At 41.6% G+C, this 242357-nt stretch overlaps 4 protein-coding genes and 2 long non-coding RNA genes across 8 annotated transcripts; 4 read left to right on the forward strand and 2 right to left on the reverse strand.

Moving 5' to 3' along the window:
* Positions 1-15180: 15180 nt before the first annotated feature.
* LOC131425060 (uncharacterized) lies at positions 15181-32100 on the forward strand. The gene is made up of 3 exons (XR_009228904.1): positions 15181-25006; positions 25676-26062; positions 27732-32100. It is a non-coding gene; the product is annotated as an uncharacterized LOC131425060 (long non-coding RNA).
* Positions 32101-58274: 26174 nt separating this feature from the next.
* On the reverse strand, positions 58275-65570 carry Irf1 (interferon regulatory factor 1). 3 transcript variants are annotated; one of them, XM_058586514.1, is made up of 11 exons: positions 65345-65570; positions 64113-64204; positions 63758-63916; positions 62717-62816; positions 61756-61932; positions 61599-61648; positions 61369-61501; positions 61091-61213; positions 60533-60582; positions 59543-59678; positions 58275-59271 (listed from the first exon to the last, which is right to left on the reverse strand). In XM_058586514.1, the coding sequence occupies exons 2-11, from the start codon at positions 64197-64199 to the stop codon at positions 59147-59149; spliced, it is 1140 nt and encodes a 379-aa protein (XP_058442497.1). In that variant the 5' UTR covers positions 64200-64204; positions 65345-65570; the 3' UTR covers positions 58275-59146. The 3 variants fall into 3 exon arrangements, with proteins under 3 accessions (XP_058442497.1, XP_046323553.1, XP_058442498.1); XM_046467597.2 differs by lacking the exon at positions 63758-63916 and having other exon boundaries at positions 65345-65567; XM_058586515.1 differs by lacking the exons at positions 63758-63916; positions 64113-64204 and having other exon boundaries at positions 65345-65567.
* Positions 65571-101433: 35863 nt separating this feature from the next.
* LOC131425061 (uncharacterized) lies at positions 101434-104277 on the forward strand. The gene is made up of 2 exons (XR_009228905.1): positions 101434-102814; positions 103569-104277. It is a non-coding gene; the product is annotated as an uncharacterized LOC131425061 (long non-coding RNA).
* Il5 (interleukin 5) lies at positions 101803-105056 on the reverse strand. The gene is made up of 4 exons (XM_058586516.1): positions 104885-105056; positions 104658-104690; positions 101999-102127; positions 101803-101901 (listed from the first exon to the last, which is right to left on the reverse strand). Exons 1-4 carry the CDS (start codon positions 105026-105028, stop codon positions 101803-101805), a joined length of 405 nt encoding a protein of 134 aa, XP_058442499.1. The 5' UTR covers positions 105029-105056.
* A 12604-nt stretch (positions 105057-117660) lies between these two features.
* On the forward strand, positions 117661-217335 carry Rad50 (RAD50 double strand break repair protein). Its single transcript, XM_046467627.2, has 25 exons — positions 117661-117794; positions 119104-119187; positions 131007-131158; positions 134686-134871; positions 135966-136170; positions 139122-139250; positions 139685-139850; positions 140470-140663; positions 141079-141285; positions 142961-143143; positions 144453-144610; positions 146436-146611; positions 147055-147292; positions 154362-154551; positions 155082-155208; positions 155649-155842; positions 157689-157799; positions 158282-158374; positions 158448-158561; positions 167179-167306; positions 168858-169082; positions 210977-211062; positions 211600-211742; positions 214288-214421; positions 215682-217335. Exons 1-25 carry the CDS (start codon positions 117666-117668, stop codon positions 215866-215868), a joined length of 3939 nt encoding a protein of 1312 aa, XP_046323583.1. The 5' UTR covers positions 117661-117665; the 3' UTR covers positions 215869-217335.
* Positions 217336-228865: 11530 nt separating this feature from the next.
* On the forward strand, positions 228866-231515 carry Il13 (interleukin 13). The gene is made up of 4 exons (XM_046467681.2): positions 228866-229050; positions 230011-230064; positions 230305-230409; positions 230733-231515. Exons 1-4 carry the CDS (start codon positions 228874-228876, stop codon positions 230838-230840), a joined length of 444 nt encoding a protein of 147 aa, XP_046323637.1. The 5' UTR covers positions 228866-228873; the 3' UTR covers positions 230841-231515.
* Positions 231516-242357: the final 10842 nt, after the last annotated feature.

Below are 242357 nucleotides of genomic sequence, written 5' to 3' on the forward strand. Positions count from 1 at the left end.
TGGAATGTTAGATTAGGATTTCAAACAAAGGTCTCCATGAGAGTTTATTGTGCTTGGAAGCAGGAGGTATTTTGCAGATCAAGTTTGCTACTAAGTGTTTTGGTCTGAAATAATCAATTTTAAAAATATTTCAATTTTGAGTATGCCATTTAAAATCTCATTTCCTTCTCTTCTTAAATTTGACTTTCATTTATGTATTTGTTTTACCCATGATGATGAGATTATCCTTAAGTATAGTCAATAAACTAGTTTAAAAAAAAAATTAATTCTGAGCACTGGCTGCACATCAGCACCAAATGAGCTACAGAACTGACACCTCATTCACTCGTCCCCAAACCTGGAAACAGGTGATATCATTCCTTAATTACAAATGCAGAAACCAAGGCCCAGAGATGAAATTACATACAGAGCTTAGATTTACAGAGCAAGCCAGGGTGACTGCCCAACACCTCCCCATACCCGCCTCTCACCTTATATCAGAAAGTGGGCTTGGCTACCTGTGGGTAGAACGTGAATTACCTTTGCTCTTGTACTGACCTGAAAAAGGAACATAGTGAAATTTATAGGAAATAAAATTTTAATTTCCTAAACAACTCCCAGCTCTAAATGTTCTGCCCCAATTTTACATAGTTCTCTCTCTCTCTCTCTCTCTCTCTCTCTCTCTCTCTCTCTCTCTCTCTCTCTCTCTGTCTCTCTCTCTCCTCTCTCCTCCCTCCCTCCCTCCCTTTCTCTCTTTTTTCTTTTTTTTCTTCTGTCTTTTACAACAGGAATTGAACCAGGGGCACTGAACCACTGAATCACATCCCTAGCCCTTTTAATTTTTTATTTTGAGACAGGGTCTCTCTGAGTTACCTAGGGCCTTGCTAAGTTGCTGAGGCTGGCTTTGAACTTGTGATTCTCCTGCTTCAGCCTCCCAAGTCACTGGGATTACAGGTGTGCACCACTGTGCCCAGTGAGTTTTCTTTTAATATTCTTGTAAAAAAAATAAGAAAGAAATAAAGTGTGGGTCTTAAGGTCTCTCTTGAAATAATGTGGAATTGGTTTGGGTGGCTTGGTACCAGGACTTTTTTCCAGCTGTATTTGGCAGAAAGGGAATGGGAAGTAGAGGGTGGACCAGAGAGAAGAATGAGGCGGAAGGAGAAGCTGGGGGGTACAGGATGCCATTTGTTACTGGCTCAGCTTCCCTGGAGTCCGTCCCAGGGCAGAGGCTGCTGCTGGCCCTCTGGGTGATGTGGTTCGCATGTACCTCTACATCTAGTTTCACGCTGCTTCTGACTTTAAAAAGTCCTAGTGTTGGGCTGTTGCTTTTTAGTAAAAGCAAGTACCATGAGAAGTGTACTGAAGGACAAATCATCCCCCAGGGGACTTTTATAGACACAGTCCTAAAAACATTTCCGGGCTGATTTTTTTTTTTTTTTAAGTACCAGTTTTCAGTTTAACTGTGTTTTCCTTCCTGAAATATTTAAGTGAGACTAATTTTTGTGACTTTTTTTTCTGTCCATTGTTTTTGAGGAGTTCCTCTACTTATCAAGTCAGGGTTGGAAATAGAAATGATTTTTTTCTCCCACACAGACAAGCATGCAGAAATGGGAATAACTGCGGGGGATATAGCTCATTGGTAGAATGCTTACCTTGCATTAACAAGGCCCTGGGTTCTAATCCCCAGCACCACAAAAAAAAAAAAAAAAAAAAGGAAGTGACCCTTTTTTTGTCTCCAATTTAATTTCTGTGACTTTCTTTTCCTTTTCTTGGGAATTAGGGGAAGCATTTAGAGGCATTTTAAAAGAAAATTTAACATGTCATTTCAGATGAGCCATTCAGCAGGAATTTCATTTTTATTTTTTAATTTCAATTTTATTTTTTGTGGTGCAGGGGATTAAACCCAGGGCCTCGAGCTTGCTTGCCAAGTGCCCTACCACAGAGCTGCATCTGCAGCCCCCATATGCCTTTTAAAATGCCTAGTGGATATGGACATTATAAAGAAATGGCTATTGCCCTCAATAATCCTGTGTTCCTGTTGAGTCGTCTAAACTTTGTTCCTGCCTATTAGTAACGTGAAATACACACCACTGAGTGCCCATAAAACCTTCAGTCAGGGAAGACCTTCTGAGACCTGCGCTTAGGACTTTAGGACTTTAGTAAATTAAGATAGGAGAAAAGAACACAGGTGTCTGTTCTAGACACACGGGGTGGGGAGGGGGATATGGGGAAGAGTCTACAGTGACTGTACACTGGTTAGGTTGTTGGCTGGGTTTTGGCTGTCAACCCACAGAGTTTGGATTTGATACCAAAAAAAAGGAGTGAAAAAATACACTCACACATTGCTGGTGGGATGGTGTGATCACTCTGGAAAGCAGTATGGAGATTCTTCAGAAAACTTGGAATGGAACCACCATTTAACCCAGCTACCCTACTCCTCAGTTTATAACCCAAAGGACTTAAAGTCAGCACAGCGATATGGTCACATCAATGTTTATAGCAGCTCAATTCACAATAGCTAAGTTATGGAACCAACGTAGATGTCCTTCAACAGATGAATGGATAAAGAAAATGTGATATATATATACACACACACATACATACACACACAATGCAATATTACTCAGTCTTAAAGAAGAATGAAATAATGGCATTTGCCAGTAAATGGATGGAACTGGAAAATATCATGCTAAGTAAAATAAGCCAATCCCAAAAAATGAAAGGCTAAATGTTTTCTCTGATATGTCGATAATAATTCATAATGCGGGGAGGGCTAGGGAAGAAGAGTTACTTTGGATTAGGCAGAGGGGATGGGGTATTGGGATAGAATGGATAGTAGAATGAATCAGACATTATTACCCTATGAGCATATATGAGTACATGACCAGTGTGATTCTTCATCATGTGTAACCAGAAGAATGAGAAGTTATACTCCATTTATGTATGATGTGTCAAAGTGCATTCTACTGTCATGTGTAATTAATTAGAAGAAATTTTAAAAAAACAGAAAATAATAGACTTTTGAATAAGTGGATTATTTTGAATAGGGGGACCTCTTATTATTTAAAATAAGAACTTTAATTTCCATTTTACACCTGAGAAAAGTAGTGCTTTCTTTTCACATAATTCTCCAAGGTCACACAGCTGGTGGCAGTTGGATCTGCCACACCCTGGAGTCCACACACTAGCTGGCCTGCATTATCTGCAGCCACAGGTTGGCTTGCGTGTGACTGTGGCTCCACCCAGCCCTGACCTGGTGTGACCCATGAGTCTATACATGGCTTCATTTGCTTGTCAGTGTCATTCCCTGGACTGAACAGTTACGGGGTGAAAGGGGACTCTGAGTAAGTCACTTCCCAGCTTATCTGAGGCTCGGGAAAAGCAGAGGCAGGAACTTGGCCAGGCCCTCATGATCTGCACAGCAACAACCTAAACAAGTTCCAAGAGCTGCCAAGACTGCCGGGGAGCTTCAGAGATACGGAGTCCCCCACACATGTACAAGTCTCTCCTCTAAAGTGGGAGCTGCAGGGCTGATGGAATCTGGGCAAGGTGACAGTACAGCTGCAGTCAGGGCACAAGTTGCCTCCCATTACTGCCCTGATTCCCCAGCGCAGGCAGGAGAGCTTGGGGGGTTGGTTTGTACTGAAGTCTTCCAGCCATTCCTTTGTTGTTTCTTCAGAGTGTTCAGCAAGCAGTTCAGCACTGATTCTCATGCTTACAGCAAGAACTAAAGGGCCCACATCCCTGCCCTCATGAGGGCTTGCATTTCAGTGGGAGCAGTAAAGCAGGGAAGAGAACAGGGAAAGGAGGAGCCAGGTGGGCTGTTCTCGGGAGGAGTATTTGAGCAGAAACCTGGTGAAGTAGGGAGCCGAGGATCTGCATAACCAGCTGCCCCAGAGGGACCAGGAGGTTCACAGTGCTGAGAAGGGGTTGTCTGGGGAGCAGAAGAGGCCTGTGGTCAGGAAGTGAGGAGGGGTGTGGGAGGGGCTGTGTGACAAAGGGTGGGGCCACACTGCCTTGCAGCTACTGCTCTAGGAAGGTAGGATTTTGTTCTTTGCTGACCCTGAGTGGGCTTCAGGTGTGCTCCTGGCTGGCCACAAAAGCTACAGCCCTCCCAGAGAGCCTTTTGATGTCCACCTTTTGATGGTGCTTTTCTAGCTACTATAACCATCAGGAGTTCTGTTTTCCACAGCTATGAACCCTGTTAAGAGGAGGCTCTGAGGGGAGGAGGGAGGATTACCACATTTGGAACCCAATATTAACCAATTTTGTCATAAAATCAAATGACTTTAAGGCCAGAAAAGATATCCTTGGATATTCTATTAAAAGGCTTAAATTTGGGGACTGGAGTTGTGGCTCAGCAGTAGAGCGCCCACTTACTGCGTGTGTGACACTGGGTTCCATCCTCAATACCACACATGAATAAATAAAAAATAAAAGTATTGTGTCTGCCTACAACTAAATTTTTTTTAAAGGCTTAAATTTGGTTGGAGAGGCTCCACCTTGATGACAGAGGGGGACTTCTATCATCACTGTCCCCTTCCCTAGGAGCCAGAAGGCTGGGGCTCTGTCTTCTCCTGCCCTACAGCTGAAGACCTAAGCTGGTCACCCCTTGCTTGACCTCTCTGGTCTTACCCCTATAATTTGGCTAATTGTATTATTCTTGTCCAAAGGGAGGGAGAGGAAGAAAATGGCTTCCTGAGGGTCTTTCCCATCTTGGAGATCTCTGATTCTGTGAATACTGCAAAGCTCCTTGAGTTTTGTCCAGGGGATTATGATTTATATTTGTTTTATGTAAACCCTTTCCTCCCCCCTTTTTTTTCCTTTTGCTTCCAAAATGTTTTTACATCTGTTCTTGATCTTTTGAAAATGGCTCTGTATGTTTGTAGTCAAGACCATAGAAAAACACAATTCTGACAGCCAAATCCACCTTTGCTAACTATGACCTTGCGCGTGTCCCCTAACAACCTTTTCCATGGTTTCCTCATCTGAAAATGGGAATTGCAAAGTGAGGATAGGTTCGATGCTACTTTCGTGGCCCCCAGTAAAACCTCTTGGAGTGTCAGCCCAGATGGCGATGATGTACTGATGATTCCCACTCACCCCCCAGGGGCGGGGGATGAGGGCAGGAGGGCGAGGGTGGGGAGCCTCGACCACAGAGGTTAAGTGACTTGGCTAGCGTTATGTGGGAGTCAGAGGCAAAGCTGGAGATAGGAGCCAGCGTTTATGGAGTCCCAGGCCATTGTTCGCTCCCTGGGATGCTGGATTCAATTTGGTTTCTAGGAAAAAATGTTGGTATCGATAGTTGTGTATCCAACGCTTTAGTAGCTGGTTCTAGCTTTTGTAGGGGGTCGGGGGACAGGTTTCCTCACACACAGGAACCTCAGTCTTCATCATGGAAAGCCTCTCTGGAAGGGGTACTCACAGGAACAGAGGACAGAACACGCTCCCCTTTTGTTCTCCGCAAGCAGGCACCCAGGGTGCTCCCAATACCCTTCTCCCCTATGCCTGCCGGCTGTGGGCCAGATCCTGTAGGTCTCCTTGGGCATCGGAGACCTCCTGGAGCCTGGAGTAGGGAGCAAGCAGATGGGCAGGCCCTCCCTCCTATGCCAGGACTCTGGGGCTCGGGCCAGGGAACTGGGTGTGGGGAGAGGCATGGACTACCTAAAGAATTGTTCCCATCGGGCTGTTTGGAACCTATTTTTGCACTGTGGGGCAGGGGCATCAGACATCTTTCCAGTTGTCCTGGTCACCCTGTTGCCTGAGAACTATTCTCACTGGTCTTAGATAGAGTGGTAGCCCTTGCTCCTGACAAAGTAGACTTAAGGACTACCCAGGTTTGTTTTCCCAGGGAACAACAGCACTTTGCACTTTGCTCAGACAGAGTAGCCCAGGGGAGAAGCCCACACACAGTGAAGCCTGGGGTTGAAACTCAGTTCTGTCTTGGTGCATGTGGGTGGGTGAGCTTGAGGGTGTGCTTAGGAAATTAGCCTCTCCAACTCTGTTTCCACATCTGTGAAATGGGAGTAAGAATATCTACCTCACAGATATGCGGTATGGATATATGGGACTGCACAGCATGTGCACATGTGGCAAGCTATTTTAATCCTCATTATTAGGCATATAGGTGGGCTCTTGCAGTGTGTGGGTGGAAACAGCTTGCATATGTGGCCCAGCCTCTTGCAGACTGGGCACTTGCTATGACTCAGTATTCTAGAGTGACTGAACCCAATATGTCAAACTGCTCTTCACTACATTGTTATTTGCTGTGATATTCTGTTACCCAGGGAGGATAATTAAGTTTGCAAAAGTGTAATGCCATATCATTGGTTTCTCTGCATCTTCTGTTTTTAGTTCAGCATCCCTGAAAGAAAAAATTAGTCTCTTGGCTAAAAATACATTGAAGGTTTACTATGCTAAGGGTTTCATGTAGATTGTCCCCTTTAATTCACATAACATTCAGATAATGAAACAGAGAAAAAGGTTCAATAATGCCTAAGAGGACACTGTGATCATGCAGCCAACCTGAGCTTCACATGTCCTGTTCCAGAGCCCACACTGGTCTCTGTACTGCCCCCGCTGAACATTGCAATGACTGAGTTAGTGAATCGGTGGGAAACTATTCTGCTTTAGAAGCATTCTGGCTCTTTCTCTTCAGGGTCTTCAGGGACAGGTTCTTCTTGAGCCCCTTTGCAGTATCTCCTTGAGGCTAGCTGTTCATCCTCAAGAGTTAGGAGATCCATTCTGAGAGTGCGCCCAGTTCTCTGGTGGAAATCAGGAGACACAGAGAGAGGGGGTGATGTTCCACCAGCATGTGGGTGGCAGGATCTGCTGCCCCTCTGACTGTGGTGTGTGACATCCAGTATGAGTGTAGCCAGGCGTGTTCCCTGCCTGCCCTCCAGCTGTTATGGAGGCTACATGCAACTGGTTTCTTCCTCAGAAGTCTGCTCCTGTCTGACTCTGGGAGCAGAGGAAGTGGTTTGTGGGTCAGTGGGATTGTTGCAGGAATCAGGCTAGAAGGGGCAAGTGGAGAGTAGGAGAACTCACACTTTATTTTACGCTGGTGGGCCCAGAGGAGATCAGACTCCAAATTCTGAGTACCCATCTCCAGTTTTTCACTACATCTAAAGGCTATCTGCTACCATAAAATTTTTATTCTACCCACTATATGGTCATGCATGGGGATTCTAGCGGGAAGCATGTTTACTGAAGTAGAGTGTGATAAGGGGAAGAACTGGCTCCTCTTACAAGGCCTTGGATAGATGTCTGGGCTTGGGCCCAAAGCCTCCACAGGGACGTTTACATTTCAAAGGGGAGTAGTTAGATTTCTAGGGATAGTTATTTACAATCCAAAAGGTAGGAGTCAATAGTGTTAATCAGGTTTCCTGAAGAGGGGTTGATTAGAAAGGGGAGGGGAACTCTCCCTTTCTCAGGTACTACTTCTCTTGGCAGTGTTCTTAGAGTTGATTCTACTTCCAGGCCTGGGTTTGTCTTCCATTATAGGATCACTCCATGACCTGTGTGACTGGCTTGGCTGGCAGTCCCTGTGGTGACAGGAAAGGTGGATCTGCTTATCTAGGGACCTCGGAGCCTAAGAACCAACATGCCTCAGGACAATAAGCATTTATTATGCTTATGGGCTGTTAGACAATAAGCATTTATTGAGTACCTACTGTATGCCTAGAGAGACCACATGAGAGACTCCAGCATGTGAGTGGGGCAGGCAACCAGTGGCCACCAGGGAGCCCCAGTGTGCTCAGGAAAATCTGCAGCTGGCGGTGGGGCCAGGTTGGCTGTGCTGCTGTTTATCTGAGCAGCTCCATGACAACCAGGAGATAAATACCTGAGATCAAGCAAAGCCTGGAACAAGATTAGGTGTCTGGGTAGGGTGGGGCCTGTACTGATTTCAAGACCCTTGACTGACCTGTGTTTTCTGGTTGGCTATTTAGTGTGCTTAATCCGTTTGCCCACCCTACTGCAGAAGGTACTCAAAGCGGCTCCATTTAGCAGGTGTCTTAGAGAGAAGAGGGTGTCCTGAGCTTTCTCTGAGTGGAATGTTGAGGTTTATTCAGCCCCTGGAGGGTCATTTATGAGCCACCAGCTGAGCTCGGGCCCCCAGAGCTGGCTGCCCGTGAAAACACAACGTTTGCTGCCAAAGCTGGTTTACAGCATTTCTGTGCTCACCTCCTGGTCTTTTTGCAACAAGTGGCCCCAACACCTTCCTGCCTTGAAGCAAATCATGTGACTTAAAAGAAACAAACCTGACCTCAATTATCAGGTGCAAACATCAGACACTGGGAGTAACCTGGAGGCCAATGTCTCTGGTTCTTTCAGCCTCCAGCATAACTATTAAGAGGACCCAGGATCAGGGTATGATAAAGGCTGTCACTCACAGTTTATGATTTCCAGTAAACCAGAGGGCTTCAAGGAAGTGCCAGGGGCAAGTGAAAAAAATCCAGACCGGCCCTCTGCTGGCAGAGCAAATTCTGCAGGGGTGAGAAGGGCAGGAGCAAGGCCACAGCTCCTGAAGCCAGAGCCACCCTGTCTGCCCAGCTGCAGGAGGTGGGGCCAGTTCCTGCTCCCAGCCAGGCAGCTATGGGCACTGGCAGGATGGGGAGGTGGCCACTGTGCTGGCCTCCTGCTGGCTTCCAAGCCCGCTTGGAACTTGAACACATTCCTCTGTCCTCTGGGCAATGGGTGGTTTGAGCTGCTCTCACAGAAAACTGGAAGAGAGTTGCCAGTGTCTGTGGCCTGCAGACAGAAGGACTGGGTTTCCTCTGCATCTGGCCTGAATGGGGAAGTGCAGGCCATGAGGAGGCTGCAAGCAGGCAGCATTATCCCACCTTGGCCTGGGAAGGGGACCCAGGTCCCCCTCCCACCCTTAGCCACTATCAGGGACACAGCTCTCTAAGCGCTTCTGCGTTTTTCTGGAGTACCTAATCTGGCAGCAAAGATGGAAGACATACATCAAATTAAATCAGCATGCAATGAGAGAAGTATGCACTCATTTAAGAAATATTTAATGCCCACTACATGCCTCTCATTGTGTTAGATACTGGGCATGCGAGAGTGTTCAGACAAGGTCTTTGCTCAGATGGAGCTACAGCCTAGCAAGCTAAAACATGCTGGTGTGCGATCAAGTGACTGAGTGACTGCTTTGCACTGGGTGGCAATTAAGGGGATACTTGAGAGAGAAGAGTGAAGAGCAGGGAAACCAGTCACCCGTCCTGCCTGCTGTAGGGGTGGGAGAGCCAAGGTGACAGGAAGAGATGAAGCAGGTTTTCAGACTTGTGGCTTAGTTAAGTTGGTGCTTTGGGGTATGTGGCAATTCTTTTCCTGTTTTCTGAATTATGGCCCAAACATTCATTCAGTAAACCTTTGCTGGGTACTTAGTGTGCCAGGCACTCTGCTGGATGGTGATGAAACCAAAGTGAAAATGTCAAGTCCCCTTCTCAAAAGTGGTCAGTGTGCTGGGAGTGTTAGCCAGAAACCAACGCAGTGTGATGAGTGCCATAGGAGAATCACAGAGCCGGGTGCAGTGGTGCATGCCTGTAATCCCAGCGGCTCGGGAAGCTAAGACAGGAGGATCGCGAGTTCAAAGCCAGCCTCAGCAAAAAACGAGGTGCTGAGCAACTCAGTGAGACCCTGTCTCTGAATAAAAAATAAAATAGGGATGGGGATGTGGCTTAGTGGTCGAGTGCCCCCAAGTTCAATCCCTGGTACCAAAAAGAAAAAAGAAAAAAGGAAGAGAGAATCACAGAGGCTAATAGGAGCCTATTAAGAGGACCCAGGCTCAGGGTGTGATAAAGGCTTCCCACTTTGAGCACTGAACAAAGGAGATGCTGTCCAGCAAGGCTCCCCAAGGAGATGACACCTGAGCCATCCTGAAGGATAGAGTGAGGTTAGTCAGAAGAAGGCAGGGGGCATATTCCTCTCTCTGGCATAGAGAGGGCTCTGTGAAAGGGCTGGAGGGCAGGGTAAACAAATGTGAGAAAGATGCTGGAAGGTCTTGGAGATGGACAGTTCTGGGACCAGTAGCAGAAGACTTTGCTCTGGAGCCTGGATGAGACAGCCAAGAGTAGCTTGTGGTGTTAAGACAGGTTACTGAGCGGCAAGTCAATAGCGGTGAAGGCTTGAGGACAGGACACGTTGTTTATGAACCACTGCTCAGAGCCACTCTCCAGACCCTGCTTCCCTCCAGGGGACCATCTCAGGGAAGGGCCAGTTCACTCTAAGCAGCTATTTGCCAAATCAGAATAGAAGATAGGCCTCAACTAGGCACCCAGGTGGGAGCATGCAAGTAAACATCCAGGTTTGACTCCCTGGGGACAGGGATGCTGAGTTTAAAACCTGTTAATCTAGAAATAAACCCAGGCTTTACATTTAGGGCATGAAGACCTTCTTTGCAAAATCCCTTTCTGGCCAGTCTCCCTGGGCTACCCGCTTGTAAAGGAGATGTTATCACCTCCCAGTAAGTGCCTAATTTGTTTGTAAAGTAAGATAATCCTGTGTGTTTGTTCTGGCCTGCTAGGGAAGACAGGAATTTCTCCCATCTTCGGCTCTAACCTACTGCCCTTCTTTTGTTCCTCCCTCTCATCCCCAGTCCCCAGAGTACATGGTTATCCACTTTACACATGTATTACTCCTTATAAACATTCCAGTATGGTTAACAACACCTAGCTGCTTTAAGTCACCTCAACCATGTATGTGATCTATTGAAAACCAGGAAGTAAGAGTAAGCAAAAAAGGCAGAGAGAGAGTCCAAAGTCCAAAATAAATGAACATGCATTAAGGACTTGTGGACTTACTACATTCTCAGCACTATGCTAAGCTCATCACATTCTCTAATTTGCTTAATCTTCTGTTTGCCTTTGAAGATCTACCCTTCCACCCTCTGTACCCACTCTGTGCTGGGAGCTGACTTGATGGGCCACATCACCCACTTCCCTTGCCTCTGGCTTCTGGTTGGGCTTAGCCAATGGGAAGCACCAGCAAGAGATCCAAGGACATAGGAAGATGAGGTCAAGTGTTGATTCACTTGGGTCCTCATCCGGTTGCTGCAGGCCAATTGCATCCTCCCCACTGGAGCTCAGAGCTCCTGCCAGATGTCCACTCCAACAGCTCCCTTCTCTGGGCCCTCTTACCTCTTCCTGTCCTTCACACCAAGCTCCACAGTGCTTCACTATCCCGTGTGAGTTGCCCTCAGCTCTTCCCGTATCTTTGTAAATAAAGTTTGAGTATGGCATCTGTGTCCTGCAGGACCGTACTATGCAATAGTTTTATGAGGTAAAGACTGTTTAGGCCCTCCTTTAAGACAAGGAACCTCCCAGCATCTTGAGAGGCTGAGGCAGGAGGATCACAAGTTCAAAGCCAGCTTCAGCAACTTAGTGAGGCCTAAGCAATTTGGTGAGACCCTGTCTCTAAATATAATATTTAAAAGGGATGTGGCTTGGTGATTAAGTGGCCCTGGGTTCAATCCCTAGTACGTACAAACACACACACACACACACACACACACACAACAAGGAACCTGAGGCTCAGAGAAGTCCAATAACATGTTCAAGGGTACACAGATGCTAAATAAGAGAGCTGGGTCTCAAATCTGGGTGTCCCTGATTCAAAAGCACATCCATGTTTCATCATCAGATCACATTGTTTCCCACAAACTGCAGACCACCTCCCTGGACTCCATGAAATATCCATTTATTCTGCCATTTTGTTTCTTATTCCACACCCATTTTTTAAAAATGTCAGAATTAGAAGTGAGTGCCAAAGGTCAGCTTTCAGATTAAAAAATGAGAAGTGCCCGGTGGCAGTCTGAGATGGAGAAAGGGCACAATGTCTGTTAAACTAGAACCGTGGACTTGAGAAACCTTGGGTGCCCACACTTACCATGCCCTCTGCTCTCAAGGATCCTTCTCTCTGCTTTCTGAAGGGCACAGCATTGACATCATGGTCTGTTAGGGTCAAAGTAAAGTCCTAAATTTTTCGAAAGAGGCAACTTGGGGTTGCCTAATACTGCCCTCCATTTCCCAACACTGGTCCTTATTTTAGTGATCAATTTTCATACTTAACAGTGATACCCCCCCAATACAAGGTAGAGGTACTTTTTATTTTTTTTTAAGTTCCGAAAAGTGCTGATTCAGTTTCATGAGGGTACTACTTTTTTTTTTTTTAAGGAACTTTCAAAAACACCTAAAATTTAATTCTTTCCATAGTTTAGTTATAAAGAATCCCTGGGTGCAGAATTTTCTCTACTTCCCAGCATGTTTAGAATCTGATGTCACTTGGGGTTAGAGGGAGACCTGGGGACAATGGCCAGAAAGTTGTCCTTGGGCCCCTGAGCTGCCTGGTGAGCTGGAAGGCATTTTAAACCCTGGAATTCTATTCATGAGCAACTGTGTCAAGGTTGTTAAGAAGACAGTTACTTCCTGACGGTCCTCCTGGCTTGTCCCACCAGCCCTTCAAGATCTCAGCTGGAGGAGACCATCTGCTTTACGTAGATTTGAAGGTTAAGCAGGCCAACCCCTTAAAAATCTTTGCACTTGCTTTCTTTTGATAATTTTGTTCACATATATATTAGAGCCTGCTCATTGCTTTCCAGAGTCCGTTCCTTCCTTCTTTCCTAGTAACAAGCCAATTGTCAGCCAAGCCCTTTATAATAGTGGAAAAACGGTTTCCCAGGCAACTTTGCAGCTAGGTGTGGCCACATGACCAAGTTCTGGCCAATGAGATATAAATGAAAAGTGTCACATGGGACTTGCATATGTCTCCTTAAAAGGCAGCAGTATATATATGAATTCTACTCACCTCCTCCACCCACACACTTTCCCCACCTACTTTCTTCAGTGAGGTGTGATGGCTAGCACTCTAACAACCACTGTGGACTGTGAGAATGAGAGGTGTGGATGGGCTAGAATTCAGGTCTCTGATTACCAACTTCGGGCTTTTTTTTTTTTTTTTTGGTTCTGGGGATTGAACCCAGGGGCAGTTTACCACTGAGCTACATACCCAGCCCTTTTATTTGTTTGTTTTGAGACAGAATCTTACTAAGTTGCTGAGGCTGGGCTCAAACTTGGGATCCTTCTGCCTCAGCCTCCCAAGTCACTGTGATTGTCCTTTTTTTGTGTGTGACAGAAATAAATTCCATCTTGCTTAAGCCACTGTTGTTTTCTATTATTTTATAATTCAATCAGATTCTAACCAATACAAAATGTTTTGTTTCTATTTGGAGCAATTTTTTTTTTATTACTGACCTGTGTTTACATCTAAATGATATTTCCTCTCTGTTGATGTTGCTATAAATATTCTCCCCAGTTTTCATTTGTCTTGGATTTTCTTTGGGTTTTGTTTTTAAAGTAATGGTGTTTATTATTTATTTATTAATGTATTTACTTTTCATACTGGGGATCGAGCCCAAGGTGCTTACCCACTGAGCCACATCCCCAGCTCATTTTTATTTTGTATTTTGAGACAGGGTCTCATTAAGTAGCTGAGGCTGGCCTTGAACTTGCAATCCTCCTGCCTCAGCCTCCCAAATCACTAGGATTATAGTTGTACCACTGCTTTGATGCTCATTTATGATGGAGATAAAATTTCCAGACTCTTAGAATGCTATTTGATCTTTTATTTCAAGTTTTTCTCTTACTGAGTCAGATCAGTATTCCCCAATATTTTTCTAAAAATTGATATCACTGTTTACATTTAGCATTTTAGTCCATTGCTTGGTACAATTAGTGAGCATCTAATCTTTGGTAGGTCACAAGTTTCTAGTCCCAACTATTCTTTCAAGCTAACAGGAACCAGCATCCCCTCTTGTTTACCCTACCCACTGTGGCAGAGCCACTGTGAAGACCCTCAGCACACAGCCTGCCGCCTCCTGCCTTGCCTCTGTGGGTCATCTGCCCACTGCCTGAGATAGCAGATAGAACTTTGGGCTTCTTCTGGAACTTTGCCACCCTGCGTTCAGTGCTAGTACAGCTGGTCTCTCGTTTCTGTTTACCTTGATCAGGCCAGGGACAGCCTCCCAACTATCCCAGGATCCTTCTGTTGGTCTCAAAAGGGCAATATGAAGAATTTGTATATTTCTTTCCAAGTAGATGTGAAGCTTTTTAAATGAAAATTTTGTTTTTGATAAGGAAAAGAAATGAACCCTGTTCATTGTTTCTAAAATGAGAAAATACAGAAAGCACCAAACCAAAGACAAATGAACCCCAGATACTTTTTTACTATAACTGTCTAAAATCATGTGAAATAACTACCACCACCCAGAGGTAACCTCTGTAAACAGTTGATATAGCTCCCTCCAGACCCAGCTATACAAATATAAACATATATATACAAATTATATATGTTTTTAATAGCATACATTTATGAATATATATATTATATGTGTGTGCACGCACTATATCATATAGTGCATACACACACACACACACACACAAATATATAGTTTGTTTATTTTGGAAAACTTGATATTCACCCATAAGGAAGATGAGGAAATAATGGTACATCCTTGCAGCAGAATATATACCGTGCAATATTTAAAAAGACTACTATGGGTTTCTATGTACTGCCTTAGAGAAAGATGTACACAATATATTGCTATATATAAAAATCAAGTTGTTGAGGCTGCGTGCAGTGGCAAGCCTCACTATGTTGCTGAAACTGGTTGCTGGGCTTTGGAGGCTGAGGCAAGAGGATTTCAAGTTCAATGACAGCCTCAGCAACTTAGGAGGCCCAAAGCAACTCAGCAAGACCCTGTTTCTAAATAAAAATAAAAATACAAAGAGGGCTGGGGATGTGGCTCAGTGGTTAAGTGCCCCTGGGTTCAATTCCCAGGACCAAAACAAATATATATATACACATATACATATATATACATGTACACACACTCACATACATACATACATACATACTGAGGTCATAGCTCAGTAATTGAGTATATAACTCTGGCTGTACAAGGCCCTGGGTTTAAACCCCATCACCATAAAAATAAATAAATAATCAGAATAAGAAATAAAAGGAAAAATGGACATCAAAAACTTCACACACATAGTTTTGTTTATGAAAATGGGATTGCACTACATGCTTTGTCCAGTAACTGACTTTTGTTTTGTTTTGTTTTGGTCCTGGGAATTGAACCCAGGGGCACTTAACCACTGAGCCACATCCCCAGCCCTATTTTTATTTTTATTTAGAAACAAGGTCTTGCTGAGTTGCTTTGGGCCTCCTAAATTGCCGAGGCTGGCTTTGAACTTGAAATCCCCCTGCCTCAGCCCCCCAAGCTGAGCAACCAGCCTCAGCAATGTAGTAAGGTTTGCCACTGCACGCAGCCTCAACAGCTTGATTTTTACAGATAGCAATATATTGTGTACATCTTTCTCTATGGCAGTACATAGAAACCCACGGTAGACTTTTTAAATGTTGCATGGTATATATTCTGCTGCATGGATGTACCATTATTTCATCATCTTCCTTATGGGTGAACATCAAGTTTTCCAAAATAAACAAATTATGTGTGTGTGCACTATGTTATACATATATTCATAAATATATGCTCTAAACAAAATATCTTCCTTGTTACACTTTTATGCATTTGTTCTAGTGTTTCTATAAAACAGATTTCTAAAGTTGGGATTGTTGAGTTCATGGGGAAACATACATGGTAAGTTGTACATGCATCCAGCAGTTGTCCTTAGTCAAAACCTTGTACCAAGTAAATGCAAGGTCCTTTTAAATGGTTCTTTTGCTGCCATGTGTGTGTGTGTGTGTGTGTGTACATGATCTAGGGCTTGAACCCAGAACCTTGCACATGTTTAGGCAAGTGCTCCACCACTGAGCCATATCCCCAAGACTTTCACTGCCCATTGTTTCCCCCACCTCTTTGTTCCTCACTCTGCTGCTGGAATTACCTTTATAAAACTCAGATCTGATTGTGATTTGCTTTATTTGAAATACTTCAAAGGCTTCTCAGTGCCAAGTTTTTAACACTCATCCTAGCTCCTTCTCAGCCAGTTGGGACCATCTGGGAAGCAGAGAGCAAACAGAAGTAGAACTTCAGGAGGTTTCCTGGGGAGGCTGGTAACACCTATGAAAGATAAAGGCAGAGAAAAAGAGCAGCCTTCAGACAGAAGTCGCTGTCTAGCTCCTAGGAACAGAAAGGGAAGAAAGGAGAATCAGGTAGGAAGAACTTCAGACTGGGCTGCAACTCTGGAAACATCTCAACAAGCCCAGTGGGGAGCTCTGGCCAAAGACTGCCCAGTAGATGAGTCCACTGGGCAGAAACAAACTGGCCCAGGCCTCCTGCCATATTCTGCCATTGGCTTGGGAGCTGCCTAGGAGGCAACGTGGCCTTGACCTGAGTGATGTCGCAGCTCCTGAAGCTGCAGGTTGCTAGGCTCCTGTACTCCTTGTATCAGTTTCTCTGAATGGCAAGTGTCGTCCGTTGGCTGCCATAAACTGCAGTCTGCCTTTTGGCCTTATCTCTTCTTTCCCTGCTCCCAGACCCCATGCCCTGGTGCCATTGGCTTGACTACATGCCATACGCTGCATGACCAATTGTTCATGCCACCCCCTAACCCTGACCTTTGCACATTCAGTTATCTCTGCCTGCAATGCCACTCCTTTCCAACTATACAAAAAAAAAAAAAAAAGGAGTTTTCTTCTTCTTCTCTCTCTTCCTGTACTGGGAATTGAACCCAGGGCTGCTCTACCACTGAGTTATACAATCTCAGTCCTTTTTATTCTTTATTGTGACACAGGGTCTCTCCAAGTTACCCAGGCTGGCCTTCAACTTGTGATCCTCCTGCCTCAGACTCCCAAGTTGCTGGGATTAGAGGTGTGCATGACTGTACCCTGCTTCATAATGTTTTCAAGACCTTACTGAATTGCAACCTACTCTGGGTCACAGATCCCCCCATACAGAATTAATCAGTTCCTTGCTCCTGCTGTGCAGTTTGTTGATTAGTAAAGTTTGGAGTATCTGGTTCCTTTTTTTTTTTCTCCTTCAGAGTTTTGTCCCCTACAATCCCTAAACCTGGCACAGTGTAGGTACACAGTGAATGCTAACTGAGCTGTTTCCCTGCTATTCCCAAAGAACCTCAAGGTTGCAGAACTCCAGCTGCTGGAATGGGTTGGTTGCCTTAAATGGTCAATAAATGTTTGTTGAATCACCTAGGACCTTAATTGTAACCTTGGAAAGGGAGAGGGGGAAGGTGTTTCCTGTTGCTGGGGATCACCCAGTATGGAGCCAAGCCAGAGTTCTAAGACTAGAGAATATCTCCCTCTCCTTATATTTTCTTTCCTAAATGGGAAAGACCCTAGAGTGCTGATGGTGGTTTTTATTGTTGTTGTTGTTGTTGTTGCTTAAGTAATCATTCTATTGCCTTAGGTCAATAGGTGGGTACTTGAAGCCACTTTATGAGTTGAGATTTTGCACTTGCCCATGACTCCTTCTCTTTAGGGCCTAAGAAGAGCCATTGTACCCACACTGATCTCCAGATCAGATGGGTAATCATTGTCTGAGTGAAGGTTAATGGCTGGGGGAAGTTGGAAGGGTGGCAATGATATTTCTCCTCTTGCTCTTTCCCATGCCCACCAGTTAAAGAATGTCCCTATGGGGAGCAGCCAAGAGTTTCTGGGGTGGGCACAGTGGGGAATGACAGCAAAACCTGGTGGGGATGAGCAGCTATGGAGAGAACAGAGAGGCAGCACTGGCTCCGTGTCCCGCCTTGCCACTCTCCTTTCGGTGTGCTAAGATGATGTCCCTTTGCCACTGTCCCTCAGTGGAAGGAGGCTAGAGCATGGGTGACCATGACCTCCCTACCCCTTCACTGCTCCAAACTGTTCCCTCAGAGGGAACCCCAGGGTTTCTCCATCCAGGCATGAGGGCCCTGTGCCTCTGCCTTCTCCCACAGGGAAAAAACATAGGGTGGAAACTTCTGGCCAAGGCCTTGGTTTTTGGAGCCAGCTGGGCAGTGGATAGGAATTCTAAGAGACTTTGTAGTCTAAAGAAGATGTAGCCCAGGGCTTCTTATCTCTAGATCCACAGGCTCATTTTTGGAAGCTACAAATCTTCCGCCCAGGTGCTATTGCATCAGGTATGTGGCAAGATATAGTTCTCATCAGATTCCTTGTCACCAAAAATGTCATGGGCCAAACCACTATGTTACTCCAAAGAATAACAGCTTTCTAATACAAAAGAGGATGTTTTCCTGTCAGAGCCAGGTTGTAGTTGGATTCCCCGTGCTACATAATGGAGGCCCCCGGATAATTCTAGAAAGAAGCCCATATCCCCCCTTCATACCAAGATCATCCTCAGGAACTGTGCGGTACCTCTATAATTGGGGTTTGTGGTAATGGGGGCCTTGTGGATTCTGTTGCCATAGCCCCAGAGATTGAACCTCTGAGAGTCAGACCAAGTAGGATGATGCCCATCTCCTGTGAGGACAACCCAGAGGCAGGGCAGACTCCTAAAGGTGTAGATGTGCAATATCAGTAAGAATTGGATATTGTTAGGCTGTTAGATGAATTCCAGCATTTATCATTTTTCAGCCATTCTGAAAATTCTTATTCGAGCCTGAGTTCTGGGCTCCATTTCAGGGAGACATGTCTCATGTTCCCAGAAACTGTCAGGAGCATCTGATACACAGCGGCGGACACCAAGGGAAAAGAAACCCAAAAAAGAGAAAAGTGAATAAAAAGAGATTTCTCAAATTAGAGCAAAAACTGAAGTCAGTCGCGCAAGCATACAGCTATAATGTGACAACCTCTCTGATTTTTGACACCCCCTCTTTTTATTTTAAGTTCTGGCCACATTTATGAATAGGGAACCATATCTGCTGAGACCTCACAAGGGTTACATAAACAGTTTGGATGGTTACATCTTTTAAACAACAGTTTCTGAAAGCATTGAAAAAATCCCACTTATTTAACAGTCTGGTGCCTTGAGCCAGCCCTGGAAGTTCCTGGGAGCCTTGCAGAATCACTTCCTCCTGACTGTGAGTGGGGCAGGGTGAGGGGGAGCTCTGGCTTCTAGAGAGTGCAGGGGAGGAAGCGCCCAGCTGTGTGTGTGGGAGGAAGGCATAGAGGGAGGGAGGAGGATGCCCCAGATTGCTCCTCATATGGGCAGCTGTGTCTTGTTACCATGAGAGAGCAGGGACCCAGGATGGAGCAGACATAGGTCTCCTGGGGGTTTGGCTCTTTGGGGAGGAAGCATGTGTCCGGGCAGGCTCTTCCCGTTTGACAACCTAACATGATGATGAAAATAGTGTTCTGGGCTCCTAAGCCTTGATGGGGAACGTTCCCTTCTCTCTTAGAGTCTTAGCAGCCTTGGTGGTCTGGAGGGTTTCTCAAACCTTGGAGCTGAGGTTCTGAGTAATGCTTTTGTGTCTTTTAGCATATCCTAGTCACCAACTCCTGTCCCCATTGGCCTTAGTCTTAGTACTGGGGGAGTAGCTTAATGCTATCAGTTTTGTCATTTGAAATTTGTTTTGGTTAAATAATCTCCTTCCCCAGATATCGTTTTTGGAAATGCAGTTAACTAAAGATATATAACTCACTAGTGTAAATTAACTTTATCCAAATTATGTGCTTCAATTCAAAGAGGGCTTTGTCTACTGGGTTTTAGCCTACTTGAGGTTTCACAACCCCTCCAGGATCTAATGCAATAGATAGAACCTTTTCCCAGGAAAATTCACAAACTTCCAGAATTGTGTGGACCATCTGGGAATTTCAGGAACCCCTTTGGTCCTACCCCGGAGTTCTAAGTTCCTGTGAGAGGGAAGGTGGGAAAGGTGGTAGTAAGGGCAGGGGACAGGGATGAGCAAGGACTCCAAGTGCCACCTCAGAGGTTTTGCCCAAGACCAATTGTGGAAAATATCATTAGTGAGTGTTCATTGCCAACTGTGGTCACTGCCTGTCCTAGAGAAAAGGTATCTTTCCGTCAGCAGTGACACGGAGCCGGGGTGTTAGGACTTGTACACTGAACCTTCATGTACCAGCATGCAGCTGGGCGAGGAGATGCTGGAGCTGGCTTTCAGGTAGAAGAAGCAGGTAGCAGTTTGTGTCCATCTGGCAGATTGGGGTCCTCTTGGCAAAGTGACAGGAGCCCCCAAGCCTGATACCACCCCTTCCCCAGCAGAAGAGGTAGGGAGGGGCCTTGTCACTCTGGATGGCAAGCTCAGAGAACCTTGAGTTCAGGATCTTTTTTTGGGGGGGAGTCAGTTTGATGATGATGTAGCTTTGATTCCTAGTGTATTGTTCTCTTTGAACTAGGGGAAACATGGGGAAAGTTTTTGGATCTGGTGCTGATGTAAAAGCATCACAGGGGATTTTGGAACTGATGGGGCATAGTGAAACAAGCATACAGATCGTTTGTAGCCCAGCGCTTGCTATGCGACTCCCACTGTCAGTGTGGTGACTCAAGGAGGAGAGAATTTCCCCTTTGTTGAGCCAGCTGGACCAGTGTCAGCACTGCTCTCTTTGCAGGCTCTGGCACAGAGAAGCAGGGCCTGACTGTGGGGTGTTTGCAGGGATTGGGGGCCTGGGCCCAGTTTAACACCCATAAAAAGCATGGTCCATCTTGTGAGCCAGTTATCCAGGGTCTCCCTAATCTCGTGTGACATCCGATCACACGAGTGACACACACAATCACACAAGCCTGTGACATCCGATCCAAACTGGGCATATGCTCCTGTGTTTGCGGAATATGGCTCAGCTTTCGCCTGTCACACCAAGTAAACTCACCCTCATAATCGCATGCAGGCCTCTCACACTCACCATCAAGCTTTCTCCTTCACTTTGTGATGTTTGATACTAATAATTTTCATCATTATTGCTGTATTCACTGGACTTCTTGCTATTAAGATAAAGATTGCTTAAGCTGGTTTTAAAAAAAAAAGCACCAGCTATAAATGAAAAGACCTGTAAATTGAACTTTTCATGAACTCGGTCTGAGGACTACATTTTGAGAACCACTGGCTTAAGCAAAATCCAGCAGGTCTAGGCAACTGGCCCTCACCCCAGGCACAGGTGAGTGAAGTGCAGGATGGAGGAGGAATGGACGGGTACAGTAGGCCAGAGCCAGTAGGCCTTTGGCTGCTGTTCGAGGAATTTACAGGTGATTCTATAGACGTAGGGCCATGGTGGATGAAGGTGGCATAAGGTCCTGGTCTCCAAGGTTGTCTTACTCTGGGATTTGGAGCATCCTTGGCCTGAAGCTTAAAGCTACACAGACAAGCAGGTGATAAATTCACCTGCTTTGGGCCTGTGCTGACCCCATGCAGCACACCTGCTTAGGCAACTCAGTTTATACCAACAGACAAACAAGAATCCCATCAAGGTGTATTTTTAATATGAAGCATTGGGATTATCTGTAGCCATCTATGCATGCAGTGGAGATGGCAAGTGGGATGGGAAAAAGTCACTTCAACCATTTAGGCAAAAGTGTCAGTTTTAGTCTCAATAAGGAGATAACTGGTCTGTGTTTTTCTTTCTTGTGGCCTAGGGAGCTCCCAGAGGAAAGGACATTACAACCCAAACTCCATTTCTTCCACTAGGGAATCACTTAGAACCAGTAGTTTCCTCCAAATGGACTCTCTTAGACTAAGAAAGGGAGACTTAGCCACAGGCCAGCTGGGAAGGGAGCCACACTCTGTGAGGGAAAGGCCCATCCCAGTCAGGACACAGTAGACCAGTGGGACTTGCCCTTTCCCTGATGGCCCATGCATGCAAGCCCATACCACCTGTCATCCTGTAAACTGACTTCCAGTTATACCACCAATAAGCTGTACTTACTATCAGTTCTCTCTAACATAATCTAGGCGTGGTGTAGAGACAAAGGTGAATCAGCCATGGACATGCCTTCCTGAAACAATTCCATTTTTTTTAAAATTTATTTTTTAATTATAGATGGACACAATGTCTTTATTTTACTTTATGTGGTGCTGAGGATCGAACCCAGTGCCTCAGGCATGCTAGGTGAGTGCTCTACCTCTGAGCTACAACTCCAGCCCAACAATTCCATTTTCTTAGGGGGAAGGGAGACTGAAGTCATTCTTGGTCATTAAATCCCCCTACCTGACCTCTTGTTCCCTCCCTTCACATCCCTGGCTTAAGTCTAGCTACTGGTCCCTGATGCTGGGGACTCAGGGATCCTTTATTCAACTTTTACCACATCAGGTTCCACGTGGGTCCTGGGCTCACAGAAATGACTAACTCAAGCCACTTGTGCCCTTGTCGGGAGCCCTATTTGCCCCACAGCTGCAGCTGGGCCAATTCTGGAGCAAGTGCCCTGCAGCCACCTTACCTGGGCTAAGGGTCCCCAAGTCTCCTTGCTGACAGGACTCCACATTGGTAGATGGAGCCTGGCCTCCTGCCCCTTTCCATCAGCCTATCCCAGCCCAGCTAAACCCAGGGTCCCTAGGCATCACAGCTGCTGCACACATAAAGCTCCACAGGAAGGTGGGCTGGGACTCATGTGAGTGGTACTTTGACGACTCACCAAAGACTACCTTCCATCTAGAGTTCAGCCTACCTTTTTTGTAGGGACATTCAATTGGTCACTTATTCTTCACCCCCAAGTCCCTTTGCAAGAGAATTACCTAGAACAGAGCACAGGCCCAGGAATCACAGGCTCAAGTCTTGTTCTGCCTATCCCTGCTGTGTGACTTGGGCAAGCCACCTCACCTTCCTAAAGCTGTTTCCTTGTTTGTGGAATGGAGATAATGACCTTGCTTACTTCCTAGTGTTGTACAGAGGCACGCCTCTCGTCCTTCAGCTGCCCTGAAGCCTGCAGGTAGGGTGAGGAGGTTGGACATGCTATACCAGCTATGTTTGGGTGGGGACAGCAAATGGAATAGAAGCAAACTAATTCGGTCTAATAAGGAGGAACTGCAAATCTTCCTCTCTGTGCCATGGGGCCTGGGGCATGGCAGAAACAACCCTCCAGGGCTGTGGACTCTAGTATTTCTTGAGCACTAAGCACCTGTATGTCTTACCCACATTTAGTTTAGTCTTCACAGCAAGCCCATGAGATATGTTACCATCCCCATGTTGCAGATAAGCAAACACAGGCTCAGAAAGGACCACATGTTGCCCTGGTGTCATATTTATTGAACATTTACTATGTGCTAAGTGTTTCAGGTCTAACAGCCACCAAGATAGACTCGTGTCCCTCCCTCGTTCCACAGGTGGCCCCGGCTAAGCTGGAATGAGTCAGAGCTAGACTCAAAGCCAGGTCTGGTGGCCTTCTAGGCTGGTGCTTTTCCCACCTCACACTCCAGAACTCTCATTACACTCCCCTCATGGGGCCACAGACTGTGCCTGGCAGCCCCTTGGAGAATTTGAGGATTTGGGAATAATCCTGGGTTTGGAGACAGGCTGTTTCTGTAGAGCTTTCTGTTTGCCCAGCAATCCGCAAGCAGCCCTGACCCAAAGCCACGTTGGTCCAGTGCCTGACCACTGGGATGTTTCTCCATGGAGGGAGGAGCTTTCCCAAGGGAATTCCCCCAAGGGGAGGGGAGCCATCTTTGTTCTGGGGCCCCAGAGGGACACTGTTTCTGGCTGAGGTGGGAAATCCCCTTGGATTTCTCTGGGTTTATGGGAGGGACTATGGTTTTCCTGCAGCTTAAACCCATAAGGAAGAAAAGGGAAGACCAATGTATGTCAGAGAGTTAAATGAGTCTGGATGGAAGTGGCCCCCCGTGTTTGGGGCTCAGCTTCTGCCCTTCCTTCCCTTTAGCCTTGGGCTCCCTCGAGACCTGTATTTATTGAACATTTACTACATGCTAAGTGTTGCAGATCTAACAGTCAACAAATCAGATCCATGTCCCTCGCAGTGGGCTTATTTTCCTTGAGTGGTCACTTGTCTTGGGTGAACTGGAATTGTCAGAGCAAGGACTCAAAGCCAACAAGTCGGGGGGCCTCCAGGGCTTGTGCTTTCCCCACTGCATCCTCCAGAACTCCCTTTCCCTCAGGACATGCCACTCATGGAAGGCAGAGACTGACTCTGGAAACCCCTTGGAAAATATCACTGGAAAGAGATGTTTTCTTTTTATTTTTTTTAAAGGACATACAACACCAGACAATCTTTATATATATATGACTTTATTTATTTATTTATTTATTTATTTATTTATTTATTTATTTTTATGCGGTGCTGAGGCTTGAACCCAGTGCCTCACATGTGTGAGGCAAGTGCTCTGCCACTAAGCCACAACCCGGAGGAAATAATCTGCTTCACAACCTCCACCACTACCACCCCCCAAGAAAAAGGACACAAGATTATTGGAGCATTTACTCATAGTAGCAATCACCAGAAGCAATGTATATGTAATGAAATACTGTGCAATCATTAAAAATCATCTTGAAGAAGAAAATTAATAACTTGAGAAGAGTGCTTTATAACAGATGTGTTCAAAAATTCAGATTACAAAACATAATATACCTTTTTTTAAAGAAATTTATAGGGCTGGGATTGTGGCTCAGTGGTAGAGCGCTCGCCTCACATGTGTGAGACACTGGGTTCAATCCTCAGCACTGCATGGAAATAAAATAAAGATATTCTTTCCACCTATAATTAAAAATATATATGTTAAAAAAGAAATTTATATATGCACAGAAAAATATCTGGAAGGGTACATATCAAGTGCAACTTATAGTTAGCCGTCTCCAAGTAGTAGAATTATGTGACTCTGGGGGTTTTGCTTGGTTTTTTCCTTCTTCTGTTTTCAGTAGTTTCCTGGTCTTCAGTGGAAATGTGTGCCTTGTGTAATCGTGGAGAAACAGTCCCACAATGTGAACCAGAGAGAGAAGGGAGAAAGAATATTTCCTTTTGGCTCTGAACCTAAGGCCACTCTGGGCCCTGGCCTTGTCCCAAGAATGTAAATACTGTAAATGCCACAGGGGAGGCCTGAGAGCAGTGGAGTAGGGCCCAGCTCGAGAATCAGCTGGGCATCATTGTCCAGGCTGTGTCATAAATCTCATTCCCCCAGAGAGTCTGCCTGACCACACAGCCGGACTGAAGGTGGGTTATCCGCATTTATTTTCTATCTTTCACTCCATTTTTGTGTCTTCAGAGTGCTTGTTGGTATTTGAAATTACCTGCCTGCTCATCTGCTACCTGGTGATCATTTACGTCCTACATCAGAAGACAAGCTTCCTGAGGGGAGGCCCCTGCCTGTCTTGCTCACTCTGACTTCCTATCAGGGAAGGGACTAAGGCTAGATCTTAATTTGTAAGAAACAGAACTTGCTGAGCAGCCCCAAGCTATGGCCATTTATCCCAGAGCTACACATGAGAAAATGGGAATTACTTCATGGCAATCTGGGAGGGGGGGGATATCTGACTCGAGGCGCCAGAAATGGTGACACCTGGCACCCAGGGGGCCTAGCCCAGCATTGTAATGGCACTTCCCACTTAAGGGTATCATGGATGAACCAGCTTTGTGCTCTGCATTTCACACTTGAGGAAAGTAAAGGGAAAACTGATTTATCCTATGATCCCTGGCTCCTTTGCTTCCAGCCCTACTGTGGCTGCCATCCACCTCGGTCCCCCAGTTCAGGACTTCAGCTTCTCTCTTGAACTCACTCCTCCGGTGCTCATCCCACCCATTCCACTGAATCTCTCATGACCAGGATCTTGGTAACTCCAGGACGCTAAATCCAGTTGTTAATTCTTTGTCCTTGTATTGCAGGAACTTGCTCAGTGAATTGCTCCATCCTCCTTGGAATCCCTTCTCCTAATGTTCTTGCCACTACTTCTCGAACTGAGTTGCTGAGCTGTTGAGTGGCATGCCGTCCTTGGATGGCTTCTCCACTGACTTCCATTCTACATCATGGTCATCTTGACTTCGAAGAGCTACATGCTGAACACTCACAAATATTCATTTCCAGACTCTCCCCTGGATATCTCCAGCCAAGTGTCCAAAAGACATCTCACACGTAACATGTCTGTGTTAGCTTTTCATCACTGTGACCAAAATACCTGACAAGAACAACTTAGAGGAGGAAAGCTGCTTTTGGGCTCTCATTTTCCGAGGATTCAGTCTATGGTCAGCTGGCTCCATTCCATTGAACCTGAGGTGAGGCAGAACATCATGGTAGAAGCGGGTGGTAGTGAACTGCTCAATTCATGGCAGCCAGGAAGAAAACCTTCTAAGAGGCTGGGGCTGTAGCTCAGTGGCAGAGCCCTTGCCTAGCATGTGTGAGACACTGACTGGATTCGATCCTTAGCATCACATAATTAATAAATAAAATAAAGAAACTTCTTGTAGGGAACACTCCTGGTGACCTGCTTCCTCTAACAAGGTCCCTCCTTCCCAGTAATCCATTCAGCTGTGGATCTATTTGATGGATCAATCAACTGATAAGATCAGAGCCCTCACTGATACAGTCACTGCCTAAATGCCCCACCTTTGAACCTTGCTGCATTGGGGACCATACTGTCAACACCTGAGCTTTTGGGGGACATTTCAGATTCAAATATAACAATGTAGAACCCTGAGTTCTTTAGCTGTCTCCCTATAACATCCCCACCCTGTAGGTATCTACAGTTCAGAAAACGGCAGTTCCATCCTCCCACTTGCTCAGGCCCAAATCCTTGGAGTCCTCCTTCACTCTTCTTTTTTTTTTTTTTTTTAACCTCACTTCCAGTCCATCAGTAAATCCCGCTGGCTTCACTTTCTAGAATCTGCCCGCATCTCGGCACCTGCATGCTGCCTGTCTGGTCCAGGCCATGCTTGTTGCTTCCTAGGATTTCTATGATCGCCCCTTAACTGGTTCCATCCTTCTCCCAAGTTCATTCTCAACACTGCATCCAGAGTGGTCCTCTTAAAACATGAGTCACATTGTGTCACTTGTCTTATAAAACCCTCTAGTGACTCTAGGAGTCAAAGCCCAGGCCTTTCTTTCCTACCTGAAGCCTCTCTTTCCTCCCCTTTCCCTTCCCCTCTTCTCTGCCCTGGCCACTCCCCCTCCTCACTGGCCTCTAACGTGCCAGGCAGGCTCTCTCCTCCAAGCCTTAGTACTTGCTGTTGCCTCCCCCTGGAAACCTGCTTCCCCACGAATTCTCAAGGTCCATATTCTCACTTCTTCTAGGTCTTTGCTCACAGTTTACCTTCTCAGATGTCCAGCCTTTCCTGGACACACTTCTTAGAGTTTTGGCACTCTTTCCAGACACTCCTTGCCAGCCCCTCTCTCAAGCTGTATTCTTTTCTCGGTAGCACTTACCACCACTGGTTATCAAATATTTAATGTATTTATTTTTTTAGTTGTTCATCCCCCAATAGACTACAAGGCCCATGAGAGCAAGTGTTTTTTTGTTTTGTTTTGTTTTGTTTTGTTTCTGTTTTAGCCACTGCTGTATCTCCAGAGCCCTTGGACAATGCCTGGCATTTAATAGGTGCTCAAATAAATATCTGATGAGTAGCTTTATTCATGAAGATGAATGAAGGGACCACTTAGTGTTTATATAAGGCCTTAAGACAGCATAGAAAGAACACTAAGGTTTCTGCCAGCTCTGGATGATTAACAAGCTGGGTGAGAAGGAAACCCTCCCAGAGGAGAATGCCCCTGGGTGGAAGCCACATGCTGGTCTCTCTTGGCCAGCACACAGCCAGCTCACACCTCGTAGCTTTTGAAGAACTTGTCACAGCCAAGCTTTGCATCCCTCAGCTTCCACCCAGGCTTGCTTGGGTCAGAGGTCTACCCTGAGTGCTCTGTCTCCATCATTAACTTTCCCTTTTTCTCCAGGTGCCAGAGTTTGCAAGCTATTGATGGAAAACAACATCACAGTAAGAAAACAATAAGACCATGTCCAGCTGGGAACTTCCCAACTTAAAAACCTTGGAGTGTATTCAAGGAAGACCAGGGTGTGAAAGTGTCAGCAACTGGATAAAGTAATGACCTAGGGGACTAGTGTGGACTTCCTAGTCAGAATGTGAACCCTGAGGATGGGGGACAGAGTTAGTAGTGAGGTATTTATTTATTTATGTCTGCATGTTTGGTACCGGGGATTGAACTCAGGGGTGCTCACCACTGAACCACATTCTGAGCCCTTTTTTATTTTTTATTTGGAGACAAGGTCTCACTAAATTGCTTAAGGCCTTACTAAGTTACTGAGGCTAGCTTTGAACTTGTGATCCTCCTGCCTCGGCCTCCCAAACCGCTGGGATTACAGGTGTGTGCCACCACACCCAGCAGCAGTGAGGTCTTTAAACCCACTATCTTACTGCATTTTCTGTTGCTACAACAGAATACCTGAGATTGGATAACTTATAAAGGAAAACAGTTTATTTAGGCTTATAGTTCTGGAAGCTTGGGAAAGCCAAGATCAGGTGGTTTTATCTTGCTCTTCATGCCTGGCATAGCATGGTGGGAAAGTAAAAGGACTGTAGCAAGCATGCAAAAGAGAAAACTGGAGGGGAGAGGTTCAAAACAAACCCACCCTCTCCACAACCTCCTCACCTCTTAAAGGTCCAGCCTCCCAACACTGCCGCAGTGCCAGTCAGATTCAGTATGAGTTTCAGAGGGGACAAACCACATTCAACGCACAGCACCTGGAGAGGCAGTGCTTCCCTTGGGGACAGCTGACTGAAGGCCCCCTGGACAGCCTTCCCGCTCTGCCTTCCTTGCCTCCCTCCATTTCTCCAGAACTCCTGCTTAGACCTCAACTCATCCGGCCTTGACAGAGTTCTCTGGCTTTTTTTCTTTTCTTTCTTTAACTATCAAAGACATTTTTCTTCTAGATTGAGAGGAAATTTACTAGCATCTTTACAGCATAGGGTTCCTCGGATTTTGTGTTCAATTTCAGTCCAACTTACAAAACGTGAAACCCAGGTGAAGATGGCGTGAGGGAGGGAGCATAGCGTTAGAGGAAAGCAGCGTTGGACTCGGCCTGAGGTTGGAACCACCCATCTTTGAGCCAGCCAGGGACAGAGGCAAGACGTGAGCTTCCCTAAGTGTTTGTCTCCTGCCTATCAAATGGATAGAATGCCTACCTCCAAATTGGGACGATGTGGTAAAGTTAGCACATTGAAAGCCTGCAGCACAGCCCACCTGTGGCAGGGCTCAGCAGAAGGGTGTTCAGATGAGACATGAACCCGCAGTTTTTTTATCTGTGTAGAAGCCTGGCAACAGTAGTGTGTGTGTGTGTGTGTGTGTGTGTGTGTGTTTAGCTGGTAGAATCATGGGTGATTTTCAATATATTTTTTTTTGTTTTGTTTTTCTACAAGAAATACATACTACTAGCCAGGCACAGTAGTGCACATCTGTAATCCCAGTGACTTGGGAGGCTAAGGCAGGAGGATCACAAGTTTGAAGACAGCCTCAGCAATTCAGTGAGGCCCTAAGTAACTTGCTGAGACCCTGTCTCAAACTAAAAAAATTAAAATAGAGCTGGGGAAGTGGCGCTGCACTCCTGAGTTTAATCATAAAGAAAGAGAGAGAGAGGAAGGAAGGAAGGGAGGGAGGAAGAAAAAAGAAATAAAGAGAGAAAGAGAAAGAAAGAAAGACTACTTAGAGGGAAAGGAAAGGTACTGGGGAATGAGATTGACCCAGTTATGTTATGTATATTATGAACTTGACAATGAATCTCAGTATCAGTATAATTGTAATGCGCCAATAAAAAAGGAAAGAAAGAAATACATACTACTCATATAACGATGAGAAGCGGAATGACTCTAGAGAGGTATTATATACTTTTTAAATTAATTAAAGCGTGAAAAGTTTGGAAAAAGAAAAGAAAAACCTGCAGTCCATTTGCCTTTCGTAGACATGCCAGCTATATAGCCCCTGGGCAGCGCCCCAGAGGACTGAGACAGAGGCAGGGAGGAGAGGGCAATGGGTGAAGGAAAAGAAAGAAAGGAAAGTCACTCTGTGGGCTGGTGCCCACGGAGATGCCCCTCAGAAGAAATGCTCAGCCTTAGCATGCATGTATGTCCTTCCCCAACCCAACATGGCTCAGGAGCCTCTGGTAGAGGATATGGTGACATAAAGCCCCTCTCTCCAAGCTCCAGACAATGATGACTGTGTGCAGCTCCCTTCAGCTGCTCAGGCAGCTGACCTCTAGCACATCTGAGGAGGGGCCTGTGGCTTCAGCCCTGTGGCTCCTGATCTACCTTCATAAACCTGTTTTTTGTCCCTGTCTAGAGTAAAACATGCAGGGAATCCTACTGAATTCCAAAAATCATCCTAAAAGGATCAACACCTCTCTGGAGTCATTCAGCTTCTCAAGAGAAGCATTCCAATGCCGTGCTCCAGTTAACTATTGCTGCATAACAAACTACCCCATAACTTAGTAGCATAAAGCAACTACCATCTTATTATGCTGCAGATCAGGGACCCAGGGCCCTGTTCTCTGTTCTGCAATGTCTAGGACTAGGTTGGGATGGCTGGAGTGGCCAGGGCAACTGGAATGGTGGCTGTGAGCTGGAACAGCTGGGGCTGAAGGATCCACTTCCAAGGTGGTTTGTCACTAGACTGGGATAGCTGGAAGGCAGGGCTCCACAAGGCCTGCTGACACGTGGCCTTTCTAGCATGGAGGCCTGGTTGTTGGACCTCTTACACGGTAGCTCAGGTTTCTACTGTGAGTGTTCTGGCCAGCGAGATGGAAGCTGTGTGACACTATATGGCCTGGCCTTGGAAGCCACATACATCATCTCCACTAGAGTCATAAACCTGCCCAGATTCAGGGAAGAAGACACAGACCCACCTCATAATGGGAGAAATGGCAAAAAAAAAAAAAAAATTAGCAGCCATGTTTTGAATCTACCATACTCCCACATAGGTGATGTATTCCTAGGTCAGGTCAGGGTGAGGTGGTGGGACATTGAGTCCTACTGATCAGTCTGCGACTGTACTCCCCTCACCTGTTTTCATCCCTATATCCAACTGTCCTCCCACCAGCTTATGTCTCTCTTATTGGGTAGGCAGGACCTAGGGAGGATTTCAAGCCAGTTCCCTTGGTTCCTACCCCCAACTGGCTCCTGTACTTTATCCCACCAGCCACACTCCCTGCTCTCCCCAGTCTGTGCTCCCCCAGTGTATGAGCATAAAGTAGCTTGCTTTCTGCCTGTGTGACCCTCTGCAGTCCTGCCTGTGGAAATCTCTCAACTACTCATGTCTCCTTTACCATTCTCTTTGCCTTTGAGGATTTATACCATTTGATTTTTTTTCTGTCATTTTAGTGGCACTTCAAGAGAGACACAGGACTGGGACACATAGATAAATTGGCATGTTTAACTGGAAGCCCTTTTCTACCTATTTTTTTGTTTGTTTGTTTTTGTTTTTATTTGTTTGTTTTTGCAATTCTTGGGATCTAATCCAGGGCCTCGTGCATGCTAGGCAAGGGCTATACCACTGAGCTACATCCCCAGATCATTTTATTTTCTATTTTTGAGGCAGAATTTTCCTAAGTTTCCTAGGCTGGCGTCAAATTTGTGACCCTCCTGTCTCAGCCTCCTCAGGAGCTGGGCAGGTGTGCAACACCACACCTCACTCTGCTGGATTTCTTTTGAATGAATGTGTCTCTCTAAGCTGTGTTGTAATCTTCCCTGCCCTATAAAAGTACAGTGTTTGATAGTATAGTGACCACATTTAGCCTTTGTTGATGATTCAGAGTCCTCCTTATGAACATACATGTTCACCTTGCAATGGTTAAGTTAAGTAGAACTTAACTGTCCCTCCACGATGGGACCCTGATCACAGTTCCCCACAGTGCTAGAATGCTTGACACCTCTTTCCATGACTGCCTCTGTCTCTGGCTGCCTCCCATCCTGTGCATCTGTGCTGGGGTACTGCATGACAGCAGGTTAACTTCTAACTTCCTCTTTTAGAATTGCTAAGCCAGATCACTATGCCAGGCTTTCTTTGGTTGCTGTCCCCCACCCACTACTGCTCTTCCCTATGCTTTCTGCCCTTCCCTACGCTTCCCAAACTTGACCTTGGTGATGACATCAACCAGCTCCATGCCTCGTGCTTCAGTTAGGTTTGACCAATTGAAAATCCTAGCTAAGGTGGGCTGGGGATGTGGCTCAAGTGGTAGCGCGCTCACCTAGCATGCATGAGGCATTGGGTTCGATTCTCAGCACCACATAAAAATAAAAAAAATAAAGATATTATGTCCAGCTAAAACTAAAATATATATATATATATATATATATATATATATTTAAAAAAAAAAAAGAAAATCCTAGCTAAGGTTGGAGGCTAGGAGGAAAGTGGTATTAGGGTACTCTATCCCCCCAGCTTTCTCACTTGCTGGGCCTCACAGCAGCAATGTCTGTGTTTTCACCCCCAAACCACAACTGCTGCCAGCCACTCTCTGGGCTCCAGTAGACTTTCCCTCCTCCTCTGGGGTGGAGGACATGGTCACAGCCCCCCACTGTTGCCACTATTGCTGACTCCAGGGCATCTAACCTTTCCTTGTGGATTTCTCTCAACCTGTGCCTAAACTCTCCTCTGGTACCTGGGGCGTCAGGGGTGGGGAGCGGCGTGGGGGGGGGGCATCTGTTTCCTGCTGAGATCTGATCAGTACAGAAACCTTGCTGATTTGCATCTAACACAAGAATAAATAGTTCCCTAAATTCACCCAGCAAGACCATGGTAGAAATCCTGGGTATGAGCTTTGTGACATCTCAGGGACACACAGGGACTTTTGTTTCATTTTATTCACATCCTAGTTTTTTAACTGTGATACAGATAATAAAGGGCACTGGATTACTGACTTCTTACTAGAGTGTATATAAAGAAACCAGGAGAATTCACGATGACGTCCAGAAGTTATATGTCAGGCTGGCAAATATCAACAGCTTGGGGGAAAATATCTGGTTTCCTGATCACGGATCCCTGTTAGGTCTGGAAGGTGAAGCTGAGTATTTGGGGACATCCAGGCCGAGTGATTCCCCCAGGCCTCACATGAGGACTCTCTCAGGTGGACCCACCCTGCCTGTGTGTTTTCTGGTCAGTTTGGCTCTTTGATGCCTTTGTTCTGAGGAAAGTCGTCTGCTTGTCTATTTACTGGGAAACCCAGGCTTGCCCCTGGTTACATCTCACAGTCCAAGGAGCAGCCTGGCGCCCAGCTGCCCTGTGTCCACCTCCATGCCCAGCCTGCACCACTCTCCTGCATGGACACTCCCTGATTCTCTTGCCGCCTCAGTCGCCTGGCCCCAGTCAGCCCTCCTTTGTCTCTGCTTTGTGTAACTGTCTGAAGAGCGCATATCTCTAGGGGAAAAAATCAAGAACTCCTATGACCACTCATTTCCTGAAGCACAAAAAAAGAAACATTTCATAATTGCCTCTTAAAGAAGTCAACAGGAAGGGGTAATGTCACTCCAGCTAGCAAGGGGTTGCTGTCGTGAGTGGTGAGGTGGCACATGGGGCTGAGGTGCCAGCCAGAAGCAGCACAGGCAGACCCCTCAAGACCCAGACCTCCCTGTGACCCACTCCTGCAAAGCTGTGGGCCCTCAGCCCTACTGGACCAGTGGAAGGTGTCACTCCATTCCACAGGGAGGGGATTGAAGCCAAGGAAGCAGAAAGTTGCAGCCTCAGTAGAGAGACGCTTTCACACCCCTCTGCCTTATCCATGTTGCTGTCACTTCTAAGGATTTTTTTTAACCTAGCCACCCATCCTTGAATGATACATCTTTTATCAGTTCAGCTTGTCCTCTTGCAGCCCAAGCTGCTCTGAGTCCTTTGGCCAAATGAGCACAGCTAAGGCCCCCCAGCGTCCCTGTCCAGCAGAGGTGCAGGAGGCCCCATTCTGTTCACTCTTTGCTCATAGATGGTATATAACCTTCAGGGACACTGCCTGCAGACCCTGCCTACTTATTCTGTATCGATGGTGGGGGACCTGGAGGGATGGGGGAAATGTGCTCAGGCCCCTCCCACAGCAGGAGGTTCCTGGTTCATGTTTCTGAAAAAGTAGATGGGATCCAGGTGGGTAGAACACCTGTGTGTGAGCCCATGTCCTGTCTTATCCTGTCTAAGCAGCCTGTGGTTTGAGCAGAATATGCTGGAAGTTAGCCATCACAGCTGCCACCAAGCACAGAGAGTTAGGGAAGCTCTCAGCCATGCACTCAAAGCTGAGCTTGATGTAGTCCTCAGCAAGATGTTGCAAGTTCCTAATCTGGAGACAGAGGCCAGGGAGAGTGGGCATGGTCTGGAGCCCGGAGCTGGCTATTGCCCACAAGCACAGACACCCTGAGTCAGACCTCCTCCCCACCCACCATCATGGTCAGAGCCTCAGCCTCAGGGAAGTCCGGCTGCCACCTCTCCATAAGTGGCCCTGTAACGGTTGTGCTGAGTGATCCACTTCCCTAGGGTGGGATGGGGTGAAGTGGACCCATCTTGGTCCCATTACACACCATTACACACTGATGCAACCAGATTTCAACACACGCTGCTGAAGAAGCACATTACCCCAGCATGCTGCAATACCTCCTCTGCCTGTGCGTGAGGCTCCGAGTTGGCAAAGGTGGGCATCTCCCACCCCAGCATCTCACTACACTCACCTGCAAGTAGCTTTTTTTTTTAATATTTATTTATTTTTTTTTTAGTTTTTGGCGGACACAACATCTTTATTTGTATGTGGTGCTGAGGATCGAACCCGGGCCGCACGCATGCCAGGCGAGCTTGCTACCGCTTGAGCCACATCCCCAGCCCTGCAAGTAGCTTTTGACAGGACCTCTTGAGGCCTTTGAGTGGATTTCTTTCCCAGTGCCTTTTACTCCTGGATGGGATATTAGAAAATACAGATGCTTCAGCCTTGCCCCCATCCTAAAGATCTAACTAAATTGATATGGGTTTCCAAAGAAATTTTTTTAATGAAAACTTTTTTTTTTTTTTTTGCACAGAGGATTGAACCCAGGGGTGCTTTACCACTGAGCCACATCTCCAGCCCTTTTTTGTATTTTATTTAGAAACAGGGTCTCATTGAGTTGCTAAGTGCCTTGTTCAATTGCCAAGGCTGGCTTTGAATTCACAATCCTCCTGCCTCTGTTGTAGGGACAAACGAGGCAAGGCACTGAAGATAAGTTTTATTTGGCTGCACCAGGTTCAGAGGGCACAGCTTTTGCTGTAATCAGTTAATCCTCTGAGCCCTGAATTCAGGGAGTTTCAGAGTTTTATACCCACCATGTAAGGGGAGGGGCTCAGAAGTTCACAGTCTGCAGAAGTTCACATAAAAGCATCTTTTTCTTTCACTGTTCTGGGCAAATTAACTCTTCCAGGACAACACCTGAGAAGGGGAGAGCTTCTTCTCCCCTTTCTTTCCTCCCCATGCCAGCTGTTACCATGGAGCCCATTTGTAACTTATCTTAAAAGTGTAGACATCTCTGTGAAGCCCAGCTCAAGGCCAGAGGCCTTGTTTGCACATTTCTTCAAAGTACTATACGGACACGTTTGTGAAAAACTAGTGAGGGGGTATCCAGCACCTGAAGTGCTGGTATCTTCTCGGCCAGTAGCCAAGTAAACAGGGTGACACGAAAATAGGAAGTTTATCTACAATGGACTCTTTTGCTGACAGTCCTAAAATCAGCCATGGTGAAGAGGGCTTTTCTGTGGAGAAAGGAGGTGCCACTTCACCTCAGCCTCACAAGCTGCTGGGATGACAGCCATGGCCAGCATGCCAGCTTAAATAAAGGACAGCATACATGTAAAAAAAAAAAAATTGCGCAAACCATAAGTGTAAAGCTTGGTACATTTTCACAAAGTGAACTTAGGCCAAGTAATCGGCGTCTGGATCAAGAAACAGAAAATGGGGAGCAACCCCTACATGTGCTTCGAGTCACTACCGACTTCCAAGGCTAACCACCAGCGCACTGGTTTCATTAATGAGGTTCTTGGCATAAAAGTTAACTAGTGAGATCAAAATAAACACACAGACTCAGTTACCTTTTTCTATGACCAGGTCTGAGACGGCTCCCCCTCTGGTTCCCACCTTGAACCACCCAGTAGGGCAGCAAGGATTACTCAGGGCTAGCAGGAGAGAGAGAGAGGGAGCACGCCAGGGAGTAGCCTTTTATTGGGGAACAAGAAATTCAGGGGAGAATTCCATCCAATGAAGGTTGAGGGGGGCCGCACTCCAAAGTCAGGGTTAGTGATTGGCCCCAGGGGTCAGTGGTCAGTCACACCCCCACACGGACAGGCTCTCGCACCAGGAGAGGGCTGGGAAAGCTCCGACACAGTTTAGCCAGAGCGCCTCAGACCCAAACCAGGAGTTGCCCAGTCACGTGTGAGAATGGCTCCCCACACTAACCAACAGCCTAGTTTGGTTCAGGCCACTGGTACATGTAGTGTGTGAATGAAGTCTTACAGTAGATACCCTTTTGTCTCTGACTTCTTCCATTCAATGTTATATTTGTGAGATGATTCATCCAAGCCATTGTGGTTGTTCATTCCTTGCTGAGGAGTACACTACTGCTGGACTGTTTCTCCATTTATCTGCCCATTCTACTGTTGATGGATATTTGGATTTTAGTTGCCAGTTTGGAACTATTATGACCACTCTTGCTGTGCACATTCCAAAGTGGATCTTTAGAGAACATGTCTACATTTCTGTTGGGTTTAGACCAAACAGTGGAATTGCTAGACAAGTCTGGTTGTAAGTAGTTCAGCTTTTGTACCTTATGCTAAATAATTTTCCAAAGTGCTGTACCAATTTCCACTCCCTCCAGTAATGCATGAGAGTTCTGATGCCACACATCTTTGCTGACAGTTGGTATTTCTTCCTTTTTTTTTTCTGTATCAGTCATTCTAGTGGGTGTATAGTGGTGTCACAGTCACAGTGTGGTTTTAGTTTGCATTTTCCTGGTGAGGAATAAAGTTGAGCACCTTTTCATATGTTTATTGGCCATTTAGGTCTTCTTTTTGGAAGTGCCTGTGGAAGTATTTGAATATGAGCACTTTTTAAACTCCTTAGGTAACTCTAATGGAAAACAAAGGTTGAAAACCATTGAACTAAACCACAGTTTAGTATTTGCAGCTTCCTTTTTCAATTTCCTGCCCTTGTGCTTAAAGATGTTTGGATCCAAGTGGACCTCATGGATGTGGAGAAAGATAATCATCTCCCCATGTAAGATGCACCTCCCAGGAAGAAGCAAGAGTTTGGCATGTTGAGAATCTTTAGGAATGTGGCCTCCACTTTAGAAGGGTCCAGGGAGGGCCTGTGTTGTCCGCAACTACCACAGACATTTCCTGACCACAAAAATGGCTCCTTGTCTGTTCCCTTGGAGCCTCGGGCTATTGTATGGAGGAAGTGGAGGGCCCTATGCCAGGTACTTCCCAGTTTTTTGGCCAGTGAGAATGGGACCCAGCTCATGTGGGAGTTATGGTTAGTCTAGGGACAGTGGAGCATGTGTTCCAGGGACCTAGGTAGTGGAGGGAGGTCTTTGTCCTGAGTGGGAGCATACATGGGTCCAGACTTGGCCAGCTCTTGAATTCTGTGGGTTCACATATGGGTCCCATATTGCACCTGGAGTAGCCTCCTCCATCCTCTGCCCTAGATTGCCCTCCCCACAGGAAACCTTGCTCCAGGACCATCCCTGGCCTCCCCACCCCTCCCCAACCCTTCACTCCTCTGAGATTGGCAGCACTTGAATGAGAGCACAGAGAGGCTCCTAATGACATGTCATCTTAATTGAGTTCCCATTATGTCTTCTGTGCTCGTCACACTCCCACTGCTGGACTGTACCCTCATCCCAGAGATGTGGGGCATTTCTTTGTGCTCCCCCACAGTGAGTAAAGTGCCTTTTGGTAACTCAGTACAGCATCTTCCAACTTGAGAAGGAAGATACAGACCACATATAGACTTGAGCTGTTCAGGCATCGAGCCAAGCTGCCCTCTGGAGGCTCCACATTGGCCCACATGCACATATCAGTCTGCTGAGGAGCTCAATGCAGTGAGTCTGGAGTTGAACCACTGGCTGGAGCTAGAATGCTGGTGCCTGCACTGGGTATGCACTAAGCCTGCCCAGGCAGAACTCCCTGGTGGGTTTCATTGTACTACCCAGAGATCAGTGGGAGGAAGCAACTCGTCAGTGCTGTCCTGTGTGCTCCTTGAAAAGAGCAGGGTCCACCTTTTATCCACTGAAGTCCTGCCATATGCATGGCATGAGATAAGGAGAAGGACACACATGGACAAAGTTGATATTTTGGAGGCTGGGGGCACAGAGATACTCTGGGCTCTAGGTTGTGCCATAGCCCATGAATTCAAACTTATCTTGGAAATTCCTCCAAGCAGAGGGCACTCATGTCTGTTAGTCCAACTGCAGGTGCTGAGGTTTTCCTAATTGACCCAAATGGTAGGCTGTAGCAGCCAGTGACCAGCTTGTCGTTTAAACCTGGAATGACAAGAAAAACCCATCTTCCTACCATGCAGGAGAGTTCTAATTCCTTCACATCCTTGCCAACAGTTGGCATTTTCTGTCTTCTCCATGTTGGCCATCAGAGTCCCGTGAAAAGAGAGAAACCTTCCATGAGCCTATATCCCAGCCTCCCCCTTTTCTTCAGGGATTCCACCACTCCACAGCAAACATGCTGTGTTAATCAGCCTTCCTTCACTGTGACAGAATACCTGAGGAAAAAAACTATTGAAAAGAGGAAAAACTCATTTTGGCTCACAGTTTCAGAAGTTTCACTCCTAAGCTTCATTGCTTTGGGCCTCTGGTGAGGTAGACACCATGGCAGAAGGGCATCATAGAGGAAAGCTGCTCACCTTATGACAGCCAGAAAGTGGGGGGGGGGGAGAAAGTGAGATATCTGGGACAAGACAAACCTTTCCGGGGGCACCCCAGTGACCTTCTTCCCCCTTCCTGGGGACACCCCCAGTGACCTTTTTACCCCCACTGGATCCTACCTCCTAAAGTTTCTGCCATCTCCCAGTAATGCCATCAGCTATGAACCCATCAAGGTATTAATCCACTGATAAGATCAGAGTCTTCATGAGCCACTCACTCCCCAAGAGCCCCACCTATGCTACATTGTGGACCAAGCCTTCAGCATACAAGCTTTGGGGATCATATTTCAGATCCAAACCATAACATGTGTCCTTCCATTTTCTCAACCTGAACCTCCGAAGTCTCCCCCACTGGCTCCTCCTGTGAAGCATCTGACATGCTCCCATCTCCACCGTCTGTGCAGTGCTGTCCTCCAGCCCACCTCACCTGTGGAGTCCATCCAGGCTGCTCTCCTCTCCACGGTCCTCCTCATCAACCACTCATGTATCCAGCAAGTATTTATTCTGCACCTGCCTGTGCTGGGTGTGGTGGAGATTCAGTGTTGAATGAGACCACCAGTCCTGCTTCCATCAAGCTCATAATTAAATAGGGAAGACAGACATCAATATTATCAAATGCTTATGGAACGGCAGTGGTGACATGTGCTGCCACAGTGCAACAGCTTCGTGCCACTTCCTTTCTCTGCACTTGTGCACCTACAAACATCTGCTTGTCCTTCGAGCTCGTATTCTCCCTCATCTGCAATACCTTTCCGACCACCCCCACACACAACAGGGTGCTCTTCTGTTCCCATGGATCTCCACAAAGGCTGAAACCCAGTGGTAGAGACCAGATCACCCTGACTTTGGACCCCTTGCCTGGCCCAGCTCAGTGGAGGTACTCAGGAGTTGAATGAGATTTCCTGCCAACATTGATCCAACCAGTGTGTGAACATTTCTAGGGTCCAAGAATCCATGCTTTCTTCTCTTTCTTATATAGCCTTTAGTTTCTTTTTTCTCATTATAAAAGGGAATGACAAGGTAAATATATTTAATACTGAACTTTATACTTTAACATGGTTAAGATGGCAAATTTTGTGTTATATGTGTTTTACTGCAATTTTTGGAAATGCAAAGAATAAGTACAAAAGGAGAAAGGGGGGTTCTCATATTACTGAGAAAAGACAAAGTATTTGTTAAGATAAAACTGGATTAAAACAAAAGTAATTTGGATTAGGGAAATTCGAATCAAAACCAGAATAAGATACCACTTCATACTCTTATTTAAGGTGGCCATTATAGAGGGAAAAAAAAAAACAGAAAATGACAAGTGTTGGCAAAGATGAAAAGAAATAGGAAACCTTGTACATTATTGATGGAAATGCAAATTAGTGTGGTAACTGTGGAAAACAGAATAATGGTTCTTCCAAAAATTATCATATGATCCAGTAGTTCTTCTAGGAATGTACCCAAAAGAATTAAAAGCAGGGATTCAAAGATATATTTTATTGTGTTTGTCAACTTTCCATCACTGTAACAAAACATCTGAGGTAATCAACTTAAAGAAGAATAGGTTTATTTTGACTCATAGTTTCATAGGTTTCATTCCGTGATCATTTGACCCGATTGCCTTTGGTCCTGTGGTGAGGCAGTAAGTATATCATGGTGAGGCTGTGTGATGGAGGAAGTCACTAAACTCATGGGGGCCAGAAAGCAAAGAGAAAGGTAGAAGCAAGGCAGTGGTCCTAATATCCCCTTCACAGACACACCACCAATAACCTAACCTCCTGAAGGTTTCACTTCCTCCCAATTGTGCCACAGGCTGGGGACCAAACCTTCAACACATGGGCCTTTAGGGGACACTTCATATCCAAATTATAGCATTTGTCCACCAGTATTTGTGGCAGCACAGTCACAATAGCTAAAAAGAAGAAACAACCCAATTGTCCAACAGATGAATGGATAAACAAAATGTGTTTTATGCATACAATGAAATATTATTCAGCCTTAAAAAGGAATAAAATTCTGCTACATGCTACAACTTGGATGAATCTTTGCTAGGAAGTTCAAAATTTCCCTCTGAAGTTTCAAAATAAACAAATCTATTAAAATAAACTAACAATGGACAGATTAACATGAGAAAATTATTAACAAGCTCAAGCATAGATGACTCACAGAAGAATGATTATGCAATAATCCACCAAGTTTTAGAAACTTATGTACTCTTACTTATTTTCTTTTGGTGCTGTAGATTGACCCCAGAGCATTACATATGCTAAGAACATATTGAGCTATACCCTGGTGGTCCCTTATTCCTTTCTCTGTAAGGGAGATAGAAGTAGAGGTCATAAGCAATTTAACGGGGTAATAAATTATTTTTAGGGAAGAGAATGAGCCCAGAGAACAAGCAATGACTGGGAAAATGTTCTGTTTGGTTTTCAGTTCTGTGTTTAGTTTAATTACCTTTTATTTTTTTTAAAAAAAAAACTCAGTAAGAAGATTTGAAGACCATTGTGTTCTTGGGTGGATCTGCTCTATAGGTAGATGAGGAAAAAACTTCAGGGAAATCTTTTGCTTGTATTTCCTTCTCTCAAATGCTCTCAGAGGTCCAGAACAGCATATGTTGGGGTATCAATTTCTGAGCCCCAACATCTTGAAGACATTATGCTAAGTGAAGTAAGCCAGACACAAAAAGACAAATAGTGTATGGTTCAATTTATATGAGTTGCTTAGAATAGTCAAACTCACGGAGTCAGAAGGTAGAACAGTGCGAGATAGAAGGAGGAGAGTTCAGTTTGGAATGATTAAAAGTTCCTAGAGATGAATGGCGGGGCGCACAACAGCCTCAGAATGGTACACTTAAAAATGGCTAAAATGGTAATGGTTATATGTATTTTACCAAAATTTTAAAAATAATAATGGGGGTATATTGTAAAGATGTTAGAAAGTTTTAGTTTTTTTTAATAGTATATTAATTTGCTAATATTTCATTTTATTAGTATATTAGGGGTGAAGAGAAAGTTATTCACCATCACTAGGTAAAGACAGCCTCTGCAAAAATTTCAGTATGTATCTTCCCATTCTTGTTCTCTGTCTAAGGAAGAATGTGTGTGTGTGTGTGTGTGTGCGCGCCTGTCTGCCTGTCTGTCTGTCTTCAGATTAGGCCACACTGGACCTATAGGAAGAATCTCCTCACTCTGTGTCCCAATTGTTCCCACTGGCGCTGCCTCATCTCTTATGGCCATCCAGGGCAGGTCTGTCCCGGTTCTGGACATCAGTCCTTTGAATGATTTCTCACAGCTGATCTCACTCCCCTGCACTCCAGGGTTGTGATTCTCTGAAGATGCTCATTTATTTTATGGGTCTAAAAATATGCTACCCAGAGGGAGTATGTCTAACGGGGTGGAGAGAGGAATGAGGGCCTCTCACACCCTACAGATGCTGCCCATCTTAGCTATGGCCACCTGAGTCTGCAGCTCTTAGACTCCCTCAGTCTACTTGTCTGAGCTGTGCTAGGCTCAGGTCCCCAGACGCCTGCCTTGGTGCACTTGATTCTTGGACCTGGTCCTGGGCCTCATGTTCTAGGAATGTACCCAAAAGAATTAAAAGTAAAATAGTGTATTCCTGTTAGTTCTGCCTTAGATCCTGCCTCTCCAGCCTGTCAGGAGGCTGTGATCTGTTGCCACAGGGACAGATCACCCCTTATGAGAGGGCTTGGAAAGGAGTGAGGGTTCCGCAGTCTCAGGCTCCTGCTGGGCTCTGTGGACTTTCAACTGCTTTCTCTGTTCCTCCTATGAGAAGTTGTCTCCGACACAGCAGCATGGATAGGGATAAGCCAGCAGCCAGAAGTATGGCTCCCTCCAGCACAGGAGATCTGTAGGTCATAGGGGCTGTCATGGGCCTTAATCCAGAGCCATGCTGCAGTCTTCACATCCTGTGAGAGTCCCCTCATTTGGGCCCAGCTATGCCCTCCTTCCCCAACTTTGCCACCTAGTCCAGGATCCGGAGCATCACTGATATCATTGGCAGGAAGAAGTGAAGCAAGAGGTCACAGCCACTCAGATGGCCGAACTTCATGTTCATGCCCACTGATTAGGGACCTCCAAGTCCATCCACAGACACATGGCCCTTCTCTCTTGGCTCTGAGGCCTCCACAGAAGGGTTTATTTAATATTGCAGCCAGGATCTTTACAGCCCAGTACTGAGAAGATTATCTTTTTATTGCAACTTTGATTAATGATTGATCAAAAACTGATACTAGAAACACCGAAGAACAAATTTGCCTTAGAGATTAGGAAAGATCTACATCTGCCAGGCTGACTAGGGACCTCTCCACCAGTTCCCTCTCAGATCAAATGAGGGCAGGGGTACATCAGAACTCTCACATATTTGAGCACACACGCACACACACACAGAAAATAGATTTAAATGTCCTCAAAACCTTTTGGAATTAGGCCTTAAATTGTAAATAAATGGAGCAATGGACAAAACAGAAGACCTAGAGAATGTTAATTAATAGAATGTTGCTTTCTTATTTTTGTTCCTGTTAATGTCTTATTAATAGAATGTTGCTTTCTTATTTTTGTTCCTGTTAATGTCTGTTATGAGTTAGCAGCTTAAAGGGAAATTTGAGGTGTGAGGAAGAGAGAAGTTTGTGTGAATGCCACAGCCTGAGCTTCCTAGAGACCTTGAGTCCCACAGAGCTGCCATCTGAGATGTGTCCAGCACCAGTCAGGAAAAGGAAGGGGAGGGGATACTGAACAAAAAGGTGGTGTTTGGTGAGCATGTGTCCTGGGGTTAGGCCATGCCTCCAGGGTCTTGGGTTGGTTTGATGGTCTCTGAGGCTGGACTGCCACAGTGGAATGCCCAAGCCAAGTCAGTCACTCAGGGTCCCTAACCCATGTCCTCAGAGACTCCAGACAAGGCATGCACTTTCACTGGGTTCTGCCAGTGCTTGCCCTCTGGGAGCCTCCAGGGAACAGGACACTGGCTGGAACCGTATTTCTGCCTCTTAGTTCCTTTGTGGTGCCCTGGGGCACAATGACAAGTGCCCTGCTTCTAAACTGAAACTGGAAATCACAGCCTCACACTTCCGAATGCTGGGGTTTCTTTTCCATGGGGACAGTCCCTGAGGGAGAAGGATGCCATTCAGTGAGGGCAGTGGGGTGACTGGTCTGCAGCATAGTGTGGGGGTGGCTCAGTGCTGCAGGGCTGGCCGACACACTGTGGGCCCTGACAGGCTGCTCTCTCCAGGAATTGCTAATTTCATTCTCACATTGACAGCTTTTCAGTATTGTAGAAGGGGCCCCAGGCTCTCTGCTAATCGGGGCCCGTTTTGTACAGGCTGCCGTCCCCCCTACATACAGGACTTTGTTGGTGGAAGGACGTGCCACCTCAAACAGTTTGAATTTAACTGAGGATCAAAGATCAAGAACCCTGGGCTCCTTCTCTAGCTCCACCCAATACACACACACATACTTGTTTGTGCTCACCCAGGCCCAAACTAGCAAAGGCACTGCTTTGGGGCAGCTTTGACAGTACCCGCAGATTTCCTGAAGAACCTGGAGGGCACAGGGGGAGCAGCCAAGCTCCATCTCCACCTGCCAACTCCGTCCTGTCCCTTGTCTCTGAAGGAGGAAGTCCTCACAGTCCTTAAATTAAGGACTGAAGTCGCACCCTCTCATAGCCCCATGTTTGTGAATTATCTCCATGGTTATTTGCCTAATGTCTGCCTATTATCACTAAACTTCCTTGAGACCCAGGTCTGGTCTGGGTTGTTTGTTGTGTATCTCAGGCCCTGGAGTAGCACCCAATATACAGTAGGTGCTCAAAACCGATACACATCTGATGAGTGAGGACAGGCCTCGAAAGACCAACAGAGAGACAGTGCTCCAGCAGGGGGTCTGCATCCAGGTTCCAGTGTCCAGACCCCATCCCAGCCCTCCAAGCACCCTCACTTGAGGATGCTCAAGAGACATGGACAGATGCTCCAGCTCTGCTGCCCATAGCTCCTCACCCCCAGCCCATGGACTGCCTCGACTATCCCAGTATATACAAGCACTTTCTGAGGGCTGTGGGCTTGTGGGAACAGCCTCCCGTGGCATGGATCTGTATGTACCCTGGTTTTGCCCCCTCCCCACCCACCAGCTACACAGATGAATTTCACATAGCCTCATGTAGATAATCAGGGACACTTGGTTTCCTGGGCCATCAAGAAAAGAAAGGCCACTTTCAGCCTGTGGATTGAGAGGAGACAAACTGGGGTTGGGACGTGACCATGATTTTTAAAGCGGGAGGCAGATGAAGGAGGCTGGCAGATGGTTCTCTGGGAGATGTGGATGGAGGAAGCAATCCTGACTCCCGCTGCCACAGACATTTGTCTTCCCAGGTTCACTTTCTCATCAGCAAATGGGGCTTGTTCTTGTGTGTTCCATGAAAGGTGATCAAACAGAAGATAATATGGCAGACTTTGGAACTGAACTACCTGGATAAACACCCAACTCTGTGATTCGTGGGCTATGTGTGACCTTGAATCAATGACTAAATCTCTTTTTGCCTCTTTTTCCCCCCTTTTTCTATAAAATGGAAGCAGTTCTAGTGAATTCTGTGAGTGGATTCACATTCCTGACGTGTGGTGAGGACTCATCATTGGCAGCTTTTTTTCCCTTAGCCAGAATCGTGAGGGTCTAATGAGATGATGGGTTCAAGCACAGGTCCCAGACTATCAGTCAGGAACCTGGGAGAGTTTTGTGGATATCATGAAGCTCAGTTTCCCTGCCACATTTGTCTGGGGTGGGACAACCATTTTAGTTGTTTAATGTTAGGCTAGAAGATGTACCAAGGGAGGTGACAAACTGAAACCACCAACCGTTTGAGCTGTAGGCTGCATTGAAGCAGATGGTGAGGGCCCCAGGGCCAGCCCACTTCCTCCCTCTCTGCCATGCGTCTCCCTCACACTAGCCGGCTTCCCAAGGCTAGAGGAAGTGGGGCCAGGACCAGGCCCTCAGAGTGTGCAGAGGGAACCTGGGCAGGGGTTGGCAGTTGTCAGGGTAAGAACAGATGCCTCTGAGGTCTTTGCTGGGTCGGAGGGCCACTGTGCAGTAACCCCTCCCCTCTCACATCCACGCCTGCCCAGGACTCCCTTGAGGTTGTAAGCCATTGTCTGAAAGGTGTCCAGCCCAAGAGAGGCAGGCTGGAGAGGAGCAGAGCTGAATCTTTTCTCAGAGGAAATGCAGTTGTGGTTTTGAGACGTTCATATTTCACATCTGTGGTTGGCGTTTCCCAGGGTTCTCCGAGGTGAATGCAGGGTCAGCCCCATGTGGACAAATAAGGTTCACGGTGACCTTAGCAACAGGCTTCACTGCCCATTGGCTGCCACTGCTGCCGCCCGCCAATGGGGCCTCCGGAGGCAGCACTCAAGCTGGGTGACACTTCCACATGTGCAGGGGCCCAGCTCTGTCACAAATCACTGCCTTTGAAGCACCACAGGATAGTAAGAGCACTCTGGACAAAGGTGGACTGGGGCAGGGTGGAAAGAGAGGACAGCCCAGGTGCCTGTGTTTCAGAGTCCACCTGACTTGAATGCTCTCATAGCACCCAACCAGCACCCTGGCCTTGGCAGCCTGGTCCCATCTTGCCAGGACAAGCTCTGGCTGTCAACCTTGAACTCCACAATAGTAATCATTTCATTAGTGCTGCCTGTTTTAGTTCCATTCATTTCTCTTTTGTGCCAGGCAGTTTGTCTAAGTACCTTCAACACCTTGTATCTTTTAACTCTCTCAACAACCCTGGGAGTCAGTGAGTCCCATTTTACAGATGCAGAAACTGAGGCTAAAGGAAATAGGTACTAGCCCAAGGTTCTAAGAAGTGGGGAAGCCACAATTTAAACCCAACTGAAACAAGTGTGTATCCCATGCTATTAGCCAGCACACTGCATACACTGTCACCTTGACACCTCTATGGCTCAGTGTCTTCATATTGAGACACGGGGACAATAATACCTGTGCCTCACAGGGTTGGGCGAGGATTGCACAGAGTGATTTATGCCTGGGAACCTAGTGCAAAGTGCTGGATTGTCCAGTTGCACACCTCAGCAACAGCAGCCCTGGTGCCCCACCCACGGCATGCGCCACAAGCAGCTCGCACGTTCTGCTCTCTCACAGAGTGTAATGCTGAAACATTGAGGTTTGTGGACCAGACTTTGCTGTGGCCCTCATATTTGGTTTCCACTTCCTTTTTCTTAACCTTCTCCTACCCCCACCCAACTACATCACAGATGTGGGGAGGCCAGAGAGGAGCCTGCTGCTTGAGGGCTTCAGCCTGCTCAGGGGACAGGGCTGGCTGGGCTGGAGGGGTCGACGTTCTAGGGCCAGAAGGTGGAAGCATCCAGCTGTAAGGGCAGCCATCTGTCATCTCCTCTACCCCAGACCGTGCCAGGAGTTACAGCACTGTTCCCCTGAGAAGCGTTTTCTGGATACGCTGATAAATGATCTGGAAAAGATGGAAACCAGGGGCTGGGGTTGTGGCTCAGTGGTAGCACACTTGCCTGGCACGTGTGAGGCACTGGGTTCGATTCTCAGCACCACATATAAATAAATACATAAAATAAAGGTCTATCAACAACTTGAAAAAATATATATATTTTTTAAAAAGAGGGAAAACACAGATATCTTGTAAGCCAAAATCCCACTCCTCACAATCTGCTCTGTGTGCACCAGCACGAGATAGCACCCAAACACCCATCAGTAGCAAAGAGAACCAGTGAATTGAGCATCAATGGACAAGAGTGCGCCGCGTCCCGTGGCACTAGCCGCGATATTGTGTACTAATACTGTAATGACGAAGGGGTCTCACCAACAGAACGACGAGTAAAAGACTGTAGGTGGTCTAATTCCTTTTGTAAAATCTTTAACAACTGGGCTGGATTCTTAAGCACACTTTTGGAGGAGATCAAATCCCTAAAAAGTACAGGAATGATCACAAATGTCACTTTAGTTTTGGCCGCAGAGGAGAGTTGGGGTTGTGAATAGGAGGGACACATGGGGAGATTTTGAGGTGTTGTCTCTTGACCTGGGTGTGGTTATATAAAGGTTTGCTTTATGATTATGAGTTAAAACCGAACATATGTGATGTATACTTTTCTGCATGATTATTGTTTCACCATTTAAAAAAAGTAAATAAAAAGTATAGGTGCCAGGCACGGTGGCACACTCCTATAATCCCAGCAGCTGGGGAGGCTGAGGCAGGAGGATGGCAGATTCAAAGCCAGCCTCAGCAACTTCATGAGGCCCTAAGCAGCTTAGCAAGATACTGTCTCAAAATTAAAAAATAAAATAAAATTTTAAAAGCTGGGGATGTGGCTCAGTGGTTAAGCACTCCTGGGTTCAATCCCCAGTACCAAAAAAAAAAAAGCATGTGAACATCTTCTAGTTCTGAACAGTGCCATGAATCGACAGGGAGCTCTTCCCCACCCTGTGCCTCTTTGGGGACAGCACTGCAGAGTGCCACTGCTTACTGCACTAAAACTGTCACTGCTGATTGAAGCTAAAGACCACTGTGGAATGCAGAACAGGAGGACATCCTCTGACATGTTACTGCAGTCAGGGAAGATGGGTGGTGTGGGAACAGGAGCTAGGAGAAACCATGGTCAAGACTTGTCCGAACTTCAGGGAACTTGAAGGAGCAGAGGGAATCCTACAAATGACCCTGCCTGAGATGTAGCCCTACTTTGCCCCCACATAGTGCCAACTCAGCTGAGTCCCTCTCCTGGGATCCTCTCTTCAGAGATGCCTGTATTTGTTGATTATCCACCCTATGCCTGGTCCCTGCAGAATGCAAGGAAGAGATGGCCTTGAGCAGTGGCCAGTGCTGGAAGCTACAGAATGCACCGTGAGGAGTCCAAGGCCACAGGATGAGGTTTTCCGGACTCTCAGCCCTAGGGACCTGGTTCTCTCCATGGGTGCAGACCTTATTTTCTTTATCCTCTTTTCCCTAGGCTGGCATGGGCCTTACCTGTAGTTAACAAGTGCTGGCAAGTAAGTGTGTCGCGTGTGTTATAGAGAGTAAGGTCCATTAGGATCCTGCTGCACGAGCCACCCCCTGGGCCCCCTGCCTCTCTGGATCTCCCAGTCCCTCACTGGACAGCCCTGGCAACTGGATCCAGCTACCTTAGGGGTGCCCAAGGCGGCTGCCCATGGGCCCTTCTTACACAGTACATCCTGGCAGATGTTAAAGGTGACCCTCCTTTCTCTTCTTCACACTAAATATGACTAATATCCGTAACTCTTCACCCCTGGCCCTCGACATACTGATTATCCAATCTGGAGAGGCACAAAAGTATCTAGATGTGGTCTGAATGGGCAGAAACAGGGATGTGGATGGAAATTTGGGGTTTTCTTGCTTGCTTTGGCAGTTGGGGGATTTGAGTTGTAATGCTGATGGCCGCTGGCATGGCCTCAGGCACTGCAGGAAGATTCAGAGTTGCTGCCTATTGCTTCTTTCTTTGGTGTTCTCTTGGCCTTTACATAGGTGCTATTTTGATGTAAAAACCTGCAGCATAGCCCTCAACAGCACTGTTGTTTCTCCTCAATGAGCCTGAAAACTCCCTGAGGCAGCTAGCTGGCGGTAAGCTCTCTTTAAATGTTAGCTAGTATTATTTGCTTTGTTATTTTATTATTTGAACAGACAATCATTTATGGCATTTAATGAGCATGTACTATGTGCCAAAAACTGTTAGGTGCAAATACAGCAGTGAACAGAATAGACCTGTCCCTGCCTGCCAGAGCTCCCAGGAAACTCTGAGAAGACTTGTTGATTGAATGATAAACCCTGATTGCACTCACTGTGATTAACACCTCCATGACCAGACATCTTTGGGTACCTTCTGTAGGATCAACTGGGAACACACCTTCAGGTGCTAGAATGTAAGTAGTTGGAGGAGACCATTGTGGGAGTTAAAAAAAAAAAAAAAAAAAACCCAACTGCACTTGAGGCTGGGGTTGGGGCTGTAGCTTAGTTCTGCCACAAACCCACTGTGTTTCCATGGGTGAGTTCTCGACCTCTCCGAGTCTCAGTTATCTTACCAGTAAAATGGGGCTAACAATGCATCCAGAGGCACAAAAGAATCAAATAAGATCACCATGCTGCACAACTCCAGGGTGTGCTTTTCACATTTTAGTCTACAGAGCTTCTGATGGCCTAGAATTAAATAGCAGCACTTTTGTGCTGTGACCTGAAGTTAACCATCAATAACTGGTCACTATTGTTAAGCACAAGTTGGGGGAAACAGGAGTCACTGCAGGCCAGCAGGCTCCTCATGGCTTGGCCAGGCTTTGTTCTTCAAGGAAGGGCAGGGCTCCGAGAATTGCAGATTATAATGCAGGCAAAGGCCAGGGGGCAGGACTCCCAGAGCAGGTCTGGGAGAAGCAGGCTGGGAAGGGAGGTGGTCAGCAACCTCGAGGCCTGAGTGAGGAGTCTGCCCTGCTCTCCAGGCAAGCATAGGGCACTGGAAGCTGGGTGTGGAGCAGCTTCGATGAGACCAAGGCACATGGTTCCATTTTGAGCTGCAAAGGATCAAGAGAACATCTTTTCCAGCATTTTCTCTCCCCAGGCAGACAAAGGCGAGGAAACAGTGAATCTCCAAGGTCACACAGTAAAGACTAGCCCCAGGGCCAGGACCTCTGCATTGGTAGAATCCAGTTAACGTGAGTTTGATCCCAGTCTATAGCCCCCTGGAAGGAAGTCCTATATATATATACACACACACACACACACACAAACACACACACATTATAAAAGCAATAGGTCATTGTAAAGGATTTTAAACTATAGACATATAAAGAAAAAATATAATCACCTATAATGCCCTATCTAGACATTATCACCATTAGTATTATAATGTATTTCCTCCCTATGTGTTCCATTATATATTATATATTCATTAGGTTGGAATTATTTTGTATATGGTTTCATAACAGAGTGTTTTCTGAGGAGGGACTGTTTTGATGCAGAGGAACTCTAGAAAATCTTTTCCTTAAAAAATAAAAAGTGCAAAACCCTGGTGTGCATGTGTGCATGTGCCGTGGTTGAGAGGACATCCTGCAGGGCTGCAAGGTGGCTCTGTCAAGCATCCGGTGGGTGTGAGCTGCGCCGCCGTGGCTGTGGCCAGCTCCTCTTCTCCCCTGGCCCAGCTACAGCCTCCTGCCTGTGGGCAAGACAATTTTGATGAGTCTGCACTCACCCTTCCTTTTCCAACAGGACGCTGTGATCATCCACTCCACCAGAAGGCACTTAGGGCTCTGATCACCCTTGTTTATCAGTAACAACAGCATCTTATTCCGAGCAGCATCTCACCTGAGACTCACACGACCTGTGAGGCAGGTCTGACCAGTGCTGCTAGACCCACTCTACAGATGGAGCAGTCTAGAGGCTTATTAGAGGCCAACCCAACTAGTTAAGTGGCAGAGCAGGGACTTTATGCAAATCCAAATGTGTCCAATTCAGTGACTTTTCCTTTAAGTGATTTCCTTTATTCCAGCTTTTCCTGAGCCAAATAGGAACCCCTGAGATAGGGAGGCCAGGACTGAGAACGCTGTATTACTGGTGTGTGAAGGGGCCATGGACTCCATCCTGGGGGTCTTTACCCAAGCCCTACAGGCTCTGACTGGCTGTCCTGGGTGGTCTGACCTCATCGCAGCTCATCTGGGATGACTCAGAACCTATATCTGAGTTCTGAGTGAGGTTTGGGGAGCGGGCCCAAGGAGGCCCCGTTTCCTGTAGAAGTGTCCAGCAGGGGCACTATTCCTGGGGACATCCTTCTTGACCCACCCAAGCCACGGAGGTTCTGTTTCCTGCCCAAGGTTCCCTTCCCTCCCGAGCCTCCCAAACCAGAGGAGGTCTTTCCCAGCTGGACTGTGTTACCCTGTGAGGCTGACTCCAACCAAGACACAGGGACTTGGGGCAGCTGTATCACTAGGTGGTTCCCCCATGTGTCCATTTCCTATTGCTGCTATAATGAATCACCCTAAATTTGGTGACTTACACAATACAATTCTGAGGGTCAGAGGTCCAAAACAGGTTTCACTGGGTTAAACTTGAGGTGTCAGCAGGGCTGCGTTCCTTTCCAGAGGTTCTAGTAAAGAAATCTATCACCCATGTCCATCTTTCAGAGGCTGCCTGCATTCCTGGGCCTGTGCCACCTGCTCCATCTTCAAAGCCAGCGATGGCTGGCCAAGTCTTTGACATAATGCCATTCTCTGGTTTCACCCTTGCTGCCTTCCTCTTCCCTATTAGAGACACTTGTGATTACATTGGACCCAGACAGATAATACAGGTTGATCTATTTTAAAGTGAGCTGATTAACAACCTTAATTCCTCTTTCCACATAACATGGCATATTCACAAGCTTCATGCACTTGGAGATGAACTTCTTGATTCCACCAGGGACCATTTTGGCCTACCACACCCAGACACGGAGGAGGAGGAAGGCAAGGCTTATGTACCATGCCTGGGGGATCCCAGGGAGCTGAGCCCTTCTCATCCAGGCACCCTGCACTTTTCAGGGGCTAGGGCCAGAGTGCAGTCCCTGAGGACTCGGACACTCAGTCTGAGGTCAGGTCCAGGACTGGAGGGGCATCCAGCCATATACCAGAGCCACTCCAGTGCATCCCTGACTCCCTCTGATCTCTGGCCCCAGTTCACCTTTCTCGGGTAATAACAGCCTGTCTTGCTCATTTCCTTTCTCCTGTCCTTCTCTGGGCCTTAGGCTGGAACCTCAAAGAGCTCCCAAGGAAGTGAGGCCCCTAAGCCAGACCTCTGTCCCTGGACTGCTTGGTGAGGGCCTGATGGATCTGGGATTCCTGCAGAAGGTTCTGCTGGCAGAACAGAGCGTGGGGGCTGGATAAAGCCTTTCACCCTCAAGTAAGATAACCAGCTGGCCCTGGTTTGCCTAGGACTTCCTCACTTTTTGCAATGCAAGTCCCAAATCCTGGGAAACTCACATTCCTGAGCAGACTGAGACAGTTGGTCACCTTATCTGCAAGGCCTTTTGTACCTGCAAACCTGCTCTGGATCACACCGCACCTTGCATAGCCGGATTCCTGGATGCAAGGGAGACTTGGTAGCTGAGGAAGAACCCTGAGCCAGTGCCGGGACATTCCCATCAGAGTCGCAAGCTGTGTAGACTGTGCCTGTGTCAACAGCACAGAGCTCCTAGCCATAGCATGGGAGAGAGTGGAAAGTGCATTTTCACCTGAGCCTCTGAAAATATAGCAACCTGGTCACTTCTGGGTGGTCTATTACGGGTGTCTTTAATAAATATTTTTTATTTCTACCTGTATTTCTTCGTTTTTGTACAACTAAGCCATGTTCCTTTTATTTGTGTATGTTTTCAATAAAAGAAAGTCATTGGTGACTCAGTCCTCCCTCTCCAGTCCTGCTGAGGGACACGGGCCAGTTGTGCTGCATGGTGTGCACACAGTGGCCCTTGTTCTGGGGCATTGACCTTGCCTGCTAATTGGTCATGCATATTCTGCCCAGGGCTATACTGCAAGGACAGGGCTAGTTACTCCTTGTACCCCCTTGTCTCTCAGCCTATTCCCCTGAACCCTGGGGCTCCAGCCAGGCTTGTCCCCTAAGGACTCAGAGCCGAGAAGGTGAACAGGCCAGCAGGAGATGCTCTCAAGTGGGAGAATGCGGAGGAGAGGAGCCATTTGCCCCTGGGGACCCTCAAGTCTGGTTGGAGATATTGGGCACCCTAAAGACCACGTGAGAAGTGAAAGACAGGTGGAAGAGCCCAGCGCCAGATGGTGAGACTGGCTGAGAGCTGCCAGAGGTCAGATAAGGGACGGCCCCAGGGCCACACTGTACAAGTCTTAAAATAGCCAGAAGCTGAAAATGGGGTATCCTTCAGTGCCCTGAAGCAAGACCCTCTACACACTTAGGGGCAGATCGTCTCCTGGGCCCAGAATTCTGGCTGCCTGCCCCTTTATGGCAGAAGGGTGGTGGTGAATAGTCACCAGGATGTTCCAGTCCAGGACATTGGACACCCCTTCAAGTCCCTCTTCCCTGCCCGCTGCCCCCATACTACATTGGAATGCCAGGCCCTAACCCATGCTGTGGCTGTCCCAACCTCTGGACTTCTAGTTCCCTTCCCCATCTCAACAAGCCCAATAGGAGCTCTTGGAGGGGAGCCCTGGGTCCCCAGCAGAGGCAACTACCCTCCATCTCCCACAGGCAGTGTCTGCAGTCCCCACCTCAGTGCACCACTGTCCTGGTGAGGCCAACACAACAGGACTTCTTGCCTGGCTCATAGCTTCAGAAAAGTACTCACAGTTCTGGACTAATGACTCCCCTCCCAATGGAACCCAGATCCCACACACCAACTCTGTGTCCCCGTAACTCCCTCATTCCTTGAATTCAGCTGGCTCAGAGAAGCCAGAGGTCTGGTTGAGAGTAGAAGAACAAGTCGCCTTGCTCTGACAGAAACATGGCTGAAAAGGCCTCTTTGATCCCTAGAGCTGAGACTTGGCAGGCCAGAGTCCTCTGGAGCAGACTTGTGAGGCTCAGCTGCCCCCTGCACAGAGGCCAAGTTGCAAATCTATCTGTGTTACAGCGCCCTAGGGCCCCACCCCCTCGAAACTGCAGGTGGCCTCCTGGGTATAGGTGGGGCATTGCTTCTCTTGAGGGCCAATCCCAAACCCCACCCTGTTGGGGCCCCGAAGCCTGTGAACAGCAGAGCCATGTTTTCTGAAGTGTCGGGAGCGGGGCGGGTGTTATCCTGAAGCAGCTCCAGCTTTTGCTATCTTCCTTCAAGGTCCCCAGATGCTTTTATTTTTTATTTTATTTTTTTCCACGCTGGGGATGGAATCCAGGGCCTTGTGATTGCTAGGCAAGCATTCTACCATGGAGATACATCCTCAGTCCACCAGGTATTTTCTTGGCATAAAGGACTAGTGCCCCTTGCCAACTTTTTCGAACTTCCACCCCAAGCCTCAGTTTCCTTCTCTGCAGGCAGCCTGATATTGTGGAACCACCCCAGGTACTGGGCACAGACAGATGTGGGTTGGAATCCAACCTCCATACTGATGAGCTGAGTCATCCTGGGCAAGCCCCTTATGCTTGTTGAGTGTTGGTTTCCTGGTCTGTGAACAGGGATGTGTGTATGGCAAGGAGTGGGGGTGCCAGTGCAATGGTGCATATGGGAGTGTGGCACAGTGCCTGGCACAAAATGGGCACCAGAGTTCTACATTATTATAAAGCCAAATTTTGAGGTCTTTTTTTAGTCATCTCCTTGGGTGAGGAATAGGAAGCTGGGTGACTGCCCCACCCCTTTTATTCAGTTTCCATGTCTTTGCATCATTGACTCCAGGATCTCCCCAGTTGAAATTAAACTCAGTGTAGATTCCATAGACCTATCTCACCACTGAACTCACAGAAGTAGGGGTTTCTTTCTTTTGCAACTCTGACCTCAGATGAGCAGTAGAAATGGGTCACTCTGGAGTTGGCTGGATCTAAAAAAAAAACTACCTGGCCATTCATCTAGTCTTTAGACTTAGTCCCACAAGGGAGTTGTGGCTGATAAAGCCAAGTTCCTCCCGGCCAAGTGCTTTTACCCCTGGATAAGGCATGTGCAGGTTCCCCATTCCTTCCCAGGCCTCCTGCCTCTGTGACAGTTGGCAGAAGGGGAAAAATGTTAATGCTGAGTTCCTATGAATTTGACACATCTTGGGTGTGGAGGGTGAGTCCTGCCCAAGAAATGGCATTACATTTAACAGAGAAAAAACATTTTCTTGTGTGCTCCAAAAGAGTGACTTGCAAAAAAAATACATAACCCCTGCTCCACTCCCTGGCATCCCTGAGAGGTTTTTGGGATCTGTACTCAGTGGTCCTAGAGAATGACAGCCTGGGCGTGCCCCAGTTCCACCAACCAGAAGGCATCATTCTGGAGAAAAGAACTCCACCTCCAACCAAGCCCAGGGCTTTTCCCAGAATTTCAGTTCTGTCCTTGGCAGGCTACCTCTGGAGATGTCCAGAGATCTTATCCCTGAAGTCAGAGTGGTCACAACATCCTGCACACAGTTCTCTGAGAAAGCTGATACACCAAGAAGGGATAGTTTGCATATTTGCCTGTAGCTTTCTTCCCATTGCCAAATGAGTTGAATTAACAAACCAGTCCATTTATAGTGACACCTTTGGAGCAAGGCAAGAGAACTCTTATTACTGACCCAGAAATGCCCTTAAACATCTGTAAACTTAGCCCACTGTGGGAGTTTCACCTGGTGTGGCTGAGCCCCACGTGCTAGCTTATCCCATTGGAAAGTGGTTCTTGATGACCATGATGTCATCACAACCCCAAAGAAACACCTTTCAAAGACTGCCTAGCTCCCTCAATCAAGAGCTTCTACCAGGAGTGCTTAGACCAAAACTCTTAGGAATGACCCACAGAAGCATCGGCAAGTTCTTAGAATGATCTTAAACTTTCAGGCTCAAATTATAATGTTGTTGCTACATTTCAGGCACTTTGCTAACGATTTACCACCAACAGCCATCACCTTCAGGTAAGCAGTTGGGTCTTATGTATCATATTTGTCTTCTGGGCAAGGGCTAAGGTCCATGGTGGTCTGGTTGTATCCCACACAGCCCCAGGACCTCACTGTCTTGGGAGAGAGGTTGCAGAGTTTGGCAACTCTTCTCTGGACATCCCAAGGTGTTAGTCCCACGAATTGGAGGGCAGCAGGTCTCCATCTTCTTTCTGAAGGTTAGGGACTGATGGGCATAATTCTATCATTTTGGTAATGTGTAATTGATGAATTTTGCTTGTTAGTACTTGAGAGACTTCAACAGCTGCTGGGACTTCATAATACCCACTGCCTACTCTCCATTAGGGATCAGGACAGAGTAGACAAGGCAGAAGTAGGCACTGATGTTTGTTCTGGGTTACTCTCTCCTTCCTCCCATCACTTCTCAGTCTACTTTATCTGACTTCACAAGCCCAAACCCCACCATCATTAACTAAATGCTACCAGCTAGAAAATCCCAGATAGAAACCACAGGAGGCTGACCAGTCTAGTTCTTCTTGGTAAAGACTGGGTCCTAGAAGAGCTAGAAAAGGCTATCTTGTCCATCACTCTGCCCCCAGGTGAAGATACTCTTGAAAACCCCAAGTGGATTTTCTGATGTGCAGGGCTTACAATGGGGGCCTGTCCAGGCTCCCACGTACACTCACCCAGCAGGAGCTACCACTCACAGCTTCTGAGATCAGAGAATTGTACTTCCTGAGCTAAGCAGAAAATGTGTCAGACTTTGCCCATTTTTCCCATTTACTCATCATTTTCTCATTTAGCCTTCCCTTCCCACCAAGGGCCAACACTCCTTCCAGAGCCTTGGTCCCAGTTATTGATTTCTGGGACTGAGCGTGGAAGATATATCCACATGTATCCATATCCCTAAGCAATGCTATCACTGCCATGACCCTGTTCCCTAGGTGATGCACTCAACTTACCTACTGCTGGGTGCTATTAATGCCCTAGGGCTAGAGACAAGGGAGAGAGATGATTAAAACCCATACCTTCCATCCTCAGACATTTTGTACAATTTGGGCCTGACCTTAAGGGAGAATTATCATATATTAGTGGTTCCCTAACTATAGTTTTCAGAACCACTGCTCTGATCAAGTATATCCCCTTATAAAAATTGTGTGTAATAGCCCAGCCAGAACTCTGGGAAGATATGGAATTTAAAAAATCTGCTTCATGTGAGGCCAGCCAAGGTTTTCCTCATGTATTTGTGTAAGGACCCACTACACTGCAGGACTGGTGTTCAGCACCTATGGAGTGATTGTTGTTGTTGAAATAAGTCTTGAGGGCTGGGGATGTGGCTCAGTGGTAGAGTGCTTGCCTAGCATGTGCACCAGGCCCTGGGTCAATACCCAGCGCATGTACACACACACACACACACACACACACGTAGTTCAAGACTTTTATTAGTCTTGAACTAGCAGGCACATTTTAACTAAATAAAATAACTTGTTCCTGAATGTGTCACTGGCCACATTTAAACTGCTCAACTGGCACACGTGGCTCGTGCAAGTGCCTACAGAATTGAACAGTGTAGAAAGAGTGTTTCTATCACTGTATTAATTGGACAGGAAGTGATGGCCATCACAACACACCTTGGGGACATTTCTTGGGTGGTTGTCTGTTCTGATCATCTGTGATTGTATCATAATAATTGTTGGACATTTGGAGTAGAACTTTGGTGTTCAGCAGGACACATAGTCTATGGCATATACCTTAGAAGAACTAAAAACCTGACATTCCTCATTTCCCAGGAGCCTAGAATTAACTCCCAGCTATGCTGAAGTCATTGGCAAGTAACTACATTTACATGAGCATTCCCTGTGACATGACTGTCCTCCTGCCTGCCATCTCCTCCATGACCATTACTGAAAGGATGCATGATAGATACAAGTCAGTGCTCAACAAACCCAGGCTCAGGCATGGTGCCAATGATAAGTTCCATCAGAATGTTTCCATAAAAAGCAAAACTAACTACAAATTTCTAAATAAAAGGACACATCCCTCATAAACAATTAACTTTTTATAAAAAGACAAATATATACATATTTATAAACATGTCTACATGTGATCTCACATGACTTAATGGCTAGATGGCATTTCCAATTTTAAGTCATACCAAGACGCTCACACTTCCCTGCCTGGACCTGCTGAGAGCTTCCAGGGCCTGAGGGGGGTGGTGGGCACACGGCAAGGCACTGTATAAATAAATGCGAAGGCCAAGAGCTTGGGGAAAACATTAGTGTACACTTCTGATAAGAAATGTGGCAAGGTCCACAAGAAAAAGTGCCATGTCTTTTCCCAAGCCCCTCATCTGAAGTATGAAGCAGGGCAGCACTCCTCTGAGGCTGAGGGATACCACCCTACAGGACCCCAATTTTCCTTCACATTTCACTGGCTTTGGAACAGTCCCCAGGGCTCAACTGGGAAGGGAGGGGGTTCTTTGGGAATAGATTCACTTAGTGCAATTGTCTCTTAGTGCAGAGCCAGCCCTGGAGTTGGCGCTATTCTATTCTGAGGTCACTGATCTGTTCCCCGCAGGGCCACTCAGTGACAGAGAGACCCTCTCCAGGCAGCTGGGATCACAGAGAAAATATGAAGGCCAACTTCTGTCCAAGTCCACCTGACACACCAATCTCTGAACCTCAACCCCTAATTCTCAGGAGGCAGGGCCAGCTTTACAGCACAAGGCAAACCCAGACCCTGGCCTGCCAGGTCCTCTGAGAGTCCACTGACCCAAAGATAGAGGTCCCATCCCTGCTTAGCAGTGGGGTCACACTTTGCTATGTTGAGGGGCCCACAGGAGTCCAGCTTCTATGTACCATAGCCACCATGATGCCAAGTTTTGTTTGCCTAGGGAGAAACCAGGCCGAGAGGCCCAGCTACGGTGCACAAGGAATGGCTTGGATGGAGGGCACCCTGACTGGGGGCAGCATATTGTCCAGCCAGAGGGCATCCATATTCTTCAGATCTGTGAAGACACGGTGTAGGCTGAGCCCAATATCTCCTAGAAGATGAAGGAAGGTTATGTAAGGAGTGGGGTGGGGACATAAGGTGTGTTCCCCAGTCCACATCCACACAGCCCTGTCCCTAAGTCACAGACAGAGCTTCCACTGTCCACAAGGCAGCAGCAAGCACACACCATCTTTAGGTAAACCACAGGGGACAGGAACATAGCTACTTACCTTACTGTCTCCTGGCCCTGCTCCCAAGCCTTCCCCACCCACTGCATGAGTTTCCCTTCTCCAAGAAACCATAAGGATCCAGGGATTTCTTACCCGCAGGGCTGTCAACTTCCGGCTCCTCCTTGCAGGTGAAGTCTCCATAGATAGAGGTGGGCTGGGCCCCAGGTTCATTGAGAAGGTACCCCTTCCCATCCACGTTTGTCGGCTGCCAATCAGATTGCTCCAAGAGCTAGAGACAAAGCAAGAAGCATTCAGCAGCCTTCCCATGAAGATTCACCCTGTGGCCTGCCCTTGATAAGCCGAGGCTTCCCAACCAGGACCACACCCTTGAGCATTTTCACATTCTCTTATGGATGCTGATGTGCAGCAGTCAGAACCAGGCCCTGGATCTGGGAGGCACAAATGCACACAGGCCCTGCTCCTTGGGTCATTTTCCCACTCTTCTCACTCCTGCCCTCTGCGAGAGTATCTCTACCACTTCCCTCAACTGGGATTGAGGCTTAAAGCACCGCATAATAAGAAAAGATAACTAAAAAGCTAGAGAAAAGGAACTGGATCCACATCCCAGTTTTCTGTGCTAATGTGGCAGAGCCAGGGAAAAACTACCTCGAAAATGTTTTGTATTCATTTTTAAAACTGAAGCAGAGAAAGAAAAAAAAAACTGGAGGATAATTTGTCTAAAAAAAAATTTTTTAAAGCCATCATATTACAGATCCCAAAGGCTGATTATTGAAACCTGATGTGCATTTCCCAAACTAGCAGGGCTGGGCATGTTGGGGCTGAGGACACGGGCCAGGGACCTGGCACTGATAGTGGCTGATTCACAGCTCTGTCTGGGGCCCTCAAGTTTGCTTTAGGAAGGCTCACTGGAGACACAGCTTCCTACCAGCCTTCACGACCCAGCGTCTTTCCCAACCAAGAAGGGCAATGGTCCCCACCAAGTGGATATACTGCTTGTGGGACTATACAAGTAGTCAGGGGACAACAGCAGCTGCCCACCCTCTGATCTAGAAGCTCTGATTCTCTCTCTCCTCACCAAGAAATGTCCACTTCAAAAGAAAGCCAGGAAGGAAGGGGCTATACCTTCATGATGTCCTCAGGTAATTTCCCTTCCTCATCCTCGTCTGTTGCAGCTGTGGATGGGGAAGAGCAGAGATGCTGGATGGCAGTACATCATATTGGCCCTGCAGTTCCAGTCCCTCCAGGGTCCCCTGCCCCTACACACACACATACCACTGGCCTCCCAGCAGACATCTGCCATGGACATTCCAGAACAAGACACTGGCTTGGTGACTCAGCCTCCTAAACTATGAAGTCACGCCTCTTCCCACCCCTTCACTTCCTTCCTCACTCTAAGGCATTGGGCTGCAGAGGAGCCAGTAGAACTAGCAACCTTAGATCAAGACACAGCCCCTGATCCCTTCCCTCTTCTCCCCAGCCCACCAAGGTACTGTAGTCCACTCTAAACTGCCTGCCTGGTATCCCAGGGGCTTGCTTCATGCCCATGGGAATTGGGAGTAGACAATGCCCAGCTCAATCAGCTCGGTGGCTGGTGGCCTTCTAAGCATCTTTTCTCCCTCAGAAAACCCTTCTCAGGACCCAAACAGTCAAGCAGACAGACCAGGCCCCAGCAATACAAACCTTCAGAGGTGGAGGGCATGGGTGACACCTGGAAGTTGTAGAGGTCACTGGTGCTGTCCGGCACAATTTCCACTGGGATGTGCCAATCAGGAAGAGTGCTACTGACAACACATGGTGATGGTGCTGGGGAGCAGCAGGAACCAAAGGTCAAGGATGTGTGCTTTGTTAGTTTGCAAGATACCAGGCACCCTGCACCCTTCAGCCTGGTCCAACAGGCCACCCTCTGCTACCAAGACAGCACAATGCCTCTTGGACCCAAGATAAAAAGCCATCCTCACCTGGAGTAAGTGCCTGCTCCAACTCCAGGTCCTGCCCCACATATCCCTGAGCTGTATAGCTACTGTGGTCATCAGGCAGAGTGGAGCTGCTGAGTCCATCAGAGAAGGTGTCAGGGCTGGAGTCCCCACATGACTGTGGAGGGAGAAAGCAGCTTAGGCCCACTGTAGCACTCTCCACTGCTCACCCTCACCCAGTGACAAAAGGCCCAGCTGCTGAGGACCATACTCACCTTTCTTTTGGCCTTGCTCTTAGTGTCTCGGCTGGACTTGGACTTTCTCTCTGTGGGGCAGACAGGCTGTCAACCTCGGCATAGGAATGCCAGCCCAGCTGGCCTTCTTCTTCCCTTCCTCCCGAGGGCTCCCCAAAGACCCAGAGCTCTTGGCTACCTTTTCTCTGGTTCTTGGTCAGGGGTGGAAGCATCCGGTATACCCGCACAGCCGAGCTGCCCTTGTTCCTGCTCTGGTCCTTCACCTCCTCGATGTCTGGCAAGGAGTTCATGGCACAGCGGAAGTTTGCCTTCCATGTCTTAGGATCTGGTTCCTTTTCTCCAGCTTTGTATCGGCCTAGAGAGCAAGAGGGTGAAATGGATCATCAGCTGCCCCTTGCCTGAGAAGAATAAGGCAAAAGTACTCCAGATGCCCACACTGGTGAAACCTTAGTGACCCTCTGCAGGCTGTAGACTCTGGGGCTTCTGGAAGATCCAAGCTTGGCTCAAACATCCAGCAAGCCTCGGTGAAGGGCCCAATCAGATGCATTAGAGTGCCCCTCCCCACAAAAATGTGCTGTGTCCTGGACCATGCCCAGATTCCCTGCTTGTGCTATCAGCAGCCAGAGAGAGGGTAGGGACTGGGGCTTATCTGATAACTTCCAAACTAGGAGTGAGCACAGAGAGGCCAGCAAAGAACAGTTACTAATAGGTAGACTGACTATTCTAAGCTGGGCCAAGAGCCCCATCACTTTAAGATAAAAAGAGACCAATCATCAACCAGGTGGTCCTTGAGCCAAAGACCTTTTTTTCCCCTCGAAAAAAAGGAAGATATGGATCTCTTTTAGTGCCCTGGCTCGCGACTTCTTTTTCAAGGGAGAACTTTAGCCACAAACTCCCTCAAGTAGTATTAATACTATTATTGCTTTCTAAGATTTTGGCTTTATAAATCCCTTTAAGAATTTGCTGAAACATCAATTTTCATCCTTCAGAAATATGGGTCTGCCCCTTGCCCCCCCACTAATAATTCTGTACACTATATCAGGGAAATCAGGGACATCAAAGATCAGGCCTTTGCATGAATATTTGAGCCTCCCCTTGTTTCTTCCCTAGCTCTCAGGGACACAGTCCCAGGGACACACCTGTGTGGATGGCCCAGCTCCGGAACAAACAGGCATCCTTGTTGATGTCCCAGCCATGTTTTGCAGCATGCTTCCATGGGATCTGGAAGATCATCTCCTCCTGAACAACACACACACAAATACACAGAAGCTGTGTCAGCTCAGAGACCACAGGCTTTGTGGCTGAGTATGCCCAGCCCCCCAGGTCTGGGAAAAAGCTGACTTCCCCTTTTCACCCCATCTGGTTTGGGTTGACCAGTCCTGAGACTGGCTTCAACAGGCCACTCTGGATCTCTTAGGAGGGGTTCTGATGGACTGTGGTACCAACAGCTCAGCAAAAACACCGCTATGCACATTATAGATATGCTGGGACCCACAGAGTCCTCTCCCCCACAGCACTGATCTGAATGCTCTGGCTGATTAGCACCAAAACAGAAGTAAAAATGGAAACTCTTCTATTAAATGGGTCTGCTGAGGACACCTGGGACAACTGGCTCCTACACAGAGGGTCCTGATCACACCCTTCAGGGAGTACTGGGCCAGACCTGAATGTGACTACCTGTGGCACCACAGTTTCCTCTCTCTGAAACAAGAAAATATACCTCAAATATACCTGAGGGTAAAAACCAGAGCATGTGTGGGGACACTGACAAATGAAGATTAAGGTCTTACTGTCATTATTACTGGTGGCTAGCTCTATGGATTTCTGAATCAGACTGTTCAGGTTCAAAGCTTGGTTTTATCACTTTTTATGTGATCTTATTATCAACTTCTCAGCACCTCAGTGTCCTTATTTGGACCATTCCTCACAGCACTACTGTGAGAATGAAACAGCACAAGTTAAGTAACATACTTAGCAAGGTGCAAGGTACATAGTAACTGCTGCTAGCCATTACTATTATGCATACTAATATTGCTATTACTACTATTATTGATACTAAGTCTACAGAGTCTATCTTGCCCCAAGTGTAGCAGTTAGTCTTCTTAGGTCAGAGTAACTGAAAAAGGTTAGTTCTTGGGTTCTCTGCTGAGACAACCACCTTCCTACCCAGCAGTACCCACCTCTCTGTTTCCTATCATCTGCCCAGCCAGAGCCCTGCAGAATGCTGTGTGTGTGGTAGGGGTATCCCTGGGAGGAGATAAGAACTCAAGCTCTGCAAATGCTGGGAGAGTCTGGCTGCTGGAAACTTCAGGTGCCTTTAAGAGGGTTACTGTCCACACCTTGAGAAGGGAAGAAGACAGGACTTGGGCAAAGAGGGCCCAGGCCTGGGCCTTGCACACCCACTGCAGAACCCACTGGGAAACACATCTGCCTGCCTCCTTATCATTTCCCTTTTTTGAGCTGCATCTGAAGCTTTGGTCCCCTGAAGAACATGGGTAACAACAGTAGCAGAAAAACCCAAGAAGTTACACTCACTTTATTAATCCAGATCAGCCCCGGAATTTGGTTGGAATTAATCTGCATCTCTAGCCACGGTCTCATGCGCATCCGAGTGATGGGCATGTTGGCTGTAAAGAGAAGACAGAAGGCTCCTGTTTTGGAGTCTATTGAACAATCCTGGTCACTACCTTGTTCCACCAGAGTTCACTTAATCTCCCCTATTTTCACACCCAGATCTTTACTCTCTCCTGCCCTCAGATAACAGGACTTAACAAACATGGGAAAGGAAGCCTGCACTGGAATAAAACTGCTCTCCAAATTGTTTCAACATCTTGGGCAAAAACATCTGCTCCTTCTTTCATCCTGTCCCAGCCCTCTCAGAAGGAGGTGGGAGTACAAGTGAGGGCTTCAGGGCTTAAGTGCAGGAAAAGAGACCAAATACACAGATATCTTAAAACCAAAACTTTTCTCTCAAAACCCAAATTCTTTAAAAAAATTCTTTAAAAAGGGAGGGTTCCCCCCCACACCCCTATGCCAAGAAGAAATTTCCCTGATTTGAGTTGTCGCCATAAGCTGTGCACCTTCCCTAACGGGTATTCAGTCCCCAAGGATCCTGGACACCTTCTCACCCCGCCCCCCCCCCCCCAGAACCCATTCTATGCCTGACAGCCACCCTGCCCACAATGCTGACGCCAGGACGCGCAATTCCTTTGGGCTTGGTTTCCCCTCCTCAAGAGAAGTGGCTCAAGGAACACCTGTGGCGCCGGCTCCTGCCACCCCCCTGGTCCATGACCCCCCATATAAGTCCTGACCTCCTCCAGTCACTAAGGGCGGCAAGCCAGTCCCTGCCACCAGCACAGGCAGCCCGAAACCTGGGGCAAGGGCGCCAACCTGTGACAGGCAAAAGCCAGAGCCCAGGAACACAGGGCTCCTACGCGCGGGCAGACACTCGAGTTCCCTGACATGGCGTGTGGATGCGCGCGACCAATGTACCGGGCCACCTAGAGGCCCCTGGCAGCTCCGCGCACGCAGATCTGCGAAAGCGGCCGGGCGCAGGCAACCTCGGCCAGTGGGCGGTCCACGCCGCGGCCCGCCCTCCCCGCTCTGCCGCTCGCAGCTCCTCCAGCGCCCTCCCGAGCCCGCGCCGGGCCCGGGCAACGCCGCGCGCCCGCGACTCTCCGGGTTGGGGTTTTTGGCCCCCACTTCCTGGTGTCCCGCGCGCCTTTTGTTCGACGCCGCAGGTCCCCCAGCCGCGAAGGCGAGCTCACCTCTGCAGCAAGAGCGATCCGCCGGCGGCGCCCGAGGTTCCCGACCAGGCGGGGACTGCTGTGCGGACCCGCGAAGCGGAGATAAGGCAGAGGATGCCCGGGTCTTGGGTCCACTGGGCACGGCTGGCCTTGGCTGGGCACTGCTCCTGCTGGCCTCGGCTCTGCAGGCTAGGGCACACGTCCTGCCTCGACGAAGGAGTGGCGCGCTCTGCCGAGGCCGCGGCGCCGCGGAGAAATCTAAACACTTAGCGGGATTCCCCCAACCCAGGCCGGGCTCCGCCTCCTTGGCGCCGCGCGGGCGCCCATTGGCCGGCGCCGCCTCATCATTTCGGGGAAATCAGGCTGTTGTAGAGCTAAGCTGCGAAGGGGAAGTACAGGGCGGCTGCTCCTCCCCACCCCCTCCGGCCGGCGCCGCCGCCCCAGGGCCACTGCGGGCCCGCCCCGCGCACTCCCACTCCACCCCCACTCCGGCTTGCCCCGGAGGAAGGCTGTCCTTGGAAAATCGAGTGACCCCAGCCCACGGTCATTCCCCTCGTTCCGCATTCGCTCAGCCTGGGGGCTTCTGTGGCCCTCTCCTCGCCCACCTCTCTGGAGACATCTAGCTCCCCAGCGCAGGTGAGGGGATCACCTGGGCACCTGCTGCCCTCTTCAGAAAGGACGCCAGAACTGAATCCCCGAAAACCATTATGGCTCCCCAAGCCCATGAATGTGTGTCAAGAAGGAAGGGTTTTAGCCCTCCCAGCGTCTCTGTCTTGAGAGATTGACATCGCCCCCTCTAGGTCGCTCACCTGCTTTCGGGGAGTTACAGGCAGTAAGCCGACTCTGCCTGAGGTGCTGCATAGGCTTCTGATGAGAGGAAATCACAACCTGGCACCTACTGGCGCAACTAACCCAGGACTCAGTTTCCTCAACTACGACATGATAACAGTCCTACCTTGCTGGTTTGCAGTGATGCGGGGAAACGATATTTGTAAAGTGCTTGCCCCATTCTGGCACCAGATACTGCTGTTTTGAAGGTTCCTGCCCCCAGAGTCTAATAATGAACAAAATGACACCTTCCCCCTTTGCATCTTTGGAATTGCCTTAGAGAAAGGGAATAGGAGAAGGGATTCATAGAAGCAACTGTGATCCCTCCTAGCACTCCTGCCTCAGGCCATTTTGCTCTGGACTTTGCAAAGGAGCTCTGAAAAGGCAGCATTGATGTCTTCTTTGGGTCCCCAAGACTTGACCCTGGAGATGCTGGGCAGTATGGAGAAATTACACAAGGTTGGCCAAGGCAATAGGTCTAGCCCATGGTCCCATGCCTCTTGATAAGGGCAATAACTCCTGTACTCACAACTAGAACCTTGCCCCATTTGTATTCCTAGAGACTGAGCTAGGTGCTAATTTTCCGTACAGAACTTTCTTCACCTTCCCAAAGCTGCTGACTCAGAAGTAAACAGTTCTTTCAGGTGTGTCATTCCCTTCAGCGTGGCTCTCCTTCTAGGGCAGCACCTAGTTGCAGTGATGCGGTGTTGAGAGCCACAGCCGAGTTGGGATGGCGCCTAGCATTTTGCCAGAAGGAGTGACGCCAGCGAGCCATTAAGATGATGATAATTAAGTTAAGCTGTGTATAATTGCTGTGACTGGATGATGCTGGATTGAAACAGGCTGTGTATTCAGTGGTATATAGACCCCTGCTGTCCGGCAATAGGGAGGCTCCTGCTGCCTTGGGCACCGCTACTTTTGAGTTCTCCCAGAGTTCCCTTTGAGTTCCTGTTGAGCTCTCCCAGGGATTCCTGGAGAGTAAGTGTTGGTTGGAAAAGTTGCGGTGGAGGGAGGTCTGGTTGGTGTGGAGTTCCTGGAAGGACCGCGTGGGTGGCCTTCACATGAGTTCGGAAATAAAGTTTGTTCCTGCTTGAGTGGCTCCTGATTTGTGCCCAGCCAGACTGCGGCAATGCAGCTATAAACAGACACATCAATGCAGCATCCCACCTGTCAATCACTCTACTCTCTCCCTTCCACAGATGAGATGGATGGATTAATTCAATTCTGGTAAGACTAGAATTTGAGTGCTTTGACTAATGCAAAGCCTAGTTCCTGGGAGACCAGCAGGAATGGGTCAGAGCTGTCTCCTAGATAGTGGCGGGTCAGGAGCTAGGAAAGGCAAGGGGGCAGCAGGACGTTCCAGGAAGGAGTCTAGCAGGGTGTGAAGTCAAATGGAAGGCACTGAGGCACTGGAATGGGGAGGTGGATTTGGGTGCTATAAGTGACAATAGGAGTGAGAACCTGTTCCGGGAACCAAGACCTTCCAAGCAAGAAAAGCAGAAAATAAGTGACTCCTGAGTCATGACATCCATTCTTTATGAAGTAGATAGATGCTTGTCCCATCCTTGAGAACCTTGTATAGTGCCCTTGAATAGAAAATTCAGAATGAGATTAGGGAGAGAAACTTTGCATCTCTTTAGCCTCAGGAATTGACAACAGAGACCTCATGAAGGCAACAGGAGACTAAAAAGTGCTTTAAAACAAAAATTTTGTATTAGTTCACCTGTAAGTGCATATATATACATAATGACCACCTTTCCATGTTATAAATGTACATCCACAATATTATTTGTAATGGGTGCATATTTTCTATCATAAGGATAAATAAAAATTTACCCAATTAATCCCCTATTGTAGGACATTTAGGTTATTTCCATTTTTTCATAATACAAACAACACTGTTAGCAAAATCTTTGCACACATCAATAATTTTTTTGCTTAGGAGAAATTCCCCAGTGTTAGGATTTACCAATGAAACTGTCACTTACATCTTTAAAGCGTTCTTTGGCTTTTTTTTTTTTTTAACTTTTAGCTTTAGGGATTCTTGTTTCATTTTGAAACCTGTAAGAATGTGCTTATCATGATTGGAGATGCTATGAGCTAGCTAACCCCTGTTTAAGTACCCAAAGTTTTTATTATAAATGGTTTCAATTAATCCTCTACAAGAGAATTCCCTGTGATGCTATGTCGAACACATGGTCTCCCATAAGTTCTTAGTAATTCAGGGTGGGCTCTCTTCCCTCAGACTCAAAGTACTAATCATCTCTAATCCAACCATCTTCTCTAAGTAGATGTCCTCCAAGCCCAAGCTGCTCTGGTTGCCCAGTGGACATCCCCCTACAATTCTATTCACATACACACACCTCTCCATCCTCCCTGGTGAAATCTTTCCCATCTTTTTTACCTCAACTAGTCCTCTGGGTCTTCCTTTGATGCATCAGGTTATGATTTCACATTCCAGGACCAGGTTGCTGCTACATCTTCCCTGGGGTCCTCCCTCCCTATTAGGCCTGCCTCGGAAAATAGGGAACAAAATGTCTTTCACTGCAATGTCACACTAATTTTGAGGATCTCCCTAACATTTGAGTCCACTCAGGAGCCTTCTGAGCTCCCTCACTTGTCTCAGTCCCACATTCAAATCTCTGCTCAACCTTGTTCAGGGGGTCCCATTCTGACTTCTCTCCTCAACAAACAGTTCCTCTAATATGTGTGTGTGTGTGTGTGTGTGTGTGTGTGTGTGTGTATATATATATATATATATATATATATATAGCTAAGGATCAAACTCAGTGACTCATATGTGTTAGGCAAATGCTGTACCACTGAACCCAACCCCAGTTCTCCCATTTCTGATAGTAACTAGAGGAATGTAGAAAGAATTCAGAATTTGAGTCTGAAGCTGCATTCTTGTGCTTTTCTCACTTGCTGTGAAATCTTATAAAGTTAGTGTCCCTCTCTGGGCCTCAGTTTTCTCATCTGTAAAGATAATCTCTGCCCATCTCACCTAATCATTGTGAAGGTTGTTAAACAAAATGATGAGATGCCCTTGTTTTGGAGTGAGCTCCTCTACTAGGCTTCAACACAACCAGACCTAGCCAAAATGGAGTCACTTATGCTAAGTACCACATAATCTTTTAAGGGAACAGATAGATTCCAAACCAGACCAAGTTTTCCTGAAAGCAAGAGATTCTAATCTATCTGAGTCAACATAATAAGTAAGTCCCCTCTGCTTTAATACTTGTTTAAAAACAAAACAAAACAAAGTAATCTGAAGTATTCTGATGTTAACCAATCGGGATTTGGGGTTGGGGTTCTATTTTTCCCCCTTGTTCCTGCCTCATATACCCCAGTGTTCTGCTATTGATGGAGACTGCCTGATTCATGAATTGTGAATAAAAGCCACTTAGATCTATAGCTAAATTTGTTATCCTTTGTTCATTCTTTGACAAGATGAAATTATGTAGACTATCAAAATCATTTTCAAACTGTAAAATATTAATCAAATGTAATGTATTCATAGGAATTCATAAACCTTTCACTGCACATCGAACACTTTATGTTCTTCCCCTCATGCCTCCTTCCATTTTCTCATCTCTCTGTTCCCTGATTCTTAGCAACACTGACTTCTCTTCCCTTCCCTCTCCACACACTTCAGTTTCTCTCTCTCTCTCTCTCTCTCTCTCTCTCTCTCTCTCTCTCTCTCTCTCTCTCTCTCTCTCCCTCTCTCTCTCTCTCTCTCTGTCTCTCTCTCCTTTTTTTGGGGGGGGGGGGTAACGGGGATGGAACCCAGGAGTGCTTAACCACTGAGCCACATCCTCAGCCTTTTTTTTATATTTTATTTAGAGATAGGGTCTCACTGAGTTGCTTAGGGCCTCGCTAAATTGATGATGCTGGCTTTGAACTGGAGATTCTCATGCCTCAGCCTCCGAGTTGCTGGAATTACAGACATATGCCACTGTGTCTGGCTAATTTCTGTCCCAGAGCAAAAGCTTGGTTTCAATGAAGTGCTCCCAAAGTGGCCAACCAGAAGTCCTCCCTGCTTAGAACTCCTTAGCCTTTGACTTTCACGTGTTTCTTTTCACCACTTACTACCTTGTGAGAGGTGACTTTCTGGGAAACAAAAATCTGCTTTTTTATTTTTATTTTTCCTGTAAAAGACCTGAGCAGGTTCCTCAAAACCTGCAGCTAGAGTTAGCTGGCAGTCACCTGAGACTGACTATGCACCCTGCTCTGGGATACTACTTCACTCCCAGGATGCCTATCATCCATACCCTCACTCAGGGAAGGTGAATTTATTGCACCATTTCTCTGTATTAAACCTTGGGGTTTTCAGGGCTGTCAAGGGAAGCTGGCTGGCTGGCTGGCAGGGCCACCTTGGAGACGACTTTTGCAATGAGAATTTTGGAAGCAAGATCATTAGACAGCACACTAACATGATGCTGCAGTCTTGATAGTCCCCAAGTAGGGTGACTGGCGGTGGGCACTCAGGAAATCCTTGTTAAGTAGATATGTTGCACCATGCTCAATCTTTCTCAGATTATTAATTCTCTCTGATGCAGGCATTTCTTGGTAGAATGTGGTCAGATCCTCTGATGTTAGAGATGAGAGGTAAGAAATTCTCTCCAAAGTCAATTTGGGAGAGCCAGAGTACTGGGCATGAACTAGATTTTCTACTGGGAGGTCTGCTCCCCAAAGCACACAAACCCTCAAAAGGACTTTCAGCTTTCCATGTCCAAAGGTAGGGCTCTGAGATGCCCAAAGCCCCCTCCCAACTGTCATCTCTAATTTCGCAGCATGCCTGGTAGGCAGGTAGTCCTAAACTGTGAAGTACAGGACACATCTGGCATAAAAACATCCGAAAGCTTGAGGAAAGAATCCAGGCACCATCCATCTGTTTGCAAGAAGTCTAGGTGGACAGAAGGAAAGCCTTTTAATTCATTTCACAGATAGGAATCACGATCCTGCTCTTGGTCAACTCCAGGTTTGGCCCAGAGGATTCATTGAGCAAGAAATCAGCCCCTTCCTTCCCAAAGCTTTGTCAAAAATGTTGTATGACACAGCAGAATAAACGTCGCAGTTATAAAAGTCCTAAATGCGGAGAGGTTGCAGCTGGCTGGGAAAGCACTAGGGGGTCCTGCGACGTTACCGAGGACTGTGGAAATGCTCCAGCGCTCAGGGCTTTTCCGGAACACCTCCCCACCCCGCCCGCGGGTGTGTGCGTGTGACACTGTGGGCAGCCGCTGATGCCCTGTACGGAGTTTCGTTTCTTATAAACACTGCGTTGGAAGGAAAGAGGCCTCAGCTCCCCATCCACCGCGTGGGGCCCAGAAGCCAGCGGAGGCTCTCGGCCAGGCCCGGCGGCCGTGACCCACAGCAGGACTAGATGGGAGCAGCGCCCTCCTCTCCCACCCCACCTCCGGCGCGGGAGAGTCCTGAGAATGGCCTACGCCCACTCTCGTTCTTCCGTAATGCCTCGGGCAGGCTTCTTGGCCTCACTTCGCCCCGGGGAACCTGAGCCCTTCCCCGAGGTGGTGCACACTTGGGCTGCCTGGGCCTGAGCAGGGTGTGTGTGTGTTTGGAGGGGAGGGGGCACATTTCCTTTGAGCAAACTACCACATTCCTGTTCAGCCCGGACTGGGGGTGAATTGAGTTGCGCGACCCATTAGGGACAAGCTGGCTTCCTGGAAAGGTGCGGGGGAGGAGGGCGATGGGAGATCCGCAAAGCCTCCCAGCTGTGATGCCCAGGTGGCGGCCTGAGACCGTTCCACTCGCCTCCGCATTAGCTGCGGGCCCCGCCTGTAGGAGGCGGCTCACCTGCCGGCGGCCAGGGCACTTCCTCCTCCTCCACCACCCGGCCGTCGGCTGCCAAGGGTTTGCAGCAATCTTAGAGCTAAAAGCTGTGTGACCTCGGGCAACTTGCTACACTTCTCTGTGGCCATTATCTCCCTTGTGCCGGAAAAATGAAGCTAGCGATTTTTGGCGGGGGGGGGGGGCAGAGAGCTCTCTGTAAACTCCCCTTCCAGTTCCTCTTCCCCCTGCCCCACCTCCTTCCCCTCTCCCGGATAAAGCAGGCACACAGTAGGCGCACAGAAACGGCGCCCACCTCTAAAGTGCTGCAGGGGAAGGCCGCGCTGTGCTCCTCCATTGAGGCACGCCACCATCACTGTAGTCAGAGACTTAGATTAGACTCTCAGCTTTCCCGTGGGAGGCGCGGGCGCTGCTGAGCGGCTGGGCGGACGCAGCCCTCCGGGTCGGTGCGAGAGGGCTGGGGTCCCCCCACCCAGATCTGAGCTGCCGGGTCGCTAGTCCTCTCTCCACTCTCCCGCCTCCGCCCGGCCACGCCAAGGGGGCGGGGCCTGGGTTTCGGTTTCTTGCAAACTCGGAGGCAACAGGGAAATCGTGGAGTTTCCGGGAACCGTGCCCGGAGCGCTGAGGTCTGCACGGAGACAGGGGCAGGGATGGACAGGCGTCCGGTGTCGCCGGCCAGTAGTCCGCTGGAAGTTCCAGAGGGAACCGGGGGAAATCGTTCCCGGAAAAGCCCCGCCTGAATGCACCAGCCCCAGTCCTTTCTCCTGGTGGTGTTGGCGCAGAAGGTGGAGGCTGTGCAGGAGGGACCGGTAAACAAGTGACGGGTCCTGGGCATGGGAGGGAGTTCTACACGCTGAGGGTCTTGGAGAGTACACGCCGGGAAGGAGGGACTATGCACACGGCAGGTGGGCTCTGAGGAGTGGGGATGCCCCCCTGCAATAGCTGAAGTCCCCAAAGGCCATTCTGATTGACCATATATGAAGAGCTCTTCTCTCCTGAAATCACCGTCTTTGTGTATTTTTTGCTTAATTATTGGAAAGTTTCCCCCCATATGACCTGCAGCCCCTTGAGACTGTGACCATGTCTGCCTAGTCAAGGCTGTTGGGCCCCCAGACTAGAAGGAACTAACCCACAAGGAGGGGCCCAGTGACAGTTTATTGAATAAATGAAAGAATAGAGTGAGTCTGAGGCATCTGTGGGGGCCATGTGGACTTCTGACCTGCTCCCACAGGACCTTTGGGTCTAGTTACCCTGGCTCCCTCACTAGAGGAGGGGCCTCAGCACCTTGGTGAGGAGGGATTTCCCTGAGTACTGCCCTCCAGCTGGGATGGGTGGGCAGCAAGCACACTAGTCATCACCGAAGAATGTTAGCTGTGGGGTCAGCCACTTCCTTCCCTCCCCAGGGCTTAGAGCTCAGGCCAGTGATGTTTGTGGGTTGGGCCTGAATCTGAGCCAGGAAGGCTGGGAGTCTGAGACCAAGAGGCAGAGTCTTGTAGGCTCCCTCACCTCTAGCCCACAGCAGTACCTGGGGTCAAGGTGGGCAGTGTCCCCTGCAAGCCTGAGTTTCCTAAATTCTTGCCACTGAGCCTTACGTCTATAGTAAGAACCTGCCTCCTGGTGGCCCTGGGACCATGGCTCTTAAAAAGACATAAGTCAAACTGAGTAGAGCTTCCTCCATTCGGAAGAGCTGGGGATGGGGCAACTCCCCCACTCCCCATCCCCCCATGAAGCAGGCCCCCCTCTCAGGTAGCAGTGCTGGCCATTCTGGAGGAAGCCAGCTAACTAGGGGAGGGACAGGAAGACAGGCCCCATGGCATCCTTGTACAGGGCAGCATTGGCTTTCTCCACACCAAGCTGAGGATCAGGGTGGCTGGTCTGGGAGAAGGCCAGGGAAACTCCAAATGCTGCAAGAGCAGAGTTTGTGCTATGAGCACAGCCCCTAGTGACCCTGGTGACTCAGCCTGGGAATCCCGACTCCAGGGGCTACCCTGGAAATGAGGCTCAGAACAGTGAGGGGTACCATTGAAGGGCCCAGTAACCATGGCAGCAGTTTCATGAGGCCTCAGACCAATTAGTTTATTGTCCCTTCCTTGTCCTATGGCCCAGAGCTGGACCCATTGAGGTTAATCCTCTTTTCAGTCCAAACAGTATATTTTGGTTAGGTAGCTCAATTCTCATCCTAGCCCATAAACTGGACCTGGGAGAGAACCTGGTACTCAGAATGTCTGTGTTGGGCTGCATTGGAGGTCACACCTCAGAAATTGTAGATGTAGCTCAAGCTAGAAAACACATCCATCAGAATGTGTTTTTGTGGTTTGCACTCAAAGTTCTAGATACATTCATGAAAGGAAGGCAGAGCAAGAGGCAGGAAAAGATCCAGTACCCTGTGGGTACTGAGAATAGTTCACTGCTGTAACCCAGCCAGCCTTGCTGAGCATCAAGTAGGTACCCTAAATGAGCCAGTGTGAAATGGATGGATAGATAGATGGGTGGATGGATGAATGGATGGGTAGGTGGATAGATGATGGATGGGTGAGTTGGTAGAAGGCTGGGAGAATGGATTGATGATAGATTCAGCTTATCTCAGCAATATACACATTTCTCTGAGCTGGTTTTTGCAATAAGGCAATTTCCATAGAAACTTATATAGGCTCTAATGGGAGAAAACAAAGGATGTAGCTTCCCTGAGCAGCACTGTGTTTGTTTCTGCACAATTCTGTCCCTCCAGGGGACTTCTGAGCCCTATCCAATCCCCCTGTTCACATATGTGGTCTTTACTCAAAGTCCCACAGAAAGACTGGAAGCCCAGTGGTAAGGGGCTGCCCAGGCACCAAACATGGGACAGGAGCTGTTGTGTTCACATCAGGTTGGTCCACAAAGGGACTCGGTTTAGATAGGACTTTGGCCAGGTGTGAGAGTTTCCAGTTCTTTCTATGCTTGAATTAGTCCTGGGAAAGTATCTGTCATCTGACTCCCTGACTGGCAGGAGAGGTAAGGATGGTCCGGGAGAAAGCATGACTCCAGCTTGACAAGTAATGAACCACAGTGAATGTGTCACCCTATCTGAGAGCCAGTGTGAAGTGCTGCATTGGGAGAATTGTAGAGGACTGCGGTCCATCATTGGGGACAAAATGGATCAGAGTATTCTTGGAGAAGAGCTGTAAGCCAGGAGGCCTCTGATGACTGGTATTCCCAGGAAACAAAAGTCATTCTTTCTCTTGAGAACTTTCTTGAAAGGACAGTTCCCACAACCTTGTGGACTGGGGCATGAACATCTTGCTTTGCTTTTAGTGGAGCAGATAACTCCAGAAGGCTAAAGACTTAGGGACATCTGATGGTTGTTCAGTCCCGGCCCTATGCTGGGGGACTTAGTAGTAAGGGCATGGTTCCCATCACTAACCCATCCATTTCATCCATCCATCCATGCAAGTTCTCCAAGGGCAGAGGATGCTCAGTGTCACCCCCTCAATACACCGCAGGCTCTGTTTGTGCCTGCAGACAGTAGGCACAAAGTAAGTGTGCTCTGACTGTAGAATGACAAATGTGTGTCACACCTGGTGTATGACAAAAAGGGAAAGAAATGCTGAGAGTATAGGGACAGAAGCAAGTTATCTCAGCCAATGTTGATGGATGGCTACTCGGAGGAGGTAACAGTTCAGCAAGGCCTAGAAAGATGAGCCAAAGTTTAATAGACTAAGTAGGAGAGGGCATTCCAGAATGTGGGACCAGCACAAGGATAAGCCCAAAGGCTTGGAAGTATGGGAAAAATACTACTTTCAGTGTGGCCTGGGGTGACTGCTCCAGGAACTAAGACTGGACCAGCCAGTGAAACCACCCTCTGAAGAACCTGAGTTGGTCCTCAGGCATCTGGACTTTATCCTGGCAGACTATCTGGACTGTTAGGATAAGACTGATGTTTTTTTTCTCTTCTGGATCCAAGGCCCAGACCAAGGTCTGTCATCAGATGTTTTGATGAACTAAATTCCAGGTTGGACCCTGTGAGGACCACTGTGGGGCCCTGAGCTTTAAGAACCCCTCCCTGGCTGCCACACAGGATGATGTACCAGGGGCACTGGGGCAGCAGTAGGGAGAGGCAATCTCCTACTAGGGACTAACTCTGCATTTGCATAATCCCAAGAGTGAGTACCTCCTTAAAGGGTTTACCCTAGGCCCCTCACTTGCCCTCACCGTAGTCCAGGCCCCTGCTGTACACTACAGGTATGGAGGTGGATAGGAGACAGCTCAAGTGACCCAGGCAGCTTAGGGCTGTAGCCCTAGGTTTGCAAATATTTGGGGATATCCTAGGCATCCCCAAATCATAGAAGAGGAATTGGAGATGACTAGGATGTACTGGAGTGGGAACTTCCCAGGCCCTCTTTAGGTTCCCCATTCTGGGAAAAGTGTAGGGAGACTCCAACACACACACTGCCCAGGGGGCAAATGCTCACAACCAGGCCAAGGCAAGACCTTGGGCCTTAGCTTCTGTTCCAAATTATGAGTCTGTGTAGCCAAGAGAGTTGTGTTAAAGAGAGTAGAGCAGGATGGGGCTGGGGCTGGGGCTCAGCAGTAGAGCACTTGTCTAGCACGGACAAGGCACTGGGTTCGATCCTCGGCACCACATAAAAATAAATAAAATAAAGCCATTGTGTCCAACTACAACTAAAAAAAATTTAAAAAAAAAGAAAAAGGGAGAGGTAGAGCAGGGGTAAAAAAGTCCCAGCCTGCCCTAGCCACTGGGGACTACAGCTAGAACCTGAAATGATGCCCCAAGAATGCTCAGCCTTGCCCTTTGGACACTGGGTGTGAAGGCATAGAAAGCAGGCAAATGTGGATAAGGGCTGCCCCAACTGCTGGGTGGGGTGTGTCTCTCAGTTCATCATCCCTCTGCTGCCCAGCAAAACCAGAGTCCACCCCCAGGTCTACCTGTGATCCCAGGGGATTAATCAATTTGGCTCTTCCAGCCTCAGACCCCTGGAAGCTTGGACCCTATGACAGCAGCACCGCCTGCTGGCTAAGTAAGAGAACTACCTATTCCCCTCTTGGAAAAGGCGGGGTCTAGGGGACTGGGAAAGAGAGGAGGGAAGGTGCAGGGAATTGAGGATGGACTTTGGTTAAGGCAGATAGACAGATGCCACCTGGTAAACAGAGCACCTGTTTCCTGGTTAGTGGCCTTTGAACTCATGCAAAAAGGCCAGGACCCAAGCAAAGGTAGAGATGCAGTTTTCTAAGGACATTGTTGAAGGAGACCTGCTCTCATGAAAGTCCCTGCCCTCTCTCCCAGTGTCAAGGCCCAAGAAGGTCTACATCCTAGCCTGAACCCTTGTCCCCTCAGGTAGGTATAGGCACTCCTTCAGTTACCCCTGAACAAGCCACCTGGCTCACAGAGGATTTAGCCTGAGCCAGAGTGGGAATTATGCCTGTGAAGGGGCAGTCATGCCCAGAATTCCTGTTCCAAGTATCCAAGTCTGGGAATGGGAACAGGAGCATGCTGGAAGAGCAAAATCTCAGAGGGTCCATAGGCAGCTGCCTGGCTCTTCAGACAAACTCCTCTCTGAGCCAGTACCTTGGGGCACAGCGACCACTTTGGAGCACTAGATGAGGTGCCCAATGAATAGGGGTATGAGAGGGCCAGGTGTGTGCTGCCTGACCCCTTCAGCTGTGACCCAATAAGTCCATGTAGAAACAGCCACTGGCAGTGTTGTGTGCTGCCCCCACACACCAGGCCCAGAATAGTTTCTGCCAAAAAATAGAACGTCTGGCTTTTCCCATTGAGCCCTACCTACCATGGCCCTCTCTACAAAAGAAGCCAGTGCTTCTGGGATTTTGTTTACATTATGCTTCTTGGTGGGGAAGACTGAAGCTTTACCTGGCTCTTGGGACCACAGGCAAGAATCTTGACCCCAGGGAGACTTCTCTTACAGGCCAAGACATTGTAAGTGAACACTATTCTTTTTAGGACTTGGAAGAGCCTCATGCTCAGGAAAACCAGTCCTTACCATATCCCAGGTATGGGCTTAGCAGCCATCTGATTCACCAGGGCAGCGTAAGCTCTGAGACTCCTCAGACCAATCAGCTCCAGCATTCAGGGACAGGGAAGGTCTATGGGAGAGTCCAGTAAGAAAATGGACTGGTGCCAGGCTGCCAAAACTGCCCACACATGCCAGGTACCATGCTCAGCCAGCAGTCCTGGTGCCACATGGCCTGAGAGAAGACAGGAGCTACAAGCTGTCACCAGTGCGTGGGAGGGCCACCATGCTGAGGCTTGTGGGATGGGACAACCAGCTTGCAGAACGAGGAAGTACAGGAACAGAGTAAACATCAGTTGAGGTCGAAAGGGTCCAGTTTCCTTTGACAAGCAGGCCCTGGGGAGGCTTTGGGCTGTGCTGCCAACTGTACCGTTGGCTTGTGTGTATTCTGTGTGGGCCTGACAGCCCCAGCAGACAAGGCAATGCTGTCCTCCCTGGAGTGGCAGCCCACACTAGTATCCATTGTGTCACAAAGCTCATAGGATACCTCTGTTTAGTCTTGTCTTCAACCTGTGGTATGTACCAGAAATGGCTCACAACACCAGATATGTAGAAATAAATAAGATAGTCCCTATTTTCTTGAAACTCATGTTCCAGTTGTAGTGGGCAATAGATAAATGAGGGGAGTATCACACAGTGATAACTATTCTGTTGAAAAATCAAAGAGCATAATGTCAAAAGTGGTCACGTTAGATTTGGTGTCCAAGGAATGTCGATATGGAGGAAGGAGATGGCATTTTAGCTCTCTAAGTGGCATAAGGACAACAATATGCAGAACAGGGGGAAGAACATGCCAGGAGAGGGAATAGCTAGTGCAATGGCCCTGGGGAGAGAGCAAGCTCAGTCCATTTGGGGAGAAAATGAGTTTAGCTGCAGCATGCTGGGATAGGGGAAGAAGGATGGATGATGGGACGAACGAGGGAGGCAGGGATCAGATAGAGTGGGGCATTTGGGACGTCTGGTCTCGGGCTTAGGCTTTATGCCAAGGAAATGGAGAGCCCTTGAAGGATGTTATGCAAAGAGGTGAGATGATCCAAAGTGCTCTTCAGGAATCTCACTGGCTTCTGTGTGCAGACTGGACTATGGTGGAGTGAGTGTGGAGGCAAGGAGGTCATTGGGGAAGTAGAAGGATGATCCAGGAGAGGCAAACCAGAGAGGGGGTGGTAGCAATGGAGAGTGTGGAGAATGGATCGAGGCAGAGTATGAAGGGGAAGCTAACATATAAAGAATGCTTACAACTCAACAATGCCCAATTTTTTTAATGGGAGGAAGAATTTAGTGCATTTTCTTCACCAAAGAAAGATATGCAGAGGACAGAAATGCATGAAAATTTGCTCAACATAATAGTCACTAGGGACATGCAAGTTAAAACCACAATGAAAATACCACTAACACGTCCCAAGTGTTGGCAATGACATGGGGCCACCGGAGTGCTCCTAAACTGCTAGTGGGAATATAAAACAATACAGCCACTTTGGAAAATAACTGGGCTATTTCTTAAAACCCTAACATACATCTGCCATTACCACCTAGTCATTCAATTCATAGGCATTTATGCAAAATAAATGAAAACACATTGATGGAAAGATTTATTTATGAATGTTTGTAGCAGCTTAATTTATAAAAGCCACAATCTGGAAACAAAAATGGGCATCAATAAAAGAAGAAATAAACAGGTTTAGTATATCTGATATAGTGGACTCCCACTAGGTTCCAGGTTTAGGTAAGATGGAGTAAACACAACTCCACCCTTGTTCTCCCACTAAATAAAACCATAAAACCTGTACAGAATGCATGGTAGACTCTGAAGAGTAAACAGTAGCAGGTGAATTGGGAAAGGAAATGAGAACATGGAGTACCAACCGTTGGGGGAGTTTCCCATCTTCTCCTCCAGTACTCCCTGAGCTGTATTCCAAGAAACTTCTAACCTGGAGTGGTCAAGAGGGCACAGACAATGAGAACTCTAGGGGAAGCCTGCAGTTCTAATAAGCATGGATCCAGCATACCAGAGACTCAAGAAGGAGCTGAACGAGGAACTACCACCCTTGTTCTCAGTCTGACCGCTAGGGGGTGCACACGCAGGACAGAGCTAAGCACTGCAAAGGCTTGGAAAAATGGAACTCACCAGGAAACCAAAATCACGGAAGGTTTGAGCCCAGCTGGGCCATTGCCTGCAATAAATAAATAAATAAACATCAACATTCTCCATAATATGCAAGCAAGACCCAGGGTCTCATAAAACAAAACAAAAACACAATCTTCTCAGCATATGCAGTTCCGGAAAATCTCAGTTTGCATGGGAAAAGACAATCAAAAGAGACCATCAATGAGAAATTGGAATTAAGCGACATTTTGAAATCTGCTCCAAGTAAATACTCCTGAAATGAATGGAAGGATAGAAAGAAAATATCAACATCCAGGCACAGTGGCACACCTGTAATTCCAGCTACTCCAGAGGCTGAGGCAGGAGGATGGCCAGCCTTGGAAATTTAGCAAGACCCTGTCTCTCTCCCTCCCGCCCCGCCTCTTTCACACACACACACACACACACACACACACACGCTGGTAACTCCATAGTACAGTGCTTGCCTGACTTGCATGAGGCCCTGGGTTCTATCCCCAGCACAAGGGAAAAAAAACTAAATCACCAAAGAAATAGATACAAAGAATTAAAAAAAATGGAACATTTTATCCTATTTATTTAACTAATATATAAAAACACAAAATTGTTCATGTTAATGGAGTGCTTTGTAATGCTTCAAGGAGAAATGGGAATTTTAGAATTTAAAAATAGAAGAACCAAAGTGTCAACAGTCACTAGATTACTCAAGAGCAGAATGACACAGGAAAGAGTCAGGAAGCAACTAAATGATCTAAACTGAATAAAAGTGAGAAAAATAATTTTTGTAAAGTGAATAAGGGTTGGGGATGTAGCTCAGTGGTAGAACACTTGCCTAGCATATACAAAACTTTTGGGTTCAATTCCAGTGTGTGTGTGTGTGTGTGTGTGTGTGTGTGCACATATACATACAGGAAAAGTGAAATAAAACATTGTTTTTAAAAAAGGATAGAGCTTCAGGGCCTGGTAAGACAGCACCAAAACATCTAACATTCATGTCCTTGGAGTTCTAGGAGAGAAGAAAGTATGCAATGAAGACAAAAGTATTTGAAGAAATATTGGCTTGAGGGGCTGGGGTTGTGGCTCAGAGGTAGAGCGCTCACCTAGCATGAGCAGGACACTGGGTTCCATCCTCAGCAACACATAAAAAATAAATTAATTAATTAAAGGTTGTGTCCATCTACAACTAAAAACAAATATATATTTTTTTAAAAGAAAGAAATTGGCTGAAAGCTTCCTGAATTTGGAAAAGGACATAAAACTAAAGAATATTTACTACAGCCTAGTCCAGTGGTGGATGCCTGTACTCGCAGTGACTCAGCAGGCTGAGGCAGGAGGATCACAATTTCTCAGCTAGCCCCAGCAACTGACTGAGGCCCTAAGCAACTTAGTAAGACCCTAGATAAAGGTTGTAGCTCAATGGTAGAGTGCCTGCCTTGTAGAGTACCTGCCTTGAATGCATGAGGCTGTGGGTTTGATCCCTTGTGCAAAAAAAAAAAAAAAACTTAGAAAATAAAATAAAAAGGGCTGTGGGTGTGGTTAAATGCCCCTGGGTCCAATCCCTAGTACCCACCCCCAACGGGGGAGAAATATATATATTGCCTGAGAAAAATGTCACATTGTGTCTGGAAGACCAACAGTTCAAATGACTTCAGATTTCTCATGAGGGGAGACCAGAAGGAAGGACTCTTTAAGGAACCATCAACCTACAATTCTTACTTTACAGTTTCAAGGAGATCCAATGACAATCTGGGCTCTAATGTAATTGCTCAAAGAAGTTCTTCAGACAGAAGGGAAATGATACAAGAGGTTAACCTGGGATATCAGGAATGAAGGGGGTTCAAACCAAATGGTAAAGACTTGGATTATTATAATATCCCACTCTGCTCTTGAGTTATTTAAAATATGTTTTATGATTTATACAAAAATGACATTTTTTGATGGTTTTTGAAAATTTTTTTTTTTGGGGGGGATTGAACCCAGTACTTTACACATGCTAGGCAAGTAATGATGCGTTCAACGTATGGCGGTGTAATACAAAAGACAATTACAGGGCTGGGCTTGCGGCTCAGTGGTAGAGCGCTCGCCTAGCATATGCGAGGCTCCGGGTTCAATCCTCAGCACCACATAAAAAATAAAGATATTGTGTTCAATTACAACTAAAAAATAAATATTAAAAAAAGACAATTATGACATAAAGAGGGGAGAGTAAAGGAACCTATATGGTAGTGAGGGTTGACATTACACTCAAAATGGTAAAATAGTGATTCTAAGTAGACTCTGAAAGTTAAATGTGTATTATAGTACTTAGAGCTGGGAGGTTACCCAGAAACAAACACGTAAAACCATACAAGTAGACCATACAAGTAGAGATAATTAAAAATATATAATTAAAAAATAATTCAATGAGATACTTAAACCAACAATTAAACCCCAACCAGGTAAAATAACCCAAACATAGGTCAGAAAGAGAAAAATAACAAGAACCAAACACAAATTCTAGATAAAACAAATAATAATATTATAGACATAAATCTAACCATTTTATTAATTACAGTAAGTATAAATAGTCGAAGTATTGTATTATGGTTTAGATATGAGGCGACTCCTCAAAGCTCCTATGTGAGACAATGCAAGAAAGTTTAGAGATGAAATAATTGGGTTATGAGAGTCTTAACCTAAACAGTGGGTTAATCCACTGATATGGATTAACTGGGTGGTAACTATAGTCAGGTAGGGTGTGGCAGGAGATGGGTCATTGGGGATATGCCTTTGGGGATTATATATTTCATCTCTGGTGACAGGAGATTATCCTCTCACTTCCTGATTGTCATGTCTGGAGCTGTTTTTCTCTGTCACACCCTTCTGCCCTGATGTTCTGCCTCACCTCTAACACAGAGCAACCGAGTCAGCAGACTATAGACTGAAACACCTAAAATCATGAGCAGCAAATAAATTTTTCCTCCTCTAAAATTGTTCTCATCAGGTCCTTTGGCCACAGTGATAAACACGCTGACTAAAATAGAGTGGCATTAAAAAAAAAAAAGTTGGGGACTCCAAAAACTCATCCTTCCACAAAAACTGAACAAACAGGCAAAAACTGTCAGAATCAACTTTATTATAACTCTGGAGATCAAAAGTTTATAGCAACCACATAAATGCTTAATCAAGGGAAAAAAACAAAACAAAACAAAACCAGCTGCATCTCAGCAGGGTTTAAACCTCTCCAGCTTCTTAACAGCCATGATGACAATAGCCTACATTCCTGGTTCTTCTTATAAGAGCAAGGAAAATGGACAAATCCTCAATGGATGGATACTTCTGGGAGGACATATGTTTATACCTTTAAGAGTATATATATATATATGTGTGTGTGTGTGTGTGTGTGTGTTTCTGGGTGTATATAACACGTTTGATACTGACAAAGAAAAAAAAAGAGAGAGAACTGCAACTCTGGGTCAGGGCCCACAATCTTAAGGGGGGTGTTGGGTACCACGCTCCACCTCACTCAAATCCTGGGGCCAAGAGAGAGCCTTATATATATTCTTTTATTTTTTAATATTTTTTAACTAAAATATTAAAAAATAAAAGAATTTTTGATGGATCTTTGGTTTGTTATTTATTTATTTATTTATTTATTTTTATGTGGTGCTGAGGATTGAACCCAGTGCCTTGCACATGCTAGGCAAGTGCTCTACTGCTAAGCTACAACCCCGGCCTGAGGGCCCTATTTCTATTTACAGATGTGCCATGAAAGACTCAAAAGACCTCACTGATGTCAAATCTGGTACTCCTGATCTCTCCTCAGTGCTATTACAACAAGGGAAGATTTTCAGGACAAAAAAACCACAGGAGAACCAAAAATAGGGACTGGAAGCAGAGTGAGGATGGTAGTTGAGTGAGAAACTCTATAAGAAGACCTTAAACTATACTACAAAACTATAGTAACAGAAACAGCATGGTATTGGCACCAAAATAGACATGTAGACCAATGGTACAGAATAGAGGACACAGAGACAAACCCACATAAATATAGGTATCTCATACTAGACAAAGGTGCCAAAAACATACATTGGAGAAAAGATAGCCTCTTCAACGAATGGTGCTGGGAGAACTGGAAAGCCATATGCAGCAAAATAAAAATAAACCCCTATTTCTCACCATGCACATAACTCAACTCAAAATGAATAGAGGACCCAGGAATTAGACCAGAGAACCTGCGCCTAATAAAGGAAAAAGTAGGCCCAAATCTTCATCATATAGGATTAGGCCCTGACTTCCTTAACAAGACTCCTAAAGCACAAGAAATAAAATCAAGAATTAATAAATGGAATGGACTCAAACTAAAAAGCTTCTTCTCAGCAAAATAAATAATCAATGATGTGAAGAGAGAGCCTACATCTTGGAAGAAAATTTTTGCCACACACACGTCAGATAGAGCACTAATCTCCAGGATATATAAAGAACTCAAAAAACTTAACACCAAGAAAACAAACAACTCAATCAATAAATGGGCTAAGGAGCTGAACAGACACTTCTCAGAAGAAGATATACATTCAATCAACAAATATATGAAAAAAAAATGTTCAACATCTCTAGTAACTAGAGAAATACAAATCAAAACTACTGTAAGATTTCATCTCACGCCAGTTAGAATAGCAGTTATCAAGAATACAGACCAATATTCAGCAAAGTGGCAGGATATAAAATCAACACCCATAAATCAAAGGCATTTCTATATATCAGTGACAAATCCTCTGAAAAGGAATTGAGGAAAACTACCCCATTCACAATATCCTCAAAAAAATAAAATAATATAAAATATTTGGGAATCAACTTAACAAAAGAGGTGAAAGATCTATACAATGAAAACTACAGAACCCTAAAGAGAGAAATCAAAGAAGACTTAGAAGATGGAAAGATCTACCTTGCTCATGGATAATCGGCAGAATTAATATTATCAAAATGGCCATACTACCAAAAGCACTATACAGATTCAATGTAATTCCGATCAAAATCCCAATGGCATTCCTCATAGAAATAGGAAAAGCAATCATGAAATTCATCTGGAAAAATAAGAGACCCAGAATAGCTAAAGCAATCCTTAGCAGAAAGAATGAAACAGGTGGTATCACTATACCAGACCTTAAGCTATACTACAGAGCAATAGTAACAAAAACAGCATGGTACTGGCACCAAAACAGGCGGGTGGAGCAATGGTACAGAATAGAGGACACAGAGACCAACCCACAAAATTACAACTATCTTATATTAGACAAAGGTGCTAAAAGCATGCACTGAAGAAAAGATAGCATCTTTAACAAATGGTGCTGGGAAATGAAATCCATATGCAACAAAATGAAATTGAATCTCTATCTCTCATCATGCACAAAAGTTAACTCAAAATGGAACAAGGACCTAGGAATTAAACTAGAAACTCTGTGTCTAATAGAAGAAAAAGTAGGCCCTAATCTTCATCATGTGGGGCTAGGCTCCAACTTCCTTAATAAGATGCCTATAGCAAAAGAATTAAAACCAAGAATCAACAAATGGGATGGATTCAAACTAAAAAGTTTTTTCTCAGCAAAAGAAATAATATGTGAGGTGAATAAGGAGCCTACATGCTGGGAACAAATTTTTACCCCTCACACATCAGATAGAGCTCTAAACTCTAGGGTATATAAGGAGCTCAACAAGATAAGCACCAAAAAAAAAAAAAAAAAGAATCCAATCAATAAATGGGCCAAGGACCTGAACAGACACTTCTTAGAAGAGGATATACAATCAACAAATATACAAAAAAATTCTCACCATCTCTAGCAATCAGAGAAATGCAAATCAAAATTACTCTAAGATACCATCTCACCCCAGTAAGAATGGCAGCTATTATGAAGACAAACAACAATTGTTGGCGAGGATGTGGGGGAAAAGGTACACTCATACATTGCTGGTGGGACTGCAGATTAGTGCAGCCAATTTGGAAAGCAATATGGAGATTCCTTGGAAAGCTGGGAATGGAACTACCATTTGATCCAGCTATTCCTCTTCTCAGACTAGACCCAAAGGACCTAAAAACAGCACACTACAGGGACACAGCCACATCACAGTTTAGCTATTGTGAATTGTGGACACAGCCACAATTCACAGTAGCTAAACTGTGGAGCCAACCTAGATGTCCTTCAGTGGATGAATGGATAAAAAAAAATGTGGCATTTATATACAATGGAATATTACTCAGCACTTAAAAAAATAAGATCATGGCATTTGCAGGGAAATGGATGGCATTAGAGAAGATTATGCTAAGTGAAGTTAGCCAATCCCAAAAAAACAAATGCCAAATGTTTTCTCTGATATAACGTTTTCTCAGAGTGACTCAAAGTGGGGTAGGGAGGGAGAGCATGGGAGGAAAATTACCTCTAGCTAGGGAATAGGGGTGGGAGGGAAAGGGAGGGAGAAGGGGAATAGCTAGGATGGTGGAAGGAGAGGGTCATCATTATACAAAATGCATGTATGAAGATGTGAATTTGGTGTCAACATACCTTATATACAGAGATAAGATAAATGGTAGTATAAAGGTGTATTAAGAATTGTATGCAAAAAAAGAGAGCTCATGTAAAATGGCATAATTTGGCGTGAACATACTTTATATAGAGAGTGATAAAATTTGTGCTGTTAATGGATAATTATGAATGTAATGCACTACACTATTGTCATCTATGTAAGGAATAAATAAAAAAAGAAAAAAAAGAGTAGAGACAACAATAAATGTTGGTGAGGATGTGGGGGGAAAGGCATACTCATACATTGCTGATGGAACTGAAAATTGGTGCAACCACTCTGGAAAGAAGTATAGAGAAAAAAACTTGGAATGGAACCCCATTTGACCCAGTTATCCCACTCCTCAGTTTATACCCAAAGAACTTAAAATCAGCATACTATAACGCAGCCATATCAATGTTTATAGCAGCTCAGTTCACAATAGCTAAACAGTGGAAGAAAACTAGATGCCCTCCAATATATGAATGGATAAAGGAACTGTGGTATATATACTCAATGGAATAGTACTCAGCATTAAAAGAGAATAAAATTATGGCATTTGCAGGTAAATGAATGGAGTTGGAGAATATCATGCTAAGTGAAGTTAGCCAATCCCCCAAAAAACAAAGGCCAAATGTTCTCTCTGATAAGTGGATGCTGATCCATAAATGGGAGGGGCATGGGGAAAATGGAGGAACTTTGATGGGGCAAAGGGGAGGGAGGAGTGGGGAGGGGGCATGGAGGCAGGAAAGATGGTAGAATGAGATAAACATCATCACCCTAGGTACATGTATGACTGCACATATGGTGTGAAGCTACATTGTGTACAACCAGAAAAATGAAAAGTTGTGCTGCAATTGTGCACAATCAATCAACATGCATTCTGCTGTCATATATACCTAAATAAATAAATTAATTAATGGAGGAGGAGGAGGAGGAGGAGGAGGAGGAGGAGGAGGAGGAGAAGGAAGAGAAGCGGCCATTGCATTCTTCCCTCTAGTGGCAAGAGGAACAAGCACATTCATGACGCTGTTGGTCCCTCCATCCATTCCCTCGGCCAGCTGATATTAATGGATTCCTATGCATGCCAGCACTGCACTCGCAAGGGAGAGAGGGAGTTGGCTAGGCCCCTTTCTCCACAGAGCTCATCCCAGAAGGGACCTGAAGGGCGAGGACATGAAAAGTGACGTTCTGGCACAACTGTAATTCAGTCATATTTGATTACTGATTTGGTTTGCTCTTGCTGCCCACTGAGTCAGATGCTGAGGATGAGGCGTGAAACGTTCTAGGGAAGGACATGAGGCCAAGTATGGGCACTCCCCTTGGACCTCCTCTCCATCGCCTCTGGGCCTTCCAAGCTCATGGTCACTGCCCTCTCTCCTTGATTGGACTCATGCTGCTTCTGGGGGTTTAGCTGGGATCGATTCCTAGAGGCCCGGGCTCCCTGCAGAGGCAGAAGTGGGTCCAAGGACTTGCTGAGATGTGCCGGGAAATCAAGAGGCGAGGAGGGGAAGGCTGGCAGGCTGTGGCCTCTGAGGTGGTTATGGAGGGGACAATGGGATATTAAATTTAACGTGTCAGCCGCCAGAGGGCGGTGTTGAAGCCTGTCAGTGGCTCAGACAATTATGCCTCTGCCAGGGAAAAGTAACCAGAACCTGGCTTCTCTCAGCCCCCGCTTCCGTGTCAGACAGGTTTCATTTGTTTTTCTGATGTTTTTAAGCACCTTAAACCCCTAGAACCTCTTTGTGCAGGGCCAGCAAAGGGGGAGCCCTGCACCCAGTCCCAGGATCCCTCTAGTAGGGATTTGCTGGGGAAATACCTGGATCAGCCACAAGAGGGAGGTGGGGAGCCGATGTCTTGGGTCCATAGATGAACCATGACATGTCTCAAAAGGGCTATAAAAATTGCTCTGTCGCGCTTGTAATCCCAGTGGTTTGGGAGGCTGAGGCAGGAGGGCTGCGAGTTCAAAGCCAGCCTCAGCAACAACTTAGCGAGGCCCTAAGTAACTCAATGAGACCCTGTCTCTAATGAAAGATTTTTAAAAAAATGGCTCTGTATTAGAAATTGAGGCTGAGAGTGAGGCTCAGTGGTAGAGTGTATGCTTAGCTTGCGGAAGGATCTGGTTTCGTTACCCAACAACAAACACAAAAATAAATAAATGAGGGGCTGGGGTTGGGCTCAATGATGCAGTACTTGCCTCACATGTGTGAAGCCCTGGGTTCAACCCTCAGCACCACATAAAAATAAATAAATTAAATAAAGGTATTGTGTATATCTACAACTAAAAGTTTTTAAAAAGAAATCAACGAAATGGAACTGGGTGAGAGAGGGGGAGCTGGTGCAAGTCAAAGACAAGGAAAATGGAAGGGAACTGGACATGGAGTAGTGGAAGCTGCAGAATAGGGGCAGCATTCAGGCCCTCCTGATGGATCCCATGCAGAGCTAACCACGTGGCATCAGCAAGGCCCCAGTGGTGGCCTTGCTGACACAGGTATGGGAACTTGCGGCCACCCTGGCAAAGGCTTTGTAGGTTTTGGACTTGGATGTGAGCAAATTGGAGTTGGAGCCTGCCAAGAGAGCTCAGCTGAGGAGAGGGCTCCGGGGCCATAATGCAGGCAGCAGGTTGGAGGAAAGGAAGGAGGGACCCTCCTCCCCCTCCCCCAACACACACACACATACTCTGCAGAGAAAATTGAATATCAATGGGGGAGGGGGAGAGACTTTTCCAGCAGAAGGTGGAATTCAGTTCTGGGTCTTGAGGGGAAAGAGGACGTTTCCTGGGGGAGATGAGAGGTCAGAAGCCCACATTGAGGCCCAGTAAAATGGGATTCTACCCCTTTTCCACTACCAATCCTGGGCATTTGTTAGAGTCTGTAAACAAGTCAAAATAACAAGTATTCGTCACCCCCCGGTTATTCTTTTTCTTTCTGACCAGAGTTCCTGGGCTTTTATCAACACATGCCCTAACTATTCTTGGTTCCACTGGGGTGCCTTCTTCCCTTAGTAATTTATTTCTCACCCCTTCCATATTTTCATCATAAAGACAATACAATACACTGAGACAAAACAAGACACAAACATACTGTATCAATCTTCTCCATTTTCTTGAAATGGCCATTTTTCCTCTCGCCTTATCTGCCTAGGGACGAGCAGATTTGTTCCTGTCCTATCTATGGACAGGCAGCTTTTTTTTTGTCACTTACCCCCGAGTGTCCCGGGGCTCCCCGTACGGGCCACCATCTGCCGCAGTCCAGCTGGCTGCAGCAAAATAACCGGGGGGGGGGGGTGACGAATAACTTGTGTACCCCCCCCCCTGTTGATACAGCAGGAGTGGGAGCCGTTTATTGCAGGACAGGAGCAGTATTTATACATTCCACACAGCTTATCTAATTAGCATAAACTAGATACATCAGTCAACCAATAAGGAATCTCCACACTTAATGGCTCGCTTTTGTTACTTCTCAAACCACTCCCTCTGGCATTTTGCCAGGTACCATCCAGACTTGTTTATGAACTCTAACATTCCTCTGGCAAGATGCCAGGTGTTATTTTGACTTGTTTACAGACTCTAACAGGCATTCATCCTGTTATCACCATGGACTGAGGGAAAGCTCTGACCACAGAGCAACAGCCGCTGAACAGGTTTCCTTGATTGAACATTAACACCCTCCTTGGTTTCCACACAAAAACTAGGGAGCTTTCAAGAACACACATCAGATAATGTCCCCCCTCTGCTTTAAACCTTCCATGAGTTTCCATTACTAGTATTAAACTCCACATCCTTTCTGTGGCCTGCCTGGGCCTCCTTCACTCTCCAAACTCATCGCCTACCTAATAATGTGCCCCAGGTGTCTCCATCTTCCTGCTGCTCCTCACCCACCCAAGCTCATTCCCACCTTGGGCTTTCAAACTTGCTATTCTTCCTGCTTAACCATCAGGATTTCCATCATTTAGCTCTTAAATGTCATCTCTTGGATATAGAAGGTGGCCCTCATTCCCTAGAACCTCCCTAACTTTCCTTTATCACATCAGACCCCATTTCTTATCACTGTCTGCAGTGGCCTTTATTTCTCAGTGACAACTTCTACATAGAGATTCTCAATTTTTTTTTTTTTAAGATGGCTTCTCACTACATTGTCCAGACTGGCCTGATCCTCCAAGTTGCAATCCTCCTGCCTCAGCCTCCCAAGTAGTTGAGATTATAGCCATGAACCACCACACCCAGCTAAGAAATATTTTTTTTGAAAGAGCAAATCTTCCACCAACTCATTCAACAGGTTTGATTATCTCTTCCATTTTATAGAAAAGGAAACTGAATCCCCAAAAGGAAAATTCACTTGTGCAATGGGTAGACAGTGAAGGCAGAGGCTAAGCCTGGGTAGCCTGACTTTAGTGCTTCCGCTCGAAACTGGGTTATCTCACCTCCAGCCTTCGCTTTTTCCTTGATAGCATTTACCATAATCTATCGTTGTTCTGTTTGTTTGTCAGGTGATTCCTGCCCACCCACCACCCTTACCCCACCAGTGGGGACAGTACTGCTAGAGAGCATGTCTATGTCTTACTCCTCCCAGTTTAGCCAATACTTTGAGCAGCGAGTGCTTTGTGCATTGTAGCTACTCAGTGAGTATTTGCTGAGTGAGTGACTAACCAAATGAACAGACAAGTGCAGGATGAATGGAGGAGTAGGAGGGCACCAGTAGTGCCACCCTCCCAGGCCACAGCTGGAGCCAGAGCCCACTCTCACCTGGGCAAGGGGGTCTGCAGAGAGGTGGCTTCTTCCAATGGCATTTCTAAGGACTCTCTTGCAGCAAAAGTCTCGCTGCTCCATGAATCTTTAAACTTGGGGTCATTCCCCACCTAGATGCAGAGATTTGGCCTTTGTTCCCAGCCACCGCTGACAGTCCAGCCCACCCACAGGAGGGATGCCAAGGGCTCTGGGCAGATCCTGCACGCTGCAGGACTTCCACTCGCTATGTTATGTCAGCACCTTTGTCGACTTCTGAGAAACAGGAAGCATTATGATGTGTGGTGGAGTTTGAAAAGGATGATAAGAGACATAATCGTATTTCTTTGGTTTGGGCCCTGGAGGGCTGGGGTTCCTGTTTGCTCGGACTCTAAAACATCACCTTTTCACTTAAGCCAGAATGGTGGAGGATGAGGATAATGTAGAAAATAGGCTTTCAGGGCGAAATGAAAAAGCAGGTATGAGAGCTTTAAAAAACATTACTATAAAATAGATCCTACATACAAGAGAAAATATCACCTACACAAACAGTCTAAAGGAGCAAAAACCCACGTGCCAACCACATGGTGATTGATAGGGAAAAGGGCTCCATAGAAACTCTATACCATCTTCACAATTTTTTCATCAATCTAAAATTATTCCAAAATTAAAAGTTTCTTTAAAAACAATGCTGCTATGAATGTATTTGTTTATATTTCCTGATGCTCATAGGCGAGAACTTCTCTAGAGGATGCGCTAGATTGAAATTCTGGGTTATAGTGTACAGGAACCTTCAATTATAAGGAACTGTCATTCAAAAGTACCATTTTACTCTTTTGCGGACAACGTATAAGAATTCCTTTTATTCACATTCTGAGCAAGACTAGTAATGTCTGACTTTTAAATTTCTGCCAGTCTGGTGTGGTGTGAAAATTTTATCTCATTGTGGTTTAATTTTGCATTTCCCTGACTACTAACAAGGTTCAACATCTCTATATATGTTTATTGACCATTGTGTTTCCTGTTCTAAGAAATGCTTATTCATGACATTTATCTTTTTTTTTTTTCAGATTGGGTAATTTAACTTTTTCTTATTAAGATGACTTAGCTCTCAGTACCACACACACACACACAAAGGATGTGTATACATTCTGGAAACTAATGTAATCTTTAATATGTGACGTAAATATTTGTCCTAGCTATGGCTTGTCTTCACTCTGTGTGTAATATTTTTGATGAATGTGGTGTTGTGGTGGCATATAATCCCAGTCACTCAGGAGGGTCTCAAGTTTGAGGTCAGCCTGGCCAACTTAGTAGAACCCTGTCTTAAAATTTAAAATAAATACATACATGTAGCTCAGTAGTGGAGCACATCAAGAAAGAAAGAGAAAGAGAAATGTTGAGGGAATGATCTCTTCCTTGATGATCTCTGTTTTGGGGTTTTTGCTTATGCAGTCCTTCCACTCTGGACTGGAGGCTTCCTGGTTGCCCCTCCAGACCACTCTCAATGCTCCTTTCACCATGCCTGGGTCACGGGAGGCTAACCTTTGTGGATTTCTTTGTCTATAGGTTCTCTGTTGAGTTTGGTCGTGGTGAGTATCAATGGATAATACACAGGACAGTCCCCTACAACAAAGAATTGTCCCACCCAAAATGTCAGCAGGACTGATGGTGACAAATCTTGGGGGGAGAGAGATAGACCAACAGGAAACTGATCTAAAAAGACAGGATGGAATCCAGGTGGGAAGAAGGTGAAATCCGGATATTTATTCTCTCCTCTCCTTTTTTGTAATGTTGTGCAGGCTGACCATGTCCCTTGACTGAAGGTCCCAGCTCTTGTCAATGGCTCTCTGCCCACAGTTCTTTGTATCTCTGAGTTTCAGTAACCAGTGGTCCCTCTCCTGTTACAGCTCCTGTTGTTACTAGCCCCAGAGGACTTTGTTTTCCCTACATCCTGTTCTCACTTTTATAATGGCCCTTTATTAAATAAATTATCTTCAAGTTATACAATACGACTGATCCAGCCATTTTCTGTTGGGTATGCCCATCCTATGGTAATATTTCCTCCCTTCCTTCCTTCCTTCCTTCCTTCCTTCCTTTCCTTCCTTCCTTCCTTTTTTTCCTACCTTCTATCCTTTCTCTCTCTTTTTTTAGATACTGGGGATTGAACTCAGGGGCACTCAACCACTGAGCCACATCCCAGCCCTATTTTGTATTTTATTTAGAGACAGGGTCTCACTGAGTTGCTTAGCGCCTCAAGCTGTTGCTGAGGCTGGCTTTGAACTGATGATCCTCCTGCCTCCCGAGCTGCTGGGACAGGCATGCACCACGGCACGGGGCTTCCATCCTTTCTTTTTAAATCAGTTTCTTGTTGGTCTATCTCTCTACCCTCAAGATTTTTCAACATCAGTCCTGCTGACATTTTGGGTGGGACAATTCTTTGTTGTAGGGGACTGTCCTGTGTATTGTAGGGTGTAACAGCGTCCCTGCCCTCTACCTACTAGATGCCAGTAGCATCCACTCCCTTCCTTCCAGTTGTGACGACCAAGAATTGCCAACAGTTCCCTGGGGGAAGACTCACTCGCTCTCTGTTGAGAACTACTGCCGTACCCTCTTGTCAACACCACACTGACTCTGTTATTAAAGCCTGATATTGAGCAGGGCAAGTTGTCACACTTTGATCTTCAAGATTGAATTGGCTATTCTTGGACCCGCATTCTTTCATGTACAAGAACGAATAAGCTGTTTTAGAACCGAGTCTTCCTTACCTTTGTACCTGATAGGTCTCTGCCTATCTTTTAATAAAGTTTTTAATTGTTGTCTGTTTTGTTTGATTTATTTCTTGGCACCATATTAGCCTTATAAGTATTATAATAATAGTTACACTTACTTGTAATGATGTCTTCTTTAAAATTATATTTTCTATTTTTGGTGATAGGTAATAATGTAATTGATTTTAAAAAATTGTTTTGTAGTTGTAGAGAGAAAGTATGCTTTTATTTTATTTGTTTATTTTTATGTGGTGCTGAGGTTCAAACCCAGTGCCTCACACATGCAAGGCAAGCTCTCTGCCACTGAGCTATAGCCCCAGCCCTGTAATTGATTTTGTATATTGATCCAGCAACTTGCTAAACTCTCTTATTACTTATAATTACTTAAATGACTCTGTATTCTTTTCTTGCTTTTTTTTTCCTAATTAAGTGAGGGAGCCATGTTATGTTGCCAAGGCTGGCCCCTAACTCCTGACTCAGATGATCCCCTTGCCTCAGTTTACTGTGTAGCCAGTTCGACAGGTATATGCCACAATGCCCTACTCTCCATTCTTTTGAATTTTGTTTTTGTCATAATGTATCATCTGCACACACACACACAACACACACACACACACACACACACACTGAACTTTGTTCACAATCCTTATATTTATTTATTCTATTTGTAACTTATTGTGAAGCCCAGGCCCCTTAATCACAGTACTTTATTTAAATGGAGTTAGAAGTATCCAGGGATTACTACTAGCTCATATAAAGCCTTTGTACAATTGGAAAAAAAAGTTTCCTCAAGACACTTTACTTCCATCTGGTAAGAAATTGTTCTGATGTACTTTCAAATCTAAGATGTCTATCATGTGACTGGTGCTTGCTTTGTTGTGGAGCCCTCACAGAGTGGTACTAAAGATGTTCAGACATTATTTATTTATAGAGAGGTTTAACTAAGAGGCGCTTTATCACTGAGTTATATCCCCAGTCTCTTTATTTTGAGACAGTGCCTCCCTAAATTACTGAGGCTGGTCTCGAACTTGCAATCTCCCTGCCTCAGACTCCTGTGTTGCTGGGATGACAGGTGTGCCCCATCAAGATGGGCCAATATTCCTGCTTTTTTTTTTTAAAAAAAAAAGGTTTTTTAGTTGTAGATGGACACAATACCTTTATTTTATTTATTTTTATGTGATGCTGAGGATGTGCTAGGTAAGCTATCTACCACTGAGCCACACCCCCAGCACTATTCCTGCTTTTAAAGGGATGCTTTTGACATAACACCATTGTGCACAGTATTTCCTACAAGCTCTTCAGGTTAAAAAAATTCCCTTCTATTTCAACTCTGTTAATAGTAGTCATCATAAGTGGATATTAAATTTCAGCAATGCCTTTTGTGCATTGATGAAGAGATCAATGTGCTAGATTACATTAAAAGATTTTCCAATGTTGAATCTTAAATTCCTGAAATAGACCCAACTTAGCTATCACATAATATCTTTTTATACATCTGGATGTGGATTAATAATACTTTGTTCACAATTTTTACATCCATTTCGTGAGAGTGAGGGATCGAGGGATCCTAATTTTTTTCTTATGCTGCCACCTCTTGTTTTTGTATGATGTATATTAGCTTCACAAAATGAGCTAAAATAAACAAAACATTTATTTTCTATGTGCTTAGCTATGCTAGGATTTACACAGGACTTGAACATTTAGGAGGATTCACCTGTAAAACCGTGTTACATATTCTTTGAGAAAGATTTGAAATGACTGATGCAGTCTCTTTAATGGTTACAGAGACATTCCGATTTTTTATGTCTTTTCCCATCAGTTGTGGAAATTTATCTGTGTACTGGACACACATTTTTGTGCCTTCTCAAACTTCCCCCACAGCCTTCTTTTTCTGTCTTGTTCAGCACCCTACCTTTGCCATGTCACCACTGTGTGTAGAACAGGGTCTGACTTATGGCTACCAATGACTGGATGGTACAGTTTGGCCTCGCCCACGTCCTGCGTGGGCTATGAATTTTGGGTTTCCCTTGCGTGAAGTGTACTGGCTGAGAAATACAGCGAAAAATCACAGACACTGAAAGTAATTTTCACAAAGCGGGGGCGGGATGGCTTCATGGCCTTATGGGTCCTGCTTCCACACTGAAAGGAGAGCAAGAGAAGAGCCCCCCGTTTGCTTTGTTTATACAAGGAGGCTTCAAAGGATTTTCATGGAATGTTCTTTTGCCAAATCAGGTAGGAGAAGGGCTGTCCAAGCCCAGTGGGAAACGCCCTTCTGGAGCTACAGAGCAGCTTCTCTAGCTGAGAGAAGACTGAGGTCACCACGTGTCACCATTAAGTGGGAGAAGCCACAAAATGACTTGCAATGCCAGACCCAAATCTCCTTGGCTTCAAGGCCCAGTAGAGGTTTTTCAAATAGCTCAGGGGTGGCCCCCCACAGTTTGGAATTGCAGGGAAGCGAGCTCTTGTGGAGTGAAGCATGACCTCTGAGTTATGGGCCAGAATGACAGCCTGGCATATACATGTCCCTCTCCTGTATGTTGTTAGGTAGGATTATGGTTGTGCAATACTGTGTCTAGCCAACCACATTCTTCCACATCTTTCTTTGCCTCACTTCCTTTTTCCCTCAACCTTAACCAGCCCAGGCTTATAACATCTGGAAAATGTCAGCACTTCAATCTTTACCTCAGACTTTGCTTTCTGAAGCTATCAAAATTGGTACCAGCTGTAGTTTTAGATAAGCTGTGGAATGGAATTGTGAATTTGGATTGTTCCTGTCTCTAAAATAATAGAAACTAGTCCTGAGGATAAGTAAGTTGATCATAACTTCTGGCATAAAATTATTTGAGATTTTTAAGCATTTAACTCTGGTTAATTTGGATAAAGGGCCGGCAGAGAGCAAAGCAACAGAATATATGGCTTGGATACATGGGAATCATGCTAATTACAGAATTGCAAAGTACAGTGCCTCTTCTGACACCTCTTTTATTTTTTTGTTTTTTAATCAAAAGAGAATGATGGTACAAGACAATCTAATGCCAACTTAGCATCCTTTGAATTCTACCAGGTTTCAATGGCAACTTTAAAGAAAAACCTATTTCCTACAGCCGCAGATCAGATTGAGCTGAAAACTAGGTTCAGGGTCTGACAATTTGCAGGTCTTTGAAGAGCCACAGAGGAGGATGGTTGTGTACCTTTGGCACTCCTCTGTGTCAAAGTCAGACCCTGATAAGGAAAAAGTGGGACCGTGAGACCTTAACTGGACAAACCTGAGACTCTTGAACACCCAAGTTCTCCTGAGCCCTCTTCCACAGGCAGAAGCAGTCCATTCCCTCATGCCAGAGTAGACTTGCTTCCCCCTTCCTTGTAGGCAGAATAACTATTTTCACTCAAAACATAAGGTGACCTTTGCTCTCTTCTCCCACAATACCCCTCATTCCTCCAGGCCAATAATCACAGTCAGGTACCTAAACATTTAGTATTAACTAGGGACTGATCAGAAGATAGAAACCATATTGTTCATCTTATTTTATGTGGATTTTTCCCCAATACCTTTATTCTACTTATTTATTTTTATGTGGTGCTGAGGATCGAACCCAGGGCCTCATATGTGCTAGGCAAGCGCTCTACCACTGAGCTCCAGCTTCAGCCCAAACCATTTATTTTAATAGAGAGAATAAATATAAAGAACTGTTGCCATGCATGCACACCTGTAATCCCAGCTACTCAGGAGGCTGAGGCAGACGGATTGGAAGTTTGAGCCAGGCTGGGCAACTTAGTGAGACACTGTCTCAAAATAAAATTTAAAAAGGAGTAGGGATGTAGTTCAGTAGTAGAGTGCTTGCTTAGCATGCATGAGGCCCTGGATGGAACTCCCAGTACTGGAAGAAAAAAAAAAAGTGTTAACAGGGCATGAAAAACTGGATAGACAAAAAAGGGAACCACAGGGTACTATGGAGGTCACAACTGTAGGGAGGAGCTACCACCCTTTTGGTTGAAAAGCAAAACCAAGATGTTAGAATTATTAAAATTTACTTTTTGGAGGAGATGTCTGTGGAGGCGACACGGCCCTGAACTCAGAAAAGAGATCCTCCAGGAATAGAACCCAGGCATTTGGGGGAGTGCTTATTGTCTGATGCTAAGGTCTTAGAGGGGGGTTGGAATACTTGAAAGCTGATATTATGAATGGTAGAAAAACTTCAAAATGTCAAACAACTATTGCTAGTGGAATGAACTGCTGCTTCCAGGGTTAATGTTAGGCTTGGGAACAGGAATCTTAAAGGATAAAGAACAGGAAACAGAAAAGGAAGCAAACAGAAACAAACAATCCTTTCTTACTGGAGCCTCCTAGGCTGACCCTCCTTAAGGTTAGGAAGACATTGGTTTGCAGAATCCCAGCTCCAGCAGAGTTTATAAGGTGGGTTTGAAGTTGAGAGACAACATTTCAACAACTGACATACAGTCGTGGCAGGGAAGCAGAAGATCTGGAGGAGTTCAGTAATATGTACTGTCAGAATCCAAGAGAGAATGGATCCTGAGGTGCTTCATCCAGAAGAATGCAGACTTAAATAGGAGTGAATTCATTCATGGCAACTACTCATTATCACTCAGAATTTAATGGTTTTATAAGAACACCCAGAGCTAGTTCTACTAGTTTACTGCATTGGGCCCTTGAAGCCTGACCCTGATGATGCTGTGCGGCACATGAAGTAAAGATGCTAGAGCTTCCTTCCATGGTGTTGAAGAAGAAGGCTCAAGGAAGTAGGAAGGCTTAAATGGATTTATTGCATCTTGTCTAAGAACCTGCTATCTTACATGTTCCTGGAGGGCAACAGAGTATGGTCCTTTAACTAACACAGCAAGTGAGGCCCTGATGAAGAGAAGCAGGCGTCGTTGTGAAGGATGCTAGTGGATGACCTCTGTAAATTGGGATGAAAGCGAGGGATGCTGCCTCTGCCATGGATGCCCCAGTATCAGTGGGCAAGATGGGGTCCTTGAATGGTAGAGGCCAAGTTGGGAGCACTTCCTGTCAGAAGCAAGATGGACAAAGTTACTACCACGAACCTTATTCCTGAAGGTAAAAGGTCAAGGTACCCTGATTGCTTTTGTGGCCACAAAAGCAATCAGGGTACCTTGACCTTTTACCTTCAGGAATCTATGATGGTGACTTATAAAGTGTTTTTCTAGAGAATGTTAGAAGTACAAAGATAAGGAATTTTGTCTGTTTTATTCACTGATGGATCCTAGTCCTAGAACATACTGTGGTTTATTAAATATTAGACTGAATCTCCACTTAATTCAATTTGGCAAATATTTTGCAAGTTGAGTTTCCTGTTTCCTGTCAGTTTCTAGAGCAGCCATCATGGTGATCTGCTCATCCACCTTCCTCCCTCGCTGGCTCAGCTCATGGCTCAGAGTGTGTACAAGTTGGGAGACGGAGCCAGGGTGGCTCAATATTCTGTCCCCCATGCCTGGACCTGTGCTTCTTTCTCAGAGGAGCTTGCATTCTCTCACCTGGGAATCTGCGTCTGTCTGCTCTGGCCCCTCTCCTCTGCCTAGCAACAGTAGGAGCAATTGTTTCACATGCACATTGGCGGGCCCAGCACCGTTGTCACGCGTGTAGATAATGTCCAGGATGGTGGCACTGACCTCTAAGGACAGGTGTCACAGTCCCACATCTGTGTCCTATCCCTAGCACAGGACCCCAATAAATATTTGTTGGATAAAGGAATGAAGGAATCAGTGGCATAACTGAGTATTGTTACTGAGTCTATTTCAGTTTTAAAATATATTTCACAGAACATATTTTCTGGATCTTTGATAGATTTTCTCAAGCAGAGAAATCTCCATTTATGCTACTAATCGCCATCAGCAGGCAGATGGGAGTGTTGTTCTGCCTGGTGCTACTCTTCTTCTGCGAATATAAGATGGCAGGCCCCTTTGGGACCCCATTTTCAGAGAGAGACTTTCAGGAGCACTTCTCTGCTCCTTTTTCAGTTTCTTTTCTTTTGTGCTGGGGATTGAATCTCTGCTCCTTTTTCAGTGCTGTTTTGACAGATGCTGTGAGAAGGAAATCCAGGCCCAATGCTCTGGGCCATTAGAAAGCATTTCAGACTTCTCCCCTGAGCTGGCAGAATGGTTGGTCTGGCAAATTCTTATCATAGGCTGAAGACAAACCTAGTTACAGGTTCCTACACTGCCCTCCTCCCAGGGGCAACCTTAAAACTCATTTTAATTCTACAGCCAGTCCAGAAGATCCACCCATTCATTCATTTACTGCTTTTTACTCTGCCCCTGTATAGGTTGTGGGGATACTATTGTGCAAAAGAAATCAAGATCACTTCCTGCCCATGTTCCTGCTTTCTACATGCTCTCCAAGTGCTGCTGAGTCACTTGCTCTTGGTTTGCCCAGTCACCTCAAGACTCGTGCCACCGGAAAGATGGAAATGCTCAGCCAGCGTGCACTGAGGGCTTCCCTCCAAACCCTGCACATCCTCACATGGACTTGAAGCATTAAGACAGAGACCAGTAGTTAATCGAATCAGAGTTGTACATTTTTATTTTATTGGAATGTCACAGAGCATAAAATAAATATTAATTTACCAAATTCTTAATCATTTCATAAATAATATTAAGTTAATTGACATCTTACAGAATGTTAAATTAAATAAAAGTATCTATTTGGCAAACTGGAGGAGAACACTTCAGTGATTTTTGTTATTTGAAACATCTCAAATACTTTACACTTTCTGCTTGTGTGAGGTGGTAAAGTAGCAGCACTCCTGAAATATTTACTTTACCTCTGAAGTTTATTTTATTTTACTTTATTTTAGGTACTGGGAATTGAACTCAGGGGTACTTACCACAGAGCCACATCCTCAGCTCTTTAAAAAATTTGTTTTTTATTTGAGGCAGGTTCTCGCTAAGTTGCTTAGGGGCTTTGCTAAGTTGCTGAAGCTGGCTTTGAACTTGTGATCCTCCTGCCTCAGCCTCCTCAGCTGCTGGGATTACAAGCATGTACCACCATGCCTGGTTTGCCTCTGAAGCTTAATTACATTGAAAATTAAGAGCCACTCTTGGTTGACTCTCATTCTTTTTTTTTTTTAAGATTTATTTTTCAGTTTTCGGTGGACACAACATCTTTGTTTGTATGTGGTGCTGAGGATCGAACCCGGGCCGCACGCTTGCCAGGCGAGCGCGCTACCGCTTGAGCCACATCCCTAGCCCCTGACTCTCATTCTTGCTGCAAAAAAATGCCCTTTCCCTCCTCCATATTCTACTCCAGGCACAGAAAGGTAAGTACCATATGATCTCACTCATGGGTGGAATGCAAAAAGAAATGAAGAGGAGAGCTGTAACCAGGGGCTGGGGAAAGTAGTAGAGAGGAGGAAATGTTGATCAGCAGATACTAAATTACAGTTAGATTATAAGAAGATCTGACGTGCTATTACACGGAAGGGTGACTATAAATAGTGATCGTGTGTTACATGTCCTTAGAAGAAAGGATTCTGAATGTTTCAATATAAAAAAGGTAAATGTTTGAGGACTTAGATATGTTTAACCTACCAATGTGTACATATATCAAACATCACATGGTATCTATTAATATGTACAGTTAAAATATGTCTAATAAAAAAATACAAGCTTTGGTTACAATTGGCAGGTTAGTCTCAACTTTCCATCATCCACTCGGTATTTATCACACCAAGAAACTCTTGCAAGTACTCTAAGAATTGCTTGACTCTCCGTCTTTCCTGGCCACACTTTTTCTGTAAAAATAATAGACAATTGAAGAAAACTGTCAGTTTCTGTAGAAACAGGCACAGCCAGACAAATACAATTCCCATAGAAATGTTCATAACTTACTTTTTGGATGTCAATGTATTTTTTCATTAAAGACAAGTTTTGGAATAGTCTTTCCACAGCATCGCCTTGTGCAGTTTGATTCTTCAGCGTATCTATTCCCTGAAAGATTTCTTCAATGCATAGTTGGTGCTAAATGAGGAAGATTTAAAAAGACTTAAAAGAATGAGAGCCAACCAAGAGTGGCTCTTAATTTTCAATGTAATTAAACTTCACAGGCAAGCCAGGCATGGTGGTGCAAATTATCAAAACACGATATAAAAGTTGGGTCTATTGCATAACACTCCTATGTTCCACTGTAGAACATTCCTATATGTGAATACATGACTGGTGTAACTCCACATCATGTATAACCACAAAATTGGGAAGTTATACTGCATGTATGTATGATATGTCAAATACATTTACTGTCAAGTATAACTAAAAAGAACAAATAATAAAAATTAAAAAAACTTTGTCATCCCACAATGTATACATATTTCAAAACATAATATTAGAAACAATAAATATACACAATTTTAATTTGTCAACTTTAAAAAATCAGAAAAAAAAAATCTGGTCCCAAAAGTTAGGCTTCATTTTATGGCATTTGTTCTCCTCCAAAGAGTTTTATTGCTTGTTTCTTTCCCAAGTGGCAAACTACCTCATGCTGAGAAAATCATCAACAGATAGATGAAGCTTTTTAATTACTGAAGAGCATTACAAAAGTTATTAAGAAATTACACAAGGGCTGGGGTTTTGACTCAGCGATGGAGCACTCGCCCAGCATGTGCGGGTCACTGGGTTTGATCCTCAATACCACATAAAAATGGAACAAAGGTATTGTGTCCAACTAAAACAAAATATTTTAAAAAATAAATTACACAATATTGGGTGCAGTGGTGCATGCCTGTAATCCCAGTGACTCCAGAGGCTAAGGCAGGAGGCTCCAGGCCAGCCTGGGCAACTTAGTGAGACCCTGTCTCAAAATAAAAAATGAAAAGGAATGTAGTTCACTGGAAGAGAACCCTTGGGTTCAATATCCAGTACCACTAAAAGAAAAAAGAAAAGAAACTACATAACCAGAAATAAAGTGTTCAGGAAATGAACACATAACACAATTATGTTACTAATAGAACTCACATCAGTGTTTTCTTTTATGGTTTAGACTGGTAATTTTAATTCATTTAGTCTAATGAAATAGTATATTTTACCTTTGAGTATGACCATTATGTGTTTCAAATGTACATAATACCATTATATAGTCATAATCATTTAACTATGTGAAAATTATTAAGAGGGCATTTGTTGTTATATTTTAATGTCTACCGATCATGATTCTAAAAATATGACCCAAGTTACTAAGAGTATAACAGAGAATTAAAAGCTGCTTTTTCTAAAAGCACTGACTCTTCCTTTGGGCCTGCAGATGCCCAATGGGTAACTAAAATCAGAGAAGTTTTGGCATCTCTGCTTCCATTTCATCTGTCACCTTTATTACCTTAAATTAGGGTAACACAGTTCTGTGTGCAGGCATAATAATATAAGGTTTATTGATCCTAAATTTACCTATCCTCTCTTGTTCCCCTTCAAGACAGAGGACACCAATAGAAGAGTAACTATGGTATTTTCAAGATTTGCAGAGACATTCAACTGCCAGCTTTTACAACCTCCTGCTCCAGAGCCCGAGAGCAGCACCTAGAAGTCTCCAGTCATTGCCCCACCCCTTCCAGAGGCAGTGAAGATTGCAAAGATCACCCCAAGGTGGGACTACTCCCCTAAGCAGGAATAATTATTTAGGGGAACCAAATTGCCCCCTTTCAATATCACAGATCTAATAGATGAACACCCAAGCAGCAAATAGAGATCGCTCCCTCAAATACTAAGGGCTTCCTGGAGCCATTCTGCATCACCAGGATTGAGATAATAATGTTCAACTTGACCAAGACTTTTAAATTATGCATATCTCTCACCCCCTGCCTGAATTCTTCCTCCATTTAAACCTAAAGTTCTTATCAGTATCCCCAAGACAGGGCTGAGACACTTGATGTACAGTTCCTTGCCTACTCTTCATCATTATTTTTTCCGTTTGATTTTTGGGGTGAGTGACCAGACCTGATTTATTTGGACCCCCAGAGTTGAGCCTCTGATCTAGGTCTCCAGTACAGTACTTTTAGAATGATATTAGACAGAGGGCTGGGGCTGTGGCTCAATGGTAGAGCGCTTTGTCTAGCATGTGCGAGGCAGTGGGTTCTATCCTTGGCACCACATAAGAATGAATAAATAAAATAAAGGTAATGTTATATCTGATTTTTTTTTAAAGAATGATATTAGAGAATGGCCATAGACGGTCAGAACTGAGAAGAGACTAGCAGGCACCTCTCAGCCCTTGTGGGATTCTTCTGGGGAAAAAAAAAAACTCTAACATGAGGTTCTTTGGGGTAGAGAACTGAAAATATCACCAAAGCCTGATCCACTTGCTTATTCTAATTTTAAAAGTCATTCCTAAGATTCTAATTTTAAAACTCATTCCTAAGATCTCTAAGTACATACATTCACATCCACCCCATGTGAAAACAAAAGAGAAAATTACGTAGTTCCAAAGACAACTAATGATTTATAGTGTAAAATCTGAAAGTTGCTTTTTCATGGGATCGGTTTGTTGAATCATAATTTAACTTACATTTTTATGTGCAGGAACAGGAATCCTCAGGGTCTGGAAAAGGAAAGGTCAAATAATTATTTTTAAAGCCCTCAATCATTCATAACTTTCATTATTATGCTTGCTAGTGATGTGGTTTTCACCTATGCTCATAATTTTGTTATTTATAACGGATCTTTATACACAGTAAATGAAATACCACATATAATTATGCATTTTAAAGAAATGCAGGAATGAAAAAGACTTACCTCATTGCCTATTAGCACCGTTTGATGAGTGGAAAGCAGGGTCAAAGTCTCTTTCACCAATGTACTCATGGGAATTTCCAAGGCCAAGGCACAAGTGTAGGCAGCTCCAAGAGCTACCAAACTCAAGCGCAGCAGCATCCCCATGGCTTGAAATGCTCACAGTTTGCAAAGAAAGCTAAGAAAGTGCTTAGCATGAGATTGCATCCCCAACCAATTTATTCTCTCTCTTTGAGGAAATGAATAATTTCTAACAATCAGATAGAGAATGTCTAATGATGGCAAATGGTGAAACTAAATGTTTCCAATGCCTTGTATCTTAAATAAATTTACTTTTTATTTTATTTTTTTCAGTTCTAAGGATGAAACATAGGGCTTCTGTATGCTAGGGAAAGTGCTCTATCACTGAAGTACATGCCCGACCTTTTCTAAATTTTTAATTTATTTTGAGACAGAGTATTGCTAAATTGCCTGGGCTATTTTTGAACTTGTGATTACCTGCCTCAGCCTCCCATGTAGCTGGGATTACTGGTGTGTGCCACCTTTCCTGGCTTATCTTTTGAAAAATCCCTACTTCTTCCTTTTTAAAAACATTTTCCATGACAAATGAAAATTTGTAGGTTGATATACATCAATATCTCATGTTTGCATTAATTAAAATCAGAAGATTGAATTTCTTTTAAAAGAGGTACGCACAAAGGAATAGAAACCGCTCAACAGAATTTTATACTAAATGAGAATATTTTCCAGAGGAACTAACTTCTACTGTGGTTGTGGCTGGATTGATCTGTCTCAAAAAGAATTGAAAATACTGGTGGGCAAAAAGACAGTCATTAAAGCAGAGACCACTAAGATTTGGTAAGATCAAGTTGTGTTCGATAGGGTCTTGATTAGGATACTTTCTGTTCTCAGTGACCCCAAGCCTAACCCAAACAGGGTAGAGATAAGCAGAGAATTTGGGTCATATATCTGGTGGAGGTTCCTGTCTGTTCTACTTGCTTTGACGGCTCTTCCTTGACTCCATTCTTAGGCAGCTGTCCCACTGTGGCCCCAAAATGAGGCCAGAACTCCTGGATCTATATGTATCCTGTCATGAACAGCAGGAAAAAAACCAGTTTTTCTTTTCTGATCATTCAATCAGAACAATTCAGATGCTTTGTGAAAGGGTCGATGTGTTCACCCTTGAACTATGGCTAGGGGCATGAGCTATACTCATGGGTTCTCTCTGAATTAGAGGTAGACTTCATTTCCCCAAACCACACAGCTGAGGAATGTGGGGTCCTAGGTAGTTGTAAGAGGGCCAGGGATGCTGAGATGGTAACTAATAAATACCTGTCACAGACACATAACACGTGGGCATGGCCTTTCCTGTGTGTCCCACAAGGTTAGGTGAGGGGTTCTTTCAAACCTTGGATGGGCTATGTATGAACATGTGTACTCAAGGGAATCAGCCTTTGCTCCTTAGGCTCAGACCTATATTTTCAAGAAAAGAGCAAATGAAACTCCCTTTTAGGCCTCAGTCTTTCTCTCTTGGCTCAGCACACATGATGGTATGGAGGGTTTCAATTTGCATCCTAAAGTAGTTGTGTTGGTAGCCTGGAAGTCTGACTTTAGGACTATCTTGAGCATCTAACACAGGTGGTAATAAACACAAAATGTGACCCAGAACCCTTCTCCAAAGCTGGATGCTATTCTCCATGAGAAACAGGCAGCGAGGGGATAGATACACTTCTAACATGTATGTGATCCCAGATCTGCATTGTCTTTTATATAAAAACACAGCATTCTGGGAGTGGTGGTGCACACCTGTAATCCCAGTGGCTCAAGAGGCTGAGCAAGGAGGATCAAAAATTCAAAGTCAGCTTCAGCAACTTAGGGAGATCCTGTCTCAAAAAAAAAAAAAAAAAAAGCGGGGTGGGGGTCGGGAATATGGTTCAGTGATTAAGTGCCCCAAGTTCAATCCCTGGTACCAAAAACAACAGCAACAAAACCCCCCAGTATTCCAGTGGCATCTGCTCACACCATGTCTGCTTTTGTGTATGTGTGTGTGTGTGGGGGGGGGAGTGTGTATATATGCATACCTGCTGAAGTCTGGGGCTCTTAGGCATGCCTGATTTGAAAATCTGAGAAATGTTGGCTCACTACAGTGTTATAAATCATAGTAGTCTTGGTTCAAGGGTATTTTAAAATGGTGCTCTTAGAATACAAGTCAAGTTCTAGTTCAGCCTTCCTTGCCAAAGGGTATGAGAGGATTCTTTCTGCTTCCCCTCTGAGACCTTTGGGCTACACTGAGGAAATGTGGGCTTAGATAAAACTTTCACGGAAATCATCAAATAGCTTATAATTCCAGTATCTTGAAGATTTGAGAGTTAAATTATATCATAGGGCTACACAACTAGAGGAGGTAGCAGATTGAGATGCCAATGTTCCAGACTTCACTGGGAAGGAGAAAACTCACCAACCAATCAACCACTATTTTTAGGGGAATAGTGAGTGATATGGGCAGGTGCTGCTTTATCAGCACTCAGGTGTGATACCCTTGGGCTTACATTTTGAGATCATCCAGTTTGTCAAAGAAGTCTGAAATTTTGATTGTTTTGTATAATCTGATTTTCAAATATCAACAGCTCCAGGGTACCATTTTGCAGTCTGATTTGCAATATAACTGTGGGTTCCTATTGGAAGGCTGATTACAAAAAATACTTCCTATTTAAAATTGTATTTCTGGGCCGGGGTTGTAAAGCAGTAGAGCGCTCACCTAGCTTGTGCAAGGCCTTGGGTTCGATTCTCAGCACCGCATAAAAATAAATAAATTAATTAAATAAAGGTATTGTGTAATATAAAAAATTGTATTTCTTTAAAGTTTAAAAAATTATAAAATGCATATAACAAAATCTAACTTCTTATCCATTTTTTAAATGTACAACTCAGAAATATTTAGAATGTGTGCAACAAATCTCCAAACTATTTCCATCTTGGAAAACTAAAACTCTGCTAACATTGGACAGTAACTCCCAGTTCCTCCTCCTGCTGCACCTGGCAACTTCTCTTCTACTTTCTGTCTCTATGAATTCAACTACTCCAGAGCCTTAAAAAAAATCATATAGTGTTTTTTTGTGACTGGCTTATTTCACTTGGCATTATGTCTGTCCGTGTTGTAGCATGTATGAGAATTTCCTTCCTTTTTAAGGCTGAATAATTTCTATTGCATGTATAGACCATATTTTGTTTATCCCTTTGTCTGTTTGGGGTTTGGGTGGCACTGGGGATAGAATCCATGTCCTCTACTGTTCCAAGCATGCACTCAACCACTTAGCTGCCTTCCCAGCCCTAGCCCTTTGTAGGTTGATAGACACTTTGGTTGCTTTCAACTTTTTCCTATTGTGAATACTGCTGCCTGGAAGATGAGTGTACAAAATTATATTCCTTTTCTCTGCCTCTGTCTTTCTTTGTTTCACTCTATGTTGCCCATGGTGGTCTCCAACTGCTGGGCTCCAGGGATTCTCTTGCCTCAGTTCCCTGAATAGCTAAGGCTACAAGCATACATCACTGCACCTGGCTAAAATTTCTATAAAGTTGTTGTGTCATTAGCTTTTCCTCTATGAGACCTCCTTAACCTGACTACAAATTTTCTCAAGTAGGGACTGTAAAATGATGTATTTTTTAAAAAAAATTTTACATGTTGATGATCTTCATTTTATTCATTTATTTATATGTTGTGCTGAAAATCGAACCCAGTGCCTCATGCATGCTAGGCAAGCACTGAACCACAACCCCAGCCCGCAAATGATGTATTTGAAAGAGCTTCATTAATATAAAATTCGAAATAAATGTTGATGATTGCAATCTCCTTTGCAGAAGAATTCCAAATAACTTATGTGGATATTCCCCCCTCAAGGAGATGTAGTGTGATCCCCATTTCCTTAAGAGTGGGATTCACATGATGGCTTTGTTTTTAAAAAATCAAACAGGAGGATAAGGGAGTAACTTTACACAGAGTAACTCGATAAACTTTTGGCCTAAGCTAGGTGATGGAGGTCAACATCAGCAGTGGTAACTCGTGTTAATAGTATATACCTTTGATGTGATGTCATAAGAATAGCATTTTATCTCTGTGGCCCCCTCCAACCTATAACCTCTGTCTGACCATGAGAAAAATACTGCCCATACCCAAAGAAAAGGACAAAATACTTGATGACCTTATAACTATTGAGGTCATTAAACAAACAAACAAAAAATAGCACTCTCAGAGACGGTCACAGTCCAGAGGCATCTAAGGGACATATCCTGGATGAGATTCAGGAACAGATGGAGGACAGTAAGTAAAACTAAGGAGATTAAAAAAAAAAAAATCTGGGGCTGGAATTGTAGCTCAGTGGTAGAGTGCTTACTAGCATATGTGAGATACTGAGTTCAATTCTCAGCACCACATATAAATAAAAAGAAGGTCCATCAAAAACTAAAAAAAAAATTTTTTTAAAAAAATCTGTGGAATCTAGTAAAGTACCAATCAATGTTGGTTTCTTAGTTACAAAAATGTACCATTGTAATATTCACACAGGGGAAAACTGAGTGCAGGGTACCCTGGAACTCTCTCTAATACTCTTGAAACTTTTCTTTGCATCTGAAATTACTCAAAAAGTTCATTTTAAAAGAACAATGTGGGCCAGGGATGTAGTACAGTAGGTAGAGAACTTGCCTAGAATGTGCTGAGACTTAGGTTCAATCTCCAGCACCAAGGTGTGTTTGTGTCCGGAGGGGGTGGCCCTGCAAGTTGAAAAAAGTTCATGATTATTTTTACTATTATTATTTAAAAAGACTTTGTATCCCATGAATACCATGCATGGAACCATTTCACCTCTCCACCTGTGTTTTTTGGGAATAAGGTTTTTATTTATTATTTCTCCTTGAGTTCTACCATATTGTAGACAATTAATGTTACTTATATTAATAAGCAGGCTCTTTGTTGTATTAGCCGAACAAATTAATATGAATACTCTGGAAATTCAAGGAGTTTGTTCCCTGTGCTGGGAAATTGAAGTAACAGAAACAACTTTGGCAGGACTCTAGGAAAATAGAACAAAGCCCCAAGGTTTAGTTATAGACACCAAACCAATGTAAACAACTGTGACATTTTAAAAAATCCACATTATTTTAGGGGAATAGAAAGAAATTAGCAGTTAGTACTCTGAATTAAAAAAAAAATTTAATACAATAATTTTATGTATTTATTTTTATGTGGTGCTGAGGATCGAACCCAGTGCCTCACATGTGCCAGGTGAGTGCTCTACCATTGAGCCACAACCCTAGCCCAGTACTCTGAATTTTAAAAAATGATTGGTAATTATGTAATTTAGAAAAAGAACTTTGAATAACTTTGTTAATTATAATGTTACATATTGAAATAATACATAAGATAACGTTATTTAAATGTATAATATATAATTTAAATGTACTTTAAATGTATAATATATAAAATATATTTAAATGTATACTATATAAATGTATAATATATAAAATGATATATAATAATAAAGTAAAATTTGTGTTTAAAAATAATGTTCAAAAAGGTATGTTAGTGGGTAACATTCAGTCTTTTGTCATAAAATTTTTATCTTTATTAGTGGTTTTGCATATTGGTGACATGGGCTTTTTTTTAAATTTTAAGCTGGTAACTGTGGTTTTTACTGTGTGTAGTCATTTAAGGTCAAATGACTTTTCCATGAATTGATCCTAATCAATCAACTGAGCATGATCCCCAAAAGTTTTGTGGTGACTAAATGTTAATTGATAACATCTCCTTTTCTTTTTGACTTTATTTTAATCTCCATCCATTCAATCCTCAAGCATATCTTCATTAGAATTTTTGAACAAAAAAAGTTATAGGAAAAATACACACTTAAATTTCCCCTTGGCATAATAAATGTGTTTTTTGATGACTTCTTCCAATCTTTACTGATGCATAGACAGTTTTACAGTGTTGTAATCAATGAATATGTACAATTTGCACTTATCTTTTTTGCTTATTAATATTTCTCAATTGTATTTCTATAGTTTTGCATATAGGTAGTTTCCTATTTATTGTTTTAATGGTTACATGGTATAAGATGAAATTGATGTACCAGTTTTTTTTCACAATTCCCTAACTTATAGGCTTTGGGGTTCTCTCTAGCATTATAAAATTAAATAATGCAACTAGAAACTCCTTTGTGGAATAAAAGAATATTTCTTTTTGCTAGGGAATTTATATGATCATTTTTATGGTTTTGGTTACATTTCACCATATCATTCTCTAAAAACTTTCAATACACGAAGAAGAAATCCTTTTTACATTATTGGTTTACAACTTTTAAAGCACTTTCACAAAAAGAACTTTAATTCTGACATCAGCACTGTGAGATAGATTTCTTTACCTGAAGGTCCATTAGCACCAGGCTTTCACAGTCTGGAGAATTTAATGAGTGAATGATTTCAGAAGGAGGAAGTGGTAATTGGAGTTTGATAACCGTGTTGGTAAAGCTAAATAAGTAATGCTGGTTTAAAAAATAACTTATTTAACTTATATTGTCTCTTATTTCAAGACAACAAGGAACAAAAATTGCAAACAATTATAACATGGGAGATGGAGTGGGTGATCAGAGTTGGCATATTTTACAGTCTGTAATGTTCAGAAGAATGCTAAAAATATTAATTTTATATTTCAAAACAGGCATTGAAAATGTTAAGAGTAATAATTAAAATCATAGAAATAAAATGTATATCCTTAAACCAGTGGAGTGAAACAAGAGAATAAAGCAGCTCAATTAAGGGGATGGCATTATGGCTTAGTGGCCTTACATGTTTGATCCTTAGCACCACATAAAAAAAATAAATTAAATAAAATAATTATTCTTAAAAGTTTATCTTTAAAAAAGAAGCTCAATTAATCTAGAAAACTGGTTAAGAGAAAGAGAAGCAAAGAGAAAATCTTTAAAAATCCAAATTTACCAGGAATCAGTAATTGAAAACAAGTTCATCTATACATACTATAAAATTGTATTTAAAATCATCAGCTATTTTCAAGAGATACCTAATGGAAAATGATGTCAAAAGTTTGAAAATCAAGCATTCTATAGAAAAATATACCAAACAAATACTAATCAAAAGAAGGCTCATATCAATACTGGAAAAAAATTATGTTGGAAAGTATTATAAGGATGAAGAAGTTCCATAGTAGGTATAAGATAAAGTAGTTTTATTTTTCATTACACTAATTTTGCTACAAGCAAAACCAAACATTTTTCAAAAGTATGTAAGTAGTTTACTGAGAAGTGGGGACTTGACTGATTTACCTTTTAGCTCTTTTTATTTTAGGATCTAGTTGTGCTCACTGAAAAAGATTTTCTACCCCAATCCTAGAGCTTTGCCTTGGTTTTATAGTTTCCTATTGTTACAAAGTTGATTTTTTTTTTTTTTGTAATGGAATCTGGCTACCTTGTCATTTCCATTTTTTCCCCTTTCAACTTACTAATTTATTCTGAAGTATTTTAAAGTCTCCAATGGACAGTATGACACCATCACTAATACTTCCATATGCATCTCAAAAATATAGTTTTCTTACACGGCAAAAAAGTTTTTGTTTAAAGTTGGTGATGGACCTTTATTTAATTTATTTATATGTGGTGCCAAGAATCAAACCCAGTGCCTTACACATGCCAGGCAAGTGCCCTACCAGAGATACAACCCAGCCCAAGAAAGTTTTCTTAAATATCACATCTAATATAATAAAATTAATGATGCTTCTTTTTATCATCTAGTTTCCAGTCTACATTCAAATTTCCTAACATGACCCCCAAATATTCCTCATGTCTACGTGCAAACCAAGAGCATGTGATACATCTAGGTGATGTGTACCTCAAATCTGTTTAATTTCAAACAATTCTTTAAAGTCCACAACAGTCCTTGCTTTAATGACACTAATCTCCTGAGAGCCTGAGCCAATATCTTATAACATGTTCCATCTTCTGGAGTTACCTTTTCGTCTTTACAGTGTTGTTAATTTAATCCTTATAATTCCTGTTAACTGGAAGCTAAATCTAAAGGTGTGATTAGATTTGATTCAAGTTAAGCTTCTCTCTCTTAAACCCCCTCTCAACTTTTGCTTTTAAAAAAAAAACAGCATAAGGAGTAATGCTGGGGACTTTATACTGAGATTAGAGACATGCAATTAAGTCATTACTAATTTCTTGTTACTTTGAGTCACAAAATTCTCCTTTAAAGTAGAAGTAATTACATTTCTGACCTTTTATTCCTTTAGAGTATCTGGATCTTCATCTATCTGGAACTTACAGTAATAAGTAAAATATGGTATAGACTTGCTTTTTTTTCTTTCTATTGATATTCTGAAATCCACAAAATTTTTTCTTAGTGGTCTTGGTGGGGAATGAATCTTTATATTTGTCAAAACTCATGGAACTGTATTCTGGAAAATGGTGAATTTATGGTATGAAATTATGGTTCAATAAACTTGACTTTCAAACTTACTTGAATAGCTTTTTCTCCAAAAGAAGATATACGAATGGACAATAAGCATCATTTACTTTATTGAAATGCATATTAAAACTATAAATGAGATACCACCTCACACTCACTAGGATGACTACAGAAATAACAAGTGTTGGTGAGGATGTTGATAAATTGAAACCTTTGTACACTGGAATGTAAAAAGGTACAGCTGCTGTGAGAAAAAACATGGCAGTCCCTCAAAAAATTAAAAAAAAGAATTGCCATATAACCTAGAAATCCATTTTTTTTTGGGTATATACCTAAAAGAAATGAAGGCATGGTCTCAAAGAGATAGATATATGTACGCCCATATTCACAACAGCATTATTTACAATACCCAGAAACATGGAAGCAACCCAAATGCCATAGATAGATGAATGGATAAACAAAATGTGATGTATACACAAAATGGAATCTTAGCCTTAAAGAAAGGATTTAAATTCTAACAATTGCTACACCATAGATGAATTTTGAGGTCATTATGCTCAGTGAAATCAGCCAGTCACAAAAAGACAAATATTGTAATTCAACTTCAACAAGATTATTAAAAAATAGTCAAAAATCATAGAGGCAGATAATAGAATGGTGGTTTCCAGGAGTTGGTAAATGGTGTTACTGTTCAACGGCTATACAGTTTCAGTTCTGCAAAATGGAAAGACAGAAGGTGATGATGGTGGCACTATGATGTGAATATATTTAATGTCACTGAGCTGTATTCTTAAAATGGTCAAGATTTAAATTTTTTTTATGTATTTTACCACATCTTTAAAAACTGGGGATAAAGGGTCTTTAACCTTTCCCATTGTTTTATTACACTGGTCTGTCAACTAAGACATAAATATATAATTTCAGTCCATTTTGTTGCATTGATAATTTTAAATCTCTTGTAATAAATGATGTGTTCATGTTCTCTTACTTGGTAGTGTGCTTTTATAGTTAGGAATGAGAATAAGGATTTTTTGGTCATCACAGGAACATTGCTGGCTTTGTTCCTGTGGCGAGCAAATAAATCCTCATAACCTCCAAAATTAAAAGTAAAATATAAAGAAGCATGTTTGATATCTCTCATCAATAGAACATTATTTAGTAACACAACTATAGAGAAAAGTCAGGTTATTTAACTCAGAACTAACTTAAATTTAGGACTGCAACATAGAAACCTATGGAATTAAATTTTGTCTGAAAAAGATATCTTTCGTTAGCATTTACAGGTAGGCATTCTTAAAAATACAGGCTCTGAACAGCTCCGGTAGAAATCTGAAACACAGTAGTACAGGTTAGTGGCTGGAAGGCGGGATTAGAAGTCCTGTCTGAGTGACTGTGGAAGAACCAATTGGAAGCCCGCGAAAGTGTGGGAGGTGGGACCAGGAAGCCGGCTGTTCTGGCCAGGCACCCTGTGGTTACCATGGTGATGCAAACAACATGGAGTCCGCTGTCCATTGTCGGGGCAAAGGTTTCCCAAGTTTTCCTAGCTGATTGCATTTTATTTTCCCCCGCCTGGCCAAGATCCTACTGCGGCAGCAGCTTGTTCTGTCTCTGCGACCTGCAGTTGCAGCTCGTGTACATCCTGCACTTTTTTCTGTGGCACGTGGGTGCTCCAAAGGTTTTTTAGCAGCAAACGCTAGCATTACCATCAGATTTTAAGTTAGTCTGTGTTTGGCATTTAGGTCAAGTAATTCAAGGGTTAAAAGCACTGCTGGCCGCAGGGGCTAGGACCCTATAGCGAGAAGCAGCGGCTAAAGTCTCTTGTCCCCAGCGGCTGAGTTACAGCCATTCTGATTCATAGGACAATCATGTAGTAAAAAGGTCTGTACATACTTTCTGAGTATTGACAAAAACAATAGAAAATTGAAACATTTCTCTCCAGATAAACATCACATTTTCTCTCCCTTTTTCTCACTCTCCTAGTGCAAACTTCTAGAACATAAAGGCCAAAAAATCTCTTTTTTTTTAAAGCTTTTTTTTTTTTTATGTGATGCTGAGGATCGAACTCAGGTTCCGCCCATGCTAGGCAAGCACTCTACCGCTGAGCAACAATCCTAGCCCCCAAAAAATCTTTTATAAAAACAATTTTTTTAAAATACACAAAAGCGCGCTTTCCATGGAGAGGACTCAACTCAACAACATAGCCCATCAGTCATCTTAATAACTATATTTATTTAGAGTCTCTACAATTATACCCCAGTATTAAAAATTTTAACGTCACAGATTTTCCTTTTGTCTAATTCACTTACTTTCTACAATTCTGCCCACAATACTCTGCAATCCTAAGCATGCTTAACTTCTGGGGAGAACTTTCAACTTCACTAACTTTCTTTAATATTTAGAAGTCCCTTAGGAGCCAGCATTTGTCACTTTTGTCCCGGAGGCTTAAAGACGCAGATCTTTCGGCCCACGTTGGACACCAATTGCTGGGTTTCTGTTCTCGTGACTAAAAGGCTCAGGGGTCACTCTAGTTAAACTGGGCTAACTGGGCTGCATGTAATAACCATGCAAGAGACACAAATACCTTTTTCTTTGGGGTTGCTGTGACCGCTCCTCTGACCTTAAGGGTCCACAGAAAGAGAGAGAGAGCACGTGCTGACCCCTTTTATTGAGGAGAAGCTATTCAAATGAGGCAACGGGTCAAGTTTCAGGGGGCTGAGTATCTTCATGATGTCCACTGTCAGCAGGTTGACTAACACCTGGGTAGGCCACACCCAAGGGCACAGTAAGAGGAGGGGACACACACAAGGCACTTCCATGGATGATTCTATCCTAAATAGGGCAAGGGGTTATATTACAAAGGAACAGGTGAGCATAGCTTCACCCTTGGGGCTGTAGCAAGACACACCCATTTCTGTGACTGAGCGCCTCAGCACCCAGCTGGGGAGTGTAACTCAGTCACCTGTAAGGTTGGCCTCCCACAGTAGTGCAAGAGACTACTTCTCATTGGCCTTCCCCATCTGTTTTCCTAAACACATTAAATTTTTTGGTTTACGTATTAGGTTCTGTATATTATTTTCTTTGGATTGTGTGATTGGACAGCATTTCCTACATTTTTCCATCTCAGGAGCAAATTATACCATCGCATTAAAGTTTTTAATTTTAATATGTTCCAGAAATTTATTTTCAAAGATTTACCTATAGGTGATTACATGTTGTATCCTTCCATTAAGTTTGTTTCCAAGAAAGCAATATTCTCCATTTCGGAAGGTGATTTCTCCTTCCCTTATTTTAAAGCTATCTATCCCTGTTAGGTGCAGTGGTGCATGCCTGTAACCCCACTGGCTTAGGAGGATCCATGTTCAGAGGAGGATCCCAAGTTCAAAGCCAGCCTCAGCAATTTAGCGAGGCCCTAACTACCAACCCTTAGTACCAATGGGGGGAAAAGGTATTTCTTTCCTGTGGAAGTGCTGTTAGGACTAGATTTCCTTTACATTCTACATATTTGCACAACTCTTTAATTAAAGAGTCCTACAACAGTAGTTCTCAGGATTTGTCTTAAAAGCCCCTTTACACTCATAAAAATTACTGTAGACCTCAAAGGGCATTTATGTGAGTTATAACTAGCAATATTCACAGTCAATTGGAAATTAAAATTGAGTTTCTTTTAACCATTGCACACATTCCATTGCAATGACGTATTCACACTCTTGTGATCAACGGAAACCCCTGGACATCAAGGAATGAGAGTGAGTTTTGACGTTTCTGGAACACGATTGATTCCATCCCATTCCAAGAGTCCCGGGGATAACGCTCTGAGAAACGCAGCGCGGCCCATCACAAGCCACTGTCTTCCTTTTGTGCTGCCCGGCACCAGCAAGAAGTTATAATCCGCATCAACACGCAACAGTATCTGGTCAAAACGCAGACTGTACCTGGAAGCAGGCACTACGCGCGCCGTACGCCTCGCTTCCCGGCGTGCACCGGGCATGCGGCGTGTGACGTAGAGGCGCTCGGGCCCACGTGACCTGTGGGGCCGCTGTAGCGGGAATCTGAGTTCCCGCGGTTGTAGGGTGGCTCGGCCTTTGCTTTTGTCTTCGGGCGGGTCCCCTTCCCTCTCGCCCTCCAGCCGGAAAGGAAGCGGGTGTGGAAGAAAGGGCTCCAGCCTGAGCCCCTGCCCCCTCTCGCTGCTCGCCCTCGGAACTTTTGGCCTTCCTGTGCCTTTCTCGTCCCACATTCGCCCTGCTGCAGCCTCACTGTTAAACCTCGGTGGCCTCCAGGCCCTTTGGTGTCGAGACACGAGACGTTTGCAAAAATGTCACGGATCGAAAAGATGAGCATTCTGGGCGTGCGAAGTTTTGGAATAGAGGACAAAGATAAGCAAATTATCACTTTCTTCAGCCCCCTCACAATTTTGGTTGGACCCAATGGGGCAGGGAAGACGGTAAGTCCTGAGTAGCCGCCTTCCGTTTACTCGCCCCATGTTACGAATCCAGAAAATAAAATCCCTGGGGGAGTTGTGAACTCTGATTAGGGAAAGGAGAGGCGTACTTACTACTGTGCTTCTGGAGGCCTAGAAAGTGAGTCGGGGCGTGGCCTTTTGCGTCATCCCAGTCCCAGGCAGTTTGGGTGTCTGGGACAGCTCTGTGGACAGGTGTCGTTGAGAATCCCAGAGACCTGAACTCGGTCACGGTCCTACATGAAGACCTTTGGCTCATGCTGCTGTTATTTACCCCTGCCCCCTTGCTTTTGAAGCATAATATTCATTTCCAGTAGTTGGCCCATACAGGAATTCCTTAAAAAGTTATGAAGTATGATAAATAAACACTTGGTAAAGATGCCCACTGTTCCTAATAAATGGAAAACGAAATGACTTTAAAATGAAACTGATGTAGTGAGGATTTAGGTTCAATTGGAGAACTGTATTTGGTTGTTACTTAGTTTTTTTTTTACTTTTGCCCAATTAAAGTTGGAGCAGAGCTTGATTACTGCTATTGTTAAAAGCCCAGGTAACATTACAAATTTGAGTGAAAAATGTAACCAAGAGGTGTTCTGGTCCAGAAATAATAGCTTGAGAAAAGCAAAACATTATCAGTATAGGAATAAGCAGAGTCTAAGGGAAGAATTTGTGAAAAGCATGTCGAAAGGGAAGGTTGAGAGTTGAATGCTAGACTGTTGTCTACTTTTATTTATGTAAAAATGTTATATATTGTATATCTATTATTTTCTTAGCATTGTACTAAGTGCACTACTGGAGGGAAGACTAATAAAGTGTTTTTGAGCACTGACCACCTGAATACAGATTTTTTTGCCTCATCATTTATTACTTGTGTGACTGCTGGCAAGTGACCTAACTTCACTGTTAGGTCTAGTTTTAAGTCTTAGTTTTGCCTTAGTTTTTTGATTCATAATATGGTGTAAAAATAGTTTCTATGGCCTAGGGTGAATGGGAGAATTCACTACTTGCATATAGGAATCTGTGTGTAATTGTTAACAGTTGTTTTGGAAATATTTTTCTTCTAAATCACGAATTCTTTATTTTAGGATGCCTTTTAAATTATATAGCTTTTTCTATGAGCTTACAGCAATTATTCTTTAAACTCTTAATCTTATCTTTATTATGAATTTATATTGTCAAATTTTTCCCAATCACATTCTTATAATCTCCATGAGAAATATTTTAGTAATGAATTAATATTTATGGTAAACTTAAGCAGTTCTCTTATAACTAGTATAATTTTCTATTTCTTTAGACCATCATTGAATGTCTAAAGTATATTTGTACCGGAGATTTCCCTCCTGGAACCAAAGGAAATACATTTGTTCATGATCCCAAGGTAATGGTGCTAGTAAAACTTCATTTTAAAATAAAATTTTTGTAATTATGAAAATGATAATGGCTTATTGTAGAGAAATTGGCAGTGGTAAAGTATAGAAATGAAAGTCACCTACACACACAGTCTTAGCACCCAGTGATAACCATTGTTGATATTTTTATGTGTTTTTCTCTTACTTTACATATTGTTTTACGTAACTGAGGTCATATTGTATCTAATTTTGTGTTCAGCGTTTTAAATTTTTTTCCCCACTACACATTATTCATAAAAGTCCTATGTCATGGACTGGAGTTGTGGCTCAGTGATAGAGTGCTTGCCTAGCATGTGCAAGGCCCTGGTGTGATCCTCAGCATCACATAAAAACAAATAAATAAAAAAAAGGTATTGTGTTCAAGTACAACTAAAAAAATAAATATTTTTAAAATTCTTAATATGGGCTTATGTTATATGATTGCTTCTTTTTAGTCTTTGTTTTATGACCATTTTTAGTAGTTGCATTTTTTTTTACATTTAGACTACATTTAGTTTTTTCATTAAAATATTCCAAGATGACCATTTGCATATGAATCCTTGTTTGAATTTTGGTGTTTATACTATTAGTATGTGGAAAGGACATAGGATTTGGCCTATCTATGAAACAAATATATATATATTTTGTGGAGTTGTGTGCTTCTCTCACTGATCCCTGCCCTGAGTCCCACTAGGTTAAGAGTTCATTGTATTTTCTTTCAGGCCTTTTTCTGTCTTTATAAAACCATGCCCGTGTGATTTTATAAGTACACTTGGTATATTTATCTTTAAACACATCAGTAGATTTTTATTTTATAGTGTAAAAGTTATTTAGTGACATACTGTGGATCTGTTAATACACACATACACACACACACACAAACACACATATTTCTGTTTCATTATTTTAAGTTACTAAGTAATTTTCCATTGAGTTTATATCCTGTAGTTTAACCAACCCCCTACTGGTCATTTAAGTTGTGTCCATTTCTGTGTAACTGAAGATAGCTATAATTTTGAAGGTATTTATGAATTTTCATATATTATATTATTATTTGGTACCTTTACTGAGTAACAAATAACTATTTTTCTGAAATGACTGTTTCTACCTCTCTTGTTAAATCCACAATGTTCTTTCCTCAACTGATGATCTTGCCTTGTATTTTATTGAGAAATAGGAGGAATCAGATACATTCTCTCATTTTTCCAATCATGAAATTTATGAAACTACCATGTACACATTCCTATATAGTTTCCTCTCCTGTAGTGAGGGTAAATTGATTTTCATTTTTTCTAAAAATGAACCAACTCTTTTTGGAGGCTGGAGCCCATCCATCCCTCTTATCAACTTAAAAACATTTTGCTCTTTAGTTCCTTCTCTTTCTGTATTAGTAGTTTCTCCTTATAGGATCATTCACATTAGCTTGTAAATATTCTCCAGTGTTCAGATAAAAAAATTCTCTCTGTACTCCAAAACATCCTCTTGCTATTATCTTTGTTTTCTTTCAGTTTGTAGCAGAATTCACAAGGGTTGTATGTATACTTCATTGCCTCCCATTTCCCCCTCTGTCTATTCCACTCGGGTTTTCTTCTTCTTCTTTTACTAAAATTGCTTTTGCAAGGTCACCAGGAATCTCTGTGTTGCCAGATAGAATGGTCAGTTTCAAATTCTCATTAACTTCTCAGCAGATTTGATTCAATTATTCTTTTTTTAATATATTTTTATGTGGTGCTGAGGATCAAACCCAGTGTTTCACACATGCAAGGCAAGCACTCTACCACTAAGCTACAGCCCCAGCCCTTGATTCAGTTATTCTTAAAAGAAAAAAAATTCCCTTTTGCTTTCTATGACATCATAATCTTATGGTTTTTCTCCCTTTTTACTTGCCATTTCTTAGTCTTTGCTGGATCTACCTTTGTCTGATTTCTATATGCTGTTGTGCCCTAACACTCAGCCTCTTTTCTGTCTTCTCTCTTGGGTGATCTCATTCCGTTTCATGAATTTAAGTACTGATGAGTCCCAAATTTATGTATTTAACGTTGACCTCATTCTTAAGCTTTAGGTATATGTCTAGCTGTTTGGGTATTTACTAGGCATCTCAAACTTAGTATGTTCAAATAGAACTCTTGATTCCTTGTATCCCCATTCCTCCCACATTGTCAAGTCTGCTACTACTTAAATATACCAATTTAGTAAATTATATCATCGTCCATACATTTGCTCATGCCAAACTCTATGGGCTGTCTTTGATTGATTGTTGTATCTCACCTTAATTCCAATTCATCAGCCATTCTTAGCTACCCTTTTAAATTGTGCCCAGAATTTGTCCTCTTCATTCCATTGCCAATACTTTCCAGGTACAAGCCACCATTATTTTTCCCTTGAACTGTTAAATACTAGTCTTCTAAGTTGTTTTTCTGCTCTAATTCTTGAAGTTCTCTCCTTTTCACACAGCAAGCAGTTGTCTTTTAAATATTCATTCAAGAAGAGTGAATTGTTAAGAATATGGAGTAAGAACATACATTTGATCTTAATATTTAAGGGCAAAGTCCCTGAGGTATGAACATGTTTGGTTTTCTTACCAAGAAGAGCAAAGTGCGGGGGAAAATGGTAGAAAATTCAGTCACAACAATAGAAAGGACTGAATTTTATGAGATCTTGGATTCTATTCTTAAGTAGAAATCTATTGGAAGATATTGAGTAGGGAAAGAACATGGTCTTATTTATGTTAAAAGGGACTAAGTTTTCCTAAAACAGGAGATTCTAAGCCAGGTGTAGTGGTGCACACCTGTAATCCCAGCAGCTGAGGCAGGAGGATTGCAGGTTTGAAGCCAGCCTCAGCAACTTAGTGAGGCTGGAAGCAACCTAGTGATACCCTGTCTCAAAATGAAAAGGTCTGGAGGTGTGACTCAGTGGTTAAGCACCCTTGGGTTCAATCTCTGGTACCAAAAAAAAAAAAAATAATAATAATAATAATAATAATAAAAAGGACCAGTTTGGCAACTGAGAGAAAGCTATCTCCTTTCTGTAGCTAGCAAAGATTGGAGAACAGAGACTAATTTAGGGGTTTGTGATAATCTAGATGAGAAATATTGGTGACCTGATGAAGTTAGGTGTGGAAGTGGTGAGAAATGCTGGATTTGGGATGTTTTGAAGGTAGAACCAACAGATGAGGTAATAGTTTGGATAATAGTGTATGAGAGATGTAAAAGCACCAAGTATGATTTCAAGGTTTTTTTTGCTTGAACAGGTGGTTAAAAAGTTTGACCATTGGGCTGGAGATGTGGCTCAAGTGGTAGTGCGCTCGCCTGGCATGGGTGAGGCACTGGGTTCGATTCTCAGCACCACATGGAAACAAAATAAAGATATTGTGTCCACCTGGAACTAAAAAAATAAATATTTAAAAAAAAGTTTGACCATTTATTGTAATAGGGGAACTCTAGAAAGAGAGATTTGGGTGGATCTGGTTTAAACATGTAAATTTGGGATGCCTGTTAGATATCCAGAAGAGCTGTCCATTTGGCAAATAGAAGTTTATCCAAGTGAGTAGTTAGACCTAGAGACCTAGAGAAAAAATTAGAAAACATTGATATATACACTTAATTCTATATATTAATTTAAAAGGTTTGGTTAATTCAAATGGGGAGAGTAAATAGAAAAGAATCCAAGACTTGAACCTGGAACACTAGAGCTAATGGATTTAGAGATCACAAAGAGGATACTAAAGTACAATTAATAAAGAGGAAAATTGGGAGAATTATATCTTGGAAGACAAGCAAATAAAGTGTTACAAGGTGGGAGCTATCAACTCTACCTATGCTAGTACTTAAGAGGAATGTTTGGGTACATGGAACCCATAGCTGCTTTTGATAAAACTAGTTTCAGAGAAAGGAGGAGGCAAGGAAGTGAAACTTAGAATAATTTTATGAGTTTTGCTAAACTAACTCAGAAATAGGGCAATAGCTAAAGAGGTGTAAAAGATAAAGAGGTGGTTAGTTGGTTGCTGGGAGCCATTAGCCAAGTAGGTATGACAATTTCCTTGCCAGCGTACCCCATGTTGCAGTGACATTGAATGTACATATCTTTGCTGATGGTGTCACCAGTGATGCAATTTTTCCCAAGGAGCCGTCAATTGGCTTGGTGTCGTGGCATTTCTGTATCCTCCCTTCTGCTAGTGATGGTCTAAAATTTGGGGGCCAATGGCTTATGCTGGACCGGTAGTCAGTGACGGGTATGATCCAATTGCAGTGGTATCAACCTAAGACAGGAGGCTGACGCCTAAAGGTCAGTTTTCCGATGACGGGTAAGAACCATATGTTGAATTGGACAACCTACCAGGCACGGTCCATAAGCCACATTAACCTCACTCCCCCACTGGCACCAAGGCCAAATTTGGGGGCCAACAGAGGTGAGGCAAAGAACCTCACCCCCCCACTGGTGCATAGACCTATCCACAAGTATGGCTGTATGCTGGACCGGTAGTCAGTGACGGGTATGATTCAATTGCAGTGGTATCAACCTAAGACAGGAGGCTGACGCCTAAAGGTCAGTTTTCCGATGACGGGTAAGAACCATATGTTGAATTGGACAACCTACCAGGCACGGTCCTTAAGCCTCATTGCTTGTTGTTTAATTAATCAGAAGGGGGGAGATGCTGGGAGCCATTAGCCAAGTAGGTATGACAATTTCCTTGCCAGCGTACCCCATGTTGCAGTGACATTGAATGTACGTGACCTTGCTCAAGGACCAAGGCAGATTAGGGTGTTCCCGGTTTTAAGATAATCGTGTTTAGGGCGTTCCCAGTTTAGGTTCCAGGTTTAAGGTTTAAGATTATTCCTGCTGGGAATAGGGCGTATCCTGCTGCCTGAGTTCCCCTTGAGTTCTCACGGGATTCAGACAATATATTTTGGAGATAGAAGCCCAGTGGAGGGGATTTGGGAAGAGAACGTGGATTTCCCCAGAACGTGATTGTAGACGGCTGGTGTGAGTTCGGGAATAAAGAGTTGCTGTTTGAATCTACAAGCTGTGTGGTGGCTCGTGATTGTGTGCCCAGCCAGACTGCGGCATTTGTGCCCAGCCAGACTGCGGCAGTTGGTTATTCTTATTTTATTATGTTTTTAAAAATCGGACATTCTAGAACATTTGTAGACCAATAAGAATGACTGTGGATAAAGGGAAAAATTGATGCAAGAGAGGGGATATTTGCAGAGCAAAATCTTTGAGTACACAAGAAGAGATAGGATTCATTGCCCAGCTGGAAGGATTAATAGGAGGGTGCACTGTTTATCTAATGTAACAATACATGATTGGAAAAGTAAGCAGTGAAAGAATAGTAAGTTCTTTTTTGGTTGCTTCTGTTGTCACAATGGAAAAAAGACATGAATTTATTGGCCTAGAGTGGGAGAAAGGGTTGATTTAGGCTCAAAAATGTGTGAAATAGTTTTTACCTCATAAAATAAATTGACTAGGAAAATGTTACAGGGTTGCATGACAGTGTCAGGAGTCTTGAAGTTTATGTATGAAAATATAAAGAGAGACCAGTTGTTATGACTGTGTTTTTTCACTCTTGTTCAATTATTCAGTGGCAAGCAATAAGTTGGACAGTTGAATTTAACCAAGGTTGGGCATTTGCCTGCTAAATACAATGAAGAGAATGAGACTCAAGAAACTGACTACATTCTTATTGTATTTACTAGTTTGATCAGTTTCCCTATATGTCATGAATCTGCCATCACTGCACCAGGGCTCCAACACCCAACGTTGGGCCGACTGCATTCCCATATTTGACGCCTCTTTACCTTGTTTGGGCTCTTGACTCCTCAGCTAGCTCCTTCATATGATGCTGTCCCATTCTGCTTCAGCTCTATCTTCCTGTACTGGATGACCTCCTCATTCCCCTCCCATGGACACCTTTCTCAGTTTGATACTTTGTACCAGCTAAGCTCTTGAAGAGATGTTTACACTACTCTGATCTAGATCCGCCAATAGTCTTCTCCCTCATGTGGACCCCCTGTGCAGCATTGTTAGACTCTGAATTCTCATATCATCCCTTCTCCCAGTGTGGACACTCCTCTCCTGAGCTGTATTATTCTGATTATGAATGTCTTTTTCATCCTGCTTGACCTCTGATACCCTGAGACTCTTGAAACCGTGTGCCAAGATCTCTCCTCATGTGAATACCCTTCTTAGTCTACATAAACTCATTTATCCTACTGCTGAGCTCCTGTGTGCATCTCTCTCCAGGTCTTCAGCCAGCATGGCCATGTACTTTCTTTTGACCTGTCTAATAGTTTAGGGTATAAATTGTTTGGAAAGGGAAGGGTTTATTATTTATTTTATTCTTTTGGATAGAAATTGTCCTTAGGTATATTAGATTAACACAATCTAAATAACTCTTTCAAAGTGCCTCTTTCTCAGTAAGAACATCAACAACAATATTTTAATAGAAAGATACCCTTTGCTTGAACTCCATTTACTAATTTGATATTTACCAGGTAGATTTACCTTTCTAGAAAGGTAAATGCCATGGAAAATGAATACGTGCATTTGGCCTGCTAGTGGGGACATTATAAACAAATTAATTTTCTGGTGCTTAGATGCATAGCTCCTTAGTTGAACTACTGAGAATTAAACCCTTAGAACTCCTCTCTTTGGGATGAAATGACTGAATGTCCTCCAAGGCTTTTTTTTTTTAAATAAATAATTTTTTTTTTTTTAGTTGTCGGTGGACTTTTATTTTTTTTATTTATATTTGGTGCTGAGAATTCAACCCAGTGCCTTATGTGCTAGGCAAGCACTCTACTACTGAGCCACATACCCAGCCCTTTCATAGCTTTTTATTAAACTCTGGTCACCTTTTCTCTATCCTAAGAGTCCAGTCCAGAACTCTCTTCCTCTTTACCTACATCTTCAGAGCTAAAACCTTGTCCACGCTGTTTTCCTGACTTACTTCAGTCCAATCTCTTCACCTTAAAGAGAAATGATTCTTCTAAAATGTTTACTACATGTAATTCCTTTGGTTCAAATCTTTTAGTGCTTTCTTCTCTCACTTTAAGTCTAAAAAACTATGTTTCAGAAAGCTCTTAATTGCTGGATTCATTTTTTCTCTTTACTTTTCCCTACTTTCTGAAATTACAGCTGTCTCTTAGAATCCAATAGGGATTGGTTCCAGAAATCCCTTCCCTCACAGAATACCAAAAATCCAACAATGCTTCGGTCTCATAGAAAACATAGAGACATGTGATGTCCTATTTACATATAATCTACTCCCATCCTCTCATATACTTTAAATTATCTCTAGGTTACTTATAATGCCTAATACAATGCAAATGCTATGGAAAAAGTTCTTATATTCTATTGTTAAAACAATGATACAGAAATAAGTCTACATATTCAGTTCAGATGCATTTTTTCCCAAAATGTTTTCTACTCAAACTTGATTAAATTTGCAGATGGTGAAACCCTCTGTTACTGAGGGTCAACTGTATTTTAGCCACTCAGTGACTCAAATCTTTTCATCTGGCCAATTCTTTCTCATCTATCAGGTCTCAGTTTAAACATTCATTTCTTTTACAATATCTTTTCTCTGCGCTCTCCTTTGTGTTTCCTGAGCACCCTGTACTTCAATTATGATGGTGTTAAGCATATCTTTTCTACTCTTGTTCAATCTATTAGTCTTCCATGTGCTAAAGAAAAAAAAATTGTCATTTTAAACAAAAACAACACATGAAAGCTAAAAAATACTTTATAAATGCTTGTTGAGTGTTTTGATGAATTAATGTCAAATAATTAAAACAAGAATATTTTCTAACTTAAAAAAGCAGAACCTAGGATTTCTAATTTGGTCAGAATTGTGAGTATTACAATTATACTCTCAAGATAAACAACTATGAAACTGGAAAAAAATATTTGAAGGAACTGTTTGCAGGCATTGGACAACAGATCATGTTCACTGAAAAAAGAAGAGCATATGAGGTGACTATATTCTAACTTTTTACTTAGGGACATTTTGTAAACTTTAGGACATGGAATTATAATTCAACAGAGAACAGGGACATATTTAAGCAAATAAAACTGAAAAGTTTGTATTTGCTGAGGTGACTGGAATTTATGGAGCAAGGTACTGGAGTAGGATTGTTGCAGAGAGGGCACTGGAAAAGTACATAAGGATCCTTTGAGTTTTTGGGAAAATACAAGCTAACCATGTCCGGAATGAGATTCAATGATGGCTAGCAGAGAAAAAGTACTGAGTAGGGTGAGTGCTGGTACCACATGTTGAGTGGATTAAAGAGATCACACATGCTGGAAGACGTATGATTCTTGACATGCCAGAGTAGAAAGACCTTATGGAACTCTCCAGTATTATAATGGAGACCGCAGAAAGGCCACCATAACAGAACCTCCAACCAAGCTTTGACAGACTCAAGCTAACCTATCAATAAATTAACTGCTAGAACAAAACCCTTTTTAAAAGTTACTCAATGTAACATCCACAATGTCTAGAATATAGTAAACATTTAGTGGAACCAGCCAGGTGTGTTGGCACATGTGTATAATCCTAGCTACTCAGGAGGCTAAGGCAGGAGTATAGCAAGTTGGAGGCCAGTCTTGGCAACCTCTGCAATTTAATGAGACTGTCTCAAAATAATTTTTTTTTTCTTTTTTGATACTGGGGAATGAACCCAGGGCACATCTCTACCACTGATTCACATCCCCAGCTGTTTTTATTTTGAGACAGGGTCTCACTAAGTTGCTTCAAGCCTCACTAAGTTGCTTTAAGCCTCACTAAGTTGCTTAGGATGGCCTTGAACTTGCAGTTCTACTGGAATTACAGGCATATGCCACCAATCCTGGCTCAAAATAAAATATTAAAGGGCTGAAGATATAGCTCAGTGGTAGTATCTCTGCATTCTATCCCCAATATAAAAAAATGACTTAATTAAAAAATTAAAAAGGTAATTTATCACAATTACACTATTATTATAGAGGAAGTTTTTGAAACTGAAGGAAAATAATACTGAAGTGTCAGTAAATTTACAAGGATTGAAGTCATATAGAGTGTGTTCTTTGACCACATCAGACTTAAACTCTAAATCAGTAACAAAAATGTATCCTGGAATATTTGAAAATACGCGGACATTTATAAATAATTTATGGATAAAAAAAGAGTCACAAGGAAAATTAGAAAATACTTGGAATTAAAAGCAAAGCATATAGCTGGGCACAGTGGTACACACCTGTAATCCCAGTGGCTTGGGAGGCTGAGGCAGGAGGATTGCAAGTTCAAAGCCAGTTTGAGCAATTTAGCAAGACCTTAACTCAAAATAAAATATAAAAAGGGCTGGGGATGTGGCTTAGTGGTAAAGCACCCCTGGATCCAATACCCGGTACTCCCCCACTACACACCAAAAAAAAAAAAAAGAAAAGCTAATGAAATTCAAATATGCAAAAGGAGGGAAATAATCAAGATGAGGGCAAAAGTCAGTGAAATACAACACAGACAATAGAGAAAATCTTTGATACCAGAAGCTGGTTCTTTGAAAAGCTTAATAAAATTAATAAACTTCCAAGCGAAGTGATAAAAAAAGGCAGACAGATTGCCAAGATTAGGAATGAAAGAGAAGACAGAGCTACAGATCTTACAGGGAGTGTTGTGAGCAACTTTATGCGAAAAAATGTAGTAAAGTAAAATGGACAATTCTTTTGAAGACACATGGTACTAAAATTCACTCAAAGAAATATCCTATGAAAGCAATTGATTTGAGTTTGAAACCTCTCAATGAAAATGCCAGGCCTAAGTGGTTTCACTGGTGAATTCTACCAAACGTTTTATAAAGAAACAATGTCAATTCTATACAAACTTTCACAAAAGAGGCAAAGGGAGTGCTTTCCAACTCGTTTTTATGAGTCTGGCATTACCCTGATATCAAAACCAGACAAAGATATTATGTGACAGCTGCAGTCATTCCTTTCATGATGTAGATGCAAACATCCTTCACAAAATATTAGCAAGTCAAATTCAGCAATGTACAAATAAAGATAATACACTATGGCTAAGTGGTATTTACTTCAGGAATGCCAGATTTGTTTAATATTAAAAAACCAATCGGGCTGGCGTTGTAAGAGTGCTCACCTAGCACATGTGAGACACTGGGTTCGATCCTCAACACCACCTAAAAATAAATAAATAAAATAAAGGTATTGTGTCCACCTACAACTAAAAAAAAAATTAAAAAAAAAAGTTGGGGCTGGGGTTGTAGCTTAGTGGTTGAGCGCTTGCCTTGCATGCATGAGGCATTGGGTTCTATCCTTAGCACCACATAAAATAAATAAATAAAACAGAGATAAAAAAAATCAGTGTAATTTGCCATAGAATAAAGAAAATGACAAATGCATTTAAATTTAAATCTAAATCACATTAAAAACTCTTGGGCACTTTCCTTCATTCCTGAATAATTCATTCCAAAAGCCATTAGGTGGACTGAGTTGGGAATGCATCCACAAAAGTTAGTGTAGTAACCTATGGGGGATTGGAGCCCAAGTAAAAAATCCATGAGTTCACACTTATGCCAAAAATAAAGGAAAAAATAGGGAAAGAACAAAAGCTTTTATAGTAGAGTCTTTCTTATAATAAAACTAGAAAATTTGTTTGCTAGCTCTCATAATAATTTAAGTAAAAATAATAGATGCTAAGACTGGTAGAGGAAGTTTGGTAGAGAGCTGGCAGATGCAACTTATCAGGAGATTGAAGTTAATGCTCCTAGTAATAAGGTAAATTGAAATCATGTCCTACCCGATGAAAGGCAGAGGATGTCATCATTACTTCTATAATATGATGCCAAAGATGGGTAACCTGATTCCAGTCATGAGGAAATACCAGACAAATGTACATTTTAAAAACATCCTACAATATAATGATCTTTAATTTTCAAAATTATCAGTCATAAAGGTAAAGGAAAATTTGAGCAACTGTTCTGGACTGAAAGAAACTGTAGAGAGATGACTGCCAAATGAATTACACCAAATGTATAATTCTGAACTGGATCTTTTTGTTGTAAAGGACAACAATTGGTAAAACTGTTTCCAGTGACAGCTGGTAGAACTAGAATAGGATCTGTGAACTGCGTAGTAATAAAGTATCAGTATCAGTTTTAGGAAATTTTTGTGGTTGAAAAGTTCTTGCTTTGTAAGAAATTGGTGATGGGACATCAGATCAGCACTATACTTTCAAATGATTCAAGGATGTGGGAGGTATATATACTTTTTTTTTTTTTTTTTTTGAAAGAGGGGAGAGAGAGAGAGAGAGAGAGAGAGAGAGAGAGAGAGAGAGAGAATTTTTTTTTTTTTTAATATTTATTTTTCAGTTCTCGGCAGACACAAATCTTTGTTTGTATGTGGTGCTGAGGATCGAACCCGGGCCACACGCATGGCAGGCGAGCGTGCTACCGCTTGAGCCACATCCCCAGCCCCGGTATATATACTTTTTATTTCCAATTTTGTTTTGATTTTTTAAGTTAAAAAACATTTTTGGTACTTAGAAAGATAAAATTTATTTATTTGGAAAGTCCATATACCTAGTCTCCTAATGTTGTTGATTAAAGAAAGTAAATAATACTTTATCATTTTAGTAAATCAATTAAACAGTATTTTTTCCTCCCATATTTTGAATAGCTTGTAAAAATGTCATTTATTTTGAATGTATTATTCCTTTTTTTTGTTCTCTTATTTTGAATAAGTAAGAGTGCTTATGGTTTTTCTTTCAGATTGTGCTTATTACTGTAGCATAATTTTTCTCTGTTTACCTTCAAAGGTTGCTCAAGAAACAGATGTGAGAGCCCAGATTCGTTTGCAGTTTCGTGATGTCAATGGAGAACTTATAGCTGTGCAGAGATCTATGGTGTGTAGTCAGAAAAGCAAAAAGACAGAATTTAAAACCCTGGAAGGAGTCATTACAAGAACAAAGTAGGTGTTTGTGTTATAGTTTAATATTGTTCATTTTTAGTCTTTTAGGTGTATAAGACCATGGACTTTTTTTTTTTTTTTTTCTATTTATTTTTGGGAGCATATTGGTTTTCTTTTAACAAACTGTTTTTAGAGTAGTTTTAAATTCATAGTAAAATTGGATAGAAATGTTACCTTATGGTCCTCACCCCTATACCTCTCATAGCCTACCCCACTATTAACATGTAAATGTTTTGCTTTATTTTCTCAAAATTGGAAATTGAACCTAGGGGTGCTTTACCACGGAGCTACACCTCCAGTCCTTATTATTTTTTATTTTGAGACGGGGTCTTGCTAAGTTGTTTAGTGCCTCACTAAGTTGCTGAGGCTGGCCTTGAACTTGGTATTCTCTTGTCTCAGCCTCTGGAGTTGCTGGGATTACAGCTGTGTGCCACTGTACCTGGCAACATTTAATTTTGTTTTTTAATTAAGTTGATTTTTTTAATACCTTTATTTTATTTATTTATTTTTATGTGGGGCTGAGGATTGAACCTAGGGCCTCGCACATGCTAGGGGAGCACTCTACCACTGAGCCACAACCCCAGCCCTAATTTTTGATACTTATTTACTAAATAAAGTGATCACATTAAAGATTTTGTGATAATGTTTCATTTCATTGAGTAATTTATGAACAGTTTCAGAGTCAAAAGTATATAATCATCAAATATAGATTTTTTTTTTTAAAAAAAGTGTTAGAGTTACATATAGGGATGGATGAGATGAGAAGCAGACAAGTAGGGAAGAGTAGTAATTTGTCGCTCTTAACAATTATCATTGTGTTAGAGTCAAATAATGTCTTCTAATAGATATGGATTTTTGGAGTTTGTATGCTCTGTGCAAGCTTTTTTTAAAAAAAAAAAAAAAAATATATATATATATATATATATATATATATATATATAAAAAATATATTTATTAGTTGTTGAAGGACCTTTATTTTTATGTGGTGCTGAGAATCGAACCCAGTGCCTCACACATGCCAGGCAAGCACTCTACCACTGAGCCACAATCCCAGCCCTCTGTGTAAGCTTTTATTCTTGTTCATTGAATTACTTAACTATTCACCCTCCTCCCTCATTTTTTCTTATTAAACCGAGTAAGTATTTAGTCAGTGAAGTTTAGCAACCAGCTAGAGGCACTGTACTAGCTACCAGTTTCTCAAGTAGGTTTTTTTTTTCTGACATTTATTCATTTACTTATTTATTTTCTGGTACTGGGGATTGAACCCAGGGATGCTTAACCACTGAACCACATCTCCAGCCCTTTATATTTTTTAATTTTGAGAAAGGGTCTTGCTAAGTTGCTGAGTCTGGTTTTGAATTTGCAGTCCTCCTGCCTCAGCCTCCTGAGCCACTGGGATTACAGGTTTGCGCCATTGTGCCTGGCTTTTCTGACTTAAGTACACTCTCTTAAGTCTCTCTTATATCTTTTCATATTATTCCATTCCAGTTAAGCTATTTCCCTTTTCTCCTTTACAGCCATTTTTCTCAAGAGTTGTTAATACTTGCTATCTTTTCCTTTTCCAGTCCCATTCTTCCAATGAAATAGCTCCAACTAAGGTCACTAATAACATCTTTACTAATTAAACTAATGTTGTTGCTATACAGAATAGACCTAAAAGCCTCTGTTTTCTTCATTTGTAAAATAGGGATTCATTATGCCTGAATTTGTCTTTGAAAAAATGTAAGGATTGAACTAATGCATACAGAATGCTTACTATGTAGTAAGAGCTCATGGATTAGTTTTCTATAACTGCCATAACCACAAACTTGGTGGCTTCAAAAACCATAAATTTGTTATCTTACAGTTCCATAGTGTAGAAGTCTGAATTCAGGAATTTTTAAAAAATATTTTTTAGTTGTTGATGGATCTTTATTTTATTTATTTGTATGTGGTGCTGAGAATCGAACCCAGTGCCTCACGCATGCTAGGCAAGCGCGTTACCACTGAGCCACAACCCCAGTCCTTGAATTCAGGAAATTTTATGGCTTTTCTGATTTAAGTACTCTCAAGTCTCTTGTAGGACCATTGTTCCATTTACCACAGATTAGTAAATGACAATTGTTAATTAGTCCTTACTTGAAAATTCCTTTTTAGACCCCCATCACGTAATGCTGTTCTTTCTTATTGCAGCCTCATCCTACTTCATTTACCCAGCCAGTAAAGGTTAAAGCCAGACAGGCTCAGTACTATATCTTCTGTTGTGCTCTATATTTTCTTCCTAGAAAATCTCATTCAAATCCATTGCTCAGATTACTATGTGACTTTGAGGAACTCACAAATCAGACCTCTTCTTCTAGACCCATTTATCCAATTACCCCTCTCTCTCTCTCTCTCTCTCTCTCTCTATATATATATATATATATATATATATATATATATATATATATATAAAATGTGTGTGTGTGTGTGTATGTGTGTATATATGTATATATACACACACACATATATACATATATATAATTTATAGTTTTTTAAAATTTATATATGACAGCGGAATGCATTGCAATTCTTATTACACATATAGAACATAATTTTTTGTATTTCTGGTTGTATACAAAGTATGTTCACACCATACATGTACTTTGGATAATAATGATCATAACATTCAACCATCATTTCTAACCCCATGCCCCCTACCTGTCTCATTTCCTACCTGTTTCAAATATACATTAGATTCAACATGCCCCAAACCATGCACGTGATTCATTGTCTTTGACCCCTCCTAATAATCTTCCTGTAACTTGGTCTCTTGCATGACTTTTCATTGCACTGCCCATGCGATAACTCAAGCCAAGAATCTAAACTTTGATATCTTTCTTGTCCTCTCTATCCAGTTTATTACCAAATACCATGGATTTAATTTAACTTAAATGTTTCTTGAATTTGTTTCTTATCTTACATTGACCATTCTAATCCAAACTACCATCATCTTTCCATGGTCTAATGTGATAGCCTATTGTCTTATGTGTCTATTCTAGTCCCCTACAGGACATTCTTGGTATACTCAGTGTAGTATTTTCAAAATTGGAATGTTAAAAAAAAAAAAAAGCAATAAAGACAGATTCTGTGTCTGTCTGCCTAATTAGTCCATTATTGAACAACCCAATTTCTAATGTACATGTTCTTAGGTGTTTTTAAGTTATCTTTGCCTGTCTGCTATTGATCATTGTGTTCTGTTTTATTAATTTAGGTCTCTTATTTTTTATTCAGGAATGAAAGAGAGTATTTTTGCTCTATGTATTAGGTATAAATATTTTAAGTTATCTTAAAATCCAAATAGGTAAAAAAAAATTCTCTATTTTACCTAACTTTTTTATCAGTTACCTGCTAAATCATTTAAGAATAGTACTTTTTAGCATGAGGAAGCTAACAAGATAGGTAAAGGGACTATTTTTTAAAAGAAGTACAGTATGGATTGACTAAGCAATAGAATATGTATGACCAAAGGTTATTTTACTCATATTCTTTATTTTTATTTTCTACAGGCATGGTGAAAAGGTCAGTCTCAGTTCTAAATGTGCAGAAATTGACAGAGAAATGATAAGTTCTCTTGGGGTTTCCAAATCTGTGCTAAATAATGTCATTTTCTGTCACCAAGAAGACTCTAATTGGCCATTAAGTGAAGGAAAGGCTCTGAAGCAAAAGTTTGATGAAATTTTTTCAGCAACAAGGTTTGTAACTCTTGAGTGTGCTTTGTAGCCCATTAAGTTGTTGAACCTTTTTTTTTTTTCCTCTTTCCATTTTTTGTGTTATTAAGGATTGAACCCAGGACCTCATATACTCTGCCACTGAGTTCCCTGAGCCCTTTTTTTTTCTCCCCTTGTATTTTGAGATAGTCTTACTGTGTTATTCAGGTTGGGCTTAAACTCTTGGCCTCAAGCAGTTTTCCTACTTCCACCTTCTGAGCAGCTGGGGCCATAGGCACACTCCACTTCAGCTTGGATTTTTTTTTCAGTTATAGTAGAAATTGAACCCTGGTATAGTCTACCTCTAAGCTATGTCTCCAGACCTTTTTGTTTTGTTTTGTTTTATTGGGTTCACTAAGTTGTCCATGTGGGCCTCAACCTTTTTATTCTTCTGCCTCAGCCTCCCAGGTAGCTAGGATTATGGGCATGCACCACCATGCATGGCTGGATGCTTCTTTTCTTTTAAAAAAAAAGAAATTTTTTTTAGTTGATAGTAGACCTTTATTTTATGTATTTATATTGGTATCTACATTTGTGCTCAGAAACAAACCTAGTACCTCACGCATACTAGGCAAGTGCTCTACCACTGAGCTAACCCCAGCCTGGATGCTTCTTTTCTTAAAGAAAAACTTAAAAAGCAAAAGGTAGTTATTTACTACTTTTTACCTACTGGCAACCATGTTTCCTTTCTGTACATATGTTTATTTACCAGACTGACAGTGTAAATGCAATTTTTTCACTTACCATTATGTCAAAGCATTTTCCAAGTTACTGAAATTGGATTTGGAAATTGCTGAGTTTGGATTTGAATGTAAACAAATTTATAGCATGACACTAAATTAAACTAGTACGAACTGTCAAATAGCTGTGTAATTACTCAGTCTTATAATTCTGTGTTCCTTTTTTTTAATTGAGAAATATTTCTGTAGAATGTTATAATTTGAAGAATGTTCTTGACATGGCACAAAAATTTTAATTTAATTGTAAATGTAATCTTAATGACTGCATAATATTCTGCTGTGTGAATATACCATAATTTACTTAGCCAGAAATTTTATTTTTATTTGCTATCTTCAAAGGTACATTAAAGCTTTAGAGACACTTCGTCAGGTACGTCAGACACAAGGTCAGAAAGTAAAAGAATGTCAGACAGAGCTGAAATATCTGAAACAAAATAAGGAAAAAGCTTGTGAAATTCGTGATCAGATTACTAGTAAAGAAGCCCAGTTAACATCTTCAAAGGAAATTGTCAAATCCTATGAGAATGAACTTGACCCACTGAAGGTAATTTGATTTTTTTTTTAATTGACAGATAAAAATTATATATATTTGTGATATAAAATATGATGTTTTAATGTAAGTATACATCGTGAAATGGCTAAGTCAAAGTAACTAGCATGCACATTACCTCATGTATTATTTTTGGGAGGAGAAATGCTTAAAATCTATTCTCTTAGCAATTTTTTAGTACACAATATATTGTTATCAATTGTAGTCATCATTATGTACACAACCTGTGTTCTGAACTCTGGAGATAAAGCTAAAATACAGATGTCAAAGAAGAACTCCACAGGATCTGATGACTGGTTGGATTTAACGAATGAAGCAGCTAAAGATGTCACTAAAGATCCAATCCTACATGATTCTCATGTTTCTTGTGTCACCAGGAGGCACTGAAAATACTGATGGAGATACACTGAGAAGTTTGTGGACTTCTGAAGCCAAGATTTTAATATTTAGTGTTCTTAAGTATTAATATAATTCTATTTGTTAGACATCACTCAAAAGATACTTAGTATAGAGTTTTCTTCACAAGTGGTGTGAATGGTCCCATCATTAAATGCTAATCACCAGATACTGACCAGAGTGCTTTAAAATGTATTATGTAAGCTCCACGGTGACCCCATGAGGTTTCTAAGGCTAGAAACTGAGCCATATCTGTTCATGATGGAAGGAGGAAGTGAAACCAGGATTTGAATCCAGGCCTCTTGATTCCTATGCACATACATTTTTTCCTTTTTAAGTCAAATTTATTGAAGTATAATTTATATATTGTAAAATCCACCCTTTTTAAAGTGTTTAATTCTGTGGGTTTGGACAAATGTATACAGTGACATCACCACTGTCACAATCGAAATAATAGAATATTTATCTCCCCCCAAATGTCTCTCAAAAGCCCATTTAGTCAATCCCCTTTCTCTGTTCCCAGCCTCTGGCAACCACTAATGTGTTTTCTGTCATTATATTTCTGTTTTGCCTTTTCCAGAGTGGCACATAAATGGAATCATACAGTATGTAGACTTTGTGTCTAGCTTCTTTCCTTAACATAATGCTTTTAAATTTATCTGTGTTGCTGCATGTATAAGAAATTCATTCTTTTCTATAGCAAAGGAGTAATCCCATTGTATGGGATTACTCCTTTGTCTCTTTTTTGTAATTTTTTTTATCCAAAAAAAAAATTCCTGGTTGATGGACATTATATTGTTTCCAGCTGTGGCTATTACAGATAAAAGTGCTCTAAACTTAGCTGGGCACAGTGGCACACGCCTGCAATCCCAATGGCTCGGGAGGCTGAGGCAGGAGGATGTGGGTTCAAAGCTAGCCTCAGCAAAAGTGAGGTGCTAAACAACTTAGTAAGACCCTCTCTTTAAATAAAATACAAAGTAGGGCTGGAGGTGTGGCTCAACGGTTGTGCCCCTGAGTTTGATCCCCTGTAACCCCTCCAAAAAAACTTTTGTGTACATGTTTTCCTTCCTCTTGACTAACTTTCTAGATTGTATGGTAAGTGGTTTTAACCTTATAAGTTGGCAAACTATTTTCCAAAGTGACTGCCATTTTGTATTTCTGCTAACAGATACATAAGAATGCAGTTATTCTGCATCCAGCTCTGCACTTAGTACTGTTATTCTTTTTCATCTTAGCCATTATAGTAGGTTTGTGGTATTATCTCATGAGAGGTTGTTTTTCTCAATGGTTTTTATTTGCGGTTTCCCAAGGACTATTATAAAAAAGGTCTAGTTAGAGTTGGTCAGCTTTGGAATTGTAGAACCAGACCTGGGGAGAGTATCCTCAGCATTGTTCAGGGAGAGAATGCTCTAAAGCAGGTAATACATATTTCAGGAGAGGAGGCAACCAACTGCCCCTGAAGGTAGGCCTTGGAAACAGGCCACTGAAATCATTTGTCATGCCCATCTTACTTCCTCAGAGTCCTCTGTGCTTGAGTACACTTGCAGACTCAAAATTGCTAACTCACTGCCCCGTCAGTGATTTTGATATTTTAAAAGATAAATTAAAGCTGGGGATATAGTTCCATTTGTAGAATGCTTATATACCACTGGTGGGGCCTTAAGTTCAATCTGCAGCACTACAAATAATAAATAATAATAGTAATAAATAAATTCATCTTTTAAGGATCAATTCTTACACGTGGTACTTCCAATACTGTAGCTCATAATACCCTACAAATGAATGACTTTTATGGGTGGAATTGAGGGTAGGTCATGGGCTTTGGAGTTTTAAGTGGAATTTAATTTCTGCTTTTATCAACTAGCTGTGAAGAGTCAGATAAATTACTAACATCTCTGATCCTCAATGTGTTAGCTTTTCATCACTGTGACCAAAAAACCTAGTAAGAACAACTTAGAGGAAGAAAAGTTTATTTTAGGCTCATGTATCAGAGGTCTCAGTCCATGGTTGGCCAACTCCATTATTATGGGCCTGAGGTGAGGCAGAACATCATGGTGGAAGAAAACTGCTCAGCTCATGGCAGCTGGGAAGCAGAGAGAGAAAAGGGTGTGCCCGTGTATATGCAAGCAATGAGCCAGGGACCAGATATAATTCCCATGGTGATGCCCCCAGTGACCTAATTCCTCCAGCGACACCCCACCTCCCTATAGTTATCATCCAGTAGTCTATTCTGATTGTTAATCCATCGAATGAATTAATCCACCAATGAGGTCACAGCTGTCATAATCTCATCATTGCCTAAAAGCCCCACCTCTGAATCTTACTGTATTGGTGATTGTATATGAAAAACATGAGATTTTCCAGGGATATTTCTGGAGGATCCAGATCATTATACTTGGTTTTTCTGCTTCCATTACAGTGTAATTGTTGGTATTAAATGAGATCATTTTTACTAAGAGCCTGGTCCTTGCATCTTTTGTTTATTTTCATCTACCAGCAGTGTAAACTAGAGTGAATTTTATTTCTGTAAAATGTTCCTTTGTTTTCAGAATCGCCTAAAAGAAATTGAACACAATCTCTCTAAAATAATGAGACTTGACAATGAAATTAAAGCCTTGGATAGTCGAAAGAAACAAATGGAAAAAGATAATAGTGAACTGGAACAGAAAATGGAAAAGGTTTGTGGTGGTAGAATTTTGTTCTGCTTGAAAACTTGGGGATTATTTTAATGAACCTCATTTGTACTGGTTTTGCCACCCACATTTTGGAATTTTTTATTTATAACAAATGTTTTTTGCTTTTTTTTTTTAAAGAGAGAGAGAATTTTTTAAAATATTTATTTTATTTTATAGTGGTTTTTTTTTTGCGGGGGGACACAACATCTTTATTTGTATGTGGTGCTGAGGATCAAACCCAGGGCCGCACGCATCCCAGGCGAGCGCGCTACCGCTTGAGCCACATCCCCAGCCGAATAACAAATCTTGATGTTAGTTACTTCTATGTATATGTTAAAATGAAGGATATTGAATGAGATTTGATTTATATTTGATATCTCAGAATTATTGTACCTTCTTATATTTATACATTACAGCCTTTTTTTGGTTCTAAACAGGTTTTTCAAGGGACTGATGAACAACTAAATGATTTATATCATAATCATCAGAGAACAGTAAGAGAGAAAGAAAGGAGATTAGTAGACTGTCAGCGTGAATTGGAAAAACTAAACAAAGAATCTAGGCTTCTCAATCAAGAAAAATCAGAACTTCTTGTTGAACAGGGTAGGACATAGTGTTTACCTGTCCTTTCTGCCTACTACATATAACATTGTACATTTTTTGCATGAATGAAGAAACCCCAAGGAATTATACTGAGTGAAAAAAGCCATTCTCAAGTTATATATTGTATGGTTTAATTTGTACAACATTTTTGAAATGTCAAAATTAAGAAATAGTGGACATTTGGGAGGCTGAGGCAGGAAGATTTCGAGTTCAAAGCCAGCTGCAGCAATTTAGTGAGGTCCTAAAGCAACTCAGCAACACCCTGTCTGCAAATAAAATATAAAAAAGGACTAGGGATGTGGCTCCCTGGTTAAGCACCATTGAGTTCAATCCCTGGTGCCAAATAAATATTTTTGTGCTACTGGGGATTGAATCCAGGAACTCACATGTTAGGCAAGCACTGTATAACTGAACTACATCCCCTCCCCTTTTTATTTTTATTTTGAGATACAGTTTTGCTAAGTTGCCCATGTTGGCCTCAAACTTGTGATTATCTTACCTCAGTCTCCCAAGAAGCTAGAATTATAGGTGTGTTCCACCGTGCCTGGTTCATGTTGTGTTATTTTAAAAATCAGCTGAAGAAAAGAATTATTGAGTTTTTTGTTCTTTTTTTTTTAAGGTCGTCTACAGCTACAAGCAGATCGTCATCAAGAACATATCCGAGCTAGAGACTCATTAATTCAGTCTTTGGCAACACAGCTAGAATTGGATGGCTTTGAGCGTGGACCATTCAGTGAAAGACAGATTAAAAATTTTCACAAACTAGTGAGAGAGAGACAAGAAAGGGAAACAGAAACTGCCAACCAACTGATGGTAAATATTTTGAAATATAGTGTTTGCTGTTTTCTTTTGTATCAGATTTATTAATTGAATTGTTCAATTTTTGGATGAACCCTATTTTGGAATATTTTTAGATTAGTGTTAAATTAGAATCTGCTATAAAGTAGAAAAAAAACCTTTATGGATGCAAATTTTTAAAAATTTATAAGGATAAAACTATGAATAAAATATAGGCCCACATTTTTTTATTTGCTGTTAAGTAAAATCTCTTAAGGTTAATTGCTAAAAAATGTTTTTCATAATTAATGATGGTTATTTCTGGGTGATGCTTTTTACATTTTTAAAACACTCTTCTGTATTTTCTTCAGTGTACATATGTTATTTTGCATAAAAGAAACAAAGTTTTTTATGAAAAAAAATAATGCACATTCTTCATGTATTTATTTAGAATGACTTTGCAGAAAAAGAAACTCTGAAACAGAGACAGATAGATGAGATAAGGGATAAGAAGACTGGACTGGGAAGAATAATTGAGCTAAAATCAGAAATCCTAAGTAAGAGGCAAAATGAGCTGAAAAATGTGAAGTACGAATTACAGCAGTTGGAAGGATCATCAGACAGGATTCTTGAACTGGACCAGGAGCTCAAAAAAGCTGTAAGATATTTAAGTAATCTAATAATCTCAATGTACAAGACATTTAGAATCTTGTATTCTGAGGCATTTTATCTAATCTTTGTTTAAGATTATGGCACGTTAATGAAAATGTCAGCCTTTGCTGACAAGTAAAATTTATCTGAATATTTTCATCACTCAGCTCTTTGGTTCTGGAACCAGGTGGGTTGAAAATTAGAATCACCTAGGGAGTTTGTTAAAGATACCTGAGTTCTTCTTTTTTTTTTTTTTAATTTTTTTATTATTTTTAAAAATTTGAATTAGTTATACATGATAGTAGAATGCATTTTGACACATTGTATACAAATGGAGCACAACTCCTCCTTCCTCTGGCTGTACTTGGTGCAAGTCATAAGGGTAGTGTAATCATATATGTATTTAGGGTAATGTCTGTCTTATTCCACCATCCTTCCTGTCCTCACACCCGCTCCCCTCCCCTCACTCCCTTCTGCACAATTCAGAGTTCCTTCATTCTTCTCCATCCCTCCCCCCATTATGAAAAAGTCTTTGCTTACCAGAAAGAACATTTGTCCTTTGGTTTTTGGGTTTTGGCTTATTTGCTTAGCATGATATTCTCCGGCTTCATCTATTTATCTGCAGATGCCATAATTTCATTCTTCTTTAAGGCTGATATCTGTGTTCTTAAAGCTTAAAACCTTCCAAATCAATGTAATTTTGAGAGTGAAGCATGAAAATGAATGTTCCAAACAACAGGACTGATTGTTATGAACATCTTGGTTAAAAACCACTTATCTAAGTAAAAAAGCAAGTAAAGTATTTTTCTTCTAGTTTCCATACACTGCAATTTTATATGACCTTTACCTTTTTCTCACTTTTTTTTCTGTGATGAAAACTTTCTAAGAGCCATTCTAAGAATTTCCAAGTATTCTTCCTTGCTTCTAACCTGCCCCCTTCTTTTATATTTATCACCAAAGTCAGCATCCTAAAGATTCTAAATTCCTTTTTGATAATTTAAACATTATTTTTCTCCTTAACTCACCATCATAGCATATATTTTTTTATTTTGGCACATATCACAGCATTCTCTTCTTGGGGTAAGGAATGACCAGTCAGGGTCTACATCACACTATTTTTGTAGTTTCCAAATGCCAAATGATATTTACATGGGACTTAATTGTTGACTGAAGAGTTATTAATCTACATATTTCTCCTAATTTTGCTCTAATTCTCATTTTCCCTTTATCTTTGACTCTTCTAGGTTTATTTACTAATTCTTTACCATTCATAACCTAATAAGGTAATTCTAATAAGATTTTCCCTAAGGCATATATAGCCAGATTTTTTTTTTTTTTTCTCTTGTTGGATACTAGCAAACAGTAATACTTTGGCTATTCTTTTTTTTTTTTTTTGTACTGGGGATTGAACTCAGGGGTATTTGACCACTTAGCCACATCCCCAGCCCTATTTTGTATTTTATTTAGAGACAGGGTCTCACTGAGTTATTTAGTGCCTCGCTTTTGCTGAGGCTAGCTTTGAACTTGTGATTCTTCTGCATCAGCCTCCCAAGCTGCTGGGATTACAGGTGTGCGCCACAGCACCCGGCCTATTCTGAGGAGTAATTTTCTATACACTTTGTCATTATATTAATTCTATACAAAATGTATAAACTTGTGCATTTGTTTGAATTATTGCTTAGGAACGTGAACTAAGCAAGGCTGAGAAAAATTGCAATGTAGAGACCCTAAAAGCAGAAGTAATAAACCTTCAAAATGAGAAAGTAGACCTAGACAGGACCTTGCGTAAATTGGACCAGGAGATGGAGCAGTTAAATCATCATACAACAACCCGCACCCAGATGGAGATGCTGACCAAGGACAAAGTATGATATATATTTTTTTTTTTTTTCTGTTCTCACTATACAGTCTGGTATTTAAAATGGCTTATCTTGCATTCATAATTGATAGACTATAAAGTGTTAATTTGGTGTTGGCATTCTATTTAGAGGATAAGTGAACTTAATACTCTGTAAAGTGAACTTTTAAGCTTAAAAGTTGTTTTTATTTATTTATTTTTAAACAGGCTCTTGCTATGTTACCTAGGTGGGCTGCAAACTCCTAGGCTCAAGTGATTCTTCTTGCCATGGCTTCTTGAGCAGCTAGGATTATAGGCATGCATCACTGTGCCCAGCAAAATTTTATTTTTAATTGTAAAAAGTTAATAATACAGAAGTACATAACTAAATATATATATATATATATACACACATATATATATTATTAACTTTTATTTTTTTTTTTTTTGGCTATAAATTGGGCATTTTAATAAAATTTTTAGATATATTAACTCATTGGATTTTTTTTTTTGAGATATTTATTTATTTTAATATTTGCTTTTACTTTTTTTTAAATTTTTTATTGTTGGCTGTTCAAAACATTACATAGTTCTTCATATATCATATTTCACACTTTGATTCAAGTGGGTTATGAACTCCCATTTTTACCCCATATACAGATTGCAGAATCACATCAGTTACACATCCATTGATTTACATATTGCCATACTAGTGTCTGTTGTGTTCTGCTGCCTTTCCTATCCTCTACTATCCCCCCTCCCCTCCCCTCCCCTCTTCTCTTCTCTCTCTGCCCCCTCTACTGACATTCATTTGTCCCCCTTGTATTATTTTTCCCTTTCCCCTCACTTCCTCTTGTATGTACTTTTGTATAACTCTGAGGGTCTCCTTCCATTTCCATTCAATTTCCCTTCTCTCTCCCTTTCCCTCCCACCTCTCATCCCTGTTTAATGTTAATCTTCTTCTCATGCTCTTCGACCCTACTCTGTTCTTAGTTACTCTCCTTATATCAAAGAAGACATTTGGCATTTGTTTTTTAGGGATTGGCTAGTTTAGAAGTACATAACTAAATATATATATATATATATATATATATATATATATATATATATATATATTATTAACTTTTAACACACTAAAGTTTTTAATTTTTATTTTAGACTTATTACTCTTCTCTTATGGCTTAGCAAGACCATACCCAATCTAAGACTTCAAGAAATTTTATATTTCCTTTTTGCATTATTGTAGTTTTATTTTTTTTAAGTCAGTCTTATTTTGTTCTTGATATTAAGTGGAAATATAGACTTGATTTTTAAAAATTTTTGTTTTTTACCTATAGGCTGACAAAGATGAACAAATCAGAAAAATAAAATCTAGGCACAGTGAAGAACTAACTTCATTGTTGGGATATTTTCCCAACAAAAAGCAGCTCGAAGACTGGCTTCATAGTAAATCAAAAGAAATTAATCAGACTAGGGACAGACTTGCCAAATTGAAGTAAGTTTTTGGAACATTACCATTATAAAGAAATGTCTTTTCATGCTTTTATTTTTAATTGTTTGAAAAATAATTTATTGTTATGAAATGGTATTATGTCATATTAATTGACCTTATTTTTTGTAAGTTAAGTAAAATAGCAGTGGGTGGTGGTTTGGGCCTCTGGTCTCTTGAAAATTTGTAGGTCTAACTACAAATTTTAGATTAAAATTCTAAAATTCTCTTGGGATGGGGTTGTGTCTCAGTGGTAGAGCGCTTGCCTAGCATGTGTGAGGCCCTGGGTTTGATCCTCAGTATCACATAAAGATAAATAAATAAAGGTATTGTATCCATCTACAACTAAAACATATATATTTTTTAAAGGCAAGAGCTCAAGAACCAAGATTTAATAAAGTTACTAATTAAATTGTTTTGAATTCTCTGTTCATTTCTGTAAATAAGCCATTATAAAAGTGATAGTTTTTCTTGGATCTTATCTTAGCTGGTGGTTGGATAAGAAGGTGAAACATTTCACATAAATTTTTGCAGGGTTACAAATTACATTTCCTGGGAAACACCAGCATTTAAAACTTGGCCAGTAGAGGAAGAGGAGCAAGGGAAGAAAATAGGGATATGCCCAGAGATCCAGGGGGGGAGCCAAGCAGGAATGGTATCTGGTGTGCCATGGGAAGATAATCCTCCAAGGAGAGGGTAACAGTGTTTGATGCTTCTTAGAAATAGATGAAAAATGCACTTGGCACTTAGATCATTGGTGACTTTGATGAGAAGTGCTTAGTGGAGCCTAAGATGGTGAAAGTATCATCTATATTATTTTTTCCACATTTTTACTATGACTCACAAGGATGTTATGATGAAGTGTGTGTACACTCGTTTATCTAAAGCAAATTATCAAAATAATACTTCTACATACTATTTATTACGTTCTTTTCTGTTTCATTTTTAAGAATATGCTGACTACAGTGCATTAAATTGATTATATGACTGCTGGTACATTATAACCTGTAAGTTGAAAAAAACAATATGTGTGAGCCTTGATTGGCCATGATTTAAGAATTGATGTAGAAGTAAATTATACTAGTAAGCAAAATCTCTTTTTAAAAACTTTTTAAGTTGTTGATGGACTTTTATTTTATTCATTTATTTATATGTGGTACTGAGAATCAAACCCAGTGCCTCACACATGCTAGGTAAGTGCTCTACCACTGAGCCACAGTTCCAGTCCTAGTGAGCAAATCTTCGATGAATGAAAGGTAATAAGCAATTGAGAATAGGTAGATGATCACAACAAAGAGGAGACAAAGGAAAGGCTTTCATAGGAGATTAGAAAAGAAATATTTTAAAGGGACCCAAGGGAACTAGGAGATGCTTTCTTTTCCTTATTCCTTCCAGTAGGCAAAGTATCTTCAGCCTGCTGAGGCTCTTAACCTGGGATCTAAGACCATGACCCCTACTTCCCCAAATCAGGCAGAATTATGCCTATGTACATTTTTATGGGAGCAGATAATGACCAGGATTGGCAAATGAGTCTGTGTACTAGGGGGAGCATTAAAACAGAAATGAATTGTTGCCATGACTAGTATTTGGGATAGGGATGGAACACAGTGTAGAGCATGTGCTTACACGTGCTTCAGTCCCTAGCACCTAATAAATTAGATAGATTGGTTGGTAGGTAGGTAGGTACATAGATAGATAGATAAAAGGAAGGAAGATATTTTGGAAAAGTATTTGATCATACCAAACCCTTATAATGATTTATTGGCAGAATTTGTCTTCTGCCTTATCAAATTTTTCTCATGTTTATAATCCACATTTATTTTTATTTTAGCAAGGAACTAGCTTCAGCAGAGCAAAATAAAAATCATATAAATAATGAGCTGAGAAGAAAGGAGGAACAGTTGTCCAGTTATGAAGACAAGCTGTTTGATATTTGTGGTAGCCAGGATTTTGAAAGTGATTTAGACAAGCTTAAAGAGGAAATTGAAAAATCCTCAAAACAGAGAGGTAAGTTATCTATTTTATATTATCAAGGCATTTTGACACTTCTTTAATTTTATATGAATTTTTATTCATATTTAACTATTAAGAATGGGAAATTTTAAAATCTTGTTATGGAGTCAAATGGCTTCAACTTCAGTAAGGCTCTATAGCTTACTGTCTGACTTTGGTCAACTTACCTTCCTGAGTTTCAGATTGATCATCTATAAAATAAAGACACAACTACCTACCATCTAGAGTAAAAGAGAAATAAGTGATATTATAAATGTAAAACCCTGAGAATAGTGCCTGGCACTGTAGCTATCGCTCAATAAATGTTATTCTTTTTGTATATTTCAAAAAAAGCTTGTACGTGTGTAATGTGTTATAAAGTAAGAGGAACAATCATACATTTATAGAAGAAGGTGGATATTTTTCTCACTGGAAATGTATTTATTTTCTTAAAATAGCCATGCTGGCTGGAGCCACAGCAGTTTACTCCCAATTCATTACTCAGCTAACAGATGAAAACCAGTCATGTTGCCCCGTCTGTCAGAGAGTTTTTCATACAGAGGCTGAATTACAAGAAGTTATCAGTGATTTGCAGTCTAAGCTGAGGCTTGCTCCAGATAAACTCAAGTCAACGGAATCAGAGCTGAAGAAAAAAGAAAGGCGGCGTGATGAAATGCTGGGGCTTGTGCCGATGAGGTGAGAATAGGGTTTATCCTTATTGTATGTGTAGCATCTGCCCTGTAAGGCCTGGCATATGGTAGATGCTTGGTAAGGATGTGTTGAAAAATTAGAAATCAAAGTCAGGATTCTGAGCCAGTCATACCTTACCTTGTGTTTTTTATATGATAGAAGAACCAATGATTTTGTTTAAAGTTAAGCTTGTTTTTAAAACTAGTCAAGAGAATAGATGTAGTCTTTACATTTGTGTGTAGGGGGTGTGTGGGTGTGGGTGGTATGTGTTAATTCCTGAGACATGATTTGAAGTTCTGAAAAATTCTCCCAAAAATCAAATTTTAAACAATGTTTTAAAAAAGGATGAATCATAGGTTGTTTCTGTTATTGTTTTCCTATACTTGCACAAGAAATTAATTAATTTTTCTCTTTCCACATTTTATTTATTGGTACGTTGTAGTTGTACATATGATGGATTTTTTTTTTGTTACATACACACAATATAATTTGGCCAGTGTCACTCCTCAGTACTTCCCCCTCCCTTTCCTCCTTCTACCTGCTCTGGTCCCTTTCCTCTGCTGATCTACTTTTGATTTTCATGAGATGCTCCTGCCACCTTTCTTTTTCTTTTTCCTCTCTAACTTCCACATTTGAGAGAAAACATATGACCCTTGACCTTCTGAGTTTGGCTTATTTTGCTTAACATAATGGACTCAAGTTCCATTCATTTTCCTGCAAATGGCGTAATGTCAATTTTTGGTTTATGGCTCATTGAAGCTCCATTATGTATATATACCATGTTTTATTTATTCATTCATCTGTTGAAGAGCACCTAGGCTGGTTCCATAGTTTGGCTGTTGTTAATTAAGCTGCTGTAAGCATGTATCACTGTAGTATGATGAATTTAATTCTTTAGGATAAATACTAAGGAGTGGAATAGCTGGGTTATATGGTGATTCCATGCCTAGACTTTTGAGGAATCTTCATACTGCTAATTTACAATCCTACCAACAGTTGCACAAGAAATTTAGATGATGGGTTTTTTTTAATATTTATTTTTTAGTTGTAGTTGGACACAATACAATTTATATTTATTTCACCCATCCATCTTTATGTGGTGCTGAGGATCGAACCCAGGATCCCTCATGCGAGGCGAGCACTCTACCGCTGAGCCACAACCCCAGCCCATAGATGATGGTTTTTGTTGTTGTTATTTTGTTTTGTTTGGTTTGGTATTAAGGATTGACATCTGGGTGTTCTACCACTGCTCTACATCCTTGGCCCTTTTAATTTATTTTTCATTTTTTGAAACAGGGATTCACTAAGTTTCTAGGACTGGCCTTGAAATTTCGATCCTCCTGCTTTAGCCTCCTGAATCTTGGGATAACAGGGATGTACCACCACACCTGGCTAAATGATAATTGTCTTTTTATAAATCAAATCAGATAATATATAATGATTGCCCTGATATCTCCCAGATCGTAGAGTATAAGCCTGATCACAGAGACTAGTAAGACATGACCCACAAGGAACTAATGGTCTAATTAAAAAGAGGCAAGCTCTCAATATTAGATAAAAAGCTGGGCTTAATAATGTGCTTAAAAATGAACAAGTTTAAAAGAGAGAAGTCAGTGGATACAGAATGAGAAAAATTATTTTGAGAATGAGATAGGAAGAAGAATATGAAGAGTAGAGATTTTGGTATGACTTAGTTAAAAGGAGAAAAGGGAAAAGGGAAATCATAACCATGTATGCACAGGAAGAGCAGTAGGACCTATGCTGCAACTGAAATGTTATTTGATGTTTGGGAAATTATTTGTAGGAATTGATTCTCATAAGTTGGGAAGATAGGGCTACATTATATTCAGGCCTAGTTATAACATTGTTTCATAAGTTATAAAGAATTATCTTCAGGGATTTAATAAAATATATATTTTAGGGAAGTTGAGTGGCTTGGGATAAAAAATATCTGGAAGCAGAAAAACTAGGAGACTATATTGTCTAGGAAAATCAAAGAGAATTTCAGGAAAAAAGAGGAGGAGAGGTCTAAGAAGATGTGTTTTGTGGCAGCCAGCTGTTAAAGGTGGTCCCCAATGGACTCTGCTTCCTGGTATTCATGTGTCCTCTCCTCTCATGATGTTGCAGGTTTAATCTGTGTAACCAGTAAAATGAGACAGAAGTAATAGCATATCCCTTCCAAGATTAGGTTACCTAAGGTGTTATGGCTCCTGTTACCCCACCCTTTTCTGGGAGAAGGTAGTGGCCATGTTGTGAACATTTCCTGTGGAGAGGCCCATATGGCAAGAACCTACAGCCTTTGAACAAGTAAGTTTGGAAGCAGATTTTTGTAGCATTTAGTCCTTAGACGACTGCATCCTTGGCAGACAGCTTGACTATACTTTATGAAAGACCCTGTGTCAGAAGCATATTTCCTTATCCCATAGCTGTGAGAAATAATAAGTGTTTTATGCTGCTAAGTTTGAGGTTATTTTATTATGCAATAATAGGTAACTAGTATAAGCATCAGTTCAGTGATGCCACAGAAAAAATTTGATAAGGAGATAGAGCAGTAGTTCAAGACCCTTCTCAGAGTAAGGTACCTGTCTTATTCATTGTTTTGTCTGCACAATTCCTCATATGTTATAACTTTGATAACTGATAAGTGAAGAACTGTAGGATCTGTTCCACTTATTTATTGCTGCATAACAAACATCCTCAAAACTTAGAGCCCCACAGCAATGATTTTTTTAATGATTTTTCATGATTTTTGTGAAGTGCCCAGGCTCAGCTGAGTGGTTCTCACCTGGGGTCTTTCAGGTGGCTGCAGTCAGAGACTGGCCATACTCATCTCAAGGCTCAACAGGGCTGGACATTCAAGACAGTTCATTCCTGGCAGCAGTGATGCTGACTGCTGGCTGATGGCTACGAGCTCAGCTGGAGCTGTCAAACAGGATGCCTTCACGTGGCCTCCACATTGTGTCATTGAACTTTGGCAGCACAGTGGCTGGGCTACCAAAGGAAGTTTTCCAAGTGCAGGTATTCCAAGAGACAGGAAATAAAAGCTGCAAGTCTCAAGATCTGGGCCCCAAACCAACACAATGACAACTGCTGCCATTTTCTATTGGTCAGGGTAACCAAAAGCCTGCCAAGATTAAATCATAGGAGATACTCTTCCTCTCAATGGGAGGAGAGTCAAAGAATTTGTGACTGACTTTAATCTACCTAGTAACCTTAGATCTATAGCAGCACCTTGTGCCATTCTGGTCACCACACAGTAAGAGAAGAAGCTGAGGCTGGGATTGTAGCTCAGTGGTAGAGCACTTGACTAGCATGTGTGAGGCACTGAGTTCACTTCTCACCACCTATATAAATAAATAAATAAATGTTCCTTGACAGCGTAAAAAAAAAGAACCTGAAGTAAGAAAAGTTCCAGAAGAAACACTAAAAAGAGACCAAGGTGTTACAGGGCTTCTAAGTGAAAACATGGTGAAACCATTTTTATTAAAAGTACTAAAACATGAAAACCAAAAGAGCAAGCTAATGTTTGCTCCTAGATTGTTTTCCTCCAGTGGGATGTCACCCTGGAGAATAATGGGATTAGTATCTATGAGAGAGGGCTTTCTCTCTCCAAGGAAATAACATTATGAAAGATCTGGGCCTTAATTTTCCCCATATAAAGTGAGGGGGTTGACTTAGATGACCATTAAGTGTTTTTTCCAGCTCTGGTTGTATAGGATACTGCTATTATATGCCTCCTGGGTCAGCATCATTTTTGAGATTGATTTGTCATCGTCACTTAGAGAGTTATTTATTGGTGAAATAGCATATAAAGTGAGGATAATTATTGATGTTGAAGTAATGAAATAACAAGAAAGGTTATATTTATCAGATACCATTTGTCAGCCAATACATACTTAATAGATATTCTTCTGGGGCACTGGTAATGCAGCAGTAGACAAAGTCCCTGCCCTCATGGAGTTTATATGCTAGTAGGGAAAAGACAGTAAACAAATAAGTAAATATACAGTGTACTGGTGATGATCAGTGCCAGGAGAAAAGAACAGTAGGATAAGGGAATACCAAGTGGATAAAGGGTGATGGGAGGGAAGTTGCTGATGAAGGTAGCTTTTGAGTGGATACTTCAGAGAACTGAGGGAGCCAGGTACACATTTGCCCAGAGCAAGAACATTTCAAGCAGCATAAAATCTGCAGCATGCTTGACCTGACGGCTAAAGAAAAAGTAGTGAAAGATGAGCTTAGAAGGAGTAGTAGGAGACCAAATTATGCTTCTCTTCTTTGGGGAAAATAATATTTTCATTTAAAGCCCTACACTTAATTTGAGACTGCCATTGTGAATGAAATCTTAGCTGAAAATACATCTGTTTATCATTTTATCTAGTAATGACTCAGGTTCATTTATTATAGAGCCTCATTTAAATAAAAACTCATCTAACATTTTCCATTGCTCCCAAAGTTTTTTCCCCCGCTTTATTATCATACTTTTGTGGGCCCTTTTATGTACAATGCCTTTGGAACTGTCAAAAATAGGTGAATTGGGGCTGGGGATGTGGCTCAGACGGTAGCACGCTCGCCTGGCATGCATGCGGCCCGGGTTCGAACCTCAGCACCACATACAAACAAAGATGTTGTGTCCACCGATAACTAAAAAATAAATATTAAAAAAAAAATAAATAGGTGAATTGAGTTTCTGGGGAAAAAGAAAAAAAAAAACCCCAAGGGGCTGGGGATGTGGCTCAAGCGGTAGCGCGCTCGCCTGGCATGCATACGGCCCGGGTTCGATCCTCAGCACCACATACAAACAAAGATGTTGTGTCTGCCGAAAACTAAAAAAAAAAAAAAAAAAAAACCCAAAATAAGTTTTAAATGTCTTACCATAAAAAATAATAGGCAAGGAGATAGATATGATAAATTGATTTAATCATTCTACCTTGTATGCCTATATGAAAACATTGCATAGCTCATAACTATGTGTATTAATTATTTGTTGAAATAATATTAATAAAAATTGTGAACCAGGAGAAAAATGAATAGCGTAAATAAAAAATTAAAAAATCATAAAAATGAAAATAACTCAAGAGAACCCTAACAGATCTCAGTAGCCCATTCTCCAGGGAAGTTTCTTTACGTTTTCTTAGAACAGTTATTTTAGCATCTTATATCTATTATCAAAAAAGAACAGACCAAGCAGAGTGTGGGGGGACACAATTGTAATCCCAGTGACTTAAGAAACTGAGACAGGAGGATCACAAGTTCAAGGCTAGCCTGGGAAACTTGGCAAGACCCTGTCTCAAAATTTTAAAACTAAGAGGAATAAGGATATATTGTAGCTCAGCAGTAGAGCACCCCTGGGTTCTGTCACCAGTACCAGCAGGGAAGAATTGGGACACCAAAATCTGCACCTCATTGATAAAGGGCTGTGTGTGTGTGTGTGTGTGTCTGTGTCAGTGTGTGTGTGTGTAAATATAAAAAATGTATGCCTATAGTTTTTCACAAAGACACCCCAGTTTTGTGAATGCTTGACCTTCATTAGGCTCTCTAGTTGTGTCAGTTTTTAGGTACTGAGAACGATTGGTCTGATAACAATATTCTGTAAGTAATATAAGTGTGGAATTAATTGCTCCTCACCTGCATACCTTCATACTTACTTACATATAAAATAAGAATACTTAATATTTCTGTGATATTAAAAAAAAAAGATCTGTTACCACATATCAATTCAGGTTCACATTTCTTGGTCATATCACAGTACACATTATTTTTTAACCATTGTATGATTACAGTATGTAAGAGCCAGCCCTTGAGTTTCTGGGTTTTCTTTTCCTTTATTAAGATTCCTGTTAGCAATTACTTTATTATATCACTTTAACTTACTGTACTAATTTTAAATAAGAATTTGGAATTTTTCTGAAATAAACTTTATTTTTTAAAAAGATTTAATACAAGTTCTATTGCTTCAGAGGTGTTCACAAAAAATATGTATGGAGCCAGTACCTGTCTTAGAGGCAGCAGTTCATTAGTGACAATAAAAAGGGTTGACAGTTTTTATATCTTTAACCTTTGTAGTATTTGGCTGAATGGCTGGCTTCTTTCCTTCCTCTCTGTAATTTTTTAAAAAATTTAAATTTTGAAATAATTTTCTACTTAATGGAAAACTTGTAAAAATGGTATGGAGAATTCACATAGACCCCTCGCCCAGCTTCTCCTGATATTAAAAATTTACGTAATCATAACACAGTTTCAAAATCAGGACTTTAATTTTACTAAATAACAAGTCATATTTGAATTCTTTTTTCTAGTACTCTTCTTTTTCTGATTCAGGATACAACCCAGGATCCTACATTGTATTTAGTTGTTATTTCTTCTAAGGCTTCAGCAGTCTATAATAGTTCATCAATCTTTCTTTGTCTTTTATGACCTTGACACTTTTTTTTTTTTTTTTTTGGTACCAGGTATTGAACCCAGGGATCAGGGATGCTTGACCACTGAACCACATCCCAGCCCTTTTTATTTTTTATTTTGAGACAAGAGTCTCACTAAGCTGCTTAGGGCCATACTTAGTTGCTGAAGCTGGCTTTGAATTTGTGGTCCTCGTGCCTCTGCCTCCTGAGTCTCTGGGATTATAGGTGTGCGCCACTGCAACGAGCTGACCTTGATATTTTGATGAGTATGGTCAGTTAATTTGTAGGTTCTTTCTCAGTTTGGCAGGCAACCCTAGTAATAATTATTGCAAGTAAGATTGGTATTGGTAGTAATGGATACTAAAATCAGTGCACAGAAGTTTGAGAAGCAGGATAGTTACATATTCTCTTTATGACTATTCTAAGATTTTTTATTTACAAAGAGAAAAATAGTAACTTTACAGTGGAGAAACCTGGCTGAGAACCACCTTGGCCAAGTGAATAAGATTAACATCACCAGTAATAAGACTTAGTGACATCAAGTAGCCATTGATATAATGCTTAGAAAAGGAACAACAACATTTGTATGGTATTCTTGCCAAAAATGCATAGCCTCAGTCTAACTACGAGAAAACTTCAGATAGATTGTTTTTAATTGTTTGTTTTCTGTTAAGGCAAAGCATAATTGATTTGAAGGAGAAGGAAATACCAGAATTAAGAAACAAACTACAGAATGTCAATAGAGACATACAGCGCCTAAAGAGTGACATAGAAGAACAGGAAACACTTTTAGGTACAATAATACCTGAAGAAGAAAGTGCTAAAGTATGTCTGACAGATGTTACAATTATGGAGAGGTTCCAGGTAAGTTTATTGTAGTATAAGGCAGAATAAAACTTATTTCTTAGTGACACAAATATGAAATGTAAGAGTGTTAAAAATAGTATCTAGTTTTCAGGTATATATATCATGTTTAGAATTCCAGGTAGCCTCAGGGAACATTTGATTGATTTATATTCTTTTTTTAAAAAATTTTATTTATTTTTTTTTAGTCATACATGACAGTAGAATGCATTTTGATATATAATACATACATGGAATGTACATACATCAATCATATTGTCTGTTCTATTCTGCTGCCCTTCCTATCCTCCATACTCCTCCCCTCCTCTCCCATCCTGTCTTGATTTATATTCTTGAGTTTAAATTTTTTATTCATAGATTATAAAAATTAAGACGTAATTCTGTGTTCTCATTTTTAGTTAACTTCCTTTTTTTACCTCATTTGAGTTTCTAAAAATTAATTTCGCTTTTATACTATTAAACTCTGCTTAAAAGCTTTTGAAATACAATGCAATAAATTTCTTTAAGGAAATAACTATTTTGTTCTTAAGATGGAACTTAAAGATGTTGAAAGAAAAATTGCACAGCAAGCAGCTAAACTACAAGGAATAGACTTGGATCGAACTGTTCAACAAGTAAACCAGGAGAAACAAGAAAAACAACACAAATTAGACACAGGTAATATAGTCTAGTTCCTCAACCATAAAGATTTCAATATTGCCAACATGTGATTTTATGGTGAATTTTATACCTGTTACATGGACAAATAACTTTCTTCCTTTTAGTCCAAAGTATGTCCATTCTCGTTTTTTGAAAGCATCACTTGTTTGTTCCCTTGCTTTTGAACAACAGATTCTGGGATGGAGGGGAGTGTTGAATGAACTGTACTCTTTCTCAATAACATCTACCCTGGGAGTTTTACCTGTGAATAGTCAGGAGAGGATAGCAAGCAGTTTTGGGAACTGCAGGGGTTCTTTTTATACTTTTGATGCAGTCACTGGAGCCCACAGAAATTCAGCCTTGGTGGATTCCACAGTACTATAAAAACTGAAAGGATGATGCCAATAGTATTTTGTGTGCCCTTTCACTAATCATCATGTCAATATGTTTTTGTGTAGTTTCCAGCAAGATCGAATTGAATCGTAAACTTATACAGGATCAGCAGGAACAAATTCAACACCTAAAAAGTACAACAAATGATCTTAAATCAGAGAAACTTCAGATATCCACTAACTTGCAGCGTCGTCAGCAACTAGAGGAGCAGACTGTAGAATTATCCACTGAAGTTCAGTCTTTATATAGAGAGATAAAGGTATAACAGTTCTTACATGTTTGTTTTTAAAATTAGTTCAAATATATCAAATCATATTTATTGACATAATGACCAGAACTGTAGTTGCCGTGAGGATCAAATGAAAATGTTACAATTTTGTGCTTCCTGAGTGACAGAATTTGTCCTAATAAGTAAAGCTTTCTGGAAAGAGGAGTTTGGCCATGGTAAGAAGTACCAGCTGCTTGGTTAAATAGTGAACTTCATGTTATTGGAAGTAGTCAGGTTGTGGCTAGATTAATCTATATAAAGGTTCCTTCCTGTGTGAGGTATTTGTGTTATCTGTGGATGCTATGTCCATTGTAGACACGTACCATCAGAGCAATGTTTCCATTTGATTCTAGATGTGGTCTCAGACTCCTTACCAATACAGTGTAACAGGCACTGAGTTACCACATGTACTGGAATGCATTTGCCATGCCTAATATAGATTATTCATATCTAAGACTTAACCTACTAAATTATGAACAGTCTAGAAACGTTAACCTAGGTTTTTTTATTTTTATTTTTTAAATATTAATATTATTTTCTTTTTTTGGTACTGGAATTTAATCCAGGGGCATTTAACCACTGATCTACATCCCCAGTCCTTTTTGTTTTTTTATTTTGAGATAGGGTCATGGTAGATTGCTTAGGGCCTTGCTTAGTTGCTGAGACTGGCCTTGCACTTGCAATCCTCCTGCCTTAGCCTCCTGAGTTGCTAGGATTACAGGTGTGCGCCACTGTACCCAGCAGTTTTCATAATTATACATGATCATTCAGTAAATACTGAATAAATTACTGAATCCATTTATCACTAATCACTATAAATGTTTTTTTAGTTCTTAAACAATTTTGAATACAGATTATCAGAGGCTTAGAATCTAATGTAAAAATAGTATTACTTTGCATTTATTATTTTTTTACTCCTTATAAATCACTTTGATATTAAAACATTCAGTGTTTTAGCCACACTATTGAAACAGATGATTAAAGCTTCTTTTTGTAGTAAAAGAAATGGATATTTTCAAATGTTCCATGAGTTGCCCAAGTTTACGCACCTAATAGGAGGCAGCATTGATTTTCAGATATGTCTTCTTATACTGAAGACATTTGACCTCCCACTACACCATACCACTTTTCACTATGAGAAAATACACCTACAGTGAAGTAATCCTAAATATTATGTCTGTCTTTATAGGTTTAGTAGATATTTCAGGATCATAAGGTGGTTGAGAGTCATTTTTTGAATAGTGGTTATTATATAAATATGTTGTACAGATGTTCCAAGGATAAATAATGGGGACTTCTGATCAGTAAAATAGTTTATTACTTGAAAACTCCCTTCCTTTCACATACCAACATGAGTATACTTTTATTACCATATAATAACCACTTAGCAGGCTTAAGTGTAAGGACAAAAGTGGTTTTGCCGTGATAGTCCCATGTATAAAAGAATCGTGAACCAAATGAGCTTTTTTTTTTTTTCCTGTTTTCTGATCACACAGAGCTGACATCAGCCCTTATTAAACTCATGAAAATGCATGCCTGAAGCCACATAATAATAGAATGGGGAGCACACAGCCTCGACCAAGAATCAAGTCAGTGACTGAGGCAGTGTTGCATAGTGGTTAAGAGAATAAACTCTGTAGCTAGATTGGGTTAGAATCTTGGCTATATCATTTACTGTTTTAACCCTGGACACATTTTTCTCTGTGCCTGAAGTAAAGGGATGAAAATAGTGGTAACTTTCTCATAGGGTTGTCAAAAAGAGCAAATGAGTTGACGACTTTAAAGCCTGGCACATAAAAAGGGCATTTATTAAGATTTCTACTTTTTGTTTTTTTAGGATGCTAAAGAGCAGATAAATCCTTTGGAAACAACACTGGAAAAGTTCCAGCAGGAAAAAGAAGAATTAATCAACAAAAAACATACAAGCAACAAAATAGCACAGGATAAAGTAAGATTTCATTTATGTATTTATTTAAAAAATATCTTTATTAAACTTAGATTTACAGCCCTATCATTTCATGTGAAATTAAATAGCTTGATAAGATTAATAGTATTTTCAGATTCATTATATATATGTATATTATTTTTAAGAGGAGGAGAGGTACTAGGGATTGAACCTAGGGCTTTGTACATGTTACGCAGGTCTGTACTATTGAGTTAAATCCACAAATAACATTGATATTAGAGATACTTGTTAGAATAAGAATTAAAATTTAAAATATTTTGCCTCTTGATCTAAAATAGAAGTTAAAAATTGAGACTATTTAATCCATTCCCATTGGTAATAAAAGGACTTACTTAAGATCATAAAATTTTATAGTAGTGGAAGTTGGAACTGAAGATTCCTACTTCCAAGCCACTGTTTCACTGTGCTACTTATTAAGTGTCCTGGTCCCAACTAGTATAAATTTAATAAATACTTTTCCACAGCTGAATGATATCAAAGAGAAGATTAAAAATATTCATGGTTACATGAAAGACATTGAGAATTATATTCAAGATGGAAAAGATGACTATAAGAAGGTAATTTAAAACTTAAAATTATTTATTTAGTTATTTTTGTTTCATGCACTTAAAAGTTTTTCTTTTTTTGTAGCAAAAAGAAACTGAACTTAATAAAGTAATAGCTCAACTAAGTGAATGTGACAAAAACAAAGAAAAGATAAATAAAGAAATGGGAATCATGAGACAAGATATTGATACACAGAAGGTAGGTCTTTTTTGCTGATGGTATCACATAAACATTCTTTTCTCTAGTTTTATTATAATAGAAGATCCCATTGAGTATAAATACAAACAGAAGGCAATTGTAATTACATGTTCTTTTTGTTGTTCTTTATTTTTCATTTTTATTTTCAATAAAAGGCCCAACTGGTAAATTTTTAAACATGAAGACAGAAGATTAAGTGTCCTTCTCCTCCTAATTCCCAGTTTAATTTCTAGATGTCTTTATTGTTGCAATTTCTTATTTGCTCTTAAGATTTTTATTCATATACCAGAGATAGAAGGATAGATAAGTTTAGATTTATTTATATGTATGTTTAAATTTACTTTGACAGATGGGATCATACCATTTATTTATTCTGTACCTTTTTTTAACTCACAGAATTTGATCTTCCATGTGAACTTACAGATATATCACTTTCTTTTTAATGATTAAAAAATGTCCCATTTTGTGTATGTACTGTAACTTGATGACTTTTTTCCTTATTTTAAACTGTATAGCAGTGAATATTCTTCTATGTGCATCTGTATGTTGTTGTTATTCTAACATATCTTTGGGTAGGATAAATTCAGAAAAGAGGGATTAAAGTCTAATATATTCCTTTGGGGGGCAGGGTACTGAGGATTGAACCCAGGAGTACTTTACCACTGAACTATATTCTGAGTCCTTTTTTATTTTGAGACAGGGTCTCATTAAGTTGCTGAGGGTCTAAGTTAGGGAGGCTGACCTCAAACTTGCAGTCCTCCTGCCTAGCCTTCTGAGTCACTGGGATTATAGGTGTGCACCACGATACCTGGCTTTAGTGTATTCTTTAAAGTTATTTGTAAGGGGGATTAGGACCTGCCTTTTTTAGGGTAATATAGAAGTCAGTATAGCTAAGAACCTTAGTTGGACAATCCCTGCTTTGTTATGGAGTTAGTGTGTTGAGCTCCATGTAGCTGTGAGGTGAAAATCCCGTAGTCAGAATCATCCATAACAGTCATATCCAATGATATTAAATATAGCTTAAGTCAGTGTCCAATTTTATATTACTCTGCTCTGTTCATTCTGTGTTTCTATGTGGTGTCTTTTTTTCCCTTTTATTTCACAGGAAATTCACTAATAATTTCCTTGTTTCATTTCTTGAGTCAAAAAACTTAAGATCATTAATGTATTCTTTCTGAAGGATTCATTGTTATATGTGGTAACATAAGACTTCTGTCATGCATTAACTGCAGATCATGCAATACAATCACATGATTGATACCATAATTTGAATTGGCTTTTTAAATTTTATGCTCTGAGAGTGCTATTTCACTATATTGACAATATTTTGACTTAGTTACTATATTGAATTGCTTATACAGGTAAGGGAAGATGTTTGTGTACCATCTTGAACTATTGCAGTCCTAAGAAAAATATTGAATTTATGGTTTAACTTGGGGTAATTTTTACCCTTAGGAGTCCTTAGAAAACTCTGGCCTTAACATTCTGGTCTATGCATGGCCTAACATTTTTTACTTTTGTTCTCCTTAAGCACAGCTGAAATAAGCCACCATTTAAAAAAAAAAAATACTAAGGGAGAATGATAAAAAATAATTTAAAAAATGAAAAATATATTACCAAGGGTTGCACATCCCTATCCAGTTTTGATTGATATGAACAGAATTAACATAGAGGGATTTTGCCTGTGTGTGAGATTTATTGGATTTACTTGGGCTAACTCAAGGGCTGGCACATATCTCTGGCAATTTAAATATCTGTTTTTCTCAAAACCCTCTATGCCTTTTGGTTTCTGCCCCCATAGACTTCCATCATTCACTCCTTCATACAAGGAGAATGAAAAATAAAAGATAAGTTTTGTGAGGACCAAAAAAAAGTTACCTGTGAGGGAAAATATTTATAATATTAAGTCATTTCACAATTGATTTCCTTTTTCACTTATTTCTCTATTAAGGAAATCAATTTCTACAACATAATTAAAACCACATAGAGATACTATCTTCAACATGTCTTAGGCAGCCATGGTTGTTAATGTCATGGAAAACTGCATAATTTTTCTGTTCCCATATTTTAAACAAAATTTTCTATTTGACTGTTATAATCACTTGGTTATAAATGATTAAAAATCTTTGAAGATTATCCAGATCAGCTTTCTTCTGAATCTCTGACTATAACAGGAATTTCAAATACCAGTCAAAGGTAAATTGGTGACCTCATAAATGCCAAATACATTATATATTTATGAATTGTGTATTACGAAGAACTTAATTATCACTAGTTTATATATGGGTTGACTATATAAAATCACAATCTATACAGCTCCCTGCCTCTCTGTATGTATATACTTATATACAGACATTTTCAAAAACTTAATATTTACCAATCTGTGATCTTTTTCAAATTGGTGGTCTGAGCTTAATGAATCTGATGGCATCAGTTTTCTTTGTAACCTGCCTTATTAACAGAAATTATTTACAAACTTAGAAATAGTAGAGCATTGTCAAATACATATTCAGTTAAGGTGAAAACAAAGTGATATAAGGACAAGAAGGTAATGAAACCAGGAGAGAAGTATATAAGTGTGTATAAAGTGTCTGTGTGTATTTATATATATAAATGAAGTCTGGCCAGACATGGTGGCACACACCTGTATCTCAGCAGCTCAGGAGGTCGAGACAGGAGGATTGTGAGTTCAAAGCCAGCCTCAACAACTTAGCAAGGCCCTAAACAACTCATCGAGACTCTGTCTCTAAATAAAACACACTTGGGGAAGGGGGGTGGGTTGGGATGTGGCTCAGTGGTTAAGTGCCCCTGGGTTCAATTTCTGGTACCAAAAAAAGAAAAAGAAAAAGTCTAATATGCTTGCTAAAGATTCTAGTAGTCCATTTAAGAGAGAAAGTCACAATTAGTTAAGATTTCACCTTTTATCAAAGCTAAGAGAAACAAGTTCCCTCGACTAAGATCAGAGAAAAATGTCTCTGTTCCTCTGAAAAGAGGACTCTGTGTAGACTAATAACAACTGTGTCTTTTAACAAACTTAATTGGGCTTTTATTTTAAACGTGTCAGCATCAGCTCTTGAGGAGGAGGTTCTAGAGAAAATGATGTGATTGAAACTTAAAATAACATGTTACAGTGTTTTGAAAGCAGTGATTCTTAGCTAGGGCCACCCATCAAAATCATCTGGGTTCTTCCACTCTTAGGCATTGAATCAAGAAATTGAAAACATATGTTCCCATGAAACTGGTACAAGAAATGTTCTTAGCAGCATTATTCATAGCCATCAAAATGTGGAAGCGACCCAAATGACTATCAGCTGATGAATGGATAAACATAATGTAGTATATGACTGTAGAGGGATATTTTTCAGTTATAAAAAGGAATGATGTATTAGTATCTTCCATGACATGAACCTTTAAAACATTATGCTAAGCAAAAGAAGCTAGTCTCAAAAGACTACATATTGTATAAATGTATTTATATATGAAATGCCCCAAATATGGCAACATTCCCTGCGGTGGTCAGCCAGCTACCTATTGGCAGTTTGATTATATTGGACCACTTCCAGCATGGAAGGGACAGTGCTTTGTCCTTACTAAAGTAGACATTCTGAATGTGGATTTGCTTTCCCTGCAAGTAATGCTTCTGTCAAGATTACCATCTACAGGCTTAGAGAATTCTTTATCCACCATCATGGTATTCTGCACAGTACTGCCTCTGACCAAGAAACTCATCTTACAACTAAAGAATTATAGCAGTGGGCTCCTGCTTATGGAATTCAGTGGTTTTTAACATGATCCTCATCATCCTGAAGCAGCTGACTTGATAGAACTTTGAAATAATCTTTGGAAGATGCATTTATAGTGCCAGCTAGGTGACTTTGCAGGATTGGGGCATGGTTCTCCAGAAGGCTGTCTGTGCTCTTAAAAAGGGAACAATTTATGGTACCATTTTTTTTTTTTTCTGTAGCCAGGATTCATAGGTCCAGGAATCAAGGGGTAGAAATGGAAGTAGCTGACCCTTATCCCTAGTGACCACTAGCAAAATTTTTGCTTCCTATTCTCCTGACTTAACGTTCTGCCAGAGAGAGGTATCCTGCTACCAGGAGACAGAACAGTCATTTCACTGCACAGGAAGTTAAGATGGCCACCCTGTCACTTTGGGCTCTTTATTTCTCTGAGTCAACATATACAGAAGAAAGTTACAGTACTGGCTGTGGTGATTGATCCTAATAAGGGGAAATTGGACTACTGTTCCATAGTGAGGGTAAGGAATAGGATGTCTGGAACACAGGAAATCCTTTTAGGGTATCTCTTAATCTTACCATGCCCTATGATTAAGGTCAAATGGAAAATTGCCACAACCCGTTTCACTCAGGACTATGAATGGCTCAGACTTTCAGGAATGTGAAGATTTTGGTCACCATACCAGGTAGAGAACCATGGTCAACTCTGAGCAAAAAGAATAAATAATGGTAAAAAGAATAAGAGAAGGAAGTTTTGAATGCCAACTATTACCATGTGACCAGTTACAGAACCAAGAACTCTAATTGTCATAAACATTTTCTTCCTATTTTGTTAATGTTTGTATGTGTGTGTGTGTATATATATATATATATACACACACACACACACATATATATATATATATATATATACACACACACACACAGTCAAGCGTCACTGAATGATGGGGATAAATTCTGAGAAATGGGTCATTAGGCAATTTCATTTTTGTACATATATCATAGAACATATTTGCATGAACTGAGATAGCTACATCATTACAAGGCAATACAATCTTTTCATATGTGGTCTATCATTGATCAAAAGGTTGTTATTTAATGTGAGAATATACTATTAATTTTACAACATAGGGCTGGGGACGTGGCTTAAGTGGTATAGCGCACTCGCCTGGCATGCGCAGACACTGGGTTCAATCCTCAACACCACATAAAAATATAATAAAGATATTGTGTCCATCTAAAACTAAAAAATAATAAAAAATATTTACATCATATTATTCAAGTTATGGGATATCAGGACAGGAATAATATTACCCAAAGACTTTACCTCCTTGTAAAGTCTCTGGGGAATAGATTTAGTGAGTTTTCAACTGAATATAGGATAGTTGTGCCTTGTTAGGCAGAACTATAATCTTGTTGTCTTTATTTGGAGCTATGAAAGTATAGTTTAAGGAGATATGTTTGGATGCCAAGTTGAGAAGGGGTGGGGTTCTGATGGTTAATTTTAGGTGTCAGTATGACTGAATTAAGGAATACCTAGAGAACTGGCAAAATGTTACCCCTGAGTTTGTTTGAAGGTGTTTCCAGAGTTGATTGGTCTGTGAGTCAGTGGACTGAGTATGGAAGATCTGCTCTTAGTGTGGATGGACACAATCCAATTAGCTAGAGACCTGAGGAGAACAACAGCAACAAAAAAAAAATCCTCTTTCTTTCTCTGGAGCTAGGCTACTCTTCTTCTTCTGCCATTGAATATGAACTCTGGGCTCTCTGGCCTTAGGACTCTGGTTGTAGACCAATGGCCCCCTGGGTTTTCAGACCTTTGGCCTCCCACTGAGAATTATACCATTGGCTATTCCATTGAGCTCCCTGGTTCTGAGGCTTTACTCTTCAACTATGCCATCTTCCGGCATCCCAGGGTCTCCAGCTTGCTATCATGAGATTCCTCACCCTTCATGACTACACAAGCCAATTGCCCTAATAAATCTCTTCTCATGTATCTATTCCTATATATCCTATTAGTTCTGTCTTTGGAAAGACCTAATACAGCAAACTGCCTGCATAATGTATCATCTGAGCTAACTGATTAGGGTTGCTATTTTTTTAATGTTATTTTATTTTTTACACCTTTATTTTATTTATTTATTTTTATGTGGTACTGAGGATCAAACCCTGTACCTCACGCATGTGAGGCAAGTGTTCTACCACTGAACTATAACTGCAGTAGAGTTGCTGTTTAAGAACTGGGAAAACTAATAATATTTGTTTACATGCTTATTTAAGCCCTACTAAATTTAATCCTAAGAATAAAATTATTTGAAAACTAGTAATCTGCCTCCCTTATTTTTCAAATGAAGGGCAATATCAAAGGGCATGAAGGTGATCTGACTTGACCAAGGGTACACAAGTAGAAACAGATTTAGAACTTGACTGTACATTGTCAAATTTCTAGTGTAGTGAAAAACAGTACTGGTATACTATCACTGTATCTGGTTTTCTTTCCTCCCTTTCTCTGATATTTTATAAGATATAATTGGAATTTTCACAGCTTAGAGTTAAAAGGATAAATTTGACCCAGAAGGCTTTTACTCTCAATTATTGAGCCAAGCACTGTACTGATTACAGACACTAACTTAAGTAACCTTCACAATAGCTCATTACATGTTACAAGCAAACTGAGGTTCAGAAAAGTTAAACTAATCTGTCCAAAATTATTGTGTTTAAAAGTTATAGTACCAAAATTGGAGCCTAAGTATACCTGACTTCAAAGCCTATGCTTTTGGGGAGTGGGAGCGGTGGGCACTGGGGATTGAATTTAGGATCACTCAACAACTACCCATATCCCTAGCCCTATTTTGTATTTTATTTAGAGACGGTCTCACTAAGGTGCTTAGCGCCTCGCCCTTGCTGAGGCTGGCTTTGTGCTGGGGATCCTCCTGTCTCAGCCTCCTGAGCTGGGATTACAGGCCTGCACCACCATGCCCAGCAAAGCCTCTGCTTTTTAACTACTGAACTATATACTGTCTTTCAAAGCTAAACAGTAATAGAAGCTGACCTAAAAGAAAGAAATGCCTGCTTTCCTGGTGATCATGCAGGTAAATAGACCACAAACATCATTTTTTTGCCAAAAATCAGTCTTACCTAACATGTGATAGCACTTTAACCCCAAGAGTCCTTTCATGTAGTTATGAAAGCAGATTTAGGTATTACATAGTATCAGATGAAAACAGGCATCGAGGCATTGGGACATTTTCTTTTTCTTAATGAGGAAATGTAGTATAGTTTCCCATGGAAGGAAGAGCTTTGAGGAGGTGTAGCAGCTAATTACAGTGCTATAGCAGCTACCTATAACTACATATGGTGGTTGTCTCAGCCTCAGAGAACTTTTAAAACCATGTCATTCTAGCTACCTTTGCTTATAATATTGCCATTAGCAAAATTGTGTCTATTTATAATATTTTCAGGAAAGTTGAAAGTAGCCTTAAATTTTTGAAAGTTTTTAAAAAACATAAAAATGGTGATTTCTAGATAGTCAAGGCTGGACATGAACATTGAGCATGTGAGAGAAATCCTTAACTTCCCTTCTTGCTCCTACCTGCCTTTCTCCCTGACCTTCATTGTTGGCAGTAAGGTATTACCAAAAATCTGACCTTCCCTCCTTGGCTTCCTGCATCACTGAGTTTTACTCAGCTGCAAGGGCTATTATTAGATATCCCACTTTAATATTTGAGAAGTTCTGACTGCAAACTCAGGTTAAATTTTACACATGTGGATTATGGGGGCCAGACCACCATTGTTTCTGCAAGATTTTTTTTTTTTTTTTAATTCCAAAGAGTCAAGTTATAAATTCCTTACTAGTGTTTATCTCTTGACAATATAATTCATTATATACACACCAGGAAAGCTACTGGGAAAATTTTTTTTTGCTGCCATTACTAAGGGATTATCCTTTTTAAGGAGTAGTAGCAGGTAGTTTTTACAAATTCAATTCGATAGCCAGGAATATATCAAGAAGTTTGTAGACAAACACTACTTTTATGGCACCTCTTACTGCTTGTATGACCATTATAAATTGAGAGTCTCATTTAAAGCACATGAGACCAGAAATCTTTCAGATCTCAGTCTTTTGGATTTGCGATGTTTGCATAGACTTATTTGTTGAGCAGCCCTAATCCAAAAAATCTGAAATGCTCCAAATTCATGGTAGATGCTTACACTGTTTTTGTAAACTTGAAAGCAGAGGTTGTATCTGACATATACTTATAGAAGCTAATAGTCTTGGCACATGATAAGTATAGGGAGATTTCAGCAGTAGCAGTGATCTCTTGTGATTTTTTAAAATTAGACTTATTTTTAACTGATACCATAGAGACACTAAAATTGTACATATTGATGAGTCTTACTATCTTTTAGATCAACAGGTTCCATCATAGAGTTTCTGGACATGATGTGATTCACTGGAATGTAGATATTAACTGTGTAATTTTTTATTTCATCATATTAAATTCCTGTTTTATATATGTTTTGATGAACATATTCAATAGCATTTTTAACCAAATACTTCATAAGTAAACAAGTACACAAAGATATATGCTCATATCATTTTTTATGGGACCACCCAGTCAAATAGGAAAATAACTTTACATCATGGTCAGGAAAGGGCAGTAAAATCTACATTACAGATGTCCCTCCTGTGACTGTTAGCCATCTAGATTAGTATAGGCCTAGAGATAACTTCACACTGGTTAGTTCTCCCTTTGTCCAATTTAACATGATTCTAAGTAAGGCCGAATTAGCACTACCTGTTGGCATGTTTCTGTTATGTATCTCTTGTTCATAACTTGATTATTTTCATTAACTGACTTAATATTTATATTTAGATACAAGAAAGATGGCTACAGGACAACCTCACTTTAAGAAAAAGAAATGAGGAACTAAAAGAAGTTGAAGAAGAAAGAAAACAACATTTGAAGGAAATGGGTCAAATGCAGGTTTTACAAATGAAAAAGTGGGTTTTTTAAAATAGTTCTTAGTTTAAATAGAGGTCTTTATTATTGTAATGTAAGGAAATTAAATAACTATTTTGTGGAAGAATTTAAGCCTCAGCTTAATATTCTTGGAGACTTAAAGGAAGGTGGACACGGTTTTTATATCTCATAGCCTTAAAAATTGAATTACTGAAAAGTAATATAAAATTGATAATCATACTGCGGGAAGGGACAGTAATTAGTATTATCCCAGGTCCCCAGACTTCTGCTGACCTACTGCACAGACTAGTGGTACTGAGCACACAGAATATACAACTATGGGCCCTACCTGGCTTATAACTTGTACAGTCCATGATATTGCCAGTGGAGTTATTTCCAGAGCAATTTGCCAATGGAGACTTATGTCCTGGTTATAATTTTGTGCCCACTAGAACATTTTGAGTGTATGTGAAAGAGAGGGAGAGAGAGAGAGAGAGATTAGCCAGACTCTTCCTTCATTTGGTATTATTGGTATTTATTGTGGGTGCTTCCTTCCTGGTACAACAGAAAAGATTTTGTTCCTTCCTTCCCTGCATTAAAGTTAACTTAAGAATTCTCAAAGAAGCTGTTTGATTCTAAAATACTAGGAAGGTGTAAAAGATTGTACTTGCCATTTTTAACCTCCTCAACAGCTTTAATCGAGGTCTCATTTATTTATTCAGTTCTTCCTTGTTCATTTTCAGAAATCTGAATCAAAGAATGCTTAGGATTTTCTAAAGGATATAGTAAAAGTGAAGTTTTAATTTAATTTATACAATCTAACAAGTGGTTAAGTACTTGGTTTATCTATTCAAAATTTCTTTGAGATAGCGAAGACCATACTGGAAGAGCTTATTATCTTCGGCTTCTTTATTTTTTATGGATTTGGACACCAAGACTCAGAAAAGTCACAGAAAAAATTATGATGAAAACCAAGAATATGACCCCAACATCCCTTTAGCTCTCAAACCTCAGCTCTAACACAGTGATATTAGTGCTTTCTCTGGCAAGTTGGAAAAGGAAAGCTTTTAGAAGGAACTTTAAATGAAATAATTTATTCTTTACTACTAAAGACCCAAACCAGATATTTTAAAAATTTCTGTGATTAGTACTTAATAATGCCTTTTACATTCACTCAGATTTCAAATTCATCTGTTCAAATTCATCTGTTCTTTTTCAAACCTTTCTTCAACTAGGATACAACAGAAATGTCAACAGAATGTACAATCAGGCCAGCTTTCAGATGTCTATAAACTTGAGAGCAATGTCTAGCTCCTAAGAAGATGTTTAATAAATAAACAATTGTTAAATAAATAAAGAATTTTTAAAGTATACATTGAAGCCTGTATAACCTGTTAGATTATCATAAGATTTTGATTATTTTACTTCTTTTTGGTCAGTGTTTCAGTTTTTATACTTGGGTGCAAGAGTAATTTTTTTTTAATAGAGAAGTCTAGCTTTTTAATAAAAATTACTGTAGAAAATTGTTTATTTCAGATAAAACTAGACTGTCTTGGACATATTGTGAACAAAAAAAATTTTCCCTTTTACAGTGAACATCAGAAGTTGGAAGAGAACATAGACAATATAAAAAGAAATCACAGTTTGGCATTGGGGCGACAGAAAGGTTATGAGGAAGAAATTATTCATTTTAAGAAAGAACTTCGAGAACCTCAGTTTCGAGATGCTGAGGAAAAGTATAGAGAAATGATGATTGTTATGAGAACAACAGAGCTGGTAAACAAAGATCTGGACATTTATTATAAGACTCTTGACCAGTAAGTGTTAGGCTGGAGATTTTGTTTCCATTGCCATGAATATCAGCTAGCATATTTTAGTCATCTTTCTTCTTTTTAAAATTTATTTTATATATGTCATAGAATAGAAGAATATATGTATGTATGTATACACATATTTACCTAAATTATGAAGTTAGATTATAAAGCATATTAGTATTAAGATGGAATTTTCTACCTCTCCCAACCAATCCAACAACTCTATCATTATCACCAACTGGCCTCCACTTAGATGCACTTCTCTTATCATAACCTTCAATCATCTCCACTTCCTGTAACCAGTGACAAAGATTTTTGCTTTCTCTGCTTTTTAAAAGCTAGGTTTATCATAGGTGTGTTAATTTTTAAGCTTTGTAAAAATGGCATTATATTCTCATTACTCACTGGGGATTTGTTTTATTATTTTGTTCTGCTTGTATTTATCCATGTTGCTTATAGCTGTAGCTCATTCATTTGCACTGATGTTCAGAATTTTACTATGAAAATATACCACTGTGTATCTATTCTCCTATAGGGTTTTTCCAGTTCTTTACTAATACAAACTTTGCTGCTTAGAACATTCTTGTCATATCTTTTGGAACAGAGGCATAGTAAAGTTATAAATGTGGCAGTGGGTTGTAGGGTTTGCTCACCTTTATAGTCTCAAATTGTTTCCCAAAATGGTTTTGCTAATTTACACCACTAGCAGTATATAATGCTTTTCATTAATGCATTCTCTTTTATTAGTTTTGTAAATTTCTTAATATTTGCCAATCTGATGGCTAATAAATCACCGTGGTCTTCATTTGCAATCCCCTTATTTATTAATATGTAGTAATTGTACATATTAGTGGGGTTAGTATGATATTTCTGTATATGCATAGAGCGTGCACTAATCAAATCATACATTTTCATGGGGTTAGTGTGATATTTCCATCTATGCATATAGAGCGTGTAGTAATCAAATCCATCCCCCCTTTTCCAACCACTCCCCCTAACCATATCTTTCCCATCTCAAGTAATCACTATTCTTTTAAGGTCAGAGTTTTTATGCTTCCACGTATGAAAGACATATGGTACTTGTCTTTTTGTATCTGGCTTTTTTCACTTAACATAAAGTCCTCCAGTTCAATTCATTTTGCTGCAATGACAGGATTCCATTCTTGTGGCTAGTTATATTCCCTTGTGTATACATCCACATATTTTTTTTTATCCATTCATCTGTTGATGGGCACATAGACTAATTCTTAGCTCTTGTAAATAGTGTCACAATAAACTTGGGCATGCAGGTATTTAGTGAATATGCTGGTTTCATTTCCTCTGGATATATACCTAGAAGTGGAATAACTGGGTCATTTGATAAATCTATTTTTAATTTTTTGAAGAATCTTTGTACTGTTCTTCATAATGGCTATACTAATTTTCATTCCCTCCAAGAGTATACAAATTCCTTTTTCTCCTTATCCTTGCCAGCATTTTTTTTTAAGAGAGAGAGAATTTTTTTTAATATTTATTTATTTTTTTTGTTAGTTTTCGGCAGACATAACATCTTTGTGTGTATGTGGTGCTGGGGATCGAACCCGGGCCGCACACGTGCCAGGCGAGCGCGCTACCGCTTGAGCCACATCCCCAGCCCACCAGCATTTTTTTAATAATAGCCATTCTGTGGTATTATAATAGCCACTGAAAGGTATCTTATTATAGTTCTGATTTGTATTTATCTTACAGCTAATGCAATTAAGCATTTTTTCATATATTTTTTGGTTATTTGTGTTTCTTTTGAGAAGTGTCTCTTCAAATCATTTGCCCATTTTTAAAATGGATTGCCTGTTTTTTGTTTTTTGAGTTCTTTATGTATTCTGGATATTGATCCTCTGTCAGTCAGATATTTTCTCCATTCTGAGGGTTGTCTCTTCACTCCATTGATTATTACTTTGCTATGTAGAAAACAGAAAGATATTTACTTTTATTTTTATTTGTGTGTGGCAGGGTACTACGGATGGAACCCTGTAATACTGTACCACTGAGCTACATGTTCAGCCTTATTTATTTATTTATTTTAATTTTGCTAAATTGCTGAGGCTGGCTTCAAACTTGCAGTCCTCCTGCTGTAGTTTCCCAAGTCTCTAGGATTGTAGGCATGTACTACTGTGCCTGACAAAGAAGCCTTTTAGTTTGATGTGATAATCTTAATCAGTTTTTGCTTTTGTTTCCTGTGCTTTTGGGGTCCTTTCCTGAAAACCATTACCTGAACTAATGTTTTGAAGTTTTCCCCCCATGTTTTCTTCTAATAGTTTCAGAATTTCAAGTCTAACATTTTATTCTTTGATCTGTTTTGAGTTGATCCTTGAACATGGTGAGAGAGAAGGTCAAGTTTCTGTCTTTGCAAGTAGATATCCAGTTTTCCTACTGCCCTTTAATGAAGAGGCTTTCCTTTCTCCAGGGTGTGTTTCTGGCACTTTTCTTGAGAATAAGGAGGCATTAGATATGGGGGGATGTGTATTTCTGTATGTCTGCTGTTCTTTGGTCCATTTATATGCCAATATGATGCTATTTTGATTATCATATGTATAGTATTTTTGAAATCATTCATTACGATGTTTCCAGCTTAGGTCTTTCTGCCTGTGGTCACTTCAGCTATTCACAATTTTTGCGCTTCCATGTTAATTTTGAAATTGTTTTTTCTAGTCCTGTTAGGATGTCTGGGATATTTTGATTGGGATTGTTTTGCATCTGTATATCACTTTGGGTAGTGTGGTCGTTTTAACAATATCAAGTCTTCTAATCCATGAATGTAAGAGGTCTCCAGTGTGTGTGTGTGTGTGTGTGTGTGTGTGTGTGTGTGTGTGTGTGTGTCTGTCTGTCTGCCTGCCTGCCTGTCTTCAATTTACTTTATTGGTTTTTTTTTTTTTTTTAATTGTAGAGGTTTTTAGTTCCTTGGATACGTTTTATTCCTAGGGAGTTTTGTTGTTGTTTGTTATTTCATAGTTATTGTGAATGAGAGTATTTTCATGATTTCTTTCTCAGCAAATTCATTATTGGTATATAGAAAAGTTACTGATGTGTGTGTGGGGGGTGTGTTTATCCTCCTACTTTACTGAATTTGTACATCAGTTTTTATAGTCTTTTGGTGGAGCTTTTAGTTTTTCTGCATATATAATTGTCTGCAAATGGATAATTTGACTTCCTCCCTTCCTAATTATATCCCTTTTCTTTCTTTCTCTTGCCTAATTTTCTGGCTAAAACTTCTAGTAAGCAGTGATAGTGGACAGCTGTTTTTTTTTTTTTTTTTTTTTTTTTTTTTTTTTAGAGAGAGAGAGAGAGAGAGAGAGAATTTTTTAATATTTATTTTTTAGTTTTCGGTGGACACAACATCTTTGTTTGTATGTGGTGCTGAGGATCGAACCCGGGCCGCACGTGTGCCAGGCGAGTGCGCTACCATTTGAGCCACATCCCCAGCCCCGACAGCTGTGTTCTTGTTCCTGATCTCAGAGGTACTGCTTTCAGCTTTGCCTCATTCAGTATGATGTTAGCTGTGGGTTTGTCATATACAGCCTGTATTATGTTAAGGTACAATCCTGTACCTATTTTATGTAGAGCTTTTATCATGAAGTCATGCTGAATTTTATCAAATACTTTTTCTGCATCTATTGAGATGACCATATGATTTTTATTCTTTTTGATGTTATACACTATGTTTATTCATTTGCATATGTTGAATCATCCTTGGATCATATCTAATTTGATTATGGTGATTGACCTTTTTTTTTTTTATTATGCTGCTGAACTTGATTTGCTAGTTTTTTTTTTTTTTTACACTTGCCTGTTGTACATCTTTATTGTTTCTAGTTGAGCTCATTACAAATAAATCATCCATGAACATTTGTATGAACATATATATTTCGTTTTCTTTGGGGTAAATATTGAGAAATAGAGTAGCTAGATAATGTGATAGGCATTAATTTAAAATATTAATAAACAATTGAAGTATTTTTCAAATTAGTTGAAGCATTTTACATTCTCATCAGCAATGTAGTTCCAATCTTCCAAATTGATTTGCTAGTATTTTTTAAATTTTTTGTAGTTGTAGATGGACAGCAGGCCTTTTTTTTTTTTTTTAGTTATTGATGGACCTTTGTATTATTTATTTATATGCAGTGCTAAGAATCAAACCCAGTGCCTCAAAAATGCTAAGCATACATTCTCCACTGAACCACAACCCCCGCCCCTTATTTGTTTATTTTTATGTGGTGCTAAGGATCAAACCCAGTGCCTTACACGTGCTAGGCAAACACTCTTTGACACTGAGCTACATCCCCAACCCCTATCTGCTACTATATTGTTGAAAATTTTTGTATCTATATACATGAGAGGTATTAGCTGATAGTTTTGTTGTTGTTGTTGTGTTGTTTTGGCATCCTTTTCTGGTTTGAATAACAAGATAATGCTATCTCCTAAGATGAGTTTGGAAGAGTTCCCTCCCTTTCAGTTCTGTGAAATACTTAGAAAAGAATTGGCATTAGTTCTTTTAAAAGTTTGATAAAGTATAATCCCAGCTATTCAGTAGGCTGAAGCAAGAGGATCACAAGTTTAGGGCCAGCCTTGGCAACATAACAAGACCTCTCCACACCACTAGCACCCTCCCACACACAAATAAATGTTTGATAAAATTCAGCAATAAAGTTATCTGGTCCTGGGCTTTTCTTTGTTGGGAAACTTTATTACTAATTCAGTCTCATTACTTATTATTGGTCTAGTCATGTTTTTTTTCCGGTCCTCATGATTAAATTTTGGTAGGACATAAGTGTCCAGATATATGTCCATTTCTTTTAGGGTTTCCACTTTCTGACATGTAAATTTTCGTAGTCCTAATGATCCTTTGTATTTCTGTAGCATAAGTTGTAATGTCTTCCTTTTAATCTTTAGTTTTGAGTCTTCTCTCTTTTTCTTGGATAGTGTAGATAAAAGTTTGTCAGTTTTATTCATCTTTTTCAAAGAACCTACTCTTTGTTTCATGAATCTTTTGGTTTTTAATTTTTTTCTCTATTTTACTTATTTCTGCTCTGATCTTTGTTAATTTCTTTTCTTCTAAAATTTGCAATTTGGTTTATTTTTGCTGTTCACAATCCTTGAGGTGCATTATTAAGTTGATTGAAATATGTATTTTTTAATATAGGCATTCAATGTGTAGACTTCCCTTGTAGTACTTATCCTGCTTTTGCTACATTCTACATTTTTGAATGTTGACTTTTTATTTTCATTTTTTTTCAAGAAATTTTAAAATTTCCCTTTTGACTTCCTCAGTTCAAAAATCCATTGTTCAGCGAGTGGATGCTTTGCGTGCGTGAGGTCAAGTGTTCAATCTCCAGCACTGGAAAAATTAAGTGTTGTTAATTTCAATACATTTGTGTAATTTCTAAATTTTCTTTTGTTGTTGACTTTTGGTTTCTGATCACAAAATACACAGGATATGATCATTTTTTAAAATTTGTTAAAACTTGTTTTTGAACCAATACATGTTGTAGAGAATGTTTCATGTGCTCATAAAATAATTTGTGTTCTGTACTTGTTGGGTAGAATGTTGTGTAAATGTCTGTTCAGTCCAATTGATCTATGATAGTATAGATTCTCTGTTTCTTTGTTGATTTTGTTGTTGTTGTTTTTGGTTAGGGTGATCAGTTCATTGATGATAGTGGGATGTTGAAATCCCCCACTTTTGTTGGAGCCTGTCGCTCCCCTTAGGTCTGATACTTTATTTATAAAATTGGGTGCTTGGGGAATGAAATTGACAAAATTATATTGTTCTATTGTGTGCATGTATGAATATGAAATAATGAATCCCATTATTATGTATGATTACAGTGTACCAATGTACCAATTAAAAAAGGAAATAAAAATAAACTTTTAAAAATCGGATGCTCCAACATTAGCTGCACATAGACTTATAAACGTTCTTCTTGTTGAATTTATCCCTTCATCATTTTATAGTGACCTTTGTTTCTTTCAGTTTTTGTCTTAAAATCTATTTTGTCAGATATAAGTATAGCTATCCTGCTTGCTTTAGGTTTCCATTTGCTTGGAACATCATTTTCCATACTTTTACTTCTAGTCTATGTGTTTCCTTGCTGGTGAAGCAAGTGACTTATAGGCAGCATCTTGTTGGGTCTTATTTTTTATCCATTCATCCAATTAACAACACTTAATTTTTCCAATATCGTTCAATTGGAGAATTTAGTCTGTTTACATTTAAGAATATTATGGATATGTAAAAATTTATTCTCATCATTTTATTGACTTTCTTCTAATTGTTTTGAATATTTTTTTGTTCTTCCTCTCTGCCCTTCTTTTTGGTTTGGTGGTTTACTGTATTGCCAATGTTTGATTCTTTTCTATTTCTCCTTTTTGTATGTATTCTTCTAGTGGGATTTACAATTTCACTTGCTTTCAGAATGATTTCTTTATCTTTCCTTTCTGAGTGTAGGACTCCCTTACACATCTTTTTCGTGGTAGACATGAATTCCCTCAGTTTTCAATTGTCTTAGAACATTTTTATTTCTGAAGGATAACCTTGCTGATATAGTAAGTTAGGTTGGGAATTATTTTGATTCACGACTTGGAATATATCATTCCATTCCCTCCTTATCTATAATGTTTTTGCTGAGAAATCTGTTGGTCTAATGGGGATCCTGTAAATGTGATTTGGTGCTTTTCCCTTGAAGATTTTTTAATTATTTCTTTAACTTACACTTCTGACAGTTTGACTATATGCTGTGAATATCTTTTCTGACCGTGTCTTTTGGCAGCCCCATAAGCTTTCTGTACATGGATATCTATATTTTTTCCCCCAAGATTAGGGAAGTTTTCTATACCTTAACTTTTTTCTCCTTGCCTTTGCTTATTCCAAAAATAAATACAGGTGTTTATACATTTAAAGTGTCTCATAGGAATGAATGTGGCATAATTTTCCTGTGTACTATATGAAAACACCACAGTGAATCCCACCATTACATCCATAAGAATGGGACTCTAACTAGAATAAGATGTATTCCATGCTTGTATAATTATATAAAAATGGATTCTGCTGTCATGTATAACTAAAAAGAACCAATAAATAAAAATAAAGTATGTCATAGATCTTGAATAATATTCCCTCCGTTTCTTCATTTTTCTTTTCTTTCTTTTTCTTTTTTCTTTTTTTTTTTTTTGTTTGACTCAAGATACTTCTAATGACCTGTCTTCAAGATTCAAGTTCAAACATTTTTTTTTCCACTTGGTATAGTTTGTTGTTGAGACTTTGGCAGGTATTTTTTTTGTTTGTTTTCAACCTGTTGAACTCTTCGTTTCCAGGATTTCTGTTTGATTCTTTTTCAGAATCTCTCTTTGCTGAATTTTTCACATATATCTTACATTGTCTTCCTAATTGTATTTATTTGTCTATATTCTCATGGATCCCTTTTAGCTTATAATTGTAACTTAATTTGTAGGAATTTTATTTATTTCTACTTTTGGGGAATCTGTTTCTTTGAAAGCTGCTACTAAAAAGGATACCCTATTAAAAGTGGTAGAGTTAACAATCTACCAGAATCTTAGTGTAGGAGCACAAGAAGTATGGAAAAATAAGGTCATGTGAAGCCTCCAAAAGAACACAAATTATTTTTATTATTCTTAGTAGCAGTTTTCTCCTGAAGATATGTCTTGGGGTATGGGTTTGTTATATAGTGTTGGCTTTTTTTTAAGACATGAATATATTTATTAATATGGTTTTGTTAATTAATTTTTTGTTTTTTGGTTTTTTTAAATTTTTTATTGTTGGTTGTTCAAAACATTACATAGATCTTGATATATCATATTTCACACTTTGATTCAAGTGGGTTATGAACTCCCATTTTTACCCCATATACAGATTGCAGAATCACATCAGTTACACATCCATTGATTTACATATTGCCATACTAGTGTCTGTTGTATTCTGCTGCCTTTCCTATCCTCTACTATCCCCCCTCCCCTCCCCTCCCCTCCTCTCTTCTCTCTCTACCCCCTCTACTGTCATTCATTTCTCCCCCTTGTATTATTTTTCCCTTTCCCCTCACTTCCTCTTGTATGTACTTTTGTATAACCCTGAGGGTCTCCTTCCATTTCCATGCAATTTCCCTTCTTTCTCCCTTTCCCTCCCACCTCTCATCCCTGTTTAATGTAATTTTTTGTTTTAATTAGTTACACATGACAGTAGAATGCATTTATGTACTTTGATATATCATACATAGATGGGATATAATTTCTCATTTTTCTGAGTGTACGTGTTGCAGAATCATATTGGTCGTGTAGTCACATATATATATAAAGTAATAATGTCTGTTCATTCTACTATCTTTCCTATCCCCATATCCCCTCCCTTCCTTCACATCTTTCCACCTAATCTAAGGTAACGCTATTCTTCTCTAGTGCCCCATACCTTATTATGAATTAGCATCATCATCCTCATACTAGAGAAAACACTAGGCCTTTGGATTTTGGGGAATTGGCTTATTTTGCTTAGCATGATATTTTCCAACTCTATCCATTTACTGGCAAATGCCATAATTTTACTCTTCTTTAAAGCTGAATAACATTTAATTGAGTATATATCACTTTTTTTTTTTATCATTTATCTACTGAAGGACACCTAGGTTGGTTCCACAGTTTAGCTATTGTAAATTGAGCTGCTATAAACATTGGCTTGGCTGAATTACTGAAATATGCTGATTGTAAGTCTTTGGGTATAAACTGAGGAGTGGGATAGCTAGGTCAAATGGTGGTTCCATTCCCAGTTTTCTGAGGAATCTCCATACTGCTTTCCATAGTAGTTGCACCAATTTTCAGTCCCACCAGCAATGTATGAGTGTACCTTTTTCCCCACATCCTCACCAATATTTATCGTTTTCTGTATTCTTGATGATTGCTATTCTGACTGGTGTGAGATGAAATCTTAGAGTAGTTTTGATTTGCATTTCTCTAGTTACTAGAGATGTTGAATACTTTTTCATATATTTGTTGATTGATTGTATTTCTTCTGTGAAATGTCTGTTCAGTTCCTTAGCCCATTTATTGATTGGGTTATTTGGTTTTTTTGTGTGTGCTTTATTGGAGGTGCATGTGGTAAAGATTTTCTCCCAATCTGTAGGCTCTCTCTTTACATTACTGATTATTTCCTTTACTGAGAAGAAGCTTTTTAATTGGAATCCATCCCATTTATTGATTCTTGATTTTACTTCTTCCACTTTAAGAGTCTTGTTAAGGAAGTCAGATCCTATGCTGACATGATGAAGATTTGGGCCTATTTTTTTCTTCTATTAGGTTCAGGGTCTCTGTTCTAGTGCCTAAGTCTTCGATCCACTTTGAGTTGATTTTGTACAGGGTGAGAGAGAGAGGTTTAATTTCATTTTGCTCCATATAGATTTCCAGATCTGCCAGCATGATTTGTTGAATAGGCTATCTTTTCTCCAGGGAATGTTTTTAGCACCTGTGACATAACTGTATTTATGTGGGTTTGTCTCTGTGTCCTCTATTTTATACTATTAGTCTACAAGTGTATTTTGGTGCCAATACCATTCTGTTTTTGTTACTGTAGCTCTATAGTTTAAGGTCTGATATTGTGATGCCTCCTGCTTCACTTTTCTTGCTAAGGATTGCTTTAACTATTCTGGGTCTCTTAATTTTCCAAATGAATTTCATGAGTGCTTTTTTGAGTTCTATGAATAATGTCATTGGGATTTTAATAGGAATTGCATTAAATCTGTGTAACACTTTTGGTAGTATGGCCATTTTGACAATATTAATTCTGCCTATCCAGAAACATGGGAGATATTTCCATTTTCTGAGGTTTTTTTTTTTTTTTTCAGTTTCTTTCTTTAGTGTTTGGTAGTTTTCATTGTAGAGGTCTTTCACCTCTTTTGTTAGATTGATTCCCAAGTTTTGTTTTTGTTTTTGTTTTCTTTGAGGCTATTGTGAATGGAGTAGTTTTCCTAATTTCTCTTTCAGTGAATTTAATGCTGAAAATGTATAGGAATGCGTTTGATTTATGGGTATTGATTTTCTGTCCTGCCACTTTGCTGAATTCATTTATTCTAGAAGTTCTCTGGTGGAATTTTTTGGAACTTCTAGATATAGAATCATGTTGTCAGCAAATAGTGATAGTTTGAGTTCTTCTTTACCCATTTGTATCCCTTTGATTTCTTTCTTTTGTCTAATTGCTCTGGCTAGAGTTTCAAGGACTATGTTGAATAGAAGTAGTGAAAGAGGACATCCTTGACTTCTTCCAGTTTTTAGAGGGAATGCTTTAAATATTTCTCCATTTAAAATGATGCTGGCCTTGGGTTTAGCATATATAGCTTTTATAATATTTAGGTATGTTCCTTCTATCCCTAGTTTTTCTAGTGTTTTGAACATGAGGTGTGCTGTATTTTGTCAAATGCTTTTTCTGCATCTATTGAGATGGACATATGATTTTTGTTTTTAAGTCCATTAATATGAATTACATTTCTTGATTTCCAAAGTACCTTATTAGAAGAGCCCACAAAGCCATACACAATAAAAACAGACTTAACCAAGTCACATTTGTGTGAAATTTAAGAATAATCAGTACAGATAAAAGATCCTGAGTTTCCATAAAGAAAAAAATTCAAGCTGGGTGTGGTGGCCCATGCCTGTAATCTTAGAGGCAGGGGGCGTTAAGAAAGGAGGATCGAGAGTTCAAAGCCAGCCTCAGCAAAAGCAAAGTGCTAAGCATCTCAGTGAAACCCATATGTTGAACCAACCCTACATCCCTGGGATGAACCCCACTTGGTCATGGTGCACTATCTTTTTAATATGATTTTGTGTGCGATTTGCCATAATCTTATTGAGAATTTTTGTATCTATGTTTATCAGGCATATTGGTCTGAAGTTTTCTTTCCTTGATGTGTCTTTGTCTGATTTGGTGTCAGGGTGATATTAGCCTCATAGAATGAGTTTGGAAGGGTTCTCTCCTTTTCTGTTTCATGAAAATTTCATGGAATACTTTGAGGAGTACTGATGTTAATTCTTTGAAAGTCTTGTAGAATTTGGCTGAGAATCCATCTGGTCCTGGGCTTTTCTTGGTTGGTAGGGTTTTGATGGCATTTTCTATTTCTTTACTTGAAATTAATCTGTTTAAATTATGTATTACCTCCTCATTCAGTTTGGGTAGGTCATATGTCTAGAAATTTGTCAATGTCTTCAATATTTTCTATTTTATTGGAATATAAATTTTCAAAATAGTTTCTAATTATCTTCTGTATTTCAGACATGTCTGTTGTAATATTTCCTTCTTCATCTTGTATTTTAGTAATTTGAGTTTTCTCTCTTTTTCTCTTCATTAGCATGGTCAAGGATTTATCTATTTGTTTTTTTTAAAAAACAACTTTTTGTTTTATCAGTTTTTTAAATTGTTTCTCTTTTTATTTTGTTGATTTCAGCTCTGATTTTAATTATTTACTGTCTTCTACTGCTTTTGGTATAGCTTTCTTCTTCTTTTTCTGGGGCTTTGAGATGCAGTGTTAGGTCATTTATTTTTGACTGTTTATTCTTTTAATGAATGTACTCAATGCAATAAACTTTCCTTTTAGTACTGCCTTCATAGTGTCCAGGAGCTTTTGATATGTCATTATCAGTGTTCTTATTTACCTCTAAGAATTTTTTAATTTCATCCTTGATTTCTTCTATTATCCATTTATCATTTATTTAGTCTCCATTTGTTATAGTAGCTTGTATTTTTTTTAATCTTATCGTTGATTTCTAATTTCATTCCATTGTGGTCTGATAGAATGCAGGGTATTATCTCTGTTTTTTTTGTACTTACTAAGAGTTGCTTTGTGGGATAAGATATGGTATATTTTAGAGAAGGTGCCATGTGCTGCTGGGAAGAAAGTATATTTGCTCAATGATGGATGAAAAGTTCTAAATGTGTCTGTTAAGTCTAAATTATTGATTGTATTATTTAGTTCTATAATTTTCTTATTTAGTTTTTGTTTGGAAGATCTGTCCAGTGCTGAGAGAGGTGTGTTAAAGTCACCCAGTATTATTGTATTGTGGTCTATTTGACTCTTGAAATTGAGAAGGGTTTGCCTGATGTACATAGATGGTCCATTGTTTGGGGCATAAGTATTTATAATCATTATATCCTGCTTATATATACTTCCCTTAAGAAGTATAAAATGTCCCTTTTTGTCTCTTCTGATTAACTTTGGTTTGAAGCCTACATTATCTGAAATGAGAATGGAAATCCTGCTTGTTTATACAATCCATATGACTGGTAAGTTTTTTCCCATCCTTTCACCTTTAGCCTGTGGATGTTTTTGCCCATGAGGTGAGTCTCTTATAGACAGTATATTGTTGGATCTTGCTTTTTAATCCAGTCTGACAATCTGTGTCTTTTGATTGATGAGTTTAGGCGGTTAACATTAAAGGTTATTATTGAGATATGATTTGTATTCCCTGTTGTTTTGATTTATTTCTAGTTTTTGATTTGTCTTAGTTTCTCATTTGGTTGAATGTCCCTTTAATGTAGCTCCTCCCTTTCCTAGTTTTCACTTTTTTCCCCCACTTCATCCTCATGGAATATTTTGTTCAGAATGCTCTGTAATATAGATTTAGTAGTTATGAATTCTTTTAATTTTTGTTTATTGTAAAAGGTTTTAATTTCATTGTCAAATCTGAAACTTAATTTTGCTGGATATAAAATTCTTGGTTGGCATCCATTTTCTTTCAGAGCTTGAAATATATTATTCCAGGACCTCCTAGCTTTGATGGTCTGGGTTGAGATCTGAATTGGTTTCCCCCTATACATAATTTGATTTTTTTTTTTCTCTCACAGCCTTTGAGATTTTATTCTGTGTGTAAGTCATTCTCATTATAATGTGTCTTGGTGTGGGTTTGCTATAATTTTTGTACACTTGGGGTCCTGTAAGCCTCTTGTATTTGATATTCCATTCCATTCTTTAGGTTTGGGAAATTTTCTGCTATGTTATCATTGAAAAAACTGTGCATTCCTTTGTTTTGTATCTCTATTCCTTCATCTATTCTGATAATTCTTAAATTTGGTCTTTTCATGTTATCCCATAATTCTTAGATGTTCTGTTCATGATTTCTTACCATCTTCTCTGCATGATCAACTCTCTTTCAAGATTATATGTTTTGTCTTCATTGTCTGAAGTCTGTCTTCCAAGTGGTCTAGTCTGTTGGTGATGCTTTCTATTGAATTTATAATTTGGTTTACTGATTCCTTCATTTTGAGGATTTCTGCTTTTTTTTTTTCATGATCTCTAACTCTTTATTGAAGTGGTTTTTCATTTCCTGTATTTCTTCGATTTTACTCCTTATATATCCTTTACTTCACATACCAATTTAACTATGTACAATCTGAACTCCTTCTTAGACGTTTCTTCTACTGTATTATCAGTGGCTTCTGTTGTTGAGGCATCTTGGTTTGTTTGGGGCGCTTTATTCCCTTGTTTTTTTCATGTTAGTGTGTTTTCCCATCTAGATGTATGGATGTAAGGGAGCATAAATTTTACCCTGAAGGTTTCTAGCACTTTTCCTTTAATGGTGAGACCAATATCAACAGCACCCAGTGTATACAATATATAGCCTTAAACTTAACAGCTCCCACTAAGGTGTTTACTGCTTTCTCGCATTAAATCAGAATGATGAGTTCAACGACTATCTGTAGTACAAACAGAAAATTTGTTAAAACAGTATACAATTTCAAATGGTGGATGAGAGAACAGACGTGGTGTAGTATGCAATATTCGCAAGGAAGGAAGAGAAGCTAGAAGTAAAAATTCACAGGAAGAGTGGAAGAGGAGCAGAAAGAGAATGGCTGTGGGTTGGAGAAAAGTTGGAAAGAAAATCCAAGAAAATAGACAAGAGAGGAAGAATATGAGCAAAGAGAAAAAAATAAAGACATAAGAATACAACAGAAATGCAAAACACCATTCATATATCATTGTCCTCCATACACTGAGGCATAAAAAACATCCTGTTCCAAATATGATAGAGAGATTAGTGAATTGAAAAATAAAATAAATCTTGCTGGAAAGTCGAACTGTCTCTATCAGTGTTCATCAGTTTCTTAGCCCTGTCTCTGTCGTCTTTTGGGATCACCAAACCCAGATCAGCCCTCGCAAACCCAGTTTCTGTCCCACCGATCTGGGCTTTAGATACCTCAGCCTCAGCCACGCTGCAGTCCCAAGATCTCAATGCTGCTCTTACTTGCAGACAGATCTCTAGGGATAGACTCATGCAAAGGAGCAACCCCAAGATGCAGCAGCAAGACAAGGGCCACCAGCACCCTCAGCAGGAAGACCCCAGGCTTCTCCAAACCCATAGGCACCCCCACACTGGACCTGCAGTTCCTGGGTAGAGTCTCCAGATAGAGGCTTTAATGGTGATAAACCTGCTGGCACCCAACTTTTCTCCATCCCACAGCCATTCTCTCTCTGGTGCTCTTCCACTCTTCCTGGCCGTGGTGGTAGCAGTAGTGGTGGTGGTTGTTGGCAGCAGGCATTGGGTTAGCAGCATCAGTGGCTGGAGCAGCTGCTACAATTGCAGCTATGGGGGCAGCGTCACCAGGCGATCTCCAGGGATCAGCTCCAGGGATCAGCAGCAGTGTCGGCTTCAGTTGCATCCAGAGCAGCAGTGTCTTCCGTGGCAGCAGCACCCAGAAAAAAGATCTCCAGGTGACTTCAGGCTGGCAACAGCAGAATCAATTCCTGGTACCAAATAAATAAATAATAAACAATTATATATATTACAAATATCTATTCAAGCTTTGTACTTTTACTTTTTACTTGTCTTTTGATGACACTTGATTTTAAGCTAATTGAATTTATCTGTTAGCTCTTTGTTTTTGTTTTTTTTTTTTTATTGGTTGTTCAAAACATTACAAAGCTCATGACATATCATCTTTCATACATTTGATTCAAGTGGGTTATGAACTCCCATTTTTGCCCCAAATACAAGTTGCAGAATCACATCGGTTACACATCCACATTTTTATATAATACCATATTAATGACTGCTGTATTCTGCTACCTTTCCTATCCCCTACTATCCCCCCTCCCCTTCCCTCTCATCTTCCCTCTCTACCCCATCTGCTGTTGTTTAATTCTCTCCCTTGTTTTGTTTTTTTTTCCCTTTCCCCTCACAAACTCTTATATATAATTTTGTGTAACAATGAGGGTCTCCTTCCATTTCCGTACAGTTTCCCTTCTCTCTCCCTTTCTCTCCCCCCACTCGTCTCTGTTTAATGTTAATCTTTTCCTCATGCTCTTCTTCCCTGTTCTGTTCTTAGTTGCTCTCTTTCTATCAACGAAGACATTTGGCATTTGTTTTTTAAGGATTGGCTAGCTTCACTTAGCATAATCTGCTCTAATGCCATCCATTTCCCTGCAAAATCCATGATTTTTGTCGTTTTTTAGTGCTGCATAATACTCCATTGTGTATAAATGCCACATTTATTTTTATCCATTCATCTATTGAAGGGCATGTAGGTTGATTCCAGAGTCTAGCTATTGTGAATTGTGCTGCTATGATCATTGATGTGGCAGTATCCCTATAGTATGCTCTTTTAAGGTCCTCAGGGAATAGACTGAGAAGGGCGATAGCTGGGTCAAATGGTGGTTCCATTCCCAGCTTTCCCAGGAATCTCCATACTGCTTTCCATATTGGCCACACCAATTTGCAGTCCCACCAGCAATGTACAAGTGTACCCTTTTCCCCACATCCTCGCCAGCACTTATTGTTGTTTGACTTCATAATGGCTGCCAATCTTACTGGAGTGAGATGGTATCTTAGGGTGGTTTTGATTTGCATTTCTCTGACTGCTAGAGATGGTGAGCATTTTTTCATATACTTATTGATTGATTGTATGTCCTCCTCTGAGAAGTGTCTGTTCAGGTCCTTGGCCCATTTGTTGATACGGTTATTTGTTATCTTATTGTTTAATTTTTTGAGTTCTTTGTATATTCTGTATATTAGGGCTCTATCTGAAGTGTGAGGAGTAAAAATTTGTTCCCAGGATGTAGGTTCCCTATTTACCTCTCTTATTGTTTCTCTTGCTGAGAAAAAACTTTTTAGTTTAAGTAAGTCCCATTTGTTTATTCTTGTATTTAACTCTTGGGCTGTGGGCGTCCTATTAAGGAATTTGGAGCCCGACCCCACAATATGTAGATTGGAGCTAACTTTTTCTTCTGTCATGCGCAGAGTCTCTGATTTGATATCAAGCTCTTTGATCCATTTTGAATTAACTTTTGTGCATGGCGAGAGAAAGGGGTTCAGCTTCATTTTGTTGCATATGGATTTCCAGTTTTCCCAGCACCATTTGTTGAAGATGTTATCCTTTCTCCATTGCATGCTTTTAGTGCCTTTATCAAATATAAGAAAGTTGTAATTTTGTGGATTGGTCTCTGTGTCCTCTATTCTGTATCATTGGTCCACCTGCCTGTTTTGGTACCAGTACCATGCTGTTTTTGTTACTATTGCTCTGTAGTACAGTTTGAAATCTGGTATTGCTATACCTCCCGATTCACACTTCCTGCTTAGAATTGCTTTTGCTATTCTGGGTCTTTTGTTTTTCCATATGAAATTCATGATAGCTTTATCTATTTCTACAAGAAATGCCGTTGGGATTTTGATTGGCGTTGCGTTGAACCTGTAGAGAACTTTGGGTAATATCGCCATTTTGATGATGTTGTTTCTGCCTATCCATGAACAGGGTACATTTTTCCATCTTCTAAGATCTTCTATCTCTCTCTTTAGGGTTCTGTAGTTTTCATTGTATAAATCTTTCACCTCTTTTGTTAGGTTGATTCCCAAGTATTTTATTTTTTTTGAGGATATTGTGAATGGGGTGGTTTTGCTCATTTCCATTTCAGAAGTTTTGTTGCTGATACACAGGAATGCCTTTGATTTATGCATGTTGATTTTATATCCTGCCACTTTGCTGAATTCATTTATTAGTTCTAGTAGTTTTTTTGTGGACCCTTTTGGGTCTTCGAGGTATAGGATCATGTCTTCCGCAAATATGATATTTTAAGTTCTTCTTTTCCTATTTTTATGCCTTTAATTTCTTTTGTCTGTCTAATTGCTCTGGCTAGTATTTCAAGGACTAAATTAAATAGAAGTGGTGAGAGAGGGCATCCCTGTCTTGTTCCAGATTTTAGCGGGAATGCCTTCAGTTTTTCTCCATTTAGAATGATGTTAGCCTGAGGCTTAGCATATATATAGCTTTTACAATGTTGAGGTAAGTTCCTGTTATCCCTAGTTTTTCTAGTGTTTTGAACATAAAGGGATGCTGTACTTTGTCGAATGCTTTTTCTGCATCTATCGAGACGATCATATGGTTCTTATCTTTAAGTCTATTGATGTGGTGAATAACATTTATTGATTTCCGTATATTGAACCAACCTTGCATCCCAGGGATGAATCCTACTTCATGGTGCACAATTTTTTTGATATGCTTTTGTATTCGATTCGCCAGGATTTTATTGAGAATTTTTGCATCTATGTTCATTAGAGATATTGGTCTGTAGTTTTCTTTCTTTGAAGTGTCTTTGTCTGGTTTCGGGATCAGGGTGATGTTGGCCTCATAGAATGAATTTGGAAGAGCTCCTTCTTTTTCTATTTCTTGAAATAGCTTGAAAAGTATTGGTATTAATTCTTCTTTGAAGGTTTTGTAAAACTCTGCTGTATACCCATCCGGTCCAGGGCTTTTCTTGGTTGGTAGTCTTTTGATGGCTTCTTCTATTTCTTCCTTTGTTATTGGTCTGTTTAAATTGTGTGTGTCTTCCTGACTCAATCTGGGCAGATCATATGACTTAAGAAATTTATCGATATCTTCACTGTCTTCTATTTTATTAGAATATAGGGTTTCAAAATACTTTCTAATTATCTTCTGTATTTCCGTAGTGTCTGTTGTGATATTGCCTTTTTCATCCCGTATGTTGGTAATTTGAGTTTTCTCTCTTCTTCTCTTCGTTAGCATGGGTAAGGGTCTGTCGATCTTATTTATTTTTTCAAAGAACCAACTTTTAGTTTTGTCAATTTTTTCAATGGTTTTTTTTGTTTCAATTTCGTTGATTTCCACTCTGATTTTAATTATTTCTTCTGCTATATTTGCTGTTGTTTTGCTCTTCCTTTTCTAGGGTTTTGAGATGTATTGTGAGTTCATTTATTTGTTGGTTTTTTCTTTTTTTGAGGAATGAACTCCAGGAAATGAATTTCCCTCTTAAAACTGCTTTCATTGTGTCCTAAAGATTCCGGTATGTTGTGTCTGAATTGTTGTTTATCTCTAAGAATTTTTTGATTTCCTCCTTTATGTCTTCTGTAACCCATTGATCATTCAGTAACATATTGTTTATTTTCCATGTGATGCAGGATTTTTCCTTCCTTCTTTTATCATTGATTTCCAGTTTCATTCCATTATGATCAGATATGGTGCATGGTATTATCTCCACACCTTTATATTTACTAAGAGTTGCCCTATGGCATAACATATGATCTATCTTTGAGTAAGATCCATGTGCTGCTGAGAAGAACGTGTATCCACTTGATGATGGTTGATATATTCTATATATGTCGGTTAAATCTAGGTTATTGATTGTGTCATTGAGTTCTATAGTTTCTTTATTCAGCTTTTGTCTGGAGGATCTGTCTAATGGTGAGAGCAGTGTGTTGAAGTCACCCATTATTATTGTGTTGTGGTCTATTTGACTCTTGAACTTGAGGAGAGTTTGTTTTATGAACGTTGCCGCACCATTGTTTGGTGCATACAAATTGATAATTGTTATGTCTTGTTGGTGGATGGTTTCTTTTAACAGGATATAGTGTCCTTCTTTATCCATTTTGATTAACTTAGGTTTGAAGTTGATTTTATTCTATATGAGTATGGCCACTCCTGCTTGCTTCCGAGGGCCATGTGAGTGATATGATGTTTTCCCAACCTTTCACCTTCAGCCTGTGTATGTCTTTTCCTATCATATGAGTCTCCTGAAGGCAGCATATTGTTGGATTTGTTTTTTTGATCCAGGTTACTAGCTTGTGTCTCTTGATTGGTGAGTTTAGTCCATTAACATTTAAGGTTACAATTGAAATATGATTTGTACTTCCAGTCATGTTTATTTATTTTAGCTTGGCTAGTTTTTACTTTTTGGTATTTTCCTCCCCCTTTACTGAGATACCTCCTGCTGTTAGTTTTGGGCACTATTTTTCCATTCCTCTTCTTGTAGAATTTTGCCCAAAATGCTTTGCAGTGCTGGTTTTCTGGCTGTGAATTCTTTTAGCTTTTGTTTATCGTGAAAGATTTTAATTTCATTGTCAAATCTGAAGCTTAATTTTGCTGGATACATTATTCTTGGTTGGAATCCATTATTTTTCAGCGTTTGAAATACATTGTTCCAGGATCTTCTCGCATTCAATGTCTGTGATGAAAAATCAGCCGTTAACCTAATTGGTTTACCCCTGAATGTAATCTGCCTCCTTTCTCTCGTAGCTTTTAATATTCTCTCCTTGTTCTGTATGTTGGCTATCTTCATAATTATATGTCTTGGAGTTGGTCTATTATGGTTTTGGATGTTTGGGGTCCTGTAGGCTTCCAGGGTTTGGCAATCCATTCCATCTTTCATCTCTGGGAAGTTTTCTAGGATTATTTCATTTAATAAGTTGTCCATTCCTTTGATTTGAGTCTCTGTGCCTTCTTCTATCCCAGTGACTCTCAAATTTGGTTTTTTGATGAGGTCCCATATCTCTTGGATAGATTGCTCGTGAGATTTAAGCATCTTTCCTGTGTTGACTATATTCTTTTCAAGTTGATAAACTTTGTCTTCATTATCTGATGTTCTGACTTCTACTTGATCTAGTCTATTTGTAATATTCTCGTTAGCGTTTTTAATCTGGTTTATGGTTTCTTGCATTTCTAAAATTACTGTTTGGTTTTATTTTTAAGATCTCTTTCTCCTGCTAAAGTTCGTTCTTTGCAGTTTGAATTTGTTTGTTTAGTTCGTTTTCAAAATATACTTTCAATGCTTGGACTTCCTGTCTCATGTCTTCTCTAATATTCCGTTCCATCTGAGATAGGTATGCCTTGATTTCTTTCCCTGTCCATGTTTCTGATGCTTCTAGGTCCTCTTGTAGATTTAAGTTGTCCTGCATTATCTGTAATCCTTTTTTCCCTTGTTTTTTCATGTTGTTCACGTTACTTTCCAGCTCTGTTTGACTGCTTTGTAACTGCTTTCTCCTATACATTTGTTTTGGCTTTGTATATCTCTATTGTCTCTCCTTTGTGGTGGGAGATTATGCCTAGAGATGTTGGGCTTTATTGTACTTTAGAGCTGGTTCATTCAATTTATAAAGGGCTTCCAGATTTTGTATGCATATAGTGATTTGTTGTTTGTTCTTAGGACTTTAGGTTAGGTGCTATGAAGGTATAAGTGTTAGTAAGTCTTCGCTACTTTAGAAGATTGCTCTACTGAAGGGGGATACTAACCGTCGATTGGATCAGGGTGTTGGTAGTCACTAGGTATTTAGGAGCACTATAGACAGCCTCGAAACATTCACCTATTTGCATTTAGACAGTTACACGAAATGGAGGACATAATGCTTGGGATGAAAGTTGGGGGGAAGGAGAAGGAAGGTGTTCTTGAAAAGAAAGAAGGAGAGGGAGATAGATAGCATAGAGGAGAATGGAAAGAACAATAAAACTTGGAATGGGAAAGAAAGAGGGGAAAAAGGGAGAGAAAAAATAAGAAATAAAATTAGGTCTTAGAGATCCATTTTCTTCTCTTCCCGTAGGCAAAGCTGTGCCCTCCGGGCTGAGTTTTGCCCTCAATGTGTAGACAGTAATCCCTGTAAGGCGGCTCCTGGGAGTGTCTCAATCCTGTTGGTCCAGAGCCGTTTCACTTCTACGGCCCCTCCTCCCCTTCCTCCTGCCAGCCAGCCAGGTCCTGCTCACCGGAGGCAGTTCCCCAAGGATCTGGTTACACTTTCAGCCCCACCGCGTGCCCTATTTCCCGAACGACTGAGCACTCTCTCTGTCATTCATCTAAGCCCCAGTGCTGTGGAGCTGTGGTCTGGGAGTCAATAGTTTAATTTTTCCGGACCCCTTTGGTGGGCACACCCTCGGAAGCTGGCAGCTAAGACCTTTGGTGTCGCCTCTGGTGGTAATGGGAGTTGGGGGTCGAGGATCCCCTCTGTTTCCCTCAGCCCCTACAATCACGACCACTCCGCTGGCACTAGGAGGAGTTGGGGGTCTGGAGTGTCCTCTTTTTCCCTCCGCCCCTACCGTCACGCCCTCTCAGTTGGCGGTTGGGGGAGTTGGGGGTGGGGAGTCTTCTCTGCTTCCCTCCGCCCCTACAGTCACGCCCACATCACTGGCATTAGGGGGAGTTGGGGGTCGGGAGTCCCTTGGCCCTTACAGTCGCGCCCACGGAGAGATTTTTGAAGTTTCCCGTTGTTTGTATCTGATGTGGGTGGGAGTCACACACCTGCTAAAGTAGATTCCGCAGGGAAGGAATCTCGTTGGCCGAACTTTGGTGACTTCCCCTCTCTGTTATGGCGGGCCCCTGGCTTCTTGCCGGAGTGTCTGAAGGGAGGGGTGGAACTGGCTTGTCTCTGGTCTGACTCAATCTCTGGTTTTAGTTCCCAGTTCGCTATTTCATAAAGGCTTGGTTAGATTTCCTTCACATTGCCTCCTGAGCCGGGCGGGCGGGGCTGTTCACCGAGCAGGGCGGGGGGGGGGGGGGGCGTTCGCAGAGCTGGGCGTTCGCTGTGTGGGCAGGGCCGCCTGCCGGCCAGGCGGAGACCCTTCTCTCTGCGCTGGGCCGCTGGGGGCCGCTTGCAGAGCCGGGCAGGCGGCGGCTGCGGGACTGGTCCTCTGCGCTGCGTGGCCAAGAGCCAAGCGGGCAGGGGGCCGTTTGCCACGTGGGTGGCGGCGTTCACAGAGCCGGGCGGGGACCCTTCTTGCCGCGCCGGGCCCGCCGGGGGCCGCTTGCAGAGCCGGGCAGGCGGAGGCCGCGGGACTGGACCTCTGTGCCGCGTGGTCAAGATTCACTCGTCTGGGACAAACTGTCACCTCTAATAAACTTACTAATTCCTGGCAGGTCTCCTTTCAGCGGAATTTTGCTACAAGTTCCTCAGTAGGTAGAATCTAGGTGTATTAATGGGTCTTTCTGATCCCGTTAATGTGGAGATACTGAAAGTGCTGCTTCCTCCCCGGCCGCCATGTTGGATCCTCCTCTGTTAACTCTTTGTATATCTTGTTCAGAAATCTCCCTATTCCTTCATTTTCTTCTAAAAAGTTTAAAGTTTTATCTTTTCATACCTAAGTACATTTAATTATTTAATTTTAAATTGATTTTTTTAATATTTTTAAGTTGTAGATGGATAGTGTGCCTTTATTTTGTTTTATTTTTTTTAACTTTATTGTTTTTATTTATTTTTATGTGGTGCTAAGGATCGAACCCAGTGCCTCATGCATGCTCGGCAAGTGCTCTGCCACTGAGCTACAGCCCAGTCCCTTAAATTTAATTTTATGTACAGATGTAAAGTATGAGGTAGGAATTTGATTTCATTTCTTCTCTTATGAATTACCAGTTGTCCTGGTTCTATATATATAGTAAGTCATTATTTTTTTCTCATTGATAGGCCACATTATTTCTGTAATATATTAGAATACCATATGTGCATGGTTTGGTTCTAGGTTCTCCTTTCATCAGTCACTTTGTCTATCTGTGTGCCATTACCAACATGGTCTTAATTAGAGTCTGACAGTCTTTTTTTTTAATATTTATTTTTTAGTTGTAGTTAGACACATTTACTTATTTTTATGTGGTGCTGAGGATTGAACCCAGGGCCTCCCGCAGCTAGGCAAGCACTCTACCACTGAGCCACAACCCCAGCCCCCAATCTTTATCTTTTACTAAACTTATTCCTTTCATACTCATTGTAATTACTTAATAGACCTGGATTTATTTCTGCCCCCTTTTTTAATCCTTTTCTACTTTTTATAGGATTAATTTATTCTGTATTCCTTCTTTTTCCTTTCTTTGGATTGTAAATGATTTATTATACTTCAGTGATTTGGATACTTACCCTTAAATATTTTAACATACTTATTTGACTTCAGGTCAAACACATTAACTTTCAGAGTGGCCCTGGAACAACATTGTCCTCACCAACTTGGAACTCAGCCTCCAACTCAGACTCTTTAGATGTGGTGGGGATCTGAAATAGGAGGATTGCAAATTCAAAGCCAGCTCAGCAATTTAGCAAGACTCTGTCTTTAAATAGAGAATTTTTAAAAGCTAGGGATGTGGCTCAGTGGTTAAGGCCCCTGGGTTGAATATCGAATACAAAAAAAAAAAAAAAAATTTTTTTTCTTTTGTACTGAGGATTGAACCTAGGAGGGCTTAACCACTGAGCCTCATCTCAGCCCTTTTTTTATGTTTTATGTTGAGGCTGAGGCTGGCTTTGAACTTGTAATCCTCCTGCCTCCTTAGCCACTGGCATTATAGGTATATAATACCATGCCCACCTAGTTTTGTAATTTTTAAAAGTTATTTTTGGGGGGCTGGGGTTGTGGCTCACTGGTAGAGTGCTCACAGCATGTGTGAGGCCCTGGGTTCGATCCTCAGCACCACATATAAATAAATAAATATAGTTTAAAAAAATAAAATAAAATTATTTTTATTTGTTCTGTGTAGCTGTACATAACAGAATGCATTTCAATTCATTGTATACAAATGGAGCACAATATTTCAGTTCTCTGGTTGTACACAGTGTTGAGATGCACCATTCATGCAATCATACATGTACCTAGAGTAATGATGTCCATCTCATTCCACCATCTTTCCTACCTCCATAACCCCTTTCCCTCCTCCCCTTTGCCCAATCCAAAGTTCCTCCATTCTTCTCATGCCCTTCCTCCATCATAGATCAGCATCCACTAATCAGAGAAAACATTCAGCCTTTAGTTTCTTGAGATTGGCTTACTTCACTTAGCATAATACTCTCCAACTCCATCCATTTACCTGCAAATGCCATAATTTTATTCTCTTTTAATGCTGAGTAATATTTCATTATGTATATATACCACAGTTTCTTAATCCATCCATTGATGGGCATCTAGGTTGGTTCTACAATTTAGCTATTGTGTGGCTATGTCACTTTGGTATGCTGATTGTAAGTTTTTCGGGTATAGAACGAGGAGTGGGATAGCTGGGACAAATGGTGGTTCCATTCCAGGTTTTCTGAGGAATCTCCACACTGCTTTCCAAAGTAGTTGCACCAATTTGCAGTCCCACCAACAATGTATGAGAGTATCTTTTCCCCCACATTCTCTCCAACACTTATTATTGCTTGAATTCTTAATAACTACCATTCTGATTACAGTGAGATAAAATCTTAGAGTAGTTTTTTTTTTTTTTAAGAGAGAGAGAGAGAATTTTTTAATATTTTTTTTGTTTTCGGCGGACACAACATCTTTGTGGTGCTGAGGATCGAACCCTGGCCGCATGCATGCCAGGCGAGCGCACTACTGCTTGAGCCACATCCCCAGCCCTTAGAGTAGTTTTGATTTGCATTTCTCTAATCACTAAAGATGTTGAACACTTTTTCATGTATTTGTTGATTGCCTATGTATCTTTTCCTGAGAAGTATCTGTTCAGTTCCTTAGCCCATTAATTGATTGGGTTGTTTGTTTGGGGGGGATTAAGCCTTTTTGAGTTCTTTATATATTCCAGAGATAAGTGCTCTGTCTAATGTGCATGTGGTAAAAATTTGCTCCCATACAGTAGGCTCTCTTTTCACCTCAGTGATTGTTTCTTTTGCTGAGAAGAAGCTTCTTGGTCTGAATATATCCCATTTATCAATTCTTGATTTTATTTCTTGTGCTTTAGGAGTCTTGTTAAGGAAGTCAGGGCCTAATCCAACATGATAAAGATTTGGGCCTACTGTTTCTTCTATTAGGCATAGTCCCTGGTCTAATTCCCAGGTCCTTGATCCACTTGAAGTTGAGCTTTGTGCATGGTGAGAGTGAGAGGTTTAATTTCATTTTGCTATAGATGGATTTCCAGTTTTCCTAGCACCATTTATTAAAGAGGCTATCCTTTCTTCAATGTATGTTTTGGTGCCTTTGTTTGGTGTGAGGTAACTGTATTCATGTGATGTTTATTTCTGTCTTCTATTCTGTACCAGAGGCCTACCTGTCTATTTTGGTGCCAATATCATGCTGTTTTTATTACTATTGCTCTTTAATATTGTTTAAGATCTGGTATTGTGATGCCTCCTGCCTCACTTTTCTTGCTAAAGATTGCTTTAACTATTCTAGGTCTTTTAATTTCCAAATGAATTTCATGATTGCTTTTTCAAGTTCTATGAAGAATGTCATTGGGATTTTAATAGGCATTGCATTAAATCTGTATAATGCTTTTGGTAATATGGCCATTTTGATAATATTAACTCTGCCTATCCAAGAGCATGGGAGATCTTTCCATCTTCTAAGGTTTTCTTCAGTTTCCTTCTTTAGTGTTCTGTAGTGGTCATTGTAGAGGTCTTTCACCTTTTTTGTTAGATTGATTCCCAAGTATTTTATTTCTTTTGAGGCTATATTGAATAGGGTAGTTTTACTAATTTCTCTTTCAGTGGATTCATCACTTATGTATAGAAATGCATTTGATTTATGGGTATTGATTTTCTATCCCGCTATTTTGCTGAATTCATTTATTCTAGAAGTTCTCTGGTGGAATATTTTAGAACTTGTAAATATAGAATCAGGTTATTAGCAAATAGTGATAGTTCTTCTTTTTCTGTGCATAGCCCTTTAATTTCTTTTGTCTGTCTGGTTGCTCTGGCTAGAATTTCAAGGACTGTGTTGAATAGAAGTGGTGAAGGAGGGAATTCCTGTCTAGTTCCAGTTTTTAGAGGGAATGCTTCCAATTTTTCTCTGTTTAGAATGATGTTGACCTTGGGCTTAGCATAGGTAACTTTTACAGTGTTACATTGATCCTGCTATTTCTAGTTTTTCTAGTGTTTTGAACATAAAGAGGTGCTGTATTTTATCAAATACTTTTTCAGCATCTATTGAGATAATCATGATTCTTGTCTTTAAGTCTATTAATGTGGTATTACATTTATTGATTTCTGTATATTGAACCAACCTTGCATCCCTGGGATGAACCCCACTTGATCATGGTGCACTGTCTTTTTAATACGTTTTTGTATGTGATTGGCCAGGATTTTATTGAGAATTTTTGTGTCTGTGTTCATCAAGGATATTGGTCTGAAGTTTTCTTTCCTTGATGTGTCTTTGACTGGTTTTGGTATCAGGGTAATGCTAGCCTCATAGAATGAGTTTGGAAGGGTTCTCTCCTTTTCTATTTCATGGAATAATTTGAAGAGTATTGGTATTGGTTTTTCTTTAAAGATTTTACAGAACTTGGCTGTGAATCTGTCTGGTTCTGGCCTTTTCTTGGTTTGTAGGCTTTTGATGGTGTCTTCTATTTCCTTGCTTGAAATTTATCTGTTTAAATTGTATGTCCTCCTGATTTTGTTTGGGGTATATTATATGTCTCTAGAAATTTGTCAGTGTCATTGAGACTTTCTATTTTATTGGAGTATAAGTTTTCAAAATAGTTTCTAATTATCTTCTGTATTTCAATAGTGTCCATTGTGATATTTTGTTTTTTATCGCAAATTTTAGTAATTTGGGTTTTCTGTCTCCTTCTCTTCATTAACATGGCTAAGGGTTTATAAATTTTATTTATTTTTTCAAAGAACCAACTTTTAATTTTGTCAATTTTTTGAATTGTTTCTTTTGTTTCAATTTCATTGATTTCAGCTCTGATTTTAATTATTTCCTGTCTTCTTTTTTTATGTGGTGCTGAGGATCAAACCCAGAGCGCTAAGCAAGTGCTCTACTGCTGAACCACAACCCCAGCCCAGATCTTCTTCTTTTTTTTTAATCCAATCTGCCAGTCTGTGCATTTCTGATGAGTTTAGGCCATTGACATTCAGGGTTATAACTTAGATATGGTTTGCATTCCCTGTCATTTTGGTTTGTTTTTGGTTTTTAACTTGAGTTGGTGTCTTCTTTGATAGGATTTTCCTTTAGTGTAGTTCCTCCCTTTGCTGATTTTTATTGTTGTTTTTCATTTCCTCCTCATGGAATATTTTTCTGAGAATATTCTGTAGTGCAGGCTTTCTTGCTGTATATTCTTTTAATTTTTGTGTATCATGGAAGGTTTTTATTTTATCCTCAAATCTGAACTTAATTTTGCTGGATATAAGATTCTTGGTTGGCATCCATTTTCTTTCAGAGCTTGGTATATATTGTTCCAGGATCTCCTAGCTTTGATGATCTGGGTTGAGAAATCTACTGAGATCCAAATTGGGTTCCCCTTATGTATAATCTGAAACTTTTCTCTTGCAGCTTTTAAAATTCTATACTTATTCTGTGCTTGGCATTTTCATTATAACATGCCTTGGTGTGGATCTTTTGTAATTTTGTGCGTTTGGTGTTCTGGAAGCCTCTTATATTTGATTTTCCAATTCATTCTTTTTGTTTGGGAAGTTTTCTGATATTATGTCATTGAAGAGATTGTGCATTCCTTTGGTTTATATCCCTGTGCCTTCCTCTATCCTGATAAGTCTTAGATTTGGTCTTTTCATGTTGTCTCATAATACTTGAAGGTTCTATTCATGGTTTCTCACCATCTTCACTGTGTGGTCAACTTTATTTTCAAGATTATATATTTTGTCTTTGTTGCCTGAGGTTCTGTCTTCCATGTGATCTAGTCTGTTGTTGATGCTTTCTATTGAATTTTTTTTATTTGGTTTATTGTTTCCTTCTTTTCAAGGATTTCTGTTTATTTTGTTTTTTTCAGAGTCTCTCTTTCTTGAAGTAATCTTTTACTACCTGTATTTCCTCTCTTATCTCTTTGTTGGAGCAGTCAGTTGTTACCTGTATTTGGTATCTTAATTCATTCTGTGTTTCACATATCATTTTAATTATGTGCATTCTGAACTCCTTCTCTGACATTTCATCTACTGTACTGTCAATGGAATTTATTATTGCAGCAGCTTGGTTTGTTTGGGGCACTTTTCTTTCCTTGTTTCTTCATATTGTGCATGTGTCTTCTTCTCCAGCAGTGTGGATTCACAGTATTATAGTTTCTACCTTATAATCCTGTAGTGTCCCTGTAGGTTTCCAGTAACTTGCCTGCAGGAACCTGGATGATGGTCTTGTAGGTCTTGGCTATTGTCACTAGATGGAAGCTGGGAGGCGGGGCAGGAGGGGTACCCAATGGGAGGACCCAGCCCAAGCGTTGGTAGATGTGGCACTGCTCCTACCAGGTGGCAGGCAGGTCAGGGTTGCTCTACTCCTACTCCTTGGGCTTGGCTGGTGGGGCCCCAGTTTTGTCATTTTTTGACACATACAAATTGTACACATTTATTGAATATGAAAAGATTACTTCATGTGATGTTTGATACATGTATATATTGTGTAATGGTCAAATCAGGGTAAACATACCTACTCTTCCTACAGTTATCATTTCTTTGTGGTGAAACATTCAAAATCCATTCTTTCAGCTTTTTTGAAACATATAGTATATTATCATTATAGACACTATACTGTGCAATAGAACACCAGAATTTATTTCTTTTAATTCTATCTTAGTACCCATTAACCAACTTTTCCCCATTCCTACATCTCCCCTGTCTTTCCAGTCTTTGGTAACTACTATTTTATTCTCAGCTTCTTTGAGATCAACTTTCTTAGCTTTCATGTGAGTGAGATCATATGGCATTTTTCTGTGTCTGGTTTATTTAACTAAACATAACGATCTGCATTTCCACCTGTGTTGTTGAAAGTGACAGGATTTCATCCTGTTATGACTGAATAGTATACCATTGTGTGTATTCACCACATTTTCTTTAATCAGTTGATGGACACTTAGGTTGATTCCATTTCTTAGCTATTATGAGTAGTACTGCAATAAACATGCGCATAATGTCCTTTTGACATATTGATTTCATTTCCTTTGAACTTTCAGTAATAGGATTGCTGGATCATATGGTAGCTCTATTTTTAACTTTTTGAGGAACCTCTATACTGTTTTCCATAATAGATGTATTATTTACATTTCCACCAACACTATCTAAGGATTTTCTTTTCTCCATATTCTTACTAATCTTTTGTCTTTTTGGTAATAGCCATTCTAACTAGAGTGAGGTGATATCTGAGTATGCTTTTAATTTACATTTTCCTGATGTTAATGATATTGAGCATTTTTTCATGCACACCATTGACCATTTGTATGTCTTATGAGAAATATCTATTTAGGTCTATTACCATTTTTTAAATTTTTGTCTTCGTTTTTAAGGGGATTTGGGGGGGTGGTGTTGTTTTGTTTTGTTTTTGCTATGAGTTGGGTACCCATTTCTGAGTATTAACCAGTTGTGTAGTTTTTATGTATTTTCTTCCATACCATAGATAGTCTCTTCACTCTGAGGATTGCTTCCTTGTTGCACAGAAGCTTTTTAGTTTGATGTACTCCCATTTGTCCATTTTTGCTTTTGTTTCCTGTGCTTTTGGATCTTTTCCAAAAAATCTATAGATCTCTTGCCTGTTTCAGTGTCCTAAAACACCCCTGTGTTTTCTTTCAGTGAAGTGGCACCCCCTTTCTCCACAAGGAAAGTCTTAACTGGGCTTCTCCAGAAATCTTCACCATGACTGATTTTAGGACTGTCAGCAAAAGAGTCTCTGCAAAAGAGTTCAATGTAGATAAACTTCCTATTTTCGTGTTGCCTTATTTTACTTGGCCACTGGCCAAGAAGATACCAGCGTTCCAGATGCTGGACACCCCCTTACTAGTTTTCCATAATAGATGTATTATTTACATTTATCTTATTATTATTTACTGCTGTCTTCAGTGCCTTGCCTCTTCTGTCCCTACAACATCAGTAGTTTCATAGTTTCAGGCTTTAACATTTAATTATTTTATCTATTTTGAGTTGATTATTGTAGAGGATAAGAATAGGTCTAGATTCATTCTTCTGCACGTGAATAGATATCCCTTTTTTGCTAGGTAGATAGCACTATCTATCGAAGAGACTGCCCTCTCCTCAGTGCATATTTTTACCACCTTTATTGATCAGTTGACTAGAGATGCATGGGTTTACTTCTGAGCTCTCTATTCTGTTGCATTGGTCCATTTGTATGGTGTTTTAATTATTATAGCTTTGTAATATATTTCGAAGTTAGTTGGTAAAATGCCTTCAGCTTTGTTGTTTTTGCTCAAGTTTACTTTGCCTGTTTGGGGAATTTTTGTGGTCCCATATGAATTTTTAGAAAATTTGTACTGGTTCTAAAATATTTTGATAGGGATTGTATTAAATCTATAGATCTCTTGAGGTAGCACAGACATTTTAACAATATTGATTCTTCCATTCTCTTAACATAGGATATATTCCCACTTTTCTTGTGTCCTTTCATAAATGTTTTATGGTTTTCTTTGTAAAGATTTTTTCTCCTCTTTCATGAAATACATTGCTAGGATTTTGTTTTCATAGCTGTTGTAAATAATATCGCTTTCTTGATTTCTTCTTCACATAATTGCTATTTTTGTGTGTTGATTTTGTATCCTGCAACGTTGGTAAAAATTAAGGTTTTAGAACAAGAAATAAGCAAGACTTATTAAAGAATTCTTGCCCAGTAAACTACATATATTCATATTTTTCCTTTTTTATTTTTTCTTAAGTAATTTTCTTTAGACTTCTCCTATGCCTGCAGGAGACATTTTACTTAAGTTCTTTAGCAATAGTTGTTAGGAATCCAAAAGACTCACACCAAACATTCTTTGAACACTAAGGAAGGGTAGACCCAGGTCCTCCTGACAAGGACATTTTTAAGTTTACTTAAAGAAACACAATTCAAAACAGATTTCTCTAGTAAGAACCTACTGAATGGGGTAAGATAATTTAAATTGGTTGTGATAGAAAAACAAAGCAGGGAATTACAAAGCAGAAGTGGACTTTGTGTGAAAGTTGATAAATTTTTGCCTTCATGAAGCCTCAAAATTCCATAATACATGGTTAAAAGTACTATCCCTTAAGACTGAATTTGAATTCTGTTATATTAAGCAAATTATTTATATACCCCAAGTTTCCATTTCCTAATTTTAAAATGGAAAAGAAGGTTTTAAATCCTTAATAGCATTCAGAATGGAGAAAGTTAAAAGGAAAATTCAGGGGTAGTTTTGAGTTTAGTCCATCTTTCTTTGTCATATTCTATTCTTTAATATGAGGGTTTTTTTTCATATTGATTATGACCTCTTAGTTTCTGATTCTGCTTCTTTTTTACCAAACTTAAAGATTATTGATTTTACTGGAAATATTGTGTTCAGTATTTAATCCATTTTCTTTTTAAAGCTGTTCTCTTTTTTCCACATTATTTTGTTGATGCATTATAGTTGAACATAATGATGGGATTTGTAAGTTCTTAAACTGTATTCTTTAATAGCACTAATGAACTCCACTGGAAGTAAATATAGATTTCTTTTGTTCCTATTTGGATTTTCTTAAGGTTTAATTGTCCCAAAGTTGGCTATGCAAAGGAGACACTAATATTAATTGAATATTTACTGTGTGCTTGCCATAATCTAATTTAATTGCTATGTCTACCCTGTAAAAAATAAGTACTTATTGGCGAGATTAAGTAGACTGCCCAAGATTGCACAGCCAAATGGCAGACATAAAATTAGGTTTCAGACCTAAGAGTTGTGCCTCCTCCCCTGCCAAGATGCTACCATGGTAGCCCATTTTATAACCTCTTAAAAAGTAATTTTTATATAATAGGGTTGTAACTTTACTTAATTCATACTTCCTGATTTATAGCCACAGAATCAACTAATTTTCACATATTTTATAACAGTTCAGTGAGGCGTATCCATATGTAAATATATATTTCATTATATTAGGATTTTGGGTGCTTATATCATTGCTTGATACTATTCTGGATATAAGTAAGCAAATAGGAATGAAGAAACAGAAAATTAAGAAAATAACAATGATGGTAGGTGTTACAAATTAACATTATGAGAATAACTGAGGGGCTATTTGAAGGTTTTTCTAAGGTAAGACACTCTCTGAGAATGTGACATCTAAGTTGGGACCTAACTGATGTGAAAGATAACAAAATTCAGGGAGCATGTGCTCCAGGGGTAAAGTATGTAATATAGTGGTCCCAAGACCAGTATGAACAGGACATGTTCAAGGAACAGGAAGAAGGGAAGTATGGTCGAAGAGAATCAGAGGTGGATTACTGATGGAATATGTCATGGCTTGTGTAGCCTTGGAAAACAGTCTGGTTTTATTGTAAATAGATTTGGAAGTCACTAGAGGGGTTAAGGCAGGAAAGTAATATAATCCAATTGATAATTTGAAGAAATGGTACTGGCTGCTATGTAGAAAACACATTCTAAGGAGCGTGAGGAAGACTGCTATGGCATTCTAGGAGATGGCAGTGGACTTGGGTTGTAGTAATAGAAATGGAGAGAAGTGATGGACTCAGGATTTGTTCTGGGGATAGAGTAGACAGGCCTTGCTTCTGAATTGAATGTAAAGAGGAAAGGAAAATCAAAGATTATGTGTACCATATTTTTACTTGAGCAACAAAGCATTAGGGAAACAAGTTGCCATTCTTGAAACGGAAAGAATTTGGGAGGGAAAATGAAGAATTGTATGTCAGACACTTAAGTTTGAGGTGTCTATAGACTTCTTCTAAGTAGAGAAGTCAACAAACAGTTGGATATATAATTCAGTCTAGAGTTCAGGGGAGAGAAACTTGGGAATCATTGGCATAAATGTGGCATTTAAAATCATGGAATGAGATTACATATGAGTAGACAGAGAAGGGAAGTAAAGATTCACTATATTTACAGATAAATCAGTAAATATAGTAAATTATTGCTAATGAGATGGTAAAATATTTTTAAAGGTGCAGGATATTGAAAACCAAGTGGAAAGAAAATACTTCAAGAATCTAATTAGGGGCTGGGGGTGTCACTCATTAGTGAAGCACTTGCCTAGCATGCCAGTCTCTGTGTTCAATTCCCAGCACTGCCAAAAAAAAAAAAATGCTATTGAGAGGTTGAATAAGATAAAGACTAAGACTTGACCCTTGAATTTGACAAAATGGAGATTGTTAATGACTTTAAGCAATAGTGAACTGAGTTGCGTAGGCAAAGTTGGTTTTGTTTTAAATTCAGTTATAAGTATTGTATTCTGCAGCAAAATCAGTTTCCTTTTACTATGCTTTCCAGCAATTTTGTCCAGCTTAAGGAACAAAGCTGGGCTGTTTGCTGAAATCTGTTATCTGGTAATCAGATGGATTCTTCTAAATAAAAAGAAAAGAAGTAGTACAAATTTCCCCAATACAGTGTCTTTGTGGGCTTATACTTGCAAACAGTGGACTTCTCAAGGTTTATACTATGAGCCTAAATTTGCCTTCTTCCCTGGAAGAAAATAAGGTCTAAAATTTCCCTTATTGTTTCACATCTTAGAATAAGGCATACTGTCAGTGTAATTGTTGCATTCAGTTGTCTATTTAAGGTAACACAGGAAATTAGCAGTGCATTTTCAAGAAAAGCTGATTACCATCTGTTATTAGTAATCATCTAAAAACATCACTAAGTAGAAGCATTGGCAATGGTCAGAGACACAGCAGACGAGAAGAGGAAAACATGCATCATTTAGAATGTATTACCTCATAGAATACATCCACTTAAATGATTTTGGAATATTATCAATAAAGGTATAATGTTCTACCCTATGCCCAAAATATTCTACACATTTTTTCCTAGATATGGAACATTGCATATTAGGTCATACTACTTCTGAGACTCAGAGAAACATGCAACTTTGACAGTTTTGTGTCTGAGGCAGCCATCTTTCTATAAGGCTGGAGCATGGGTCCCTGCATTCAGGGAGAGCTTTGAATTGAGGTCTTTATTCAGAGGTCATTTTGTGGCCATCATTCTTGTCCAGACTATGGGTACAGTAAGATTTCACATTAGTAGTATCCTACAGAGGGTAGATTACAAAATGAAAAGATAGCCATTGGGAATTCATATCTTCTGAATGTTATTTTAACCAAACCTTTATTTTGCAATAAAGGTTGTAACATTGTCTAAATTTGAAAAGCTTATGTTTAAGAGTCTAGCCACAGGAAATTAGTACTTTGCAAGGTTTTATCTTGAAAGAGTCACTTTCCTTTTAAATGTACAATTTAAGATTGGCAAATTAGGGATTTTGAATTTTGCTAAATAAGAAAAGTCACTAGTAAGTTGGAACAAAATTGTTATGATACCATTTTCCTTATACAAGAGGGCTTTCACTGACCCAGATGTAGGGAAGCAAGACAGTCCCCCAGTGCTAAGTTCCAGGGCAGTAGGGAAGCATAGCAACCGTAATAAGGAATAATAATCATAGCCAGTTTTTCAGCAACCTGCATATCTCAGAGTTTGAAACAATTTTAAATACAAGGATAAAGATAATATATTGTTGGGAAATGACTTTTGTAAATATAATATTTACTGCTTTTTTCCAACTTGTTTAATTTTTCATTACGTATTTTTTTATCATACTTCAGAATTAATAGTTTATTAGGAAAAAAGTTCATAGGTGTTTGGCCTTTTCAGATAATGTTCTAGTCTGTGAGATAGCTTTGAGACTACAGGGAAATCCAGTCAAGATTCACTTTTCTTATGCACTTCTGATTTTGAGCATCAGGTCACATTTTGCACAGTTTAGCCAATCTTCTCAGTACCTTGAGCCTTGAAGATGGTTTAAGTATGGAAAGAAGTAAGAGCTGGACAGGTGTTCTAAAAGGTGAGGTCTTGGTCTGTTTGGGTGATGCTGTTCTAACCCCTTAGAAACTTGCTCTCTCATGGTGTGTCTCAGGCATTCAGTTCCATACTAGAGGCTAGGTTCTGAGATGGCCAGGAAAGTGGTCTTCACAGCAGGAACAAGAACCCTAGGTGGGTGTGAGCCTGCACTTCTGTAATCCCAGCCAGTTGGGAGACTGAGGCAGAAGGATCGCAATTCAAGGCCAGCCTGGACAACCTACCAAGACCCTGTCTCAAAAAAAAGTAAAAGGGCAGCTCAGTGGTAGAGCACTTGCCTAGCATAAGTGAGCTGAGGTTTGATTTCTATTACTCTAATTGCTTTCCTGGGTAGGCTTAATATGCTGCTTCAATTGTGACATGAGGCTGGAAGCCATGTATGCTTAGGAAGAAGGTAACTCAGAGGCTCTGAAAAGCTTTCCCTTAAAGGCTAAGTATGGGAAGCATTGGATACCAAAGTTTAGAACCAAAGGGAATATTTTCTTGATGCTGGGGCAGAAGCTCTGGTTGAAAGAGGTGTCAAGAATAATAGAGTCATCTAGGCATTTAAAGGTAAAGGGCATGTCTGCATACAGAAGGAAAAGGGACATAGATGGAAATAGCTCCACCACTGGCACATGTCTGTGTTGTGCTTTATTTTACAGTTCTGAGATTCAAACCTGTGGCCTCATATACATAGGCAAGTGTTCTACCACTAAGCTTCATCCGCAGCCTGTTGTTGTTTTAATAGACTTTATTAGAGCAATTTTAGATTAACAGCAAAATTGAATTGAGCCGACAAAAAGTAGAGATTTCCCATGTGCTCCCTGACCTCACACATTAGTAGTATCCTACATCAGTGATAACATTTGTTATGCTCTGTGAACCTATGTTGACATACCATAATCCAAATCCATTGTTTGCATTAGTTCACTCTTGGTAGTATATGTTCTGTGAGTTTTGATGAATATCCAATGGCATTTATCTACCAGTATAGTATCACATAGAATAGTTTCACTGGCATGTGTCTTTTTGTCTTTCTGGCCTCTTGATGCCTCCTTTTAAACAGGAAACATATTAGACCTTTGTCATTTGTGGGGATCACATCCTAAGACTTTCATAGATCACCAGAATTATAAATGCCACTAAAACCAATATGTGTCCTCAGCAAATGCAATATATTTTTGCAGAATTCTTAATGAAATCTTTTTTAGACTCTTAATGAATATTTAAATATAAGACTAAGTAATTTATAAACCATTATTTTCATAGATATTAGAGCTTCTTGCTTTCTTTTGGGAACCAGGTTTCACACACACAAAAAAAGCATAGCACTTCACATGAGTGGTATGTGTAATTAACAGAGATGTGCACACTGCCGTGGTGGGGCTGATATATGTGAGGTAACTACTTGCCTCCAACAGTATCTAGCCCAGGAAATTCAAATCTTTGCTTCAGGAGAAGGTCATAGACTTTTATGGTTAATCTTTAAGGTATTTAATACTAAATACCCACAAAAGCCAGGATGTAATTCAGTGGGACAGCATTTGCTTACCATGTGTGAGGCCCTGGGTTCAATCCCCAGCAAAAAAAAAAAATCACGTGTTCAATGTGTGTGAAGTTAATTGGTCCACTGTCAGTCAGCAGTCAGGTCCCACAGGGTTCTTGACATGGTACTGTTTCACAGCTGCTCTTTCCAAGGCCTCAGCCTAACTCTTCCCTATCACTGGTAGCCTCCTCTACCTCTGATCTCTTACCACTCCTTACACCCTTACATACACTCTCTTCTGTTTCTACCAGGTTAAGCTTCCAAAAGGTGGCAGTCCCTATTCCTTTCATTTTAGGAAACAATTCCATACCTGTCTCTTCCCATTTTTAGCTCTCACTGTTCACTATGTTCCTAAGCAAACTCTGAATAGTTTTGTTCCGTTAAGGTACACCACATTTTCCTATGCCACTTCTCCTCCTCAAAATACTGCCTTGATGAAACCCTTTCCAAACAGATATTTTTTCCTTCCTTTGTACTCCACAACACTTTACCACTAAACACATTCAGCTTTGTATTACAGATAATTTCTGCCTCCCCACACTTCATGACTATGCAAATCATAGGACACACTTCAGACTAGACTTAGCTTTATTTCCATGACAGTGTCTGCTGTTTATTCATCACTTCAGTATTACATCAGTGACGTATTTTCATTTCCCTCACAGTGTCTTTACATGTAGTATTCAAATATATCTGTTTTGTTTTTATGTGAATGGTATCACGTTTTTCTGTTGTCCTTTTTCATTTAACACAATTCATTTATATTCATATATGTTAGTACCTCATCACTTTTTTTTTAAGAGAGAGAGAAGAAAGAGAGACAGAGAGAATTTTTTAAATATTTATTTTTCAGTTTTCGGTGGACACAACATCTTTATTTTATTTTTATGTGGTGCTGAGGATCGAACCCAGCGTCCCGCGCATGCCAGGCGAGCGCGTTACCTCTTGAGCCACATCCCCAGCCCAATACCTCATCACTTTTAATGGTTTCATAATCTAAATGGATATTACCTACCTTATTTAACTATTGATGGACATACGAGGAAGCTTTTAAAAGTTGGCTACTACCAATTTTGCTGCAGTGTGTATCTTTGCACACTTATGCAGATATACCAGAAAGATATCTGAAGTTACTGGGTCAGGGGGTATGTACATTTTTAACTTGTTAATGCCTAATTGCCTTCCAAAAACATTTATTAAATTTATTTTTCCACCAGTAATATATGAAAGTGATCGTTTCCAAGTCTGCCTATTATTATTGGCCATTTTGGTTTTTGCTAGTCTTTTGCACACAAAAAAATGCTTTCACTGTAATTTACATTTCCCTCCTTATTAGTGAGGTTAAATTTCTTTTAACTTTCTTTATGGTGTCATTTGTGACTTTTAATTTTTACATAGTCAAATCTTTAGTCTTCTTACTTATGGCTTCTTAATTCTGTGCCTTAATTAGAAAAGTCTTCCCCATCTAAAATTATAGAAATGTTTTCTTCTGGTAGTTTTACTTTTTTTCTTTCCTTCTTTTTCTTTAAGATGCGTTCTAACTTGTTGTCCAGGCTGGGCCCAAATTCCTGGGCTCAAGAGAGCCTCTTGAATAATATAGCTATAGACCTGTGCCACTACGTACAACTTACTTTAACATTTAATCATTTTCTTTTTCAGTTTTATTTTGGGTTTTGATGAAGAGTAGTTATAGCATTTTATTTTTTTTCTTTTTTCCAGCCATGTTGAAAGTTTTTAGGTTGGTTTGAAATGTCATGCCAAAAGTTTTATATGTATTAGACTTATTTCTGGATTTTCTTCTTGTCTATCAATTGTTGTTTTTTTGGTACCGGGGATTTAACCCAGGGTTACTTAACCACTGAGCCACATCTCCAGCCAGTTTTCTTTTCTTTTTATATTTGAGACAGGGTCTTGATAAGCTGCTTAGAGCCTTGCTGAGGCTGACTTTGATAAGCTGCTTAAGTTGCTGAAGCTGACTTTGAATTTGTGATCTTCCTGCCTCTGTCTCCCCAGCTGCCGGGATTACAAGCCTGGCTTCTACCAACTGTTTTATTCTTATTACCAAAATTTTATTCTTTTGCATTGTTTCTTAGAATTTTAGAATCATACTGTGGGTTCTATTTTTTTTTTTTTTTTTAACTTTTGGGATTTCTGTTTGGATTGCCTTTTATTTATGGATTACTTGGGGAGAATACATAACTTTGCAATATTGCATCTACCATTTTGGACCTTTTACTAAAAGTCTCTTAAATCAAGTTTTTGTCCTATTATAATATTTTATGGCTTTTTCTTCTAGATTATATACTTTATTGTTGGATTTTTATGTATTTTATAGTTTCTATTGCTGTTTGAATAGGATCCCTGTTTTTTGATTGTCACTTATAATGTTGTTAGCTGTTAGAATACTAAAACTATTAATTTTGTGTATTTATTTATAACCATCTTATTAGTCTTAATTTTTTAGTTGACTTTCTTGGATTTCCTAAGTATACAATTGTATCACTTGTAAAAACAATGATAGCCTCCACCCCCATCATTTATGCCTCATTTCTTTTCATTGTCTTACTTAAATAAACTGTTAGAGATCCCCAGGACATCATTTTAGAATGGCCATAATAGTGAGCATTTTCTCTAGTTCTTAGCTGTACAAGGAATGCTTCTGTATATTTTAAATTAAATCGATAGCTTGCCATAGGTACCTGAGAAAGGAATTTTATCAAGTTAAGGAAATTTTCTATTTTTTCTCTTATTGAAGATTTTTAATCAAAACTCGATGTTACATTATATCAAAAGCTTCTTTGACATCTATTAAAATCATTTTTTTATGTTGTACTATTCTTGCTTTCTTGGGACAAATGCCACATGGTCATGTGTTCTTTATATTACCCTCACTTACTAAATTTTGTTTTATTTTAGAGTGTTTCTTTTTATTTTCATACACATAATAGGCCTGAACTTCTTTTGACCTCTCTTCACTTATGTTTTTCCTTGCTGTTTAATACTTTATATAGATGGTTGGGAGCTAGGTCTGTCTTGAGGATTTGATGATACTCATAAATCTGAGGCTGGTAACTTTAAAGATGAAATATTCACTACCTGTTCAATTTTTGCTACCATAATCAAGGACTGTTAATATCATGCCCACTTTTCTCTGATCTGAAACAACTTACTAATTTTTCCATTTATTAATGGTAAGTGGAGATAAAATCTAACTCCTGGTATTGTTGTCAAGATCCAATGAGATGATGTGGCCATTTAGCATTGTTGTGGCTCAGATAAATGTCCATCAGTAATAACCACTATAATTGTTACTCCAGTAGGTTGATTTTATCTTAGTCATCTCCAACTGTTGCACAGTATGGTTGTATAACCTCCATAGAAAGATAGAGGACATAAAGATTAGCTTATGATCCAGCCAACAGTGGTAGACATCAGCTCCCTCTGACACACCCCTGGTGGGTCTGGATTTTGTGTCTTGGCAGACCTACCTGGCTGGAATAATGCACCACCTCTGCTCTACAAGGGATCAGGATAGACTGTGTGCCTTGGACACTCCTGCTCTACCTGGAATTTGTTTTCCACATTGGGCATGCTTGCTTACATTAATTATTGAAGATTTTTAACTCGAATGGAAAAATAACTTTTTTTAAAAAAAAAGTTCTTTGAGGGGCTGGGATGTGGCTCAAGCGGTAGCGCACTCTCCTGGCATGCGCGGGGCACTGGGTTCGATCCTCAGTACCACATAAAAATAAAATAAAGATGTTGTATCCACCGAAAACTACAAAATAAATATTAAAAACAAATTCATTCTCTCTCTCTCTCTCTCTCTCAAAAAAAAAATCTTAAAAAAAAAGTTCTTTGAAAAATCAGGATCATAATGTACAATGCTATGGAAAGTCAGTCTTTTTTATACAATTGGCCCAAGCATAGTGTGTGATTTTTTTATTTTGACTTTTTAGGAAATTCTTAGATGTTTCATCTCTCTTTTTTTTTTTCTTTTCTTTCCTTTTTTTCAATATTAGGGATTGAACCTAGGGCCCCATGCATCTAGGCAAATGCTCTACCCCTGAGCTACATTTCCAGCCTCCATTTTTATTTTATTTTGAGACAGATTCTTGTTAAATTGCCAAGGCTGGCCTTGAACTTGTAATCCTCCTGTTTCAGCCTCCCACATAGCTTGGATTACAGACATGTGCCACCAACCCCCGACTTATCTGTCTTTTTGAAAGTAGCATAAAGTAGAAAATGGAGACTTGTTGCATTCTCATCAAGAAGCAGAATATGTTTTTTTTTTTCCCAGGGTTCACTACTTCAATAATCCCTCATCTGATATTTAAAATGTATTTACGTTGAGTCATTTCTTTCTCTTTTGCTGGTGAACCAAGAGATCATGAAATGATTTTGCAGAGGCAGTAGCATTACGTTCAGTTTCTTTTTTTGTATATATCAGATAAGAGGCCTGCAAATGGAAGTAAGTCCGCCTCACATCCTTTGTATGGTGATGGCAGTGATGTTTGCCTTTTAATCATCAGAGTGACATTTATTAGTTCATAAACCTACTTCCAAAGAACCTAAGGTCTTTTTGATGAAAGGTGACTATAAAAGGACTATAAGAGGTTTTTGACAGGCTACTTTTATTTTTGCAAACATTCTTCTTTTTAGTGTTTAGGAACTACTATCTTAAAAGAAACTTGGGAGCAGGGACATGCCAGAACCAAATGGAAGTTAATGCACTCATTTAGAATTAGGATTTCTGAATCTGTAATTAGGAAGGCAAAATAAAATTTTGATTTAAGCTTCTAAATCACCCTCTGTGATTTAGAAGAGCCTCCTTCTAGTTGGAAAAAAATTCACAGATCTGAGGAATAGAAGCAGCACAAGGGGCCTGGCTTTTGGTAAACCTTAATAATAAGAGAAGAGGAACCAGGAAGTAGTTTCCTAGATTCAATACTAGTGGAACAGCAAGGTTTTGGTCCTATTTATTTTTTTCTAGTTCTTTTGTTTTGTTTTGTTTGGGGGTTTTTTGGTTGTTGGTTGGTTGGTTTGGTACCGGGGATTGAACTCAGGGGTGCTTAACCACTGAGCCACATCCCCAGCCCTATTTTGTATTTTATTTAGAGTCAGGGTCTCACGAGTTGCTCAACACCTAGCCATTGCTAAGCCTGTCTTTGAACTCGTGATCCTCCTGCCTCAGCCTCCCACGCTGCTGGGATTATAGGCATGTTTTGTGCCCAGCTTTTTTTTCATATTCTGTTTTTGTAACTCAGAGTTTTAGGGAATTATTTCATGATATTATGTTATTTGTATTATTATATATAATTATATATTTTGACATACATTAGTACAAATAATTAGACATCTTTTATATATAGTAGTACATATTATTGTTCCATTAAAGTACCAATGGCCTCTTTTTCCAGAGCAATAATGAAATTTCACAGTATGAAAATGGAAGAAATCAATAAAATTATTCGTGATCTTTGGCGAAGTACCTATCGTGGACAAGGTAATTAACATGGTGTGTCACAAACACTCTTCACAAAGCCTTCTTCATAACTTCTCCCCGTATGACCTCTCATTGTGCAAGTATTACCTCCTTGGACCCCTTTCTGAACATCTCTTTGAGATTTTCTAAGAAATCTTATCTTGAAACATAGCAAAAAGAAAATGCAAAGTTTTCTATTCCAAAGCCTGATAGGACTTACATCCTTGGCTGCAGTAGGCATGATATTTAGCTGATGACATAATAGGTTCTATTGAAGTGTAGATAGAGATAAACCCTGATGCGATAAGAAGAAAACCTGCCCAAGGAAAATCTTAGAGAAGCAGCAGAGGGGTTGGGTTATCCAAATTGCTTCTAGCCAGACTGCCAGGATCTTAAATCTTCCCAGCCAGAGAAATAAGTTCAAAATCAGCCAGTATTTTCCCCAGATGAAATCAGCTTCATGTGTTTCTCCTAGGCTTACTTGATGTAGAAAATGACAAAAGGCTGCAGAGAGAGGGTAAAGTATTTTACACTAAAGTATTTTTCTTTCTGCATCAGATATTGAATACATAGAAATACGATCTGATGCTGATGAAAATGTATCAGCTTCTGATAAAAGACGGAATTATAACTACCGAGTGGTGATGCTGAAGGGAGACACAGCCTTGGACATGCGAGGACGATGCAGTGCCGGACAAAAGGCAAGTATCTCGGAATTCTGACAGGAAGAGTACCAGAAAGCACCCAGGGCTGTCCTTGATGGTAGGAAGCTCTTTTCAGCATCTGTGGTTACCCTCTCCTAATGCCAACCAATATTTCCTGCAGCATTCTGTATAGTGGCTTTTAAGAGAAGGGCCTGAAGGGTCTCAGGATAGGCTTGTGTAGAGAAAGAGGCTGAACCCATTATCATTTCACAGCATTCCTTCTCAGAGTAAGGTCACTCACTGCCTTATCTACTACTCTTTAATGTGCTACCAAGAAAGAAAAAGATACTTACAACTGTAAGACATATTCTGATTTCAGAGAAGTAAAAATTCAAAATTAATATTAATTATATTAGTAATAGTAACTATACTATTAATCATAGTAGTGTTAACAAGCCAGATTCTAGGCTGCGCCAGATGAGACATTCCAGTAAATGAGAGAATCTTCTTGAGAAAGTAGCCCCCATATAGAACCAACCTTCTACCACCCTAGCCTAGCTTCTGGACCCACAGACCTCAAAAAGAGGGCTCTTGTCATTCAGTTGCCTTAATGCCCACAGGGGTTTCTGTCACCAGCACCACATACACAAGACACAGTTGTCAGGTCAGGCCAGCTGGCTCCACATGAAGTCTCTGGGAGGACAGCCCTGCTTGGATATGGAGCACAGAGCAAAATCACAAAGAAGAATGATATTTTAAAGAGTCAGGATAATGGGGTCTGCATCCTGGGGTATAAAGCTAGGTCCTTTCACTGTGCACAGGTTTCTACCAAACACTTCTCAGATTAGAAGCAGATTATACTTCATATACCTCTGGACCCTGATTTTCATAAAATTTCAAAAAAGAAAAGTATGCCCATGTTATCTTAATTACTTCTATAGTTTTTTGCTTAAAGAATATACCATGCAGCTAGGCATGGTGGCACACACCTATAATCCCAGTGACTCAGGAGACTGAGGCAGGAGGGTCGCAAGTTCAAAGCCAGCCTCAGCAATTTAGCAAGGCCCTAAGCAACTTAGTGAGACCCTGTCTCAAAATAGAAAGCACTGGGGATGTGGCTCAGTGGTTAAGTGCCCCTGGGTTCAATTTCTAGTCCCCCACACATAAAAAAGAATAAACCATGCATGTGTGTATCATCAGCCCAGAGAGCTGATACCAATTCAAGACATCTGCAGATTACTATCTAAATTGTAGTCTGCAAAAATGACAAATTTATGATCTATAATCAGTATCCCTATTTGCTTTTGTGATTTTTTTACTGTTAATTATAAGTGAATTTGAATCAAGATACCTCTAGATTTAAAATGCTTTCAAAATTACTTCCTTTGTATGTGCATGATACTGGGAATTGTCCCCATGCATGTTCTACCACTGTGTATCCCCATCCCTTTTTATTTTTTGAGAAAGAGCCTAAGTTACCAAGGCTGGCCTCAAATTTGTAGTCCTCCTACTTCAGCCTCCTGAGTAGCTGGGATTACACGGTTGCCTTACTGCACCCAACTCAAAAATACTTTCTGAGCAAAAATAGATTTACTGTAGATAGTAGTAATTGCTTTGTGGTAGTAATTGCTTTCTTGGCATTGGGAGAGAAGGAAAAACAAATGGTTTGGTGGAGGTGGGCCTCAACTGTACCTAACACTGGCTTTTGCTGAGGCTTTAGAGGCCATTGTGAGTGGGTGGTAGTAAAGTTGGCAGCAGGGGATTCAAAGGCAGGAAGGAAGTACCTGTCCCCGAACGGGGAAGCAGTGGCCCTCGTTTCTGCAAGCTGCTGGCCTCCCTGGCCATTATGAGAATGTGTGTACTACTACAAAATCAACTCACAAATTCAGTAGGAGAAAGAATTTATAACTCACATAAATGTACTTTATATTTCACAGAATAGTCCTACACTATTAATTCTGTGTTCCTTGTACTCTCAGTTGGCTTTATTTGAGTCTGAGGGTTTTAGTATTAGGTTTCTGTTAGTCATGAAAGTGCCTAATAGTTCTAGTTACTTGGATTTCCTGCAGGTAAGCGTAAACAAAACCACACTTCTATACTCATCCTGATACTGTGACCCATGATTGTTTTTTCCCTCTTACTTTCTCAAAATTATACATACAAACATTTCAGTGTGGACCAGAACACAATACCTGGTACCAAGTCTCTTTATCAGAAAACCATAAAGGTCAGGTGAAGACTTTTTAAGATCATAAATCTTATACCTTTATTAAAATTATTTGTTATAGCCAAGTGGTAATGCATCTCTGTTGTGAGCCTGTGGTTTCAAGTTTTGATTATAGCTGATATGTTTTTTTTATTGGAGGGGAGGGGGAGAATCAGTGTTGCATTTAGCATTTTATTTCATTGCAAATGATGGGCATGAGCATGCAGCTGATGGCTCACCTTCCAGAGGGACATAAGAACCTGGTTGCAGGCTGGGCTCTCCCACACAACAGCAATTTCTCTAATGTCAGTGACTTTGTGACATTTACTCACCTTTGTCTTCTGAAGCAATCGTGCCAGTCTGTGGTATGCATCTCACTCCTGGGCTTTTCCCCAGGTGTTGGCCTCACTCATCATTCGCTTGGCGCTGGCTGAAACTTTCTGCCTGAACTGTGGCATCCTTGCCTTGGATGAGCCAACAACAAATCTTGACCGAGAAAACATTGAATCTCTTGCACACGCTCTGGTTGAGTAAGTGTCTCATATTTGGGAGATTGTGATAGTTTTGATCAAGAGAGTTGTGTGGGGTGAACTCCACCTAGATGTGTCCTTCTTGGGGAAACCAATCGGTGACAGACACTTTTGACAGACACTTTTCCTTTTGATAGTAATTCTTCAGATTCCCTTGAAAATGAAATAGTGAACAGCAGCCCCAGACATGTCCTCCTGTGAACCCACACGTCACAAACAGGAGTTGGTGTGCCCTGCTGAGATGTTTGTACATGGTGGTAGTGGGTTTAGGACTGTCTCCCAAGCTTTTTACAGTGCATCAAACAGCTCTGAGGAACAACAAAACTCTTATTCAAAAAGCACACTAGTGATTAAGTAGACTGCCAAGGGTGAAACTGCACGCACCTTTTACCACATTCACCTGTGTGGGCGCAGGCTCCAAGGTTGGGCAGCTTTTGCAAAGGCCCTCAACCCTGAGGTAGAAGGGGATGTTTGGGGGCACTCCCGACTCCAGGAAGACTTTCTGACAGAGGTGATATTTCCTGCCTGACAGCACAGCATGGGCCAGGGGCCCTAAGCAGCAGGGCCATCCTCAGTCTGCTCTCAGTAGTCAGGCAGGATGAGCAAGGAAGGGCTAGTGCTTTAGAAACTCAAGTGTGTCCAGTTTCAGGCAAGAGATAAATAACTGGTTAGTCTTTCAGGTCTCAGTCCCAAAGCTGGTTACCTCATCATATAGATGAGCAAAAAAGTGTTCCCAGTGCACCCACTCAGGTCTCCTGTGTGTCATAGAACGGATGCATCTAGTGACTAGTGGTGACAGAATTCTAAGTAGACTCAGCTCTGAAGAAAGCAGTGTTATTCCCCTGTCATCTTTTTTTTTTAAAAGAGACAGCTAGCAACAGGTCAGGAAAATGTAGGGGAAGAAGTTGAGGAGTTGAGGCATTCCTCAAACGCCTCCACCTTCTTTAGTAGGAACAACTTTGCGATCTAGAAGAGCAAGTCCAAATTCTTGGCCTGGTTCTTAAGGGTCCCTAAGGTGGAATCAGCCATGCATCCCCACTGCCTGGACAGGAGATGGGACTCCTGCCTTACTGGCTGAAGGCCCCTGACCACCACCACCACCTCAACTTCCTGCAGGGTAGCCAGAGGCCCTGACATACACAGCACAGGAAAAGCTTAGTTGCCACATGTAGCAGCAGTTCATGTGTCTGACAAGGTTTGTAGTGACTTTTCCAAATTTTTGCTCTTAAATCATAAAATATTCTAAATATATTGTTTCAGGATAATAAAGAGCCGCTCCCAGCAGCGTAACTTCCAGCTTCTGATAATCACTCATGATGAAGATTTTGTGGAGCTCTTAGGACGTTCTGAATATGTGGAGAAATTCTACAGGATTAAGAAGAACATTGATCAATGCTCAGAGATCGTGAAATGCAATGTTAGTTCCCTGGGATCTTATGTTCATTAGCTGCTTGTTTTTTTTGATTTTGGGTTTTGTGTGTGTGTGTGTGCGCGCAGAGGATTGAACCCAGGGCCTTGCAATATTAGCCAAGTACTCTACCAACTGAGCTACAGTCCCCACCAGCTGCTCACTTCTGATATCAACTGAACCAGATGAAGAAACATTCTTTAAAAAAAAAAAAACTTGTGTCTAGAATGTTGAATGTTTAAGAGGTTCTGAGATCATAAAGTTGTTTCACATGAAATTTGGACTGATTTCCTAAACTGTGTCCCCCTGCAGCAGCCTCTAACAGCCTACAGGGCTCAGCAGCTTTACAGTTGGACTCAGTCACTCTGCTTCCCTCCATAGGATAAATAAATGTCCCCCTCCCCTTGCTGTTAAGAAGGATGGGCTCCCTTAACTGTAAATCTGTGCAGGTGACCTCTCTGCCTGGGCCTCGGTTTCTCCTAAATCTGAAGTAGTTGAATGGGGTCTTAAGTTTTGACAGAAACCTTAAGTAGTTATCTCATTGAGTACCCACCATCTTCTCTCTCCACACACCTGCCAGATAGTCATCAAGACTCAGGGCTCTCTAGAGAGGAAATTGCCCACTTGAAGCCTGATCTGTCCACCATGCAGAAGGCAGTCATTCTCCTCTGCATCTTCTGTGTATCAGCTCAGCCTTACCGTCAATCCCAACTACTCTTCAAGGGCAGGTCCCAGTGTGGAAGGCAAGCCAGGCTCACACATACTCAGGTCCTGCCTCCAACCAGACCTGGAAGAACAAGCCTCTCATTTCCACTCTTGATGACAATTCTGATAAAGCCCAATACTCTTTTCCATGGAATTGTCAGCTAACATCTTGAAGCCATTTGCAGTTATTCTAATGCTTCCCAGTCACACTTTAGAATTCCACTTTGTGGAGTTTTGTCAGAGTCATTCAGAACTGTGTTAGATCTTGATTCAGTCAAGCTTTGGGCAGATCTGGTAAGCATATTGTGTAGTCTGCCTTTCTCATCCAGGGTCCAGAAGCGGATTGAGCCCTAAGGTCCTATATTATCTGTGCTCAGGCTAAATAGTGGCCCCCAAAGACATCCAGGTCCTCATTCCCTGAACCTTTGAATATTACCTTATATGGCAAAGGTGACTTTGCTGAAGTGATGAAAGCTAAGGATCTCGGAAATATATTATCCCTGGGGTGGTGCTAAATGTAATCATAAGTAACCTAATAAGAGGGCGGCAGAGGGAAGTCAAATTACAGGAGAAGGTGATGTGTTGGTGGAAACCGACCAGAGAGATGCACTTTGAAGATGGAGGAAGGGCCGTAATCCAAGAGATAGAGGCAACCACTAGAAGCTGGAAAAAGTAAAGAAGCATTCTCCCCTCAGAGCCCACAGGAGGAGTCAGCCCTTGACTTTAGTTCATTGAAATTGATTTTGAGTTCTAGCCTTCAAAACTGTTAAAAGAATAAATCTGTGCTGTTTCAAGATGGTATATTTTGGGTAATTTACTACTCAGCACTAGGAAATTAATATAGAAATCAGTTTCACTGCATCTAAAATGATACTAGTTATGTACTATCCTTGAAAGAATTGAGAAAGGAATTGCTTAAATCATGTTCTGAGGTTCATATAAGAAGCCTGGTTGAGAAAAGAAGGTCCAGAGTCTCACCCAAGCTGGGGAGGGCCAGGTAACAGGGTATACCACTCCAACCTTTCAGCTCCTGCCTATTCCAAGCCCGTCTTGTGATAAGGTTCAGTCATCCTACTTAGTTTTTTTTTTTTTTTTTTTAATGACACAACACCTTTATTTTTGTTTGTTTTCATTTTATTGTGGTGCCGGGTATTGAACACATTGGCTCATGCATGCAAGGTAAGCACTTCTACCACTGAGCCACAACCCCAGCCCCCATCCTACTTAGTTTTGACAAACTAAAAATTGCCTCTTAACCAAACTCACATAATCCTGACAAAAGAATCACTAAAAAGAAGAGCAGATCACTGTCACAGTGAGCACAGGCCCAGTGACTCCTGAATGCAATAAAAGCAAATCAACTCCATTCATATATAAAAGCAAACATCTATAGTAACCAAGGGGTGTTTATCCCAAAACACAATAATAAATAATAATAAATCTTGAGAAAATGATAAATCCAATTACAAAATATCAAGGATAATAAACCCAAAGGGGAATAATTCTTACACATGCCTAACATTTGATAAAATTCGTCTCCCAGGTTTAGCATATTTGTAATTCTGTAAATATTTTCTGAATATTACTGCAAGTCAAAAACAATAACAAATGATGAAATATTTGTCACTTAAATATTAAAACCAATTACCTCCTATCAGTGTGTTCTGAAAGCTCTGGTCTTTGCAATAAAGAATGAGCAAAATGCAATACAAGTTAAACATAATGAAACCAGAATTATGATTTACAAATTAAAACAGACTTTCCATCTAAAATCTAGGCCACACTCTCACAGACCTTTTGAGTGGCCCTTTCACCCTATAGCACTCCTTTCAGTGGGCTTGGAAATGAGATAGGTACCTTCTTCCTTCTCATTGCTGCTTGCAAACCATGCTCCATTAAATGCCCCCACCCCCAAATGAAGGGGCATTGCAGTTTGGAAGTTAACCATCTAGATTGCCTGGACTTTAAATTCCAACACCACCACTAATCAACTGAGGGACTTTGAGCAAATTAGTTATTCTCTTTTTGCCTCTTCTTCCATACCTATAAAGTGGGTAAATGGTACCTTGTCTTGTAGGGTTGTTATAAAGATTAAATGACTTAGTATTTATAAACTGCTTAGACCTGCTTGACACATAGTAAGCACTATTTTAGTGTGTTCAAGAAAAACTTCACATCTTCAGTTTATTCGTTCTTGTTGCAGTAGTATCCTAGCACCTGGGCTAGTCACCCATAACCGTAAAGATTTTAGCTGCCTTTTCAGTGTCACTCTTTTCAAAGTACTTTCATAATCACTGATGATTTCAATATCCAAATAATGATTTCACATAGCAATAATGACTCGAGAGCTCCTGTTTCCTCTCCCTTGAGAAGATACCCCCATTGTCTTACTTTGGAGCCTGATTCTTTTAATAACAAGAACTGCAACCCTCTATTGGAGAGTGAAGAATTTCACATTGGGGTTTAAACTCCTCACTCTCCAATAACCCCTCTGTGTCTACAAGTCATTTCTGGAGTTGTCAACCCAGCAATTCTTTGATCCCACCAAGGTTGAATTCCTACCACCTATTGACAGTACATTTCCTTCATGCCTTCACTTACACAATTTAAATGCTGTTGTCCATCATTATCACCCTGCTCTTCTATCCTGGGCCTTCCTGACACTCCAGCCCTGGGTAGGTCCCCCTCTCCCCTTCCCTGCACATGCCGCTTTCTTTGCAGTTTCCCTGATTTCTTGCTGCTGCAACACTTCAGTGCTGAGACTGAATCTGCACCTCTTTTCTCTACACCCACTTATTTTGTGATATCATCTATTCTCATAACTTTCAAACAATTTTCTCCCAGAAGCAGAACCTGAAACAAGGCTTTCAAGTAAAAGTAATCAGCAAGAGATTGGGAAAATAAGAGAAGGCAGCCATTGACACACCTGCTACCAAGCAAACAACAGGAGTTTAATCCCACTCTGGACAATTTGGCAAAAACATGTGACATGGCATTATTCTGCCTGTGGGGCAAGAATATGGGATATTTACATTGCAACTTCCCAGTTACAATATAAATATCCCATATTTATATTGGACTATTCTAGCACATATTAGGTAGCAGCAAAGCTACAGATGAAGAAATTTTCAGACAACAGTAGCAACTGGCCAGGGGCGAAACACACTGGTAGTCCTAGGATTGGAGCAAGGCATAACAGCCCCTGTAGCAACCACCTATATGCTGATGACTCATAAATGTTTGTCTCCAATCCTAAAACACCCAACTCCTATCCAGCTGCCTGTGGACAACTGGACATCTAGATGCACTTAAATATTTAACAGACATCTGAAACTTAAAATGACCCAAACCATTCTTGCCCCAGAACCCACACCCCCTACAGGCTTTCAGTTAATAGCAATTCCATTCTAACAGTTGCTCAAGCAAAAATCTCTCCATTAACATCCTTCATTCTTCTGTTTATCTCACATTTCACATCCAGTGCATCAGTTTAATACTATGGATTCAACTTTGAAAATGCATCCAGAATCAGAGTGTGCCTCGCCACCACTGTCCAGTTACAAGCCAATACCATCTCTAACCTAAGTGGTCTGAGTAACCATCTAACTGCCCTAACTTATTTCTTCTCTGCACTGTCTGTGCTTAACACAGCAGCCAGTGATCTTTTAAGATGGTAAATCAAGTAAATGTGTTTCTCACAGGGCCATGGGGGAGCAATTCTGAAACTATTATGTACAGATGCTTCTTCATGTACAATGGAGTTACATCCCTCTAAATCTATCATATGCTGAAAATGTAAGTCAAAAATGCACTTATTTTCTGGGCACCGCGGCACACACCTAAAATCCCAGTGGCTCAGGAGGCTGAGGCAGGAGGATTGCAAGTTCAAAGCCAGCCTCAGCAACTTGTCAAGGCATTTAGCAACTCAGCGAGACCCTATCTCTAACTAAAATATAAAAAAGGGACTGGAGATGTGGCTCAATGGTTAAGCACCTCTGGGTTCAATTATCAGTACTAAAAAAATGCATTTATCACCCCTAACCTACCAACGTCCTAGCTTAGCAACCCAGTGTAGTTGCATAGTATTAGTTTTTTCCCCTTGAGATTACTAGGCTGATTGGGCTGATTGCCACTGCCTAGCACTGTGACAGAGTACCATACAGCATATTGCTAGCCCCAGAAAAGTTCAGTTTAAAATTCAAAATGTGAAGTGTGGTTTCTATCAAATGCATACTGCTTTCACACTATAAAATCAGACATAAGTCAAACCATCCTAAGTCAGGATCAGTATGTGCTAAAACAATACATATGTATTTTGTAGATAATAAGAATCCAGTGTTCTGAATACATGTATAACATATATTCAGTTAGTAATCAACTAATTTAAATAATCAAAGAAAACCCAGGCTTCATGGATAAACTGATGGTTTCTATCATATTTAAAGAATACCATCAATCCTTTAGAATAAAAAGTTAAAATCACCATAGGAGCCATCAATTCCACTCCTGAGTATATAGCCCAAAGAATCAAAAGTAGGGGGTCTCAAAAGATATATGCACACCTTTGTTGATAGCAGCATAGAAACAGCTCACATATTCATGGATAGATGAATATTGGGTATTCATGTAATGGAATATTGGCCTTAAAAAGGAAGGAAATTCTAACATATGCTGCAATGTTGATGAACTTTGAGGACATTATGCTAAGTGAAATAAGCCAGTCAGCCAAGGAAAAATGCCATTTTATTTCACATATATGAGGTACCTAGAGTAGGTAAATTCATAGAGATCAAAATAAAAGGGGTGTTCCCCAGGGGCTGAGAGAGGGGAGGATGGGAGTTTATTTAATGGGCACAGTTTCTGTTTTGTAAGATGGAAAGTTCTGGGAGATTGGTTACACAACACTGTGAGTGTACTTAAAAATCCTGAACTATACACTTGAAAATGGTTTAGATGGTAAGTTCTATGAGTGTTCTACCACAACTTAAAGCTTTAAAGGAGACAGAACTAAGTACACACCAGCACAAGCTGGTCTGCACACATATTCTACTTCTGTCCACTGAGGGTGCCTCAGTAATAATGAGCACGCCTACTGCCCTAATTATGATCTTGATTTAACTTTTATATAAGGAAATCAGGCTCCTTGGAGAAATGGTTGATTCTAGGGCTGTAGCGTGGAAAAATACAAAAAGAGCCTGGAACACCTTGTGGTACCATTGTGTGTGTGTGTGTGTGTTTTCCGAAGAAAAGGGTTTGTTCAGAGAACACAGGACCTCACCTGAAGTAATGTCTTTGAGAAACAAAGCCAGTATGACAGTATAACCCATAGAGAAACAAAAACCTGTGAGCACATACTGATATAACAAGTACTTAACCAAAGTGGAGAGAAGGAAATTGAAAAACCACCATCAGGCAAATAACCACAGTAAAAGAGTCATTGATTGGTGCTAACATTTAAGGAGAAATGATTTTATATAGTCTCAAACTATCTCCCTCAATATATTTATTAACTAGAACAAGAGAAAGGTGTTAACTTTATAGTGGAAAAACCTGGCAGAAACCATCTTAACCAAGTCAAGGTCAATACCCAGTGAAGCATGACATGACTCCTAAGACATGATGCACTGAGAAGGACACAACTCCATTTCTGTGATATTCTTGCCAAAAATGTGTAACCTCAATCCAATTACAAAAAAATGCCATAATTTTCTCATAAGACACATCCAAACTGAAGAGCATAACTGGTCAATATTATTAGAAAATACAAGAATTATGAATGACAACACTGAGGGACCATTCCAGACTTCAGGAAACCAGGGAGAATTAACAACATTGTGAGATCTGGGTTGGATTTTTTGGGGGGCGGCTGGGGATTGGACTAGGGCCCCATGCATGCCAAGCAAGCACTCTACTACTGAGCTACATTCCCAGCTCCTTCTGGATTGGATCTTGAAACCAATAAAGGACATTAGTGGAAACACTGGTGAGATTCAAATAAGGAGTGTAGTTTATTCAGTAAATGAGTGGTTTTTGTTTTTGATTATTGCACTAAGATTCAGTGTCTGGTGAGCACTTTCTGCATTTGGAAGGTGTCACCATTAGGAGAAGCTGGGGAAGGGGAAATGTGGAAACCCTAATAATTTTTGCAACTTTTCTATAAACCTAAAGTTAATTCAGAATGCAGGTCTTTTTGATTTTTTATTTTTTTTAACATTTATTTTTTAGTTGTAGTTGGACATAATACCTTTATTTTATTTATTTATTTATTTATTTATTTATTTATTTATTTTATGTGGTGCTGAGGATTGAACCCAGGGCCTTGAACATGGTAGGCAAGCGCTCTGCCACTGAGCCACAACTCCAGCCCCAAGGGTCTTTATTATAAAAGAAAAAAAAGTAAATTGAATCATGCTACTACACTGCTGAAAACCTCCTGTGAATCCCCATATCACTGGTCACAGAAGCCCCAGTTCAAACAGTGGCTTAAAAGACTGCTCTGGGCACGTTGACCACCCCACTCACTCCCTCTGCCTACACCAACTTCCTTGCTAAATCCTCAACATGGTATACATCCTCCTGCTCAGGCCTGCTATAGTCTGAATGTAGGTGTCCCTCCAGAGCTCCTCTGTGGAAATGTTACCCCCCAGGGTGATGGTGTTAAGAGGTGGAGCCCTTGGGAGGTGATCAGGCCATAAGGATTCTACTGTGCAGATGGGATTAGTGCCCTTATAAATGGGCTTGAAGGAGAGAATTCACCCCTTTACCCTTCTGCCATGGGCAAAAGAAGCAAGAAGACACCATCTTGGAAGTAGAAACTGCTCACCAGACACTAGATCTTCTGGTATCTTGCCTTGGACTTCTCAACTTCCAGAACTGTGAGAATTAAGTTTATGTCTTTTTAAAAATCACTAATCTCAGATAGTGTGTTGTAGCAGCAAAAAAGGATTAACACAGGGCCTTTGTCCTTGCCCATACATTCTACTTGGAAACTTCTTCCCCCAAATATCTGCATAGTTGCTTCCTCTCATCCTTAGGTCCCTCTACTCAAGCAGCAGCTTCCCAGTGAGACTTTTCCTCACCATCCCTACACAAAGGCACACTTTCTGTAGCCTACCTGTCCCATCTTCCCACTGCCCTTCTGCCATAGGCCAAAGAAGCAAGAAGACACCATCCTGGAAGCAGAAAGCGCTCACCAGACAGTAAATCTTCTGGTGTCTTGTCTTGGACTTCTCAACTTCCACCATTGCACTTCGCACTATCTGCCATGCATTACAGTTATTCTGTCTCCACCCACTACAATACATCTCCAAGAGGGCAAGAACTATGCTGTTTTATTGTATGCCCAGCATACAGGAAGTATACAATAAACATTTACTTAAAAAATAAATGAACTTGTAATTGTTGTAAGAATTTCTTGTAATTATTTGTTTCAAATATGTCTTCCATACTAGACTGAATTGTTCCACTGAGCTGCATCCCCCATCTTCACCCCACAGGGGGTACACAAGATCTTGCTAAATTGCCCAGACTGGTCTTGAATTTACTATCCTCTTGCCTCAGCCTCCAAAGTTGCTGGGATTACAGGTGTGCTCCACCCTAACTAGATATTCACAAAGGCAAAGGTTTCCGTTTTCTCTTCACACATCTATCTACTAGAATACTAGACTGACCGATACTAAAATATTACAGTGATGATTATCTTTGAGTGCTGGGATTATGGGGGCTTTTTATTCACTTTTGTCTCTGCATTTTACACAAGAACATATTTTGCAAAATCTTTTTTAAATGCAGAATACTGACATTAGAGAAAAGAGACAAAAAAATTATTCAATAAATTATTCCAGTTTTGCAACAAAATACAAATGTGTGCAGCAGAAGGACTGGTAATAACTACAGAGTCCAAGTTAAAAGGGTGCAAGATTCGTGTTGGCTTCTTACTGCTTGTCTCTTTTTAAAACTTTCTACATTAAAAACATAAATTCCAAGTGGAAACAATGGAATGAATACACACTACTGCCTGGATAACCCAGGAAAATAACAATACTGAATTTTTCAATTTTTAATAGCACCGGACTGGGAGAGGGAACAACCACACTAGCAATTTATAAGGTGGAGAGCAGAGGGCCAGTGGGCAGGCACTTACTGACCCAGGACAACAGAACTGTGCCGTCACAGGGAACCTGAGACCTACTCTGCTGTGCAAAATCCCCAGTGCTCAGGAATGGGCAGAAGACCAAGTACCTCTGAAAGGGGAGGGCTGCGACTATGGAGAGGGAGTTGAAACTCTAAGCAGCAGTCAGATCATTCCTACTCCTCAAAGTCAGCTGAGCCCCCTCCAGCATACAGAAGCCCTTCCTGGTACCTGGACCAAGAAACACGATGCACACCTGCAGGCAGCCTGACTCTGCTCAGACTGGGGCACCAAGTCAACAGTTAACATACATGGAGACCCTCAGCCCAGCCGTGCCCTCTGCCCACCTGTGGCTTCCAGAGTGCTGGCAGCAGGCAGAGTCAGGGAGAATCTTTGCTGAGGAAGCTACTTTCTCTGCAGGAAAAAAGGACTTAATATACTGGTAGGGCAGGTCCCCTGTGGCCCTAGAGTGAACACCCAACCACATCCACACCCTCATGTGGACAGACAATGCAGGGTCACCTGACACCCAAGGAAAGTCCATACATGAAAGAGAAAAAAAACAGGCAGAAAAGGGCTAGTGACTTGGCTCCGTGGCAGAGCACTTGCTTGCCTAGCATGGGGCAGGAGGGAGAATTTGGAGAAAATAAAGACTAAATAAAAACCACTACCAGTAAAATTCTTATATTGCTATGAGAAGATACCCCGTTAAACAAGAATGTGGTGCTATGAGGACATACACATGTTCCGATAAGAATAAAATACCCCTGGGATGAAAGATAAAGCTATGAAAATATAGAAGAGGAGAGGAAATTTTAAATGGAAAGTAGAGAAAAGAAAAAAAAAACTAGACTATAAAATATAAAAACTAGGAAATATGTAAACTAGAATTATAATAACAATATTTTAACTGGTGGTTCTAATAAGAGAGAGGAAAAAGTCAAAAACTGACCCAAGTTCTATCACTATGGATACAAAAATAATTTCTTACAAAATAAGAAAAAGCAAGGTGCAAAATGTCATCTCACATATGCAGACAAAATAAGTTGCTTATATTTCCAGAAGCCCCAATAAGTTACACAAAAACACAGTAAAATTAGTCATTTGCAGGGGGGGAGTAGAGATGCTCCATTCAAATATACATAGTTTTGATTTTTGTATCATGTGAATGGAATACCACAAATAAGAACTAACATAAAATAGCCAAGCTTTTGTTTTGTTTTGTAAGAAAGAAAAGTTCCCTAAACTTAATGACATGCTTTCTGTTTGAAAAGGCCCTCCATGTGTCTGGCACACAAGATGAAGACAGAACCATTCCAAAGTACATCACTGTGACATTTGGAGCACAAGGACCAAGAATATTCCTACACATTTCCAGAGAAAGGGTGAGAAAAGATTTAGATTCAGAATGAGTTGGGTGCTGTGGTGCACATCTGTAATTCCAGCTTCTACCAGGGCTAAAGCAGGAGGATCAAATGACAAGGGGCAACTTAATAGGACAGGGTCTCACTAAAAATGAAAAAAAAAAAAGATACTAGGGGGGTGTATAGCTCATATTGCTTGCCTAACATGTGGGAAACTCTGGGTTCAATCCCTAGTATAGAAGAGGGTTGAAACAAAATTGTCTCTGGAAGATAAAACTCTTAAGAACAACGGATTTTATCAAATCTCTTGAGAGGAAATTTATATAAGTGACCAAGAATTTAGGGTTAAGTCACTGAGAACATAGAAAACTAAACAAATGGGAAAACAAGACAACTCCAGTGGGGAAATGGTTTCAGGAGAGCACTCACTCCCTTACCCACCTGTGTGCTGTGAATATATTAGAATAATTGTTTAAACAGAAACAAGGTTTTTGACTGACCCAAATTATGATCCTACATTGGTAGCAAGAGGAAAAGAAATCATGGAAGGAGGGAAGAAGAAACATCTATCCTAGACAACAATGCCTACACCTGAACATCAAGAAATAGCAGCATGTTTAACTTAGAAACAGGAGGGATGTTAAAACCAAAACAACTTGTCAAAAACGGAAGGATTTCAGATTTTTCCCTATTTACAAGCTTTCAAGTCAACATGTCACAGTTTCATAGATGCTGGCAGTAGACACAGGGTTCTTGGCTCAGAGACAAAGACATTTATTATGCACAGAAGCAGTAGAATATCAACATTTTTGTTCCCAGAACCCCAATGCTCACAGGGTGGTGCAGAGAGGACCAGAGGGCACCTGTGCACCCAGTGGGTTGCATGGCAGGAGAGGAAGTCCTAGCTTAGGAAACCTAAACTTTCTATAATGAGCAGAAGGTGTGCCTGCCATTTGCTCTGGAGGAAGCAAAAGGACTGGGGATGTAGCTCAGTGGGAAAGCACTTGCCTAGCATGGAGGCCCGGGATTCAATTCCCAGTACTCAGGACCGCAAAAAGAAGAGAGAGAGAGCTGCAGCCGGAGAGCTCCCTGGCTTGTGCGCACCGCGCTCTGGGCGTCCGAGGGCGCGCAGGGCAGGCGCTGCACCGCTCACTTCCACCTTTGCCTCCCCCTCGCTTCCCGGCCGCTCTGCGCCCTCAGCCCTCCTTCCCGCACCGGCCACCTCCGGAGGCCGCGGGGGAGGGCCGTGCCACTCGGATCCCGCTTATCTGCCCCATCTCGCGTTACATAAGGCCGTTCCCCTATCTCCGCGGGCCATCGCCGCGCCAGCGCGCCTTCTCCCACGCGCCGGGGCGCCTGCCCACCGCTGTCCGCATGCCTTCTGCTGGCCAGGAGGGGTAGGGGCACGTTGACTCATGCATGCGCGGTGATCTGGGGACTTGCACAGCCCAAGGTGTTTTCCCGATCATTCCCCCACCACGGAGACCCCAAAGGAGATGACACTGGCCCTTTGCTACAGATGCGGAAAATGACGCCAGGCTCTGCAAGGCCTCTCTGGGCAGGGGCGGGCTCCCAGGTCAGGGCCTGTAGTTGGGCTGCAAAGCTTTGAGTGTAGGCCAAAGACTGGGAATTGTGTTCCCAGCGGGAAGAGGAGCAAAGCAAGGCTGGGAGGCATCTAAAAGAGTGAAGGGTCTGGCATTCCCGGGAAGACATTTGTAAAGTTGAACCCCACAGAGGAGGGGACAAAGGGAGCCTGAGCAGACCAAGAGGGGACCTGGAGTGGCAGGTGCTGGCCTAGGAGAGGAAGTGGGTAAGGGAGTGAGTGCTCTTCACATTAGCATTCAATAAGCAGATACTGTAGCCTGTGCTGTGGGGGTTTCTGGAGGAATTCTAGGGACATGAGGGAAGAGCAGGAAAAAGGCTACAGGCCAGCGTCCCTGCAAGGGTGCTGCTTACAGAGGACAGGCCCAGGAGCTCCCTCCACAGCACTTATTCTGCAAAAGGGAAACGGGAGGCCCTCCACGGCAGGGGCTGCTCCTACAGAGACTGGTGGGCAGAGGTGGTACCCCCACCCAGTCTCATTTGGCTCTGGGAACAGTTACACACCGGGACCTGGGCTGGGGCTAGGGCACTAAGGGACTGAAGGCCATGGTGAGGCCCAGAGTTCAGGCTGCTCATACCCAGAGTTACCACCAAAGCATCTTTAAAAAATTAAAAGTCCCAAGAGGAACTTAACCCTGGTTGGCTCTTTCAGTGAAGACCTGGGAGTCTGATCTTTTTGAATCCTTCCTGTGGTGGGGCCAAGGAGGAATCATGTGGGACTCAAAAACCCAACTTCAGTCTCTTCTTTTGTCCTTGTTGAATTTTGTATTGAAAATCAAGCATTACTTTGGTAATTTAAGAAAAACAAGTCCCAAATTCCCATAGCTCATAGACCTGTCACAGACCCAGTGCCACTTGGACTGCCCTACGCTTCTGGTGAGCCAGAGGGGTCTGAGGACAGGAGTTCAGAATTGGGTTGGCTGTCCAGGAGCTCAGGATGGTCACCAGGAGGAACTGCTGCCACCAGGCCACCCTCAGGGCCCTCTCACCAACACCTGGGATTCAGCCATTCCAACCTTGGAAACTCTGTACTAGATCCTTCTTGATAAATCCACTAGAAATCAAGCTCTTTCCTTTATACGATGCTGGATTTTCCACAAAGTAAAATCAAGATGAGTAAAGATGTGGTTTCTAGATAGTGCCCGACAAAGCGGAGGCCAGGGTATGAGGCGTCACCATTTGGGCCTATAAAAAGCTGCCACAAGAAGCAAAGGCCACAAGCCACTCAGCTTTGACCAGCACATGACACGTCTGTTCCTCTGTTCTGTGCTGGCTTTGGGTCTCATGGCGCTCTGGTTGACTGTGGTCCTCACCCTTGCCTGCCTCGGTGGCCTTGCTGCCCCAGGCCCAGTGCCTCCTCCATCCCCAGCCTTCAGGGAGCTCATTGAGGAGCTGGTCAACATCACGCAGGACCAGAAGGTGAGTATGGACTGGCCAGGCAAGGCTCTGAGGGGCAAGGTGGGCGCTATTAGGAAGAGGTCATGAGCAGATTGGGCCTGGACCTGTATACCTGTGGGTGAAGAAAAGCCCCGCAGACGAAGGGCCAGGCCAGGCCATAAGGGGTGTGTGTGGGGGGGTGTAGCAATATGACCTCTGAAGGAGTCCAGCAGAGCTTCTAGGGACCAGCTGCCCCCTGGTCTGGCCTTACCACTGACAGCTCCTTTTCAGCCAGTTGTTAGCAGAGAAGGGTCAAGGTCCTCCTAGAACCATTTGGAATTTGCCAGCTGGGTTTTGAACACAGTAAGCCAGCCATCATTGTTAGCGGTTGGTGAAGCCCGCTCTGTGGGAGGAGTCCTCACAGAGTTGGCCCCTCTCCTCACTGGCGTTGGCTCACACCAGGCCTGCTGCTGGCAGTTTAACATGTCACTGTATTGCTGGCCACACCTCCAGAGGCAGGCGCCATGACCCCATTTTGCTAAAATTCAGTGAGGTTAATTGACGGAGGCTAGGTTCAAACCAGGCCTGGTGGACACCAGAGGGTTCCTAACTGTAGTACCCCTACTGCAGAGCACAGGTACCTAATTCCCCAGACCCCACTGCCCCCCATCTGAATTGTCCTGATCAACCGCAGACTGAGCCACCACCTCCCTCACCCAACCCGGCTCAGGGCCCTTCTCTGCAGGTCCTCTACCCTAGGTGTGGCGAGCTTTAAATAAAGCTTATCACTTATCAGTTTTTCTCCCTCAGCTCCAGGACCCTCTATAATGAGTCCCCAGCCCCTTATGCAGAGCAGAAAATGAAGCTCAGGAGTGCTGAGGGGTTGCCAGGCCTGATGGTGCCATACCAGGGGTACTAGTGGGGACTATCCTGGTGGGGACCTGGCCCCAGGCTGGCTGGGGCCCTACCAGCCATCTGCTCACTGTCACTTTGCTCCCTCAGGCTCCCCTCTGCAATGGCAGCATGGTGTGGAGCGTCAACCTGACAGCTGGCGAGGTAAGGTCCTTTGGCTACTGGTGGGGAAGTGGCAGCAGCTATAGGCCTTGGGATTGTGTTCTCTGAGCCTCACTCATACTCTGGGGCTTTCCCAATGAGCTTCAAGAGCTATCCTCTCTTCCTTACCACTGGGGCTCTTCCCCCCAACCCAGACCCACCTCTGCCAGGCTCTCAGGCCCTCTTCCTATAAACACATAGCCTCCCCCCACAAGGCCTGACACCTGTGGTCTTCTCCCACAGTACTGTGCAGCCCTGGACTCCCTGATCAAGGTCTCCAACTGCAGTGCCATCCAGAAGACCCAGAGAATGCTGAGTGGCCTCTGCACACACAAGAACACTGCTGGGGTAAGGCTCCCCCCACACCCCAGGCCCCTCCCACACCCACTCCTGGGTCCCAGGGAGCTCCCAGGGAACAAGGCTGAGTACCTGAAGTGTGTGTCCACCCAGGAGTGGGTCCACGATGGCAATAGGAACATGGCCTTTGGGATTGACAGGCCTTGGGCTCAAGGTCTCCTGCTTGAGCCTCAGTTTCCACTTCTGTAAAGTACAGATAATGGCAGTACTACCTCGGGGGACTTTTGTGAGGATTAAACAAGACAATCCCTGGAAAGCCCCTGGTTGTCCTTGCCCATGACATCCACTAATGCGCTGGCTTCTCTGTCCTGCAGCAGGCTTCCACCATGCCCATCCCGGACACCAAAATTGAAGTGGGCCAGTTTGTGAAGAAACTGCTCAGTCATTTACGGTGTCTTCTTCGCCATGGAAAGCTCCCCTGAAGCATGAGATATGCAGAAATGGGCCCTGATTATTGAAGTTGCAGATTCATTTTCTTACCAATGTCAGAAACTGTGGGGGACATGGGGAGGAGGGGGGAAGGGAAAGATTGCCTTAGCTTAGACCTCAGCCTGTGCCACCTGCCTTCAGCTGTACCAACCCTTGCCTGGGTGCCTGGGGCTCAGCCTAGTGGCCTCCTTTGTCCAGGGCTCCGAGCTCAAGGGACCCGGAGTGAAGACACTTCCCTGCACCTGGACCCCTCCCTAGGGGTAGCATTCCAGTGGGTGCTGTTCTTGCCAGACAGGGACCTGCTTCACACAGGGTGACTGACTGAAGCAGAGACAGCTCAGGCCCATTTCTTCTTAGTCTTATTTATTATTGTGTGTTATTTAAGTGAGTGTCTGTTAGTGTTGGGGTGGGGGAGGCTTTCGCTGCCTGAGTGCCTATGACTTGGGGCTCTAGCGGAAAGCAGTGGGCATTGGTGGGGTCCCTAGTAACAAGTACTGTGCACACAATCCTGCTACCTCACTGGGGCTCTGGGGCCAAGGAGTAATTTATTATTTTGTCCTCATATTTAAAGTTAAGTATTAAATATGTTAGCAAAGAGTTAATAATATATGGAAAGGAGGCCTACAACAATGAAGGCCGCATGTGTGTGGACTGGGGGAGGGGGGTCACTGAACAAGCTCTTTCATTGTGCCAAACTGGAAGCCAGAAATAAAGATGGTGACAGATAAGCCTGATGATGTTTGCCCTTTTTTGGCCTCTGGGGACACCTGTCTGGTTACAGAACTTCGAGGAGCTCTGTGAGAGGCAGGCTGGTGGGAGGAAGGGGAGTGAGGTGCGAGACCTGAGCTGGAAAGAGTAAGCAAACCCTTGGGATTGGAGGCACATGGCCTTGGGGTTGGGGGCTACCCACAGTGCAGAGAGGAAGCTGGAGCTGGCATGTCAAGGTTCAAGGAGGGTGTGGAATGGGTGGAAGACCTCCAAGATGAATCACTACCACGACTCCAGCTGTGTCCAGCTGTGTTGGCACGGCCCACACACTCTCATATCACCCTAAAGGGCAGAGGAGGACTCTGAAGCTCAGGAGACTAGGTGGCTCACCCAAGGTCACTAGGGATCAAAGCCAGAGTTTGAACCCAAGTTCACTCCAAGTCCAAAGCCCATGTTCTCAATGGCTCCGCCTGCCTGAGTGCCATCAGTCTGAGGGCACTATTTCCCTGTCATCAGCCTGCTGGGCACCCCCATTGACAGGGAGTACACTGTCTGCTTCCTGAGACAGCCCCTTCCATGTCTGGACACCACTCAGGAGGAAGTGCTCTCCACCCCCTCTGTGAACAGAGGCATCCGCTCGCAGCCTCTGGACCAGGATGGACCAGAATGGGTGCAAGGGCCCCAGCTGCCCCACTCCGCAGAGCAGGTCTCTTTTACTCTCCTGTGGGCCCAGCGTCCCTGGAGTCTGGAAGCAACAGCCCTCAGCTGAAGCCTTGCCTCTCAGCCCCTCTGGGAGGTGCCCAGAGCAGAGGGTGGCTCCAGAGGACGAGATGCTTTGCAGCATGGGTGGAGGGTTACCAGGGCAGTCTCACACTGGCAGGCAGGCACCCTAGGGTGGTGTGTCTCCCAGCAAAAGGATGGCTGCAGCTGAGTACTCAGGAACCAGCCCTTCCATTCCTTACCTCACTGCTGCGGGGAAAGGAGAGGGAAGAAGGAGTGGAACTGGGCTGGGAGCTGGGGATGCTCAGCCAGGGGGAGAAGGCCTGGGGAGGGGACACAGGACTGTGTGGACAGGGCTGGGACTGGCTCTCTGGAGTGCCAAGGAGGTCACAGGACCTAAGTCCCATTACATTGGCTGAGGACCACCTGTGACCCCACGGGTATAAGCCACCTGGGCTGCTGAGGACAAGGCATCACATGGCCTGAGGCTTGGCACCACAGAGAACTTAAAAACGGGGAGGCTGCTCTCCCTTGGGAGGCCCCCTGCCCTCTGGACGTGAGGCTTCACTGCTTCCTGGGAGGTAGAGGAGGCTGGAAAGCACCACACAGTGGAGTGGGTAAGCCAGGCTCTTAGCGTCCCTCTCCATCCAGTCTGGGACTTTCAGACCAAGAATATTTATGAAAAAGTAATGTTTTTTCTCTCTTAAACTGAATTTAGTGATCCATTCTCCAGTAGCATGAATTTCAAACTTATCTTTTCCGCCCCTCTCCATGACCAATTATTTGGCCTGTCTGTTCAAAAAGATGGAGACTCATCCAATGAAATTCATGGGAATCCCTCAAGAACGAAGACTGGCATTTGGGTCCCTGAGGATTTTTTTCCCAGGATGCATTCCAAGCCACCCACTCTTTCAGGCGGTATTGGGGGCTGGTGCACAGAGCAGATGGGCTGTGCCAGGCCCTGCCACTAGGGGTCCACAGCTTGCCACATCCTCAGCCCTGCCAAAGCTCCTGCCAGTCTCAGGAGACTTGTCCCCCAAACAGGGGAACCTGTGGGTTCCCAGTGGTGTGCAGTGGGCCGGAGTAGGTACAGGGCCTTCCAGGGAAGAGGGATGCCTTTCAGAGGCACAGAACCAAGCTGCTGCTGGTGACAATAGTGGGGTGGCCCGGTCAGGAATGAGAAAGAAAAGAAATAGAAAAAAAAGGTAGGTGTCAGCCACAGTGGCTGGGAGCATCGTGGCCTGGGGACCGACCCCTGGGTATTTGCTGAGTTTTCAGGATAGGGCCTGGCCTCTTCCATAGACACGGCAAATCCTTAACAGGACCAGGAGAGAAGGGTTGAGAAGAGATAAGGGTAGTTATGAGTGGGAGGCAAATGGCAGCCGGGGGCCCAGGGTGGGGAGCCCCTTGGTGCCACCTGGAACCCTAGGTCGGGGAGGTTTCACTGGAAGAGGGGCCAGGGCTCAAGTGAGAAGCGAGACACGAGCGTGAGTTTCCTGTGAAACACACCTCTGTTTGCTGCTCAGATGAGGTGTCAGAAAACACTGCAAGTCACCTCAGGGGTTTCTCTGAGGCTGGCCCCTGCAGGCTCAGGATGAGGAGGAGCAGGACCAGGGGACTAGACCAGCCTCTGTGTCCTGTGGCAGAGGATCAGCCTGAAGGCTGGGGTTATCAGTCTATCAGCTTATCACGTTTTCATTATGGTCAATGGGGAGGTGTCTTCGGCTCAGTCTCTCCAGTCAGTGAGCTGGTCAGTTGTAACAAACCCAAACCCTGCTCCTCCCTCAGCCTGGCCCCCTTCTGGGATGGCCATCGGTGGAGGCTGACGGTGCTCCAGGAGGTATGCCCAGCCTGGACACTAGGGCCATGTCAAGCTCCCGGAGATCCAGGCTGGCCAGGACAAGGCGTATGTCCACAGTTGGCCTCCCACACAATGCCCTCTCTACCCTGAAAAATAAAAGTCATGAGGCATCATTATCTTCATTCATTTCTCAGCTCCACCCAAAAGCGACAGGGTACATGGTTTCCAACGAACTTTCCCAGATCAACTGATTTCTCAGCAGCCAGGGAGGGCCCCATGACGAAGCCATTTGAAATCCCAGAAGCAATTTTCTACTTACGACCTCACTTTCTGTTGCGCTCTCTCCCTTCCCTTCCCCGGGGCCTTTTCTTGTGGAAAGTGGTTCTCTCTCAGTGTCGCTCAGCTCAGAAACGCCTCCAGCCCAGTGCACTGCCTCGGCTGCTGTGTGGTCAGAGGTGACGCAGACACCCAAATTAAATATAGCAACTCTCGTCAGCTCGTCCTCTACATCACTATGGACAAGACTGCGGGGGCCACACGGCTTTTCCTGAAACCCACGTGGGGAGGAAGGCCCAAGTCAGCCATGGTGGCCCCTATGACCCATTGGCTGCCCAGACCAGAAGATCTATGAACCCTTGCCCAGCCCCAGGCCTACACCAGAGGACCCAAAGTGAACATCACACCAGGAAAAGCAATTTCTCATTGATTTACTCTTCTTTCTTCTACTCTTTGTTTCCCACAAGTTCTATAATAAGCATACGTTTATTTCCCAATGGGGAACAAAGAAATTTAAATTTAAAAAAGTGACAAGAACCTGAGATTGGTATCTGATCCCTGGAGAAGCTGATTAGGACTGGGGCAGGTGAAGGGCCCAGCAGGATTCTCCTGACCCTTGGCTCTCCCAAGAGAGGGGCTGGGGACCTGCAGGGGCCTGAGAGGCAGCACCTACAGCCTGGCAAGGGGCCCACCGCTTCTACCTGGGCTGGGCCTCTTGGGCCAGTCATAACCCTTCATTGACCTAGAGAGAGAGGAGGGTACTCTATTCCTGGGGATCTTCTCCTGGCCCTGGCCTGCCAGGCTGGGTCAGAGGAGCCAATGGGAGGGAGATGGGAAAGGGTCGGTGGCCAGTCCAGCTCTGAGAGTGATCCTGGGACAGACAGAAGATTTCTGCTGACTCTTCAGCAGACTCCCCTCTCAGGAGAAAGACTTCCACCTGCTTCTCAAAGAACAGAGGACGGCAGCCTGCGCAGTTATGTGTCCACCTGCTCACCGAAGCCAGAGGCCAACTGTATCCACCTTAGCTCCTGTGCCCTCGAGCAGGGTCCTCCCTGCATCTGTGCTCAGGGTTCCTTCCCCTGCATTCTTAGGGATGTGGGCAGAACATGCAGCCCAGGGCTTGCAGCAGGGACTCCCCAGTAAAACCAGCCCTGTCTTGGAGTCCCACTGTGACCCTGACTTCTGCTGTTGTCTCTTGGGCCACATCTCAGTTGCCCCTCTGTGAATCGGAGCTCCATCCACTCACTCATTCAACAAGAACTGACTGAGACCTTGCTAGATGGAAGACACTGTTCTAGGTGCTGGGATCCACGATGAACAAAGCAAGGTTACTTCTAGTGGGGGACAGAATACATGAAGCAGCAGCACAGGGCGTGTCAGGTGGCCCAAGTGTGCTCCAGAGGCGGCCAGGACGGTCTGGGAGATCCTCCCCCATGAGAAGGATGAGAACAGAGGCCCAGGGAGAGGGAGGGAGGCTGGGAGAGATCCATTTGCATATGGGAGGAAAAGCATCCAGCGAGAGGGCACTGCAAATGGCACCCGTTTCTTCCACGTGGCTGCAGCCCAGGAAGGTGGCCGGCAAGGGCCAGGAGACCCGCCAGGCCCCCCCCCCCCCCCCCCGTTAGGAATCCCTCTGACTCAGGTTTTGACAGAACCATTCTGGCTGCTGTGAGAAGTAAGGAAGGTGGGCCATGAGGCTCCCAAAGAAATCCAGGCAGGAAATGAGAGGAGACATGGCGGTGGGGGAGTGAGAGGTAGGAACATTCTGGAAGATGTGTGTGTGAGAGTATGTATGGATTAATGTAAATATCAACACACATATTTACATAAATATGTAAGATATTATGGACATAAATACATACAAAGGTGTACATGACATTAAGAAATATTAAATATTAAGTTTGCTATCCATAGAAGTTTTTGTTGTTATTGTTGTTTTGCTTTTTGGGGCGCTGAGGATTGAACCCAGGGCCCGGCCCATGCTCAGCAAGCACACTATCACTGAGCTATGCTCCCAGCCCCTTTAAGGCTTTAAAGTCTCTTATTATAGAAAAGTTGAAGGATTTAAGCCAGGCATGGTGGTGCATGCCTATAATCCCAGGAATTTGGGAGCCTGAGGCGGGAGGATCACAAGTGCGAAGCCAGCCTCAGCATCTTAGCAAGACCCTGCCTCAAAAATTAAAAAGGTTTGGGGATGTGGCTTAGTGGTTAAGCTCCGCTGGGTTTGAGTCCTGGTACCAAAAAAAGAAAGGAAAAAAGAAAAGTTAAAACATTTACAAAAGTAACTTCCTGGCGTCCATTGTCCTACCTCATCAGTTAGTGACTGAAGGCCAATTTCGTCTCATCCCTACACCCTCATATCCCTCCAACAATATTATATCATTAAGTCTGAACACAGTACAGAGGCTGTGAGGAGGTTGGATGTGGGTGCGTGAGATTTTTAGGAGCAACTTGAAGGATAGAGTTGCCATTTGCTGAGCTGGGGAGGCCTGTGCTCCAGAAGATTCCATCGAAATGCAACTATAAACCAGGCCTCCATCCCCCTTGCAGCCTGAACCCCAGCAAAGTCTGCCTTTCACACACCACAGGCTCCTTCCAGCTTGCATCTGTTCCCACTGCACTCGGAAACCATCTCACAGATGTCACCACTTATCAGTTCATCGCTGAATCCAGCTGACAGTCTTGTGCCTTATCTTGCCTCACCTATGAGGACCATCTGATGTGCTGACCACTTGCTTCTCCTTTCTGAGACTCTCATATCTGGGTTCTTAGCCTGCCCTGCCCAGGGCCTCTTGTCAGGTCTCCTGCCCCCTCTTCTGCCTCGTTACCTCCCAGTGTTCTGGTGTATCTTACGTCATTTCTTGTCCTGCTCTTCCCTTGACCCCTGACGATACATTTTCCCCCTGTAGCTTAGTCTATAGACTAAGAATTTCCTCCATGCTCAGATCTGTGGTCACACCTCAATTTACCATTCCAAACCACCACCTGCCCTCCTAAACCACCATCTTTTTGAAGGGCAGCTCCCTGAGCCAGGAACCTGGGGCCCCATGATTCTCCACTCTTCCTCACCCTGGGTGAATCTGGATTCAGCTGATTCCAAATGCTGCTGCTTATATCAACAGCTGGCTTTTTTGATTCGCCAGGCACCATGCAAATAGTTTCTATGTATTACCTTACACAATTGCCCCATACCCCAATAATTAGGCCAGGTTATTTATTTATTTATGTTTTAATACCAGAGATTAGGTACCCAGGGGTGTTTAACTACTGACCCACACCCCCAGTCCTATTTTGTATTTTTCTTAGAGATAGGGTCTCACTGAGTTGCTTAGGGCCTCGATAAATTGCTGGGGCTGGTTCTGAACTTGTGATCCTCCTGCCTCAGCCTCCTGAGCCACTGGGATTATAGCCCAGTTTTATAGAGATGCTTGGATGGGGTAGCTTTTCCAAGGACAGAACTAGCTGGGTGCCCTCAATCCTAGACACTATATAACTGCTCATTGACAAATCCACAGTATTCTTTCCTATAGCGCTTTTTCCAGTCCGGCCATGCCAGCTTCTCTGTCCAGGGATGACTCCCTGCCGTGGCTCCAGTCCCCACCCTGCCAGCCCTCTACTTCTAACAGAAATACATTTATTCCAATCTCCACTTAAACATCATTCATGCACAGAATTATCATTTCTTCAATAAGCCTGTTAGGAGCTGAACAGGGTTCCTGCCACCTAAGTAAGGGAAGAGGAAGGAAGGTGAGAGCCACAGGGCACAGGTTGGGCAGGGGCTGTGGGGATGGCTGCCTAGGCAAGCCTGAGCCGCCCAGGTGCAGGGAAACAGCTGCCTTGCTGAACCTCAGTTCTTCTCCCCTTCTAGGGTGCCTTCCAATACTGCAGACTTGAATGAGCACAGTGACATTTCTCAGACTCCCTGAAGCGAGGGTCTGGATGCAAACTGGCTTCTCTAACGAGCTGTGGATGGGAGAGGAGAGGTCATCACAAATATCTTCCTTTTCCTTTGGGCTGTGGGGAGATAAGATTTTCTCCTGGAGCAGTTTTGTAGATGATGGGGGCTGTTGGGGCAGCATCCCCACATTGCAGCCCTGTAGGGTGGGGTAAATGACATAGCCTCAGAGGCAGGGCCCCCCCTGTGGGTCAGCTCTTTAGAATCCAGAGCCCAGGCTGGAGACTGCTCCTCTCCCTCCCAACACAGTTATAGCACCTGCTTAAGTCCTGTTCTGACTAAAGCATCCATGGCAGTGTCTATTTCCTGTCTGGAATCCAGCAACAAGAGTCTGAGGGCTGCAGAGTAACAATCATAACTCACCAGAAACAAGGACAGGGATCCACAGGCTAACAAGGAGACACCTGGGAGGGACAAGTGTGGGTAGCATCCATGAGGCTCCGTTGCCCAGTCCAGCCTTGGATTTGCTAACATCTGGCCAACCAAGAGAGGACTAATGATAACAATCTTGCCACTCCCGGAGGGCTCACGTATGTGGGCACTTTTCTAAGTACTTTAAGTTTTAACTTATTTATTCTTCATAACAACCTCAAGAGCCAAGTACAGCTGCCCCTCCCCCACACTGTACAGAAGATGCTGAGGGCATGCTCAAGGTCATCTTGGGAGGACACAGTGCAACCAGGCCTGATGGGCTGTGGAGCTGAGTCCCCTCTCTTAGCCATGTGAGCTGGGGCAGCCTCTGGGAACAGCCACCCTTTAAAGAGTGACCTGTGCCAAGTGCTAATCTTTCCTTCACTCCTCAAAGGAATCCAAAAGGAAGAGCGACACCATTCCTGAGGAAACTGAGGCCCAAGGTTAGTGATCCGCCCATGTCACAGAATCAATAACTGACTGCTGTTTCAGGGTCTGAGTGGAAAGTTCTTTGGCCAGGGAGAGGCTAGTGCTGGTTCTCAGCTTGTCTGAAGGGCAAGGGCAAGGGCAAGGGTCTGAGATGGATACTGCCAGAGCCCAGGAGCGTCTTTCCGCTTCTCTCCTAAACTTTGGTGCCCACCTGCCCACCAGTCACTGCCCACAACTCCCGCTGGCGTGGTGGTTCCTTCGTGGTGATAGCTGCTGCTGTCCTCTCTGTCTGTGATGGTGCAGACATCCATCTTCCCAACCTCTGCCTGGCCGGCCACACTCACAGGTGCCATGGTGTTGTCACTGCAGGGCAGGACAGCCACTTTCTTCCCTTTGAGAAGGGAAACTTCTGGTTACTTTCCAAAGTTCATCCTTTTTTCTCTTGCCTCATTCAACAAACAGAACAGTCAGTATTCTGCTTCTGAGCTAAAGGCTCCCATATTATATTCCTTTTCTGACTCACCTCCCACTGCCTCTGAGATGCTCCAGAACCCAGACTGCCTCCAGCTCTGGCTCTGCCGCCTGGCCTTTCCTTGAGAATCTGAGTTATTTAGCAGGACTCCTCCAGCGTGGCAGTGCTCTGAACAGACTTCCTCTGCTCACTCTGAGCCGCTACCCTGCCTCACTCCACACAAGGGTTAATCTGAGCTGATGTCCCCACCTGTCCTGCAAGAAACCTCATGTTCTTCTCACAGACTCTCCCCTGACTTCACTCAGAGAGGTCTGGCTCTTGGTCCAATGGCTACGCCCCTTGGAATAAAGAATGCAGTTATTCTTTTTCACTACTGCCTGGAAAAAATCCTAAATCCATGGGATTTCCTGAGCAATAGGCATATCTTTGTTATTCATGGTGGGACCTGATCATTTGCACCAGTCAAGAGACTCCTGATGGACCCCGAGATACTTTTTGCTAATGAGACGAATCAGGATGAGGTTGGCCACACCACTGAGAGACTATGGTCTTGGTCTGGCCTCTGCCAGTGGAGGGGGCCCAGAGAATGGGTTCAACTGAGTGACCAGTGGTCCGATCAACCATGCCTGCACAGCACAACCCCAGGAAAAACTCTGGACACCAACACTCAGGGAAGTCTCCCTGATTCGGAAATACTCTGAATTCTGTCACACACTGAGGAGCTGAGACAGTGAGGCTCTGGGACTTCATGGGGGAGAAGATAACGGAAGCTGAGTTTGGGTTCCTCCTAGACTTCACCCTCCACTTCTCCTCTTTGGGCTTGTTCTCATTTACATTTTTGTTCTAAAGAAAAAAAAATTGTGCCAGATGCAGTGGTGCACACCTGTAATCCCAGCAGCTCGGAGGGTGAGGCAGGAGGATTGCAAGTTCAAAGCCAGTTTCAGCAACTTAGGACCTAAACAACTCAGTGAGACCCTGTCTCTAAAAAAAAAAAAATACAACAAAGAGCTGGGGATGTGGCTCAGTGATTGAGCACTCCTGAGTTCAATCTCCAGGTCAGAAAGAAAGAAAGAAAGAGAGAGAGAGAGAGAGAGAGAGAGAGAAAGAAAGAAAGAAAGAAAGAAAAGAAAAGAAAGAAAGAAAGAAGTTATGACTTTATGTAGCACTTTCATGATTCCCTGAGTCATTCTAGCAAATTACTGAACCTGAGAGCGTAGTGGGAACCCCCAAATTTGTAGCCAGATGATCAGAAGTGAGGGGGGGATGAGGTCTCCCAAATTTGCAACCAGTATCTGCAGGAGGGTGGTCTTGTGGAAGGCTGTGCCTTTAACTGTGAATTGTGGCACAACTGCAGGAAGCAGATGTCAGAATTCATAGCACCGAGTTTGCATGGTCCCAAGAGAAGGATCCTGAACAAGGTCTAAGGATCCTCCTGACACATTTTCCAGAGTCTCAACTTCACAGAGCCTGAGACACTGCAATAAGTTCCAAAGCTGCATGTGCACAACAGAACGCTATTCAGCTTTAATAAAGAAGGCTACTGGGACACCTGTGACAACGTGGATGACCTGGGAGGATGTCATGCTTAGGGAAATAAGCCAGGTCCAGGACAAATACCACATGATCTCCTTTACTTGTGGAATCTAAAAAGTTAAACTGACAGACACAGAGTAGAATGGTGGTCACCAGGAGGAGAGAGAGGGAAGGCAGGGGCGATATTGGTCAAAACATACAAAATATCTCATATACTTAATAGCAATGCATTGTATTTTTTATATTTATTTTTTAGTTGTGGTTGGACACAATACATTTATTTTATTTACTTATCTTTATGTGGTGCTGAGGATCGAACCCAGGGCCTCGAATGTGCTAGGCAAGTGAATCTACTGCTGAGCCACAACCCCAGCCCCAATGCATTGTATTCTTAAAAATCATGGACTGTAGGTAGATTTGAAGTGTTCTCACCACAAATGAATACTGTGTTTAGTGCATGCTTAAGCAATTCCACAATACACACATTTAAAAAAAAATATTCAGAAGCCTATCTGAACAACTCAGTGAGACCCTGTCTCAAAATAAAAATTAAAAAGTGCTGGGAGGTAGCCTGTGGTAGAGTGCTTGCCTTGCATGTGCAAGGCACTGGGTTTGGTCTCTAGCATCAAAAAAAAAAAAAAATCGAAACAACAACAATTTCATATGCCATAAATACACAATTTTTGTCTTTAGGCTGACTAACAGTGTGAGGCAATGTTCACCTCACCAGAGTCACAAGAATTAGATTAAGAAAGCATGTGGGTGACGGGGTATTCACAAAGAGAACTGATGGGTGACTTGGAAGATTGTAGTCCCTTTTCCTAAGTAGCTGGGAATGTGTTCAAGTTTCTCTTAAAAAGTGGTCACTCCTGAAGCCTCAGGATAGACAACCTTCAACCTTGCCCAGGGCCTTCTTCTTGGTATAGACCTTAAAGGACCTGGTGGGACCCAACCTGGGCCCCACCTGATGTTACTTGTCCCTCACTGAAGATATCCACTTGCAAAAACAGCAGGTCCTGTACTAGGACAGGAGAAGGCCTGGGCCTGTTATTCTTCCACTCAGAGAAGAACCCAGGTCAGCTTTCCCATGACAGGAGAGTTTCCAAGATTCCCCCCATACCTGGAAGAAGCCAGGTAGAAATACCATGCAAGTCAAACTTTCCTGACATTACTCGATCTTTCCCCAGGAGGATGGCACTAACACA

The sequence above is a fragment of the Marmota monax genome, unplaced genomic scaffold (genome assembly GCF_021218885.2).
Source record: "Marmota monax isolate L192 unplaced genomic scaffold, Marmota_monax_Labrador192_F-V1.1 WCK01_AAM20220418_F8-fsc00199, whole genome shotgun sequence".
In the NCBI taxonomy this organism is placed as follows: Eukaryota; Metazoa; Chordata; class Mammalia; order Rodentia; family Sciuridae; genus Marmota; species Marmota monax.

What these genes read in the sequence shown, in the direction of transcription:
- Irf1 (XM_058586514.1), bottom strand. Translation starts at nt 64,199, where the DNA reads ATGCCCATCACTCGGATGCGCATGAGACCGTGGCTAGAGATGCAGATT. An exon ending in GGCTGATCTGGATTAATAAA is followed by an intron (nt 63,917 to 64,112) that starts GTGAGTGTAACT and finishes TCCCTTCTCAAG; the next exon opens with GTGTGGACAGTAACCCTCTT. An exon ending in GACCAAGAACCAGAGAAAAG is followed by an intron (nt 61,649 to 61,755) that starts GTAGCCAAGAGC and finishes TCTGCCCCACAG; the next exon opens with AGAGAAAGTCCAAGTCCAGC.
- Il5 (XM_058586516.1), bottom strand. Translation starts at nt 105,028, where the DNA reads ATGGGGATGCTGCTGCGCTTGAGTTTGGTAGCTCTTGGAGCTGCCTAC. An exon ending in CGGTGCTAATAGGCAATGAG is followed by an intron (nt 104,691 to 104,884) that starts GTAAGTCTTTTT and finishes TTCCTTTTCCAG; the next exon opens with ACCCTGAGGATTCCTGTTCC. An exon ending in AATACATTGACATCCAAAAA is followed by an intron (nt 101,902 to 101,998) that starts GTAAGTTATGAA and finishes TTATTTTTACAG; the next exon opens with AAAAAGTGTGGCCAGGAAAG.
- Rad50 (XM_046467627.2), top strand. Translation starts at nt 117,666, where the DNA reads ATGTCACGGATCGAAAAGATGAGCATTCTGGGCGTGCGAAGTTTTGGA. An exon ending in CCAATGGGGCAGGGAAGACG is followed by an intron (nt 117,795 to 119,103) that starts GTAAGTCCTGAG and finishes CTATTTCTTTAG; the next exon opens with ACCATCATTGAATGTCTAAA. An exon ending in GAAATTTTTTCAGCAACAAG is followed by an intron (nt 134,872 to 135,965) that starts GTTTGTAACTCT and finishes CTATCTTCAAAG; the next exon opens with GTACATTAAAGCTTTAGAGA.
- Il13 (XM_046467681.2), top strand. Translation starts at nt 228,874, where the DNA reads ATGACACGTCTGTTCCTCTGTTCTGTGCTGGCTTTGGGTCTCATGGCG. An exon ending in TCAACCTGACAGCTGGCGAG is followed by an intron (nt 230,065 to 230,304) that starts GTAAGGTCCTTT and finishes CTTCTCCCACAG; the next exon opens with TACTGTGCAGCCCTGGACTC. An exon ending in CACACAAGAACACTGCTGGG is followed by an intron (nt 230,410 to 230,732) that starts GTAAGGCTCCCC and finishes TCTGTCCTGCAG; the next exon opens with CAGGCTTCCACCATGCCCAT.